We start from the raw sequence: 288,358 nt of genomic DNA, 5'->3' as shown, positions 1-288,358 counted from the left end.
CTGCTACCGCAGCGGCATGCATTACCACACTCAGGAGCCTGCCCAGCACTCTCGCAGAGATGTGCGAACTGCGGGAGAGAGGGGCATTCCAGTCCGTCTGCAGGGAAGGGAGACCCGCACAGTGAGACCCCAGGCACCTACCTGAACACCAAACCGCCCACAGCAACAACAGTATGGCCAACAGAGACTCCCCCAACAAAGCCAGTGCCGGTACGTCCGTGCCATCGACGAATACCAGCTCCAGGACTACCCACAAACCTACAACTACCAGGATCATCCGCCATTCATGACGGATGAATACGACAGTCCCCCAGAAGGGTACACGTAAGCAACCACTCATCGGACACCTCATACTATGATCCAATGCCACAAGACAAGTTTGTCAACCTTGTATTAGACAGTGAAGAAGCAAAGGAAGCCCCAAAAATTCTGATCAAACTGAACAACTCCCTTTTTCACTTTCTAGTGGACTCAGGGGCCACTGTAAACAATATGGGTAAACAAGAATGCCTAAAAATCTCACACCCACCGGCGTTGGGGATGACACACTCCAAGATCTTGCAATGGGGTGCAGCCACCCCACTACAGACCATTGGACATTTCAGACGCCGCTTGTTCCTCCGAAACAGACACACCAACACCATCATTCACATCATCAGATGCCACACCAAAGGTCGGTGTCTTCTCAGCTACTCCACTGCCTCATGCCTGGGCCTGATTGAAATCAAGGTGGGAACAGAAGACATGATAACGTCTTCCGCATTCCACCAAGACCGGGAAGAAGCTGTACAAAGCATGGCCCTTACCAACGCCCAAGGCCTCATCTCGGTACTTGACATTAAACAAAAGTTCCCTCAATTATGCAGAGAGTTGGGAAAGCTAAAAGGGCCTCTGATCAAGCTACACATAGACCACTCAGCACAGCCAGTACCGCAACATCCGAGACAAGTGAGTTTCCACCTCTAGGAAGCAGTGTCAAGAGAACTTGACCAGCTCCTGGCTGACGGCATAATTAAACCTGCAACCGGACCCAGACCATGGGTCTTCCCACTGGTCATCGTCCCAAAGGAGGGCGGAAGACTAAGACTGTGTTTCGACATGAGAGTGGCCTACACCACCATCCAGAGGGAAATACACTCGGGCCCGTCCATCGAAGACATGATTGCACAGCTAAACAATGCATGCATGTTCTCCAAATTGGATCTAATTCAGGACTACCATCAGCTGGAGTTGCACCCAGACTCCAGGGTAATAACCACTTTTGCCACACATGAAGGACTGTTCCGCTTCTGGAGACTGAACTTCGGCATCTCTTCCGCGGCAGAGATTTTCCAGGAGACGGTGCGGCAGATTATCAGACCCATCACAGGCACTCTAAACTACAGTGACGATATACTCGTCTTCGGATCATCCAAAGAGGCTCATAACACAACCCTTTTCGCCACCTGCAAAGCCATCCAAGCTGTTGGCCTTAACCTGAACATAAATAAATTCAGATTCAGTAAATCTAAACTGAAATTCTTTGGCCATGTCTTCTCGAGGGAAAGGATGGAACCTGATCCCGAGAAGTTGGAGACCATCACAAAGCTAATGGAACCACGGCAGGTAGCGGATGTTCGGTTGCTCCTTGGCATGGCAGGATACTGCGCCAGGTACATCACCCATTATTCCACAATCACTGAGCCACTCAGGAAACTGCTCCAAAAAGAGGCCAATTGTGCATGGACACCAGCCTGCCAGCAGGCATTTGACGCGATAAAGAGAGCCCTGACGGAAGCCCATCAATTGGCCTATTTCAACCCCTCAGGGCACACAGAGATAGTGGTTGATGCAAGCCCGGTAGCACCAGGAGCCATTTTAGCACATACAAGTGGGTCCGACGTCAACCCCAGACACGTGGTTGCATACACTAGCAGAGCCCTATCCTCCCCCGAGACAGCCTACTCCCAGGCTGAGAAGGAGAGCCGAATATGAGGTCAGACTTCAGCTGGGCATAGGAGACCAATTCCTAACATCTTCTCCATTTGCATTTGCATTCTGTGTTTTCAATATTCATTGGAATGGAACAGTTTTTCTTACAAACAAAATTACGAGTCAAAATGTACAAATGAATGTTTGAATTACCATGCCTTTGGCCTTTGCACTTTTGTCATGGTGAATGTTTAACTATGTTTGTTTATTCCACAATGGACATTATAAATTGTCAGATACAAAAATTCACTAAAAATGTTTTGCACAAAGAAAATAAGCATCAGCTAACTAATTAAAATTGTAATTTTGTGCAAAAGAAATTGAAATTTTGTACATGAATTCTGTATGAGAGATATCTGTTTGATAGCGGCAAGTATGCTGTTCCTTTCAACGGTTGCTCAAATTATATTTGCATCCATGAGGGTCTAAAATCAGTGCGCATTGAATCTTCACTGCGCACCCCCAAGATCCATAGAGGGTAGGACAACCCCCCTTGTTACAGCTGAGAAGGAGAGCCTAGCAGAAGTCTGGGCCTGAAAATATTTTCACCACTTTATAATTGGAAAAAGGTTTACCCTAATAACAGATCACGAGGCGCTCCTGTCGCTGTTCATCAATCCCAGCAAGAAAATGCCCCCAAGGATAGAACGGTAGGGCATCCGGCTACAAGAGTACGATTACGACATCGTGCACTACCCAGGGGGTCTTCCGAACCTGGCAGACTACCTGTCCCGTCATCCGGCAGGTCTACCAGTCACTCAGAAAGGAGACGTCGCCTACATCGACTACATTGCTACCAACTCACTACCGCCAGCCCTATCGTTAGAGACCGTTGCGAGAGCATCAGCAGCCGACCCCACAACTGCACTGGCCATCAGTTTGACCACATCCAACAAATGGAAAGACTACAGGCGAGCAATGCTGGCCCACCTGGGGTTGGATAAAGAAGAAATAGAAAGGCTGGCCAGAGTACAGACAGAACTTGCCGTCAAGGACCACAACATCCTCCTGAGAGGGTGCTGGGTTGTAATCCCCGGAGCTCTGAGAGCAAAAGTGATTTGAACAGCACATGAAGGCCACCGGGGAGCAGAAAACACAAAGAAACAACTGCGATGCCACGTGTGGTTCCCCTTCCTAGACTCACTAGTAGTGGAGTGGGTCAAACACTGTCTGGCGTGCCAGTGCACGATGCCGGCGGGACCACCAGTGCCCCTCCAACCGACACAAATCCCGGATCACCCCTGGGAGAGGGTAGCGGTCGATTTCTATGGACCAATGGAGTCCAGAGAGTACTTCCTCGCACTAATCGATGAATTCTCCAGATTTCCCACAGTCAAAACTTTGCACACCACAGCCTTCCCACAAGTGGCAGCCACCCTCGACGAAGTGCTTAGCGAGTGGGGCATCCCCAAAATAATTAAGTCTGACAACGGACCACCGTTCTGTGGTCACGAATTTGCAGCGCCGGCAAGACACTTGGGTTTCAAGCATTTCAAAATAACGCCTCGCTGGCCACGAGCTAACAGGATGGCCGAGAGGTTCATGACCTCCATAAAGACAACAATACAAAGGGCCTGCTTCAAGGCCACCAACCCGCACCAGGCTCTGTGTCGGCTCCTAAGAGACTACCGAAACACTCCCCACGAGGCGACAAATAAAACTCCAGCTACGCTGATGGTCAGATACGATGTACATACGCGCATTGTGCACAATTCCTCAACACCAGGAGAAACGGACGATGAGGTGGTCCAACATGACGCCGAAGTGAAAGAGAGAACAAAACGTGAAACAGATGCCAGGCGGCATGCTGTTCCCAAAGACTTCTAGATCAGGGACAAGGTGTTAGTCCAGCAACCAATGGTACGGAAGACCGACCCACGGTTCGCTCCAAGTCCCATGAGAGTGTCGGACGTAAAAGGGACGATCGTGACAGCCCTAGACAAAGACAGAGCTGTTACAAGGAATAGCTCCCTTTTCAAAAACTATGTAAAGAAAGAAGAGAGTGAATCTCCCCCGACACAAACAGAGCCGACAGGGCCAAGGGATGAGTTATGGGTCACACCAGGAGAGGAGTATCAGCCAGAGGGTTTTGGCAGTCCGCCAGAAGGAGAGAATGTGAATGAACGCCAACAGAGGCCCCAACGAGTGACTAAGAGACCGATGAGATGGGTGGACGAATGCTGAGCCAGACGTGTGAATATTTGTCCAGGGGTGGTGTTACCTACCTCTGTCTCTTAAAGAGACACATCCCCGCCCACAGGGGTGGGGAGAAATGATGCTGGGGGGAGAGGAGAAGTTCTGCCGCGGTTGCGCCAGTTGAATCCTGTATATCAATAAAGGAAGTTGTGTTCATTTACCCCCGGCTGAGCGTCTGTTATTTTCGTGTATTCCCAAGCCCAGCCTGGGTAACAGTGTACACATTTATTTTGTCCACAAATTGAGAAAGCAAAGCACAATGCAAACAAAGCTGTATGTGCTTTTTTGCAGGATGTTGGAATGACATTTTTTCAAAGTGAAAATATCAAGTTTCATCCTGTCAACATATTTTGAAGAGATGGACTGATGTTGGCAATCAGACTTTTCTTGAAAATGTCCAAAATGTATTGAAAGAGTTTCTGTGAACATATAACATATGGATTGAAGTATTGTGTTGTCCTTACAGTAAACAAAAAGGAAACACAGAATGTGTGAAAGTTAGAAAAAATGATGAAGTGTAGTAGAACATGTGTTACATAAGTATATAAAACCAAATAATCCCAAAAATATATAGAAGTCAGAAAGTAAAACAAAGGTTATTTTAATAAAACCAAATAATCCCAAAAATATATAGAAGTCAGAAAGTAGAAAAAAGGTTATTTTAAGAGCCACCATTTTTGAAAGAAAAGTAAGTTACTTGTTTTAAATTCACCTGGCCTGTGCCTGGAATTTTTCAGGTGTCTGCGGACTATAATAGTGTCAAGGGACCTTTTTTTTAGTAATATTTTTTAACTATTAAAGGTGGCTCCAAAATTAATCTTTTTTGTTTCACTTTCTGGATTTTATATTTTTGGGGGGATTTTGTTTTTTTTGTCGGAGAGCTGAGGAGGTTATGTGGGGGAGGGAAGGAGTAGCTACCACAGATACGAAGGGGCAGGTGGACAGGGGAAGATGTTTGGTGGACCTTAAATATAAGTTATGGGGCAGTGTTTCTCATGTTCCTTGACTGCGGCTTTGAAAGCACTTTGAAACAGCTCCCCCATTAAGAGCGGTGTGTTGCAGTATATACAGAGAACTGTAACCCTTGAAAGGTAAGGATCGACAGCCTCCTGTTTGTCCTGCGAGGGAGCTGGCGGGATCTTCTACGCCACAGGAGAACCTTGTGTAGTGACAGAAGTGGCTGAGGAAGTTGGGGTATAGGAAGTTAAATGCTTCTCCATGACAAAAGAACCGATTTTCTCAGACGACCTGAGTGGTTGGATTTGGTGTAGCGGCGCATGGAGGTGGTGCCGAAGGAGTACTTCTTAAATTGTTCGCAAGTACAACCCTGCACAGAATGCACCTGGGCAGCCTGAGCCTTTTTACTCCCCCAATGGTGGTAAAAAAATGCCACAGCCAAGACTCTCTGAGCACAGGAGGTAGGCACTTCCTCTACGTACTCTTCCTGTTCCTCGTTATCCTCATCAATATCACTGCACCTGTTGCCCTGTCCATGCCTTTCACTTGGTGGTTTTCATGGTGGTGGCCACTAGGAAGGAGGGATGGCCATGAGAGATGGCATTTTTAAACTTTGAGATGTCTGCTGGAAGTAGCTCTCCATGAAGATTCTGTCTGCTGGTGTGCCAGATTATAAATGACTAAAAGCAGCAGGTGGGTCCTTTAGAGGGAGCGTCCATAGCCCGCCGAGTCAAAAGTAAGTTGTAAAAAGTTGACAGAACAAGTAAGAATGAGTCTAGGAGCTCTGGAGGAGTAACCTTTGAAATAGAAATGTTGTAGTTTGGCTGAAAATGCAGTTTGAAACTGTCCGCGGTGATGGACACTGTCTGCGGACACTCTCTCACGGTTCAGAGGCTCAGTTACATGATGACATCTAGGGATGTATATGGTGGTGGATGTTCATGAACCATGTTAAGTGGGAGACACCAGGTGCATGCACATGAATGTCTGGATGTGGGTGTGCTGTCTGTGGAAAAATTAAAAGTGTGTTATATGAGACCGGACATGTGCAGAGACAGCACGATAAGTGCAGCACTCTATTTCGTAAACGGACCCCCGAATAGTCGTGTAGTCCACAGACTATTAATTGGGGTTTTAAAAAAGTCTATCACAGAATAATATAGAAGATATTCATGGTATGAAAAATACATTCATTTATCAAACTGATGGGTTATCAGAATGAGAAACATAAATGTGAGAATTTGGAATTTATATAACTTGATGATCGGGTGAGGGAGGGATATTTATATAATGAATGGTAATAATAGTATTGGTTAAATTGCTGAACTTATAGAAAGAGTACATTTTGGGCACCCTATAACTTTAGTGTTGTTTGACAAATGCTGACCAAAGTTTGTAGACAGGCACACGTTCATTGGATGTTTGAAAATTTGAGGTATGTCATAATATTTTAAACGGTGGCAAATTAGGGTGGCAAATTAGGGTGCACTGGTAAAAACCCATGAAATTCTGTGAAAAACTTTGTTAAAAGCACGTTATGGTTAAGTAGCACGAATAAAAACCTATAATATTCAGTGAATGCCAGTGATGTCCTGGGTGTTAGGTTTAGCAGTGCACCATGGTGGCACGATTTATAGTTGCTTAGCTTACCATAACTGGCAGATTTCTGGGGGTTTTCAGTTTTACTTATAACCGTTATTTCCCTTTAACAACGTTTTTTTTCACTGAATTTCATAGCTTTTTGTTAGTGCAACTTAACCATACCATCACTTTAACATAATTTGTTCACTGAATTTCATGGGTTTTTCCAGTGTACCCTAATTTGCTACAACTTCCTAATATCATATTGACCCTCAATATAGCAGCATTTTCGTCCGATGTAGAAAGTGTGTACTCAAATCTGGTCAATCCCCACCTCCTAGCAACATTTCTAACAATTCTATAAACTTTTTGTAACTTTTTCCACAGTTTGTTTGTGTTCACAGAGGTTTGTGAATGACTGATGTAATCACAGACTTTCCGGATAAAGATTATTGCTGTGCCGGAGGTTTTGAACACACGGGTTAATTAATTTAGTAACCCCTCTATGTCGAACCACTACCTAATCAAAAAATGGGAAATTAGTTATTTTTTTATTTTTATGCAGATCGCATTCAGCCATTTGACAAGAGAAAGAAACACGAAGTAGCCGAGAATTCTAAATTAATTCTGTATTCAGTTAAATAGTCAGGAAAATAGCTGTTGAACAATGGCAATGGAACAAATATCAAAAACACATAATAAAAAACAAGCATACAAATGATTACACAAAATAACAGTTTAGTTAGAAAGGACAACTAGAACGTACAAAGCTAAATACATATGTTCAGAAATCATGAAGTATTGACCCAAAATTAGAAAAGGAAAAAGGGGGGGAATAAAGGGGAACAGACACTTGGAAAGAATGAAACTGGCAAATATGTGTCAATAGCATTAGCGTGGGGCAGGATCATTCCGTCCTTACCATGTTGTGTAAACAAGACACTGAGCTAGACACTCAATGTGTCGCTCATCGTTATGATTGTCACTTATCAATCCGGATTATCAATCCCAACAATACATCTCGGGAAAGGCTTTGTTTCCCGAGGTCAGATCGGCCAACGCAGTGGGGGAACTAGATTGGAGGCAGGGTCTTGTGTGTTTGGTTAGACAAAAAACCTGCAAACCCCTCACAAATCTTGTGTTTCTTCGGGAAGAGACAAAATACAAAGAGTAAAAGGTTCCGCCTTTGTCAGTGCAGCAGTCGTGAATTCCTGCAGTACAAAAAAAGAATGAAAGGAGTGGGGTATAACCAATCGGGTTTGCTTGGTAGGTGTTTAAAACAACTTGTCAAAGGTGAATTTAGCTTGATACAGAAATGAAGGTGTCTCTACAAGAGGCAATAGCGTATAATCAACTCCATGCATTTTACACTGTGACGGCCTTGCCCCCAGTGAAAGAAAGAAGGAGTTAAATCTTCTTTCCTCCCACCCATGCATCGGAATCTCATCACATGCACTGCCCTCCTCCCATTGACCACTGTATAAATAATAAATAAATAAATAAATAAATAAATAAATATAAAAACTGCGTACGTGGTCATCCAAACATAAGGAGGTTCATGAATACCTCTACAGAAAGTGAGCATCTGGGGGAGCTGGAGGACGGGTTCCCACATGTTAGGATGCTCCAGTTGAGCGATTCAGATTGGCCGAGGGGGCACAGTTGTTGCCCAGAATTGGTCTGGAATGGACTGCTGGGTGCCTACAGCTCGACTTGGGCGTCTGTGGGCAACAAATTGGGAAGGGGTGAGAAGGAGCTGCTTGGGGAACCCATTTTATATATGTGTGTGAGGAAAGAAACACAGTCCCAATATTAGAGTCAAAGTACCTTCTCGTGGTCTGAGTCCATTAGCCCATATCCCTGGTCCATATTTCCAGATGGGAAGTATGTGCCGGGACCAGCGGAGGAAACTGTATTCGTGCTTGGGGGTGTCTGTGGGGCAGAGCGGTGCACCAGAGCACCGACCTGCGGGGAAAGAAAGCCACATGTCAGGGTTGCTTCCTAGTGTCTTAATGTCTCTGGCTGTGCATGAATACATGGAGCCAGCATCGTGGTATGGTGGTTGAATTACCTGTGCAAAAAAGGCTAGCGAGGACGGCTGGCAGCTGACTCTGCTGGTGTCGGACTTCTCACAGACCTGGAATCTGCAAAATGCAGAAGTAGTCAGGCTTGATGACGTCTGGCAACATATGTGTCGGGTACCCGTTGGTGCTCGTCACTGCTAGGGAGGAGCCAAGTGGGTCTGTTTGCGCCGTCTATTGCTTGAGTGAATGCGGAAATAAGGATACTAACCAGTGCCTAGCAGCCGAATGGGAGAGAAAGAGGCGCGGACGAGGTTGCGGGCTGCCATTGGTGTGTGTCATCGGTGGGTAGGAGGCGCATGGTTGAAAAAAGCACACATGCACCACCCATTCAATCTTGAATACAAGAACCCTGTGCTATGTGTCACTTGCAAAGCAAGTGTAGCAGTTGACCAGGAAAAACTTGTGCACACAGGCTCCATCACGGTGTGGAGAAAACCGACAGTCACAGCTATTTGGCAGCCGCCCAGTTGCTAATATGTGTGCACAATATCAAGGTGTTTGTACAAGATGTCCAAAGTAGACACATTTGAATTTTGATGTAATGAGCCCAACCTACCAACGTCAGTTTAGCTGATGGAGGGGGAAAATGCACTGTGCGTGGAAAAAGGGCCTTGCACGATCCTGTGAAGCATAGTGAGAGTCACGTTTCTAGAAGTACATGGCAACTTTTGGCAACTCCAAAATTGCCCAATGTTGTCCTGTGGGCAAAGGAGTGATTTCTTACTGAAATGGCCGCAGGGCTAATACAATGAAAAGATATACACATTTAGATACAAAGCACCAAGACCTGCTTTGAAACATTCACACATATATGCACCAATCAGTTTTAAAAACTCTACATATAACCCTATTATCATATTACACTTCCACACACCAACTACCACTTAGAAATGTTCTACAGATCTTTTGCATATGCATTTCACTTGCTTATCCAAATGAAACTGTACACACTGCTGCTATAAATGCACAAATGCATTGTGCATTAACAGAAGTACACAAATGGAAAGAGGAGTAGGGATTACCAAGTGCTCATACAAGCACAGAAGGAAAGTGCCAAGACATGCCAAACTGGGAAGCCACTAGCTACCTGCTGGGGCAGAGGACGCCCAAGGATGGGGTACACATCCCCCAGATGGTAGACCCACAAGGGCAGTGCTGGGGGGTGGGGGATAGTACTGGTGTCAACTACATATAGGGCCTGAAACCTGTGCGGTTCATGAGGGTCCAGGCCACCAGTCTCAATGGCAGTGGCATGCTTTAGCAGGCAAGGGAATAAGTAAAACAGGAACACAAAAGTAGAGTTTTCAGAAGTTTTCCGGATCTTGAGGAAGTCCAATTCAAGTATGAGAGGAGCGGGAAGGCTGTTCCAAAGATGGACCCTGACCCAAGACTTAGACATGCCTCTGGTGCTCTGTTTAAAAAAGTATTTGACAAGCAGAGTATTCATGTTACAGCAGCGGAGGGCTCTAGCAGGGCAGTATTTCGGGAAACAAAGTTGGACATATTGTAGTCCCTGCAATTAGGAGGAGACAACGTACATATTTTAGGGCTGCAGTGATACGATCCCTGAGCTTGATGCCAAGGATACCTTTTGCAGCCCTATTCTAAATTAGCCAAAGGGGGCATAGACAACAAAGGGGGGGTTTAAGGAATAGGCTGTTGCAGTTGTCCAGCCTACACAGGACCCGGGATCTAGAGACATTGAGCTTCTGGGGGAAAGTAAGGAATGGTACAATGCCTGTAAGGAGGTCTTGGCTTTCTTTACACGCTCCAAAATGTAAGGAGTAAAGGAGAGATAGAACTTAAAGATAACCCCAATGTTTTTGGCCAGGATGGTGAGAGTAGAGGGCCCAAAGATAGCAGCCAGAGGGTAGGAGAAAAACATGGCACAGGTGTCACAGTAAAAATGATCTCTGGCTTACTATCATTGAGACACAGATTGTTAGTCGCACACAATGCCTCGATGGCGGTCAAACAATTAGAGATAAAGAATGAGGACAACAAATTATTTTAGGGGTGTTTAAGGACACCTATGTGTCATTAACATAACAATAGAAATGAGAAAAGAAGAAGGACATCAGGTGAACCAGAGGGACAAAATTGATATGTAAGAGTCACAATTATATGGTAAAACCCTGAGGTACTCTGCAAGTACACTGTGAGATGGTGGAGTACAAACAGCCCAGTTGCAGCTGTTAAGGGAAGTTAGTGAGGAAAACGAATAAGCCAGTCCTGTGCCCTCTCCATGATGCTAATGGTATAATGTAACAGTTTAATGAGGATAACCTTATTGATTGTGTGAAAGGTGCAGGAAACATCAAGAAGCACTGTCCTCAATTGTACTGCAATCATAAATGCCATATAAACGTTAATTATATAATTCCACCATATTACAAACACGGTATACTCCTGCTATATTACCTCTAATTTCTATTCACATATTACTATAGTGTAGGTACATTTGGTCAAGCATGAGATCTACGATCATGGATGCCAAATGTTTTGGGGTCCATTTTGTGTGGATTTGCAAATGTTTTAATGTGCTTGCCCCTTACCTGAAAAAACAACCTTCAAGGATTTATAGATCTCAATTATTAAGGTTTAGGTTGAATTTGGCCCCAACCAACGAAATAGTGGGCAGGCGCCTTAACATCCCGCGAGACTTAAGATTATGCCGCCATTGCAAGACTGTGATTGAAACTTTAAAACATCTATGTTTGGGGTGTCCTAACTTGGTAAATCTCAGAAACCAAACTTTTTCTAGGATAAAGTACTCATCGGATGAAGATTTGTGGAAGAGAATTTTAAACTGTAATGAACCAAGTTTGAGTACACATGTTTTAGAACCTTTACAGAACGATGCAATATTTTTTAAAGTTTTAGCCTCCTTTGGGATATTTTTTGCAATGAATTGTATGATTATGTATTTCTGGTTTTATGTATATTTCTTATGTAATGTGTTAAAAGTACAATTGTACTATGGAACACAATAAATAAATAAATAAATAAATAAATACATAAATATTACTATAGTGGGCAGATTCCTGGCCAATAAATTGGCCACAACCACCACAATAGAATTAAACTATATAACAAGTATGTACAATACACCTTCAAATAACAAAACTTGTCCTCAACCCCTTGCAGTTGAAATGATGACAGGGGATTCATCGGCATCTGCAACCCCTTTTTTCACCTATAAAACAACTCCACTTCATCTTTATTCCACTATTCTACTCATTTTTACATCCTCTTTCGCCCATCAAATTACCTCAAATGTGATTTCCAAGCTGTTAGTTCACAGCAGTGTCTGCAGACTAGCGCAGCAAATGCAAGGCCTAATTTATTTTAGACCTACTTTTGTCCGTTTAAAAAAAGAAACTACTGGACGGATTTACACCAAATTTACAAAAGCACGCTTTCGGACCAAGCAGCAGCTGCTGACGCAAATCTGGTGAAAATCCGTCAAGCGTTTAAGAGAACTAAGGGAATGCTTGAAGTAGTCAGATAACTGTTGGTGTATTCTAACTACATTAGAGGTTAGAAGATGTTTTGCTGTATAAGAAATGAAATGGTGTATTTGAAGTGTTTTGGAATGAAGGGTATTTTTCAAGTAGTGTGATACCTGTTGGCATATTCTAACTAGATTTCAAAAGTACTATTGCAGTATTACCTGCTTAGATATTCAAACTGTTAATTGTGCTACAGTTTAGTGACTAAATTTGGGTGGAAGGAGTATTAAGTAGGCTTTTGTTAAATGTGCTGGTAACCTGTGTATTAAGGCAACAGAGGTATTGTTACATTCAAACCGACCACTTCTTTTTTTGACATATGCAGTGTAGTGCCATGAAGTGGTTGTGGCACCATTGCAGTATGCTATACCTACTGTTGTGAAGTTTTTCTTTCCAAGAGATAGTTAGTCGTGTGTGAAGCCTGTAAGTTTACAGTTATTTTTGGTACCATCTGCATATAAGACTATTGTTACATATTGGTGTGCATTAACACATGCATTAGCCTATGAAGCTAGCCTCTTCCTCATGTACCCCTACCAGTATCAATGGCATTTGGCACCTGTGATCGTGTGCTTGCAAGGGGGCTGGGTGGATGGGGACTCTCAAGGTGCAGTGCACCATGTGCACCTGAAAGGCATCTTACGCACAGTGACTATTGTCAAAATGGCCACCGCATCCCTGGTGTCTCCAGGCTCCCCTTTGAAGACCCCATTTCTACAATGAACATATGTATGTGTCCTTTTAACATTGCCCCAGGCCTATTGCGCTTGCCCCATCCTCCCCCTCTCACTTTTACCTAGAAGATCAAAGTCTGTAGAGCTTTGGCATTTTCTTGCCTGTACTATTGCAACAGCCTCTTCCAAAATATACACACGTTCTCTCTCTTCCCCCTCCAGCTAATTCAAAATAAGGCTGCGGGACTTATCATTGGCATCACGACCAGGGACCGCATATATCATTGTGGCTCTTCAACCTTTACTTGGCACCTCTAGCGCACCTTAAAGCTAAATTCTTTTCTAACTTTCAGTGTTATTTGGATGACACTCAGCTCTCCTTCAAGCTGTGTGTTGCATCCTCTCCTCTCTTGCCTATTCCTAACTGTGTATGTGCGATTCAGGAATGGTGTGCATCCAACTATGTCTGCTTTAATGCCAGTAAGACTGAGATCATTCTTACTGGACCCCTGCTACTGCTTTCCCTCTTTCACTTTTGTTGTCTGCCTTGATTCCTGTACCTGCACCTTCCACTGAGGAAATAAATCATGATGTCATCTTTGACTCCACCTTCTCCTTCTGTTCTCACATTCCGGACAGCTTTAAGAAATCCAACAACCAGCTGCACCCACTGAGAGGTATTGTTGCTTCTGTCACTTTCCCCCAGAAGCTCACTGTCTCAAGATCCCTAGTTCTGTCTAGGCTCGACTATTGTAACAGACTCTTTCTAAATCTTTCTGACTCCACGCTTCAACCTCTGCAACTTATCCAGAACAGGACTATTAAGATTTGTCCTTGGCCTTAAGCCATGGTATCATATATCTCCATCCCTGAAATCTGTACACTGGATCCAATAGGTATCTGCAAGGATAAAGCTCAAGGCCCTCAACATTGTCCACAAGGCTTTCTTGGGCCAGGGACCACACTACATGCAACTTTATCTTGCTAAACTGCTAAGCATTGTTCTTCTTGAGCCCTTCGCTCATCCACCTCCATCTCTATGGAGGTTAGACACTTCTCTAGGTATAGAGTGGTGGGTGCTAGATTTCTCTCCTCGGCTGGTGACCCCCCCTGGAACAGCTTCCCTGCCTCCCTCAAATTTGAGCAGGAACACATCAGGTTCCGGAAGCAATTGAAGACTTTCCTTTATGCTTCTGCTTTCTCTCTCTGTCTCCCCTGCTGATGTTCTCGTTCTGCTGTACTAACTGGTTATCTGGCCACCCTCTAAACCTTATGGGCACCAGCTTCCCTCATGACAAGTAGCCCCATGCACTACCCCGGGGCCCACCATGTACTATGGACTGTATCTGCAATCCCATGGTGCCATGACTATTTGCACTTAGTTAGAGATGGCCATCCCGACATCACTTACTGGAGGTTGCTTATTGTACTCTCCCCTTCCAATCCCCTGACACTTTCCCTCTAGTTTCTCCTTGCACTTGCATGATATGAATGACATGAAGCCTAGTAAGAGCATTTGTTCTGTTTCCCTTTGTTTTTCCCTGACTTGTCACGCCTAGAAACACCCGTGTACAGCCGCGTTATACATTACCTATCATACCATATTATTGTTGTTTTGTTCCCTGGCCCCACCACCCATTTTTGGTCTTGTGGTGATGTGCACATTTCTTTGGGGTGTAAGCACTTCAAAAACAACCAAGAAATAACTAAATGAAGTCTGGACACGGTTGAAAGTAGGTACCATGATAAGTGGCTGCAGATTGCAAAAGGCCAAAGGTTTAGGTGCCACAGTGTTAGCCAACATTGAAATAACGGGTGAAGGAATTTGTATTGACAATGTGCATTATGAACATGCGCCTGTGACATTTACATATTACTGTGGAGGGTAATGAGGAGCGCGTGCATAAATGCAGGAATGGATATGATAGCGGGATTAGATGTACATAGAGACTAGCAAGCCTGTACTCCACTGTTTGTGTGTTTGTGTGTCTACTCTTTCACGTGATCACTGTACTTCTCTTTCCACCACTATTATCCCTTCAGGTTCCAGCAATAATGCCTAACACACCCTGATGCCTTTGTGGTTGCTTTATGGATGAAATTCAAGACCCTTGCTTATCCACAAGGCCGTCTGGGGCGTGGGAACACACTACCTGCAGCTCTTTCTGACAAACTACTCTTCACGATACCTTTGAACCTGTCGCTCCAACTCTCTGCTGGGGAATCACTTCTAATAGCATAGAGCAGGGGGAAGATCACTATTGACATATAGGGAAATCCATGCCTGTGTGGACCACGACTGAGGTTATCTTTGAAAGAAAACATAAATGTATTGAGAACAGGCGAATTGATACTGGTAAAATGGAAGTAAATATTGTGATATGTGGTTTACTTGAAATATTTTGTTGTTTTTCAGAACACTGATTGCCAGTAACATAGTTCATTTTTTGGGCATGTGTTTCCAAAAGTGAAACTGACTTGGGCACGCTGTGAACGCTAGACAAAGGGTCTCATTGTTATGTGTCCTTGAATACACTGCACTAAGTATTTGAAGGACTAAATGTGTCGGAAATCCTCAAAGAAATGATAAGATTCACTATATTGAAAGTTTACGTCGAAAAGTAAAGTTTCTATTTCAGAAAACTATGTTTTGAAGCAATTGGTTCTCCCCTACATCGGAAGAATGGATTTGCAAAAACGCAATGTAAGCAAGATTTTAAATAATATTTATTGAAGTGTTGATTGATTGAAAGTGTGCTGTGTACTATATGATGAACGTTCTGATGGATGAATGTTCCATTTGATGCAAAGAATAGACATTGTATGTGTTAATTGTAACTTATATGTATAGCCAAAATAAGAATGCACTGTGTATATTTAACTATAAAGTGGTTACTGAAATATGTTTTTGCATTCTCGATTTTAGATGGTTATATAATCCCTATGTCCACTTGTCATGGGTACAGTCTACCGGCTGACGGCTTATTCAACATTATTTGGACAATAATTATCAACAGTGAATCTCTGATAATGATCATCTGGGATGATCACCCGACAACAACCTGACCTTTCACGGTTGCAGTAACAAGGAGCAACATGGGAGCGTATAGGTTTTAGAAACATGAGGATGTGAAAGTGTTGCATTTATTTCAATTTTAAATTTTAAAGCATCTGTAATGGAGCGCCATGTGCATAGATTACTAGTTGGTCATTGAAGATAATTTTTGTTGAAGAACACAAAGACTTGCATTAATTGATCTATGATTGGATTTAGCATTAGAAGATCACTGTTGACAGTTACACTAAAAATGAGAACGATGCGAAGTTCGGTAGCAATGAACTGTGTTTGAAAATGTTAATCAAGCTTTTGTGGCATTAATTAAATGTTTTCATCATTGTGTCAAAATGAAAATTACTTGTTATGGTCCCGGCTATAGTTGTTTTCTTCAAAATAAAATGCTTCTATCATTTTTGTAAAAAGAAACAAAAGTTTGGCGTCTGTTGTGAATGTGTGTTTTTAAGTTCCTCATTCTGCATTAGATAACCTTATGACGTTGGTGATGACTTGGCTACACTGCCCACTGAAGTCATTGAAATAGGTGGAGCTCATCCTGAGCGTATAGTGGTGTTAGTGTTAGGTGAGGGCAAACATAGTCAGTGCCGTGATGGGCTTTGAAGTTACGGTGATAGAATCCTACTGAGTCTATCTACTTTATTGAGAAAAGTAAAGTAGAGGGAGTCTATAAGATATATTTTTTAGCTCTATTTTATATCTGTGAAAGGTGGTTCCGAAAGGAACCTTTTTTGTTGTTTTTTTATTTTGTTTTTTCAGAAGAGGTCAGAAAGCAAGGGCGGGAGGGAAATGGGGGCAGAGAACCAACCACAAATACGGAGGGACAGGTGGACCGGGGAACATGTTGCACAAGTGTTACATTTAAGGTAGGGGGCAGTGTTTCTCATGCTCTTTGATTACAGCTTCAAAAGCACTTTGAAATTGTTCTCCCCTGCAAAATGATTTGTTGCAGTATATACAGAGTACTCTTGTCTTTCAAATATATGGATCAACAGCCGTGTTTATCGCTTGCAAGGTAGCTGGTGGGAATTTGTGTCCCATTGAAGTAGGCTGTGTGGTTACAGTATTGGTTGAGAAAGATGAGGTGGAGGAAAACAGCATTCTACTTCCTAAAAAAGGAACAACCTTTCTGAGAGCATTGCAGTGGTTGGATTGAGTGTGGCATAGCATGGAGCTGGTCCTGTAGGGGTACTGTCCAGATAGTCTTTGACTGAGTACATGCTGTACTCAGTGCATTTCCCTTTGGTAGCTTTAGCCATTGGTACATTCCCAACAGTGGTAAAGAATGGCCACACCCATGATTCTCTCTGGGTGCCAGAGGTAGGGACTTCCTCTACCTATCTTCTTGGTCTTCTTCATTGTCTTTTGCAGTACTGTGCTTTTGGTCACGTGATGCTATCCGAAAAGTCTGTGATGACGTCAGTCATTTGCAAATGAGTTAAACATGATGCTAGAAGGTGGAGAATGGGAGTGTTTTAAGGTAAAGCTTTGAAAATTGGACACACATGTTGCGATATTGCAGTAGGTCTGATATTAGTAAATTGTGGGAAATTAAGGGTGCACTGGTAAAAACCTTTGAAATTCACTGAAACAACATTGTTACGGTTAAGTTGCACTAATAAAAACCTATGAAGTTCAATGAAAAAACGCTGGTTACAAGTAAAACCCCCAAAAAACAGAAATTCACCAGTTATGGTAAGCTAAGCAACCATAACTTGTGCCACCATGGGCACTGCTAGAGCTAACACCAAGGACATGAAGGATGACATCACAAATGTTATTTATTAAATCACTGATGACATCACATATTAAATTAATGTTAATAAACAGTCCCTACATGGGGTTGAGTTTATAATGTTGGACCCAAGATGTTAGTTGTGATTGGGAGATCTATCATGAAATACTTAATGCATTAAAGAATGTACCAATGTAAACAAAACATTATACTCTAGTGTTGTTGTTAGTAGAGGAACCTAATCATACATACATATAGGCAATGGTTGCAGCATGCACTATAGAAGTACAATATTTTTTATCTGGCAATTTCCATTAGTAAAATAATAAATGCTACCTTATGAGCATTTTGAGTAACATTAAAAATGGAATAAATAGGTGACAATTAAAAACTTACCACACATTTGTGTTAGTAGAAAACATACATATTAAAATGCACAATGCATACAAATTACAGGCACATACAGGGAAACTAAGAAAGAAACAACAGCACCATAACATGACAATAACAGAGTTAATCATCATGTACACAAATTAATTCAAAGTTTGAAGTGTGCTTATTGCCCCATGTATGTCCAATATCAGCTCAAATTAAACTCTAAGGAAAGTATTTTAAGAACATATAAAAAGGTTAATGTGTAGATATATAATAACTTTTATAATTTGGAAATTCTCAATGTCAGTAAAAGCAAAAATCTATCCTAATCATGTCAGTAAAAATGTTTTTAAAAAAACAAGTGGCCCAGATATGTGAGGTTATCAGAGATGTCATCAATGACATTTGTGATGTCATCTTTGATGTCCTGGGTGTTAGTCTTAGCAGTGCACAGTTGTGGTGCGAGTTATGGTTGCTTAGCTTACCATAGTGGGGAATTTCTGGGGGGTTTTGGTTTAACATCCATTTAACAACTTTAAATGGCCACGGCCTTAGGGTGTGCCCATTTTATATTTTAACACATTAAGGGGCCTCTAGCCATGGTCTTCAGTCATGGACAGTGGGCACGGTTCATGGCTATCCCACTGTATATTTTACAACAGTAAACAGACACTATCCATGGTCATCGGCCATGCCCGCTGTATATTTTAACAAATTAAGGGGCCAATAGGGCAATAGCAATGGCCTTCATCCATAGTCAGTGGCCACGCCCTTTGGCCATCACCCCTGTATATTATAACACATTAAGGGGCACTAGCCTTCATCCATGGCTAGTGTCCATGGCCTTTGACCATGCTTGCTGTATATTTTCAAACACCAACGGACCCCTAGCCACATGTCATGATGCCTACCTCCAAGGAGCCAGGTCCGACCCAGCAACCCTAGAGGCAGGCATCATTTCCCTCAGGGGAGTGCCAGCGGGCCCAAGCTGGGGCCCTTTGGACGCAGTCCTGGCGCCTTAGGCGCCGGGCTCATGTTGGACCTCTGTCCTGGCGCCTTAGGCGCCAGGCTCATAAAGCTAGACATGTGTTCAAGTGTTTTAATGTGCACTTACCTGATGCAGACCATGCTGCCACATCCAGGCCCTCTTGAGGCCTGAATGGAACTACTTTACCTGTGGGACAACTTTCTACCCGGGTGTGGTCGGGGAAGGATACATACCTGATCGGAGGAAGGATACACTTGGAACTTCTTCCAAAGCTATTTAAAACACACCCGATCAGCAACTCACGCTTTGCGTTGTTCTGCTCCTCGCAGCTGGGCGCTCACCGTGTCAGCTCCTGCATCAGGACCTCAGCCACGCCTGTCAGTATCCTGGGTCATCTGCAAGGGGAGACAAAAGATCTTACCTGCTAAATCAGCACCACAGAGACATCACACCGACGATCCTGAAAAGGAAGACATCATTTTAAAAGCATTTTGCTACGATCGCTGCAGCGCTGCATTTCACTCACCTTTCCTGGACGCCACCATCTTCAGCAGCGATCATCCGGATCCACAGTCACTTCCCAGAACCTAGAGAGAAAGACAAGAACAAGGTGAGAGAAGGAAGAGAATAGGAAAAGCTCAGTTTCCTTCTAAGTCTTACCTGTTGGGTCATTCCCATTTCATTTCGGGTCTTGCCGCTTCCAGGCATCCGGACCCCGGCCCCTATGGAGAAAAAAGACAAAGACATTGAATGAGCGAATGCAAAGACACTACCCGAGCGCTCATCCAGAACTTACCTGTCATTTACTGGAACTGCACGTATCACTTCGGGTCTGCGCCATATCTCCGGCATTCCGAACCCCGGCCCCTAAGGGGAAAAAGACAATGAACATTATTATTAAGCTTGGACTTTTGAACTTGCAACAGAACTTTTACAGAGCCTTATCTGAATAGTCAAGCTTACCTGAACTCCCATAATCCTCAATCCAGTGAAGTAACTGGGTTTCAACGCGCCCCTGCATCAGAAGCAGGATGGAGAGCTCATCCTTCCTGACCCTAAGGTGAGACTTCACGGGGAATCGTGGAAGGGTATCGTGGAGGGTTGGAAGAGAGTGGGAGGCTTGAGCATAACTCAATCAGTAGGTAATACTCCCTTTTCACACACAGGGGAATATTCCTGCGAGCCGGAGAAGCCAGAGTAGAGGGGCCCTTCCTGTCCATCTTCAGAGTCCTGCGCTTCACCATTGAAGAAGCATCAGCACTCGAAGCCAGACCTGCGCCTCCGTGGGAATCAGGTGAGCGTTACACCACATAGCCTGGAACATTGCAGTGGTCCCAGCCTTCGGCTTTATCCACTGCATATGGTACAACACTAACCAGCCACTAGCCATGGACTTTGGCCACGCACTTTGTCCAAGAGCCAAGGCCACAGCCTCATTTGTTAATTTTATTAACTAAGTCATAAATTACATAATCAGTGGTGTTATTTATCATATAGACAATTATGTCAGCAGTGATGTCACCAGCAATTTCATCAGTGATGTAATCAGGGATTTCATCTGTGATGTCATCATTGTGGTCATAGGCTGCACAATGCCGGGCTCAAAGTTAAGGTGGGTATAGATGAATTTCAGGGGTTTTGTTGTGTTAAGTTCTCACCTTAAGATCCCTGCAAATAAAGTGTTTACCTTTCATTTCAAGGGTTTTGTTACTCCATAGATGTGCTCTGCACCACTGGCCAAGGTTTTTGGCCATGATCAGTGGCCACAAACTTCGGTCACTCCGACTGTATATTTTAGAAAACTACTAGACCATTAGACATGGCCTTTGACCATGGCCAGTGCCCATTTTCAAACATTACCAGACCAATAGCCATGGAGTTCAGTCATGGACATTGGGCACGCCATTCGGCCGTGCCCTTTGTCCATTTTATAACACTACCAGACCATGAGCAATGGCCTTCAGCAATAGCCAGTGGGCACAGCCTCGGTCATGCCCTTTGTCCATTTTAGAACACTAAAATGCCTTCGGCCGTGTTGGTATCCAGGCATTGCTTCAAATACATAGTTTTGAATGCAAAAATATCTAAATAAATACTATAATGGGTTTTAAGGGGTAAAAAAACAGGGGTTGGGGGGACCCCCATTATATATATTTTTAAATGCATTTTTTATGTATTTCTTTTCAATACTTTTGCATTTGAAACTTTTGCATTCAATGCAATCACTAGGAACTGGCCGTGCCCACTCTATATTTTAATTCATCAATCACAGACTACTTTTGACCTATTTTGACAGTGGTATTGTTATGTATGAAAGATGGCAGGCTTTGAGAACTCACATTTTTTTAAGCAATGCACAGTGAGATTACATTATTTGCCAAGGATCACACACTGGTTAAGCAGTTTGCTACAAGCCCCTTGTTTTATGCCTGCTCTCTTGGTGACTCTTGTGATACATCACACAACCCCAACTAAATGCATTTAAGCAGCATGGAAAAGGGAACAAAGGAGCAGCTGCAAGAATAACATATTCCCAGGTACATTTGACCCATAGAAAGAAAATCAAAAGCGGGCACCCATGAATATACGCACAGTAAGTGAACATATATCTTAAAGTGAAATATACAAATGTAGATCAAATAGCCTTCCCCTTGGAACAGAGGTATTCAAACTGTGGGATGTGTCACGCTTTCGTGGGAGAGGGGCACAACCCCAACCTGAAATGTTTATTTTTTTACAGGGATGAAAGACAATGTGGGGGAGGGGACAGCTCTGGGCATTTGCAGCTCATCCATAATGGCTGAGGGGAGTCGACCCAATGGCCATCTCGCCCATTATGGAGTAACCGAGGTTCCTGTTCAGTGAAACAATGAGCGCTCCCTCAGTTTCTTTTCCCATCAGACAGAGTGTTACTGGGCTAGACAATTCAGTTCCCCAGCTGCACATGTTCAATGAGCCATGCAAGGCTGGGGGCGCTTTGCTTCAACAGCCTTGCATAGCTCATTGTAAATGCTGGCTGGGGAACTTTATGTCTGTATGTGCGAGTGGGAAGTCCTGTGCCTCCTCACACATATGAACAGAGCAGGCTGGAACATGGAATTTCAGCACCCACACTAAGGCCCCGGCATGCATGTGCAGGAAACAGGAAGCTCTTGCTTCCTGATTCCTTTTCATGATGCAGGAGCTGGAACATTGGGGAAGAAACTTCAGAACCAGGGCAGAAGGTACGTTTATGTTCATTTCTTTTTTTATTTATGTGTATGGGTGCGTGTGTAGTTGTGTTTTGAATGAGTGTATGATTGTGGGTGCTTGTGTGAGTGATAGAGTGCTTTCTATGTGATGCTGTGTGAATGTGTGTGTTTGTGTTGATCTTTTGAGCTGATTTCGGTTAGTGGACGGGGGGCTGTACAACAAATGCCTTTGTTGCACGATCCCTTACCAACCTGCCAAAATCAGCTCTCCTTCCAAGGCGCTGTGGATCCCAGGGGACAGGGAAGATATTTATTTACTAGACATCTACAATAGATGCCTGAGGACAAGCAAGGGGGTGTAGGAGGTTATCAGGGACAACTCCCATCCAAAGATTGCCCCTTCCCCTGTGGGAAGCCCCATCAAGACATTGAAACCAATCAACAACAACGGCCAGGTAAGACAGGACACCATAACTCTCATTGTCAGTGTTTGCATGCAACAAGGTGACTGTTGAGGTGTATACACTGCATTTTTTAAAGTTAATTGTCATAGTGCTAACATGATACCAACAATATAAAATTGCACAGTCCAGCCAGGCATGACCCTAGGTGGATGAAGAACACATCAAGTGATTCTAGGAACCTGTGCAAAGTAGCCATCACTTATTCCCAGGTCTTTGTGGACAGCTGAATGCAGACAGGCTCAAATCTAGCTGAATGAAGAATACAGCCAGTGTATTGATTCTTGATACCCATGTAAAGTAGCCATCACTTCATTCCAGATCCTTGTGGAATGTAACCTCTATATTACTTCCAAGTGAACTCAGAATGTAGCTATTGCACTGAATTAGGTGAGCCCAGAATATTCCTTTGTGGAATCTGAGCTAATTGTACCATCTAACACCGATACTGAATCTAGGCGAAATGAAGAATGCTAGCTAAGCGTGGAATTTTGAAGAATGTAGAATATTGACAGATATTGAATTAAGAAGTATGTTGATGGTAACCTTTACACTGATCCTAGGAGCACGTAGATTGTAGCCCTTCATTAAAGAAAATTGACTTAGAGTTTACCTATCATATTAATTCTGGGTCACTGCTTCGAATATAGACAATGCACTTAACCTCTTACTCTCCATGCATAGGGAAACTAGCTGAAAGCACAGCCGCAGACCTGTATGCATCTGCCATCACACAGCACTTGAAGACACTTTGCTCAACACCTCTGCCATATGAATGCAGCAACCATTCATGACAAAAGAAATTGATACGTAGATGCGCTCATAACTTTTATCCTGCTTTTGCTTACCCCCTCTAACCCACTTATGACCACCTATCCACATGCCACCTCAACATGAGTGGCAACCCCACCTCATATCTTAAGCACTGGGCAACATGCACACACGCATACCAGCACCGCCTCGATTTTCTTCCCATACCCGAGGGCGTTCAGCCTACTGCGAACATACTAATGGTGAAAGGTGCTACGCAAATGACACACGACTACTACTACTAATACTTTAGTGATGTATTATTATTTGCACCTTTACTCTGGCTTTGTGGTTTGCTGAGAAGTGAACATTCTGCGTGCAATCTATTTACCTCTGTTATCAGTTTAATGAAAAAAAACAGTCCCAAATGTCCAGATTTAAGGGAATAGTGTATTTCTTTTTGCTCTACATTTTTGTTAAAATCTGTGCATGTTTTCAGTGCGTAGTAAATATCACTTGAAACAGGGTGGGTGGGCTGCAGTAAAAAAATAAGAAAAAAAGGTGGGGAAAAGAAGGAAAGAATGAAGCGGCGGAGGCCGTGGGTGTGCAGCAGTTTGATCAGTTGCTGGTGGCGGTCCCAGGAGGGAGCAACAACAGGCAACACTGGCTGGCCCCACATTCACTGGCTCACCAGATTCACAGGTGAGGCTGTGCACACCGCAGGACATCACCACAGGGCAAGGGGGAAGTCAAAGGGCCCAGTCCTCCACACAGTAAAGGGGGAGGAGCAGACAGGCCGCTCCAGTAGTGGCATAGGGAACAAACAGTGCAGCGGTACTGACAATGCCACTCAAGTCCTGGCCTGGGTACCCCATCAGCTCTCAGGGCCCATCAATCCACGTTTTGCTGCATCACCTCGCCTGTCACCAAATGGAGCCCGAAGGATAGCGGCTCCGCAAGGAGTGCCAGAGCGCCCTAAGAGATCCCAGAGTGTGCAGCCCACCCAGGGGCCCATCACCAGTGAGCGCAGGTGGCGGCATGCCCACTAACCATCATAGAAGATGACGACAATGAAGGGGCATACCGCCAAAATGTGCAGCTGGCACCTTTGTATCCATTTGACGTGGTGGGGGATCCAGCCAGTCTAGGACCCCATTGGACAGCATGGATGGAAAACCTTAACTCTATTTCGAGGTTGTTGAAATCAAGGACAGAGCAAAAAGCCCAACGCTTCTGTAGTCAGCTGGCCTGGCCTTCTAGAGACTGTTCAAAATCCTGCGGCCCAGGGATCAATCGTATGGCACCGCCATTGTAGCACTGAACAATTACTTCATGCCCATGGTCAACTGGAACTATAAGCGGTTCAGGATGAGATGTGCGAGGCAAGAGTAAAGGGAGAGCCTCGACGTATTTCATGGCACGCTTCATAGAATCGTGCTGTCCAGTGCTCTCGGCAACTTTGGGGATGATGAGGCCAGGGCGCAGATAATCTACAGCTGCAGCTTGGCGAAGTTGTGAAAACAAGTCCTCAGGGAGCCTGGGCTGGGCCTTGACTGAATCCTAGAACTGGGCAGCGCCCAGGTGTTGGCAGAGGTACGTGCCTCAGCTATGGACCTCTCCAGACAGCAGCTCAAGCTGGAGGCCCACATGCAATGGGTCAAATTGGAGGATGTGTCGTCCGTCAGCAAGTGGCTAGGAGGTAGGCCATATGCCATCAGTGTGGATCGGACCTCATGCACGTGCAGGAGTGCCCGGTAAAAGGACACATCTGTGGGAGGTGCGGAAAGGTGGATCACCTAGGATGGGTGTGCCCAGCCCAGCGCCGGCCAGCATGGTGGGACCATTGCCAGGAGGTACATCAAAGGAGGGCACAGCGAGGAAGCTCTCCAAAGTGGCGCAGTCTAAGTGACCACAGAGCAAAGGAGGGGACTGTATGACTATTATATCGAGGAAGAAGATGAGGAAAATGTGTTCTTCGTGCCCTGCAGCAGCGGAAGCGGGCTGTTTGATCCAGGCATTTTCTGATCCCCAACGCCCGTCATCGGGCCCACATGGTGTGCGGACTGAAATGCATCCGTTGTTTGCAGTGATTGAATAGTTTATCAGAGTGGTGTGCGGACTGGATTACACCATAGTCACAGGTCCTTATAGCGGGTCATAGTATTATGTGTGCTGTGCTTTTTTTGTTATAATAAAGGAGGGATGTGATGTGTGGCCCATTTAACTGCTGTGGGTCTGTTTCCCCTTTAAGAAAGAATGTCATGACTCTGTCATGATGCTCCTTAATAAATGGGGCTCTGCTGGCACGTGAGAGGCAGTGCAGCAGAGCCCCAGGTAGCGTTAACGCATGTCTGTGATTTTACTGTATGCTGCTTGCCGTGTGAACACGACCTGGATCTGCAGCCCCGGCCAGGGTGCGTCCAGAGACGAGGCTGCCATCAGCTGGGTGCCCCAGCCATGGTGGTACGTCTGGTGATGGGTACACTCTGCAGGGTGTCCCCTGCCCTTGGGTACACTGTGTGATCGCATCATAGTTGTTGAGCTGGGTGGTCGCAGCGCGTGGTGTGGCGGGCCCCCACAACCATGGAACCCCAATCTGAGCCATGACTGCAATGGAAGCCTGCAGTTAAGACCTGTTTATCTATCAGTGTTTGTTTCTCGCTCCTGTGTGTTTGTACTTGTTCAATCCTGACGTGATCCGATCTTCCCGCACCTTTTGCGTCACACAACTCCTTCTTGAAGTCCATTAGCTATCTGAACTTGACACACTCCACAAGCAAGTCAATAGGCAACTACCATGTTGGGATTGCATCCGAAAAGCATATGAGTGCCTCAAATAAAATAATAATAATAATAATAATAATAATAATAATAATAATAATAATAATAATAATAATAATAATAATAATAAAACTTTTAATTTGCGTTGTCATTTCTAGAAAAGCATGCACGAGAACATTAGTATTGAAGAAAGGGAAATACATAATATGCAGCAACATCATTAATAATGTTTCAGGTCACGGCTACTGTTCTTAACAAAAAATAGAAGTGCAAAAAGTCAGCTTACACAAACACCTCCTAAGTAGGAGCACTAATGACCATGCTTAGGTGGGACTGGTTATAATGGCCAGCATATAAAAGATCCCAAATTAGTAAATGAAAGATTGTTCGTTTCGAACAGCGTTATATATTTTAGTGAATTGGGTGGCTATACAAACCCAATAATCTTTGATATAGTGTGAGTGACGTGGTTAAACAGTGAATTTGCTGAATAATCATTGGTTAGATTTTAAATGCTCATCTGGTTTAATCAGTGCCTTCTAGGTCAAGACTTTAGAGCTGTTTATTTTTTTTTGCATGGGGTTTAGGTGAGGGGAGCCTATGTATTTTCTGTGAGCCTCTGCTTAACACTGCCAAATCTGCAGAAGGACGCATAGTCACCCATCTGCCCATTCACCCTACCTCACAACCGTATACCAACTCATCCATCCAGCCACTGACTGCCTTATCCATGTGAAGCTGCCCACTTATTGGCACAACCATGCACACACACACACACACCCCCAAGCACCTGCATACAGACACAAACACACACACACACACACACACACACGCATACACAATATCTCCCATCTGCTCATGCACCCTCCCATCCATCAGCCACCACTTTCATGTATTACCAAAACAAGCCATGGTACTGGCTTTGGCAATGTTTGTTTTGAAGGCGTGCTCCGGAACTCAGGTGAATAATCCTTAATCACTAATTAAGAATGTGAGCAGTAACTCTACCTCACACCTTGATCAGACAGATATGACAAATGAAACCCGAATTAAAAATAACCAAGAAGCCGATTGCTGAAATGTGTTGTTTTAAAACTAACAATATTAATGTAGTGCTCCAGTTAACTCCACTTTGTGTTAATGGAACAAGCGAGATACTACATTTTCTTAACTACTGTGATTCATTTGACGTCTATCCATAAATATACCAGCTTCTTTTTCCGTTAAAAACAAGTCTATAATAGACCCAAACCTTTCATCTCATCTTTACAGTTGTATAACTTGAGAATTCACTGCTTTATGAAATCACACTTTCATGCTGAGCTTGTTAGTTTACATGTGAACTGTTGCAGGTTACATAACGTGCATTGCCAAGCTATCAGTCTCATTGTGAGTAAGGAATGATACAGCTACCCAGAGGCGAGGCCTTTCACAGTGGATTGAAATGAGCATTTTACTTGCTGCTATTTTGCCGAAATGATAACAGGCTTCTGTGTTTAACTAATTAGAACAAAAATTATAAAAGAAATGTGAGAAATCAGCTCAGAAACACGAGACACGCCTCACATCATCTTCTCTCCTTCAAGAGTTGAGAATTAATAGTGCTAAAATCATACATCCTACACTGACTGTGAAAGTTAAAAATAAGTTTTAACTCTCAGTTACCAATGAAATCATATTTAATATGTGGACACTAACTGGCATCTCGGGAGGATAGCTCAGGGGCAACGTGCTTGCCTTGGAAGCAATACGACATGGAGCAAGGCAGTTTCGATCCCTGGGTCCACGCTTAGAAACTTCTGGGTATTAAGCGCCTTATAAATAACTTATCATTTCATTTCATCTACATATAAACTCAGTTAAACAATAAAATACATAAAACATCTCGAAAGGAACTGAAAGACAGAAGGTTTGAGATTTTTCTTAGGCGATAGTGACCCAGCTGACAGGCCACAGTGGCCAATAACACCATTATTGGGATTTCGGGAACCATTACCAGCCTTACAGACAGTCCCCACGTCATTATAATGTTCACCATTAGCACCCTCTAAAAATCTCTGTGGTGATATTTCTATTCATTTGATGATGTGGTTGGTAACGAGGTTGGTGCAGGGTGAGCATATTCAGTAAAAACAACATAGAAATAAGCATCGGCAATGCCAATCATGTTGATGTTTGTGTAGTCACGTGATTGGAATTTGCCAGGCACTGATGTAGTGGTACACAATGGTAACAGCTGCAAAATAGTGTGAGCACCTAACCATATAATGGCAGTACCTAGCAAATGCCTATCTAATACTCATAAACAAGCCAAAACTATAGGCAATGCCAGTGCTTGTTTTTAACATGCACTCAGTGAATGGCACGCATATTGGTTAAAAACACACTTGCTTGCAATATTTTTAAGTAGACACACATTTACATCTCCAATTAACCCATTAACTAACTAATTGCGTTGAAATAACAGTTCATGAACTTTTAGCACAGTGTGTGATGCTACTGGTTGGTATGGCTAGCTCAAAGAGATCCCACAAGGATATGTTTTGAATGGGTAGGGGCGGGAAGTGGGTTCGATTATTGTTAGGGGATACAATGGCCATGGGCAGTCAACGGACGGATTGAAAAATAAATTAGGAAACATGGAGGCTGCCTGAATCGAAAGTGAGATATACCAGAATGGTGACATTCTGCTTCACAAGTGTGCTGTTTTCCTTCAAAATACCAGGAAAAAAGGTGCACCTGTGAAATGCACCTCCCTTCTCACTTGAGAGTCAGAAATAAATGTCATAGACTTCACCCCAAATTAAACGTTTCTTTGAACTGGATTGCTAATCAATTACAAATGTGTGTATTATAGTATTTTCGTTTTGCCCATCTGATTACATTGCGTGGTGTTGGCTCTTCTGACGACATTTAAATGCTTCTCTGTATCCCACATATGATATCTCTTCAAGGTTTGAAATCTCTTCTATTAGTGATTTCACTCATTGAAGGATGTTGCTCCAAATCAAACGTTTGCCTTTATGGCATTTTTCTCTTTGTGGCTTTTTGTGGTTTAGATTTAACAATTGAATGACATCATTCAGGGTAAGCCAGTGTGCAACAATAAAAGTGCCCAAATCATGGACGGATGTAGAAGCAGATGCAAAAACCGCTATCTCTGCTACATTCATTCAGCATAGAACACTGAGTGTTATACAGCCATGAAATGGGGACCAAATGATCACCTGTATATGTCCTCCTCAGCTGCCCCTCATAATAGTCCATGCGGGGAACGAAGAGTGGAACAATGATATCGCTCAAACCTCAGCCTAAAAAAGAAAATCCCCTGACAGAGTAATGCCACAACTTTCATTAGTGTATTGCATTCTGGAACATGGGACATTTCATATTTACATGAATTTCAAAATCATAGGATTATTCCTCAAAAGAAAGCTTAAAGATCGTGTTTATGACTGGTTATCATAAACACTGAGTCCTTTGAACGGCTCCTAAATTCATCAAGCAAATGCATATACTAAAATTGGGGAAACGACTACTTGGTCCAGTATAGCGACAAGAAACAGCTCTGTTATCCTACTTTTCAAAAAAGAACACATTAGGAGCATGTAGGACAACTGTGTTTTAAAATATGAATCCATCTTTGGAAATCCTAAGTAGGAATTGCAAGGGGTGGAACCACTTAAAGAGAACAATCAAGTGGAACCACTATTAGCAATTAGCAGAAATGGAGATATCTAAGTCATCAGTGCTTCAGTTCAAGTCTCCCCAAAAAATGTTGCTGTGCAAAGGCTAAAGAGCCAATAAGTCCCTAGACCAAATACACTACCAAAGGAGATCTTCATATAACATATGTAACGGGGGTTACTATTCCTCCAGGGACCATATGGAAAGTGTGCAGTGAGATTTTGTCGACCTACCTCAGGGTTACACATAATCATCATGTCAATTTATAAGAGAAAATCACCACAGATATATCATATCAACAAATGAGTCTGATGAATGCAAAGGCAAAATTATCTCCAAGAACATTCTGCAAACTTTGCAAATATTTTAGGTATATTTGGAATCACATCAAGTAATAGTGAACTTCTAAGTGTGCTTTAGATCAACCACTAAGCATGCCATCGTCTTTGCACACATAAAGAGAGAAGTTCAACAACACAGAATACAGGTTCTCCATATGCAGCATACATAGAGTATTTCAATGCAGTCACTCACAAGAGGAAGCTGTCAAATGTAGTAGAAATAACTATTCACAACGTAGGTGACATCCCACAAATCCCCCTGCCCGTCCAACCATAGATAAATAAAGTTAATACGTAGGCTATCTTTTGCATTCCTCCCACCAATCCCTGTTCAGCAAATTCAGCACAAAATAATATGACCAGGTTCTATGGCATCAACCAGGGATGAACTTGCTCTTTCGCTCTGCCCCACGTGCCCAGAGTGGCATAACAATACCCCCTCTGGCCTGTTGTTCATGTTCCCCTGGTTGATGATATTAGGGTACTGACTCTCTCATGCTTTATCCTTAGTGGGGGGTGTGTTTTCTGTCAAAATGTTTTTAACAAGCTTTTCATTCCTTCCGTTCACCACAGCATGTTGAAGCTACCATAACATGGAATTCACCACCATACACTATCTCATGTTTAAGGGTAAGTGGGGTCAATGAGAGGTTTCCATTGTCATTGGGGGGATCTCAAATGATAAACTGGCCGCAAGATAATCCAAAGCCAAGTGCAATTCCTGGTATGACTCCGACCTAGCTACACTTAAACGTAAGTGTAGGGTGGCTGAGAGGAAATGGAGGGCTTCTTGTTCATCCTCTGACAAACTGGTCTGTTGCATGCTCCAAAGGTATTACCGACACTCTGTCCACCCCAAGAAGAGAGTCCACATTGATGCCCGTGTCTCTGTGGCATCTAACAACTCAGCCAAACTCTTTAAAATGTGCAAGGAACTGGCCAACCCTGCTGCAGTCTCTACCCCTCTTCTTGCCTCCCAGGATCTTTGCCATGCTCTTGCCTCTCACTTTATCTCAAAAACACAGGACATCCTGTGCACCCTTTCCTTACCCTCCCCTCCTATCTGCTCTCTGTCTGTGCTTGCTGACCCTCCTTCAATCACCCCACTACCCTCTTTCTCCTCCTTTCCTCTTTGTGTCCCTGATGAGGTCGCTAGAGAAGTCTGATCTATGAAAGCCTCATCAAAACAGGTTCATCCCTGTTCCTTTAAAACCATCAAGGACCACATTGATACCCTAGCTCAGGCCCTTGCTGATTTTTTAAATCTTTCCTTTGCCTCAGGATCCTTCCCTTGCCCTCTGAAGCACTCCCTTGTGCATCCTCTTGTCGAGAAACCCACACCCGACCATTCTTGGCCAGCTAACTATCGCCCAATTTCCATTACTCCCTTTCTTGGTAAAGTCCTGGAAAAATAGGCCATCTCTCAGCTTAACGTTCACTCTGATTCTGTTGGCTCTCTCCATGACCACCAGGCTGGCTTCAGATCTGCCAGAAGCATGGAAACTGCTCTCCTGAACATCTGTGAAGATCTGCTATCCAACCCTGACTTTAACATTCCCTCTGTCCTCATCCTACTCGATCTCTCTTCTGCCTTTGACACGGTCATCCATATCACCCTGCTATACGATAACCTGGGTATCACCGATCAGGCTCTGGCCTGGCTGACCTCTTTCCTCTCTGACCGACCCTCCCAGGTCCAACTTGGGCCCTTCCTATCATCTATCTCCCTCTCCACCTGTGGCGTTCCCAAATTGTGTAACCTCTTGCCCTGGCTTTTCAACCAATAACTGCCAACTCTCTTCCACTGCAAATTTCCAGTGTTACACTGATGCCACTCAACTCATTTTCAGTCTACCCCCATCCACTTCCTCTCCTTCTCTCATCTCTGATTGCCTCACTGTCATTAAAAATTGGTGTGCCGCCAATGATCTTTGTCTAAAGGCGAACAAGACTGAGATCCTCCTCATTGGTATACCTTCACCATCCTTTCCCCTCACTCTCTGGCTGGCCTCCCTTGGCCCTCCTCCTACCACTACCTGTGAGGCTAAGAACCTCGGGTCATCTTTGACTCCACACTTTCCTTCTCTGCCCACATCTCAGATGTCTCTAAAAAGTCAAACTTCCTACTGCACCTCCTCTGAGGTACTCTGCCTTTCCTCTCCTTCTCCCAGAAGCTCATGCCCTCCCCAACTCCGGTTCTTTCTAGGCTGCACTATTGTAACAGCCTCTTTCTACCTCTACCTCTCCGCCATCTAAAACTAATTCTAGAACAGGACTGCGAGACTTGTCTTTGGCCTCAAGCCCTGGGATCGTGTCTCTCCACCTCTGAAATCCCTTCATTGGCTCCCAGTGGATTAAATTCCAAACCCTCTGCATTGTCCACATGGCTTTGTGGGGCGGCCTGGGTCTAAAATACCCACAACTATCTCTCTACAAATATCTCCCCTCTCGAGCTCTTTGTCCTCTAAATCTAACTCCCTCAGGGTCAGTCACTTTTCAAAAAAATAAGCTGGGGGTAGATCTTTCTCTTCCGCTGGGGCCTCCTTTTGGAACAGCCTCCCTGCCACCCTGAAACTTGAGGAAAACCATCTTCAATTCCGGAAGCACCTCAAGACCCCCTCTTTGCTTCAACCTTCGCCGTCTCTCACCTGCTGATCTGTTTCTCTCTAGTCACTGCGCACCTGGCCACCCTCTGTCCCCTGGACCCAGGTACCTGCTCACCCTGCCACCCTCCTGCACTGCTTCTAGGCCACCCCTTGCACTGGGGACTTTATCTATACCCATACAGTCCGTCCCCCACATCCCCGTTTCTTTTTATTTCAGACATACCCAGTCTGCTGTCTTAAACACAGCACTTGCCACCTGCCGGCTGCACTACCACTGTTTATTGACTTTTTATCTTTTTTTTTTATTATTATTTATCTATTCTCCTCTGCTCTGCACTTTCCACTTCTCACCCTTCCATGCACTTTTTCCCTTTCCCATGCACTTCTGTGTTGTAAATGTCACTGGGCCCAGTAAGATAGTTGTTTTGTCTACCCTGTTCCTCCCCTTGCCTTATATCATATCAAGGTGACTCCCATATTATTTTTACTGCCATACAATTCTGCCTGTCTTGGACCTTTTGATAGTTTTGCTAAGGTTACAATCTTCACCTTGAAATCCACCTCATAGAGCCTGCTCTCAGCAGCGCTGCATTCTTTTTATAGTAAACACTTTTGTTCAGAGACTAGTTGAAATCGGGGCTCTCTTGTGATATACTACCTATCTGAAGTCTAGTAGAACCTCTTCTTCTGTACTTCTCAAAGTTCTTGCCTTCTTATCCAGATGGATCCATGGCTAACTTTCTCTTTTTGGATCTCCTTAAACGGGTCTTTCTTGTTTTTCTTAAATTGCACTTGCTTTGAATTTTAGTCAAGGATTTAAAGGAATGCGCATATCTTTGGCAGATGGGGCAGGCTATACAGATCACCCCCTACAGTATGACATGTGCCTACCTGGACCCATTCATGACTATAGGCTTTATGGCATTGTTCATGGGTGCAATGCATGCATGATGAGGGATTTGGATGCTGAATTGTTCTCCTGTGTAGCTTTCTTAAACAATTATTTAAACCATTAATTAATTAATGTTTGCCTCTATGCATTGCATCTACTTTTTTCTGCACATTTCTTTAAGCGATGCTTGGTGATGTTGTATTCCATGACATGCTGCCTGCTAGCAATCAGTCAGTAAAGTCTGTGAAGAGGAATCAGGTGGGGTACTAATGGTTAATGACATGCTGTTTATCTGCACCACACCTAGGGATCCTCTAACGGATCCTAGTCCTTACAACTGTCTGACGTGCTGAGTGTGGTGTTGAAGCATGAGAAGAAGTGTCCTTTGAGGTGGTCTACTCAGAAGAAATCTCTATTTGCAATGGCTAATCAGATGTCCTATCTGGGAGTAGTAGATGCATCTCTGGTAGGATGCATTTGAAAATGGAAGACATGCATTAGATGTAATCAAGATTACGGGTAAGTATTCTAGGATTCATAGGGCCTCATTACACGTTGTGCGGTAAAAATCGGAATTTTACGGCATGGCGCTATTAGCGTCTCCGCCCTCGCAAAAGACCGCTAATAGCGTCCCATTACGAGTTTGCAGACACGAGCATAGCGCCATGCCGTAAATGTCATTACCGCCATGCCGCAAAAGTCCACAAAATGCCCATTACCGGCCTCGACCACAGTGCTGATAGCACCTCCTCCCTCACGCAACATGCTAATAGCGGTCACCGCTATTAGCGGACACCGTTAAAAAGCGGAACCGGAAATAGCGTCATCGCACAGGAACGGGAAAGAGAACGGCGGCCATCTTTAAAAACACAATCCATTGCCATCCTCTGCATCCAGGACATCTTTCCGGAGAACTCTGACCAAAAACTATCCAGGACTGGCTGAAGATGTCAAAGGCCCTGAAAAAAACCTCTGATCGATAGCGGAAAGAGAAATTCACACCAGAGGAGCTCATAATGCTGACTAGCACACTTGCAGCCAATGCCGAGGTCGTATTCGCCAATGATATGCACCGGGAGGCTATCATCAAGAAAAAGGCCATCTGGGACGAAGTTGCCCGCAAAGTTAGTGCGGTGGGCACTACCACCCGCAGTGTGAAGGACTGCCGCAAGAGGTGGGACGACCTCCGGCTACGTGTGCGGAATATCCTGTCAGTCAACCGCAACCTTACAATGGCCACAGGAGGAGGCGCAGAATCACCCCTGAAGATGAAGGAGTGGGAGGAGACATGTGCCTCCACCATCGGAGTCATAGCCATAGAGGGGGTCGGAGACATGGAGCATGGTGTGGCCATCTCATCTGATGGAGGTGAGTGAATACGTCAAACAATGCACAGTGAAGGGTGAGGGGGTACCCCAAACATGTGTCGATGACCAGGCCATTGATCCTGCCACACACATACATGCATGCATCACCATTTACACGTGCAATACTGACCCATCAATGCATGACCAACCCGACATCCCCATGACAAGAATCACTGATGAATAGGCCCCAATGCATAGAGCAGCATGACTTGAACATTCTGCATGAGGCACCTAGACCCATTAACAATGATGTACCCTATTTATGTCCTCCACAGGATCACCGACAGACACTGGAGACACAAGCACTGCAGCACGTACTCCCCCAGCAGCCAAAGAAGCCAGAATGCATGAGAGGGGTGACACCGCCACCACCTCCAGGGGAACTGGGAGGACAGTCCATCTGCAGAGGGCCAACGGCAGCAGGAGCACCATTGCATCACAGCCTGAGGGCACGGCTCCTGTTGTAGCCGAACCCACGCAAGTGTGCCCCATCATTGCTGAGATGAGCACGGAGGGCACGCACTCTGCAGCCACCAGCTCCACTGGGGAGGCAGCAGCCACCGGACGAGGAGGACGCAATCGACGTCCTACAACTCATCCATGACCCCAGCCCAACATGGTCCATTGAGGGGAGTCCAAGGGCAACGTCCGGATCTGCTACCCAGGGAGCACATGACACCCACACTGTATAAGGTGCATGGAGCCCTCAGCTGTCCTCACCGGATGCCGGGTGCATGGACCAGGGCACACCGTACAGCCCAGCAGCACCTACCACCCTGGCATGCCTTGCAACCATCACCCGGAGGCAGGAAGACATGGCTGCGCTGGTCGCCCAGCATGTGGCCGAGACAGGCCGTCGAAGGGATGACCTCCAAAAATATGCAGGGCAAACAAAGGAGGCCATGGAGGCCTGCACTGACAGGATATGCCAGGAGATGGGCCAACTCCGCCAGGCCATTTTACGTATTGGGGACATCATGGAGCAGCATCACCAATCCCCAACACAGGATCGACCGGGAACCTCCTCCTCAGCGAGTTCCCAGCAGACCAGCCCCCTGCGCCGCTCCATGCGCAACCTGAGGCGCCCCGCATCACAGCAACCCAATGTCGGTGGAGGCCCTGATGCTTAGCTCCACCAAGGACCAGGTGGCACATGTGGTGCAGGAAACATTATAGACACCATAAGACTCACCTGGGTGTTTTGGGGAAGAGGGGGTAAGGGTGCATTTGGGTGTTTTGGGGGGAGGGGTTTAAGGGTGCATTTGGGTGTGTTGGGGTGTTACATTTCTTATCACATTCTGTTCAATACACACTGTTCTGAAGTTGAAACCCAAGCGTGGTCTCCATCATTGCGTATGTGTCATTTATCTTGGACAGGGTCCTTTGTGGTACTCCAAACATGCACCAGGGCAACAATATCCATCTCCGTCCATGCTTTTTCACCTTTGTGCCTGATGGGATTTCAGAATCAGATGCTGACGCACATCGTGTGCCTCCTTGGCATTGCCTCTTGCATGTTCTGCTGGGGCATTCCACCCGTACACAGCCACATCCCCATCATGCTCTTCTGGTGGTTGCATGTCAATTTCAGGTGGCATTGGCACATTCCATCATATGCACATTTTTTGATGCTCTACACATGGCTTGGTTATCTTTGCCACTTTGACACGGCTGTACAGGAGTGCCTCACACAGGCTGCTTAGGCAGCGGAGCACTGTCATTGGAAGGCTGACTGCCAGCTCTATCACGACGCAGGTACAGGGATGTGCAATATTGTTGTCCTCTTCCTGCTGGTTCTGTGGGTTCCGTACAGGGGTTGGGAGCCACCTCCTCAGTGGATCGCTGGCATCGCCTGTATGGTGTGCGGAATGGGTACCTGTTACGGGTCACCTCTGGTGCGGGCTGTTGTTGTTGGTGCTGCACTGCTATCATGTAGTCAAGGCCGTCATGTCATGCTGCTGCTACTGGGACCATCTTGGTGTGGGAAGGGGTGTGGGTAGGGGTGTGGTGTGCTCTTTTGTGCTGCCTGTCTCCATTGCATGCACCTGTGCTGATTGTGTCCACCTGTAGTAGATGGGTACACTGCTCAGGTCTCTTAACGGGTGCTTTTCGATGCCGTTATTAGCGCCATGCCGGTAAGGGTTTTTTGGGTGTTTTACATGCCTGCTAATGCCATGTCCGCATGGCTTGTAATGGCCTGGTATTAGCGCCATGGCGCTAATTCCGGCCTGGGAGTCGCGCGCCCGCAGCCTTGCCGCTATTAGTGGCACCGTAATTAACGGGTGCGCAGATAGCGGTGGGTCCGGGTCGTGATTGGCTTAGGGAATTAACGGTACCGGTAAATCTTTACCGGTACCGGTATTCCATTACCGCACAACGTGTAATGAGGCCCATAGTCTCGTGATGTTATCAGTAACAGGTTACTGGCAAATGCTTGACTGCTGATTGAGCATAAGTACAAATGACAACTCAACAATGTGTGCCTCTTTTGTATTGTAATCTTCCTCTCTTTGCTATTAAAGTGCGCATCCATTCTTTTGAAGACAGATGCTCTCGGGGAATGTACCATTTAAAATGGCATCTGCCATACTATCAGTTGCAGCTTTGCAAGTTCCAGAGTGCTTGATATTTTCTCTAATTTTTAAGAGAAATAACACAACTAACGAGATGATGGACATGTAACCCGCGACAACTGTGCTTGTTGTTCATGCTTGGAAATGTTTTAATAGCATGCAGTGAATGTGTACTTGCTTATGAATAACACACTCAAATGTACGATGACTTAGATGCTAAAAAATAGGGAAATGATTAGCAATTTGTCTTCAGAGTGATGAGCCCAGGCACCCATGTTCCATGCATTCTTCTGGAAATCCAAATAGGGACTGGCAGCACTACAAGCACATGTTTTGTTTGTGCCTCTAAGACCGTGTTGATTTATATTGTATTGCACGCCCAGTCAGAGGTGCAGCACTTGTGCATTCCTGGCTGAGCTTTCCATTGCTTCCTTCAGGCCACCCTCCTGGAACTTTTCATACGCCTTTTCTAGAAAAAAATAAATGCTGTTCTACATGATTTGATTGTAGCGATTTGGTCGAATGCAAAACCATTGATTTAAACAAAAAAATATCCAATGGGCTGTCTATATTTACGAGTGGGAGACCCCGCCGCCCCCTTTCCTCACATCCACCTTAATTATTATGCTTACCCACCCCCAAATATATGTTGGTCCAAATCTGCAGCGGTAGAATCTTCCTAAACCACAAATACGCCCTGATTCAGAAAAATAATGTGACCACTAAGGAAGTAGTTTCAATTTAGCTTCCTTCTTCCTGTTACATCACTCCTTACAATGGGCAACAGATAACACCAGCCAACTGTCCTGGGATACTGCGTAGCATAAGCCCCGTGTTTCTAATATTCTGACGCAGAGTCAGGTGGCACACTCAGCAGGGGCCAGACTCCTAAACCAGAGTCTCAAACCCCTTGACTTCAAGTAGAAACTGGTGCATCCTCAGTAGGAGGTTGCTCCAGGCTCCAATCAAAGGACATTTTGAGATCCAACAAACCCACCCTCATAGAGTTCAGATTCACGTCACTGTGATGGTAATCTGGTACCCAGGAGCACTGCAGCAGTGCTTACTGTGTGGGGGGGCTTGCCAGGGCTCAGCCCAACACTTACTTCTAATCCTAGCCTGATTATGTTGTGGTGTGTGCCAGTTTTATTATTTTAACTGTCAGTCAGTCATAGTAATATAAAAACAAAACTGTGCACTTACCTGGGTCTCTTCATCTAGGGTTTACTCATTGTTATTCATGAAGTTGATAACCCAGGTTGGCAGGGCATGGCTATTTATCAATTTTCATGAATTGCAATTTGTAAGAAGGTGACAATGTTGGACACTGATCCTGGCCCTGCCCACACACTGCCCCAATGAACCTGCTTGACTTTTCTGGACATGTTTTACTGTAATAACCAGCAAAGTTGGTTGACAACAACTGGACACTCATCAGCCAGCAACCACAACACAAGGGCAAGGTCATTGTAAAGGTCAGTATCAGAGAGGAGTGCCTTGCATCAGTGCCAAACCAAGGAAGAGGATCCTGCTGCAGTGTTTGACACATTCATCAGTTCAGTAATGATTTTGCCTGCATTTGTTCAATTATTGTCCATGGAAGGAAAGCATGTTGGCTCTTATTTACTATTGGTCGATTGTTACAATGTTCCACTTGCCACTGAAAGTTCAGAGCAAAATATGAACAATAAAGTGTTTTAAAGAAATCTTGATCGGTATTTAAAAACCACACCATGCATCCATCACCCTCAATGAACCGGTGGTATTTGCATCATTAACTCCCAATTATGTTGATACTGTATGGAGCAGGCAATGGTGGTGTCAGTGGGCTGGGAGCTGCCTGCCCCAATGTGTCAGTGATGTGCAAATAAATGTTTGGGCCCAGGCACTTAGTTTCTTACAAATCAAGCACTGAGCAGACTCAGCACCTGAACTCCTGATCAGGCTAGATTATATGCTCTGTAATTACAGGAACAGCTGGCACAGATGCAGTGTGTTTGTACCTGGTAGTACCATCCCTTGTGCCGCATTTAGGTAATGACAACTGCACTATCTAGTAGTGGTCACCCTGCTTAGTTAAGGGTGCTACAGAGCCACTTTAAGTATGGAAAACCCACCGTTATGGGTTTTATTTTCGTGGAAACCACAACATGGCGCACCATCCTGTTTCCATTTGGGAAATAACATTTGTGCATGTGAAATCGAAAGGGCTCTCAGGATCTATAGGAAGAAGAACCTGCTTTCTCTTTCCATTTCGTTCATAGGATTGGCCGGGGCAGAATATGGCCACATGTTTGAGGATGGGGAAGAACTCCCCTCAACAACACATTCCATTTGAATCCCCAACACGGAAGAAAAGTGGCCGAAGTTCAAGCCGTGCAGGACGGTAAGTCACTACCACACTCACAACATCTAGAAGAATCACAATGTTGGACTATATCATCAGATATAGCCAACAACTGGAGGGGGATCTGCTGCCAGGTGCACTGTGTTCACCCCTTAAGTGCTAAGGGTGAGTATGTTCGTCCTATTTGCATGGATATGTAATATAAAGCCCAGTAGTTTAAAGTGTGGTCACTGTAATTTATGAAAACAATATTTTTTTCTAACCTAGATTTCCACAATGATTAGATGTTGACAGGGTTGGACTGGGAACCAAAAATAATGTTCAAAGTTGCCCCATATTACACATTTTCAGCAAGCCCAATCCTTTTCCTATGGGAACATTTGGAAATACCACACAAAAGAGGCCCAGGGTGCAGAGGCCCACCGGGAAATCTCCAGAGTTCCCTATAGGCCAGTCCATCCCTGGATGGGGTTTTATGCTCATGAGCACTCCTCAGTGTAATTGTGTCAAGTCAAAGAATAAAGCTAGCGATATAACCAACAACTTTAATTTCCTGTATCCAAAATAACCTTCTTGTGTTGCCATTTCTATCTACCTATCTTCCTTGCCTTGTTTTTTTACGGCCTGGCAGTCTGACATCTTTCTCAATGTGGCCGAACAAGACATCAAAGTAGACTTTCAGTGTAATAGCAGACATAGAAAACCCAAAAGCAAACATTGGTCTTCAAGAGCCGTGTTTCTTAATCCCCACTATTTTGGTTTGCACCCTGAAAAAATAATCTGTCTTCGTGTTGTCAGTTTTCCGTAGCCTTTTCTGGGACACTTTCCAAAAGAGCTTATCCCGTTAGGAATAAATCCTTGGGCAAAGTTCGGTAAAGAGTATAGTTTCTTGTTAATTGTTTTCTTATTTTCTCTGCCTTTTCCTAGTTTACAATTGCAATGGTATTAAAATAAATCACAGCGATTCACTTTAAACATGTAAAATGGGTCATGGCATGAAAAAAAAGGCAAATTGTGTGTGAAGTTCTCAAACAATCGGGTCTTCGTCATGAACTGCAAATGCTTAGGAAATAGCAATAGTGGCGACCTCGGTTCAAAGGATCATCGCGGGAGTGTACATACATATTACTGCACTTGTTACCCCTGCGGGCAAAGTATCTAAACTTTTACTTTGTGCAAAAAAAAGGAGTAAATTAAATTAGCACCAATGTTGCTGCTTGTATAATAGTGATCGGAGCAAACAAGTTTTGCTCCAAATCTGTATCATCTTAAAATATAGTACACACATGTATTCTTTTGCTACAAGGCAAAACTAGTACAACAAGCACCACGAATTATTTTAGCCCAAGAGCAATCGTTTTAAATAATCTAAATTGGGATACACCCTGTATGTTCCAATGTGTATTATATAAGCTGCAAAACTGATGCACACTGGTTTTTCTCAATGGTTAGCAAGGGCGCAAATGTTACAGTCGGTCCACCGCTTGTCGATGCCAGTCAACTACCTACCTTCTCCTTCTCGTCTTCTTCTTCTTGCTGATAGCTTTTATCCATCAGCCGTGATTTTTGTATACCGAGGCTTGAGCCTCATTACTCCATCTTCTCGGGTTGAGTATGTAGTCATGGGTTAGGATTCTTCTTGGTTTGTGTGGACTTGTCACAGTAGGGCTGGTTTCACAGGGTCTTTGCCGTGATGGGCCATGGGTAGCAGTCGAAGGGGTTTGCAGTGGTGGCAGTGAGTCTTCTGATCAGAGGGTTCGGGTTCTGATCCAGTCCCTGGCAGAAGTTCTTATTCAGCTTCGCTAGACGTTCGTCCAACATCTCGAACTACCGACCTTGGACCACGCCTTGTAATTTATAGTAAAAGCCTTAATTCAGAGTTGGCTAACAGGTGCTCCAACAAGCACATCAGCTCTCCGAATCCCTTCTCTCCCACCACTACTGGACCCCATTAAGGGTCCTCGTTTTTCTGGTCTGTTACCTTGGGTAGCATCCCATTCCCATTTGGGATGGCCCACTGGGGAATATTTTCTCACTTAAGTAGCCTTTTTTTAACATTAACGTACCAACAATACAACACCAAACACCCTGAGCATTCGAATTGCTGAAGATGTATTTCATTATATATAGTTCAGACCATTGGACAATGTAAACTGTTGGTCATTTCCCCCCGTTAATTTAGTGCTTACAAGTGTATTGGCATATGCATAGAGATAGTGTTGTGATCATAAAGAATAAACGACTTGCATGAAGGACACAGCAGGACTAACACATAATAAGCCATGGCTGGTAGATAAACAGTTTCTATTATGCATAAGATAAACAGGCTCACAAATGGGAGCTGGGATTTGGAGAGATAGTTCACAACAAGACTGACAGAGTTGTCAGAAGAACCGCTGCTGGTTTGCAGAAAAAGAGCATATTATATAGGCACATCAGTAATATAAAAGCACATTAGCCCTACTCCAGATGGGCATTACCTAGACAGGTTTGCATAATGGGAACATATTCTTGCACCAATTGGAGTCAGGACACCAGTAAGCCTTGTAGTTTCTTTTGTAATCTAAGGTCAGCTAGCATATCACTTCTAAGGAAAACACCATGACAGTTACTGTATAGCAAATAAGGTAATGATATAGAAAACAGAATTACAGCACCAGTGATGTGGTGTTGCTGGGGTGTAGGAAGAAATGAGCCAGGCCAGGGTGGTGACATGTGCCGGGTGCAACGTGTAAGAAATAGGCCTAACGCTGGTTTCTGATAAAATGAAGATATTCTGCCACAACAACAGGATTAGTGTCTCACTTCATTTCAATTGTTTTCAAATAAGCTGTTATCAATACGTGTAGTAGAACAATGCATATTGGTTGCCATCACGCTAAATATGTTGTTTGCATCTATGTGAATAATGAGGTGACTTCACCCGTTTAAATATGGCGCGTTAGATCAGACATAGATGCTGATTGCATACTTCCCCACCGTGAATATCACACGCCAGAACACAAAGGAAAGGTCACGAGCCGCAACCTCAGTCTAAAAAATACCATGTGCTGAAGAAAAACCTTTCATGTGATAGTTCGTGAATAAACAATTGAACTGTCACATTCAACACATGTTTACGAGAGACCCCGGTGCCATAGAAACAATGCATGTGACAATACATAGAGATGGATTTAAGGACAAATAAGGTTACTGATGTGATCTGTGCATAACACTATACAGAACAATGACAATAGTGGAGTAATTCAAAAACAGAAATGCCTGCACTATTTAGAAAAATACCATGAACTGATATCTGGTACATTCCTATGAGAAGCTGACACAGGAAGACCCACGGGCAATGTTTAGTATCCAGACAGGCACACATTGCCTCGTGTTTGGGATTATCAATGTCAATGAAACTACGTCAATATATGTAAGCACATGTACTGTTAAAATAGCACTACTGCACAAGGATCTGTACCAGAAAATCACCCTATCGCATAGGCGAGCAGATATGATTAATGGGTTTCAAATACCCACTTGCACATCAAGATGTTTCAGAGTATGTTAAATTGCAGACAGAGATTGTTCCATCATTGGGCAGGTATAAACATGGACGTATTGAGAACGGGGCCTACTAGGCTGGCAGATTGCCAGAGGAGTGGCCATTTATTGCAGTTGATTTTCAATTTACTGGTTATGATGTATATATTTTTAAATATAAAGGTAATGTTGTTTCTCCAAGTCTGGCTGATCCACAATACTGCTAGGAATTTTGAGCTGTTAGCAGTCATTCCACTCTTGACAGCTAAAGACTTTGATGGCCAAACTTATATATATATATGCTTGATATTTACAAAAGTGTTATTGTTAGGGTTTCTTATATATATATATATATACATATATATTACATGGACGCCTACAGCCCAAACCACTGGACGGATTTACACCAAATTTGCGGTAGGAGTGGGGGCTTGGTCCCAAAAGCGTGCTTTTGCAAATTTGGTGTAAATCCGTCCAGTAGTTTTTTTTTAAATGACCAAAATGTAAGGCAAAAAATTAGTGATATCTCCGTTCGCTCTGCGGACGGACTTCCCGGTTCGCTCCGCGGGCAGTGCCCTGATTGGCCGAGCGGCTTGCGTGATGTCCGCGGACATGTGACGTGTTCGCTGATTAGTCGGCGTGGTGCGTGAAGCACGTCAGATTTTCTGTGGCGCCTGCCATCTTGCATTCGCGGACGACCGCGGACAGCGTGGTGAAACTTGGATTAAAAATTGTATTTAGTGGAGTGTGTTGGTGTGTAAGAGTGTTTGGGGAGGGTGGGGGAGTATGAGATAGGTTCAATGTTCTGTTTTTTTTATATGCTAGACACTTTTGTTGTGTTCGATTTGTCTGCAGACAACACGGCTGTTCTGAAATGTTCTATATAAACTAAATGGTGGGGTGTTCTGAGGACGGAGTATGTGTCTGTTTTGTTCTCTGGCAAGTTGAATGTGTTCTAAGAACACTTGCGGTGTCCTGAAATGCTCTGATTACTTACCGGTAATCTTCATTACTCCTAGTCCTACTCTTCCTAGTCACAGTACTGCCGACCCTCCTCACCATGCCTGGGGGAAGGTCCCATGCTCCGGCTTGGTAATATGAAACTGAGTGATGTGGATGTGGGGAAGGAGTTATAGGAATTTAAAGAAATAGAAGAAGGTCCTGTGTCAGAGGCAGGGGCCTCATGAAGTAAGTACTGGGACGAGGAAGAGTGGACGTGGAGGTAATGTTTGCAATTAAATAAAATGGGGGTGTTCTGAGAACGCTGTTCGTATTGTTCGTTGTCAGGTTGAAAGTGTTATAATAACACTCCTTATGTCCGTTGGCATTACAATTTCCTATGGGCCTTACCCAACTTTTTGTCCACTAAACAAATGATAAATCAGGCTGCTGTGCGCCGACATTATGTGATAATCCTATCACTTGCCCCATCGACCTGGCTGACCTGCTTTTGCGACACTAAATCATATCTCCCGCCCCTAAGCCTGACATTATCAAAGCATACATATTCCCCGTCTCTCTCCATGACGGTACAGGGTGTGTAGCCAAACGCGCCCCAGTCGTCTACAGTCCTATGCGACTTTACACAGAACCCGGAAAACAACACAGATCATCTCACAACACAGCGCGCAACAATTCGGAATATGAAACTGTGATTTAAAAGCAAACAGCAATATTGTACATTTCGTAAAGTACTTTTATTTGACATCAAATGTTTAGAGAATATACAGCGATTTGCATTTGTCTTTGCTGTCGATACGCAAAAGTTCATCTTGAGTCACGTGCTGTTCCTTTGCTGTACACAGGGTGTTGGTTTATGATAAAAGAAACACTATGGTTGCACTGATAATCGGAAGGCTGTTCCAACAACGAGGTATTAGACCACCATAATGGTTGGTATGTTGCTTCTAGCCGATAGTACCGCGTAAGGCCCAGTAGTCTCCCGTCCTACGCGACTTTACACAGAACCCGGAAAACAACACAAATCATCTTACAATACAGCGGGTCACAATTCGGAATATGAAACTGTGATTTAAAAGCAAACAGCAAGATTGTACATTTCGTAAAGTTCTTTTATTTGACATCAAATGTTTAGAGAATATTTAGCGATTTGCATTTGTCTTTGCTTTCGATCCGCAAAAGTTCATCTTGAGTCACGCGCTGTTCCTTTGCGGTACACAGGGTGTTGGTTTATGATAAAAGAAGCACTATGGTTGCACTGATAATCGGAAGGCTGTTCCAACAACGAGGCATTAGACCACCAAAATGGTTGGTATGTTGCTTCTAGCCGCTAGTACCGTGTAAGGGCATATTGGTCCTTGGCGATTGTCCCATAAAATGGTGAGGGTCATGAAGTTGTTTAGAAGTAGCTGCACCTGGCAGTTAAAAAATCCGTCGGCCGGGATCTGAAAATTGTGGCATTGACAGTACGGAAGGACGTACCTGTTTTAAAAAACATAAATTAGTCTCACCAGCCGATCTTCATTAAAAATATTCATTTTATTTATTAGGGCGTGAAACTATTTGCTAGCGAGGATAGGGCAATGGAGTATGTTAACTTATTCCCATTAACCCACCCTCCGTCCTCTGCCTTTTTCAGAGCCCTCTAAGCGACCGGGGACCAATTCGGCGGTGATAGTGCGCGGTAGAAAACACTATGCCACATTGAACAAACAAGTACAACTTAACCGGGCTTTAATGCCACGCTATTGTTATTATATTCCGGAATAAAATAATCTAAAGGGTTACTTACATTATATTGGCATTTTCCATTGTCTAAGAATAGTGCAGTCCCAAAATACGACTCTGTCTGTGCCAAGGATCTTTCTCATAGTGGTATAATATTTAAAAGTGGTTTTGTTTCATAAATTTCATCCTTATCGTGTCTTACGTTTATGCAACACTCCTTCAAAAGAAGTCTTTTAGCACGATACCTGTCTGTCAAGGTCAAAAAACAATAGAACCTTATAGTGCAAATCGTGGGCCTCTCCGGCACGCAAGCAAAAAATGGAAGCAGCTGACCTTCACTGTAAACGACGAAAATTCTTAGTTTGCAACATTCTGTGTACAGCCATCTCTGAGAAATTGCTTTTTACACTCCATCTTTGTACATTGTTTGCGTGCTAATAAAAACACTTTGTTAAAGGGACGTTATGGTTCCAAGTAAAACCGAAAAACCCATGAACTTCACAAGTTATGGTAAAATAAGCAACCATAACTCACGCCACCACCGTGCACTGCTAAGACTAACACCCACAACATCAAAGATGACATCACAAATGTCATTGATGACATCACTGATGACATCACATGCGTATGTACTTTTCATGAAATATGTGTACAAGCGATTCTTATTATAATGTTGCAAAAAAAGTGTCATGGATCATTGCAATAAATATCATACTCTAATTAGTGCTTTCAACGATGCATTGATATAAATAGCATTATATTATGGGGTTCTATCTAGAATACTAAGCTACTAATGCAGACACATAGCATTGTGTGCAGCGTACAAAATGAAGGTATAATATTCGTAATGTTAATATGTTGAATAATGAAATGATAATTGTTTTCTTAATAGATTTTTGTTTACTGTGAAATATGTAATAAGTAGCTAATAAAACCCATGTTTTACATAATTGCTTTACTATAGAGAAAACACAAAGAGACAAGAACACATACCAATATACATATACAAAGGGTAAATAGCAGCTTTGAAACAGAGAAATCATCATTTATTTGCTTGAAAATAATGCTGTCTTTAAAGCTTGTGTCTTCCCCTATGTATATGTTTCATATGATGTGACTGGACTCTAAGGGAATTATTATAAGAACCTACTTGTAGGATACGTCTACAAATAAAATACAATTTTTAGTTTCTGACTGTTACTGAAGAAAACCATGTGGCCTAGATATGTCAGCAAAAGAAAAAAGAGTGAGCAAGAAGAACACTTGCGGTGTCCTGAAATGTTCGTACATAAAGAAAATGGGGGTGTTCTGAGGACGTTGTCCGTATTGTTCGCTGGCAAGTTGCATGTGTTATAAGAACACTTGCGGTGTCCTGAAATGTTCGAAAATAAACAAAATGGGGGTGTTGTGAGGACGTTCTCCGTATTGTGTGACTGCTTAGCAGTATGCAATGAGGAAATGGCACAGAGAGTGAAGTGGAAATGGTAGAAGGGCTGTCCAAGAGTTACGCGGTCCGCGGACACCGCGGCGGTCCGTGGACAGGGCGTGCTATATCCGGGGTTTTCCAGCAAATCCAGCATGGAAAGAAGACTGTAGGGATCAGCCAATCAGATGTTGAGGTAGTGGATTTGCGTTGAAAGAGACTGCGTGTAGTGAAGATGGCAGGAGTGGAGAAAGTCAGGGTGTTGGTGCTCGGAGATATGTTTGTGCATGGTTTACAACAGTATGCTCAATGCAGGCATGTTGCAAAGAATTTTGATGTTAAAGGAGTGGAGGTTGTGTGGAGCACTGTGCCTGATCGCAATGTACAGGGAATTGTACAAGTTTGTGAAGATATGGGCAAGATCAACAGTCCCCATGGGGTAGTTTTGCACTATGGTGCTTTCCGTGTGGGCTATGTCAGTGCCCCTACTTTGTTGGCAGGTTTGGAACACTTGGTTCAAGCAGTAATGAACATCCTTCCAAATGCCAAAGTAATTTTTTCTGGATTACTACCTAGGGCAATATGGGACAATAGTTCAGTTTTTTGTCCTCAGCAAAACAATGCTAGGTGTATAATCAACCGAGGCATGTGTGCCTTCATGCTTAGAGCTGGTATGTTCTTCTGTAATAATGAGAATATTGATTCCAGTACTGCTGTTTATTTTAAAGAAGATGGCATTTCCTTATCTTTTATGGGAAATGCAATGCTGTTTTGGAATGTAAGGGTTTCTTTGGAGAAGGTTATGTGAAGATTTTAGGAGTAAAGTAAGAAAAAAAGAAAAAAAAATACAAAATAACAGGTATCTGTCAAGCATCTGCAAAAAAAACAAAAAAAACAGCTCTTTTCAGAGCCAACCTCAAAGGGGAAATGAGGCACAATATTTAAATTGACATTCACCACGCTCAGATTTTCGATATGTACGCGGACATGGCGGTAGTCCGCGGACATCGAAATCACTAGCTAGGGGTTCAGTATGTTCTATGTTACATGTATTTAAAGTCAGGGATATTATGGTTAAGTTGTGCTACTAAAAACCTATGAAATTCAGTAAAAAAACTTTGTTAAAGGGACATTATGGTTAAGTTTCGCTACTAAAAACCTATGAAATTCAAAAAAACTTTGTTAAAGGGACGTTATGGTTAAGTTGCGCTACTAAAAACCTATAAAATTCAGTGAAAAAACTTTGTTAAAGGGACGTTATGGTTCAAAGTAAAACCGAAAAACCCCTGAAATTCGGCAGTTATGGTAAGATAAGCAACCATAACTCGCGCCACCGTGCACTGCTAACACTAACATCCAGGACATCCCTTTACTGACATATCTAGGTTATATAGTTTTCTTCAGTAACAGTCAGGAAGTAAAAATTGAAAAGGTACTATATTTGTAGACTTAGAGTCAAGTCACATCATATGAAACATATACAAAGCGGAAGACACAGGCTTGAAAGAGAGAAATCCTTTCTGTGCATGAAGATAATCATTAGGGTTATCAGCACTTTCTCACAGTTTTATTTTTATTACTCTACCTTCCCTGTATATGCTCATATTTGTATACATTATACTCACTCTCCTTTCCTTTGGGTGCAGTCACATCATGTGATACACGTACATATGGTAAGTAGCAGCTTTGAAACAGAGCAATAGTTTGTCTGCATAAAGACAATCAGTTAGGTTATGAACTCTTTCTGCTACTACTTCAGCAACGTAACCATAACGTCCCATAACAAAGTGTTTTTACTGAATTTCATAGGTTTTTAGTAGCGAAACTTAACCATAACGTCCCTTTAATATATATATATATATATATATATATATATATATAAAATAAGGCGGCGAGTTAAGGTGAGTCGGAGACACATAAACACCCCTCAAAATTCTTAATAACCTTTTATTCGTCTAACCGGTTTGGAAGAAATTTCAAAAGTCATTAAAAGTGCACAGGCCCCCCCAAACTGCAAAGTTTCATAATGGTTTGTTAAAAAATCAAAATGTTATTAAGCATCAAACAAATGCTTTTGTTGCCAAAAGTGCAGCCTACTCCCCATTCATTTTCCAATAGACAAAAAAGGTAAATTTTTGCCAAAGGGCACAGCCCAAACCGCTGGACGGATTTGGCTCAGGTCTGAATCAACTTGGGCACAAAGTGTTGACTCGCAATCCATGCATGGTTTGGGGTTATTCTGTGCTTTGTTTATTTTAAAATCTTACGGGGAAGGGGGTGTCCCCGTCTCCAAAAATTATAGTTATAGCTCCCATAGTGCATTGCCGGATTATGGTTTTCTGAAATAAAATGACCGCCATCTTGTTTTTCTCCTCGAAGCAAGACATATTCACGGCTGTAACCGAGGTTATGGGAAAATGAAATGCAGTAAAAAGCTATTAGCTGGTAAAAAATATATAAATGCTGTCAGTGTAGAGGTGGTGGGATGACTAGAGGGCACTAAGTGAAATTTGGGTGTTGGAGTGGGTACAGGGATGGTGCTTGCAACACAAGGCTTGCCGTAGCCTTGGCTATAGCCGAGAATGGCAGACATCTTATGGCAAACTGCGTTATAGAAGCAGCATGTGTGTGGGGGGAGAAGGGAAAGGGCAGGGGAGGTGAGGAGGCCATTTGTGGAGTGGGGGGAGCTGGCACAGATGAGGGGGGACTTGGTAAGGAGCATGGGCAGGAAAGTATTTATTTTGCCCATTTTGCCGATATTCGCGCAATGTCCGAGACTACAAAGGGCTACAGATAGCCGAGGATATGTGTAGTTTGGTATCCATAGCTATATAATTTGAGAGGTCCGTGTTTTATATTTTTTTTAAAGTACTTTGTTTGTGTATAGTGATGGTGGGGGTGAAAAATTGCTGGCCATGGGCAAAGGCCATGGTCAATGACCTGGTAGGTAGTAGAATGTCTTTTTTATTTTGAATGTGTGTTTTCTGACTTTTGAACATGTGAGACTTTGGAGAAAGATAGAGGAAAATAGTTTAACAACATGAATATTAAAAGGAGCTATTGTAGTCTAGTTTTGGATGTGCCGTACAATGTATTTTAGGGTGTCTATTCTCACTTATGGCATTCTATTGTGTGGGTGTGCAATGTTTGCCTATCTAGTTTACTGTTAAGTATTTTTCTATGGATTCATATTTTTCAGTTACTTTACATAAGAACATGAGTGGTGTTATTCTGTATTCATCATTTAAGTTGGATTGCAGTATAAAACTTGAAGTCAGTCCCGCTTTTAACTGACTTTTGGTAAAAGTCAATGAACTGTAGCCGTCGGTATAATAAGCATTTTGTTTGTTATTTCTATTGTATATGTGTATTTATGTATGATGAGTAGTCCTTAAAAGGACTCTTTTTAGGGTACACTGAGTGTAGAACAGTGTGTTTAGCACATCAGGAGTACTGTTTTGAAGTTATGAAGGAACACTGCATTCCTTCATTGGTTAGGTGTACTCCATCATGTCTATAGAAATTGGCCAAGTAGAACAGTATGTTGTTGTTCGCAATCCATAATTGGTTGTGGTCTGCCATAAATTCTGAAACTGCTTTATTAACCTTTCTCTGGGATTTCTCAATTTTAACATTAAATCTGGTGGTCCATCTCCATTTTTGCCTCTGAGCGAGATTGAAAGAGATAAAGATGGTCTGAGGAAATAGTTCCATTAGTTTTCCCATGTCTGGTTTCATCAGTAAAGTAAGGGACACCCCTCGTACATTCCCCAAATCATTGCCTCCACAATTAATTAGTATGACGTCTGGGTGCCCTGTACTTCTCAGACTAAGCAACTTTGGAAAAACCTGGAACCAACGCATTCCCCGCAATCCAAACCATTTAATTGTAAATTCTCTCAAACCTGGGTCCATGTTAGTATTTAGTTTCTCACAAAAAGCCAGCAACCAAAACAGCCAACTGTTTCCAATAAGCCACACAGTTTTCAATATCTGCACAATTTCTCTGTTTCCATGAACATGATTCCTAGTTTGAATTTCTAGTATTTTATTTGAGCAGGGCATTTATGATGTGTGTGTTGGTTGTACTTTCTAATTGGTGGATCGTGCTGCTGTTAGTATTCATGGCTATCCAAGAACCAACCAGCGCGCAGCATTGCTATTCACGAGTAGATCCTCAAAAACCGCCATTGCAGCCACGGCTATATTTAAGCAATTGATACGTTGTGTGTTTTTGGATGTGTGGTGGCCACAGCTATCAGAATTTTGGGTGGGGTGGCATTTTATATGCATTGAGTGTTTTGGGGGAGTGTAAGAGACTAGGGGAGTGGAGGAGGACCACGAGGCGTGGAGAGGGTGCTGGTAGGCTTGTTGGGGACAGTTTTTGGATGTTGGTGGAGTTGAAAGGCAATTTTGAATTCATAGTATTTGTGAATAGCCCGGCTTTCAACAAACGTGCAGCGGGGGGCTCTTGCTTAGCTGCATCAATAAAAGGCATGTGCATAGGCGTGTCAATACCATTCTGCATTTCATTCGTTGCAGCTGGACCCACAGATATATTTAAAGCTGCATCTATAAATATACATTTTTGGTGCAATAATCACATGATACAATACAGACTTTTATTTGTGTGTGTTATTTTATGTACTTAGTTGTTCACTTATTTGATTTGAAGGTTTGAAGGCCGGTTTTGTTTGATTTGGGGATGTTAAAAAAATGTGCGTGTAGCCGTGGATATAAATTGAGATGTGTTGCTGTGTCGAATAGCTGTGGTTATGAAAGATGCTATATGGGGTAAGAATGGGTTTGTGTCTGTTTCATTGTGTGTTATTGGTTGTTGGTACTGTTGCATTTGTGTAGGGCTTTGTGATAGGTTGTGCTGAACATCTTTCAGTCATCTTAGTAGTTTTATTGATATATAGTCCTATTTTCTGGTGTTTGTTTGGGAAAGTATGAAAGCCAACATGTTCTGCAGTTTTGTCCTTTGATTCCTGAACTCTGACTGTGCACATGGCGGGAGTGTGTCTGATGTGAAAGTATGTTTTAGTCTTTATTTACACATTTGAAAATGTATTTACAGTGTTGTGTGTGTTAGTTGTAGTGACCATTGCTATCAGATGGTGTTTATTATTATTTTCTTCATTTGCTGTTCTTGTATTTTTATGTATCTTGAGGTCTCAGTAGTTGTAGGTGTTTGGAGTGTTTTATGGCATAGTTCAATTGCTGGTGTTGTGCAACTTCATTTTTGTAATGTGCTTATTTTTGGATTTTCTTGTAACTGCATTGCTATCATCATCCCAGTGGATTTGCAGTTGTACAGTTAACTCCTGTGAAAGGTCTACTTATATTCAAAAGATAGTGGTACTGCTGCAGATGGAAGCTGGAGATGTATGGACATCTTTCTTAGTGACCTTTGCAGTATATATTGTGACTTTTCACATGGAGTGGAACCTCTCCCATTCCTTAACTGCGGGATCTCCCTTGGCCACCCATTCAAGGCAACGTCCACAAAGGGCTTTCATCACTGAATGTGGGAAGAGTTAAGAGGCAGTGCACCTGGTGAATGCGAACTTGGTTATGATGCTGAGGTTGAATTTTTTAAAAATGGGGAAACAAATTAATTGCGACTTTAAAAACAAATGAACAATGACTGGTAATCTGGTGTTCTGCGATTAAATTCTGATGTTCGCCAAATGTGACAGCTTCCTTATCTACCCAGTTACAGCATTTTGTAGACATGACTTTCATCATGGTTAGATTGGGTGTTGATAAGAGAGAAGTTTGTGTACTGGATACCACTGCTGATGTAGAAGATTCATTAGGAGTTGGAGTTGTTGATGCACTGGTGTATGTAGGTTATGTAGGTGGTGCTGATCGCCTTCTCTGCAAGGAATGGGCCCCATGCATTTTTCTTTTGTGATGTTGATGTGCTTTACGATATTCATCATCAACCTTATTCCGATGGATTTGCACTATATGGTTAATCATAGTAGATGTTCCCAGGCTTTGGGATGGAACATATGAAGGCCCACAACATAGAGTTTTATTGTAGAAGATGCACATTACCTACTGTGCCTCTTTCCTGGAGCAGTGTTCTTTCACTTTGAAGCAACACCAACTGTCAGCTATTTTTTTCCATTTTTGTGTACTTCTTCCTTGGTGGTTAAGGGGTGTTGACCCAAATGATGATGTTGTAACTACTCGAGCTCTCATGTCCAGACGTGTTGGAATGTCCTATAGGGAGGAAAAAGTAAAACTTTCAAAAAGACAAGAGAAAAAAAGACAATGGTGCAAAAAATAGAAAAGTTTAAAAAAACAAAAGGAAACGTAGTTTGATAAACTTGATCTGTTTGGTGACTTGTTCTCCAAGTTTACTTATCCTACCCTATTTGTTCTTGTTCTCCAAGTACTTATTCTACCCTATTTTCTCTTGTTCTCCAAGTTTACTTGACATTCCCATCCATTGTCCTGCATGCAACTGGTATAATGTTCTTTGTTTATTTTCACCCAGTTTATATATCCCTGTTTGTTTTTTGTAGTGGTATTCCCTTATAGTTTTTTTATATTGTTGTATGGGTTTTTGTAATCCAGGTTAGATTTCTTTTTCCCCAATGACCCAATGATTAGTATGTGCAAATAGAACAACCGTGTACTTTGCACTAATGTTGTATCTTTCATATAGTGCATGTGATGCACTGTATATAAAATATGAGGGTCATACAAATGTGTGTATTAAATTGTGTTTATGAAAGTGTGTGTGTCATTCAACTGATTCTGTTTTCTTTTTTTCAGATAGATGGATATTATTTTTTTTTAAGATAGATATATAACCACAGCTACGGTCTAGCCCAATGAGCCATTGTCATTTGGAGATGCAGGTAACCACTGCAATGACTGGGGGGTGGCATAGGCGTGATTTCAATGACACATACCCGCAGCTATAGCTGTAATGTGCAAAAAGTGCATTCTTAATGTCCTCTGTTTTTACTGTTTTTTTGTTATTAATATTTTTGATTAAATATATGGAAAGAAAGACATGAAATCACATAGCCATGGTTAAAACATTTGGGGCGTAAATGGATTTTTTGATAACCATGGCTATACATATTTTTAGAAAACAAAATTCAATGTGGAATATTTTCTAAATATGTATTGAGTGTAGTGTTTGCAAACAGTTAGTGAAATATTTGAAATACTTTTTAATCAATAATAATGCATATAAGTGTACATGGGTAATATAATACTCAAACATAGTTTTTTGAAAACAGTTTTATTTGAGAGAGTATGTAGTTGTGGGTTTCCTTTTTGTTTTAGTTAGAACACATGATATATCTTCTTTTGTAGCCAAATTTTCAGGAAATGTACTGTCCATGATTATTCTTAAATTTTCAATGTCCTTTTTCATTGATTGCAGGTCTTTTTGAATATTTATTAATAGTACTTTTAATTATGCCAAGGAATCCATAATTAGATTTGTGGGTCCTTGCTGTGGTGCTTCATTTTTGAATCTTCTCGAGACATGAATCACTTCTTCATCTGTTTGAAAATATTTGAACTATTTTTAAACAATTGAAGATATAATACCCTTTCAAAATATGTGTGTTGGTTGTATACACATTTGATAGTTTAATAGTAGATACATTATATGTGTTTCGTGACTGTAAATATATTTATTAGTCTCATTTTACATGAATATATAGAATGTACTTGCAAAATCCTGATTGCGATGTATTTTCTTCTGGAGAATTGTTTTCAGTGTCTTCTTTTTTAATCTCTTCCTCTGTAGGGTAATTCTACTCCAGCCATTCCATGTACTGTTCCATTTTAGTAGTAGTACAGAGAATCACTCCTTGTGAGTACAGAGTCAGAATTTGGAATGGAGGAAGATTAATGAGGAGAGAAGGTGGAATGTTTGTGTTTGCTTTGTGATTGGTTGTTCATTGTTTGTGTGGTAGCTGGCTGCCAAAAGGATGTCAAGTACCTCAGATGCTGTCACATTGTATAGAGCCTTTGAGAGAATGTATTTTTGGAGTGATGTATATATATGCATTTTTTGGTGTATATGTATTATTTCCTTTGATATTTGAAACATGGAGCATTGTGGAGCAATGTGGAGCATTGTGGAGAAAACATGGAGATTGTGGAACGTCTTTTGAGATTGTGGTTAATAGTGATGTTGAGAGCATAGGTGATGAGTTCTCAAAGCATTGGCTTACAAGTTTTTTTTGGTTTTATAATATTATTTTAGATGGAATGTTTGAAAATGAGAGGTATATGCTGTGATTATGGAGAAATATTTTTGCCAGGCAGCACAGGGATTTTTTTTTCTTTGGGAACAGAAAAAGAATCATCTAAAGAAAGAGTACAGACATGTTTTTCAAAATGTTTTGCATCTTCATAGAGGTGAAAAGTATTTCTCTGATTGAAAATATATTTTTTGGTGATATGTTGGTAAAAGAACCCAAAGGCGCTTTTAAGAGTCACCCAGAGAACTTTTTGAGTATATTGGAAAAGGAGAATAACCTGCCTTTCTTTCAAATATCCACGGTTACGATAGCTGCCAATAAAATATTGTGTCCTGTCAGGTCTATTATATCCGCGGGCATAAACCGTAACATGTGTTATAGCCGTTGGTACGTGCAGGCAAATGGCACGTCGTGGATTTTTGGTGGGTGTAGCCGTGGCTATAACTATCGAGATTTAGCCACGGGTATAACCATCCCAATTTATAAGCATTGATCATGTTGCTCCATTGATTTTACACCACACAATTTCACATGTGTTTCTGATTCCATGCCCTCATGTGCACCTTTATTTTGTTTGAATTGTTACAGATTGTCAAAATCTCTTTTTGAATCTGTAGACATGTTACGAGTAGCCGTGACTACTGGTGGTTGATGCAATCTGTGGGTATGAACAGTCCAATCATACGTCATGCTTTTTGGCGGTCTTTGGTAGCCGCAGGTATGAATCCATCACTGTACCTGCGGCTATAGCTGATTGTATTTTGGTGCAGTGATCATATTATATTATGGATGTTCTAGCTCAGATTTGTACATGTGTTGCTGTTTGAATATTCTCACCAAAAGACTAATGCGAATTGATTTTGAAATCTTTGTAATATGTGTTTTTGAGTGCATTTGAAAAATGTTTGTGTAACCGTGTCTATAGGTGGGTTTTCATTGTGCAACCGGGGTTATAGCCGTGGTTATGATATTGGGAAAAATTAAAGTGTATCAATATTGTATAAAGTATTCTTTGAAGGATTTTGTTGGGGTTTATTGATTGATATAGCTTGTAATAGAAATGTCTTTGTCATTTTACTTGTTTGCTGTCTACAGTACTCTTTGTGCTATTGAAATGTGAAAGCTATGAAAGTGACATTTGTGTGAACTTTTGACAGTATGATTCGAGAACTCAAAGTGTGCACATGTTCTGTGTTTAGCTATGGTAAAGATCTATTCATTATTTGGAGAAGCTGAAGGTGAGTGAAAGAATGTTTTTATACATTTTGTATACAGTTTGAATCATTTTATTTGTAAGATAGCTGGAGTATGTTTAGGTGTCTCATTTTGTCATGTTTATAAGTATTGTTTGTAAAGTAGGGTTTTCTAAATTTTGCTTCAGTCTTTTTAGTACAGTGAGTATGATATGGTATGCTATGCTTATGTTTGCCAGAAAATATGTTTGCAAATAAAGGTTGGTTCTCAGTAATATTAGAAAATGTGATATGAATGAGGGTGCATAAGAAACCCTAGTGTGAACTAAACAATATAACTCTACCCTTGACACTTATTATGGCTGTGTTTGTGCGCTGTGCAGTTAGATATTAAGCTGTGTTTTTGTGACCCAATATTGGTGATTTTCTACTGGGTTAGAATTGTTGAAGTGTGAAATTATGAAGTGAAGAAGGTGAAGTTATAGTGGCTAAGTGGGAAGGGTTTGATAGTATATGGGCCATTTTGTATACTACAGGATTTCCACTGTCATTTAATTGTTGGTAGTAATTTAGAAATAATAATGAACAATCATATTTAGCATTTTTCCAATTTGCTTGCAAAGGGGAGTGATTTGGAAGGACATGAATCTATTTGGCTTCCATGCTATGTAATTCAATATGTTGTTTTGCTATGCACTGACAAAGAGAGATTTAAAATGAATGGGGGTGCATAGTTGGTTGGGGGAATCAGTAGTATGAATGAGGTTTGCTAACATGGTTTTCTGTGTCTGCTTCGGTTACATGGCCATTGCAAGTGTATTGCGGTGGGGATGTGCAGTGAAGGGAGGACATACATGTTGATATGTTTTGTTGATTAGTATTAGTAGTGAATAGTTTGTAGGTGAAATGTAGGATGGTGGGTGTGGCTGTTGCGCAATGATAGTTGAATAGATAGAAACAAGTGAGGCATTTGACTTTACATGTTATTGGATGAAGATGACTAAGAAGGACTGATTAAATAGGTGTCAGGAGAATGAAGGTTATGACAGAGCACAGTTATGTGAGTAGCAATAGAGTGTATGTTGTCTATCTGGAGTTGACCTACAGTCCTTAAGGAGAGCCTTGTGAGCTGTGAAAACTGGAGCTGGGTGGAGTAACTCAGTGCCAGTGCATTAGTTTGCAGCTTCTTTTCTCTTGATACCTTTGCCATGAATGGTTTATGTATATATTACTTGTATTATGTGTATGCTTAATTAAGAATTGTTATGTTATGTAAGTGTATAAGATTATCTCACGTTTCATTAAGGTTTATCATTGAAAAATGTATGATCCCAAGCAGAGATATATTAGAAGTTAGCAAACATAATGGCCAGTTAATAACATTCTACATTTTGTAAGTTGTGTATGGTATATGAGCTGTTCAGTTGTATTCACACAAGTTAAGCAGTTAAAGTTGTGGTGTAGATAGGACATTTCTTTGTACTGCAGGATTGTTGGTAGGAGAGATGGCTGATGACTTTGTGAAGGTGTGGGGCATAAATAGGAGTTATCTGTGTTTGTGAGCATGTAAATCCTCCACAATGGGGTTGAAAGGTTCTCCCCATGAGAACAGTGTTAAAACAAATGGGGTATAATGTGTGTGCTTTGCAGCATAGTTTCACAAAAGCAGTACCCTAAGAGCATTTGGTTTTTGATGCAATAGAGTATTCTAAAGCAAGTCGAACTGCATATACGTTTTACTAATATGTTGTACAAACAAAAACTTCTATATACTGTAATTGTCAATGTGGAACATGGGTGTGTACGATGGGCAGAGAGGCTTTAACCACAAATGTCATCCTAAAGAGTTCTTGTTTAGTGTACACTTGCTAATCACATGCACCTGAGCAGGCCATTCTGAAAAAGTGATGCCTTTCCCTGGCTGTTATTATTGATGGATTGAACTCCTATGCTGGCTGTCCTCTGAGGTGTTTACTTCAGCATATGTGGTGTTTCTGCTTCTGGTACGAGCATTACTGGAAGCAATGATACATGAGTGGTTTTCTCAAATGCAATTTTGTTATTTTTTTACATCCAGTAATTACTGTTAATGCATGTGTGTTGGCAAAGTTCTAATCATCCAGTACAACTCTCTTTCCACATAGTATTTACCAGATTGATTTTCTGCAGCCATTTTAAAACCATCATCTCTGAATAAAGCACTGAGTACATCATTTTACCCTCTCTTCATAGACAGGTGACAACATTGCTGTGAATAATACCACCATGCTTGAAAGAGGGTAAGCAGTCACCAGAGCCATGCTGCCCTGGTTGCACTTACTCAGAACATGTGTGCCCTGTTTCCCCCACCCCTCTCCCTTGCACTTCCTCCCTCCTTTTCTCTTTGTATTTTTTGTTCTTGCACTTGCATGATCTGAATGACACAAGGCCTAGTAAGATTGTTTGTCTTGTCTTGCCTCTGTTTTCCCTCCCTTGCCTTGTCACACCTAGAAACACTTGTGTACAGGCACATAATAAATGACTTATGATATCATATCATTTGGGATGTTCTTGGGGATATATTTGATACATGTAGGTAATATGATAACTGTCCACCTCCAATCAGACTTGTCCTATCAACCCCCACTCTCACAGGCAGTCCCAATTTAGCCCTCCACCTTAAGAAGCCACTCACTCTTGGACCTCTCACTCACTCCCTTGTCACTCTCAATTACAAAGGAGGCATGGCAGTTTTCCCATGTGTGTGGCCATGAATGCATCCAGGGTACTGTTTCACAGTACCATGAAGTCCTGTGTGGACCTAGGGTTCCTGGTGAAACAGGGTGTGCTGGTCATGTCTGCATCACATTTAATCTGTGCATTTATGGTTTGCTATTGTTTACAGTTGTGGCAGACATGCTACCTCTCAACGGGTGACACACATGGCATATCGCACATGTGTGCAGTTCAGAAAACCATTGGTGTATGGGAACTGGTCAATGATGTAAACTCATATTTGTATATCAGCAGTTGCCCCTGAGATTTTGTGTAGACATGCATGCTCTTGCATGGTGTAGGGGAGCTATTACCACCTGTGTGAGTATGTTTGGAAATGGTGGCTGTATCAGGTTATGAACCATGCCAACAGTGTATTAGGAGGAGTCTGTTTAAAGCAATGGTGTGTAGCCACCAACTTCAAATGGTGTGACATGGCAGTGTGTATATATCCTTTGCATTCAAGATCTCTCTCAATGAGTTGTAGTAGGTAAATGATGGTGGGCTGGTGCAGCTAATAGAGTCTGATTTTTTGCTCTGTCCCTGTAGGGACAGTCTGACCCTGGGTATGTGTGGCCATCATGTTCTCCTCCTTACTTGCATGGCCATAGGTTGTATGAATGTCATTATGCCTTTAGACAGTACAGACAGTTCCACAAGATACAGCAGGTGGGTTCCACCAGGTTGTATGGTACTCTGAGTCTTCTCTGAAGTGCAGGTAGGCTTGTCATGGCCACAACGGATCAAGTGGATGCACCACTGCTTTCTTGCAGAGCATGTGGCAGTCAAGCCCTCCTCCTTAGTGGTGGAGGTTATTTTGCTGGTTTAATGTGCTATATTTGGAATTCCAGGTAGGTCAAATGGCTGATTTTCCAGCATCTGTTGTGTCAGGTTATCTACAGCCTGTTTGTTTTATACCAAATTCCATTTTCTCTGTTATGGAATGTAGTGAGTGTCAACATAAAACAACCTTTTTTCTGGATGTGGTATGGATGTCGAATTATTATGGTATATAGGAAAAGGGTAATGTGGTGTATAAGATGTCAAATTAATAGTGGCGCATAGTGGGTTGGGGAAAAAGTATTATTGATGAGATTTGCTAAGATGTTGTCTGGGAATGGTTAGGGCATATAGCCATTGAAACTTTAGTAGAGTCGGGATGGACAGTGAAGGGAGGACATACATGCTGATATCATTTTGTTGATTAGCAGTACTAGTTATTAGTTTGTAGGTGAAAGGCGGGGCAGTGGATTAGGCTATTGTGTTATTACGCTGAAATGGGTGGAATCAGGTGAGGTAGTTAATTGTGCATGCTGTTTGTTGAGGATGGCTAAGGAGGAGTAATTAAATGGGTGCTGGGAGAAGCAAAGGTGTGGTAGGGCTAGTTGTGTGAACACTAATATACTTAATGCTTTGTGCTTGGAGTTGTCGTTTAGCTGTTAATCATTATGGAATGTATTGGGTTTCAACATATCACACCTTTTTTTCTGGATGTGGTGTGGATTTTTAATTATTATGGTATGTAAGAAATGGGTAATGTGGTGTATAAGATGTCAAATTAATAGGGTGCATAGTGGATTAATGGGGTGCATAGTGGGTTGGGGGAAACAGTATTATTGATGAGGTTTGCTAAGAAGTTGTCTGGGAATGTTTAGGGCATATAGCCATTGAAACTTTAGTAGAGTCGGGATGGACAGTGAAGGGAGGACATACATGCTGATATCATTTTGTTGATTAGCAGTACTAGTTATTAGTTTGTAGGTGAAAGGCGGGACAGTGGATTAGGCTATTTTGTTATTAGGCTGAAATGGGTGGAATCAGGTGAGGTAGTTAATTGTGCATGCTTTTTGTTGAGGATGGCTAAGGAGGAGTAATTAAATGGGTGCTGGGAGAAGCAAAGTTGTGGTAGGGCTAGTTATGTGAACACTAATTTACTTAATGCTTTGTGCTTGGAGTTGTCGTTTAGCTATTAATCATTATGGAATGTATTGGGTTTCAACATATCAAACCTTTTTTCTGGATGTGGTGTGGATTTTGAATTATTATGGTATGTAAGAAATGGGTAATGCGGTGTATAAGATGTCAAATTAATGGGGTGCATAGTGGTTTGGGGGAAACAGTATTATTTATGAGGTGTGTTAAGAAGGTTTTCTGGGGCTGGTTAGGGCAAATGGCCATTGAAACATTAGTAGAGTGGGGATGGAGAGTGAAGGAATGACATACAGGCTGATATATGTTTGTTGATTAGCAGTAGTAGTTAATAGTTTGTAGGTGAAATGCAGGATATTGGATTAGGCTATTGTGCTATTACCCTGAAATAGGTGGAATCAGTCGAGGTAGTTAATTGTGCATGCATTTTGTTGAGGATGGCTAGGAGGAGTAATTCAATGGGGGCTGGGAGAAGCAAGGGTGTGGTAGGGCCTAGTTATGTGAACACGAATATACGTAATGCCGTGTGCTTGGAGTTGTCATTTAGCTGTTAAGTAGAGGTTTGTGAGGTGTTTTATGGTGCTGCTAGGGGACTTAGCCATTCAAATGGCAGTGATAGTGGGGATGGCTAGTGGAGGGAGGGGGGACATGCTGATATGTTTGGTTGAATAGGAGTAGTAATTCTATTTTAAAAGTTATTTTTTTGATTATGGTAGCCAATTTGGATCTGTTTGTGCCTTATCCTAACACACAGGACTGATGTTTCCTTTCTTTTAGTATTTTCCAATTAATAGGCTATGCTACTCGTATTTATTTTCAATCTCAATATTTGGGTATGGTCCTTCTCTATATTTGTACTATGATCTGTTTGGGGAGACACTGGTTCAAACAAGGTGCATACACTTACTAACCTCTGGTCAAACAAATGCCTAGATACCCCAGTAATATGTTACTTTCCAATGTATTTGCTATCTTTCATGGTTCTTTCCTGTTTGGCTTCCGCCCAACCACGTCCTACACACCTGCGCATTGGTATGTCATATTGGTATGTTTCTTTATCTTTTTCCTATAATTTTTTTACTATGCCTTTATCATATCCTTTTGAATTTGTGGTTTTACTTCTGTTTTCTGTTTATTATGTGATATGAATCTTGTTTGATTATTACAGCCTTGAGGATGACCAGTTGGGTTGAAACACGTTTCGGCTGTTTTGTGGCTTTTCCGAACTCAATTAAAACAACATTTGTACCAGCCTAATCCGTATTCTATGAATGCATTTATATAACTACTGTGAATCTATCCCATATGCTGGGCTTTGCGCGTCTAATCACATTCCCCCCAATAACTCTGTTTACTAATTGTTTTAGAGCCTTGGAAGTGTGAGCTCTGTGGTACTGTGTACACAGCAGGCCTAGGTCTCAATTCATAACCATAGGTGTTTAATTAAACACACAAGTACTTTTTTCAAACCTCTCCCCATATATCCAGTAGGTCCTTACATGGTTTAATGAATGACAAGCATGAATGCTCTTGTGTGCAATACAAACCTGTATTTGTGTATGTTAGTGGATAAGCAGAAACAGGTACATCTTTTTAAATTAATGCAATAAAAGCTAAGATCAAAAATGTAACAGATTCCTCTTTGTCATGTTTTGTAACTTCTCCAACAGGTTTAGCAGCATTTAATGTAAGAGATGTTACTTCACATTGCCTGTTGATGTTACCAATGGAGCATGACAACAAACTAGAGTATCGGAAACTTGTATCAAGTGCAGCACAAGAAGTAGGAAAAGTTCTTAGAAAATGAAATACCTTGATTGTAGATGAAGTAAGTGTTGTGTCTAATTTGATGCTAGCTTTCATTCACTTGCAAATGTAAGAGGTTTTGAAGACTGACTACATTTTGTTTGGAGGTAAACATGTACTTGTTTTGGGAGACTTATTGCAATTAACTCCTGTGAAAGGTCAACCAGTTTTTAGAATGCTGCAATCTAAGGATGCTCACAAAAGTATAGGAAGTATTGGTTATTTTGACCTTTGGAATTGTTTTGAATTCCAGGAATTTACCATTAATATTTGACAATTGGGAGAACGTAGAGTATTCAGAAATGTTTAATAAGATTTGTATAGGTATTCTTGAGGAAATGTGGAAGCAGTGTTATAGGGAAGACTGGTTTCTGACATGTTTCATGCAGATTGCAGTCCGTCTGATGTGATGTTGACTCTTAAGGAAAGAAGGAAGGAAAGAAACATTTTTTGTGATGCATTGATATGCACTCTTGTACAGTGTAACAAGTTTAACTCTACAATGCTACTGTCAGAGAAGAGACAAATTGTAGGGATAAAATCATATGATGTTTATGATGGTCATTTTATGCCTTTAGCGTTGGATAAGTGAGTAAAAGCTTGATTATGTCAACTAGAGAATTCAATTTCTAAAACAGCAGGGCTGGAAGGAGTTTTAAAACTATGCATCAATGCACGAGTAATGTTAAAGAGGAACTTGAATGTAGACATTGGTCTAGTCAATGGAGTGATTGCATTTCACACTTTTCCTCACAGTTCAAGTATTGAACATGTTGAAGTAAACTTTGATCCTGTAGAAGGTATTCACACGATTTCTCAGAGCTCTGCACATTTCATACTTTTAAGGATACCTTTGTGAAAAGAGCACAGTTGCCATTGTGCTCTGCTTATGCAATAACTATTCATAAATCACAAGCATTGACTTTAGAACTAGCACTTGTTGACATTGGTCATACAGTGTGTAAAGAAGGAATGTCATATTTAGCTTTGTCACGTGTGAATAATATAGAAGGTTTATTTTTGGTAAACTTTGATGAAAGGAAAGTGACAGCTGACATTTCTTGCACTGAAGAAAATAATAGGTTGTGTGTACTGCATGCTCCTCATCTGCACCTTATACCTGTGAATCAATCATTCATGAAATGTAATGAGTCAGTGAAAGCACATTGAAATTAAATCAGTCCTTGTAAGACTCAAAAACAATGGAACTTAACACGGTTGGATAGTTGTTCAACTATAATTACTCTCATTGCAGATTTAGTGATGAAACAGGAGTTGAATGCTATTGTAATCAAGCATTATGTGTGTCGTTTCAAATAACTCAATTGATGCAAGAAATAGCTTCCAAAGCAGAGAAGCAACTATGTGTGGGACTTTCATTTCTTAAAATATCTGTAGATGAGAATCTACACAGTTTACAATAGGCAATGTCAATCCGAAATGTAGTAGCTGTTGCAAGTGGAATTCAACAATGTTCTCAAATTACACCGGCATATAGTCAAGAATTTTCAATGAATGCCTTTGAGTTATTAGTTAAAAAAACAGTTAATGTAGAAAACCCTTAAAACTTGTGCTATTATTTTTCATGAGGGGGCATCCATTGAATCTTGTCATTTCACGACATGGGTGCGTATAGAAGTAGATGTTTTTTTTTGTAATGACGCTATAGTCACTCACCAAGCTAGATTGCAAAAGGTTTTAAAGAATTGTTACTTAGGGGGTAATTCATAGAATTCAGCGCACAAGTGGCGCACGCGGCTGGCACACAGTGTGCGCGTGCGAATCCCTGCACCAGCCGCGTGCGCTAAAATACATTTCCGCGCACAGCGTATTCATGAATTCCAGCCACCAAAACCAGCCGTGGCGCACAGTGGCGCAGCGACCCTGCAGCAGCGCCAGTTACGCCCCCAAGAACGCCCCTTGCGCAGGGAAAAGCCATCAAAATCCCCAATTCAGCGCAAAGGGCTGCCATACCCTGTACCAGCACGGAAAGCGGGGTACGTGTATCACTGGGGTGCGCGGGAAGTTTCTCACGTGATTTCAGCTGGGTACGTGTTTTACTGGGCTGCGAGGGAAGTTTCACACGCGATTAGCCCTGTGCGAGCGGGGTACGTGTATTACTGGGGTGTGCGGGAAGTTTCACACGCAAATTCAGCAGGGTACGTGTATTTCAGGGGTGCGCAGGAAGTTCCACACGCGATTGGCCCCGTGCGAGCGGGGTACATGTATTACTGGGGTGCGCAGGAAGTTACACATGCAAATTCAGCAGGGTACGTGTATTTCAGGGGTGCGCGGGAAGTTCCACACGCGATTCCATCAGGGTACATGTATTTCAGGGGTGCGCGGGAAGTTCCACACGCGATTCCTTCAGGGTACGTGTATTTCAGGGGTGCGCGGGAAGTTCCACACGCAATTTCAGCAGGGTACCTGTATTTCAGGGGTTCTGGGGAGTACTACACGTGAATTGGCCGTGTGGGTCCTCCCAGGTGTTCCCTCTACAACCGCCACGGCCCCTGCAGGCAGCCCACACCACGGGGGCCTACCCTGCACCCCTGCTTATGTCCCGCAGGCAGCCCATCCACCATGGGCATGCCCCCCAGCCAAGCCACATGTCACCTTGCACTACTGATCAACAATGCATGTCTCCCAGCACCCCCACCCCCCAGCAGTGCAGGGCACCCCCAACCAGGCCCCCACCCCCCACCATTCAGGGGCACCCTCCACCAGGCCCCCACACATGTCTCCCAGCACCCCCACACCCCACCATTCAAGGGCACCCTCCACCAGGCCCCCACACATGTCCCCCTGCACGCCCACCCCCCAGCACTGTGGGGCACCTGCCAGCAGGCCCCCCCTCATGTCCCACACATGTCTCCCAGCACCCCCACCCCCCAGCAGTGCAGGGCACCCTCCACCAGGCCCCCACTCCTGTCTCCATGCACCCCCACCAGTCAGGGGCACCCTCCACCAGGCCCCCACACATGTCTCCCAGCACCCCCACCCCCCAGCAGTGCAGGGCACCCTCCACCAGGCCCCCACACATGTCTCCCAGCACCCCCACCCCCCAGCACTGTGGGGCACCCTCCACCAGGCCCCCACTCCTGTCCAACCAATGAGATGATATTACACATTGAAGTTTGATCAAAAAATATGTATTAAAGGAAACATGAATTGAATCAAAAATAAACAAACAGAAATGGGAATGTAAAAAAATAAAAAGAAGCATGTCCGTGAAAAAATGCAAAAACCAAAAATCATAATCCAAAGGAATGGTGTCCAAAGTCACAGTCCACAAAAGAAAATCCAATGGGAAATTATAATTGAAAGCCATTGCTCCATGGGTAAATTGTAAAATGAAAAGGAAATCCAACAGTGAACTATTTACAGATGAACAAGCCAGGGTCCATGATCCCAACAAAAGAAATGAAACCTATCTAACAACACTACCTAATAAAAAAAAAAAACTATATACAAAAATGTGGCCCATTGTCCAAAAGGTCCAAAAAAAATGCTAAAACAAAAGAAACCTAACACTAACTACATAACTATTTACAAGGGCAGCGGGCTAGTCCAACGGCTCACTGGATGTTGTCATGGGCCAGGGCATCATCGAACTCCTGTTCAATGGCTTGGAGGCGAGCATGTTCCCTGGCCCCGAGGTCTCGCAGGAATAAAGTAGTGTCCAGCTCCAACTCCCTGAGAAGACCCTCGAGGCACTCAGCCCGCCTCAGCGCCCTCCGCATGGAGTTCTCCGCCCTGACCATTGTGAGCCGTTCCTCCTCTGCCCGCTGTCGCTCCGCACCTATCTGCTGGCCCAACCGCTCCCACACGGAAGCCACTCCCATTCCAGGGTTCTCCTGGCCTCTGGCCGATGCCTGCACCCCTGATGTTGATGGCCCCGAGCCATGATGCCTCCCACGTCGAGCCTGCCGCTGCCTCCGACGCAACTGCCTGTGCCAGCACAACGGCATCCAGGCTGATGGAATCCACCGACGCCGTCGTGCACATGCCCTGCCTGATGATGCCGTCACATCCTCCATCTGCTGGGGTCCAGTTGCTGGTGTGTCCACCCCTGCTGGACCTCCGACTCCCGACTGTGGCAGGGATGGGATCCCCACCGAGCTGGCTGCATTGTTCGGGGCAGGTCCACAGGGGGCCCTGGTGGCATCTGGGCCGGAAGACGGCATGGAGAACGACTGGTGCATAGTCTCCACAGAGGAGGAGAGGGTCGCCAGATTGGCCGACACATGTAGGAAACCCCCGACCATGGCCGATCCCAACTGGGCCACGTCGGCACGGTGCTCTCCGTGATGACGTGCATGCTCCTCCCAGGAAGCACGCACCTCATCACGAATTGCACCTGTTCGCAATGCGACACAGATCAGGACCTTCTCCATACAGCCAGGGGTCCCCTCGTCTGCAGGTGGAGGGGAGTCAGATGACATGGACATCCCCCCTATCTGCGGACGGGCCTGGGATGGGGCATCCCTGCTGGTGCATGGTGGTGCAGTCACAGTGTCAGGGACAGTGACATGCACAGGCCCCTCCACGGCGACCTGTGCTGCCTCCTGCCCCTGCCCCTGGACTGCAACACTTGCACCAGCAGGGATGCCCCCACCAGGCCCCATGTGCGCCTCAGTAGCGGCCTCCTCCTCCTCTGTGGAAACCACCAACCTGGATGGCTCCACCCCGTCTTCCGCCGTTGCAAGCCCCTGTGGGGGCTCACCCACCCCTTCCGCTGCAGCCGTGGGGGCATCCCCGCCGCTTTGCTCCACAGCGCCGTCTCCGCCCTCTTCTTCACGTGGCACTGTGTAGAGGGAGACATAGAACACAAGCATCAGGGTACTGTACAATGGTTCCCTAGACAGGAAGCAATAGCAGATGAGTGGCACTGTCAAAGATCACTTCCATCATGTCCCTCCACAACACATGGGTCAGTGCAGTTAAAACACATGCGGTAACAGGCATGGCGCATGCTATGGACATTAGCATACATGTCCAAGGGATTCTTGAAACATACAATGTTGTTTTGGAACTCACATGCATCATGGGCCATGCTTATCACATGCACACACTTCACCCTAGTTTCATCCATCTGGCCTCATACACCACAGACACAGTGGATACAAGGATGACTAGGCTGCATCAGTGAACCTGAACATTGCGACAGACATGTGTCATGCATCCCTGGCATTCACAAGTCACAGACATGCAGGTCAGACACACAGGCATGGACAGCATACATGTACATGGCATCATCACCCATCCCTCACCCCCACCCATGTCCAGGAACAGAGACTTGCATGCTTTCATGTGGCCATTCTGCATAGGGCAACCCATGATGCATTTGAACACATGCACCAACCATGTGGTTCACACATTAGTGTTCTCACATGCATGACGTCCCTGCACACACACATGCATACATGGCCTATGTCACACATACAGGCAAGTATCAGACAACCAGCACACTGCGACATGCCCTGTCTCACACAGCAATGCTTGGCCACTTACCGCTCAACTCCAGACGGGTCTGCCTCTCAAGGATCTGGGTGTGGAGCGCTGGGCCTACGCGTTCCAGGACCCTCATCTGGATGGTACTCATGTGGCCCCGGCCCCCCTCCACGAGGCGCCGGGCCTTCAAGAGGGTCCTGGACCTGCAGTCATCCCAGCGCTTCTTGACATGTTGGTAGTCGCGGACTGCCACCCCCTCCGCGTTGATGGCATTCACGATGTCCGTCCAGATCCGAGTCCATCCTTCCTTGTTGGCGCGCTTACTTCTGAAGAGGGCATCATACTGCCCCAGGACTTGCTCCACCAGGACACCAACTTCGGTGGCAGTGAAGCTGGTGCCCCTCTGCCTCTCTGGCCGGGGGTTGCCAGTGGTGCCAGATGTTGCAGTGCCCGACATGGCAACCCCAGAGGCAGGAGTGGGTGGGCAACTGGGTCCTGGGGCTGGGCTGTGGAGCGATGGTATCCCAGTCGGGAGTCTTCTGTTCCAGCAGGGGTGGACACAGCAAATGGACCCCTGCAGATGGCTGATGTGCAGGCACCAAATGGCAGGGCACGGTGGCAGCAGGCAGGCAGCAGCAGATGGCTCGTGGGAGGCTGCTCGGGGCTCTTGGGGGCAGTAATTCTGCCTTTTGGCAGGAGCGTGGTCTTCCGTGTGCTTATGCGTGGCCAGCTTGATACGGAGTGATTTGGCATGTGAAAATCTTGCACGTGTGCGTGTAAATCGAGGAAAGGCCCTTAGCGCGTAAGCGCGTCAGCACGCATACGCGATTTCATTGGACCAAAGGCCCTTAGTGCGTAAGCGCGTCTGTGACGTTTCGCGCACGGGCATTTCCCTGGCAGGGCTTGTAGATCCCACGTGCCTTTACATTGCTCTGTACGTGCTTTTCGGTGGGGTGCGGTGCGTGTGTTTTCCAGCCGTTGTGGTTCACACGCTATTACTTCACAGCGGGTGTTGGCTACGCGTTCTTCTACACGCAAGGCAGACGGTGAGTGGTAGCATGCGAACCACTGTAATACACGTAGCCCGCGCCCCCAGGCCTGATCGCGTGAAAAACTTCACGCGAACCCCTGTAATACACATAGCCCGCTCCCCCAGGCCCGATCGCGTGAAAAACTTCACGCGAACCCCCGTAATACACATAGCCCACTCCCCCAGGCCCGATCGCGTGAAAAACTTCACGCGAACCCCCGTAATACACGTAGCCTATCGCGTGAAGGCACAATAGCAGTATGGGACATTCATCATTGCTGTATATTGGCGCTTTTGTGATGCGCAGGGACACTACCGCCTGCCTTCATGTGGCGGACGTGTTTAGGCCTGTGCGTGTCTTTGGCCGTGCGCGGTTTTGCCCTATTCGATTCCATGAAAACGTGTGGTTCGCGTGCGTGTGGGCGTTCCGTCTGCTTCCCAGCAGTACATCCCAGTTACGCCCTTATCTTCGCGCGTTGTTCCCCATTCCGCGCGTTACGCCCCGTGTTCCGCCCCCTTTTTGGTGTGTGCGTCGAGGTTGTGCGCTTTCACTGTGCGCGTCGCGCACGGCGTTCGGGATGTTTCAGTGACGTGTGCGCCATGCACGGGTTTGGCGCACATCCCGAGGAAAACACGCGCAGGGACTTCCATGAATCGCATGTGTGCGCCTGTTTTTTCGCGCTTGCGCCTGCTTGCGCCTGTTTGCGCATAGATTTTCGGTGCACGTTTGTTCCATGAATCGGCCCCTTAATGTTGTCAGAAGCAACATTTTAAAATATATGTGTAATATTCTTTGAAAATATACACATGAACAATAAAATTGAGAAATAGAAAAATAGGCTAATAATTGTTTTTTTGCATGGCTTGTTACTAGAATGTTTAAAAACAGTACCAAATAAATGTAGAGGTAGCATTGTGAAGATTATATAATTTAGAAGAGTAAATAGCATTCTGCAATCTTCTACTTATGTTTTATTGTGTAAAACACTGTATATTGTAATATGTGCAAGTGTTCCCTATAAGTGCAAGGTTACATAAATGGTTCCATGTACATTATTTTGAGTGTGAGGGAGTGTAGAAACTGATGACTGTTTACATATGAAACATGTAAACAATAGGTTTTAGCTACAAAAACATATAATGCAATTAAAATACAAAATGAAAATAATATACTGAAAAGTTTAGACTGTTAAATGTGTAAATATGTTTTATGTGCAGTGTGGAGTTTTTAGAAAAGTCAGACAATCTATTCAGTCATTCAACTGTGCACATTCTTTCATTTTGTATGACAGGTTTAAAATTGTGATTAGTTTCTAAGGTTTGCAGGTGGCCAAAAAAGGATGCACACCAAATTATGAAAGAAGTTATGAAATGGCAATGTAAATATAATTTTTACAATTTAGAATACATTTTGAAATAGTAAAAAAAGGTATTCCACACTGTTCAGCAGTATCAGTGCTAACAGAAGTTTATATAATAATTTGTAGTTTTAAGTTTGTTTATAATATGATGTGTATGATATTAAATGTCATTATGGACATCTCATATGTGCAGGTGGACAAACAAAGGATGCACACAAATGGTATAAGAAGTATAGAAATTACATCTGTTACATCAATGACATTTGTGATGTCATCTTTGATGTCCTGTATGTTAGTCTAAGCAGTGCATGGTGGTTGCTTAGCTTACCATAACTTGCACATTTCTGATTTTATTTTGGTTTTACTGGTAACCATAACGTCCCTTTAACAAAGTTATTTAGTGAATTTCATAGGTTTTTATTAGTGCAACTAAACCATAACTTCCCTTTAACAATGTAATGTCCGTGAATTGCATGGGTTTTTACCAGTGCATGCTATTTTCCTACAACTAATATCATACGTACCCCAATATAGCAACATTTTTGTCTAATTTACAAAGTTTCACCTTAAAACCCTGCCATTTCCCAACTTTTAACATAATTTTTAACACTTCTGTACACTTTTTGCACCTTTTTACACTGTTTTTGTGTCTGTTGCCATCCGTGAATGTCTGACGTCATTGTCGACCTTCCGGACAGTGCGACGTGACCATGGGTTTGTGTGCGACATGATGATGTGTTTGTGAACTTGTCCACACTTCACGATTGGGCCCGTTCTCCGAGGACAGTTCAGAACTGCCTTTTCTACTAGGAACTTTCAAGCTCAAAATGTACCCTTGCACAGCTCCTAGACCTATTCTTACTTGTTATCCATTAACAATCTAGTACAAATCACATGCTATTTATCTTAAAAATGGCATCAGCTATTGCCATCTCTCCTCTCCAAGAGCCACCACCACCACCACCAGCTGGAGGACCTACACCACAAAAAAGTGCAGTACTTCTAATGACAATGAAGAGGACCAAGAAGATGAGGAAGAGGAAGTGCCTACCTCTAGCACCCAGAGAGAATCATGGATGGGGCAGTTATTTACCACTGTTGGGAATGTACCAAAGGCGAAATCTACCAAAGTGAAATCCACTGAGTGCAATTTTTGTAATCAAAGGTGGACATGGCCACTTTAAGCACATTTGTTGTCCCTCGTGGTCATGGGCAGTAGCCACATTGTCCGGGTCATGACCTTATACCATGACCCAGACAATCTGGCTGCTGCCCATGGCCACAGGCTATCCCACAGTCACCAAAGGTATATTCCTATTTTTGTACCTACATTATAACACTTGTCAAAAATTAAACACAGGCACATTTGCAAAACCTTGCTTTAAGGTCCTTGCTAATTCTCCTTAAACAAGTTTGCTGGAAATCTGCCAATGTTTTATTTTTTCAAAAGTGTCAAAATGTATGTACATACAATAGTCATATAGCTTACCCCCCACTTGAAAAAATCAATTCAGACTTTACACACACATTCAAGGTTGGGTTGATAATCTTTCTGCAAACCTTTGTCCACATTCGTCAAACAGCAACAAAGTTATAAGCAATCTAAAAATGTTGAGTCCCCCACTCTAATTTGACCCCCTCTTGACAAAATCTTTGCCTGGATCTTTGGCATCACAGAGCCTCATGCCCTATTCTCATGAATGTGTCCTTCAAAGGGCACATCCCTTCCTGATCTTCTACCAACTAACATTCCTTTCCCACGATGTTCAATACCTGCAGCTGGATACAGTTAGTGCTTACCTGTGCACCATTGGTGCCTCTGACCTCGGCTTCTCTCCTGGAGAACAGGAAAGTGGATTTGTTTTTTACGGCTGAAATACCAGAGCCGCAACTCCACACCAAGGCCTGAGTTTTCTTCTGTTCATCGTGTATTAGTCCTAAACATCAAAAATGGCAACACTTCTGCCAAGTTAATACACTGACCTCGCTTCTACCCGACTACCTTACTGACTCCATCTTCTGCTTATTTCAATCCTTTCCGCACATCACGCTATCCTACGTCACTACAGTACAGCAATTAAACACCACACCTGTAATACTACCCTATCTATGCCCTCTGCAACTGCAATACTAATACATGTGTTGCTCTTTCTGTGTTGCTATATGTGAGCATCTAATATGTTTCAAACCTAATACCATGTATGGACTATCCACTGCCTAAAAATCTTTGTGTGTTCTGGAATGGAGCTAATCCACAGAGAATGCAACTGCTAAATAACAAAGTGACATGTGTGGTCTATGTGATCAGGTTTCAGATGGGCTACTCCTTCAAGCTGCGCTGCACCTCTTTCCACATTACTTTAAGAAGAACTGGAGCAGGAATATTGTGACAGTACAAACGAAAAGTCGTTTGCATTGGTGCCTATGCAATTGCACATGTTTAAACGTCATTTGCATATTTGCAAAATGCATATCCACCAGCCAAGTGTAAGATGAGCTGCCCACTGGTGTGCTGCTTGTGGAAGACACCAATTCTACTCTTTGCCTTGCAACAATAAGATCCCCTTCCTTATATTTTGTACCAGAGTATGATTAGAGGCTAAAATGAATCAGGTTGTTGTAGAAAGGAGCTCATGCACACTGTGCCAACCCTGCGGCACGAATAAGGGTCGTTTAGGCAACGGTTGCCCATCCTCTGTCCCTATCGCCCCTCTCTTTCTTATGGCATCCCATTTCTCTGTGAAAGTCCACTTTCTCACTGCTGCAAAGAAACCTCATCTCCCACCCTAACTACACACGAATAGGTTCACAGCAAATCATGAATGTTGGGGGAACACCTTTCTGTTTTCTATGTTGTACGGGGGTGCTGGAGATGAAGTTGGTGTACTCTGCCGCCTCTCCATCACACAGTGCACCTCTCACTGCATTAGATTTAGGTCACTATGATTCTAGTCCACACACCACTCTGAAAGCAAAGCGTGTAACACATGTTGGAGCTGAAAGAATGATCAAAAAGTTAACATCCACAATATGATGAGGCTTAAAACATAAAGAAAAGAAATATACAATATGCAAATGTCTTGCACTCCTAAATCAGATGGCCAGCAATTTATTTTAACTGAAAATACATCAGAGCTCCTTGATATTCTACTGCAAATGTTGGTTCTTTAAATACTCATCTCACATTTTTAGCTTTATTCCAATTGTATATGTCCTTCTTTCTAGGTCCCGAAGGAGATTTCTGGAGCAGTAAAACATTCAAAAACCACATTATTCGCATGACATGAGACAATCCAGCATGCCTAGACACGTCTCTGTATACCTTGCTGACAGCTGGGCGACTGTATACATTACCATGTTATGTTCTTTAAATGTTTGTTAAATGACTCTGTCCGACGATCTCTGCTCCTTGGGGTACGGAACCCAACACTAATGCCCCAGGACTGACCCAATCCTTGAGTGTATTTTTATTTAATGTATTTAATTGTTTTTTTTATTTTTTATAACACGCCTAATACCATACCTGAGATTGATTTCTAAGCGTGGATCCGGGATTCAAACCTCTGTTGCTCTGCATGGTCTTGCTTCCTAAAGCACAGCTCTAGCTGGGGACAGGGTCCAAGTCTGCAAAGATTTTACAATACTTCTCTCAGTCAAAAAGGATTGAATATTTGTAATAATCATATTCAGTGCAATCGACCATTTGTATTGTAACAAAATAATGATTTCTTACTGGTTCACAACAAAAACAGTCTATTTCAGTGAAGTATTGAGAAGTCCTCCCTCTGATTGCAAAATAGGCTACTCTAGATCGTTATGTGCTCTCTTCTCCTTGTTTCGGGAATATTCTAGTTTTCACCGGACTTCAGCCCCCATCTGCTGTGGTGTCTCTGTATCAGTATCTGAACTATTCAGCAAGTAGACGTTTAGCACTATGCGTGTATATCCATTGAGTTGGGTGGTATTGACATTGGTTGCTGACAGAACGGCATTATGGCGGTTTGTGTTTTGGAATGTGCTGTAACAAGTTTTGTACTAGTGCAATCTTTGCCGTACTGCTAATAGAGTACACATGTGTATTTGCACCAGTACAACTATGCAAATGTGGCTAACTGAATATTCTCTCTATACCTACACCCTGGTAGTTTCTATGTTGTAGGAACAATTAGTATCCTGCAAGGATTGTTTTATTTCTCTAAGTGTTCCCCATCAATCCACCTTGTTATTTGATGAACATGTTGTTCCTTTGTATTTTATGTATATATGATGAATGCTATGTTTTATGTCTTTCTTCGTTCTTTTTCAATTACTTTAGTTTTTTGCTAAAATTCTTTTGAATAACTTAAAACTGTGCTCTTAAAAAAGAAATGTATTGCCAGTACCCTTTAGACTTCTTCTTTGGTTTACCCTTAGTGACTTTTTTTGCAAGCACTATCCTTGAATTCATTATGGAGATTTGATTTAAATACTTGACAGAATTTAGGACTGTCCACAGCGTGAGTACCCTTCTGTTGGTTCTGTTTAAGCAGTATATCTTGCCCCAACTCATGCTTGCACATAGGGGCACCCCTATTGTTTGTTACAGATATTTGCACGAGTACAACATTTCTGTAATAGCTGCTGTGTTATTGCAGAAATGTTGCTTCTGTGCAGGCACATATTTCATGACATTATTCCAAGGTCAAAAACTGCTCTAGGGTAACACAAATGTATACTTTCTGTGGATGTGTGCACTCTGACAATGTTTACATTAGTGCTTCTAATTTTACTTTTCAGCATCAGGGCAGACATTGACATGATGTAACAATGGATACAAACGTGCTTGTTTTAGCGCTGGAACAATGTTTACCCTTGTACAAATAACATACAAATGTGCACTTGCACCAAGGAAATGTTGTTGCATACAACGGATCACAGTGGCTGTATAACTGTACGTCTGCACCAGTCCAAGTACAATGTTGCGCAGTATTAGCACTAGTTAAAACGTAACCTAGTGAAGAAAAAAAAACATAGGATCGTTTCACAAGGAGTGTAACACTGACGGGCAATTTAGCTTGATTGGTGAGCATTTTTAACAGCTGATGGACAATGTTAAACTGGCCTTTGCATTGACTTACCAGTGCAAAAACGGCATTGAACTGAGCATTACGTTTTTAACCTCTGAAAACACTGGCAATGTCTTTCTTGCCTGCGCCTGCCTCTAAATTGGCAACATCGATGCAATGTATGTGATTGTCCCGTATTGGGTCCAAAGCATTTATATACCAGGACAATGGGCCTCATTACAAGGTTGGAGGTAGTCATAGCGCTATTAGCGCCATGACTACCTCCAATACCGGTACCATGTCCGGTCCCGTTCAATGGGGATTTACCGGTCTATTCCGACCTTTGCGGGACCCGTAAGTCCCCATTGAAAAAGCCATTCCCCATTCCCATTTGAGCCCCCATAGGGCTCAATGGGAAGGGCGAAGGTGCTAATAACGGTACCGTTATTAGCTCTGAAGTCCCTTAACGGGTCCCTTGATAACACCTGGTAAAACCAAGCGTTAAGGAAGGGACCCGCTAAGGGACCTCATAGTAGGTCAGTAAGGGATTACCGGCACCGGTGCCCTTACCGGTGCCGGTAATCCCTTACCGCCCACCTCGTAATGAGGCCCAATGTGAATGTTTGCACTAGAGATAATACGGTGCACGATTTCACGTGCAAAGCTGCATCATTTTAGAACATTTCTGTATGCACAAAGTCGGTATTGATCAGGTGCCAACATCAGCTCACGTGCAAAGGTTCCGTAATATCACCCCAGAACTTTCAGGCCCTCGCAGGTGGTCATGGGGCATCTTGTGGCCCTTTCTAAAATTCTTTCATTGAATAAAAATAGACTTTTATGACGGATTCCCCACAAACTGCTTTTAAAATGGCAAATATGACAGTTAGAAAAAAAGATGCAAATTGCACGTCGTGGTTTACAGAGATAGCAATGCCATACGAAATCATCCAAGAACGGTGTACTTTGTTTTGATAAAAAATATTCTGAACACGTTATTTCTTTAATAAATTTTTGCTGTATGACTTGCAATGGTGATGTATGAGCTCCATAGGAATTATTTGAATGTTTTCATGTAAAAGCACGTAAAAATATACATTGGCTGGAAGCTTGCACTGGCATGAGAACAATTTATGCAGGTTCATATATCAGCCTCTGGCACCAGCAGCCCCGCTGACAGCGCAGAGCACTAATTCCTACAGTGTGGGCTACCCTAAATCTTTCTGCAGTGGCTCCCGAATATCTGCATTCTCGCATCTAAATGCAGGAGAGCAAGGGCAGGTGAGGGAACAGCATATAAGGCCATAGAAGCACAAGAAGTCATAGAATCAAATCATGTTACCTTGAGCAACCATTTTCCGCTGCATAGAATCCATGTTAAATAGCAAAGGGCTATTCAACAGCAACTTGAGCACAGTTTTGATTGTGAAAAGCGCCTCATAGGGCACCACTAAAACTCAGAACATCCTGTCCTCACTCTCCTATTCCTTTCCCTCTACCGTTCGTGGCCCCCCTCTGGCCACCTCTCCCACTCCTCCTCCTTTCTCCTCTTTCTCTCTGACAACACCTGACAAGGTTTCTAGAGAGGTCTGATCTATGAAAGTGTCATCCAAACAGGTGCTCCCCTGCTCCTCCAGAACCAATCAAAAACCACAATGACACCCTCGCTCCTGCCTTTGCCGATTTCTGCAATTACTCTTTTGCCACTGGATCTTCCCCTCTCTCCTCAAGCACTCCCTTGTGCACACTCTCCTCAGAAAACCTTCTGCTGATCCTACCTGTCTGGCAAACTAGTGCTCAATGTCTATCTGTCAGACCGGACAGCTAAGATCATCCATGAGGATTCCATGCCAGAGGGTTATGCTCTGGATTGTGGAGTGCCGCAGGGTTCTTGTTTGTCACCCACTCTCTTTAACATATTCATGCCTACACTGGTTGATCAACTGGATGCATGAGGTACTTGTCACACCAACTATGTGGGTGGCACTCATTGTATTTTGCCACTTACAGGGAATTAAATCAAAGACACTGAGGTCATCAACGCCACTTACAACAGAATCCATCTTTGGATGTTGCACAATGGCCTTGTCTTGAACAATTCCAAAACAGAGATTGTACTCCTAGGCACTGCTTCTAAGCTGCGTCACTTAGACCAAACCTTTCACCCATCCAAATTGCAGATTGTCTGCGGCCCACTCTCAAGAAATTCAAGACCTTGGGAGTCAATATCGATATCGATCAAGAGCTCTCAATGAGGGCTCACATTAGCTGCCTAGTGTCCAACCCCTCATATTACATCAAGCTCCTGGCTCAACTTAGACCATGGGCCTCATTACGACCCAGGCGGTAAGTTACCGCCTGGGTCGTACCCTTACCACCATGGTGTAAACTATGTTTACACCATGGTGGATGGCGGATTTACCGCCCCATTCCAAGGTGAGTGGGGCGGTAAATCCCCATTTCCCATTTTACCCTTCCCCATTCCCATTTTTGCCCCATAGGGCATAATGGGAGTGGGGAAGGCGCTAATTACTCCACCGTAAATTACGGTGGCGTAATTAGCACCATGGTCCCTTTGTGCCATGGAATTTAACGCCTGCAAAAGGCAGGCGTTAAAATCACCATGGCGCTAAGGGACCTTGTAATCAGGCGTTAAGGGTCGGCGCCGTTTACGGCGCCGTTAACCCCTTAACGCCTGACTCGTAATGAGGCCCCATATCTTAAAGTGTCTAGCTGTGCTACCCTGGCTTGCGTTATCATAGCTAGTCGCCTGGACTACTGTGCAAGCATTCTACTGGGTGTGGGTACGAGGAAATCAGCCGATTACCATTTGTTCAGAACAACGCAGTTAGGGTAGTAGTAGGCCTGCTCACTGGCTTCCTATAGCCATGAGGGTAATGTGTCATACGTTGTGCATGGCACACTCCTGTCTCTATGGAAAAGGTCCAACCTATCTGGCAGCACAACTTAAATGGCTAGCAGACAGATGCAGCCTTAGGTCTAATAACACCGGTCTACTGAAACTACAGAGAGCAAAACTGTCACTTGTAGAAACATGATGCTTTCCATTCTCGACCCCACGTCTTTGGAATACCGTGCCACATGACCATGGCTGTGTCCTAGTCTTGCCAGTTTTAAAAGCAATCGGAAAACCATCCTTTTTGAATAATCTCAAACACTAGCGTGTTCTGCCTTCATGGATTATCCCTGCCTACTATATGTTGCTCGTTGTCGGTGAGTCTCAGAACTCTCATGGCTCTTGTTTAGCACTTTACAAATTAAATAAATAAATAAATAAATAAATATCACTTCCTTCCGGTGCAACCTTCTGGAAAAGCTGGCCCTTCTCCCAGCGTACTCTCCACAATGAATCTGTTGATTGTCTCCATGACCACGACTCTGACTTGAGAGTAGCCAGAGGCATGGAAACTGCTCTCCTAAACACCTGTGAAGATCTTCTCTCTAATCTCGACTTAGTCTTTCTTCTGTTCTCATGCTCCTTGAACATTCCTCTGCTTTTGACACTGTCAACCACTCCATCCTGATCAAGCGACTCAGTGAGAACCTGGGCATCACGGATCAGGCCCTGGAGTACTGACCTCTTTCCTCCCCAACCGACCATCCCAGGTCCAACATGAGTCCTTTCTCTCCGCCACCTCTCTCTCCGCATGTGGTGTTCCCCAGGGCTCCAACATCTCACCCTGGCTCTTCAATGTCTACTTGGCCCCTTTGGGCCATCTAATCTCTACCTTCTCCTCTAACTCTCAATGTTATACGGATGACACTCAGCTCTCAGGATTGGTGTGCCTCCAACGACCTCTGCCTTAAGATGGAGATCCTGCTCATTGGGACCCCTGCTCCAGCTTTCCATTTTTCACTCAGTCTGCCCTCCTTGGGCTCTCTTTCTTCGACTTCCTGCTCGGGAAAAAACCTTGGTGTCATCTTCAGCTCCTACCTCTCTTTCTTTCCGCACATCATGGACCTTGCCAAGAAGGCCCACTACTAGCTGCACCTCCTCGGGGGTATTCTTGCTATTTCGCATGTTCCCCCAGAAGCTCACCATCTGTAGAGCCCTGGTTCTCTCTAGGATGGACTACTGCAACAGCCTCTTTCTCAATCTGCCTTCCTCTTATCTCCGTCCTCTGCAAATTATCCAGAACAGGACTGCAAGACTTATCCTTGGCCTCAAGCCTGGGGACCGTATCTTTCCAGCTCTGAAATCTCTCCACTGGCTCCCAGTGACTGCGAGTATCAAGTTCAAGACCTTCTGCATTGTCCACAAGGCTTTTTGGGGCTGGGCTCTGCACTACATCCAACTTTCTCTACCAAAATACCTTACTTCTTGAGCCCTTCGCTCAGCAACCTCCAACTTTCTGAGGGTCAGAAGGTTCTCCAGGCAGAGAGTGGGGGGTAGATCTCTCTCCTCTGAAGGTGCCCTCCCCTGGAAAGGTCTCCCTGCCCCTCTTAAATCTTGAGCCGGACCACCTGAAGTTCCGGAAGCAGATCAAGACCTTCCTTTTCTGCTCTGCTTTCTCTCTCTCCCTCCCCTGCTGACCACCTGTCTGTGGCACCAACTGGTTGCTTGGTTACCTTCAGAGTCTCAGTGGGTACCTGGCTCCTCCATGATCAGTCTGCACTGCATTGCCTTCAGCCTACCACGCACTTAGGGGCTGTAACTGTAACCCCTGCACTCCCCACTCTCCTTGCACTCACCTAGAGCTGCATTGCAATGGCTGCACTTAGTCAGAGTAATGCTGCCCTGATTGCACTTCCTCCTTCCCTCTCGCCGACACTTCCCCATATCCCTTCCCCCAGCACTTGGTATTGTCGCACTTGCACAATCCAAACTACACAAGGTCTAGTAAGATCTCTTGTCTCTTCCTCCCTCTTTCTTTCCTACCTTGTCTTGTTGTGCCCAGGAATACTTGTGTACAGGCGTGTTATACATGACATATCATAACATATTAGGATTCTCAGAATGTTTACCAATGGGATTGCACCATTATAAAACACTTCTGTAAAGATAGTTTGTAGTGTCTGCTTTAATCAATGGTTCAGGTAACTAGGTGTATGTGTGAGGAAGTAACACTGAGAAGCATTAGTAGAAAGGTTTGACCAACTTAAGTAGCACAGTTTGCCCACCAATGTCAGAACACCTTTCTGGAATATGTGAAACCCTACTCACAGTGACAGTGGTAAAACAATGATGGTACATCAGAACTTTCAAGCAGTTTTTTCATAAGTGATTCAAGGAGTTACTGGTCTCAGACTGATCACAAAGCCACATATTTGAAACAAAAAGAACAAAAAACATATTTATGTATTAATATAGTGATTGGCTATGTACTCTTATTTTGCTGCATGCCTTGCAGCAATAAACAAGATGGTGTATTATACACATGTTTTCACAGGTGCAAGTGCACTTTGCACAGAATATATTGGCCTAGTGGTAATTCAAAACAGTATCAGCACTAGTGCACACATTGCACTGATGCAAAAATGCATTGCAAGGAGGACCTTATCACAAAAAATGTGCATTGGTGCAGGTGTAAGAAGCATTATGACAATCATTTCACTAGTATAAAAAATACATTCTTATAAAGTATTTTTGCATATGGACACAGTCTGTACTCGTGCTTGGACTACAGCAATTATTGCCCTTGTGGAAATTGAAAACAATATTTTGCAATAGGCCAGTTGGTCCATAGTTCTAATTGTGCTTGCCCAGTGCAATGTTTCTGTTAAATGGCCTATGGAATACAAGTACCTAGCTCCAAATCAGGTAATAGAAAAATATGTTTTGGGTTCCACTGGGGGTGGGGCGAGTTGGTGAAGGTTATGGGGGATGGGCTAGAGCAGAGTCATAGAATAACAAATGGAATCCTAAAAACAGGATACCTCAGTACCCTGCACACTGTATCACTGCTAAAGAACCACTCAATGCTTTGTAGGTAACAAAGTTGTATGCATTGTTAGACCATAAACGACCGTATAGTATGTATAGTATGTATATTATGTTGCCCAGAAACCAATCGCATCACGTGACAAACACTGCAAACACAGAATCCTCAATGTAACCGAAGGACGTCCATTTTGTGAAATATCCACCTTTTGCTTTTTTCCTTTCTGTATAAAAATGCTTTGCAAAATGTATTCTATGTTTCAAACTCATGCACAGTGCGAGGCAATGGCCTGCATGTTGAAAGATCAACCCAGGCAGGAATGCTAGACAATACTGAAATACATTGTTTTTCTCCCTCGCAAAGTCCTTGGAGGCGAGCAGAAGCTGTATGTAATAAGCGACCCAGGTGCCGGCCTGCCTTACAAACGCTGTAGCAAGAGGCTTTTAAAGCATGAATTATATTCTTTTAGCAGTACTCCTTCGCGGAGACTGGCATTTTCAGCCTCAGAACTGTCTGACCCTTTGTTCATGAATAGAGACACCTAGATAACGTAAAACAGAATGTTTCTCTCCTACGAACATGATATCCTTGCTGAACTGAGAGCTTTATGTTCTCCATAACAAAAAAGTTGTCTCTGCTACTGTTGCTAGAATAAGCATATTTAGACTGAATAGGGACTTTTCACAATGTGTCATAATTGTCATGAGTGTCAATCAACGAACCCTAGCCTAAAAAGATACGCTATGGGCGGTTTGAATTGCCTTCAAAGATGACATGATATGTATATATATTGTTGCTTCAGCATTGCTCGCTCTCTTGCATCTCATGAGGTCTGGGTACACACATTGCGAGATGTTAGACCCCAGTCGGCCGACTGAGAATACTTTGAAATAAACCAGAAAACTTTGGAAAATCGAACCTCGTGCCTTTTGTGTCACTAGTATATGTTGATTGTGCCTTAGTTTCCATATGCAGGGTCTTTACGGCCTAGCAGCATTACATTGAATGAGAAAGTTGTTAAGTCAAAATGTAAATTAATTATTCAGAATCCAGTTTTGCTGGGCTACTTTTTGGGAAAAAGTTACCACATTTTATAGGAATGTATAGTAACTCAAGTATCATGATTCAAATTTGGGCAATAGTGTAACATTTCTAAACAAAATGTCAAACTACTGGTAATTCCTGATTGCGTGTTCTAATGTTGGATTTTTGTTCAACCTAACTGTACTGTGTAAACCTTCTTGATACATTATTAACAAAGGGATTAAATAATGAATTTGACCTGAATCATTGGGCCTCATTCCGAGTATGGCGGTAAGGGATAGCGGCCACCAGTAACGAGACCGGTGGCGGTATTCCCTTACCGCCATACTCCGAGTTCCCTCTGCGCCCTCGCCCTTAACGCCTGCTTTGAGCAGGTGTTAAAGTCGAGGGCGCAAAGGGGCCTCCAAGCCAATAACGGTGACCGTAATGAACGGTCACCGTTATTTGCATCTTCCCCATTCCCATTGAGCCCTATGGGGGCTCATTTCGGAATGGGGAAGAGCCTTGGTGAATGGGGAATTACCGCCCCACCAACCTTGGAATGGGGCGGTGATTGAAGTGGTGTGTAAGTGGAAGCAGTCACTGCAGTCTCCAGCTTTTTCGTTTGGAATCGGTGCAACAACTTGGTTTGGAGTCCTACCTCTCTGTTTACCACTACTGGCTGTGCAGGAGTTAAAAACTCCCAGGACCGCGAAGCGGAGCGAAGTGGTGTGTAAGTGGAAGCAGTCACTGCAGTCTCCAGCTTTTTCGTTTGGAATCGGTGCAACAACTTGGTTTGGAGTCCTACCTCTCTGTTTACCACTACTGGCTGTGCAGGAGTTAAAAACTCCCAGGACCGCGAAGCGGAGCGAAGTGGTGTGTAAGTGGAAGCAGTCACTGCAGTCTCCAGCTTTTTCGTTTGGAATCGGTGCAACAACTTGGTTTGGAGTCCTACCTCTCTGTTTACCACTACTGGCTGTGCAGGAGTTAAAAACTCCCAGGACCGCGAAGCGGAGCGAAGTGGTGTGTAAGTGGAAGCAGTCACTGCAGTCTCCAGCTTTTTCGTTTGGAATCGGTGCAACAACTTGGTTTGGAGTCCTACCTCTCTGTTTACCACTACTGGCTGTGCAGGAGTTAAAAACTCCTAGGACCGCGAAGCGGAGCGAAGTGGTGTGTAAGTGGAAGCAGTCACTGCAGTCTCCAGCTTTTTCGTTTGGAATCGGTGCAACAACTTGGTTTGGAGTCCTACCTCTCTGTTTACCACTACTGGCTGTGCAGGAGTTAAAAACTCCCAGGACCGCGAAGCGGAGCGAAGTGGTGTGTAAGTGGAAGCAGTCACTGCAGTCTCCAGCTTTTTCGTTTGGAATCGGTGCAACAACTTGGTTTGGAGTCCTACCTCTCTGTTTACCACTACTGGCTGTGCAGGAGTTAAAAACTCCCAGGACCGCGAAGCGGAGCGAAGTGGTGTGTAAGTGGAAGCAGTCACTGCAGTCCCCAGCTTTTTCGTTTGGAATCGGTGCAACAACTTGGTTTGGAGTCCTACCTCTCTGTTTACCACTACTGGCTGTGCAGGAGTTAAAAACTCCCAGGACCGCGAAGCGGAGCGAAGTGGTGTGTAAGTGGAAGCAGTCACTGCAGTCTCCAGCTTTTTCGTTTGGAATCGGTGCAACAACTTGGTTTGGAGTCCTACCTCTCTGTTTACCACTACTGGCTGTGCAGGAATTAAAAACTCCCAGGACCGCGAAGCGGAGCGAAGTGGTGTGTAAGTGGAAGCAGTCACTGCAGTCTCCAGCTTTTTCGTTTGGAATCGGTGCAACAACTTGGTTTGGAGTCCTACCTCTCTGTTTACCACTACTGGCTGTGCAGGAGTTAAAAACTCCCAGGACCGCGAAGCGGAGCGAAGTGGTGTGTAAGTGGAAGCAGTCACTGCAGTCCGTGCAGTCGGCTGAGGCAAGGCGGGGAACTCCGTTGGATTATCCATCTATCCAAACTACCAGGTAAAATCTGCATTGACTTGAATTGCGATATCTACTAATTAGTTCAGTGGAACTGGTGGAACTGGTGGATTTCGGTATTGTCCGTCTTTTTAACTCAGCGAGTGCCCACTGTAATTGCTTGAATAATTGAGTAATTGAAACGTGTCGGTGTTCCCTTTACACGTTCAAAATATCTGAAAGATATCTGAAAGAGCCGGCGCGTGTGAGGAGTTAGAGAAACTTTGCAGAACGATTACGGGATACATTTCCGTTCGAACACAACCGTCTTTTCATCTCAGCGTGGGACGCAGGAGAGGGGCTGAGCGGCGACTGCGGGCTTTGAAGCCTTTGAGCCGCCAGCTGTAGTTTCGTGTTTTCTCTCCGTGCAGGCAGTGGGAGGAGCGCCATTTGGCGACTGCTGAGTCCTCTAACATCTGAGCCGATCGGCTCCACTGCGGCCTGTTCTATATCTGATAAAGTGGGGGTGGAGCAGAGCGGCGCCTCTAAACATTGCTGCCTTTGAAGTGTGCTTTGAAGTGTGCTAGACAGTTTTACTGTGCTCCGCGCTCGCGCGTGGGCTTTTTGCTAACACACCCAAAAGACACAGCTGCTCTGCGCACTACAGTTCCCCCTGCTGGTGGACTGTTGGAAATCTCTGATATCTTACTTTATTGCTGCTTAGTATTTGTAAAACCGCTTCATGAAATTAAGGAGCACTCCATCTCAGGATGAGATGGGACCCCTAGAATAGGAGGATCCGGAATTGACGAAATCTGAATTGGAAAGTGGAGTTAAATGCCCCTTTGATGAAAACAGTATGGACAAAATGACGGAGGTTGGGGAATCGCAAACACATATCCAAGCGCTTGTGCATGCAAATCCATGCCTCTCCCTTGCCTCCACGCCTGCCAGATGTGGGGAGTCCTTGGATTCTGAACCCTCCCTAACTGATAAATGGAAAAAAGGGCTTGAATACACGATAACAACAAACAAAATTCACAAAAAAATAAAAGATCATTTTGGGGCTACAAAAATAATGCCTGAGAAAGTTACTCATGAACTAAATGATATATTATCAAGCCCCTCAGAGGGCGAATGCCAGCAGAATGTTTATGACAATTGCCACTCTGCTTTGGACATGAATGCTCCAAGACTAAGCACTCTAAATTTCTCAAGCACTGAAGACATCCAAATACCTGAAAGTCCAGCGCAGGTTTTCCAACTGGCTGAAACACCTGCTGCACTTAGTCCAAATGCAACACAGGAAGAAACTGCAGCTGAGAAGACGGAGCCGAATATCAACACATTAACTGCTCTTAGCTATGTGCTGAATTCCTTGGTCTCTGTCTTTGAGCTCCTGAAATCGGAAGTACAAATTCAATCTGGGTCGATGATGGAATTAACGAAAGAGGTAGCCACTTTGGATGGCTCCATAGTAGGTTGCTGTAATGCCGTTAATTCATGTGTTTTGCCGAAGTTACAACTGATGCAACTGGAATTCACTAAACAAGGTCTGGATATCTCTGCAATATACAGGTCCATTGCAGATATTCATAAATCCAAAGAGGCCGATAGGTCCTTAACACAGGAATTACTGAACCAACTCCAGATGTATAATCGAAACTCACAGGGACACGTGAGAACAGAGTCTATGGAGGCAGACCCCACAAATGATGGCGAGTCATCTTTCTCAGCGTCCACATTGGAAGAATTTATGAGACTGGCAAATATGAATGAGGATCTTTTCCAAGTAGTCTCGATGGAAAAACCCTTAAAAACAAACATCGCCAGTCAGCTGAACTCCCGAGAGGTTGTAACAGAAGAAGTTGCACTTGCGAGTCCACATCAAGATAAAAAGAAAATGAGGAAGAGGGCAGCAAGAAGGACCAAAAGAATGAAAGAAAAATCCGTTCAACGGAAAAGAGACAACTCACAGAAAAAGACAAAGAAACAGAGCAAGGCAAAACAAAATAACTCAGTTACTAACCTATTTGTTAAGAGAGTTGGAAATAATCATTTGGCACCTACAGAGGAAGAGAAGAAGACTGGTGATCCAACATTCTCCGTCTGTCCATTGAAGGGAGGGGATTCACAGAGTAAATATAACCACATAAATCCTCCTCAATCTGCTCATGATAATAAAGAAACATCGAGCACTATTAAAGTTATGGCTGGACGTAATGTGCTTACGAAGGGATCTCAAACAGAAAATCTGTTGGATAAACCAGTTATAGCTCATGTACCATCTAAACCAAAGAAGTCAATTCCTTTGGCCCCCATATTTTTGAAAGGCAAACAAAAGTTGAGAGCAAATGTGTCACTGAATGCGGGTGAAAATGTGGTGGTAAGAAATTCAAGTGTGAAGATTGCGCCAATCTTCTTGAAGAAAAACAATACCCGGCAGATTCCAACTGCACCGAGTGACTGTGAGCCAAATAATAATACAGATGCGAGCTCGCGAGCCAGAGCCCAACCTTATTCACCATTGGACGCTTTGATAAAAGTAATCTCACATAGGGAGTCACAGAGCTTACAGTGTCTGGAGGCAGAGCCGACAGTGAGAACGAGAAGTACAAATGACATCATGGAAGCAAGATGGAATAGTGGGGAAGATGCAAAGGCCCATAGATCTGAAATTAGGAAAGCAGTAGATGCTTACATGCAAGGTCTCTCCATTCCTCCACTCACAAATCCAACTTCATCAATTAACCTCCATAAATCACATAATGATGCTGATAAACCCGTGGAATTTGGGAACCAAGTACAGAAGGGAATTGAAATTGGAGGGACTGTCCCAATGATCCAAGGAGCAGCAATATCAGTGACCAGCGCTACAAACTTAAATGCAAACACTTTAAGGATTCCCATCTCCACGCCCGATTCTGACTTAACTTCCCTCCCACCATTGGGTTTACCTACAGACTTTTCAAAAGATGTCTTAACGCTGATTAAAAATGCACTAGGGGATTTGGCTGCGAACACAAAAGAGAAAACGATCAATGTGATACCTACAAAAACTGTCAAAACACAAGATATGCTGGGAATGGGAAAAGTCGCTCCTCGAGTGGCACTGTGTTCTATGATTGTGAAATGTAGACCAGCACCATGCACGCAATATGACCTGAACAGAAGAGCGATACTAGCAATCTTCTCAGATATACCGCTGCTCGAAGACATAAGCTCAGCGGATTTAACCTTGGTGGAATTTATCTTAAATCAGAACCTAAATGCAGTTCGAGTGTGGTTTCAATCCAGAGCAATTCGTAATCTGGTATGGCAGGCGAAGAACTCACTATTCGACCTAGGTTTTCAGCTGGATACAGAAATGGACGACACATTAGAACCTAATACGTCAAGTATTGTAGAACTTATGCCAAGGGCAAAAACTGGCGTGGCAAATGGCCAAGATTCAAATCAACTGTCAAATGACAGGAAGATGTGTGCATGCAATTGTAATAGTAACTCAAATTAGCTATTCAATCTGACAAAGTTATCCCCCCTTACTTTGGTGAGCTGGAACTCGCGGGGATTCAAACATTTGCTGAATAATAATGAGAGTGGCCTAAGCAAATTCGACATAATCTTACTGCAAGAAACCTGGTTACTAAGTCCAATACTCTGGTCAGGATATCAAACACACTTGAACCCAGCTAGGAAGTCCATTATAGGCAGACCTACGGCTGGCCTGCTGGTGGCGGTAAAGGATGAACCGAGAACATCGTCACAGATGTGGGCCATGCCGAATTCGCATATGCTTCTTATAAGAGCGGTGATCAACGGTGACACCTACGCAATTCTGAACATATATTGGAATTCAGCAGCTATTACTACGGAGTGCTTCTTTAGGGACCTGAATTTGATATTTGACATTGTATCCGCGGATGATAAGATCCTGTACTTTATCTTAGCAGGGGATTTGAATATGAACTGCTTGGCAGCAGATGGGACACATAAGAGTGAGAAACTGTTACAATGGAACACAATGGTTACTCACAGAAACCTGCAAATGCTGAATGGTGCATTTAATACTGACATGCCCCCTGCACCAACTTGGAAGAGAGGAAACTCTACATCTACAATTGACTATATATATGTAAATTGTGCCCTATGGTCAGCAATGTGCTCTTTTAGTGTGTCCGCATCTGTGTTAAGTGACCATAATATGTTGTGTGCTAGTTGGCAGACCATGGCCAAAACTAAGGTTATTGAACCAGAGCAAATAGGTGGCGGTTGTATGGTGGTAAATGGTGGTAAGAATCGACTCTGATGGTCAGAGAACGCCTTATGGCACTTTAATCAAATTCTACACGATTCAACTAACTCTATTAATTGGCAATCCTCCGACATAGGATTGACATATAGCAACACAATGCAGCTATTCAGCCAACAGAAAGCGGGTCATTCCAAAGGAGAGAGCCATAATCATGTTTTTGACAGTTCTATACTCACTAGGAAAAGGGCTTATCGTGCCGAGGTAAGAAGTCTAGCAAGGCTTCCTCTCGACATTAAACTAGATCTAACTAAAAAAGCACGTTTGAGTTACAATAACTGGATCAAAGGACATCGAGCAAATCTATATCAAAAAGATGGAGCCATTATGTTGTCGACTCTGGCTGATAAAAACATCTCAAAAATGTGGGCAATATTAAATCAAACTATTAATACCCGACAGTTAGATCTCCAATCCACAGTGGTTGAGGCACATCAGTGGGTAGATCATTTCCAATCCCTATATGCCCTACCTATAAACACGATCTCGACACTAAATGAACAAGAAGCGATGGGGTTTTGGTTGAATATTGATCAGAAGGAAATTAAACATCTAATCATGACCTCTAGCAACTCGCGTGCAGTAGGCCCCGATGGGATTTCAAACACCCTAATGAAAAAACATCCTGAAGTTTGGAGTTCAATTCTCTACAAGATATTCGCCACAATAAATAAACATCAGAAATTACCCAAAACATGGACGGAAGCCCTTACAGTTCCGATCTACAAAAAAGGCGACCGCCAATTACCAACGAGCTATCGCCCAATCTCTTTATTGGACGCTCCGGCGAAAATATTCTGTAGAATAATACTAAAAGAGCTCAATGAGTGGGTAGATCAAAACAGTCTAAGAGACTTATTTCAGTCAGGCTTCGTTAAAGGCATGGGCACAACACCGAACATTTTAGCACTCTCAATGATTCAATCGGAGCAAGCAAATGGTGGACTCCCCTTATATCTGGGGTTCATTGACTTCAAATCCGCCTTCGATTATATTGACAGAAATATGTTAATAACCAAACTTAGACTGCATCGGTGCCCAACTTCTCTCACAAATCTAGTGGCATTACTACACACCTCTACATCTATGCGAGTTAAATTAAACATGGGTGGTAGACTATCACCTGCCATCCAGACCCACAGAGGAGTGAAGCAGGGTTGTGCTCTTGCCTCTTTTCTATTTAACTTCTACATTCTGGATATAGGCCCCGTACTAAGGGATTGTGTAACAGATGCACCTCGTATAGGCTCTCAAAGGGTTCCCTATTTACTATATGCAGATGATCTAGTGCTGTTATCCTGTACACCTATGGGCTTACAAAACATGTTAAATCAACTAGGCACATATGCCACATCAAACAATCTTGTGATCAACACAGTTAAATCCCAAATATTAGTGTGCAAGAACAACTTCACAAAAAAATATCACTTGGAGTGGTCTCTTCAAAATTGTGTATTAAAAAGAGTCGCCAAATATAAATATCTTGGAGTCTATATTGAACATAAAAAAACCCTAAGTACCATGACAGCTGAAACTAGGGTGAAGTTAAACTCCTTGATTTCACAAGCAAAAATCATTCTTAGAAGATATGGGAAATTCACAGTGAAACATGTTGTGCACTTCTACAAGGCCAAAGTAATTCCAATTCTGCTATATGGTGTTGAGGCCCTGACTCCACAAAATCGTAAATTTTGGGATAGCATAGAAGCTAGATTTTGGAAAAAAGTTCTAACACTTTCGCCAGGCACACCTTTGGCCATATTGCGATATGAATTGGGTCTGATCTCCCTATATACCCATGTAATATGGAAGCAATGTGCTTTTCTTCGAAAAATGTTGGGTAGTATGGGGAAATGTAGTCTTCTACATGTATTGGCCCAAAATCTATTAACCACCAAAATTGGTATGCCTTTGAAGTGGAAAAATCATACGCTAAATGCGATTGCTGATGCTTCAGTAACGATCGAGCTCCTATTGACAAATCCTGATCGTGCAAAAAACAAAATTCATCAAGCAGACTGGATTTTCAACATGGCAATCTGCTCAAAACTTAAAGATTTTAACTCCGAAGCATTTGGTGTTAAAAGGTATGGGGTAACATCAGAGTATCTACTAAAACACCCATCACCTGCATGTCGTCAGAGATATCTAAGATTCAGACTAAATCAATATGAAACTAATGAGATTTTATATAGAAGGAGAGCAATATCAAAGGATCAGAATTTCTGTCGGCATTGTAATGATAAAGGACAATGTGAAACATTGCAACATCTTATAATTGAATGCCCTGCCCTACATAACATTAGAGCAAAATGCTTTGGAAATAAATTGTTGGTCCATAGTGGTACTAGTCATAGACAGCTATGGAATCTCTTATTCTCCAACCCAAGATTAACAATACAGCTTGCAATTGTGCAATTTCTTAATCAAATATTCCCTGATACGAAGTCTGCCTGTATCTATGTAAAGTGAATGGCAATCTGGTAGTCATAACATTATACATTTCGCTGTTTCATGCTGCCTTGTAATGATTTGCAATGCGATACAAAGAATAATTCACTTTCTTTTATTGTTGTAAGTATAGACATGTAACTACAAATATGATAATGAGTGTAAATATTTGAAAAGTTGGTTTACCAGCTAAAACAAATAATAAATAAAAAAAAAAAAAAAAAGATTCCGCCATCCACCAAGGCGCTGCCGGTCCGGGTACGGCGTCAACCAAGGCGTTAATAGCACCATTGGTTAGCGCTGTACTCGGAATGAGGCCCATTGTGTCTAATAAGTGTTTAAAGTTCAGAATATGACTATTTTGGTGGTGACCTATGACCAACCTTGCTAGTCTATCAGTCAATCTTTTCTCTATATCATCTCAGACAATGTTTGATCACCTTGTGCTCAGGATTATAAAATGTTTGATAGCTATGATTGATTTTATTCTCGTTGATGATGAATGTCATAGTTACTTGTACTGGTATGTTAAAGTCTTCCGCGTAACAATGTATGGGTTTCAATGATTAGGTGATTTTCTTTTAACTTTTCACAAAATTGTAAATGTTTATCATAGAAGTATTCCTTACATTTCATTAAACTTGATTTAAATTTTTCTTATTATATGATTTTTTTATCCCTCTAGACATCTCTGAGATTGCGCTTATATCCCTTCCATATTCCCCTACTTTCCTTTAGTTCATTTTTTTAATTAGCACTTTTGTCCCTTTAAATAAGAGAATTTATTTTCCACATTTGCGTCCCATCCTTGTGTGATGCCGTCATTATGTTATGCGCAAATAACTCAAGACGCACTGACTATGTCCCACTGACATTTGAACTGCATACACTCAGAGTCAAGTATTCATTTGCTCGTCCATTCGTTATCTTGAACACTGCGTCAAGTGTAAATTATGTTTATCTTCTCATTATTTTTTTGGTCTTCCGTACCATCACGGCGCTATTTTTGAACAACTTATTTTGGATTCCATTTCTGTAGATTACTATTCCTGGAAGTCTTCTGTTTCAGTGATCCTGATCTATGCAGGTCATTTTTCTTATATGTATAATTCACCATTTTTACCTTTCTGAGCCTTTCTTTTTACTGTATTTCTTTTTACTTTTTTACACTTTTACTTTTTCTAGATTTTAACTTTTCAGGCTATTTTTCGATGCCCAGTGGGTGGAGGGGGGTTGATATGTGATCTTTTTGAAGGTTTGTCTACTTGGAAGTACTTCTATGATTTACATGAGTAATTCCTTTATATGTATGATTCTTACCCACACTCTTGCTGTCTGGCCAGTTCATCTTTATCACATTATACATTAATGCATTGCCTGAAATTAAGGTTCTTCTGTTATATAATTTACGCTTCCATAACTTAATTTCCTTTTGTTTAATATTTAATGATTTGTTAAACCTTATGTAACTCTTTGTGAATGAAGTCAAGATATTGTTCTATGTAATTTATACAGGTGTTGATGCCACTGTGTTTAAGGTAAGTCTTTTCTATTCTAAAGTATTACACATAAATAAATTATATTGTATATTGTTTTTGTACACTATGTAACCTTGTAAGCCTTGCATAATCCTACAGCGCCCTGTTACTCCCGGGTCTGGTGCACTCTGTAAATCCAATAAACAAACAAAAATTGTATCATTCATATTCTGTGAAAGATGAATGACTGTTCCTGATGAAGGGAAGATGTTTCCCGAAACACGTTGAGCTTGTATTGTATTAAATATGGATTTTAAATCATTGATGTACATTTTGACTTAAGAACTTTCTCATTAAATGTAATGCATACAACAGTGATACCTACAAATAATTGATGGCTTCTTTACCAGCAATATGGTGTGCAGGGAATTGGGGTATTCTGTTCTTAGGATACAATGTGTTGTTCTCTTACTTGTCTCCCTATGTGTCAAGGCTGGTTTACCTCTCCTGCACCCAAGTGTTCTTAAATACATATCAAGTACTTTATACTACATGTTCTTTGCTTTGATGAGCACATGAAGAACGTATGCATTATTTTCTAGGGTAGAGTCATGAAAGGCAAGTAGTAGGCTTGTAAATGTGTAAATAAATGTGACTAAAATAACACTATATTCTAAAAATATGACTTGACACATGCACAATGACATGATAAACAAAGCTGAAAATATTGTTGAGCAAAAAGGGTATTGTTCTATCTTTAGTTCCCCTGTCCTGAATGGAAACCTACAATCACCAACATGCAGATTCATGTGTGCCAAATAAATCACTTCTAGATACGGACACAGTGAAAATAAATCAACCTGATTGCATTCATTGCATCACAAAGCATGCAGCTATATGTATTCCTCCCACTTTTAATCACCCAACTTTTGCATCTCCTAAGAGATAATAGACTCTCCAAATAATCCAATGGCTGATGGGTCAGCTGCTTTTAAATATAAATTGCACTTTCATGTGCTTAAGTTCAAAATAAAAGAAAAAAAGACAAGCCAGAGTAGCTCTACTTGAAAACAGTGGATCACTCTGGGTGAGGATGAGGTGTATTCCAGTGGCTCAGGCATGAGCATGGCCATGAGCCTCACACCCCAGAACACATCACATTTGTCTTAAACCTTTCTGATTCCTAGGTTCAAAAAGGATTAAGAGGTACCATCAAATGATCAACTGATTACCACTCTTGAGGTTTCATTATTACTGAGAGAATTAAAAAGCTAGGCAGAAAAGAAGGGCATTTTGCCTGTTTATCAGATGGGATTCAGAAGAGATATGTCACCATTCCGCAAATGACTATGGCCCTCATTACGACCCTGGCGGAGTGGGTTACCGCCAGCGTTAATCGTGGCGGACCCGTCCGCCCTACTACGAGTTCCCGTAGCGCCATGGAGCCTTTCTCCGCCTGGTTTTACCGGGCGGAGAAATCCATGGCGCTAAGGGACCTCGTTGTTAATTACGCCACCGTACTTTACGGTGGCGTAATTAACGCCTTCCCCACTCCCATTATACCCTATGGGGCAAGAATGGGAATGGGGAAGGGCAAAATGGGGATTGGGGATTTACCGCTCCGCCAAGGTCGGCATGGGGTGGAAAATCCGCCAACCCCCATGGCGCTATTGGCAGCTTTCTGCCGTGCTCCGCGGTGCATTTAGCACCGCGAATTCCGCCAGGGTCGTAATGAGGGCCTATGTCTTCATTTGTTGAGAAAATATACAAAGAGAAGGGGTACTGTACCTCTGCTTGAGCATTCATAGATAACACCTCAACTATTAACTGGGGGGGTGAAAGAAATTCTCTGAGATATCTAAAAATGAGGGAGATTCGCCTCAGCTTCTCATATTTCATCCGGATGCTTCATGGATAAACAGTCGTAAAGGTACACATAAATATCGGAGATTTCTCAGTGCAACAAAAACTGATGGAGGCTCTGCATACATGACCTAGAAACAGCATTAGTAGATAGTAGAAATTTGCCTCTAAAACTGAGTAATACACTTTACATATGGCAAATGGAGATAATAATATGTTTATGGATTCAACCAAATAGGCTTATATTGGAGCCTAAATGCAATTTCCAGATGGTTAAAGGGACATCATTCAGAAATTAATATGACAAAAAAGAGAAAAATGTACTTGTCAGATTTAAATCAAGCTAAGATTGTTCCTAAAGAATCCAGTGTACAAAACTGTACATAGGGGTTGAATTATTCTGCCAGGTATGCGCATAGTTTCAGGAAATAATCATAAGAATATCTGGGATATGATGTGAGCTGTGGGAAACGTCCATGACCTCCGGAAGTAGTTTTGATGGGGAGTTTAATGTCTTTGATAGAAGTCTACAAACGTAAGGTTATTCACACTATTTTATAGGACCTGGATTGTCGATATGGTTGATTCAAGTGGGCGGTCAACTATGGTGGCCCCATTTAGAGATATCACAGAGTATCCTGGATCGACTCATTCCTTCCGAGTTGAGGTCAATGTCTCCTGGTATTTTGTCCAACCTGAGGAAATTGTACCCACGTTTAATAATGAAAAGGTACGGTGTAACGCTATGAAATATCCCACCACGATTGCATGCCCAACCTAGATATTATTTTGAGTAATAGTCTATGGACCTCATTTTTAATCAGCCGTAAGATACATAAAATGTGTAAAAGCTTTGCATAAGGTTTTTACGCATTTCATTTATGGCATGGCTTTTCTGCATTTATTTGTATAGCGAGAGGATAGTAAGTTACGATTCCGCCTTCCACTTCCTCTGCGCTATACAAATGCTTCCAGAATTCGTGCCCGCATGTATTTTCATGCTCGCACAAATGCTGTGGATTCCTCTGGAGTCAGACTGAATTTTACACCACCAAAAAGCAGGAAGACTCCAGAGGAATACATTGCAAACACTGCCTTTCATGCATACAGTGCTTTTACTAAATTTGCACCGCAGAGTTCAAACGGATGGTGTGCAAGCATGTGCCCCACCTTTCTGCTCTTCACTTTTGCACTCTAAGGTGCACATGTTGAAAAATTAACAAGTCCCTTCGTTAAGATGAACTTCTAAAGTCAGCCCTCAGGGGAAGACTTTAGGAAGCCACCCTAGCTTTGGCAACCAGGGAACACAGAGAGGGGTTAACCACAGGGCAATACTAAATAATTCACGTTAGACAGACTTTAAGCAGACCCTAGAAAATGGAAATCACATGTAAGTATTGCAATCAAGAACCATATAACATATATTACACGGTAGTGGCCATGTAGTTAGGTTAAGTTGCTGTTTCCATAGGAAGAGCAGTTTTTGGGCGGCTTATAACTTCGCTCTCCCTGGACGAATCCTCACCAAACTTTGCAAAAAAAGTATATGGCCCATTCTGAATTTTCTTGCAAAGTTTGGTGAGGTTTGGTCCAGGGGGGTAAAGTTATAGGGGGTCCCAAAACTTCTTTTTTTCCCATAGACATAATGGGAAAAAACTTTGCTCACGCCTACAGCCCAAACCGCTGGACGGATTTACACCAAATTCGTGGCGGGAGCGGCGGCTTGGTCCCGAAAGCGTGCTTTTTTTTAATTTGGTGTAAATCCGTCCAGTAGTTTTTTTAAAAATGACAAAAATGTAAGTGACACTTCCCTGTTCGCTCCGCAGACAGGACGGGGATTGGGCAAGCGCTTGCGTGAGGTCCGCGGACATCTGATGTGCTTTCCTATTGGCTGCCGTGAAGCATGCAGTGTGTGTATTGTGAGTGACGCCCGCCATCTTGGTTCATCGGTACATCGGAGCGTTGCACAGTAAGCTCCATGAGTTCCTCCCATTCCCCCCACCCTCCCGCTCATGCTCCGTGTCTCTCTCCCGTTCACCACACCCCCGCTCATGGCCCGTGTCTCTCTCCTGTTCCCCTCACCCACCGCTCATGCTCCGTGTCGCTCTCCCATTCCCCCCACCCCCGCTCATGCCCCGTGTCTCTCTCCTGTTCCCCCCCAACACCTGCTCATGCCCCTTGTCTCCCCTGTTCCCCCCACCCCCGCTCATGCCTCGTGTCTCCCTCCCCTTCCCCCTTCCCATGCCCGGTGTCTCCTTCCTTTTCCCCCCACCCGCCTCTCATACCCCGTGTCTCCTCTGTTCTCCCCCACCCCCCGCTCATGCGCTGTGTCTCCCTCGTTTTCCCCCCACCCCCCGCTCATGCCCCATTTCTCCTTCATGTTCCCCCCCACCCCCCACTCATGTCCCGTGTCTCCCTCCTTCCCCCCCACCCCCCGCTCATGCCCGTGTCTCCCCTCTTCCCCCCTACCCCCCGCTCATGCCCCGTGTGTGCCCTGTTCCCTCCACCCCCCGCTCATGCCCAGTGTCTCCCTCCCGTTCCCCCCGCTCATGCCCAGTGTCTCCCTCCCGTTCCCCCCACCCCCGCTCATGTCCCGTGTTTCCTCTGTTCCCACCACCCCAGCTCATGCCCTGTGTCTCCCTCGTGTTACCACCCACCCCATGCTCATGCCCTGTGTCTCTGTCGTGTTCCCCCACCCCCCGCTCATGCCCAGTATCTGCCCTGTTCCCCCCACCCCCGCTCATGCTCCGTGTCTCCTTTGTGTTACCCCCACCCCCCGCTCATGCCCTGTGTCTCCCCTGTTCCCCCCACTGCCTGCTCAAGCCCCGTGTCTCCACTGTTCCCCCCACCCCTCCGCTCATGCCCCGTATCTCCACTGTTCCTCCCCACCCCCGCTCATGCCCCGTGTCTCCATACTGCACCCCCCACCCCCCGCTCATGCCCCGTGTCTGCCCTGTTCCCCCCACCCCCCGCTCATGCCCCGTGGCTCCCTCGTGTTGCCCCCCACCCTCTGCTCATGCCCTGAGTCTCCCTCATGTACCCCCCACCTCCGCTCATGTCCCGTGTCTTCCTCATGTACCCCCAACCCCCGGTCACGCCCTGTGTGTCTCCTGTTGCCACCAACCACCTGCTCATGCCCTGTGTCTTCCTCGTGTACCCCCCACCCCCCGCTCATGGCCCGTGTGTCTCCTGTTGCCCCCCACCCCACGCTCATGCCCCGTATCTCCCTCGTGTTTCCTCCCACCCCCGCTCATGGCCCGTGTCTCCTTCCTGTACCCCCACCCCCCGCGCATGCCCCGTGTCTCCCTCGTGTTCCCCCCGCTCATGCCCTGTGTGTCTCCTGTTGCCCCCCACCACCCGCTCATGCCCCGTGTCTTCCTCATGCTACCCCCCACACCTCCGTTCATGCCCCGTGTCTCCCTCCTGTTTCCCCCCACCCCCTGCTCATGCCTGTGTCTCCCTCGTCTTCCCCCCTCCCCCGCTCATGCCCCGTGTCTCCATCCTGTACCCCCCGCTCATGCCCTGTGTCTCCCTCCTGTTGCCCCCCACCCTCTGCTCATGCCCCGTGTCTCCCACGTGTACCCACACCCCCTGCTCATGCCCCGTGTTTCCCTCGTGTTCCCCCACCCCGCTCATGCCCCGTGTGTCTCCTGTTGCCCCAACCCCCCGCTCATGCCCCATGTTTCCCTCGTGTTCCCCCCACTCTCCCGCTCATGCCCCGTGTCTCCCTCGTTTTCCCCCCACCCCCCGCTCATGCCCCGTGTCTTCCTTGTGTACCCAACCACCCCCGCTCATGCCCCGTGTCTCCCTCGTGTTTCCCCCTACCCCCCGCTCATGCCCCGTGTCTCCCTCCTGTTCCCCCCGCCCCCCGCTCATGCCCCGTGTCTCTCTCTTGTTTCCCCCACTCCCGCTCATGCCCAGTATCTGCCCTGTTCCCCCAACCCCCGCTCATGCCCCGTGTCTCCCTTGTATTACCCCCACCCCGCTAATGCCCTCTGTCTCCCCTGTTCCCCCACCCCCCGCTCAAGCCCTGTGTCACCACTGTTCCCCCCACCCCTCTGCTCATGCCCCGTGTCTCCACAGTTCCCCCCCACCCCACGCTCATGCCCCGTGAGTTCCTACTGTACCCCCCACACCCCCCTCATGCCCCGTGTCTCCCTCCTGTTGCGCCCCACCCCCTGCTCATGCCCCGTGTCTCCCTCGTGTACCTCCCCACCCCCGTGCCTTCCTCGTGTACCCCCACCACCCGCTCATGCCCCGTGTGTCTCTTGTTGCCCCCCACCCCAGTTCATGCCCCGTGTCTTCCTCGTGTACCACCCACCCCCCGCTCATGCCCCTTGTGTCTCCTTTTGCCCCCCACCACCCGCTCATGCCCCGTGTCTCCCTCATGATTCCCCCCACCCACGCTCATGCCCCGTGTCTCCCTCATGTTCCCCCACCCCCCGCTCAAGCACCGTGTCTCCACTGTTCCCCTCAACCCCTGCTCATGCCCCATGTCTCCCTACTGTACCCCCAACCCCCTGCTCATGCCCCGTGTCTGTCCTGTTCCCCCCACCCCCCGCTCATGCCCCATGTCTCCCTCCTGTTCCCCCCACCCCCCGCTCATGCCCCGTGTCTTCCTCGTGTACCCCCCACCCCCCGCTCATGCCTCGTGTCTCCCTCGTGTTCCCCCATCCCCCGCTCATGCACCGTGACTCCCTCGTCCTCCCCCCACCCCCCGCTCATGCCCTGTGTTTCCCTTGTGTTACTCCCACCCCCCTCTCTTGCCCCGTGTCTCCCTCATGTTTCCCCCACCCCCCGCTCATGCCCCGTGGCTCCCTCGTGTTGCCCCCCACCCTCTGCTCATGCCCTGAGTCTCCCTCATGTACCCCCCACCTCCGCTCATGTCCCGTGTCTTCCTCATGTACCCCCAACCCCCGGTCACGCCCTGTGTGTCCCCTGTTCCCCCCACTGCCTGCTCAAGCCCCGTGTCTCCACTGTTCCCCCCACCCCTCCGCTCATGCCCCGTATCTCCACTGTTCCTCCCCACCCCCGCTCATGCCCCGTGTCTCCATACTGCACCCCCCACCCCCCGCTCATGCCCCGTGTCTGCCCTGTTCCCCCCACCCCCCGCTCATGCCCCGTGGCTCCCTCGTGTTGCCCCCCACCCTCTGCTCATGCCCTGAGTCTCCCTCATGTACCCCCCACCTCCGCTCATGTCCCGTGTCTTCCTCATGTACCCCCAACCCCCGGTCACGCCCTGTGTGTCTCCTGTTGCCACCAACCACCTGCTCATGCCCTGTGTCTTCCTCATGTACCCCCCACCCCCCGCTCATGGCCCGTGTGTCTCCTGTTGCCCCCCACCCCACGCTCATGCCCCGTATCTCCCTCGTGTTTCCTCCCACCCCCGCTCATGGCCCGTGTCTCCTTCCTGTACCCCCACCCCCCGCGCATGCCCCGTGTCTCCCTCGTGTTCCCCCGCTCATGCCCTGTGTGTCTCCAGTTGCCCCCCACCACCCGCTCATGCCCCGTGTCTTCCTCATGCTACCCCCCACACCTCCGTTCATGCCCCGTGTCTCCCTCCTGTTTCCCCCCACCCCCTGCTCATGCCTGTGTCTCCCTCGTCTTCCCCCCTCCCCCGCTCATGCCCCGTGTCTCCATCCTGTACCCCCCGCTCATGCCCTATGTCTCCCTCCTGTTGCCCCCCACCCTCTGCTCATGCCCCGTGTCTCCCACGTGTACCCACACCCCCTGCTCATGCCCCGTGTTTCCCTTGTGTTCCCCCACCCCGCTCATGCCCCGTGTGTCTCCTGTTGCCCCAACCCCCCGCTCATGCCCCATGTTTCCCTCGTGTTCCCCCCACTCTCCCGCTCATGCCCCGTGTCTCCCTCGTTTTCCCCCCACCCCCCGCTCATGCCCCGTGTCTTCCTTGTGTACCCAACCACCCCCGCTCATGCCCCGTGTCTCCCTCGTGTTTCCCCCTACCCCCGCTCATGCCCCGTGTCTCCCTCCCGTTCCCCCCGCCCCCCGCTCATGCCCCGTGTCTCTCTCTTGTTTCCCCCACTCCCGCTCATGCCCAGTATCTGCCCTGTTCCCCCAACCCCCGCTCATGCCCCGTGTCTCCCTTGTATTACCCCCACCCCGCTAATGCCCTCTGTCTCCCCTGTTCCCCCACCCCCCGCTCAAGCCCTGTGTCACCACTGTTCCCCCCACCCCTCTGCTCATGCCCCGTGTCTCCACAGTTCCCCCCCACCCCACGCTCATGCCCCGTGAGTTCCTACTGTACCCCCCACACCCCCCTCATGCCCCGTGTCTCCCTCCTGTTGCGCCCCACCCCCTGCTCATGCCCCGTGTCTCCCTCGTGTACCTCCCCACCCCCGTGCCTTCCTCGTGTACCCCCACCACCCGCTCATGCCCCGTGTGTCTCTTGTTGCCCCCCACCCCAGTTCATGCCCCGTGTCTTCCTCGTGTACCACCCACCCCCCGCTCATGCCCCTTGTGTCTCCTTTTGCCCCCCACCACCCGCTCATGCCCCGTGTCTCCCTCATGATTCCCCCCACCCACGCTCATGCCCCGTGTCTCCCTCATGTTCCCCCCACCCCCCGCTCAAGCACCGTGTCTCCACTGTTCCCCTCAACCCCTGCTCATGCCCCATGTCTCCCTACTGTACCCCCAACCCCCTGCTCATGCCCCGTGTCTGTCCTGTTCCCCCCACCCCCCGCTCATGCCCCATGTCTCCCTCCTGTTCCCCCCACCCCCCGCTCATGCCCCGTGTCTTCCTCGTGTACCCCCCACCCCCGCTCATGCCTCGTGTCTCCCTCGTGTTCCCCCATCCCCCGCTCATGCACCGTGACTCCCTCGTCCTCCCCCCACCCCCCGCTCATGCCCTGTGTTTCCCTTGTGTTACTCCCACCCCCCTCTCTTGCCCCGTGTCTCCCTCATGTTTCCCCCACCCCCCGCTCATGCCCCGTGTCTCCCTCATTTTCTCCCCACCCCCCGCTCATGCCCCGTGTCTTCCTTGTGTACCACCCGACCCCCCGCTCATGCCTTGTGTGTCTCCTGTTGCCCCCACCCCTCCGCTCATGCCCTGTGTCTCCACTGTTCCCCCCACCCCACGCTCATGCCCCGTGTCTCCCTACTGTACGCCCCACCCCCTGCTCACGCCCCGTGTCTGCCCTGTTCCCCCCAACCCCCGCTCATGCCCCGTGACTCCCTCCTGTTGCCCCCACCCTCTGCTCATGCCCCGTGTCTCCCTCGAGTACCCCCACCCCCAGCTCATGCCCCATGCCTTCCTTGTGTACCCCCCAGCCCCAGCTCATGCCCGTGTGTCTCCTGTTGGCCCCCACCCCCCGCTTATGCCCTGTGTCTTCCTCGAGCACACCCCAACCCCCGCTCATGCCCCGTGTGTCTCCTGTTGCCCCCCACTCCCTGCTCATGCCCTGTGTCTCCCTCGTGTTTCCTCCCACCCCCGCTCATGCCCCGTGTCTCCCTCGCGTGCCCCCCACCCCCGCTCATGCCCTGTGTCTCCCTCCTGTTGCCCCCCACCCTCTGCTCATGCCCCGTGTCTCCCACGTGTACCCACACCCCCCGCTCATGCCCCATGTCTTCCTCGTGTTCCCCCCAGCCCCCGCTCATGCCCCGTGTGTCTCCTGTTGCCCCCACCCCCCCGCTTATGCCCCGTGTCTCCCTTGTGTTCCCCACACCCCCCGCTCATGCCCTGTGTGTCTCCTGTTGCCCTCCACCCCCCGCTCATGCCCCGTGTCTCCCTCATGTTACCCCCACCCCCCTGCTCATGCCCCGTGTTTCCCTTGTGTTACCCCCACCCCCCGCTCATGCCCCGTGTCTCCCTCGTGTTCCCCCGCTCATGCCTCGTGTCTCCACAGTTCCCCCCCACACCACGCTCATTCCCCGTGAGTTCCTACTGTACCCCCCACACCTCCCTCATGCCCTGTGTCTCCCTCGTGTACCTCCCCACCCCCCGTGCCTTCCTCATGTACCCCCCACCACCCGCTCATGCCCCGTGTGTCTCTTGTTGCCCCCCACCCCAGTCCATGCCCCGTGTCTTCCTCGTGTACCACCCACCCCCGCTCATGCCCCGTGTGTCTCCTGTTGCCCCCCACCACCCGCTCATGCCCCGTGTCTCCCTCATGTTTCCCCCCACCCACACTCATGCCCCATGTCTCCCTCATGTTCCCCCCACCCTCCGCTCAAGCACCCTGTCTCCACTGTTCCCCTCAACCCCTGCTCATGCCCCATGTCTCCCTACTGTACCCCCAACCCCCTGCTCATGCCCTGTGTCTGCCCTGTTCCCCCCACCCCCCGCTCATGCCCCATGTCTCCCTCCTGTACCCCCCACCCCCTGCTCATGCCCCGTGTCTCCCTCGTGTTCCCCCATCCCCCGCTCATGCCCCGTGTCTCCCTACTGTACGCCCCACCCCCTGCTCACGCCCCGTGTCTGCCCTGTTCCCCCCAACCCCCGCTCATGCCCCGTGACTCCCTCCTGTTGCCCCCACCCTCTGCTCATGCCCCGTGTCTCCCTCGAGTACCCCCACCCCCAGCTCATGCCCCATGCCTTCCTTGTGTACCCCCCAGCCCCAGCTCATGCCCGTGTGTCTCCTGTTGGCCCCCACCCCCCACTTATGCCCTGTGTCTTCCTCGAGCACACCCCAACCCCCGCTCATGCCCCGTGTGTCTCCTGTTGCCCCCCACTCCCTGCTCATGCCCTGTGTCTCCCTCGTGTTTCCTCCCACCCCCGCTCATGCCCCGTGTCTCCCTCGCGTGCCCCCCACCCCCGCTCATGCCCTGTGTCTCCCTCCTGTTGCCCCCCACCCTCTGCTCATGCCCCGTGTCTCCCACGTGTACCCACACCCCCCGCTCATGCCCCATGTCTTCCTCGTGTTCCCCCCAGCCCCCGCTCATGCCCCGTGTGTCTCCTGTTGCCCCCACCCCCCCGCTTATGCCCCGTGTCTCCCTTGTGTTCCCCACACCCCCCGCTCATGCCCTGTGTGTCTCCTGTTGCCCTCCACCCCCCGCTCATGCCCCGTGTCTCCCTCATGTTACCCCCACCCCCCTGCTCATGCCCCGTGTTTCCCTTGTGTTACCCCCACCCCCCGCTCATGCCCCGTGTCTCCCTCGTGTTCCCCCGCTCATGCCTCGTGTCTCCACAGTTCCCCCCACACCACGCTCATTCCCCGTGAGTTCCTACTGTACCCCCCACACCTCCCTCATGCCCTGTGTCTCCCTCGTGTACCTCCCCACCCCCCGTGCCTTCCTCGTGTACCCCCCACCACCCGCTCATGCCCCGTGTGTCTCTTGTTGCCCCCCACCCCAGTCCATGCCCCGTGTCTTCCTCGTGTACCACCCACCCCCGCTCATGCCCCGTGTGTCTCCTGTTGCCCCCCACCACCCGCTCATGCCCCGTGTCTCCCTCATGTTTCCCCCCACCCACACTCATGCCCCATGTCTCCCTCATGTTCCCCCCACCCTCCGCTCAAGCACCCTGTCTCCACTGTTCCCCTCAACCCCTGCTCATGCCCCATGTCTCCCTACTGTACCCCCAACCCCCTGCTCATGCCCTGTGTCTGCCCTGTTCCCCCCACCCCCCGCTCATGCCCCATGTCTCCCTCCTGTACCCCCCAACCCCTGCTCATGCCCCGTGTCTCCCTCGTGTTCCCCCATCCCCCGCTCATGCACCGTGTCTCCCTCGTGTTCCCCCATCCCCCGCTCATGCACCGTGTCTCCCTCGTCCTCCCCCCAGCCCCGCTCATGCCCTGTGTTTCCCTCGTGTTAGTCCCAACCCCCTCTCTTGCCCCGTGTCTCCCTCGTGTTTCCCCCACCCCCGCTCATGCCCCGTGTCTCCCTCATGTTCTCCCCACCCCCCGCTCATGCCCCGTGTCTTCCTTGTGTACCCCCCAACCCCCTGCTCATGCCTTGTGTTTCTCCTGTTGCCCCCCACCCCTCCGCTCATGCCCTGTGTCTCCACTGTTCCCCCCACCCCCGCTCATGCCCCGTGTCTCCCTACTGTACGCCCCACCCCCTGCTCATGCCCCATGTCTGCCCTGTTCCCCCCACCCCCCGCTCATGCCCCGTGGCTCCCTCCTGTTGCTCCCCACCCTCTGCTCATGCCCCGTGGCTCCCTCGAGTACCCCCACCCCCAGCTCATGCCCCATGCCTTCCTTGTGTACCCCCCAGCCCCCGCTCATGCCCCGTGTGTCTCCTGTTGCCCCCCAACCCCTGCTTATGCCCTGTGTCTTCCTCGAGCACCCCCCAACCCCCGTTCATGCCCAGTGTGTCTCCTGTTGCCCCCACTCCCTGCTCATGCCCCGTGTCTCCCTCGTGTTTCCTCCCACCCCCCGCTCATGCCCCGTGTCTCCCTCGCGGTCCCCCCACCCCCGCTCATGCCCCATGTCTTCCTCGTGTTCCCCCCAGCCCCCGCTCACGCCCCTGTGTCTCCTGTTGCCCCCACCCCCCGCTCATGCCCTGTGTGTCTCCTGTTGCCCTCCACCCCCCGCTCATGCCCCGTGTCTCCCTCATGTTACCCCCACCCCCCTACTCATGCCCCGTGTTTCCCTTGTGTTACCCCCACCCCCCGCTCATGCCCAGTGCCTCCCTCGTGTTCCCCCCACCCCCCGCTCATGCCCTGTGTCTTCCTCATGTACACCCCACCCCCTGTTCATGCCCGTGTGTCTCCTGTTGTCCCCCACCCCCCGCTCATGCCCCGTGTCTGCCTTCTGTTCCCCCACTCCCAGCTCATGCCCCGTGTCTCTCTATTGTTCGCCCCATGCCCCGCTCATGCCCTGTGTCTCCCTCGTGTTCCCCCACCCCCCACTCATGCCACGTGTCTCCCTCCTGTACCCCCCACCCCCGCTCATGCCCGTGTCTCCCTCCTGTACCCCCCACTCCCCGCTCATGCCCCGTATCTCCCTCGGGTTCCCTCCACCCCCGTTCATGCCCCGTGTCTTCCTTTTGTACCCCCCACTCCCTGCTCATGCCCTGTGTGTCTCCTGTTGCCCCCCACCCCCACTCATGCCCCGTGTCTCCTCGTGGTCCCCCCACCCCCACTCATGCCCTGTGTGTCTCCTGTTCCCCCACCCCCGCTCATGTCCCGTGTCTTCCTTGTGTACCCCCCACCCCCCACTCATGCCCCATGTCTTCATTGTGTACCCCCCACCCCCCGCTCATGCCCGTCTGTCTCCTGTTGCCCCCCACCCCCGCTCATGCCCCCTGTCTTCCTCGTGTACCCCCCACTCCCTGCTCATGCCCCGTGTGTCTCCTGTTGCCCCCACCCCCCGTTCATGCCCAGTTTCTCCCTTGTGTTTCCCCCACCCCCTGCTCATGCCCCGTGTCTCCATCATGTTCCCCCCTCCCCCACTCAAGCCCCGTGTCTCCATCCTGTACCCCACCCCCCTGCTCATGCCCCGTGTTTCCCTCATGTTCCCCCATCCCCTGCTCATGCTCCGTGTGTCTCCTGTTGCCCCCAACCCCCACTTATGCCCCGTATCTCTCTCATGTTCCCCCCACCCCCTGCTCATGCCCCGTGTTTCCCTCGTGTTACCCCCCACCGCCCCTCTCATGCCCCGTGTCTCCCTCGTGTTCCCCCTCGCCCCGCTCATGCCCCGTGTCTTCCTTGTGTACCCCCCACTCATGCCCCATGTGTCTCCTGTTGCCCCCACTCCCCGCTCATTCCCTGTGTCTTCCTCGTGTACCCCCCATCCCCACTCATGCCCCGTGTCTCTCTCTTGTTCCCCCACCCCCTGCTCATGCCCCGTGTCTCCCTCCTGTACCCCCATCCCCCGCTCATGCCCAATATCTGCCCTGTTCCCACCAATCCCCGCTCATGCACCGTGTCTCTCTTGTGTTACCCCCTACCCCCCGCTAATGCCATCTGTCTCCCGTGTTCCCCCCACCACCTGCTCAAGCCCTGTGTCTACCCTGTTCCCCCACCCCTCTGCTCATGCCCCGTGTCTCCACTGTTCCCCCCACCCCCCGCTCATGCCCCTTGTCTCCCTACTGTACCCCCCACCCCCTGCTAATGCCCTGTGTGTCTCCTGTTGCCCCTACCCCCCGCTCATGCCCTGTGTCTCCCTTGTATACCCCCCGCTCATGCCCCATGTCTTCCTCATTTACCCCCCACCCCCCGCTCATGCTCCATGTCTCTCTCCCGTTCCCCCATCCCCTGCTCATGCCCCTTGTCTCCCCTGTTCCCCCCACCCCCTGCTCATGCCTCATGTCTCCCTCCCATTCCCCCCACCCCCCGCTCATGCCCCGTGTCTACCCTGTTCCCCCCACCCCCCACTCATGCCCCGTGTCTCCCTCCTTTTTCCCCCCACCCGCCTCTCATACCCCATGTCTCCCCTGTTCCCCCCACCCACCGGTCATGCGCCGTGTCTCCCTACTTTTCCCCCCACCTCCGCTCATGCCCCGTTACTCCTTCACGTTCCCCCCCACCCCCTGCTCATGTCCCGTGTCTCCCTCCTTCCCCACACCCCGCCCTCATGCCTGTGTCTCCCCTGTTCCCCCCTACCCGCCGTCATGCCCTGTGTCTCCCTCCCGTTCACCCCACCCCCCGCTCATGTCCCGTGTTTCTTCTGTTCCCCCAACCCCAGCTCATGCCCCGTGTCTCCCTTGTGTTCCCCCACCCCCCGCTCATGACCAGTATCTGCCATGTTCCCCCCACCCCCTGCTCATGCCCCGTGTCTCCACTGTTCCCCCACCCCTCCGCTTATGCCCCGTGTCTCCACTGTTCCCCCACCCCTCCGCTTATGCCCCGTGTCTCCACTGTTCCTCCCCACCCCCGCTAATGCTCTGTGTCTCCACTGTTCCTCCCCACCTCCGCTCATGCCCCGTGTCTCCCTACTGTACTCCCCACCCCCTACTCATGCCCCGTGTCTGCCCTGTTCCCCCACCCCCCGCTCATGCCCTTGTGTCTCCCTCGTGTACCCCCCACCCCGCTCATGCCCCGTGTCTTCTTCGTGTACCCCCAACCCCCGGTCATGCCCCGTGTGTCTACTGTTGCCCCCCACCCCCCGCTCATGCCCTGTGTCTTCCTCGTGTACCCCCCACCCCCCGCTCATGCCCTGTATGTCTCCTGTTGCCCCGCACACCCGGCTCATGCCCCGTGTCTCCCTTGTGTTTCCTCCCACCCTGCCCCGTGTCTCCCTCCTGTACCCCCACCCCCTGCGCATGCCCCGTGTGTCTCCTGTTGCCCCCACCCCCCGCTCATGCCCTGTGACTCCCTCGTGTTCCCCCCACCCCCCGCTCATGCCCTGTATGTCTCCTGTTGCCCCACACCCCCCACTCATGCAACGTTTCTCCCTTATGTTACCCCCTACCGCCCCGCTCATGCCCCGTGTCTCCCTCCTGTTTCCCCACCCCCTGCTCACGCCTGTGTCTCCCTCGTGTTCCCCCCACCCCTGCTCATGCCCGTGTCTCCATCTTGTACCCCCCGCTCATGCCCCGTGTGTCTCCTGTTGCCCTCACCCCCCGCTCATGCCCCGTGTCTCGGCCGTGTTCCCACCCCGCTCATGCCCCATGTTTCCCTCGTGTTCCCCCTACCCCCGCTCATGCCCCATGTGTCTCCTGTTAGCCCCGACCCCCCGCTCATGCCCTGTCTCCCTCATGTTCCCCCAACCCCCGCTCATGCCCCATGTTTCCCTCGTTTTACCCCCCACCCCGCTCATTCCCCGTGTCTCCCTCGTGTTCCCCACCCCCCGCTCATGCCCCGTGTCTTCCTCGTGTACCCACCCAACCCCCGCTCATGCCCCATGTGTCTCCTGTTGCCCCCCACCCCCCGCTCATGCCCGTGTCTTCCTTGTATACCCCCCACCCCCGGCTCATGCCACGTGTCCTCCCTGTGTTTCCCTCCATCCCCTCGCTCATGCCATGTGTCTCCCTCCCTGTACCCCCACCCCCGCTCATGCCCAGTATCTACCCTGTTCCCCCAACCCCGGCTCATGCCCCGTGTCTCCCTTGTGTTACCCCCACCCTGCAAATGCCCTCTTTCTCCCCTGTTCCCCCCACCCCTCCGCTCATGCCCCGTGTCGCCACTGTTCCCCCACCCCCCGCTCATGCTCCGTGTATTCCTACTGTACCCCCCACCCCCGCTCATGACCTATGTATCCCTCCTGTTGCCCCAGACCCCCTGCTCATGCCCTGTGTCTCCCTCGTTTACCCCCCAGCCCCCGCTCATGCCCCGTGTCTTCCTCATGTACCCCCCACCCTCTGCTCATGCCCTTTGTGTCTCTTGTTGCCCCCCACACCCATCCATGCCCCGTGTCTTCCCGTGTACTGCCCACCCACTGCTCATGCCCCGTTTGTCTCCTGTTGCCCCCCCCTTGTCTCCCTCGTGTTTCCTCCCACCCCCGCTCATGCCCCGTTTGTCTCCTGTTGCCCCCCACCCCCCGTGTCTCCCTCGTGTTTCCTCCCACCCCCGCTCATGCCCCGTGTCTCCCTCCTGTTCCCCCACCCCCGCTAAAGCACGTGTCTCCACTGTTCCCCCTCAAACCCCGCTCAGGTCCCGTGTCTCCACTGTACCCCCAACCCCTGCTCATGCCCCATGTCTGCCCTGTTACCCCCACCCCCGCTCATGCCCCGTGTCTCCCTCGTGTTCCCCCACCCCTCTGCTCATGCCCCGTTTCTCCTTCACGTTCCCCCCCACCCCACGCTCATGCCCCGTGAGTTCCTACTGTACCCCCCACACCCCCTCATGTCCCGTGTCTCCCTCCTGTTGCGCCCCACCCCCTGCTCATGCCCCGTGTCTCCCTCGTGTACCTCCCCACCCCGTGCCTTCCTCGTGTATCCCCACCACCCGCTCATGCCCCGTGTGTCTCTTGTTGCCCCCCACCCCCAGTTCATGCCCCGTGTCTTCCTCGTGTACCACCCCACCCCCCGCTCATGCCCCGTGTGTCTCCTTTTGCCCCCCACCATCCGCTCATGCCCCGTGTCTCCTCATGTTTTCCCCCACCCACGCTCATGCCCCGTGTCTCCCTCATGTTCCCCCCACCCCCCGCTCAAGCACCGTGTCTCCACTGTTCCCCTCAACCCCTGCTCATGCCCCATGTCTCCCTACTGTACCCCCAACTCCCTGCTCATGCCCCTGTCTGCCCTGTTCCCCCCACCCCCCGCTCATGCCCCATGTCTCCCTCCTGTTCCCCCCACCCCCGCTCATGCCCCGTGTTTTCCTCGTGTACCCCCCACCCCCTGCTCATGCCCCGTGTCTTCCTCCTGTACCCCCACCCCCGCTCATGCCCAGTATCTGCCCTGTTCCCCCACCCCGCTCATGCCCGTGTCTCCCTTGTGTTAACCCCACCCCTCAAATGCCCTCTGTCTCCCCTGTACTCCCACCCCCCGCTCAAGCCCTGTGTCTCCACTGTTCCCCCACCCCTCCGCTCATGCCCTGTGTCTCCACTGTTCCCCCACACCCCACTCATGCCCCGTGTATTCCTACTGTACCCCCCACCCCCCGCTCATGCCCCGTGTCTCCCTCCTGTTGCCCCCCACCCCCTGCTCATGCCCTGTGTCTACCTCGTGTACCCCCACATGCCCCTGTGTCTTCCTCATGTACCGCCCACCCCCTGCTTATGCCCCGTGTGTATCCTGTTGCCCCCCACCCCTGTGTCTCCCTCGTGTTTCTCCCCACCCCCGCTCATACCCCGTGTCTCCCTCCTGTCCCCCCACTCCCCGCTCAAGCACCGTGTCTCCACTGTTCCCCTCAACCCCCCTCATGGCCCGTTTCTCCTTCACGTTCCCCCCACCCTCCAATCATGTCCCGTGTCTCCCTCCTTCCCCCCACCCCCCGATCATGCCCGTGTCACCCGTGTCACCCCTGTTCCCCCGTACCCCCCGTTCATGCCCCGTTTGTGCCCTGTTCCCCCATCCCCCAGCTCATGTCCAGTGTCTCCCTCCTGTTCCCCATACCCCCCGCTCATGACCCATGTTTCCTCTGTTCCCCCCACCCCAGCTCATGCCCCGTGTCTCCCTCATGGTACCCCCCACCCCATGCTCATGCCCCGTGTCTCCCTCGTGTTCCCCCACCCCCGCTCATGCCCTGTGTCTCCCCTGTTCCCCCATTGCCCGCTAAAGCCCTGTGTCTCCACTGTTCCCCACACCCCTCCGCTCATGTCCAGTGTCTCCACTGTTCCTCCCACCCCCCGCTCATGTGACGTGTCTCCACTGTTCATTCCCAACCCCCGCTCATGCCCCGTGTCTCCCTACTGTACCCCCCACCCCCCGGTCATGCCCCATGGCTCCCTCCTGTTGCCCCCACCCTTCGCTCATGCCCCGTGTCTCCCTCGTTAACCCTCCACCCCCCGCTCATGCCCCGTGTCTTCCTCGTGTACCCCCCAACCCCCGGTCATGCCCCGTGTGTCTCCTGTTGCCCCCACCCCCCGCTCATGCCTTGTGTCTTCCTCGTGTACTCCCCACCCCCGCTCATGCCCTGTGTGTCTCCTGTTGCCCCCCATCCCCCGCTCATGCCCCGTGTCTCCCTCGTGTTTCCTCCCAACCCCCGCTCATGGCCCGTTTCTCCCTTGTGTTTCCCCCACCCCCTGCTCATGCCCCGTGTCTCCCTCCTGTACCCCACACCCCCATGCATGCCCTGTGTGTGTCCTGTTGCCCGCCACCCCCGCTCATGCCCCGTGTCTCCCTCAGGTTCCCCCCAACCCCGCTCATGCCCTGTATGTCTCCTGTTGCCCCATCCCCCGCTCATGCCCCGTGTCTCCCTCATGTTACCCCCACCCCCTGCTCATGCCTGTGTCTCCCTAGTGTTCCCCCAACTCCGCTCATGCCCCGTGTCTCCATCCTGTACCCCCCGCTCATGCCCGTGTGTCTCTGTTGCCCCCACCCCCCGCTCATGCCCCGTGTCTCCCCCATGTTCTCCCCACCCCCCGCTCATGCCCCGTGTTTCCCTCATGTTCCCCGCACCCCCTGCTCATGCCCCGTGTGTCTCCTGTTGCCCCACCCCCCTGCTTATGCCCCGTGTCTCCCTCATGTTCCCCCACCCCCGCTCATGCCCAGTATCTGCCCTGTTCCCCCCACCCCCCGCTCATGCCCCGTGTCTCTCTTGTGTTACCCCCCACCCCCCGCTCATGCCCTGTGTCTCCCCTGTTCCCCCATTGCCCGTTAAAGCCCTGTGTCTCCACTGTTCCCCACACCCCTCCGCTCATGTCCAGTGTCTCCACTGTTCCTCCCCACCCCCCACTCATGTAACGTGTCTCCACTGTTCCTCCCCACCCCCCGCTCATGCCCCGTGTCACCCTACTGTACCCCCACCCCCCGCTCATGCCCCATGGCTCCCTCCTGTTGCCCCCACCCTCCGCTCATGCCCCGTGTCTCCCTCGTTAACCCCCCACCCCCGCTCATGCCCCGTGTCTTCATCGTGTACCCCCCAACCCCCGGTCATGCCCCGTGTGTCTCCTGTTGCCCCCACCCCCGCTCATGCCCTGTGTCTTCCTCGTGTACTCCCCCACCCCCGCTCATGCCCTGTGTGTCTCCTGTTGCCCCCCATCCCCCGCTCATGCCCCGTGTCTCCCTCGTGTTTCCTCCCAACCCCCGCTCATGGCCCGTGTATCCCTCGTGTTCCCCCACCCCCTGCTCATGCCCCGTGTCTCCCTCCTGTACCCACACACCCCCCGTGCATGCCCCGTGTGTCTCCTGTTGCCCGCCACCCCCCGCTCATGTCCCGTGTCTCCCTCAGGTTCCCCCCACCCCCCGCTCATGCCCTGTATGTCTCCTGTTGCCCCCCATCCCCCGCTCATGCCACGTGTCTCCCTTATGTTACCCCCACCCCCTGCTCATGCCTGTGTCTCCCTAGTGTTCCCCCCAACTCCGCTCATGCCCCGTGTCTCCATCCTGTATCCCCCGCTCATGCCACGTGTGTCTCCTGTTGCCCCCACCCCCCGCTCATGCCCCGTGTCTCCCCCATGTTCCCCCCACCCCCCGCTCATGCCCCGTGTTTCCCTCATGTTCCCCCCACCCCCTGCTCATGCCCCGTATGTCTCCTGTTGCCCCCACCCCCTGCTTATGCCCCGTGTCTCCCTCATGTTCCCCCCACCCCCCACTCAAGCCCCATGTTTCCCTCGTGTTTACCCCCCACCCCCCTGCTCATTCCCAGTGTCTCCCTCGTGTTCCCCCACCCCCCGCTCATGCCCCGTGTGTCTCCTGTTGCCCCCCCCACACCCGCTCATGCCCGGTGTCTCCCTCGTGTTTCCTCCCACCCCCCGCTCATGCCCCGTGTCTCCCTCCTGTACCCCGCACCCCCCACTCATGCCCCGTGTGTCTCCTGTTGCCCCCCCACACCCGCTCATGGCCCGTGTCTCCCTCCTGTACCCCGCACCCCCCACGCATGCCCCGTGTGTCTCCTGTTGCCCCCCATCCCCCGCTCATGCCCCGTGTCTCCCTCGTGTTTCCTCCCAACCCCCGCTCATGGCCCGTTTCTCCCTTGTGTTCCCCCACCCCCTGCTCATGCCCCGTGTCTCCCTCCTGTACCCCACACCCCCATGCATGCCCTGTGTGTGTCCTGTTGCCCGCCACCCCCGCTCATGCCCCGTGTCTCCCTCAGGTTCCCCCCAACCCCCGCTCATGCCCTGTATGTCTCCTGTTGCCCCATCCCCCGCTCATGCCCCGTGTCTCCCTCATGTTACCCCCACCCCCTGCTCATGCCTTGTGTCTCCCTAGTGTTCCCCCCAACTCCGCTCATGCCCCGTGTCTCCATCCTGTACCCCCCGCTCATGCCCCGTGTGTCTCCTGTTGCCCCCACCCCCCCGCTCATGCCCCGTGTCTCCCCCATGTTCTCCCCACCCCCCGCTCATGCCCCGTGTTTCCCTCATGTTCCCCGCACCCCCTGCTCATGCCCCGTGTGTCTCCTGTTGCCCCCACCCCCCTGCTATGCCCCGTGTCTCCCTCATGTTCCCCCACCCCCGCTCATGCCCAGTATCTGCCCTGTTCCCCCCACCCCCCGCTCATGCCCCGTGTCTCTCTGTGTTACCCCCCACCCCCCGCTCATGCCCTGTGTCTCCCCTGTTCCCCCATTGCCCGTTAAAGCCCTGTGTCTCCACTGTTCCCCACACCCCTCCGCTCATGTCCAGTGTCTCCACTGTTCCTCCCCACCCCCCACTCATGTAACGTGTCTCCACTGTTCCTCCCCACCCCCCGCTCATGCCCCGTGTCACCCTACTGTACCCCCCACCCCCCGCTCATGCCCCATGGCTCCCTCCTGTTGCCCCCACCCTCCGCTCATGCCCCCATGTCTCCCTCGTTAACCCCCCACCCCCGCTCATGCCCGTGTCTTCATCGTGTACCCCCCAACCCCCGGTCATGCCCCGTGTGTCTCCTGTTGCCCCCACCCCCCGCTCATGCCTGTGTCTTCCTCGTGTACTCCCCACCCCCGCTCATGCCCTGTGTGTCTCCTGTTGCCCCCATCCCCCGCTCATGCCCCGTGTCTCCCTCGTGTTTCCTCCCAACCCCCGCTCATGGCCCGTGTATCCCTCGTGTTCCCCCACCCCCTGCTCATGCCCCGTGTCTCCTCCTGTACCCCACACCCCCGTGCATGCCCCGTGTGTCTCCTGTTGCCCGCCACCCCGCTCATGTCCCGTGTCTCCCTCAGGTTCCCCCCACCCCCCGCTCATGCCCTGTATGTCTCCTGTTGCCCCCATCCCCCGCTCATGCCACGTGTCTCCCTTATGTTACCCCCCACCCCCTGCTCATGCCTGTGTCTCCTAGTGTTCCCCCCAACTCCGCTCATGCCCCGTGTCTCCATCCTGTATCCCCCGCTCATGCCACGTGTGTCTCCTGTTGCCCCCACCCCCCGCTCATGCCCGTGTCTCCCCCATGTTCCCCCCACCCCCCGCTCATGCCCCGTGTTTCCCTCATGTTCCCCCCACCCCCTGCTCATGCCCCGTATGTCTCCTGTTGCCCCCACCCTCCTGCTTATGCCCCGTGTCTCCCTCATGTTCCCCCCACCCCCCACTCAAGCCCCATGTTTCCCTCGTGTTACCCCCCACCCCCCTGCTCATTCCCCGTGTCTCCCTCGTGTTCCCCCCACCCCCCGCTCATGCCCCGTGTGTCTCCTGTTGCCCCCCCACACCCGCTCATGCCCGGTGTCTCCCTCGTGTTTCCTCCCACCCCCCGCTCATGCCCCGTGTCTCCCTCCTGTACCCCGCACCCCCCACTCATGCCCCGTGTGTCTCCTGTTGCCCCCCCACACCCGCTCATGGCCGTGTCTCCCTCGTGTTCCCCCACCCCCCGCTCATGCCCCGTGTCTCCCTCCTGTACCCCGCACCCCCCACGCATGCCCCGTGTGTCTCCTGTTGCCCGCCACCCCCCGCTCATGCCCCGTGTCTCCCTCATGTTCCCCCCACCCCCCGCTCATGCTCCATGTTTCCCTCATGTTCCCCTCACCCCTGCTCATGCCCAGTGTGTCTCCTGTTGCCCCCACCCCCCACTCATGCCCGTGTCTCCCTCATGTTCCCCCCACCCCCCGCTCATGCCCCATGTTCCCTCGTGTTGCCCCCCACCCCCTCGATCATGCCCCGTGTCTCCCTCGTGTTCCCCCACCCCCGTTCATGCCCCGTGTCTTCCTCGTGTACCCAACCAACCCCCGCTCATGCCCTATGTGTCCTGTTGCCCCTGTTGCCCCCCCACCCCCTGCTCATGCCCCGTGTCTTCCTCGTATACCCCCCACCCCCCGCTCAGGCCCCGTGTCTCCCTCGTGTTCCCCCCACCCCCGCTCATGCCCCGTGTCTCCCTCCTGTACCCCCACTCATGCCCCGTGTCTCCTGTCTCCCTCCTGTACCCCCACCCCTGCTCATGCCCAGTATCTGCCCTTTCCCCCCAACCCCCGCTCATGCCCCGTGTCTCCCTTGTGTTACCTCCACCCCGCTAATGCCCTCTGTCTCCCCCTGTTCCCCCACACCCTGCTCAAGCCCCATGTCTCCACTGTTTCCCCCACCCCTCCGCTCATGCCCCGTGTCCTCCACTGTTCCCCCCACCCCCCGCTCATGCCCCGTGTATTCCTACTGTACCCCCCCACCCCCCGCTCATGCCCCCGTGTCTCCCTCCTGTTGCCCCCAACCCCTGCTCATGCCCCATGTCTCCCTCGTGTGCCCCCCACCCCCTGCTCATGTCCCTTGTGTCTCTTGTTGCCCCCCACCCCCGTTCACGCCCCGTGTCTTCCTTGTGTACCGCCCACCCCCCGCTCAAGCCCCATATGTCTCCTGTTTCCCTCCATCCCCAGCTCATGCCCCGTGTCTCCCTCGTGTTTCCCCACATCCCCGCTCATGCCCCGTGTCTCCCTCCTGTTCCCCCGCCCCCCGCTCAAGCACCGTGTCTTCACTGTTCCCCTCAACCGCGGCTCATGCCCCGTGTCTCTATTGTACCCCCACCCCGGCTCATGCCCCATGTCTCCCTCGTGTTCCCCCACCCCACGCATGCCCAGTGTCTTCCTCGTGTACCCCCCACCCCCCCGCTCATGCCCCGTGTCTCCCTCGTGTTCCCCCTACTCCCCGCTCATGCCCCATGTCTCCCTCGTGCTCCCCCACCCCCCGCTCATGCCCTGTGTTTCCTTCGTGTTACCCCCACCCCCCTCTCACGCCCTGTGTCTCCCTCGTGTTCCCCCGCTCATGCCCCGTGTCTCCCTCGTGTTCTCCCCACCCCCCGCTCATGCCCCGTGTCTTCCTCGTGTAGCCCCCACCCCCCGCTCATGCCCCGTGTGTCTCCTGTTGCCCCCCACCCCTCCGCTCATGCCCCGTGTCTCCACTGTTCCCCCCACCCCCAGCTCATGCCCTGTGTCTCCCTACTGTACCCCCCACCTCCTGCTCATGCCCCGTGTCTGCCCTGTTCCCCCCACCCCCCGCTCATGCCCGTGGCTCCCTCTGTCGGAATTGAAACAATATTATGCCTCCTATTGCAGCAATTGTATGTGTATTGGCCTACGCCAAGTTGTCTAAAACATCATATGCGAACAAACTCCGCGGCAAGGTCTTGACCTTAGAGAAAGTAATGTAAGTCGCCATCTTGGATTAAGCCGCCATTTTAGGTTCTCTTGTAATGTGGAAGTCACCCTGAACATCAAAATGGAGGCCGAATGACATCCTGAGTAAGATTCTGGCCGTTGTGACATCCGAACACGAATAATTAATATGCCTGCAGGCCCTTGTTGGGGTCGCGAACTGAGACCCTGTCCTTTTGCTGACCTACGTGTAAATGTACAACTATATCAGCTAAACTAATCAAAATGCATAAATTATAGGATTGACCTGGCTAGGAACCCTTCGGCCCGGGCTCATAGAATGGTTAACCCGCGAGAGGGTTGGCCAAGGGCTGGACAAATCATATAAAAGACCCAAGTATTCCAATGTACAATCTCTCTTACTAATGCATCGAACCTTCGTTGAAGTTTGTTACGTTACTCTGAGAGCCGAATAGCTATCCGTTTGTCAATCGACTTTGGTAACTTGTAGCTTTTAAATAAAGCACTTGTATTTTCTTTGTAACCTGTGTTGGTGTGTTTCTTTTTGGGCTTCCCGGCCTCATATTATTTTTATGTTTTCACAGTTGGCGCCCGAACAGGGACCCTCAAGATTGATGCCGGATCATTGAAGGTTGACGCAGACTATCGAACCGGGATCGGACGGTGTGATACTGCGGGCCCGACCGAACGAGACGCGATACCTCGGCAGCGCTGCACGATCCGATCCTTGGACGATAGTCGTGTGGTCTGACACGGCATCTTGACGAGGGTCCATTTTTGAGGCGGGCAGATTTGTCGAAACTACCAAACAAAAGGTAAAATTCATTAGGTAAGTTCTTTGGTAAACCGTACGGCCCTCCTTAGGTTTGGTCAGGTGCAGTCATGACCCGGCTCTTAATTTAACCCTGACAATTTGAATTTGGCGTATTGTATCTGCCGACACAATTATTGACCAGGTAACACCAATTTTTTGTGAAATGCCTGGGAAATTGTCTAGCTGCTTTAGGGCTCTGTTCCGCAGCGATCGACAATCTTTGGAATTTAGCCGCCCGGCACCACAGGAGGGGTCGCCGTCATGTACTATGTACTGTAAGTATGTCATTGGAAGTATAGTATTTAATGATATTTGGCACAGACAGACCAGACATGTCGGAATTTCAGTGGCCAATCAATGGTAGGTTCGAGATCCCCCGTATTGAATACCTAGAATCGGTCTTGCTAAAAAAGAAGGCCAGACCTGCAGCATTTGATGTTTTGCAGAATTGGAAAAAAGAAGCATTGCAGCAGCTTAAAAGTAGGGATAAACATGCACGCCGTCATAAAACAAATGCCGAAAAGGCGTTGTTATATGATAAGGAAAAACATTCAGAGTCAGTTAAAAATATGGATAGGGCTTTTTCACTCGGAATCCAGAATATTTATCCTTCTAAAGATTTCCATGTTTCTGAAGAATTCATTGAAAAATTGTTAAACGAACGCAGGCCTGGTGCTTCTGCACCACCTCCGTATGATCCCCTCCCGGGTGCTCTGCCCATTCCTGCTGTTGATCCTGCTGTTATTCCTGTTCCCCCTGTACAACCTATTGTTCCTATTTCTCCAGTTGTTGTTCCTCCACCTATCCCGCCACCCCTTCCTCTTGCGCCGATAGTTGCACCCTTATTGAATTTGCCCACACCTCCGCTCCCGAGTGGTTCTATATTGACTGAAGTTGATCGAGGTGCGGGGTCAAAGATTGTCACTCGTAATACTGTTTCTGCAGACAAGAAACAGGAATTATTTGCATGGGCTAAGCACTGTATGGAGAAAGGTGTTCAAGTTAATGTTTTTTCCACATTATCAAATATGGACAATTTTCCCGAGAAAAATGTTTTTATCGAAGGTTTGGGGACTCATTTATGTCTGATGTCGGGTAGATTACAAAATTCAGATCTCCCACAAGGAGTGAGGGATCTAAATGCTTTAGCACTTTCGAGGGACACAGAGGAGAAAGTACATGGTCATGTTGAGAGATTGTTTGAGTATAGGAGGGACTTTGAGAAATCACGAGATGAGGATGATGAAGACGACAGTATGTATGTGCAGAAACGGTTCCTTCCGTGTCGTAGATCGGCACCTGAGGAAGTACGAATTTGTACCAAAGATACGATTCGATGGATCTCGGATTCATCGATACCGCCAGATGAAGTATATGACACGTATAGTCAGTATACAGTAGAAATGCAGAGGAAGGTGATTCAGGTAATGGTACAGTACCTGCAGGAAGAATGTGTAAGGAAGAAGGTTAGTTGTCCTATAGAGTTATTGGGAATTTGTAAAAGGGCTTTTTCGCCCGACACTTCTTCGACTGCCTTAGCGCTCGACCTGGCTCTGTTGCTTAGTAAGCAGTCGGAGTTACCTATATCTCAGTTGCCTATGAGAGAGGTTCCTCCGACATTTGTCCCAAAGGTTGAGATTCCTGCTAACGCTGGGACTGGTGCACCCGCTGTGGATATCCCTGCACATTATGTATCACAATTTGTTCACGTCCCATTTTCACGACAGGAAGTGAACACTATTAGACAATCAATTCCCGAGATCAGGAAAAACCCAACAGGTTTCTACAAAGAGATAGAGTCCGTTTTGCAGTCCTCCGTGTTCACCTTGAGTGACATTGACTTGCTATTCCCTGTACTCCTGCCCGTAGATTTATGGAAGCAGGTTCGAACAATAGACGATGTGCCAGGATTGGGGGATACGTGGGCTAACATGACTAGGTTTGATGTGGAAAGACCAGCTGGTGAGAAACCACCTCAGGTAATACTTACTTTGCCTGATAGAATTGTCGCAAAATAGAAAACCATAATTCCTGAGAAAAGAATTATTTGGGACAAGCTTACGGCCTGTGTTCAAGGAAAAACTGAATGTGCCACCAAATTCTTTAATCAATTCGAACAGGTATTCTCTGACTTCAGTGGACAGGACTTGGGTACAGAGTCTGGGAAAAGGTTGTTTGTGGACAAATTTGTGCGTGGTTTGTTGCCCGAAATACAGTCACAGATTATGTCCTCTGAGAGCGCTTGGCAGGCGAAATCCCAATCTGAAGTTTTGCACACGGCTCAGTATTATGAGAACCATGTTAATAATGAAAAGGAGAAAATAGAGAAGAGGAAAGGAGATTTGAAGACTAAAGTTTTGTTACAACAAATTGTTAGAAATCCCAGAGGAGGTACTTCACAGATCAGAGGTCAGTATGTCCCAAAAAGAAACGCTCCTTTGGGTCCTGTGAATGTTAATCAATGTGCCTATTGCCGCCAGGAATGTCATTGGCGAGCACAGTGCCCCGTCCTTCGACAAAGGTCAAACAATGCATTTGGGAGTATGGGTAGACGACCTAGAAGTCGCCCTGGAGCAGGGGGCCCTGATAGAGGTCAGTTTTCACAAGATCCTCCGCAACCTTTTTCACGGGAAAATCAGACTTCGAGTGTAGACGCAAGAAACATATTTGATCACCCTTCTGCTGCCTACCTTTCTGAAGAGCTTCCTTCCGATAACATTTTATTCCGTTAGGACTGCCCGAAGCAGGGTTTGGAACCCTCACCTATTCCCGTTAATCAGAAAGGTCCCTACGTTGAATTATTAGTAGGGAATAGGAAACATCAGTTTTTGATAGACACTGGACCACAGAAGTGCTCCATTGATCATTCCCGGGTTCCAAACATTCCACTGTCAGGGCAAACAAATGTTGTGACTTCGAACTGTGGAGAGAATTTGCTGGGGTTAAATCTGTTGAAGAAATTGAATGCAGTAATTCATTGTTCCTCTGATGGAGTACGACTGACGGTTTCACCACTGCAACTTCCCAATTCTCAGTTTCTGATTCGACCATTGCCTCCTGAGTTTAGCGTTGTTCCGGAATGTTTATGGGCAGTTGACAACAATGATGTCGGGGTACTACAGATTGAGCCCATCAAAATAGTTTTGAAACGTGGAGTTAAATTACCACGCATTCCGCAGTATAAAATATCAGTTGAGGGCGAGCGTGCTTTGAAGTGCATTGTTTCCGATTTTGTGCATCGAGGGGTGATTGAGAAGATTGCAGGTAGTTTATGTAACAGCCCGATTTTTCCTGTATACAAGAAAGGCGACAATCCAATCCCATACCGTTTCATAATTGATCTTTGTGCTATTAACAAAGTCGTCGCCCCACAATTTCCAATTGTGCCTGATGTAACAACGATACTAACAATGATCCCTGCTACAGCTACGCACTTTAGTGTTGTGGATCTTAAGAATGCTTTCTTTAGCATTCCTATACACAAGGAGAGTAGATATTTGTTTGCGTTCACCTTGGGACGACGTTCATTTACATTTACTCGGGCACCTCAAGGGTATACTGAAAGTCCAAGCATTTATAGTAGAGCTTTGAAAGAGCAGCTCGACACCCTTGAATTGCCACCTACTTGTACACTGCTTCAGTATGTCGATGATTTGCTTTTTGCTGCAGATTCTGAAAGTGCTTGTAAAGAAGGCACTGTACTGTTGCTTGTTCATCTAGCTAAAAATGGTCATAAAGCTTCGCTCAAAAAATTTCAATATTGTTGTCAGGAGGTCGCCTATTTAGGCTACCTCCTGTCAAAGGAGGGGAGAAGATTGACACCTGAAAGAATAAAACACATTTCTGGCATTTCTATTCCAAATACACAGAAGGAAGTCAGAGCCTTTATAGGTATGGCTTCTTACTGTAGGTTGTGGATCCCAAACTTTTCACTAGTGATAAAACCGATGTTGGCTTTGACGAAGAAGGGCATTTCTCTGCCACTGCCATGGAAATCGGAACATCAACGATCATTTGAGCTTCTCAAAACCGCGTTATGCTCTGCACCGGTTCTGGGTACTCCAAATTATGACAAGGCCTTTGTGGTGTTTGTGCATGAATGTGATGGATGTGTTTTGGCTGTGTTAACACAGGAACACGGAGGGAAGAATAGGCCGTGCGGCTACTACTCCTCCGCCCTTGATCCTGTCGCATGTGCTTTGCCGCGTCCGTAAAACAGAGTGAGGGAATGGTCCTAGGCCATGATTTAATTTTGATGGTACCTCACTCTGTAGATGTCCTATTGAATAAAACCCAAACGCAACACCTCACCTCTACACGGCTAACAAGGTATGAATTAATTCTGTTTGCCCCTCACATTCAAATTAAGAGGTGTTGTGTTCTTAATCCAGCTGAACTTCTACCTTTCCGGCAAAATACTGTTTGCAGTGACGAAGAATTACATGACTGCCTGTACACCACTGAACAGGAAACAAAGGGCAGGATAGATCTCACAGATACTCCTTTGGACAGTGCGGAAGGGGAGCTGTTTTGTGATGGCTCCTGCTTCAAACTCCCAGATGGTACATCTACAGCTGCCTACGCAGTTACTTAGTTGAGTACGGTTGTTGAAACTAAGAGAATTCTGCATAACTCCGCGTAGGCCGCAGAGATTATAGCGTTGACCCGAGCTTGTGAACTCTCCGAAGGGCGTATAGTAAACATATATACTGATAGCCAGTACGCCTTTGGGGTGGCTCACAACTTCTGGTCAGAAAGAGGGTTCCTAACCTCACATGGGACCAAGATCCAGCATGGTCCCCTGATAGTGCAATTGCTCTCGGCACTCTCACTCCCTAGGCAGTTAGCGATCATGAAATGTGCAGCACATTGTAAGGTCATAGATGATGTGGGAAAAGGGAACGCATTTGCTGACCAGATAGCCAGGCAAACGGCTACAGACCATTGCCCTTTCCTTCTGACTTCGAACTGTGGAGAGAATTTGCCCCACCCCCCACTTATGCCCTGTATGTCTCCTGTTGCCCCCATCCCCCGCTCATGCCCCGTGTCTCCCTCATGTTACCCCCCACCCCCCCGCTCATGCCCCGTGTCTCCCTCCTGTTTCCCCCCACCCCCTGCTCATGCCTGTGTCTCCCTCGAGTTCCCCCACCCCCGCGAATGCCCCGTGTCACCATCCTGTAACCCCCGCTCATGCCCCGTGTGTCTCCTGTTGCCCTCACCCCCCGCTCATGCCCCGCGTCTCCCCCGTGTATCCCCACTCATGCCCCATGTTTCCCTCGTGTTCCCCCCACCCTCCGCTCATGCCCCATGTGTCTCCTGTTGCCCCCCACCCCCCGCTCATGCCCCGTGTCTCCCTCATTTTCCCCCATCCCCTGCTCATGCCCCATGTTTCCCTCGTGTTTCCCCACACCCCCCGCTTATTCCCCATGTCTCCCTCGTGTTCCCCCCACCCCCCGCTCATGCCCCGTGTCTTCCTAGTGTACCCAACCAACCCCCGCTCATGCCCCATGTGTCTCCTGTTGCCCCCACCCCCATGCTCATGCCCCGTGTCTTCCTCGTATACCCCCCAACCCCTGCTCATGCCACGTGTCTCCCTCGTGTTTCCCCCCACCCCCCGCTCATGCCCCATGTCTCCCTCCTGTTCTCCCCACCCCCCGCTCATGCCCCGTGTCTCTCTCTTGTTCCCCCCACCCCCTGCTCATGCCCTGTGTCTCCCTCCTGTACCCCCCACCCCCCGCTCATGCCCCGTGTCTCCCTCCTGTACCCCCCACCCCCGCTCATGCCCAGTATCTGCCCTGTTCCCCCAACCCCCGCTCATGCCCCGTGTCTCCCTTGTGTTAACCCCACACGCAAATGCCCTCTGTCTCCCCTGTTCTCCCACCCCTGGCTCATGCCCCATGTCTCCACTGTACCCCCCACCCCTCCGCTCATGCCCTGTGTCTCCACTGTTCCCCCCACACCCCACTCACGCCCCATGTATTCCTACTGTAACCCCCACCCCCCGCTCATGCCCCGTGTCTCCCTCCTGTTGCCCCCCAACCCCTGCTCATGCCCTGTGTCTACCTTGTGTACCCCCACACCCCGGCTCATGCCCCGTGTCTTCCTCATGTACCCCCCACCCTCAGCTCATGCCCCGTGTGTCTCTTGTTGCCCCCCACCCCCGTTCATGCCCTGTGTCTTCCTCGTGTACCGCCCACCCCCTGCTCATGCCCCATGTGTCTCCTGTTGCCCCCCACCCCCGTGTCTCCCTCGTGTTTCCCCCCACCCCCGCTCATGCCCTGTGTCTCCCTCCTGTCCCCCCACTCCCTGCTCAACCACCGTGTCTCCACTGTTCCCCTCAACCCCCGCTCATGCCCCATTTCTCCACTGTACCCCCAACCCCCTGCTCATGCCCCGTGTCTGCCTTGTTCCCCCCACCCCCGCTCATGCCCCGTGTCTCCCACGTGTTCCCCCCACCCCCCGCTCATGGCCCGTTTCTCCTTCACATTCCCCCCACCCCCCGCTCATGTCCCATGTCTCCCTCCTTCCCCCCACCCCCCGATCATGCCCGTGTCACCCGTGTCACCCCTGTTCCCCCTACCCCCCGCTCATGCCCCGTTTGTGCCCTGTTCCCCCATCCCCAAGCTCATGCCCAGTGTCTCCCTCCTGTTCCCCACACCCACCGAGCATGACCCGTGTTTCCTCTGTTCCCCCCACCCCAGCTCATGCCCCATGTCACCCTCGTGGTAGCCCCCACCCCATGCTCATGCCCCGTGTCTCCCTCGTGTTCCCTCACTCCCCGCTCATGCCCTGTATCTGCCCTGTTCGCCCCACCCCCCGCTCATGCCCCGTGTCTCCCTTGTGTTACCCCCCAAACCCCGCTCATGCCCTGTGTCTCCCCTGTTCCCCACACCCCTCCGCTCATGTCCAGTGTCTCCACTGTTCCTCCCCACCCCCCGCTCATGTAACGTGTCTCCACTGTTCCTCCCCACCCCCCGCTCATGCCCTGTGTCTCCCTACTGTACCCCCCACGCCCCATGGCTCCCTCCTGTTGCCCCCACCCTCCGCTCATGCCCCGTGTCTCCCTCGTTAACCCCCCACCCACCGCTGATGCCCCGTGTCTTCCTCATGTACCCCCCAACCCCCCACCCCCCGCTCATGCCCTGTGTCTTCCTCGTGTACTCCCCACCCCCCGCTCATGCCCTGTGTGTCTCCTGTTGCCCCCCACCCCACGCTCATTCCCCGTGTCTCCCTCTTGTTTCCTCACAACCCCCGCTCATGGCCCGTGTCTCCCTCGTGTTCCCCCCACCCCCTGCTCATGCCCCGTGTCTCCCTCCTGTACCCCACACCCCCGCGCATGCCCCGTGTGTCTCCTGTTGCCCGCCACCCCCGCTCATGCCCCGTGTCTCCCTCATGTTCCCCCCACCCCCGCTCATGCCCTGTATGTCTTCTGTTGCCCCCCATCCCCCGCTCATGCCCCGTGTCTCCCTCATGTTACCCCCCACCCCCTGCTCATGCCTGTGTCTCCCTAGTGTTCCCCCCACCTCCGCTCATGCCCCGTGTCTCCATCCTGTACCCCCCCGCTCATGCCCCGTGTGTCTCCTGTTGCCCCCACCCCCTGCTCATGCCCCGTGTCTCCCCCGTGTTCCCCCATCACCCGCTCATGCCCCGTGTTTTCCTCATGTTCCCCCCACCCCCTGCTCATGCCCCGTGTGTCTCCTGTTGCCCCCACCCCCGGATCATGCCCCGTGTCTCCCTCATGTTCCCCCCACCCCCCGCTCATGCCCCATGTTTCCCTCGTGTTACCCCCCACCCCCCTGCTCATTCCCCGTGTCTCCCTCGTGTTCCCCCCACCCCCGCTCATGCCCCGTGTGTCTCCTGTTGCCCCCCACCCCCGCTCATGCCCCGTGTCTCCCTCGTGTTTCCTCCCACCCCCCGCTCATGGCCCGTGTCTCCCTCATGTTCCCCCCACCCCCCGCTCATGCCCCGTGTCTCCCTCCTGTACCCTGCACCCCCCACGCATGCTCTGTGTGTCTCCTGTTGCCCGCCACACCCCGCTCATGCCTCGTGTGTCTCCTGTTGCCCCCACCCCCCGCTCATGCCCCCTGTCTCCCTCATGTTCCCCCCACCCCCCGCTCATGCCCCATGTTTCCCTCGTGTTACCCCCCACACCCCCGCTCATGCCCCGTGTCTCCCTCGTGTTCCCCCTCCCCCGTTCATGCCCCGTGTCTTCCTCCTGTACCCAACCAACCCCCACTCATGCCCCATGGGTCTCCTGTTGCCCCCACCCCCTACTCATGCCCCGTGGCTTCCTCGTATACCCCACACCCCCGCTCAGGCCCCGTGTCTCCCTCGTGTTTCTCCCACCCCCCGCTCATTGCTTGTGTCTCCCTCCTGTTCCCCCCACCCCCGCTCATGCCCCGCATCTCTCTCTTGTTCCCCCCAACCCCCGCTCATGCCCCGTGTCTCCCTCCTGTACCCCCCGCTCATGCCCCGTGTCTCCTGTCTCCCTCCTGTACCCCCACCCCTGCTCATGCCCAGTATCTGCCCTGTTCCCACCAACCCCCGCTCATGCCCTGTGTCTCCCTTGTGTTACCCTCCACCCCGCTAATGCCCTCTGTCTCCCCTATTCCCCCACACCCTGCTCAAGCCCCATGTCTCCACTGTTCCCCCCACCCCTCCGCTCATGCACCATGTCTCCACTGTTCCCCCCACTCCCCGCTCATGCCCCGTGTATTCCTACTGTACCCCCCACCCCCCGCTCATGCCCCGTGTCTCCCTCCTGTTGCCCCCCACTACCCTGCTCATGCCCCATGTCTCCCTCGTGTGCCCCCCACCCCCCGCTCATGTCCCTTGTGTCTCTTGTTGCCCCCACTACCCTGCTCATGCCCCGTGTCTTCCTTGTGTACCGCCCACCCCCCGCTCAAGCCCCGTATGTCTCCTGTTTCCCCCATCCCCAGCTCATGCCCCGTGTCTCCCTCGTGTTTCCCCCCACCGCTGCTCATGCCCCGTGTCTCCCTCCTGTTCCCCCCACCCCCGCTCAAGCACCGTGTCTCCACTGTTCCCCTCAACCCCCGCTCATGCCCCGTGTCTCTACTGTTCCCCCACCCCGGCTCATGCCCCATGATTCCCTCGTGTTCCCCCCACCCCGCGCATGCCCTGTGTCTTCCTCGTGTGCCCCCCACCCCCCACTCATGCCCTGTGTCTCCCTACTGTACCCCCCACCTCCTGCTCATGCCCCGTGTCTGCCCTGTTCCCCCCACCCCCCGCTCATGCCCCGTGGCTCCCTCTGTCAGAATTGAAACAATATTATGCCTCCTATCGCAGCAATTGTATGTGTATTGGCCTACGCCAAGTTGTCTAAAACATCATATGCGAACAAACTCCGCGGCAAGGTCTTGACCTTAGAGAAAGTAATGTAAGTCGCCATCTTGGATTAAGCCGCCATTTTAGGTTCTCTTGTAATGTGGAAGTCACCCTGAACATCAAAATGGAGGCCGAATGACATTCTGAGTAAGATTCTGGCCGTTGTGACCTCTGAACACGAATAATTAAAATGCCTGCAGGCCACTTGTTGGGGTCGCAAACTGAGACCCTGTCCTATTGCTGACCTACGTGTAAATGTACAACTATATCAGCAAAACTAATCAAAATGCATAAATTATAGGATTGACCTGGCTAGGAACCCTTAGGGCCGGGCTCATAGAATGGTTAACCCGCGAGAGGGTTGGCCAAGGGCTGGACAAATCATATAAAAGACCCAAGCATTCCAATGTACAATCTCTCTTACTAATGCATCGAACCTTCGTTGAAGTTCGTAACGTTACTCTGAGAGCCGAATAGCTATCCTTTTGTCAATTGACTTTGGTAACTGTTGTAGCTTTTAAATAAAGCACTTGTATGTTCTTTGTAACCTGTGTTGGTGTGTTTCTTTTTGGGCTTCCAGGCCTCATATTATTTTTATGTTTTCACAGTTGGCGCACGAACAGGGACTCTCAAGATTGATGCCGGATCATTGAAGGTTGACGTAGACTATCGAACCGGGATCGGACGGTGTGATACTGCGGGCCCGACCGAACGAGACGTGATACCTCGGCAGCGCTGCACGATCCAATCCTTGGACGATAGTCGTGTGGTCTGACACGGCATCTTGACGAGGGTCCATTTTTGAGGCGGCCAGATTTGTCGAAACTACCAAACACAAGGTAAAATTCATTAGGTAAGTTCTTTGGTAAACCGTACGGTCCTCCTTAGGTTTGGTCAGGTGCAGTCGTGACCCGGCTCTTAATTTAACCCTGACAATTTGAATTTGGCGTATTGTATCTGCAGACACAATTATTGACCAGGTAACACCAATTTTTTGTTAAATGCCTGGGAAATTGTCTAGCTACTTTAGGGCTCTGTTCCGCAGCGATCGACATTCTTTGGAATTTAGCCGCCCGGCACCACAGGAGGGGTCGCCGTCATGTACTATGTACTGTAAGTATGGCATTGGAAGTGTAGTATTTAATGATATTTGGCACAGACAGACCAGACATGCCTCCGAATTTCAGTGGCCAATCAATGGTAGTTTCGAGATCCCCCGTATTGAATACCTAGAATCGGTCTTGCTAAAAAAGAAGGCCAGACCTGCAGCATTTGATGCTTTGCAGAATTGGAAAAAAGAAGCATTGCAGCAGCTTAAAAGTAGGGATAAACATGCACGCCGTCATAAAACAAATGCCGAAAAGGCGTTGTTATATGGTAAGAAAAAACATTCAGAGTCAGTTAAAAATATGGATAGGGCTTTTTCGCTCGGAATCCAGAAAATGTATCCTTCTAAAGATTTCCATGTTTTTGAAGAATTCATTGAAAAATTGTTAAACGAACGCAGGCCTGGTGCCTCTGCGCCACCTCCGTATGATCCCCTCCCGGGTGCTCTGCCCATTCCTGCTGTTGGTCCTGCTGTTATTCCTGTTCCCCCTGTACAACCTATTGTTCCTAATTCTCCAGTTGTTGTTCCTCCACCTATCCCGCCGCCCCTTCCTCTTGCGCCGATAGTTGCACCCTTATTGAATTTGCCCACACCTCCGCTCCCGAGTGGTTCTATATTGACTGAAGTTGATCGAGGTGCGGGGTCAAAGATTGTCACTCGTAATACAGTTTCTGCAGACAAGAAACGGGAATTATTTGCATGGGCTAAGCACTGTATGGAGAAAGGTGATCAAGTTAATGTTTTTTCCACATTATCAAATATGGACAATTTTCCCGAGAAAAATGTTTTTATCGAAGGTTTGGGGGCTCATTTATGTGTGATGTCGGGTAGATTACAAAATTCGGATCTCCCACAAAGAGTGAGGGATCTAAATGCTTTAGCACTTTCGACGGACACAGAGGAGAAAGTACATGGTCATGTTGAGAGATTGTTTGAGTATAGGAGGGACTTTGAGAAATCACGAGATGAGGATGATGAAGACGACAGTATGTATGTGCAGAAACGGTTCCTTCCATGTCGTAGATCGGCACCTGAGGAAGTACGAATTTGTACCAAAGATGCGATTCGATGGATCTCGGATTCATCGATACCGCCAGATGAAGTATATGACACGTATAGTCAGTATACAGTAGAAATGCAGAGGAAGGTGATTCAGGTAATGGTAAAGTACCTGCAGGAAGAATGTGTAAGGAAGAAAGTTAGTTGTCCTATAGAGTTATTGGGAATTTGTAAAAGGGCTTTTTCGCCCGACACTTCTTCGACTGCCTTAGCGCTCGACCTGGCTCTGTTGCTTAGTAAGCGGTTGGAGTTACCTATATCTCAGTTGCCTATGAGAGAGGCTCCTCCGACATTTGTCCCAAAGGTTGAGATTCCTGCTAACGCTGGGACTGGTGCACCCGCTGTGGATATCCCTGCACATTATGTATCACAATTTGTTCACATCCCGTTTTCACGACAGGAAGTGAACACTATTAGACAATCAATTCCCGATATCAGGAAAAACCCGACAGGTTTCTACAAAGAGATAAGAGTCCGTTTTGCAGTCCTCTGTGTTCACCTTGAGTGACATTGACTTGCTATTCACTGTACTCCTGCCCGTAGATTTATGGAAGCAGGTTCGAACAATAGACGATGTGCCAGGATTGGGGGATGCGTGGGCTAACATGATTAGGTTTGATGGGGAAAGACCAGCTGGTGAGAAACCACCTCAGCTAATACTTACTTTGCCTGATAGAATTGTCGCAAAATTGAAAACCATAATTCCTGAGAAAAGAATTATTTGGGACAAGCTTACGGCCTGTGTTCAAGGACAAACTGAAGGTGCCACCAAATTCTTTAATCGATTCGAACAGGTATTCTCTGACTTCAGTGGACAGGACTTGGGTACAGAGTCTGGGAAAAGGTTGTTTGTGGACAAATTTGTGTGTGGGTTGTTGCCCGACATCAATCACAGATTATGTCCTCTGATAGCGCTTGGCAGGCGAAATCCCAATCTGAAGTTTTGCACATGGCTCAGTATTATGAGAACCGTGTTAATAATGAAAAGGAGAAAATAGAGAAGAGGAAAGGAGATTTGAAGACTAAAGTATTGTTACAACAAATTGTTAGAAATCCCAGAGGAAGTACTTCACAGATCAGAGGTCAGTATGTCCCAAAAGAAAACGCTCCTTTGGGTCCTGTGAATGTTAATCAATGTGCCTATTGCCGCCAGGAAGGTCATTGGCGAGCACAGTGCCCCGTCCTTCGACAAAGGTCAAACAATGCGTTTGGGAGTATGGGTAGACGACCTAGAGGTCACCCTGGGGCAGGGGGCCCTGATTGTCATGATGCCCGCTACGGGGAGCCGTTTCAAGCCCTGCGTCCCCGAAAGCGGACATCCAGTCCCCAAGGAAGGACCCAGCAACCCCATATAGGGGCCCTTTGGACAGTGTCCTGGCGCCTATGGCGCCAGGCTCATAAAAGACATCAGTCCTGGCGCCACATACGCCAGGCTCATTATGGGAGTGCTTGTGTGCACTTACCTGATGCAGACCATGCTGCAGGATCCCGGCCTCCTTGAGGCCTGAAAGGAACTACTTTACCTGTGGGACTAATTTACCATCCGGGCGTGGTCGGGGAAGGATACATACCTGATTGGAGGAAGGATACATACCTGTCATGATCTCTGCTTCCAAAAGGTCAGGGTTTTCCCAACTCCCTTGGAAGCAGATCCATAACCCAGGTTCCGAGGGCCAACCAGTCCCAATTGGGACCTTTTGGACCCAGTCCTGGCGCCAGTGGCACCAGGCTCAAAAATGTGCCCAGTCCCAGCGCTGGAAGCGCCGGGCTCATGATGCTTGGGTGGACTTACCTGCAGCAGACCATGCTGCTTACTTGCCTGCCAGCTGAGCCTCTGATCCTCTTCTGTTTGGAACTACTTTTCCTGTTGGGTGGGGCAGGAGCCACTCCCTAGATTCAGAACACTGGAACTCTTCTGGAAAGCAGGAACTCTTTTCTTACCTAGGCGTGGCTGTGGAAGGAGAGACCTAAGCACTACAGGAGGCTATTTAAACCACACCCGGTGGATGAATCTTGCTTTGCGTTATTCTGCATCCTCTGCAGCAGTACGCTCATCGTGTCTTCTGCATCGGATCCTGGGCCTAAGGAAAAGGCTTACCATCCTGAATCCAGTCTTCAGCAACACCTATAAAGACAAGAAAGAACAGGTTAGCATTCCGGCATCTGAAAGACAAAGGCTTACCTACTCTTCGTGCGCTCCGGAGGTCTTCACACTGCATTCCGGCATCTGAAAGACAAAAGCTTACCGACTCTTTGCACGCTCCGGAGGCCTTCGGCGCTGCATCCTGCATCTGAAAGACAAAACAAGGTGCGTTTAAAGACATTGGGGAACTTTGATACTCACGTGCCACTACTCCTTTCCACATCAACCCCAGTGGGTATTCCGGCACCCTGCAGCCGCTCCGAACTCGTACCTGCAAAATAAAAGACAGTTAGAGCGCATCGTGAAGCAGGCAACAAGCGCTTACTTACGTGCTTCCAAGCGCTTCTATTCATCATACAGACTCCATCTTCAACTCACTTCAGCCCGTCATCCGCCATCGCCGGAACCTTCAAAACAAGAGACATCATTGCTAAAGACTTTAAAGACAATAGAATTACTCGAAACTTACCGTTCGTGCAGTAAACGACTGACAGCAGTCCTCTGAAGTCAAGAGGCCTGCGCTACCGATCCAGTGAAGAAACTGGTTACAGCACCCTGCCCCGAGGCAGATGGAGAGCTCGGCATTCACTTACCTAAGGTGAGAGCGTTAACCTTTGGGGGTCTACAGGAGAGCAAAAAAGGGAAGAGATAGGGACACCCCAATAACCCCAGTTCATTAATCCCATATTTTCTGTCTGCAAACATCTTACTCTTGAAGTCAGGCATACAGTGCACAGAGGTCCAGCCCAAAGAGCCAACCGGGTGCTACACATCACCTTTGAAGATATGGTAGTCGCCCAGTCAAGACCGGCGCCTCTGCGAGAATCAGGTGAGCGTTACAATACCTGGAACTTCTTCCAAGGCTATTTAAACCCCACCCGAACAGCCACACGTGCTTCGCGTTGTTCTTCATCTAGCAGCTGGACGCTCACCATGTCTGCTCCTTCATCCTGACTTCTGCCATGCCTGCCAGCATCCTGGATCACCTGCAAAGGAAGAGAAGAAGAGAACAGAAGAAGGAAAAGTCCTTACCTGCTAAATCCGCATCCCACAGACATCTCGCCGATAATCCTGAAAAGGAAGACTTTTATTTAAAAGCTCATCGCGTCGATCGCTGCAGCGCCGCATTCCACTCACCTTTACAGGGCGCCTCCATGTTCAGCAGCGATCATCCGGATTCGCAGTCACGCCCCAGTGCCTAGGGAGAATAAAGACAAGAACAAAAGGTGAGAGAGAGAAGGGAATAAGGAAAGCTAAATCTCCATGTTAAGACTTACCTGTTGATTCATTCCCTCTTCATTTCGGGTCCGCGCCGCATCCTGGCATTTCCGGAACCCGGCCCCTAAGGGGAAAAAGAGACATTAGCGTTAATGAGCAAATGAAAAGACATTACCAAAAAACGCTCATTAAAGACTTACCTGATTTCTACAAGGATTTCACCTCTCATCTCGGGTCGGTGCCTGTTCCCCGGCATTCCGTACCCCGGCCCCTATGGGGAAAAAGACACTAGCATTAGTACATTAATGCATGGACACAAGGGGAACCTCTTATCAAAAAACTTACCTGGAAGCCAAGCAAGTTTGGTTCTCACCAATCCGAAAATCCAGTGAAGTAACTGGATACCAACGCGCCCCTGCATCAGAAGCAGGATGGAGAGCTCGTCCTTCCAAATCCTAAGGTGAGACGCTACGGGGAATCACAGAAAGGTTTTGAGGAGGGTGAGAGGGGAAAGTGGGAGGCCGATTGCATTACCCCGCAGACAGTTAATCCCCTATTTTTGCCTACAGAAGGATACTTCTGCGAGCCAGACAAGCCAGATTTGGGGGCCCGGTCCAGTCCGTCTTCCGAACCCTGCGCATCACCCTAGAAGAGGTCACAGCAGCGCGAACCAGACCAGCGCCTCCGTGGGAGTCAGGTGAGCGTTACAGAACGCAAAGCCATCCTACAAATTCCCAGCCAGGCGCTATGGAAAGTTCTGAGACTGATCAGTTGGCCCAATTACTGGGGGAATTACGGGCCGAAGTACATGCCGCTCGTCAAGAGACTAATGCCCTCAGGAGGGAATTAATAATATCAAAGGAAAGAACTGATGACCTGGCCAGATAGCTTTTGCAAGGTCAAGCTGGGCAAACTCCTCTACCCGGTTCCGGAGGGAACCCCACTCCTGTGGTTTCCAGTAACCCTGTGCAGATTAATCTACCTGGAAACATGCCGCTGGCCCCACCCGAACGCTTTGCTGGGGACCCCAAACGATTTGCCGTATTCATGAATCAGTGTCGTTTGCACTTCCTATGCAGACCTGGGGCCTTCCCTAATGATCAGACCAAGGTAGCCTTTGTATTGTCATATCTCAGCGGCTGCGCTGCCAATTGGTCAGTTCCACTGGTTACTCAAGATGACCCGATTCTCCGTGATTTTCAAGGGTTTCAAGCAAGCATGGAAAGGTTATTTGCTCGACACTCTCAGGGGCAGGCTCTGGATGACGAACTTGTATCCCTGCGACAGGGCAATCAGGACCTCCTATCCTATATTGCAACCTTTAATAGACTAATTGTGGAAACGGGATGGCCAGAGGATAAAAGAGTCACGTTGTTTTATCGAGGCCTACGCGGAGAACTTAAAGATGTCTTGGCCCAAGTTGTAAATCCGCCCCAAGAATGCACCGAGTATATAGACTTAGTGGTCCAATTGGATCACAGACTTCAAAACAGAAAAGCAGATCGGTCCAGGTTTGAGACCCGGGTGTTGGTCAAGACCCATGCTAACCCCAAGGGAGTTGATGTCTCTGAGCCTATGCAAATTGGAGGGGTTAAAGGACCCTTAACTCAAAAGGAACGTGAAAGGAGGCGGCAGTTAAAATTATGTCTTTATTGTGGGAATTCTGGACACTTTCTACGAGATTGCCCGGCAAAACCGCCCCGAAAGGCGGTAGGAGCCGCTGATAAAAACCATGAAGACTCTGTTTCGGGAAACGACTCCGCCCGACAAGCGTAGGGGTCCGCTTGCCGAGCTTGAAAACGAACTCTCAGACCTCGCATTTCATTGTGCCAATGGTTCTCGTAGATCCAGAACAGCCTAAGCGGTTGCATGCAATAAAGGCATACATCGATAGTGGGGCTATTGGAAACTATGTGGATCGTGAATTGGTCTCTAGAATACACCTCCCTCTCCGTCCTAAAACCAGCAAAGATGTCATCACCACAGTCGATGGAACTGAAATTGCCTCTGGACCGGTAACACATTCCACTACTGAGGTGACTCTTATTGGTCCCGACTGCCATCGGGAGGGTGTTGTGTTTGATGTAATCAAGGCTCCACAGTTTCAGGTTATTCTTGGAATCCCTTGGTTAGAGACACATAATCCTCGAATTCATTGGCGAGCTAAGAGAATAACCTTCCCGGATTGTACACAAACCTGCTACCTAGAAAACCTGAAGATTAATCTAGCATTTGTAACCTCTTCCTCCATGCAACTACCTCCGGAATACCAAGACTGTCAGGACGTCTTCCAAAAGGAACAGGCCAACACGTTACCTCCTCACAGATTGTACGATTGCCAAATCGATCTGGTGCCCGGTGCACAACCCCCTTGTAGCAGGATTTATGCCCTTACCGAACCTGAGAACCTGCATTTGAGACAATATTTGGATCAATACCTAGCTAATGGTTTTATTCGCCCGTCAAAGTCCCCGGAATCCTCGACTTTGTTCTTCGTGCCCAAAAAAGAAGGCGACCATAGAACTTGTATCGATTACCGCGCATTGAACCAGATAACGGTTAAAAACCGTTATCCTCTGCCTCTGATCCCTGAACTCCTTGACCAGGTGAAGGACGCTTGCATATACACCAAGTTAGATCTCCGGGGGGCTTATCATCTGGTACGAGTTAAAGAAGGCGACGAATGGAAAACTGCCTTCCGTACTAAATACGGTTTATTCGAGTACTAGGTGATGCCTTTCGGATTGTGTAACGCGCCGGCTGCCTTCCAATACTTCATGAATGATGTCCTTCGGGAACTCATCGATGTTTGTGTAGTCGTATATATCGATGACATTCTGGTGTACTCCTCTTCGGAATCTGATCATAGAAAACACGTCAGGGCAGTACTTGAAAAACTGCGCCAACACAAACTATTTGCTAAATTGGAGAAATGTGTTTTCCATACCACAGAAGTCGAGTTTCTAGGTTTCATCCTGACACACAAAGGAGTCCGAATGGACTCAAGAAAAGTGGATGCCATCCTCAAATGGCCATCACCTAGCTCTGTAAAAGGAGTTCAAAGCATGCTCGGCTTTGCCAATTTCTATCGCAGGTTTATCCCGGAATTTTCACGCGTGGTACAACCAATTACTGCACTCTTGAGGAAAAATAAACATTTTGAATGGTCTGAAGAAGCCGAGCAGGCCTTTCAGGAGTTAAAAGCTAAGTTTACCTCTGCACCTATATTGAAACACCCGCGTCCTTATGTCATCGAGACTGACGCATCCAGCCTAGCCATGGGAGCTGTCCTGTCCCAAAGAGATCCCGAAACCAACCAACTGCATCCCGTAGCATTTTGGTCCAGAAAATTCTCGGCACCCGAGGTTAATTATGCAATCACTGACAAAGAACTGTTAGCCATTAAGTCCGCTTTTAAAGCCTGGCGGCATTATCTGCTTGGCGCTCGACATACCATCACAGATATCACTGATCACCGGAATTTACAGTATTTGAAAACCGCCAAGGCTCAGTCATCACGGCAGCTCCGATGGGCTTTGTTTTTCGCTGAATTTGATTTTGTGATTACCTATCGACCTGGCTGCAAGAATGGCAAAGCAGACGCCTTATCCCGAATAGGAATGGGAGAAACTGATACAAACTCAGAACCAGTACCAATAATTCCCGAACAGAGGATTCTAGGCATGACTTCGTTACAGACGCTTGAAGACATTCAAGCCAGAGTGAAACAACTCCTGGACCCTACAACCTTACAGGATTGGATACAAAAGGGATCAGACTTTACCATAGATAATGGTTTACCTTATTTCCAAGGACGCTTATTCCTGCCACATAAGGATTTACACAAACTAGTTATTTCCGGTTATCATGATACATTAATAGAGGGACACCCCGGTATTGCCAAGACAGAGGAAAAGGTGAAACGACAATTTTGGTGGCCCTCCTGGCGAAAAGATGTTAAATCTTTTGTGATGTCCTGTGGTGTTTGCGCCCAAAATAAAAGTCAAAAGAAAAGACCAGCCGGTCTCCTTCAACCTCTAGACATACCGCCAGCACCCTGGCACACCCTATCAATGGATTTTATTACTGACCTGCCTCCTTGTTCGGGGTACAATACTATTCTGGTAATTGTGGATTTGTTTTCCAAAATGGCCCACTTTATTCCTTTGAAAGGTTTACCTTCAGCTTCTGTCCTAGCCAAAGAATTCCTCGAAAATATTGTTCGGCTACATGGATTCCCATCTATACTAATCTCTGACCGGGGAAGCCAATTCATTTCCCACTTCTGGCGCAAATGTTGTCAAATGGCGCAGATCGACGTAAGATTATCGACTAGTCACCACCCTCAGACCGATGGTCAGACCGAGAGGACAAATGAGACCCTTGAGCAATACTTACGGTGTATGTTACAGCAATCTGAAAGCAACTGGAAAGACATTCTTTGGATAGCCGAATACGCATATAATAATTCGGTACACTCTGGAACTGGCCACAGTCCTTTTTATACTTTGTTTGGGCATCACCCTCGAACCTCAAACCTTGACTCACCTCAGAACCTCGGAATGCCTGCAGTAGAACATCTGCACTCTACAATTACCCAAGCCTTCAAAGAGGCAACTACGCATTTACAACAAGCCAATACAAGGAGAATGCTGATCTACATCGGAGTAAAGCACCTCCGTATCAGATTGGGGATCAAGTGTGGTTAGCTACCAGACATTTACCACTCAAAGGGCCTCGAACTTTTAACCCAAAATATCTGGGACCTTATTCTAATAAGGCAATAATTAACCCAGTGGCTGTTAAACTTGATTTACCAGCTCGTATGCGAATTCACCCTGTTTTTCATGTGTCACTTGTGAAACCAGTGGTACCCGGAACCCGGCTACTCAAACCTCCAGAACCTATTCTAATAGATGGGGAGCCCGAATTCGAAGTGAAGAACATTTTAGACTCAAAAATGTTTAGGTCAAAACTATTCTACCTAATTGATTGGAAGGAGTACGGACCTCAGGAGAGGTCGTCGGAACCCAGCGACCATGTGCATGCACCTCGATTAGTCAGGAAATTCCACCGACTCTTCCCAGACAAACCAAAACCCCCGGAGGGAACAACCTTGGGAGGGGCCTTGGGGGGGAGTGCTATCATGATGCCCGCTCCCGGGGAGCCGTTTCAAGCCCTGCGTCCCCGAAAGCGGACATCCAGTCCCCAAGGAAGGACCCAGCAACCCCATATAGGGGCCCTTTGGATAGTGTCCTGGCGCCTATGGCGCCAGGCTCATAAAAGACATCAGTCCTGGCGCCATAGGCACCAGGCTCATTATGGGAGTGCTTAGCTGCACTTACCTGATGCAGACCATGCTGCAGGATCCCGGCCTCCTTGAGGCCTGAAAGGAACTACTTTACCTGTGGGACTAATTTACCATCCGGGCGTGGTCAGGGAAGGATACATACCTGATTGGAGGAAGGATACATACCTGGAACTTCTTCCAAGGCTATTTAAACCCCACCCGAACAGCCACACGTGCTTCGCGTTGTTCTGCATCTAGCAGCTGGACGCTCACCGTGTCTGCTTCTGCATCCTGACTTCTGCCACGCCTGCCAGCATCCTGGATCACCTGCAAAGGAAGAGAAGAAGAGAACAGAAGAAGGAAAAGTCCTTACCTGCTAAATCCGCATCCCGAAGACATCTCGCCGATAATCCTGAAAAGGAAGACTTTTATTTAAAAGCTCATCGCGTCGATTGCTGCAGCGCCGCATTCCACTCACCTTTACAGGGCGCCTCCATGTTCAGCAGCGATCATCCGGATTCGCAGTCACGCCCCAGTGCCTAGGGAGAATAAAGACAAGAACAAAAGGTGAGAGAGAGAAGGGAATAAGGAAAGCTAAATCTCCATGTTAAGACTTACCTGTTGATTCATTCCCTCTTCATTTCGGGTCCGCGCCGCATCCTGGCATTTCTGGACCCCGGCCCCTAAGGGGAAAAAGAGACATTAGCGTTAATGAGCGAATGAAAAGACATTACCAAAAAACGCTCATTAAAGACTTACCTGATTTCTACAAGGATTTCACCTCTCATCTCGGGTCGGTGCCTGTTCCCCGGCATTCCGTACCCCGGCCCCTATGGGGAAAAAGACACTAGCATTAGTACATTAATGCATGGACACAAGGGGAACCTCTTATCAAAAAAACTTACCTGGAAGCCAAGCAAGTTTGGTTCTCACCAATCCGAAAATCTAGTGAAGTAACTGGATACCAACGCGCCCCTGCATCAGAAGCAGGATGGAGAGCTCGTCCTTCCAAATCCTAAGGTGAGACGCTACGGGGAATCACAGAAAGGTTTCGAGGAGGGTGAGAGGGGAAAGTGGGTGGCCGATTGCATTACCCTGCAGACAGTTAATCCCCTATTTTCGCCTACAGAAGGATACTTCTGCGAGCCAGACAAGCCAGATTTGGGGGCCCGTTCCAGTCCGTCTTCCGAACCCTGCGCATCACCTTAGAAGAGGTCACAGCAGCGCGAACCAGACCAGCGCCTCTGTGGGAGTCAGGTGAGCGTTACACTGATAGAGGTCAGTTTTCACAAGATCCACAGCAACCTTTTTCACAGGAAAATCAGACTTCGAGTGTAGACGCAAGAAACATATTTGATCACCCTTCTGCTGCCTACCTTTCTGAAGAGCTTCCTTCCGATAACATTTTATTCCATTAGGACTGCCCAAAGCAGGGTTTGGAACCCTCACCTATTCCCGTTAATCAGAAAGGTCCCTACGTTGAATTATTAGTGGGGAATAGGAACATCAGTTTTTGATAGACACTGGACCACAGAAGTGCTCCATTGATCATTCCCGGGTTCCAAACATTCTACTGTCAGGGCAAACAAATGTTTCTGTAGGGTTTTCTGGTATACCAATTTTCTGTCCGGTTTCTTCGCCGGTGTCTGTTTCTTTGGGTCCCTTTACGGACCATTGCCCTTTCCTTCTGACTTCGAACTGTGGAGAGAATTTGCTGGGGTTAAATCTGTTGAAGAAATTGAATGCAGTAATTCATTGTTCCTCTGATGGAGTACTACTGACGGTTTCACCACAGCAACTTCCCAATTCTCAGTTTCTGATTCGACCATTGCCTCCTGAGTTTAGCGTTGTTCCGGAATGTTTATGGGCAGTTCACAACAATGATGTCGGGGTACTACAGATTGAGCCCATCAAAATAGTTTTGAAATGTGGAGTTAAATTACCACGCATTCCGCAGTATAAAATATCAGTTGAGGGCGAGCGTGCTTTGAAGTGCATTGTCTCTGATTTTGTGCATGGAGGGGTGATTGAGGAGATTGCAGGTAGTTTATGTAACAGCCCGATTTTTCCTGTATACAAGAAAGGCGACAATCCAATCCCATACCGTGTCATAATTGATCTTCGTGCTATTAACAAAGTCGTCGCCCCACAATTTCCAATTGTGCCTGATGTAACAACGATACTAACAATGATCCCTGCTACAGCTACGCACTTTAGTGTTGTGGATCTTAAGAATGCTTTCTTTAGCATTCCTATACACAAGGAGAGTAGATATTTGTTCGTGTTCACCTTGGGAGGACGTTAATTTACATTTACTCCGGCACCTCAAGGGTAATCTGAAAGTCCAAGCATTTATAGTAGAGCTTTGAAAGAGCAACTCGACACCCTTGAATTGCCACCTACTTGTACACTGCTTCAGTATGTCGATGATTTGCTTTTGGCTGCAGATTCTGAAAGTGCTTGTAAAGAAGGCACTGTACTGTTGCTTGTTCATCTAGCTAAAAATGGTCATAAAGCTTCGCTCAAAAAATTTCAATATTGTTTTCAGGAGGTCGCCTATTTAGGCTACCTCCTGTCAAAGGAGGGGAGAAGATTGACACCTGAAAGAATAAAACACATTTCTGGCATGCTGTTCCAAATACATAGAAGGAAGTCAGAGCAATAATAGGTATGGCTTCTTACTGTAGGTTGTGGATCCCGAACTTTTCACTAGTGATAAAACCGATGTTGACTTTGACGAAGAAGGGCATTTCTCTGCCACTGCCATGGAAATCGGAACATCAACGATCATTTGAGCTTCTCAAAACCGCGGTATACGCTGCACCGGTTCTGGGTACTCCAAATTATGACAAGGCCTTTGTGTTGTTTGTGCATGAATGTGATGGATGTGCTTTGGCTATGTTAACACAGGAACACGGAGGGAAGAATAGGCCGTGCGGCTACTACTCCTCCGCCCTTGATCCTGTCGCATGTGCTTTGCCGAGATGTTTGCGAGCTGTCGCTGCTGCTGCCGCGTCCGTAAAACAGAGTGAGGGAATAGTCCTAGGCCATGATTTAATTTTGATGGTACCTCACTCTGTAGATGTCCTATTGAATAAAACCCAAACGCAACACCTCACCTCTGCACGGCTAACAAGGTATGAATTAATTCTGTTTGCCCCTCACATTCAAATTAAGAGGTGTTGTGTTCTTAGTCCGGCTGAACTTCTACCTTTCCCGCAAAATACTGTTTGCAGTGACGAAGAATTAAATGACTGCCTGTACACCACTGAACAGGAAACAAAGGGCAGGATAGATCTCACAGATACTCCTTTGGACAATGCGGAATGGGAGCTGTTTTGTGATGGCTCCTGCTTCAAACTCCCAGATGGTACATCTACAGCTGCCTACGCAGTTACTACGTTGAGTATGGTTGTTGAAACTAAGAGAATTCTGCATAACTCCGCGCAGGCCGCAGAGATTATAGCGTTGACCCGAGCTTGTGAACTCTCCGAAGGGCGTATAGTAAACATATATACTGATAGCCAGTACGCCTTTGGGGTGGCTCACAACTTCTGGTCGGAAAGAGGGTTCCTAACCTTACATGGGACCAAGATCCAGCATGGTCCCCTGATAGTGCAATTGCTCTTGGCACTCTCACTCCCTAGGCAGTTAGCGATCATGAAATGTGCAGCACATTGTAAGGTCATAGGTTATGTGGGAAAAGGGAATGCTTTTGCTGACCAGTTAGCCAGGCAAACGGCTACAGACCTTAGCGCAGACATGTATGCTCTAAGGGAAACGAAAGATGCCTATGTAATGGATGAGAGTATTGGGTCTGTGCGAGATATTCAAACTGATGCCACATTATAAGAGTCTAAAAGGTGGGCCAAAGGAATGGGGAAACTGGATGATGATGGGTGTTAGGTGGATACATCTGAAAGAATATGGTTGCTCCCTGATTCATATGTGCTGGCAATGGTTACAATGGCACACGGTCCTACGCATGTTTGTGCTCAACAGATCACGAAGATGCTAGAACAAGTCTGGGTGAATGATAACATTTTGAAGACTGCACAGCGACATGTTCAGAATTGTATGATTTGCTTACAGCACAATGTGGGGAAGGGGACAGTAACTCCAAGGGGTAGCTTTGGGCCCCCTTCTGTTCCCTTCGAGGTCATCCACTTTGATTTTATTGAGATGGAACGGTGTAACAATCTAAAATATGTTCTTGTGATCATTTGTGCTTTTAGTAAATGGGTCGAGGCTTTCCCCGTTAAAGATGCTACTGCCATGACCACTGCAAAGACTATGGTAAAAGAATTCTTTCCACGATTTGGGCTTGCAAGGGTAATTTGGTCGGACAATGGTCCCCATTTTGTTGCAGCAGTAATTTTGCAGATATGCACAGCGTTACACATTGAAAAACGATTTCACTCAGCTAGACATCCTCAAAATGCTGGGTTGGTAGAGAGACATAATGGTATCTTAAAGAATAAGCTTGCAAAAACACGTGCCGACACCAAATTGAAATGGCCAGATGCCTTACCTATTGTATTATTAGCCATGCGTACCACACCTCAAACTAAGACCGGGCTTTCTCCCTTTGAGGTAGTGATGGGAGACCTGCCAACATTTGGGGTCTTCCGAAGCCTAAAGCCCTGAGGGAGGTAGAAAATGTATTGCTTGTAGACTACTGCAACCAGTTGACTAAAAACCTGTATCTCATTTATCATCAGGTCCAAACAGCTTTACCTGTACGGTTTACAGGCCCAGGACACGATATTCAGCCTGGAAGTTGGGTCCTAGTGAAGGTCTACGAAAGGTCTTCCTGTCTCGCTCCTCGCTGGAGGGGACGCTACCAGGTGCTGTTGGTCACTCGGACAGAAGTGCGGGTGGCTGGAAAAAAACACTGGATCCACGTGATGCATGTCAAGAAACTTCCTCACCCGACGCCACACGTTACAGAAGAAGCAGAACCTTCGCTGATGCTACAATCTCTGATCTTGGAGTAGCAAACAGCGCTGTGAGTGCGTCGGAGAATTTCTTTGAGCCCGTGGAGCTTGGGGAACAGTCCATTTCATCTCCGCACTCTTTGAAAAAGTCATTTCTGGAAAACATTGTTTCAAGTTCTGCGACTTCCGTCTCCTCCGATACGTTGCTTCCCTCAGGAAGTGACGTTACCTTGTTTCCGGATCAAACAGTTTTGGGTACCACCAGGTACGACCTTCGATGAAGAAAATAGAACTACGGCACGGGTCTTTCCGTGCATTTGGAAAGAAGAAGTGATTGAAAGTTTTCTCTTGTAAAAGAAAGTTCCTTTCGAACAAAAGGAAAAAAAGGGATTCTGCTGGCTAGGGTTGGGAAGGACTAAGAAGTCGCGTGACCGTAGTGTCGCCAGCAACGAACATTGGGGTCGTCGATTGAGAAACTGCAATGCCTGCCACCTCCACCGCTGCTCCCTGCACTGGACTTGAAAATAAGGGGGTGACCAACTCGGACAATGAACAATGTGCCTGGGCCCCGAAAATGTATTGCTGTGTTGTGTTAATAATAATTGGAATTTGTGTAATTACTGCTGTGGGACTTTGGTACTTCGAAGAAATGTACCCTCTAAAACCTCTACTGCCAATTGAGATTGTACCGACTGCTTTGACTCCCTCTGTACACCTTCACACCTTGTCACAGAGAGACTCCCAGCATAGACGAAAGTATCATAATAACACTTTAATGATAGTAATGAATGCAACGCATGCCATTTTTAATAAGAGTAATTGTTGGATTTGCACTCATTTACCGCAACATGGGAACAAGGGGCTAGGATGGTATATTCACCCTTTACCTTTAACAACTGCTTGCTATGCCTCTCTTAGAGCACTATTCTTTGGCCGTTGGAATGATAGCATCTCAGGGAACTTTGATGGGACTAATTTAAATGATTTTGAGAAACGTGAATTGACTCCCCTGGGATGCTCGCTTTTTGCAAATAGAAGTAAACCTAATGTTGCTTCTATTAGGCCGTCTGATAAAATATCCCTTCCTTTTCAAACTCTAATTTCCTTTAAAATGGCTCCGATAGGCAATAAGGACGCCGTGCCTCCTTCCTACTCTATTAATCATAGCCCTGATTCAGTCCCCATTTGTGTACAAAGAAATGGCACTCGGCCAATGGCAGATTTTAAAGGTTGTATAAACATTGTAAATTTGACTGGGGAGAACAGGCCTCTGTATGTAGGGGGTGCTGTTTTTTTTCGTTTGTGGTAGTTCAGCATTGCCCTGGTTGCCCAAGGATTGGCAGGGAACCTGTTATTTAGGAATCCTGTTACCTGGGGTATTTGTAGCTAGTACATTGGAGGTCTCTAAGGCTCGCCCACGGCGGGACGAGAATGGAGATACCCCTGGGCAAGTATTGGGAGATATAGCAAAATCAGTTGTGCCCTTTTGGGGACAGATAGCAAACTCTGAAAATATTAGGGGACTAGCAAGAGTACTGGAGAGAACCATCAATCAGACCACGGATATACTCTACAATATGACACTAGAACAAAAGGCAATAAGATTGGTAGCACTCCAAAATCGGATGACATTAGATGTCATTCTGGCAGAACATGGTGGAGTATGCAAATTAGTGGGGTCCGCTTGTTGTGTTTTCGTACCAGATTCCTCAGCGACAATTTTTAAAGCAATACAGAACTTGCACATCCTTAGTTCTGAAGTGCATGTTCCTGTGGGAGATTGGAATATTAGCGCCTGGTTCTGGGATTCTCTACGATCCTGGGGTTGGAAGGTGCTTTGTGTTATCCTGGTTATTTTGGGAATCCTGCTATTCCTTTGTTGCTGTTTCCAATGTCTATCTAGTATATGTGCAATGCTAGGGGGGTGTTGTGCTCAAGCGGTGAGCACAGTAGGGCACAAAATGTATGCCCCAGATACAGCATCTAAAGAGTTTGTGTTACAAGAGGTTCTGATGAACGACCTAATGGTTATAGACATTACAGATAATGATTCAGGATGTATAGACGATGTCACGAAGTCCAGAATCCAAGGCGCAGGAGCGACGCAGTACCAACCACCCCCACTTTGGTCGTGGAGCCCGCAAGTCAGAGCTTACACGGGTTTCCTGGACCAGAGCAGGGAAGGAGGGTTAGGGTCTCGATGATTGGATAGGTAGGGGGAATTAGGTAAACCGGATTGAGGGTGAGGTAGAGGTTATGGGTGGGAATGGGGTGTTTTACAGGGAAAGTTTGGTTGCTGCTCACTTTTGTTCTGGTGTCCTCAGCCCTTACTAACTACTTGTACATAAGCACCAATTTGCACATAAGAACATTTTTACTCTGCCTAACCCTAAGTCATCGGAACAGTACAGGAGTTAGCATGCAACTTAGCTCTGGTCTTCTGTGTCCTGTCCATGAAGAGCAGTCACGTCTTTGGCACGTCTGAAGGGTTGTTTTCAAAAGGTCCAAGCTAAAAGAAATTAACAAGCATTAGAACATGCCCTCTGTTATTGTCTGCATTCACCTCATGCAGCCTCACTCACACAGACACACTCTCTAATACCCCCTCAAGACCTGTATAGTGCTATTGCACTATGCTACGCAAGCGATCTTCTTACAGATCCCCGCAAACATGTTCTAATGCACAAGCGATCTTCCTGCAGACCCTCGTGATCGACTTGTGCCTCAAAACTGCGGCAGGTATCTCCGGTGCTGTGTTTTCGCCTCACGGGTCTACTAGGGTCTCCAAGAGGCGGAAACACCCCAAATGACAAATCGCCCGTGCACAGGTCAATTTATCCCAAAGGAATGCCGCCGGCACATTGAGCGCCGAAGTTCAAAACACTTAGCTTTTTCGTAGCGGTGCAGGGGCTCTGGGGTGGCAAGCGATCCCCCCCTGCACTTCCCCCTCGATCCCTTTGGGCCCTGAGCAAAGAGGAGTACTTATCTCGTGTGGGCGAGGGGCCGGGCTGCTGCTCGGGTGGGGCTGGGCCCCTCGCGTGTAGTTTTGCTGGAGCTCCGGTCCACACGTCTTGTCGGCATGGAGTCTCAAGCGCAAGCCCCGTGTTCGGGGCTCTGCGCATGCGCGATGAGGCGGCCGCGCCCTTCCTGGTCGCTGATTGGTCCAAAACGTCCCTGGGCATGCTGGGGATTGTAGTCCTTTGGCGCCGGCTGCTGGGAAACGCAGTCTTTAGCCTTTTTCTCCTGCACATGGGGCAAAGCAGCCTTTTGTATGGTTGCATCTTTGTTTGTCTCTCCCCACCAGTGCCCATTACAGTACCCACAACACCCCTGCGCCTAGCCTGTCCTTGTCTCTGCCTACCTGAGCCCCTGACAGTACTCCCCCTCCCACAGAAGGCAGCTGTTCCAGGTTTACTAGGATAATTCCTGTGAAAAGTACGCAACAACTTGGGGGCATGTACATGCTGGGAGGGTTCCCAAGTGCGTTCCTCAGGGCCATACCCCACCCAGTCAATGAGGTAAAACACTTGGCCTTTTTTATTTCGTTTAGAATTCAAAATTGCTCGAACCTCGTACTCAGGTTCCCCTTGCACCATAACGGGAGGTGGTTTTCTAGCAATAGTCCCATGTGGAGCGGGTTTCAGGAGGGAAGTGTGGAAAGTGGGATGTACCTTCATCTGGGGAGGTAAGGTCAATTTTACTGCAACAGGGTTCACGATTTTAACTATTGGGAATGGACCCAAATATCGGGGTTGTAATTTCCTGGGCCCATCCATGCGAAGGTTGCGGGTGGATAACCACACTCTATCTCCCACACTGTAAAGTGGACTGGGTCGACGACGCTTATCCGCATAACGCTTATATGCGTCCTTGGCCTTTGTGAGATTACCCTGCACCTCCTTCCAAACCTGCTCTATGCCCAACCGTTGTCCAGCCAACGTAGGCAATTCAAATCCTGAAACCGGAATGGCCTCTGGGAGAATCCGTGGGTGTCGCCCATAAAGGCAGTAGAACGGAGTATTTTTGGTGGATGCATGAGTGGCGTTATTATATGCCATTTCTGCCAACCAAGTATGCTGGACCCAGGTTGTCTCCCTACTCGTGGCAAAACACCGCAAATACTGCTCCAGGCATTGATTCACGCGTTCTGTCTGGCCATCTGTCTCGGGATGATATCCGGACGACAAGCGGACTTCCATCCCTAGAATCTTACAAAACTCACGCCAGAAGCGAGAGGTGAACTGTGGGCCCCTATCCATGACCACACAATAGGGAAGGCCATGGAGGCGGACTACGTTTTGTAAAACTAATTCGGCAATTGCACCAGCAGTCGGGACTCCCTTACATGGGATGAAGTGGGCCATTTTCGAAAAGGTATCCACGATTACCAATATAGAAGTGTATTCCTGAACCTCGGGAAGATCCACAATAAGGTCCATGGTAATCGTATGCCATGGTATCGAAGGAGTCGGTAGAGGATGAAGAAGCCCAGCGGGTTTTTGGTGACTAGCTTTATTTCGAGCACACACCTCGCATTCAGACACATACTGCTGAACGTCTTGCCGCCACTTGGGCCACCAGAAATGTCTGGCCACCAACTCCTGAGTTTTTGACTTTCCCGGGTGTCCCGCCAATGACGAATCGTGGCACCATGATAAGGCCTTTACCCGTAGTTGCTTGGTGGGCAAATACAAGGCTGATCCATGGTAGGGGAGTCCCTCTACGAATGTATTTTGAGGATCTTGTTTGCACCACTGATGGATGTCCTGCATAGGGAGGTCTTTTAATAAGACCTCAAAGAAATCAGAAGTAGCTCCAACAATGCGTGTTGGGGAAATAATAGGTTGAGGTGCAATGCCTGCCTCTCGCTCTGCTGACTCGGGATATCGTGACAATATATCTGCCTTTCGATTGTTGGTTCCGGGTCTATATGTTATGATGAAATCAAACTCGGCAAAGTATTGAGCCCATCGCAACTGGCGCGGGCTCAACGTTTTGGCGGTTCTTATAAACTTGAGGTTACGGTGGTCCGTTATGATCGTGGTGGTATGATGTGCCCCCATCAGGTAGTGTCGCCACTCACCAAGAGCTGCCTTGATTGCCAACAATTCCCGATCGGCAATGATATAGTTCTGTTCAGCTGGGAGTAGTTTCCTTGAGAAGTAGGCCACGGGATGTAGCAGGCCTGTCTGAGGGTCCCGCTGGGACAGGATAGCCCCTAGAGCGTAGCTAGAGGCGTCCGTTTCCACTACAAATGGTCTGGACAAATCCGGGTGTTTCAGTACCGGGGCGTCAGTGAAGGCCTTTTTGAGCTGTTGAAACCCCTGGTCGGCCGATGTGTCCCACACAAAAGGGCAGCCTTTACGGAGAAGCTTCGTGATTGGGGTGACCAATGCAGAAAAGTTTTTCACTAAGCGTCTGTAGAAGTTCGCAAACCCCAGGAAAGACTGTATCTCTTTCACACTGGTAGGGGGAGCCCAATCCAAGATTGCCTGCACCTTTTTCTTGTCCATTTGTACGCCGGTTGGGGTCAGGAAGTAGCCTAGAAATTCCACGGTAGTACGATGGAATTCGCACTTCTCCAGTTTTGCATAAAGGTGGTATTCTCGTAGCTTTTGCAAAACTGCGCGTACATGTTGGACATGTTCCTGGAGATTATGAGAATATATTAAGATGTCATCTATGTACACTACCGCACATACATCTAAATATTCTCTAAGGACCTCATCCAAGAAATGTTGGAAGGCAGCGGGGGCGTTACAGAGACCGAATGGCATAACCTGATATTCGTACAATCCGAACTTGGTCCGGAAGGCGGTTTTCCATTCGTCTCCCTCGCGCACCCGCACAAGATGGTAAGCGCCTCGAAGGTCCAACTTAGTGTAGATTGTCGCGTCCCTAACTTGATCCAGAAGAACCGGGATAAGAGGAAGCGGATAACGGTTCTTAATGGTTATCTGGTTCACTCTGCGGTAATCTATGCAAGTCCGGAGCTCTCCAGACTTTTTTGGTACGAAGAACAAAGGGGATGACACTGGCGAATTAGAGTGGCGGATAAATCCATTCTTTAAATTCGCAGCTATGTACTCTTGGAGGTGATTATTTTCAGCCTCCGTTAGGGCATATATACGACTACACGGTAGAGTAGCCCCAGGCTCCAGATCGATTCTGCAGTCAAATGGCCGATGTGGGGGTAATGATTCTGCAGCTTGTTTGTTAAATACGTCCATGAAATCTACGTATTCTTGGGGTATACGTTCGGGACGCATTTCCTTTGGCTTACTCGAGACGTTGAGAGCACACACTGAAGGTGTACTTTCTTGCCGGCAATGCTCAAGACAATGCGGCGAGTCCAGACTGATTGAACCTGTGGTCCAATGAATTTGGGGGTTATGCTTTTTTAACCATGGTAATCCCAAAATTAGCCCGAATTGCGGGGCGGCAATGATATCAAAGGCAATGCTTTCTTTATGCCAAACTCCGCATTGTAAAGTCACCAAACAGGTGTTATGCGTTATGGGCCCTGAGCTGAGAGGAGTGCCGTCTACAGCATGTACAGGTTCCGGGTTTGCCTTTTGTAGTACTGGAATACCTAAGGTAACCACATACTGGACATCAATAAAATTACCTGTCGCTCCCGAGTCCACAAACATAGTGACCTGTTTCTTCTGTGTTTGGAACTCCAAACAACCCGTCAAGGTGACATGCGTAGCATAGTTCGAAATACCTGCCATTGGGGCCCTGCTACTCAACAGGCTCGATCGGGTGACCCCCACTACCGACGAGCCGAAGCGTTTCCCTGGGTCTTGGGCTTGCTTGGGCATTCACGTACAAAGTGCCCAGCCTTGCCACAGTACATACAAAGGCCGTCCTTCCTCCTTTGTTCCTTTTCCTCTTTAGTGAGGGGACCTCGTACAGAACCTATTTGCATTGGTTCATCCCCCTCAGATTTAGCCGCCACCCCCCGGGATCCCTTATACAGATCCAATCGAGGCACAGGTCGTGAATCTCCTTTTCGTCTATCGCCCCGCCTTTCAGCCATTCGATGGTCAAGCCGTAAGGCCAGATCAATCATCTCAGAGCATTCCCTTGGCTGTGGATCAACCTGGGCGATAAGGTCTTTAATGTCATCCCTCAAACCTTGATAAAAGAGGGACATCTGTTTATCATGGGGCCAGTCGGCTTCGGCTACCAGCCGATTGAAATGAGTGACGTATGTCACTAATTCCTTAGACCCCTGCTTGAGGCTTAACAGTTCCCGATCCTTGCAAAGGGTGGCAGCTCGCCGGTTAAATATTTTCTCAAACTCGGTCAGGAAGTCATCCCAGTCATAAAGAATGGCATGGTCTTTTTGGACTAATGGGTTTGCCCATGCCGCAGCGTCCCCTGTGAGGTACGAAATTACAAACGCCGTTCGGGACTGAACGGACCGAAAGGCTGCAGTCTTGGTCAGAAAATGGAGACGACACTGAGTAATAAAAGTGGTAAACTTTTGTGGGTCTCCAGCGTAGCGCTCAGGAGGTGCCAACGGAACTATTGCCTCCGGACTTACGTGTACCTGCACCGGAGTGGGTGGTTGGGTAGGTAAGGGCGCTGTCTGAGCCGCTAAACTGCGCACCTGTGCGGACAGGGTGGCGTAGTCCTGTCTAGACGCTGCCAGTTCACCTTGTAAGTTCTGCAGGGCTTTGGCTATTTCTTCCATGGTTTCAATGGGGGCTGGCCACGTAGCTCGGGCGCCTGAATATTACGTGGGCTTGCGCTTCTGTCACGAAGTCCAGAATCCAAGGCGCAGGAGCGACGCAGTACCAACCACCCCCACTTTGGTCGTGGAGCCCGCAAGTCAGAGCTTACACGGGTTTCCTGGACCAGAGCAGGGAAGGAGGGTTAGGGTCTCGATGATTGGATAGGTAGGGGGAATTAGGTAAACCGGATTGAGGGTGAGGTAGAGGTTATGGGTGGGAATGGGGTGTTTTACAGGGAAAGTTTGGTTGCTGCTCACTTTTGTTCTGGTGTCCTCAGCCCTTACTAACTACTTGTACATAAGCACCAATTTGCACATAAGAACATTTTTACTCTGCCTAACCCTAAGTCATCGGAACAGTACAGGAGTTAGCATGCAACTTAGCTCTGGTCTTCTGTGTCCTGTCCATGAAGAGCAGTCACGTCTTTGGCACGTCTGAAGGGTTGTTTTCAAAAGGTCCAAGCTAAAAGAAATTAACAAGCATTAGAACATGCCCTCTGTTATTGTCTGCATTCACCTCATGCAGCCTCACTCACACAGACACACTCTCTAATGCCCCCTCAAGACCTGTATAGTGCTATTGCACTATGCTACGCAAGCGATCTTCTTACAGATCCCCGCAAACATGTTCTAATGCACAAGCGATCTTCCTGCAGACCCTCGTGATCGACTTGTGCCTCAAAACTGCGGCAGGTATCTCCGGTGCTGTGTTTTCGCCTCACGGGTCTACTAGGGTCTCCAAGAGGCGGAAACACCCCAAATGACAAATCGCCCGTGCACAGGTCAATTTATCCCAAAGGAATGCCGCCGGCACATTGAGCGCCGAAGTTCAAAACACTTAGCTTTTTCGTAGCGGTGCAGGGGCTCTGGGGTGGCAAGCGATCCCCCCCTGCACTTCCCCCTCGATCCCTTTGGGCCCTGAGCAAAGAGGAGTACTTATCTCGTGTGGGCGAGGGGCCGGGCTGCTGCTCGGGTGGGGCTGGGCCCCTCGCGTGTAGATTTGCTGGAGCTCCGGTCCACACGTCTTGTCGGCATGGAGTCTCAAGCGCAAGCCCCGTGTTCGGGGCTCTGCGCATGCGCGATGAGGCGGCCGCGCCCTTCCTGGTCGCTGATTGGTCCAAAACGTCCCTGGGCATGCTGGGGATTGTAGTCCTTTGGCGCCGGCTGCTGGGAAACGCAGTCTTTAGCCTTTTTCTCCTGCACATGGGGCAAAGCAGCCTTTTGTATGGTTGCATCTTTGTTTGTCTCTCCCCACCAGTGCCCATTACAGTACCCACAACACCCCTGCGCCTAGCCTGTCCTTGTCTCTGCCTACCTGAGCCCCTGACAGACGACAATGCATGGAGTTATTTACAAAAGTATTAGAAATGATATTAGCACTTGGCAAAGGCCAAAAGGAGGGTCTGTCGGAATTGAAACAATATTATGCCTCCTATCGCAGCAATTGAATGTGTATTGGCCTACGCCAAGTTGTCTAAAACATCACATGCGAACAAACTACGCGGCAAGGTCTTGACCTTAGAGAAAGTAATGTAAGTCGCCATCTTGGATTAAACCGCCATTTTAGGTTCTCTTGTAATGTGGAAGTCACCCTGAACATCAAAATGGATGAGTAAGATTCTGGCCGTTGTGACCTCCGAACACGAATAATTAATATGCCTGCAGGCCACTTGTTGGGGTCGCGAACTGAGACCCTGTCCTATTGCTGACCTACATGTAAATGTACACCTATATCAGCGAAACTAATCAAAATGCATAAATTATAGGGTTGACCTGGCTAGGAACCCTTAGGCCCGGGCTCATAGAATGGTTAACCCGCGAGAGGGTTGGCCAAGGGCTGGACAAATCATATAAAAGACCCAAGTATTCCAATGTACGATCTCTCTTACTAATGCATCGAACCTTCGTTGAAGTTTGTTACGTTACTCTGAAAGCCGAATAGCTATCCGTTTGTCAATTGACTTTGGTAACTGTTGTAGCTTTTAAATAAAGCACTTGTATGTTCTTTGTAACCTGTGTTGGTGTGTTTCTTTTTGGGCTTCCCGGCCTCATATTATTTTTATGTTTTCACACCTCCTGTTGCATCCCACCCTCCGCTCATGCCCCGTGTTTTCCTCGTGTACCCCCCATTGCCTGCTCATGCCCCGTGTCTTCATCTTGTACCCCCCCGCCCCCACTCATGCCCTGTGTGTCTCCTGTTGCCCCCCAGCCCCCGCTCATGCCCTGTGTCTTCCTCGTGTACCCCCCACCCCCGCTCATGCCCCGTGTGTCTCCTGTTGCCCCGCACCCCCCGCTCATGTCCCGTGTCTCCCTCATGTTTCCTCCCACCCCCCGCTAATGGCCCATGTCTCCCTCGTGTTCCCCCCACACCCCGCTCATGCCTCGTGTCTCCCTCCTGTACCCCCCACCCCCGCGCATGCCCCGTGTGTCTCCTGTTGCCCCCCACCCCCCGCTCATGCCCCGTGTCTCCCTCGTGTTCCCCCCACCCTCCGCTCATGCCCTGTATGTCTCCTGTTGCCCCCACCCCCTCTCATGCCCCGTGTCTCCCTCATGTTACCCCCCACCCCCCCGCTCATGCCCCGTGTCTCCCTCCTGTTTCCCCCCACCCCCTGCTCATGCCTGTGTCTCCCTCGAGTTCCCTCCACCCCCGCTCATGCCCCGTGTCACCATCCTGTAACCCCCGCTCATGCCCCGTGTGTCTCCTGTTGCCTTCACCCCCCGCTCATGCCCCGTGTCTCCCCCGTGTACCCCCTCTCATGCCCCGTGTTTCCCTCGTGTTCCCCCCACCCCCCGCTCATGCCCCATGTTTCCCTTGTGTTAGCCCCCACCCCCCCGCTTATGCCCCGTGTCTCCCTCGTGTTCCCCCCACCCCCGCTCATGCCCCGTGTCTTCCTCGTGTACCCAACCAACCCCCGCTCATGCACCATGTGTCTCCTGTTGCCCCCCACCCCCTGCTCATGCCCCGTGTCTTCCTCGTATACCCCACACCCCCCGCTCAGGCCCGTGTCTCCCTCGTGTTTCCCCCACCCCCCCTCTCATGCCCCGTGTCTCCCTCCTGTTCCCCCCAACCCCGCTCATGCCCCGCATCTCTCTCTTGTTCCCTCCACCCCCCGCTTATGCCCCGTGTCTCCCTCCTGTACCCCCTGCTCATGCTCGTGTCTCCTGTCTCCCTCCTGTACCCCCCACCCCCGCTCATGCCCAGTATCTGCCCTGTTCCCCCCAACCCCCGCTCATGCCCTGTGTCTCAGTTGTGTTACCCCCCACCCCGCTAATGCCCTCTGTCTCCCCTGTTCCCCCACACCCCTCCGCTCATGCCCCGTGTCTCCACTGTTCCCCCCACCCCCGCTCATGCCCCGTGTATTCCTACTGTACCCCCCGCTTATGCCCTGTGTCTCCCTCCTGTTGCCCCCCACCCCCTGCTCATGCCCCATGTCTACCTCGTGTGCCCCCCACCCCCGCTCATGCCCCTTGTGTCTCTTGTTGGCCCCCACCCCCGTTCATGCCGTGTCTTCCTCGTGTACCACCCACCCCCCCGCTCAAGCCCCGTATGTCTCCTGTTTCCCCCCATCCCCAGCTCATGCCCCTTGTCTCCCTCGTGTTTCCCCCCACCCCCGCTCATGCCCCGTGGCTCCCTCCTGTTCCCCCCACCCCCCGCTCAAGCACCGTGTCTCCACTGTTCCCCTCAACCCCCGCTCATGCCCCGTGTCTCTACTGTTCCCCCACCCCGGCTCATGCCCCATGTCTCCCTCGTGTTCCCCCCACCCCGCGCATGCCCCGTGCCTTCCTCGTGTACCCCCCACCCCCCGCTCATGCCCCGTGTCTCCCTTATGTTCCCCCTACCCCCGCTCATGCCCCATGTCTCCCTCGTGCTCCCCCCACCCCCGCTCATGCCCTGTGTTTCCTTCGTGTTACCCCTACCCCCCCTCTCACTCCCTGTGTCTCCCTCGTGTTCCCCCCGCTTATGCCCCGTGTCTCCCTCGTGTTCTCCCCACCCCCCACTCATGCCCCGTGACTTCCTCGTGTACCCCCCACCCCCCGCTCATGCCCCGTGTGTCTCCTGTTGCCCCCCACCCCTCCGCTCATGCCCCGTGTCTCCACTGTTCCTCCCACCCCCAGCTCATGCCCCGTGTCTCCCTACTGTACCCCCCACCCCCTGCTCATGCCCCGTGTCTGCCCTGTTCCCCGCACATGCCCCGTGGCTCCGTCCTGTTGCACCCCACCCTCCGCTCATGCCCCGTGTTTCCCTCGTGTACCCCCCACTGCCCGCTCATGCCCCGTGTCTTCCTCTTGTACCCCCCAGCCCCCGCTCATGTCCTGCGTGTCTCCTGTTGCCCCCAGCCCCCGCTCATGCCCTGTGTCTTCCTCATGTACCCCCCACCCCCCGCTCATGCCCCGTGTGTCTCCTGTTGCCCGCACCCCCCGCTCATGCTCCGTGTCTCCCTCGTGTTTCCTCCCACCCCCCGCTCATGGCCCGTGTCTCTCTCGCGTTCCCCTCACCCCCCACTCATGCACTGTGTCTCCCTCGTGTTCCCCCTACCCCCCGCTCATGCCCTGTATGTCTCCTGTTGCCCCCACCCCCCGCTCATGCACCGTGTCTCCCTCCTGTTTCCCCCCACCCCCTGCTCATGCCTGTGTCTCCCTCGAGTTCCCTCCACTCCCGCTCATGCCCCGTGTCACCATTCTGTAACCCCCACTCATGCCCCGTGTGTCTCCTGTTGCCCTCACCCCCCGCTCATGCCCCATGTCTCCCCCGTGTCCCCCCCGCTCATGCCCCGTGTTTCCCTCATGTTCCCCCCAGCCCCCGCTCATGCCCCGTGTGTCTCCTGTTGCCCCCCACTCCCCGCTCATGCCCCGTGTCTCCCTCATGTTCCCCCCACCCCCTGCTCATGCCCCATGTTTCCCTCGTGTTACCCCCCAACCCCCTGCTCATTCCCCGTGTCTCCCTCGTGTTCCCCCCACCCCCCGCTCATGCCCCGTGTCTTCCTCGTGTACCCAACCAACCCCCACTCATGCCCCATGTGTCTCCTGTTGCCCCCCACGCCCCGCTCATGCCCCGTGCCTTCTTCATATACCCCCCAAACCCTGCTCATGCCACGTGTCTCCCTCGTGTTTCCCCCCACCCCCCGCTCATGCCCCGTGTCTCCCTCGTGTTCCCCCCACGCCCCCGCTCATGCCCCGTGTCTCTCTCTTGTTCCACCCACCCCCCCTCATGCCCCGTGTCTCCCTCCTGTACCCCGCACCCCCGCTCATGCCCAGTATCTGCCCTGTTCCCCCAACCCCCGCTCATGCCCCTTGTCTATCTTGTGTTAACCCCACCCCGCAAATGTCCTCTGTCTCCCATGTTCTCCCACCCCCCGCTCAAGCGCCATGTCTCCACTGTTCCCCCCACCCCTCCTCTCATGCCGTGTCTCCACTGTTCCCCCCCCACACCCCGCTCATGCCCCGTGTATTCCTACTGTACCCCTCACCACCAGCTCATGCCCCGTGTCTCCCTCCTGTTGCCCCCCACCCCCTGCTCATGCCCTGTGTCTACCTCGTGTACACCCACACTCCCCGCTCATGCCCTGTGTCTTCCTCGTGTACCCCCCACCCTCAGCTCATGCCCCATGTGTCTCTTGTTGCCCCCCGTTCATGCTCGTGTCTTCCTTGTGTACCGCCCGACCCCTGCTCATGCCCTGTGTGTCTCCTGTTGCCCCCCACCCCCGTGTCTCCCTTGTGTTTCCACCCACCCCCGCTCATGCCCCGTGTCTCCCTCCTGTTCCCCCCACTCCCCGCTCAAGCACCGTGTCTTCACTGTTCCCCTCAACCCCCGCTCATTCCCCATGTCTCCACTGTACCCCTCAACCCCCTGCTCATGCCCCGTGTCTGCCCTGTTCCCCCCACTCCTGCTCATGCCCCGTGTCTCCCTCGTGTTTTCCCCACCCCCCGCTCATGGCCCGTTTCTACTTCACATTCCCCCCCACCCCGGCTCATGTCCCGTGTCTCCCTCCTTCCCCCCCACCCCCGATCATGCCCGTGTCACCCCTGTTCCCCCCACCCCCGCTCATGCCCCGTGTAGTCCTACTGTACCCCCCACCCCCTGCTCATGCCCCGTGTCTCCCTCCTGTTGCCCCCCACCCCCTGCTCATGCCCCATGTCTACCTCGTGTGCCCCCCACCCCCGCTCATGCCCCTTGTGTCTCTTGTTGGCCCCCACCCCCGTTCATGCCGTGTCTTCCTCGTGCACCACCCACTCCCCGCTCAAGCCCCGTATGTCTCCTGTTTCCCCCATCCCCAGCTGATGCCCCGTGTCTCCCTCGTGTTTCCCCCCACCCCCGCTCATGCCCCGTGTCTCCCTCCTGTTCCCCCCACCCCCGCTCAAGCACCGTTTCTCCACTGTTCCCCTCAACCCCCGCTCATGCCCCGTGTCTCTACTGTTCCCCCACCCCGGCTCATGCCCCATGTCTCACTCGTGTTCCCCCCACCCCGCGCATGCCCCGTGCCTTCCTCGTGTACCCCCCACCCCCCGCTCATGCCCCGTGTCTCCCTTGTGTTCCCCCTACCCCCCGCTCATGCCACATGTCTCCCTCGTGCTCCCCCCACCCCCCGCTCATGCCCTGTGTTTCCTTCGTGTTACCCCCTACCCCCCTCTCACGCCCTGTGTCTCCCTCGTGTTCCCCCCCGCTCATGCCCCGTGTCTCCCTCGTGTTCTCCCCACCCCCCACTCATGCCCCGTGTCTTCCTCGTGTACCCCCCACCCCCCGCTCATGCCCCGTGTGTCTCCTGTTGCCCCCCACCCCTCCGCTCATGCCCCGTGTCTCCACTGTTCCTCCCACCCCCAGCTCATGCCCTGTGTCTCCCTACTGTACCCCCCACCCCCTGCTCATGCCCCGTGTCTGCCCTGTTCCCCGCACATGCCCCGTGGCTCCCTCCTGTTGCACCCCACCATCCGCTCATGCCCCGTGTTTCCCTTCTGCACCCCCCACTGCCCGCTCATGCCCCGTGTCTTCCTCTTGTACCCCCCAGCCCCCGCTCATGCCCTGTGTGTCTCCTGTTGCCCCCCAGCCCCCGCTCATGCCCTGTGTCTTCCTCGTGTACCCCCCACCCCCGATCATGCCCGTGTCACCCCTGTTCCCCCCACCCCCGCTCATGCCCCGTGTATTCCTTCTGTACCCCCCACCCCCCGCTCATGCCCCGTGTCTCCCTCCTGTTGCCCCCCACCCCCTGCTCATGCCCCATGTCTACCTCGTGTGCCCCCCACCCCCGCTCATGCCCCTTGTGTCTCTTGTTGGCCCCCACCCCCGTTCATGCCGTGTCTTCCTCGTGCACCACCCACTCCCCGCTCAAGCCCCGTATGTCTCCTGTTTCCCCCAACCCCAGCTCATGCCCCGTGTCTCCCTCGTGTTTCCCCCCACCCCCGCTCATGCCCCGTGTCTCCCTCCTGTTCCCCCCACCCCCGCTCAATCACCGTTTCTCCACTGTTCCCCTCAACCCCCGCTCATGCCCCGTGTCTCTACTGTTCCCCCACCCCGGCTCATGCCCCATGTCTCACTTGTGTTCCCCCCACCCCCCGCATGCCCCGTGCCTTCCTCGTGTACCCCCCAACCCCCGCTCATGCCCCGTGTCTCCCTTGTGTTCCCCCTACCCCCCCGCTCATGCCACATGTCTCCCTCGTGTTCCCGCCACCCCCTGCTCATGCCCTGTGTTTCCTTCGTGTTACCCCCACCCCCCTCTCACGCCCTGTGTCTCCCTCGTGTTCCCCCTGCTCATGCCCCGTGTCTCCCTCGTGTTCTCCCCACCCCCCACTCATGCCCCGTGTCTTCCTCGTGTACCCCCCACCCCCCGCTCATGCCCCGTGTGTCTCCTGTTGCCCCCCACCCCTCCGCTCATGCCCCGTGTCTCCACTGTTCCTCCCACCCCCAGCTCATGCCCTGTGTCTCCCTACTGTACCCCCCACCCCCTGCTCATGCCCCGTGTCTGCCCTGTTCCCCGCACATGCCCCGTGGCTCCCTCCTGTTGCACCCCACCCTCCGCTCATGCCCCGTGTTTCCCTTCTGCACCCCCCACTGCCCGCTCATGCCCCGTGTCTTCCTCTTGTACCCTCCAGCCCCCGCTCATGCCCTGTGTGTCTCCTGTTGCCCCCAGCCCCCGCTCATGCCCTGTGTCTTCCTCGTGTACCCCCCGCTCATGCCCCGTGTGTCTCCTGTTGCCCCGCCCCCCCGCTCATGCCCCGTGTCTCCCTTGTGTTTCCTCCCACCCCCCGCTCATGGCCCGTGTCTCTCTCGTGTTCCCCTCACCCCCCGCTCATACCCCGTGTCTCCCTCTTGTTTCCCCTACCCTCCGCTCATGCCCTGTATGTCTCCTGTTGCCCCCACCCCCCGCTCATGCCCCGTGTCTCCCTCATGTTACCCCCCACCCCCCGCTCATGCACTGTGTCTCCCTCCTGTTTCCCCCCACCCCCTGCTCATGCCTGTGTCTCCCTCGAGTTCCCTCCACTCCCGCTCATGCCCCGTGTCACCATCCTGTAATCCCCACTCATGCCCCGTGTGTCTCCTGTTGCCCTCACCCCCCGCTCATGCCCCGTGGCTCCCCCGTGTCCCCCCCGCTCATGCCCCATGTTTCCCTCGTGTTCCCCCCACCCCCTGCTCATGCCCCGTGTGTCTCCTGTTGCCCCCCACTCCCTGCTCATGCCCCGTGTCTCCCTCATGTTCCCCCCACCCCCCGCTCATGCCCCATGTTTCCCTCGTGCTACCCCACAACCCCCCGCTCATTCCCCGTGTCTCCCTCGTGTTCCCCTCACCCCCCGCTCATGCCCCATGTCTCCCTTGTGCTCCCCCCACCCATGCCCTGTGTTTCCTTCGTGTTACCCCCAGCCCCCTTCTCATGCCCTGTGTCTCCCTCGTGTTTCCCCCACCCCCCGCTCATGCCCCGTGTCTCCCTTGTGTTCTCCCCACACCCCGCTCATGCCCCGTGTCTCCACTGTTCCCCCCACCCCCAGCTCATGCCCTGTGTCTCCCTACTCTACCCCCCACCTCCTGCTCATGCCCCGTGTCTGCCCTGTTCCCCCCACCCCCCGCTCATGCCCCGTGGCTCCCTCTGTCGGAATTGAAACAATATTATGCCTCCTATCGCAGCAATTGTATGTGTATTGGCCTACGCCAAGTTGTCTAAAACATCATATGCGAACAAACTCCGCGGCAAGGTCTTGACCTTAGAGAAAGTAATGTAAGTCGCCATCTTGGATTAAGCCGCCATTTTAGGTTCTCTTGTAATGTGGAAGTCACCCTGAACATCAAAATGGAGGCCGAATGATATTCTGAGTAAGATTCTGGCCGTTGTGACCTCCGAACACGAATAATTAATATTCCTGCAGGCCACTTGTTGGGGTCGCAAACTGAGACCCTGTCCTATTGCTGACCTACGTGTAAATGTACAACTATATCAGCAAAACTAATCAAAAAGCATAAATTATAGGATTGACCTGGCTAGGAACCCTTAGGCTCATAGAATGGTTAACCCGCGAGAGGGTTGGCCAAGGGCAGGACAAATCATATAAAAGACCCAAGTCTTCCAATGTACAATCTCTCTTACTAATGCATCGAACCTTCGTTGAAGTTCGTTACGTTACTCTGAGAGCCGAATAGCTATCCTTTTGTCAATTGACTTTGGTAACTGTTGTAGCTTTCAAATCAAGCACTTGTATGTTCTTTGTAACCTGTGTTGGTGTGTTTCTTTTTGGGCTTCCCGGCCTCATATTATTTTTATGTTTTCACAGTTGGCGCCCGAACAGGGACCCTCAAGATTGATGCCAGATCATTGAAGGTTGACGCAGACTATCGAACCGGGATCGGATGGTGTGATACTGCGGGCCCGACCGAACGAGACGCGATACCTCGGCAGCGCTGCACGATCCTATCCTTGGACGATAGTCGTGTGGTCTGACACGGCATCTTGACGAGGGTCCATTTTTGAGGCGGGCAGATTTGTCGAAACTACCAAACACAAGGTAAAATTCATTAGGTAAGTTCTTTGGTAAACCGTACGGTCCTCCTTAGGTTTGGTCAGGTGCAGTCGTGACCCGGCTCTTAATTTAACCCTGACAATTTGAATTTGGCGTATTGTATCTGCAGACACAATTATTGACCAGGTAACACCAATTTTTTGTGAAATGCCTGGGAAATTGTCTAGCTGCTTTAGGGCTCTGTTCTGCAGCGATCGACAATCTTTGGAATTTAGCCGCCCGGCACCACAGGAGGGGTCGCCGTCATGTACTATGTACTGTAAGTATGGCATTGGAAGTATAGTATTTAATGGTATTTGGCACAGACAGACCAGACATGCCTCCGAATTTCAGTGGCCAATCAATGGTAGTTTCGAAATCCCGCGTATTGAATACCTAGAATCGGTATTGCTAAAAAAGAAGGCCAGACCTGCAGCATTTGATGTTTTGCAGAATTGGAAAAAAGAAGCATTGCAGCAGCTTAAAAGTAGGGATAAACATGCACGCCGTCATAAAACAAATGCCGAAAAGGCGTTGTTATATGATAAGGAAAAACATTCAGAGTCAGTTAAAAATATGGATAGGGCTTTTTCACTCGGAATCCAGAAAATGTATCCTTCTGAAGATTTCCATGTTTCTGAAGAATTCATTGAAAAATTGTTAAACAAACGCAGGCCTGGTGCCTCTGCGCCACCTCCGTATGATCCCCTCCCGGGTGCTCTGCCCATTCCTGCTGTTGGTCCTGCTGTTATTCCTGTTCCCCCTGTACAACCTAGTGTTCCTATTTCTCCAGTTGTTGTTCCTCCACCTATCCCGCCACCACTTCCTCTTGCGCCGATAGTTGCACCCTTATTGAATTTGCCCACACCTCTGCTCCCGAATGGTTCTATATTGACTGAAGTTGATTGAGGTGCGCGGTCAAAGATTGTCACTCGTAATACTGTTTCTGCAGACAAGAAACGGGAATTATTTGCATGGGCTAAGCACTGTATGGATAAAGGTGATCAAGTTAATCTTTTTTCCACATTATCAAATATGGACAATTTTCCCGAGAAAAATGTTTTTATCGAAGGTTTGGGGACTCATTTATGTGTGATGTCGGGTAGATTACAAAATTCGGATCTCCCACAAGGAGTGAGGGATCTAAATGCTTTAGCACTTTCGAGGGACAAAGAGGAGAAAGTACATGGTCATGTTGAGAGATTGTTTGAGTATAGGAGGGACTTTGAGAAATCACGAGATGAGGATGATGAAGACGACAGTATGTATGTGCAGAAACGGTTCCTTCGGTGTCGTAGATCGGCACCTGAGGAAGTACGAATTTGTACCAAAGATGCGATTCGATGGATCTCGGATTCATCGATACCGCCAGATGAAGTATATGACACGTATAGTCAGTATACAGTAGAAATGCAGAGGAAGGTGATTCAGGTAATGGTACAGTACCTGCATGAAGAATGTGTAAGGAAGAAGGTTAGTTGTCCTATAGAGTTATTGGGAATTTGTAAAAGGGCTTTTTCGCCCGACACTTCTTCGACTGCCTTAGCGCTCGACCTGGCTCTGTTGCTTAGTAAGCGGTCGGAGTTACCTATATCTCAGTTGCCTATGAGAGAGGTTCCTCCGACATTTGTCCCAAAGGTTGAGATTCCTGCTAACGCTGGGACTGGTGCACCCGCTGTGGATATCCCTGCACATTATGTATCACAATTTGTTCACGTGCCGTTTTCATGACAGGAAGTGAACACTATTAGACAATCAATTCCCGATATCAGGAGCAACCCGACAGGTTTCTACAAAGAGATAGAGTCCGTTTTGCAGTCCTCTGTGTTCACCTTGAGTGACATTGACTTGCTATTCCCTGTACTCCTGCCCGTAGATTTATGGAAGCAGGTTCGAACAATAGACGTTGTGCCAGGATTGGGGGATACGTGGGCTAACATGACTAGGTTTGATGGGGGAAGACCAGCTGGTGAGAAACCACCTCAGGTAATACTTACTTTGCCTGATAGAATTGTCGCAAAATTGAAAACCATAATTCCTGAGAAAAGAAATATTTGGGACAAGCTTACGGCCTGTGTTCAAGGAAAAACTGAAGGTGCCACCGAATTCTTTAATCGATTCGAACAGGTATTCTCTGACTTCAGTGGACAGGACTTGGGTACAGAGTCTGGGAAAAGGTTTTTTGTGGACAAATTTGTGCGTGGGTTGTTGCCCGACATCCAGTCACAGATTATGTCCTCTGAGAGCGCTTGGCAGGCGAAATCCCAATCTGAAGTTTTGCACATGGCTCAGTATTATGAGAACCGTGTTAATAATGAAAAGGAGAAAATAGAGAAGAGGAAAGGAGATTTGAAGACTAAAGTATTGTTACAACAAATTGTTAGAAATCCCAGAGGAGGTACTTCACAGATCAGAGTTCAGTATGTCCCAAAAGGAAACACTCCTTTGGGTCCTGTGAATGTTAATCAATGTGCCTATTGCCGCCAGGAAGGTCATTGGCGAGCACAGTGCCCCGTCCTTCGACAAAGGTCAAACAATGCGTTTGGGAGTATGGGTAGACGACCTAGAGGTCGCCCTGGAGCAGGGGGCCCTGATAGAGGTCAGTTTTCACAAGATCCTCAGCAACCTTTTTCACGGGAAAATCAGACTTCGAGTGTAGACGCAAGAAACATATTTGATCACCCTTCTGCTGCCTACCTTTCTGAAGAGCTTCCTTCCGATAACATTTTATTCCGTTAGGACTGCCCGAGCAGGGTTTGGAACCCTCACCTATTCCCGTTAATCAGAAAGGTCCCTACGTTGAATTATTAGTGGGGAATAGGAAACATCAGTCTTTGATAGACACTGGACCACAGAAGTGCTCCATTGATCATTCCCGGGTTCCAAACATTCCACTGTCAGGGCAAACAAATGTTTCTGTAGGGTTTTCTGGTATACCAATTGTCTGTCCGGTTTCTTCGCCGGTGTCTGTTTCTTTGGGTCCTTTTACGGACTATTGCCCTTTCCTTCTGACTTCGAACTGTGGAGAGAATTTGCTGGGGTTAAATCTGTTGAAGAAATTGAATGCAGTAATTCATTGTTCCTCTGATGGAGTACGACTGACGGTTTCACCACAGCAACTTTCCAATTCTCAGTTTCTGATTCGACCATTGCCTCCTGAGTTTAGCGTTGTTCCGAAATGTTTATGGGCAGTTGACAACAATGATGTCGGGGTACTACAGATTGAGCCCATCAAAATAGTTTTGAAACGTGGAGTTAAATTACCACGCATTCCGCAGTATAAAATATCAGTTGAGGGCGAGCGTGCTTTGAAGTGCATTGTCTCCGATTTTGTGCATCGAGGGGTGATTGAGGAGATTGCAGGTAGTTTATGTAACAGCCCGATTTTTCCTGTATACAAGAAAGGCGACAATCCAATCCCATACCGTTTCATAATTGATCTTCGTGCTATTAACAAAGTCGTCGCCCCACAATTTCCAATTGTGCCTGATGTAACAACGATACTAACAATGATCCCTGCTACAGCTACGCACTTTAGTGTTGTGGATCTTAAGAATGCTTTCTTTAGCATTCCTATACACAAGGAGAGTAGATATTTGTTTGCGTTCACCTTGGGAGGACGTTCATTTACATTTACTCGGGCACCTCAAGTGTATACTGAAAGTCCAAGCATTTATAGAGCTTTGAAAGAGCAGCTCGACACCCTTGAATTGCCACCTACTTGTACACTGCTTCAGTATGTCGATGATTTGCTTTTGGCTGCAGATTCTGAAAGTGCTTGTAAAGAAGGCACTGTACTGTTGCTTGTTTATCTAGCTAAAAATGGTCATAAAGCTTCGCTCAAAAAATTTCAATATTGTTGTCAGGAGGTCGCCTATTTAGGCTTGCAAAAACATGTGCCGACACCAAATTGAAATGGCCAGATGCCTTACCTATTGTATTATTAGCCATGCGTACCACACCTCAAACTAAGACCGGGGTTTCTCCCTTTGAGGTAGTGATGGGAGACCTGCCAACATTTGGGATCTTCCGAAGCCTAAAGCCCTGAGGGAGGTAGAAAATGTATTGCTTGTAGACTACTACAACCAGTTGACTAAAAACCTGTATCTCATTTATCATCAGGTCCAAACAGCTTTACCTGTATGGTTTACGGGCCCAAGACACGATATTCAGCCTGGAAGTTGGGTCCTAGTGAAGGCCTACGAAAGGTCTTCCTGTCTCGATCCTCGCTGGAGGGGACCCTACCAGGTGCTGTTGGTCACTCGGACAGCAGTGCGGGTGGCTGGAAAAAAACACTGGATCCACGGGTCTTTCCGTGCATTTGGAAAGAAGAAGTGATTGAAAGTTTTCTCTTGTAAAAGAAAGTTCCTTTCGAACAAAAGGAAAAAAAGGGATTCTGCTGGCTAGGGTTGGGAAGGACTAAGAAGTCGCGCGACCGTAGTGTCGCCAGCAACGAACATTGGGGTCATCGATTGAGAAACTGCAATGCCTGCCACCTCCACCGCTGCTCCCCGCACTGGACTTGTAAATAAGGGGGTGACCAACTCGGACAACGAACAATGTGCCTGGGCCCCGAAAATGTATTGCTGTGTTGTGTTAATAATAATTGGAATTTGTGTAATTACTGCTGTGGGACTTTGGTACTTCGAAGAAATGTACCCTCTAAAACCTCTACTGCCAATTGAGATTGTACCGACTGCTTTGACTCCCTCTGTACACCTTCACACCTTGTCAACTAGAGACTCCCAGCATAGACGAAAGTATCATAATAACACTTTAATGATAGTAATGAATGCAACGCATGCCATTTTTAATAAGAGTAATTGTTGGATTTGCACTCATTTACCGCAACATGGGAACAAGGGGCTAGGATGGTATATTCACCCTTTACCTTTAACAACTGCTTGCTATGCCTCTCTTAGAGCACTATTCTTTGGCCGTTGGAATGATAGCATATCAGGGAACTTTGATGGCACTAATTTAAATGATTTTGAGAAACGTGAATTGACTCCCCTGGGATGCTCGCTTTTTGCAAATAGAAGTAAACCTAATGTTGCTTCTATTAGGCCGTCTGATAAACTATCTCTTCCTTTTCAAACTCTAATTTCCTTTAAAATGGCTCCGATAGGCAATAAGGACACCGTGCCTCCTTCCTACTCTATTAATCATAGCCCTGATTCAGTCCCCTTTTGTGTACAAAGAAATGTCACTCGGCCAATGGGAGATTTTGAAGGTTGTATAAACATTGTAAATTTGACTGGGGAGAACAGGCCTCTGTATGTAGGGGGTGCTGTTTTTTTCGTTTGTGGTAGTTCAGCATTTCCCTGGTTGCCCAAAGATTGGCAGGGAACATGTTATTTAGGAATCCTGTTACCTGGGGTATTTGTAGCTAGTACATTGGAGGTCTCTAAGGCTCGGCCACGGCAGGACGAGAACGGAGATACCCCTGGGCAAGTATTGGGAGATATAGCAAAATCAGTTGTGCCCTTTTGGGGACAGATAGCAAACTCTGAAAATATTAGGGGACTAGCAAGAGTACTGGAGAGAACCAGCAACCGGACCACGGATATACTCTACAATATGACACTAGAACAAAAGGCAATAAGATTGGTAGCACTCCAAAATCGGATGGCATTAGATGTCATTCTGGCAGAACGTGGTGGAGTATGCAAAGTAGTGGGGTCCGCTTGTTGTGTTTTCGTACCAGATTCCTCAGCGACAATTTTTAAAGCAATACAGAACTTGCACATCCTTAGTTCTGAAGTGCATGTTCCTGTGGGAGATTGGAATATTAGCGCCTGGTTCTGGGATTCTCTATGATCCTGGGGTTGGAAGGTGCTTTCTGTTATCCTGGTTATTTTGGGAATCCTGCTATTCCTTTGTTGCTGTTTCCAATGTCTACCTAGTATATGTGCAATGCTAGGGGGGTGTTGTGCTCAAGCGTTGAGCACAGTAGGGCACAAAATGTATGCCCCAGATACAGCATCTAAAGAGTTTGTGTTAAAAGAGGTTCTGATGAACGACCTAATGGTTATAGACATTATAGATAATGATTCAGGATGTATAGACGACAATACATGGAGTTATTTACAAAAGTACTAGAAATGATATTAGCACTTGGCAAAGGCCAAAAGGAGGGTCTGTCGGAATTGAAACAATCTTATGCCTCCTATCCCAGCAATTGAATGTGTATTGGCCTACGCCAAGTTGTCTAAAACATCACATGCGAACAAACTCTGCGGCAAGGTCTTGACCTTATAGAAAGTAATGTAAGTCGCCATCTTGGATTAAGCCGCCATTTTAGGTTCTCTTGTAATGTGGAAGTCACCCTGAACATCAAAATGGAGACCGAATGACATTCTGAGTAAGATTCTGGCCGTTGTGACCTCCGTAACACGAATAATTAATATGCCTGCAGGCCACTTGGTGGGGTCGCGAACTGAGACCCTGTCCTATTGCTGACCTACGTGTAAATGTACACCTATATCAGCGAAACTAATCAAAATGCATAAATTATAGGATTGACCTGGCTAGGAACCCTTAGGCCCGGGCTCATGGCATGGTTAACCCGCGAGAGGGTTGGCCAAGGGCTGGACAAATCATATAAAAGACCCAAGTATTCCAATGTACGATCTCTCTTACTAATGCATCGAACCTTCGTTGAAGTTTGTTACGTTACTCTGAGAGCCGAATAGCTATCCGTTTGTCAATTGACTTTGGTAACTGTTGTAGCTTTTAAATAAAGCACTTGTATGTTCTTTGTAACCTGTGTTGGTGTGTTTCTTTTTGGGCTTCCCGGCCTCATATTATTTTTATGTTTTCACACCTCCTGTTGCACCCCACTGCCTGCTCATGCCCCGTGTCTTCCTCTTGTACCCCCCAGCCTTCGCTCATGCCGTGTGTGTCTCCTGTTGCCCCCCAGCCCCCGCTCATGCCCTGTGTCATCCTCGTGTACCCCCCACCCCCCAGCTCATGCCCCGTGTGTCTCCTGTAGCCCGGCACCCCCCGCTCATGCCCAGTGTCTCCCTCGTGTTTCCTCCCACCCCCCGCTCATGGCCCATGTCTCCCTCATGTTCCCCCCACCCCCCGCTCATGCCCCGTGTCTCCCTCCTGTACCCCCCACCCCCGCGCATGCCCCGTGTGTGTCCTGTTGACCCCCACCCCCCGCTCATGCCCCGTGTCTCCCTCGTGTTCCCCTCACCCCCCGCTCATGCCCTGTATGTCTCCTGTTGCCCCCACCCCCCGCTCATGCCCCGTGTCTCCCTCATGTTACCCCCCACCCCCCGCTCATGCCCCGTGTCTCCCTCCTGTTTCTCCCCACCCCCTGCTCATGCCTGTGTCTCCCTCGAGTTCCCTTCACCCCCGCTCATGCCCGTGCCACCATCCTGTAACCCCCGCTCATGCCCCGTGTGTCTCCTGTTGCCCTCACCCCCCGCTCATGCCCCGTGTCTCCCCCGTGTCCCCCCGCTCATGCACCGTGTTTCCCTCGTGTTCCCCCCAACCCCCGCTCATGCCCCGTGTGTCTCCTATTGCCCCCACCCCCCGCTCATGCCCCGTGTCTCCCTCATGTTCCCCCCACCCCCCGCTCATGCCCCATGTTTCCCTTGTGTTACCCCCCACCCCCCGCTTATGCCCCGTGTCTCCCTTGTGTTCCCCCCACCCCCGCTCATGCCCCGTGTCTTCCTCGTGTACCCAACCAACCCCCGCTCATGCCCCATGTGTCTCCTGTTGCCCCCCACCCCCTGCTCATGCCCCGTGTCTTCCTCGTATGCCCCACCCCCCCGCTCAGGCCCCGTGTCTCCCTCGGGTTTCCCCCACCCCCCGCTCATGCCCCGTGTCTACCTCCTGTTCCCCCCATCCCCGCTCATGCCCCGCATCTCTCTCTTGTTCCCTCCACCCCCGCTTATGCCCCGTGTCTCCCTCCTGTACCCCCCGCTCATGCCCGTGTCTCCTGTCTCCCTCCTGTACCCCCCACCCCCGCTCATGCCCAGTATCTGCCCTGTTCTCCCAACCCCCGCTCATGCCCCGTGTCTCAGTTGTGTTACCCCCTCCCCGCTAATGCCCTCTGTCTCCCCTGTGCCCCCACACCCCGCTCAAGCCCTGTGTCTCCACTGTTCCCCCACCCCTCCGCTCATGCCCCGTGTCTCCACTGTTCATCCCACCCCCAGCTCATGCCCTGTGTATTCCTATTGTACACCCCACCCACCGCTCATGCCCCGTGTCTCCCTCCTGTTGCCCCCACCCCCTGCTCATGCCCCATGTCTACCTCGTGTGCCCCCCACCCCCCGCTCATGCCCCTTGTGTCTCTTGTTGCCCCCCACCCCCGTTCATGCCCCGTGTCTCCCTCGTGTTCCCCCCACCCCCGCTCATGCCCCGTGTCTTCCTCGTGTACCCAACCAACCCCCGCTCATGCCCCATGTGTCTCCTGTTGCCCCCCACCCCCTGCTCATGCCCCGTGTCTTCCTCGTATACCCCACCCCCCCGCTCAGGCCCCGTGTCTCCCTCGGGTTTCCCCCACCCCCCGCTCATGCCCCGTGTCTACCTCCTGTTCCCCCATCCCCGCTCATGCCCCGCATCTCTCTCTTGTTCCCTCCACCCCCGCTTATGCCCCGTGTCTCCCTCCTGTACCCCCCGCTCATGCCCGTGTCTCCTGTCTCCCTCCTGTACCCCCCACCCCCGCTCATGCCCAGTATCTGCCCTGTTCTCCCAACCCCCGCTCATGCCCCGTGTCTCAGTTGTGTTACCCCCTCCCCGCTAATGCCCTCTGTCTCCCCTGTGCCCCCACACCCCGCTCAAGCCCTGTGTCTCCACTGTTCCCCCACCCCTCCGCTCATGCCCCGTGTCTCCACTGTTCATCCCACCCCCAGCTCATGCCCTGTGTATTCCTATTGTACACCCCACCCACCGCTCATGCCCCGTGTCTCCCTCCTGTTGCCCCCACCCCCTGCTCATGCCCCATGTCTACCTCGTGTGCCCCCCAGCCCCCGCTCATGCCCCTTGTGTCTCTTGTTGCCCCCCACCCCCGTTCATGCCCTGTGTCTTCCTCGTGTACCGCCCACCCCCCGCTCAAGCCCCGTATGTCTCCTGTTTCCCCCCATCCCCAGCTCATGCCCCGTGTCTCCCTCGTGTTTCCCCCCACCCCCGCTCATGCCCTGTGTCTACCTCCTGTTCCCCCCACCCCCTGCTCAAGCACCGTGTCTCCACTGTTCCCCTCAACCCCCGCTCATGCCCCGTGTCTCTACTGTTCCCCCACCCCGGCTCATGCCCCATGTCTTCCTCGTGTTCCCCCCAACCCGCGCATGCCCCGTGTCTTCCTCGTGTACCCCCACCCCCCGCTCATGCCCCGTGTCGCCCTTGTGTTCCCCCTATCCCCCGCTCATGCCCCATGTCTCCCTCGTGCTCCCCCCACTCCCCGCTCATGCCCTGTGTTTCCTTCGTGTTACCCCCACCCCCCCCTCACGCCCTGTGTCTCCCTCGTGTTCCCCCCCGCTCATGCCCCGTGTCTCCCTCGTGTTCTCCCCACCCCCGCTCATGCCCAGTATCTGCCCTGTGCCCCCACCCCCCGCTCATGCCCCGTGTGTCTCCTGTTGCCCCCCACCCCCAGCTCATGCCCCGTGTCTCCCTACTGTACCCCCCCACCCCCTGCTCATGCCCCGTGTCTGCCCTGTTCCCCGCTCATGCCCCGTGGCTCCCTCCTGTTGCACCCCACCCTCTGCTCATGCCCCGTGTTTCCCTCGTGTATCCCCCACTGCCCGCTCATGCCCCGTGTCTTCCTCTTGTACCCCCAGCCCCCGCTCATGCCCTGTGTGTCTCCTGTTGCCCCCCAGCCCCCGCTCATGCCCTGTGTCTTCCTCGTGTACCCCCCACCCCCTGCTCATGCCCCGTGTGTCTCCTGTTGCCCCGCACCCCCCGCTCCTGCCCCGTGTCTCCCTCATGTTTCCTCCCACCCCCCGCTCATGGCCCGTGTCTCAGTTGTGTTACCCCCTCCCCGCTAATGCCCTCTGTCTCCCCTGTGCCCCCACACCCCGCTCAAGCCCTGTGTCTCCACTGTTCCCCCACCCCTCCGTTCATGCCCCGTGTCTCCACTGTTCATCCCACCCCCGCTCATGCCCTGTGTATTCCTACTGTACCCCCCACCCCCCGCTCATGCCCCGTGTCTCCCTCCTGTTGCCCCCACCCCCTGCTCATGCCCCATGTCTACCTCATGTGCCCCCCACCCCCCGCTCATGCCCCTTGTGTCTCTTGTTGCCCCCCACCCCCGTTCATGCCCTGTGTCTTCCTCGTGTACCGCCCACCCCCCGCTCAAGCCCTGTATGTCTCCTGTTTCCCCCCATCCCCAGCTCATGCCCCGTGTCTCCCTCGTGTTTCCCCCCACCCCCGCTCATGCCCCGTGTCTCCCTCCTGTTCCCCCCACCCCCTGCTCAAGCACCGTGTCTCCACTGTTCCCCTCAACCCCCGCTCATGCCCCGTGTCTCTACTGTTCCCCCACCCCGGCTCATGCCCCATGTCTTCCTCGTGTTCCCCCCAACCCGCGCATGCCCCGTGTCTTCCTCGTGTACCCCCACCCCCCGCTCATGCCCCGTGTCGCCCTTGTGTTCCCCCTACCCCCCGCTCATGCCCCATGTCTCCCTCGTGCTCCCCCCACCCCCCGCTCATGCCCTGTGTTTCCTTCGTGTTACCCCCACCCCCCCTCACGCCCTGTGTCTCCCTCGTGTTCCCCCCCGCTCATGCCCCGTGTCTCCCTCGTGTTCTCCCCACCCCCGCTCATGCCCAGTATCTGCCCTGTGCCCCCACCCCCCGCTCATGCCCCGTGTGTCTCCTGTTGCCCCCCACCCCTCCGCTCATGCCCCATGTCTCCACTGTTCCCCCCACCCCCAGCTCATGCCCCGTGTCTCCCTACTGTACCCCCCACCCCTTGCTCATGCCCCGTGTCTGCCCTGTTCCCCGCTCATGCCCCGTGGCTCCCTCCTGTTGCACCCCACCCTCTGCTCATGCCCCGTGTTTCCCTCGTGTACCCCCCACTGCCCGCTCATGCCCCGTGTCTTCCTCTTGTACCCCGCACCCCCCGCTCATACCCTGTGTCTTCCTCGTGTAGCCCCCACCCCCTGCTCATGCCCCGTGTGTCTCCTGTTGCCCCGCACCCCCCGCTCATGCCCCGTGTCTCCCTCATGTTTCCTCCCACCCCCCGCTCATGGCACGTGTCTCCCTCGTGTTCCCCCCACCCCCCGCTCATGCCCCGTGTCTCCCTCGTGTTCCCCCCACACCCCGCTCATGCCCTGTATGTATCCTGTTGCTCCCACCCCCCGCTCATGCCCCGTGTCTCCCTCATGTTACCCCCCACCCCCCGCTCATGCACCGTGTCTCCCTCCTCTTTCCCCCCACCCCCTGCTCATGCCTGTGTCTCCCTCGAGTTCCCCCCACCCCCGCTCATGCCCCGTGTCACCATTCTGTAACCCCCACTCATGCCCCGTGTGTCTCCTGTTTCCCTCACCCCCTGCTCATGCCCCGTATCTCCCCATGTCCCCCACGCTCATGCCCCGTGTGTTTCCCTCGTGTTCCCACACCCCCCGCTTATGCCCCGTGTGTCTCCTGTTGCCCCCCACTCCCCGCTCATGCCCCGTGTCTCCCTCATGTTCCCCCCACCCCCCCCTCATGCCCCATGTTTCCCTCGTGTTACCCCCCAAACCCCCGCTCATTCCCCGTGTCTCCCTCGTGTTCCCCCCACCCCCCGTTCATGCCCCGTGTCTTCCTCGTGTACCCAACCAACCCCTACTCATGCCCCATGTGTCTCCTGTTGCCCCCCCACCCCCCGCTCATGCCCCGTGCCTTCTTCATATACCCCCCATCCCCTGCTCATGCCACGTGTCTCCCTCGTGTTTCCCCCCACCCCTCGCTCATGCCCCGTGTCTCCCTCCTGTTCCCCCCACCCCCCTGCTCATGCCCCGTGTCTCTCTCTTGTTCCCCCCACCCCCGCTCATGCCCCGTGTCTCCCTCCTGTACCCCCCACCCCCGCTCATGCCCAGTATCTGCCCTGTTCCCCCAACCCCCGCTCATGCCCCGTGTCTATCTTGTGTTAACCCCACCCGGCAAATGCCCTCTGTCTCCCCTGTTCTCTCACCCCCCGCTCAAGCCCCGTGTCTCCACTGTTCCCCCCACCCCTCCTCTCATGTCGTGTCTCCACTGTTCCCCCCCACACCCTGCTCATGCCCCGTGTATTCCTACTGTACCCCTCACCCCCCGCTCATGCCCCGTGTCTCCCTCCTGTTGCCCCCACCCCCTGCTCATGCCCTGTGTCTACCTCGTGTACCCCCACACTCCCCGCTCATGCCCCGTGTCTTCCTCGTGTACCCCCCACCCTCAGCTCATGCCCCATGTGTCTCTTGTTGCCCCCGTTCATGCCCGTGTCTTCCTTGTGTACCGCCCGACCCCTGCTCATGCCCTGTGTGTCTCCTGTTGCCCCCCACCCCCCGTGTCTCCCTCGTGTTTCCCCCCACCCCCGCTCATGCCCCGTGTCTCCCTCCTGTTCCCCCCACTCCCCGCTCAAGCACCGTGTCTCCACTGTTCCCCTCAACCCCCGCTCATGCCCCATGTCTCCACTGTACCCCCCAACCCCCTGCTCATGCCCCGTGTCTGCCCTGTTCCCCCCACCCCCGCTTATGCCCCGTGTCTCCCTCGTGTTCCCCCCACCCCCCGCGCATGGCCCGTTTCTCCTTCACGTTCCCCCCCACCCCCTGCTCATGTCCCGTGTCTCCCTCCTTCCCCCCCACCCCCCGATCATGCCCGTGTCACCCCTGTTCCGCCCTACCCCCAGCTTATGCCCCGTTTGTGCCCTGTTCCCCCATCCCCCCGCTCATGCCCAGTGTCTCCCTCCCGTTCCCCACACCCCCCGCTCATGTCCGTGTTTCCTCTGTTCCCCCAACCCCAGCTCATGCCCCGTGTCTCCCTCGTGTTACCCCCCACCCCATGCTCATGCCCCGTGTCTCCCTCGTGTCCCCAACCCCTGCTCATGCCCAGTATCTGCCCTGTTTCCCCCACCCCCGCTCATGCCCCGTGTCTCCCTTGTGTTACCCTCCACCCCTCGCTCATGCCCTGTGTCTCCCCTGTTCCCCCCACTGCCCGCTCAAGCCCCATGTCTCCACTGTTCCCCCCACCCCTCCGCTCATGTAACGTGTCCCCACTGTTCCTCCCCACCCCCCGCTCATGCCCCGTGTCTCCCTACTGTACCCCCACCCCCCGCTCATGCCCCATGGCTCCCTCCTGTTGCCCCCCACCCCCGCTTATGCCCTGTGTCTTCCTCGTGTACCCCCCCACCCCCTGCTCATGCCCTGTGTGTCTCCTGCTGCCGCCCACCCCCAGCTCATGCCCCGTGTCTCCTCCCACCCCCCGCTCATGGCCCATGTCTCCCTCGTGTTGCCCCCACCCCCTGCTCATGCCCTGTGTCTCCCTCCTGTACCCCCCAACCCCCATGCATGCCCCGTGTGTCTCCTGTTGCCCGCCACCCCCCACTCATGCCCCGTGTCTCCCTCATGTTCCCCCCACCCCCCGCTCATGCCCCGTGTGTCTCCTGTTGCCCCCACCCCCCGCTCATGCCCCGTGTCTCCCTCATGTTCCCCCCACCCGCGCTCATGCACCATGTTTCCCTCGTGTTATCCCCCACCCCCCCGCTCATGCCCCGTGTCTCCCTCGTGTTCCCCCCACCCCCGCTCATGCCCCGTGTCTTCTTCCTCGTGTACCCAACCAACCCCTGCTCATGCCCCATGTGTCTCCTGTTGCCCCCCCACCCCCCGCTCATGCCCTGTGTCTTCCTCGTATACCCCCCACCCTCTGCTCAGGCCCCGTGTCTCCCCCGTGTTTCCCCCATCCCCCGCTCTTGCCCCGTGTCTCTCTCCTGTTCCCCCCACCCCCGCTCATGCCCCGTGTCTCTCTCTTGTTACACCCACCCCCCACTCATGCCCCGTGTCTCCCTCCTGTACCCCCCGCTCATGCCGCGTGTCTCCTGTCTCCCTCCTGTACCCCCCACCCCCGCTCATGCCCAGTATCTGCCCTGTTCCTCCCAACCCCCGCTCATGCCCCGTGTCTGCCTTGTGTTACCCCCACCCCGCTAATGCCCTCTGTCTCCCCTGTTCCCCCACCCCCCGCTCAAGCCCCGTGTTTCCACTGTTCCCCCACCCCTCCGCTCATGCCCCGTGTCTCCACTGTTCCCCCCACCCCCCGCTCTTGCCCCGTGTATTCCTACTGTACCCCCATCTCCCGCTCATGCCCCATATCTCCCTCGTGTGTCCCCCACCCCCCGCTCATGCCCCTTGTGTCTCTTGTTGCCCCCCACCCCCGTTCATGCCACGTGTCTTCCTCGTGTACCGCCCACCCCCGCTCAAGCCCCGTATGTCTCTTGTTTCCCCCCATCCCCAGCTCATGCCCCGTGTCTCCCTTGTGTTTACCCCCACCCCCACTCATGCCCCGTGTCTCCCTCCTGTTCCCCCCACCCCCGCTCAAGCACCGTGTCTTCACTGTTCCCCTCAACCCCCGCTCATGCCCTGTGTCTCTACTGTTCCCCCACCCCCGCTCATGCCCCATGTCTCCCTCGTGTTCCCCCCACCCTGCTCATGCCCCGTGTCTTCCTCGTGTACCCCTCCACCCCCCACTCATGCCCCGTGTCTCCCTCGTGTTTCCCCCACCCCCCGCTCATGCACCGTGTCTCCCTCGTGTTCTCCCCACACCCCGCTCATGCCCCGTGTCTTCCTCGTGTACCCCCCACCCCCCGCTCATGCCCCGTGTGTCTCCTGTTGCCCCCCACCCCCCGCTCATGCCCCATGTCTCCCTCATGTTTCCTCCCACCCCCCGCTCATGCCCCGTGTCTCCCTCCTATTGCCCACCAACCTCTGCTCATGCCCCGTGTCTCCCTTGTGTACCCCCACACCCCGCTCATGCCCCGTGTCTTCCTCGTGTACCCCCCAGCCCCCGCTCATGCCCCGTGTGTCTCCTGTTGCCCCCCACCCCAGCTCATGCCCCATGTCTCCCTCGTGTTTCCTCCCACCCCCCGCTCATGCCCTGTGTCTCCCTCCTGTAGCCCCCACCCCCCGCTCATGCCCCGTGTGTCTCATGTTGCCCCCACCCCCGCTCATGCCCCGTGTCTCCCTCGTGTCCCCCCCACCCCCCGCTCATGCCCTGTGTGTCTCCTGTTGCCCCCAACCCCCCGCTCTTGCCCCGTGTCTCCCTCGTGTTACCCTCCACCCCCCCGCTCATGCCCCGTGTTTCCCTCGTGTTACCCCCCACGCCCCCGCTCATGCCCCGTGTCTCCCTTGTGTTCCTCCCACCCCCCGCTCATGCCCCGTGTCTTCCTCGTGTACCCCCCACCCCCTGCTCATGCCCCTTGTCTCCATCGGGTTCCCTCCACCCCCTGCTCATGGCCCTGTGTCTCCCCACTGTTCCCCCCACCCCCCGCTCATGGCCCGTGTCTCTCTTGCTCCTCCCACCCCTGCTCATGCCCTGTGTCGCCCCCCTTTCCCCCCCACCCCCTGCTCATGCCCCGTGTGTGCCCTGTTCCCCCCCACCCCGCTCATGCCCACGTGTCTCCCCTGTTCCCCCATCCCCTGCTCATGCCCCGTGTCTCCCTCCTTTTCCCCTCCAACCCCTGCTCATGCCCACGCATCTCCCCTGTTCCCCCATCCCCTGCTCATGCCCACGTGTCTCCCCGGTTCCCCCTCCCCCCGCTCATGCCCACGTGTCTCCCCTGTTCCCCTCCACCCCCGCTCATACCCTGTGTCTCCCTACTTTTCCCCCCACCCCCCGCTCATGGCCCGTGTCTCTCTCTTGTTCCCCCCAACCCCCTGCTCATGCCCTGTGTCTCCCTCATTTTCCCCCCACCCCCACTCAAGCCCCTTGTCTCCCCTGTTTCTCCCACCCCCTGCTCATGCTCATGTGTCTCCCCTGTTCCCCCCCACCCCCGCTCATGCCCACGTGTCTCCCCTGTTCTCCCCCACCCCCGCTCATACCCCGTGTCTCCCTACTGTTCCCCCCAACCCCCAGTCATGGCCCGTGTCTCTCTCTTGTCCCCCCCACCCCCTGCTCATGCCCCGTGTCTCCCTCCTTTCCCCCCCACCCCCCGCTCATGCCCCTTATCTCCCCTGTTCCCCTCACCCCCTGCTCATGCCCCGTGTCTCCCTCCTTTTCCCCCCACCCCCTGCTCATGCCCTGTGTGTTCTCTTTATACACCCTGCCTTCCCTTGATAACTCTACTGATTATCTTCATGCACAGAAAGCATTGCTGTCTTTCAAGCTTGTGTCTTCCGCTATGTATATGTTTCATATGATGTGACTGGACTGTAAGGGAATTACTGTAAGAACCTACTTGAAGGATACGTCTACAAATAAAAATGTTTAGTTTCTGACTGTTACTGAAGAAAACCATGTGGCCTATATATGTCAGTAAAGGAAAAAAGAGTTAGCCAGACATGTGATGTCATCAGTGATGTCATCAATGACATTTGTGGTGTCATCTTTGATGTCGTGGGTGTTAGTCTTAGCAGTGCACGGTGGTGGCGCGAGTTATGGTTGCTTAGCTTACCATAACTGGCGAATTTCAGGGGTTTTTCGGTTTTACTTGGAACCATAACGTCCCTTTAACAAAGTGTTTTTCACTGAATTTCATAGGTTTTTAGTAGCGCAACTTAACCATAACGTCCGTTTAACAAAGTTTTTTCACTGAATATATATATATATATATACATTCACCTTCAGAGATAATATCACTTACTAAAAGTCATTGGGTAAGTAATAACATGCAAGACAAATAGGCAGCATCAGCTCAACCCCAGCTCAACCCCAGTTCCTTCTGATGTATCGGAACTATTCCCCAAAAGTTACAGGAGGCGATTTCAAGAAGATGCAGTGGGCTGTGGTGATGTTTCAAAGTAGTTCAGAAAGTTCCCAAAGTATTTCAAATTGAAATAAGAATGTTCCCACAATCAGGTAAGTACTCCTCTATATCTATATACTACTTATCTATATCCTATTCCCAAGGTTATTCCTAGGGTAGGACCCCTAACCCAGATTCCATGACCAAAACTCAGCCAGGGGGAGCTAGGGACAAGCTTTGCAATCACTGTTACCATATGAAGGACAGGTGGGACAGGACAAGCTATGTTTACTTACACCCCTAGACTTCGAGTTTCAGGAAAGCTTCTAGGTGGAGGTCCAAAACAATAGAAAATGGGGACTTCTGCAGGACATACCCCCTTAGGACACCTCACTGGACATATGCTGAGGGGTTCCAGTAACGGTCAGCACAATCAGACAGTGATAGGCAATCCTTCACCGACTGACACAAAAGTGGCCGCAGTGCAGCCTCCCTTGAAAATAGGAAGCTGAAACTCCAGGAGCAGGCAACCTATGTCACGACCTGAGGATGTACCAACTTCCAAGGCTCAACTCAGAACAGCAAACAATTACATTGAGATAGCCCATGAGCAAGCTATGCAGGCACCTGGGCAGTCTAGGGACACTTCTAAAGGCTCTGCCGACCTGGATACTCGAGTAAGCATCAAGATAAGTTGGTACCACTAATTTAAGGGTTGACCCACTGAAGAGGGTCTTCTGAGATGAGGCGGATAAACAGTGCTTCACAGGGCCAATCATTGAAGTTGATGCTGGTGAACTGCAGGACATTTCCTTGGGTCGTCTGTTGGCTGCTCTTCTTTGTGGGAATCTTGGCTCCAATTTTGATATGAACAATGGCTGCCGGAGTCCTGCTTTTATCCAAATTTGGGACTGAAAGCAAGTTCAAGCCCACCAATGGTAAGTATCTGCCACATTCAAACAGCCAGTGGTTGCTCAATCCTGGGCAACTAATGGTTTTTATATTTGCCCAGTGCCAGACTTTCTGGCAACAGGGGATGTGGACTGGTATCAGACAGTCCCAGGCCCCTCCGCTGGCTCACACACACTAAGGGTCACTGCCTCTGGAAATATTATTTTTTTCTCCAGGCATGTGCAATACCATATATTGGTTTTCCTGACCTGAGAGGGCTGGAAGAAGACCAAACTATTATATAGCTAAAGAACAAGCAAAAAATCTCCTGGCGCAGTCATCTTTGGGTGCTAACTAACTTTAGTACCCACTTGCAGTAAACGCAAATGTGCACAAGTAAAATGTTACAAAAATGATACAAATATCGCTGCTGCCGCCAACTTGTCTTAGGCACATATAAAATGTAACCCAAAATGTAGAATGGTATAAGGAACCTGATTAACCTATGTGTCACTGTAAGGTCGTGTGCCCAATATAAATACAAGAATTCAAAAAAAGAGAAACAAAGTTTTTCATCCTGACAGTGTAAGGGACTGGGCAGTTTCCCCATAACAATGAGCAACAGGAAAGGGAAGTGAAGGTGAGGATTTAACTTCCCTTCAAAAATTCTGCACATGTTAAAAAAACAATGCAAAAACAATGGGGTTCCATAGAAATCTATGTAGGGAAATGTGAAAAAAGAAAATATTTCCTAACATCTTCTGTGCAATAAACAAACTCCAAAATGAGACACTATGGTCCTTATGTTGTTTCACAGCGTCATTTATGCAACAGTTGGGTTTTCAGTTTAGCGAGCGTAAACCCTAAGTTTCATTTTTTTTCACGCCATATGCGTTTTTCCAAAGCGTAACAAAGTAATATCTTGGAAGCCAGTGTAATGCATAAAAGTAGGGCGTAACTGCACAGCATTCAAACTGCACAATTACTCCACAACCCGTCACATCTGTTTTTGGATCCACATAAACTGACGCACATCTGGATCAGAAGGAAGGAGTGAGCACAATTGGGTTATGCACCCCCAGGATCCCCTAGCACTCCCTGCCCTCAGGCACCCCCGAAACATCATGCTCCCTGGACCCCCTGATAAACCCTGTCACCATCAGCCCCTGACACCCCTTCATCCCAGAACCCCCTGAAACCCATTGATCCCAGGACTCACTGACATCTCTTAACCTCAGGACACCCTGTCATCTCCTACACCCCCCTTGCCCCTGACATCCCCTGCTCCCATGAACCCCTGTCACCAACTGCCCCCAGGACCCCTTGACACCCCTTGAACCCAGGATTCACTGACATCCTTTGATCCTAAAACCCCCTGACATATCTTCCCCCCAGAACCCCTTTAAACCACTTGACCATGGGCCCCTGACATCCATTGACCCTGCATTGACCCTGCAGGACCCCCTGACACTCCCTGTGCCCAGGACCCCTGACATTCCCTGGCCAATGTCCCCTAAGAACTCCTGCTCCCTGGATCCTCTGACCTGCTCTCAGTACCCTCCACCACACCCTGCCCCCAGGGCCCCCTGATCCCCCGTAATCCCATAATCCCAGACACCCTCTGCTCCCAGGGCACCTGACACAAGTTGACAACAGGAATCCCTGACAACCTGTTGTTCCAGGACTGCCTGCTCCCAGGACCCAGTACCGCCTGTTAACTCCAGGACCCTGAGACACCTTCTGACCCCAGGACTCCTGCCACCTCTTGACCTGAGGACTTCCAGCCACCCCTTGGCCCCCGGATCCTATGGCACCCTTTACCCCAAGAGCCCCGGACTCCCTGCTCCCAGCACAGAGCAATGGGTAACATTACTGAAGAGACTTTTATATATGGAAGTTCTCTTCTTAAAATGGCACTTTGTGCCATGTCTACAACATCACACAACTGCCCTTTATATCCCAACATGAGTGGCTTTATGCCGCATGAAAACTGTAGACCTCCATATAGTAGAGGATAGGTGAAATCAGGCTCGTCATGTGACACTTGTGCATGGCAAATCTGTGGATGCATGTGCTGGGGTAATGCCACCAACAGGGTGCAGGGAATATGGCCAAATGTCATTGAATTAAGGTGCATTAAAGTTAATGTGGGTGGGCACCACTTTGTGTAAATGAAATAGATTAAGCTTTGTCGGTATGTGATGTCAACCACGAACCTGAAGCAGACTCTTTAAGAAAATACACACTGTAAACATAAACTGATGATGTGTGTCATTAGAACTGGTGACTATCTACCACATTTCAAACAAATATAACAAAATCATGAGAAAATTCCTCCTGTCTTCTTAGTGACATTAAATGTTTTCAATGATCCACTGTTGAAGATTGGTTGCACAGCCTATTAACTCTTTCATCGATGTGAAAAAGTCTCATTAAACAGAAGTGGATTGGAGATAAAATAATAGCAAAAGGTACCCGTACTCTGCACGGGTTCTGTAGACAGACATGATAACACTCTCATAAATTGTTGAAAATCAATTATCCTGCAGGTCGCTGCTCCAAGTTGCTTATCGCTAATCAATTGATGTGCTTTGCACTCTGATGTAAACTACAGAGAATGGCAGCGTGTGGCTGGCTGCCATACCCCGGAGTAAATGTGGCGGGGAGGTGAAAGTTGGCATGCTGCAGCATACCAGGACCATCTGTGCCAACTCCCCACCTGTTGCGTCACCCTGGCACAGTGCAGTACAGTATGCTGCAAATATCTCAAAAACAGTGCATCCTAGGGCCTTGAAACGTGGCTTTGAGTTGTGTTCCTCGCATCGAGATGCTTAAAACTAGCTCTGTTCGGTTCTTTTGCAACCACATTGATGTTTTTCCGATTTCATGCAACCGTCTCACGTGTGAAGGGGCTGAGATCTGGGGAAAGGGATGGGATGTCCAAATGTCATGTAGCCAGTAAAGTCTGGAGGGTCCTAACAGATAAATATGCAGAGATGGGGTGTTTTTAATAGTTGTATGGGGTAATTATCCTATATGTGCTTTTGTGTAACACGACCTCCACGCCCAATTCTTTTTTTTTTATCCATTCCATGATTGGATATTTAAGACATGTATATAGAAATAGGTAAATTGAACTGAAGGTGTAAGTGAATAACTCCTACTCATATCTTAAAATGTGTGTTGCTAATTAGCTTACGGTCTTAAAAATGAAATACATTATGTATTTCATACTACTGGACATATCATCCCCCTTTGACACAATCAGACACACACCAGAAACTGGAGGTATGCGGCGTAAAAGACTCTGTTCCACAATGGTTAAAATCTGTCCTCACTAACTGAACCGAAAAAACCTGCCCTACTGAATTTTACATCTAACACCAAAAACATCTCTTGCAACCTACCACAAGATTTGAGCATCTGCCCACTCCTCTTCAAAATATACATATCCCCCCTAATGAACATCATTTGAACCCACTGACTAACTGCCTACCACTATGCAGATGATACCCAACTCATCATCAAGTTAACTTCAACCCAAGACCCAAACAACACCCTCAACAAATGTTTCACAAACATATACAACTGGATGACAATGAACAATCTCAGATGAAACCTGACCAAAACTGAAATAATTATCTCCCCCAGTGGATAACACAACAGGCACACAACTGAACTAGCCACTAGGCATTGGAACCCAACTGGAAGCATTTGCTGTGATAGAAACCTGGGAATACTCATGGAAAACACACTCTCCGTAGAACCAAACGTCAATGTAATAACTAGGAAATGCTTCTACCTCCCATGGCTAATTAGAGGAATGCCCACCAAACTCTCCTTCCCACACAGAACTCTTTCAATCTTCTCCTTACTAATATCAAGAATGGACTATGCAAACAGCCTCTACCTTGGAATGCCAGAACCTCTCCCTAAAAAACTCAAACACATCCAAAATATTGTAGCAATGATACTGCAGAGACTTAACAGAAGAGACCACATCACATGAGCCCTGGGAAGCCTACACTGGTTCCCATTAAAAAAACACACTAATTTCAAAGCTCTCTGCATCACCGACAAATCACTACATAGAAAAGGAGCCAAATTCCTCCAAGCCAAAATCAATCTCTACCAACCAAGAAGAAGCCTAAGATCAAGCGACTACCTCCAAATCAAAATACACTATGAAAAAAAGAAATTCAGAAAAACCACATCCTCCTCTCTATTAATCAATGTATGCAACTCAATCTTGGGGGAATAAGAATGACAGAAGATCACCTTATCTACAGAAAATGACTGAAAACTTGGGTATTTAACTCACCAGGACCAGCATAAAAATGAGCATCTCCCACAAATATAACCATAGACCAAAGTCAATCAAGGGACAGCATGGATCCTGGAACCAGCAATAAAACAACAACACTGTACTAAACACTCACCACCTTGCTCCTCGCTCCTCTCCAGCATACCATACCTCACACAACACATTGAGCCAGCCCTACCACATACAAAACACACCACCCAGACACCTACCAAAAGAACAAACTGCTGTAAACAAATATCACAGGCACTGGGCATTTATGTATTTAATTGTTTTTATAACACACAAAATACCGTACCTGAGTTCATTTTCTTAGTACAGTTCCGGGATTCAAACCTCGGTTTCTCTGCGGGGTCTTGTTTCCAAGACCAGCATGTTGCCCCTGTGCTATCCTCACTGCCCCACAAACTCAATAACCTGAGTGCATACAATCCAAACATAATCAGAAAGCAGAGCTGCACAGACCCCACTTCCTTCTGGTTCTGCAAGCACCAACAGAAGAGCACAAGCTCTATCCTGTCCCTCTTCCCCCACTAACCTATCAAACCCACTTTCTTACAGAGCCACGTGAGCTCTTGGAGACCATGTAAATGGTATCAGTTTGTGCTATAAATCAAATTAACATAACATGATGTTCTTTTTTGATCCATATTGTGTAAACTTTATGGCTGAAGTGACAGTTATTGTTCGATCCATTTCGAAACTCAAGTGCATCATCAGAGCTAGCTCTAAGGATAATACAAAAATACCCATTAACCATCTAACTGTATCTCGGCTTACAAATTAGCTTCAATGCATATTACTGTCAAGCAATGGCCATGTTTCAGTATTTGAATCAATACATCCATAATCTGTCTGTCACCATATAGAGCCCAGTTAACTTTGTCAATGTTGTGCAGATACCCCATATTGTACTCTTGCACATGGTCATGTAACACCAAACTACATTCCCATTACTGTGAGTAGACATTAATTCAGCAAATAACCACCAAGTAGACTATGTACTGTACTCCTCAATTCATAGATAGCACATTTGCTATATTTTTAAATGGTGCTCATATTGTCACATGTAAGAGCAACAATGAAATTGTCTTCTTATTCACAGGCAATGTATATTACACTGTGGAGGATGGTGATGACAATGACAATGACACAGATGACACCATGAAGTGGGCAAGTCAACATGGCTAACATATTAAAGAGCAAAAATGAGCAAGGTCATGGGATACCTGGCTGATGAACGAAGGGTGAACACACACCTATGGGGGTTACACCTTGGTAAGTGTGTACACGTTACTGTAAATTAATTCTGACAAAAATGTATCAGGACAATTCTGAGTACTGCAGTCAGATTTTTAATAAAACTGCAGTTTACGTGTTTGTAGATACATTTAACTAGGAGTTACACAAGATACAACAGTATTTACACATTTTTCAGGTATAATAACCAGTTTGTAAGTGACAAATTTCAAATATTTGTAGCGGGAAAGAGACCAGTGGATTTAGTGAGGTGGGAGGAGACCAGTGGATTTAGTGAGGTGATAGCTATCACCTCACTACATCCACTGGTCTCCTTCCCAAAGGACCCCTCAGTGGATGTGTAAGCATTGGAAAGACGCTACAAATATTTGAAATTTGTCACTTACAAACTGGTTATTATACCTGAAAAATGTGTAAATACTGTTGTATCTTGTGTAACTCCTAGTTAAGTGTATCTACAAACATGTAAACTGCAGTTTTATTAAAAATCTGACTGCAGTACTCAGAATTGTCCAGATACATTCTTGTCAGAATTCATTTACAGTAACGTGTACACACTTACCAAGGTGTAACCCCCATAGGTGTGTGTTCACCCTTCGTTCATCAGCCAGGTATCCCATGACCTTGCTCATTTTTGCTCTTTAATACTTGACTACCCAACTGGGTAGAGCAAGGCATCAACCAGGTGCCTTTTTTGATAAACAACCTGACTAACATGACAAAGAGGAGAGAGAAGCTCCACAGGAAACCTTGCCAACACCAGTTGACACAATTTTCAGCTGGGCCCAACACCACCCACATAGGGCAAATGGATGACCATGGTGAATAGGACATTGGGTCCACTGTCACCACCAAGGACAATGGCACTGTGGCCTCATGGGACATCCTGCTACTGAGGCCTGTGATTCCCTATTGGTGGTTGAGGACATCACCACCACACTTGTGGAGCCATCACTTCCAAGGCTAGCTAGGGAGAGTGCTACATTTCCCCCAGGGTGTTCGGGTCATCTGCCAACTGCAGACCATGCATCTAGAATGTGCTTCCCTCATCTTGTACCCATTCACATGCCCATGTAGCTGCCGGTCTCTTGGCAGACATCATTGAGAGACTGACACCCATGTAGGCAACAGCCCAAGCATGGGTAGAGACCAGAGGGAAGGAAATGCTAACGACATACCTGTCACTTTGCCTAATTTTGGGCAATGTCCATCAGTCCCTGGAGGATGTACGCCACAAATTGGAAGCAGTGAACAAGCTGAGGGAAAACCTGCTGTTGGAGGCACAGTCAGCAAAGAGAGAGTCCATGGAGGATCGTCGGTTTGCCCAAGAGCAGGCCACTGCTGCTGCTGATGAAGCTGCTGAATCTGCTCCAGAAGCCTATTCTCATGCAATGGAGTAGTCTCAGCTTGATAAGGAGCTGGCATCAGAGTCTTACACTGGGGAGAATGAGGATTCCTGACTGGCCTGAGAGCAGGCTACAGAGGTATTAGCTAGGGCCAGGTTGAACCCACAAGTTGCCCTCACACAGGCATCATCTGCAACTGTGAGAGCTATAGAGACCTTAAATGGGGCCATGGAGGATGCCCTGCTGGCCTGAGAGCAGGTCACTACAGCCAATGCAAAGGCATGTGCCCAGGACAGAGAGGGCACATAATTGGCCCAAGCACAGGTGTCATCTACAATAGTGACAGCTATAAAGGCCTTCACTTGGGCTAGGGAGGATGCCCAGCTGACCAGAGAGCAGGCCGCTGCAGCCAATGTGGAGGCCTCTGCCCAGGACAGGGATGACACACGAATGGCCTGAGTGCAGGCCTCCAGGCAGAGCCAGGTAGCGTGCAAGGCAGATCCTCAGCATGTGTCCCTTCTCCTGATGGATGGTGGAGTCCAGCAAGCAGCATAGCCCATCACAGGTTGCCATCACTGACATGCTGGCCCGCTAGGGGAAATCCATTGCACTAAAGCATGAGATTGTGTCCATGAATTCCACCTCTTCCTCTATCATTCCCACCTCTGCTCCACCTCACCTGTGAGCTCTACCCCTGCCAGTGTCAGCACTGTCAGTGGGTTCCCTCACCACCTACATCAACCCAGCCACCTACATCAATAAAACAGGGCTCACAGGCAACACAGCCATGCCAGTGTAGGGGAGCCACAACCATGTATTTTGCCTTTCTCCAGTTTCCCCTTCTGAATTGGAAAATGTATTATTGTTATTTCTGATGGCCATCTTTCATGTTCCCATGTTGCTTCCTGATTACTGGACCTGAATCTGCATACCTCTTCCCTGGACTTTGCTTCTGACTTTATTTTCAAGGACTTTGGTCTGTTTTGGAAAGTGCCTTGGCCTTTCAGTTTAACCCTTGGTTTCTGCATCACAAATCATGCCTCTCATTTAAACATCTCAATTTCAGTTCACTAAATGCTGTTCATAGAAATGCTGTGTTGCATGTCCTTGAGAGCTAGATTGTATTGAGAGTGAGGTGGTGGGAGTGTGGTATGCACCATACCTTGCAGGGATACACTCAACTCTATGTTAAGAAATTGTGAACAAGCTCATCATGCATCACAGGCTACCAATGTCCTTGTGGCTGTCGGTCGATGCCAACATCCTCATCTTCAGACTTATTACCTGCGATGGCATAGTTAGGCAAGAGAATGTTGCGCCTGATGCCCACATTGTGCAACACAAAGCCAATGTCGATGATTTGGTACAACTTTACTAGCCGTACATAAATGCTCAGCTAGATCAGTTTAGACAGTGGAAATAGTTCTTCAATCCACTGAAGGCCCTTTCAATGATGATGCAGGTGTGGGCTTTGTTGTAGTGGTGCTTCTGGTGGAGGGGCTGGATTTCACTGCCATGCTAACAGCCTGGGGCGGATGGGGTATCCGGCATCGACTGTGGTGTGGAATGGACATAATACAGTCTTGACACATTAAGTCAAGGACACAGTGTGTGGTACATGTACGGGTGTGTTGGGACGGGAACATCATCTTCCTGTACCCTAAGCGCTTTAGGATAAGGCAAAGGCTGATGCAGGCTTTGTGAGAGATCAGGGGAGGAGGGTGCCCTTAAGGCTTCAGCATAATTACATTATTGCATGCTTTATAGGTGCAGCACACATGCGAGAGTAGCAGCTATCTTAGATTTTAGCAGCCATATTATGGCACAAAGCTTAAACATAGTGCGACAGTCAGCACCCCAGGCATAGTCCGCGAACACGAGCAAATAATAGGCTGCATCCCAGGCACTGATGAGAAAGCCCAGAGCTACCAAGATCCATAAACCCTTCATTGTCCTAAAAATGTTGCCAATCTTCACGCCCAGGGAGGAATGTGCCCTGCAAGGCCATGGGAGGAGGTTCTGCGCATCTGTGTACATTGCAATACCAGGAGAAGGAGGGTGCGGGTCTATGATACCCACCAGTCCCAAATTCTAGGTTATAGTACCCACATGTCTTATCCATGCAAACCCTGAATTCCTAGGTACCAGCCAGCCCCAGACCACTGATCATAAAGCTGATAGACCGCTGATCGATCAAGAAAGATCGAAAGTAGGCCACTCTTGCCTTCACTTCTGGGTCACGTGATTTGTGCTGCGAGGTGCAAAGAGGGATGAAATTATAGCCCAGAACGAGTGTGGAAGATTTTGGAGAGGTGCCAGTCTGTCTGGGAGTGAGTGAAGTGTATGTGAGTTAGAATGGCCTCTGCTTTTCTCCCACAGGCCACTGTCTGCTTGTACCAGGTACACTGCTACATAGATAAAGATGTGTTGTTTAGCTTGCAACAAATTGCCAATTATTTCACCTGTGACCAATGCCGAATGCAGCATCACCCACGTGGAAGAAGACAGACGTACGGGGCGCAGACCAATTGCCTGGCATCCCCTGTGGAGCAGGCAACCTATGTGTAGGGTCTCACCAACCAATTGCGCAGGTTTCCACTGTATGTAATGATGTCACTGATAATGCTATATACCATTATAATGCACTGCTCATGCAGATTTTGTAATAACATTCTGCAGCAACAGAGTTCTTTTTTGGCGCTTTTTCCCTTCTGTATGGAAATACATCTTGTCATCCTTGCAAGAGCTGTATTTGTCCTTTTTCCCTATCGGGTTGTATTTGTTCTGGTGTGGGCATCTAGGGGGCCTTTCCTACACATGCTTGTGGTGAATATTCCCCTCAAGCATCAGTGGAAGACAGGTGACAGATTTTCAAGACTAAGGTAACAGTAGATGTTGTCTATGTGCAGATTCATGGTGCATGCATGTGTATTTTCTGGATTGTCCATAGTTTAAGACAATTTTGGATCAGGAGGGGCTTGCTGTGCCTATCAAATGTCATTGAATCCTCACAAAAGCATATGTACAGAGGTGCGGTGGTCCCGAGGGCTGCTGTCTGATTCTTGGGAGCATGGTGGAGTCACTGGAAAGATGCATGGGTGTTTGATGCTGGTAAAGTAAACTATTGCTTTAGGACACAGGCCAATGTGAGTGACTTGAGCATGGGCAGGAGTGGTGTGCTGTGTTTCTGAGATGGTGCTGTGCTTCAGATGGGTGTCCAGTCAAATGGTCGACAGTGATTTGGTCGACAGACAATTGGTCGACTGAATTTGGTCGAATGCCAAATGGTCGAATTTTTTTTTTTTATATATATATATGTGTTTTGTGGGTTTTCGTGTGGGGAAAAAAAAGAAAAAAGAAAAAAAAGGGGGTTGGGGGAGGGACCCCCCCAAAAAAAACCAAAAAATGGGTAAAAAAAAAAAAAAAAAAAAATTCGACCATTTGGCATTCGACCAAATGGTGTCGACCAAATTGTCTGTCGACCAAATGTTTTCGACCATTTGACTGGTAACCGATCAACATTTTGTACCATTTGGGTGTACATTATTCCATGTTTGGTGTGCATTCATAGATGTGTTCCCACATGGATTATGCTGTAGTGCGTGCCAGGGTGGTGGTAAAACTGCAGTCAGTGAGCATACATTGGGGCTTCCACATACCCCCTGAGCTGGGAGTGGGCAGGTGTTAATAGGTGCAGCCAATGGTTTGGCAGATGTTGGTAGCCAGACACTGAAGGGGAATTTTGGTAATCACATAGGGGTAGGTGTTAGAGTAGGAGTAGGATAACATTGCATAGTTGACAGTGGTAGGCACACGCTTGTGTGCTGGCTTCCACAGTCAGCCGCCATCCCTGATGAATGGCCTATTGGGCCCTTTTCATCGAGTTGGCATTCATGGTGAGTTGAGCTCATATCACATGCACTAGTAAGTGTGTTACCATTTATTGGTGTTTGTTTGTTTGTTTATTTTACTTGTATAGCGCACCTGACCCAGGGGTATCAGAGCACTGGTAAGTACAAAAATACATGTTTCAGTATATACAGAGTAATTCGGTTCTTACACAGTAGAGGGTTACATTTCATACACCATAGTACATATGATACATGCTACAGGGTAGGAGAGCACAAAGAAAACGCATCATTAGATACATAAGAATCTGGTTTGTTTTAGACTAGTCAGGGTGCATGATAGAGTGAAAGGGGTAGGTTAGTTTTTGTTGAGTAGCCAGGTGATGACACTACTTCTGAATTTTTCAAATACTTGGTTAGATTTAATGTTAGGTGGGAGTGTGTTCCATAGTTGGGAGGCCAGGACTGGGAAACTGGAGCCAGCTGCTTTTTTGAGGTTGTATCTGGGTACCACTAAAAAGAGTGTATTGGTGGACGTCATGGTGCGAGTGGATCATCTCGCAGTGAGATCGTCAATGAGGTAGGGCGGGGCTCTGTGATTTAGCACTTTGTGGGTGAGGCAGAGATCTTTCAGGTCATTTTTTTCTTGAATGGAGAGCCATTTACAGTTTATTCTAGTAGCTGTAATATGTTCTCTTCTGGATATGTTTAGTGCGGCTGTAAGTGCATTGTTCTGAAAGATCTGTAATTTATTAAGTATGGATTTGTTGGCGCCTAAGTAAAGGACATTGAAATAGTCTAGTTGGGACTGTATGAGTGCTCTAGCTAGTATTAGGCAGCTGTTAGATGACAGTAGGGATCTGCAAGCCCTAATCAGCTTGCCTGTGTAGGCCGTGGCTGAGGCGGTCATATTCATCTGTTTGGTTAGATTAGAGTTGGCGTCAAAGTAGAACTCTAGAGTTTTTACATCTTTGGCAGTGGGGATGTTGTTCCCGTCTATGCTTATGCTAGTATATTTAGGGCTGAGTTTTTTTAGGTTGGTAGACGAGCCAATCAAGAGGATTTTGGTCTCATCATCATTCAGGCAGAGGCCATGGAGGGCCATCCATGCCTGAATGATGGTATAGATTTTGTTAATCCGGGCTACATCTGTGTCATAATTACCCGATAGGTATCTGGGTTTCATCGTCATAATTTGTGTAAGTGATACCCAGACAGTCCAATTTATCAAACAATTGCTTTGTAAATATATTATACAAAGTGGGTGAGATGCATGAGCCTTGTGACATGCTGCAGGTGGTAAGTATGGGGTCAGCTGCTGCCAAAGGTGAGAATACCCGCATGGTCCTGTTGTTAAGGAACAATTGGATCCAGGTGATGGCTGTGCTAGAGAAGTGAGCTGCCGTGGCTAGATGATCACAGAGTACCTTATGGTCGACCAGGTCAAAGGCCGCTGACAGGTCTAGAAGGGGTAGAGTGGCCATTTTTCCTTTGTCTTTTATTTTGTCAATTTGGCTCTTGAGGTCAACAAGGGCAGTCTCCATTCTATGTTGCAGTCTGAAGACAGATTGTCGGGTTCTAGTAGTTTATTTGCCTCTAGATAGTCTTGTATTTGCAGTTATGCAACCCTATCTAGAATTATTAAGAGGAAAGGGACCGTGGTGATCAGCCTATCATTTTTGGGTATAGTTGGGTCCAGTGTTTGTTTCTTAAGAAGTGGGAGTACCCAAGATTCCTTCAGGTTGCAAGGTACGGAGTTTCTAGAACATTATGAGTTGATTAATTTGGTGATGAATGGGGCCAGATCTCTGGCTGCATCTTTTATGATCTGCGCTGGACACTGTCCCCCTGACAGTCGGATGGTTTCAGAGAGGTTATCATTTTTTGCACCTTTGTCACTGATACGGTAGTGAATTCAAAGCCTGAGATAAGATGCACAGAGGCAGATGTGGTTGGAGTGTTTGGGATGCTGGTAGTTAGTTGGAGCTTTTTGTCAACTATTTTTTTCTGGAGACCTATGATTTTTGTTAGTGGGAATTGTGTTTTGGATGCTCGTGCACCAGAGTTTATCCTTGAGGCAGGTATCCGAGGGAGTGTTAGGGTTTTCCAGCTCTCTTAGAATATTGAACAATTCTTTTGTGCTGGATCCTGCTTGGTTCATTCTGTCATTGAAGGTATATTTTTTAGTGTGGATGATGTCACTTTTGTATTTAGCTGTGATATTGGCTGGATTTGTTTTGTTCTCAGTAGTGGGGGTGTTTTTCCAGAGTGTTTCAAGTCTCCAACTGGGCATCTTTAGTGGGGCAATAGTATCTACGGCTATGGTCATGGTTTTGTTGTAGGTATCTACCAATAGATTAGTGTCATTTGTGGAGGGTAGAACATTTAATGTAGGAATAACTAGTGGTAAGATTGCCTCAGCGGTGATGATGTGTTTATTTCTTGTGAGGCATGGTGGTGCAACTGGGCTGGTTTTCTTCTCTAGATTGTTAATGTTAAGCTCAAAGATAAGGAGGTAGTGGTTGGTCCACAATTGGGGTGATGCCTCAATGGTTGTGATGTTGCAGTTTAGGTCTGCTACCCAATTGAGTATCCTGCCATTCTCATGGGTAGATTGGGTGATTGTTTTGTGAGAATCTGTGTTCAGACAGGGCATTGGCTAGAGATGTGGCTGGTAGGTCATTCAGGTCGTTATAGCCAAGGTTGAAGTCACCTAGGATGAGGTTTTGCGCAGTTGGTTTGGTGTTGTCAGCAGCTAGTGATGTGTTGACTTCCTCGAACGATCCTAAGGGACCAGGAGGCCTGTAAATTGAGGGGATGGTGATAGTACTTTTGGGTGATGTTTGGAATTTAACTGATAGGTGTTCACATGAGGTGAAGGGAGTCGAGGTGGCTAGTCTGATGTCTGGCGAAGATCTAAATATGATGGCAGTGCCTCCTTCTCTAGAGTTAGGTCTATCAACTCTGTGTAATGATGTGCTGTCCTCTACATACCCAGGATAAAGGTCTGGTTTCATGTATGTCCCCCATAATGCGTAGTAGGTTGCTCTAGCCCAGGATCAGGAATTCCTGTGTGGGACCTGGGAATCTGACACACACGTGTGTGAAGCACATGTCTGCATCACAGACCATTTGAACATTGATTGAATGCTGCATGTATCTGTTTATGTAGACATGTGGTTGAGCCCTGGTTGCAACCAGGGTTACATTTGTGTGGTCCAGAATTCCGACAACATTGAGGAAGCCTGCATTGACATAAAGGTTGGCTGGGGACTGTATGGTCTGTGGGAAGGCAATGTGGTGGTGCATCTATCACATCTTGGCAGTGGTGACTGGTGAGAGGATGTGTGGGAAGAGGGTTGTGTGATGTCATATGGCAGGGCCACAGTATTCTACAAACATCCAGTGGCAGAGAAATGGAGCAATGTGAATGCCTTCAACGGGGGTGGTGGGGTCAACAATATTGTATCCTTGAGTGGCTCTATGCAGTGCTCCATTTCTACCTGGAGGCCAAAGATGGTAGGCACGCCCAGGCAATAGGCAGTGAGGGCCTGCTGTTCAGTGAAGTCTGGGTACAAAATTCTCAGACTCAATACACTCTGTGGGTAGGGCCTTGATGCTCTCTTCCCTCTCCTCCTGTCCATGGGTCTGCAGTGCAGCCGGATGGGCTGCCTAGTATGGGGTCTATGGCATAGGCTGATGGGCTGCCTGGGATGGGTTCTATGGTGCAGGCTAATGAGCTGCCTGGGATGTGTTCTATGGTGTAGGCTGATGGGCTACCTATTCTGGCGTACATGCTGATGGGCTGCATTGATGTGGGGCTGGGGTGTAGACTGATGGGCTGCCCAGGCTGGGGAGCACACTGCTGAGCTGCATGGGCAGGGGGCCAGGGTGCAGGCCGATGTGTTGCCTGGGCTGATGGCCGAGGTGCAGGCTGGCAGCTGGCTCACCTGTGTGAGGGTGATCATTAGTCTTTGCTGCCTGATTTGTAGTGACAATGGTACTTCATAGTTCATGGTGCTTTTAAAAGTGAGCCTGCGGTTTTCTGTGCTTTTTATGCAGTCCCAAGCACTAATTAGTGGCTCCTTCCATGTGTGGCTTGTTGTGAGGGTTGCATGCCTTATTGGGGTGACTGTTGCCTACTGTGTGCATGGGCAATTTTACTCTGGTGTCCAACTCATTGTGTGTACAAGGTTGTAGACAATAGGTCTAACCAAACTCTCACAATGTAAATAAGGCAGATCAGTGAGACCGACTGCAACTAATCAGGGACGGCTGTGTAGGTACAGTTAACAACAGACATAGATAGCCAAGTAATCAAGCAGCAAATAATGAAGTAGCAAACAGAAAAATATATTACACAGCCAGCGGTAGCAGCTGTGTAGTTATGGTTAAGTTGCTAAACCCATAGAAAGAGCACTTTTTGGGCGGCTTATAATAACTTTGCTCCCCCTGGACGAATCCTCACCAAACTTTGCAATAGGAGTATATGGCCCACTCTGAGTTTTGTTGTAAAATTTGGTGAGGTTTGGTCCAGGGGCAGCAAAGTTATTGGGGGGTCCCAAAATATTTGTATTCTCCCATTGACAGATGCTCTCTGATTGGCTGGGATGAGGTGTGAGGTGTGTCAAATTGTTTCAATGCTCCCGCCATATTGGATGCACGAACATGCGCTGGAAGTGAGCATAAATCCAGTTTTGGGGAGTGTGTTGGTGTGTATGAGTGCTTGGAGAGGGTGGGGGAGTAAGATATGGGTCAAATGCTGTATTTGTTTAGGTGGGAGAAGGCCGTGATGTGTTTGCGGTGTCCGCGGTCCCGCTGTTGTCCGAGGATATACTAAACACTGGGTGCACTACTGGCTACTTTATTTTAGTATGATGTTGGTTTTGGGTCTTTAGAAGAGCATTGGGTGAAGAGGTTATGTATTGAAGAGTTTGTACGTTGGTTGTAAATATTTTTTAGAATGTTAATTGAAGTGCACAGTTTTGAGGTGGATGTATTTTGTTTTTGGGTTGTGGTCGTTTGGTAGGTGTTTGTTTCTATGGGTGTGTTATGCTGTGGTGGTTGCGGCCAGGGTCTAGAGACTTGGGTGCATGGCCGAAGGCCATAGGCCATGCACCCAAGACTCTAGGCCCTGGCCACAACCGCCGCAGCATAAGTCTACAATGCTACCAAACATTTTGATTGTAGTATGTGGGCTGCTTAGGGGATATGTTTTCAAGAATGTGAGTACTGATTGGTAGTAGTGTAATAGTGTTTATAGGATAGTGAGATGATGTGTGTTTGTTTGTTTGTTGGACTGTGTTCAGACTGTTGATATTGAAGACTCTAGGCATTTTGGGTTGTATTTATAGGTGAGGTGTTTGTTTGCATGGCTGTGTTATGTTGCAGTGTTTGTGAGTTTAATTATTATATACTTACTGTTTCCTTTGTTGAGGCTGTATGAAGAGTTTTGGCCAGGTATGCAGTCAAAATTGTACTGTTTGGCCACAAGCGCTGCAGCATAAGATAGCCACGGAAGCAAACATTTTGTATTGTGGTTTATGGTCAGGTGTTTGCTTGAATGGGTGAGTTCTGCTGTGGTGTTTGTGACTCCAATCACTTTATACTTACTGTTTGACTGTTTGTGGTTGTATGCAGTTTTTTCATGACATGGGTAGTTGAAGCACACATTCTTTTTCAATCACTGTGATGAAAGAAAAAAATCAAATGTTAGTGTAGGTAGTTTCTTATGAGTATTGCATTGCACAGTAGACATTTCTGTATTTTGTGGACCCTCATAGTTAGTACTTTAGAAGTACTATAGTTCAGACCAGTGTACTGTGCAATTTGCTCAGTTCCTGTGTTTGTTGATTAAATCATTGAGTCTGTGGGAAAAGAAATCCATTGTGGATTAAAAAAAAAAAACCTTTCTACGTTGTGGTACAATATATTTCTTTCATTAATTTCAATAGGTGGAATTGAATAGGTGTATGTTTTTTCAGTTGGCAGTGGTGGTAGTATTGTTGCAATTAGATAGCAGTTGGTGTATTCCATTTGTTTATTTCTTTTTCCAGTGGTATTCATCTATCTGTTGGCTTGTTGCTGATTTTTTGGTCAGTTACCTATTGGCGTATTCTAACTGTTTATTTCTTGTTTAATTTTAGTGGTATTCATTTATCTGTTTCTTTGTTGCAGATTCTTGGGGCAGTTAGATACCTGCTGCATATTCTAACTGGTCATAGTTTTGATGTTCTAGTTTTGTTTATGTTCATACACAGATTAGTTATTAAACTTTGGTTTTAAGGATATTAAGTAAGCGTTTACAAGATTTGCTGGTAATCTCTGCTTTTTGAGTAATGGTACTGTCATTACATTCAAACCATCCACAATTCTTTTTTATATATGCAGTGTAGTGACCTGCATTGGTTGTTCATCCTTGCAAGAGCTGTATTTGTCCTTTTTTTCCCTATCGGGTTGTATTTGTTCTGGTGTGGGCATCTAGGGGGCCTTTCCTACACATGCTTGTGGTGAATATTCCCCTCAAGCATCAGTGGAAGACAGGTGACAGATTTTCAAGACTAAGGTAACAGTAGATGTTGTCTATGTGCATATTCATGGTGCATGCATGTGTATTTTCTGGATTATCCATAGTTTAAGACAATTTTGGATCAGGAGGGGCTTGCTGTGTCTATCAAATGTCATTGAATCCTCACAACAGCATATGTACAGAGGTGTGGTGGTCCCGAGGGCTGCTGTCTGATTCTTGGGAGCATGGTGGAGTCACTGGAAAGATGCATGGGTGTTTGATGCTGGTAAAGTAAACTATTCCTTTAGGACACAGGCCATTGTGAGTGACGTGAGCATGGGCAGGAGTGGTGTGCTGTGTTTCTGAGATGGCGCTGTGCTTCAGATGCACATCAGACATTTTGTACCATTTGGGTGTACATTATTCCATGTTTGGTGTGCATTCATAGATGTGTTCTCACATGAATTATGCTCTAGTGTGTGCCAGGGTGGTGGTAAAACAGTGCAGTCAGTGAGCATACATTGGGGCTTCCACATACCCCCTGAGCTGGGAGTGGGCAGGTGTTAAAAGGTGCTGCCAATGGTTTGGCAGATGTTGGTAGCCAGACACTGAAGGGGAGTTTTGGTCATCACATAGGGGTAGGTGTTAGAGTAGGAGTAGGATAACATTGCATAGTTGACAGTGGTAGGCACACGCTTGTGTGCTGGCTTCCACAGTCAGCCGCCATCCCTGATGAATGGCCTATGGGGCCCTTTTCATCGAGTTGGCATTCATGGTGAGTTGAGCTCATATCACATGCACTAGTAAGTATGTTACAATTTATTGGTGTTTGTTTGTTTGTTTATTTTACTTGTATAGCACACCTGACCCAGGGGTATCTGGGCACTGGTAAGTACAAAAATACATGTTACAGAGTAATTCCGGTTCTTACACACTAGAGGGTTACATTTCATACACCATAGTACATATGATACATGCTACAGGGTAGGAGAGCACAAAGCAAACGCATCATTAGATACATAAGAATCTGGTTTGTTTTAGACTAGTCAGGGTGCATGATAGGGTGAAAGGGGTAGGTTAGTTTTTGTTGAGTAGCCAGGTGATGACACTACTTCTGAATTCTTCAAATACTTGGATAGATTTAATGTTAGGTGGGAGTGTGTTCCATAGTTGGGAGGCCAGGACTGGGAAACTGGAGCCAGCTGCTTTTTTGAGGTTGTATTTGGGTACCGCTAAGAAGAGTGTATTGGTGGACGTCATGGTGCGAGTGGATTATCTCGCAGTGAGTTTGTCAATGAGGGCGGGCGGGGCTCTGTGAGTTAGCACTTTGTGGGTGAGGCAGAGAGCTTTCAGGTCATTTTTTTCTTGAATGGAGAGCCATTTACAGTTTATTCTAGTAGCTGTAATATGTTCTCTTCTGGATATGTTTAGTGCGGCTGTAAGTGCATTGCTCTGAAAGATCTGTAATTTATTGAGTATGGATTAGTTGGCGCCTAAGTAAAGGACATTGAAATAGTCTAGTTGGGACTGTATGAGTGCTCTAGCTAGTATTAGGCAGCTGTTAGATGACAGTAGGGATCTGCAAGCCTTAATCAGCTTGCCTGTGTAGGCCGTGGCTGAGGCGGTCATATTCATCTGTTTGGTTAGATTAGAGTTGGCGTCAAAGTAGAACCCTAGAGTTTTTACATCTTTGGCAGTGGGGATGTTGTTCCCGTCTATGCTTATGCTAGTATATTTCGGGCTGAGTTTTTATTAGGTTGGTAGGCGAGCCAACCAAGAGGATTTCGGTCTCATCATCATTCAGGCAGAGGCCATGGAGGGCCATCCATGCCTGGATGATGGTATAGATTTTGTTAATCCGGGCTACATCTGTGTCATAATTACCCGATAGGTATCTGGGTTTCATCGTCATAATTTGTGTAAGTGATGCCCAGACAGTCCAATTTATCAAACAATGGCTTTGTAAATATATTATACAAAGTGGGTGAGATGCATGAGCCTTGTGACATGCTGCAGGTGATAAGTATGGGGTCAGCTGCTGCCAAAGGTGAGAATACCCGCATGGGCCTGTTGTTAAGGGAACAATTGGATCCAGGTGATGGCTGTGCTAGAGAAGTGAGCTGCCATGGCTAGATGATCACAGAGTACCTTATGGTTGACCAGGTCAAAGGCCGCTGACAGGTCTAGAAGGGGTAGAGTGGCCATTTTTCCTTTGTCTTTTATTTCGTCAATTTCGCTCTTGAGATCAACAAGGGCAGTCTCCGTTCCATGTTGCAGTCTGAAGACAGATTGTCGGGTTCTAGTAGTTTATTTGTCTCTAGATAGTCTTGTATTTGCAGTTATGCAACCCTATCTAGAATTTTTAAGAGGAAAGGGACCGTGGTGATCGGCCTATCATTTTTGGGTATAGTTGGGTCCAGTGTTTGTTTCTTAAGAAGTGGGAGTACCCAAGATTCCTTCAGGTTGCAAGGTACGGAGTTTCTAGAACATTATGAGTTGATTAATTTGGTGATGAATGGGGCCAGATCTCTGGCTGCATCTTTTATGATCTGCGCTGGACACTGTCCCCCTGACAGTTGGATGGTTTCAGAGAGGTTATGATTTTTTGCACCTTTGTCACTGATACGTTAGTGAATTAAAAGCCTGAGATATGATGCACAGAGGCAGATGTGGTTGGAGTGTTTGGGATGCTGGTAGTTAGTTGGAGCTTTTTGTCAACTATTTTTTTCTGGAGACCTATGATTTTTGTTAGTGGGAAGTGCGTTTTGGATGCTCGTGCACCAGAGTTTATCCTTGAGGCAGGTATCCGAGGGAGTGTTAGGGTTTATCAGCTCTCTTAGAATATTGAACAATTCTTTTGTGCTGGATCCTGCTAGGTTCATTCTGTCATTGAAGGTATATTTTTTTAGTGTGGATGATGTCACTTTTGTATTTACTTGTGAAGTCACCTAGGATGAGGTTTTGCGCAGTTGGTTTGGTGTTGTCAGCAGCTAGTGATGTGTTGCTGTAACGCTCACCTGATTCCCACGGAGGCGCTGGTCCCGGCTGAACTGTTATAGGCCCTCATTACGACCCTGGCGGAAATCGTGGCGCAAAATGCACCATGGAGCACGGCGGAAAGCTGCCGATAGCGCCATGGGGGTTGGCGGATTTACCGCCCCATTCCGACCTTGGCGGGGCGGTAAATTCCCATTCCCCATTTTACCCTTCCCCATTCCCATTTTTGCCCCATAGGGTATAATGGGAGTGGGGAAGGCGTTAATTACGCCACCGTAAAATACGGTGGCGTAATTAACAACAAGGTCCCGTAGCGCCATGGATTTCTCCGCCCGGAAAAACCAGGCGGAAAACGCTCCATGGCGCTACGGGAACTCGTAGTAGGGCGGACGGGTCCGCCGCGAATACCGCTGGCGTAAACCCACTCCGCCAGGGTCGTAATGAGGCCCATAGTCTCTTCAATTGAGAAGCGTAGAGCTCGGATGACTCTCTGGACTGGGCTTCCTCTTATTGACCGTCTGACTTGCAGGGTAAGGTTTATGCAGGCGGAATAAAAAAGGGTTAATTACCGTTTGGCTGGACTTCCTCCTCACTGATCGCCAACTCTCCGAAAGTCCAATGTCCTGGTGAGCTCTCACCTTAGGCGTATAAATGCTGGGCTCTCCATCCTGCAACTTATGCAGGGGTGCGTGGGTTCCAGTTACGTCACTGGAGGTCCTCAAAATCTTTTGTGGCCTTAGAAGTGGCACAGGTGCTGAGATGCCAAAAGGTGATGCCGCCGTTACTGCACGAGCGGATGCCAGTAGGTATAAAGAGTTTATACTCTTGAAGAGATGGGCACCTTTAATGAAGTCTTTGCATTGTCTTTTTCAGGTGCCTGGATGCTGAGGGCGTGGTCACTGAGAGCGCGACACGTGCGGTAGTACGTAGGTATGGGAATTTCAATGACACCTCAATAATGTCCCTTGTTTTCTGTTTTCAGGTCTTGAGATGTTGCGGGCGTTGTTTGTCCGTTGCCGTTGCACGTGCGAAGTACGTGAGTATAATGATCTGTGACCTTATTATAGCACCTCTAACAATGTTCTTTTCTTATTTGCAGGTGTCGGGACCTTGCAGGCGTTTTCCCAATCGCGGATGCACGTAGGGAAACACGTAAGTGTTAGGCTTTCTTGCAGTCTTTAATGGCACTTAAATAATGTCTTTTCTTGTTTTCAGGTGCCGGGCTGCTGCGGTTGAAGAGATCGTAATACGCGCACAAAAGCAGGTAAGAAAAGTAAATGCGGCCGCCTTCACCCGATTCCTACTTAATAATGTTCTTTGTCTTTACAGGTGCCGTTAGGCTGCTGAAGAGAAGGCCGCGAAGAATCCGTGAAAGCACAGATGGATCAGGTAAGCGAGCTCGGCTGCGAACGTGTTGCAACTTGCTAACCTTATGTTTCTTTTGCTTGCAGGTTCTGCCGGTGTCTGGATTCCTGGATGGTAAGTATAGTTCTCGTGTCTTTCTTCCACAGGTTGCTGAGCTGAAGCTGGAGATGTCACTGGAATGCTGGAGCTGACTTGATGAGCGTCCTGCTGCAGATGCAGAATAACGCGAAGCACGTTTTCCCAATCGGGTGTGGTTTAAATAGTGTTGGAGTGATTGGGTGTCTTCTTTCTCAGCCTCGCCCAGGTAAAAGAGTTCCTGTGTTCCAGAGCTAAGGAGTGGCACCAGCCCCACCCAGGTAAGAAAGTAGTCCCAGTTCAGGGAATAGTTCCTCCCAGCAGAAGGCTGGGGACTTCATCCTGCCAGCATTTGCAAAGGTGAGTATGCAGAATGGTCTGCTACAGGTAGGTCCACCCAAGCACCTTTGGAAGAATTATGAGCCCGGCGCCCCTGGGCCGGGACTGAGGTTCCTTATGAGCCTGGCGCCAGAGGCGCCAGGACATGGTCCAAAGGGCCCCAATAGGGGTTTGCTGGAGCCGGGGACGAGGGTCGTGAGCCTGCTTCCGGGGATGCTGGCTTGACTTGGCTTCTCGGGAGCAGTGCTCATGACAGCACCCCCCCTCAAGGCCCCTCCCAAACTTGTCTTCCCCGGAGGTTTTGGCCTATTGGGAAAAGTTCGGTGGAATTTTCTGACTAGACGAGGAGCATGGACGTGGTCAGAGGGTTCCCATGATCGTTCTTGAGGTCCGTAACCCTTCCAGTCGATCAGATAGTATAATTTTGACTTGATGATCTTGGAGTCCAGGATGTTTTTAACCTCAAATTCAGGTTCTCCATTTACTTGAATAGGCTCTGGAGGTTTATTCAGTCTGGTTCCAGGTTGCATAGGTTTTAGTAGAGATACGTGAAACACCGGATGTATTTTCATGTGGGATGGCAAACCCAATTTGACAGCCACTGGGTTTATTATGGCTGTAATTGGATATGGTCCCAGATATTTTGGGTTGAAGGTGTGAGGTCCTTTAAGTGATAAATGTTTGGTGGATAACCAAACTTGATCTCCAACCTGGTATTGAGGGGCGTCTCTTCGGTGTTGGTCTGCTCCCCTTTTGTACCGTTCTTTAGCCTGTTGTAGGTGGATTGTCGCTTCTTTGAAAGCTTGAGTGATAGCATTGTGAAGTTGATCCACGGCAGGCGTTCCAAGATCTTGGGGCGGGTCGAGATTGGAGGTTCGAGGATGAATCCCATATAAAATGTAAAAGGGACTTTTTCCGGTTCCTGAATGGATCGAGTTGTTGTAAGCATATTCGGCTATCCAAAGGATACCTTTCCAATTACTTTCCGACTGCTGTAGCATACAACGTGAATATTGTTCCAGAGTTTGGTTTGTCCTCTCAGTTTGTCCGTCGGTCTGGGGATGATGGCTGGTTGAAAGTCTCACATCGATTTGAGCTAAACGACAGCAACTTCGCCAAAAGTGAGAGATAAACTGGCTCCCCCTATCTGAGATCAAAACCGAAGGGAAGCCGTGCAATCTTACAATATTTTCAAGGAATTCCCGTGCTAGAACTGAAGCTGAAGGTAAGCCCTTTAGTGGAACGAAGTGGGCCATTTTAGAAAACAAATCTACAATTACTAGAATAGTGTTGTATCCGGAACAGGAGGGTAAATCGGTGATGAAGTCCATGGAGAGGGTATGCCAAGGATGTGGCGGGATGTCTAGCGGATGCAGGAGACCCGCTGGTCTTTCCTTCTGACCTTTGTTTTGGGCACACACACCACAGGACATCACAATAGTCGTCCCTGAAAACAAGGCAGGTCTTTTTTTATGATGAAGTCCTTTCCTTTCAGTTGCCAGTTTTGTAAATCCGAAGGGGTCACAAGTTGTTTAACTTTTGCTTCGATATCTTCGATGGATTGTGAAGAAATCAGGCCCAGGATTCTCTGTTCTGGAATTATTGGCACAGGTTCAGGATTGACAATATTATCTCCCATTCCAATCCGGGAAAGGGCATCCGCTTTGCCATTTTTGTTGCCGGGGCGATAAGTAATTACAAAGTCAAATTCGGCAAAGAAAAGTGCCAAGCGAAGCGGTCTGGAGGACTGAGCTTTGGCGGTTTTCAGGTATTGTAGGTTTCGATGATCGGTGATTACCGTGACAGTGTGTTTGGCTCCAAGGAGATAGTGCCGCCAGGCCTTGAAAGCGGACTTAATTGCTAAAAGCTCTTTATCTGTGATGGTGTAGTTAATTTCAGGTGCCGAGAACTTGCGAGACCAGAATGCCACGGGGTGCAATTGGTTAGTTTCCGGATCTCTCTGTGATAGAACCGCCCCCATTGCTAAGCTGGAGGCGTCGGTCTCAACGATGTAAGGGAGGTCTGGGCGTGGGTGTTTCAGTATGGGTGCTGAGGTGAACTTGGCTTTTAGCTCTTGAAAGGCCTGTTCTGCTTCTGTTGACCACTCAAAACGTTTGTTTTTTCTTAAGAGGGCGGTGATGGGCTGCACCACTCGTGAAAACTCTGGAATAAACCTGCGGTAAAAGTTGGCGAAACCTAACATGCTTTGGACACCTTTCACGGAAGTAGGTGATGGCCACTTGATGATAGCGTCCACCTTTCTCGAGTCCATGTGGACTCCTTTGGGTGTCAGAATAAAGCCTAGAAATTCGACCTCCGTGACGTGAAAAAAACATTTTTCGAGCTTAGCAAAAAGCTTATGTTGGCGGAGTTTTTCAAGGACGGCTCTAACATGTTTCCGATGATCTGCTTCTGAAGATGAGTACACAAGGATGTCATCTATGTAGACGACTACGCAAACATCTATGAGTTCTCTGAGGACATCATTCATAAAATACTGAAAAGCGGCTGGTGCATTGCATAGTCCGAAGGGCTTCACTTGGTATTCAAATAGTCCATACTTGGTGCGAAATGCCGTCTTCCATTCGTCGCCTTCTTTAATCCGTACCAAGTGGTAGGCTCCCCGGAGATCTAGCTTTGTATAAATGCAGGCGTTCTTAACTTGGTCAAGGAGTTCCGGAATCAGAGGTAGGGGGTATCTGTTCTTTACCGTTATCTGGTTCAGGGCACGATAATCAATACAGGTTCTAAGGTCACCTTCTTTTTTAGGTACGAAGAACAGAGCCGAGGATGCAGGAGACTTTGATGGGCGGATAAATCCATTGGCCAGGTACTGGTCTTGATACTGTCGCAAATGAAGATTTTCAGGCTCGGTAAGGGCGTAAATTCTACTACAAGGGGGAGTGGCTCTGGGTATCAGGTCTATTTGACAGTCGTAAGATCTGTGGGGAGGCAGGGTATTAGCCTGTTCCTTCTGAAAGACATCTTGGAATTCTTGATACTCTGGAGGCAATTGCGGTCCTTCGGATGTTGCCACCGCTAGGCCAATACTGGGTCGAGGATAACAAGTAGGTGCACACTCTGGGAACTGTATCGTCTTTGCTCGCCAATCAATTTGAGGATTGTGTTTCTCCAACCAAGGGATCCCCAGAATTATTTGGAACTGAGGGGCCTTGATCACATCGAACACGATTACCTCCTGATGTCCATCTTGGCCTAATAACGTCACTTCTGTGGTGGTATGGGTTACCGGTCCGGAGGCTATTTCCGTACCATCCACTGTGGTAAAGACGTCTTTAATTACCTTAGGACAAAGGGGTAGGTTCATCCTGGAAGCCATCTCACGGTCTACATAATTTCCAATCGCTCCGCTATCAATGTATGCTTTAATGGCATGCAAACGATCCGGTCGTTCTGGATTTATGAGGACCATTGACATTATGAAGTGCGAGGTCAAAGAACTGGTTTTTACGCTCGGCAAGCGGACCTCTACACTTGCCGGGCGAGGTCGTTTCCCGGCTCGGGCTTTTCGGAATTCTTATCAGAAGCTCCCACTGTCTTCTTCGGAGGTTTCCATAGCACCTGGGTAGGAGGTTATTGGAGGGCTTCGCGTTCTGTAACGCTCACCTGATTCCCACGGAGGCGCTGGTCCCGTCTGAACTGTTATAGTCTCTTCAATTGAGAAGCGTAGAGCTCGGATGACTCTCTGGACTGGGCTTCCTCTTATTGACCGTCTGACTTGCAGGGTAAAGTTTCTGCAGGCGGAAGAAAAAAGGGTTAATGACCGTTTGGCTGGACTTCCTCCTCACTAATCGCCAACTCTCCGAAAGTCCAATGTCCTGGTGAGCTCTCACCTTAGGCGTATAAATGCTGGGCTCTCCATCCTGCAACTTATGCAGGGGTGCGTGGGTTCCAGTTACGTCACTGGAGGTCCTCAAAGTCTTTTGTGGCCTTAGAAGTGGCACAGGTGCTGAGATGCCAAAAGGTGATGCCGCCGTAACTGCACGAGCGGATGCCAGTAGGTATAAAGAGTTTATAGTCTTGAAGAGATGGGCACCTTTAATGAAGTCTTTGCATTGTCTTTTTCAGGTGCCTGGATGCTGAGGGCGTGGTCACTGAGAGCGCGACACGTGCGGTAGCACGTAGGTATGGGAATTTCAATGACACCTCAATAATGTCCCTTGTTTTCTGTTTTCAGGTCTTGAGATGTTGCGGGCCTTGTTCGTCCGTTGCCGTTGCACGTGCGAAGTACGTGAGTATAATGATCTGTGACCTTATTATAGCACCTCTAACAATGTTCTTTTCTTATTTGCAGGTGTCGGGACCTTGCGGGCGTTTTCCCAGTCGCGGATGCACGTGGGGAAACACGTAAGTGTTAGGCTTTCTTGCAGTCTTTAATGGCACTTAAATAATGTCTTTTCTTGTTTTCAGGTGCCGGGCTGCTGCGGTTGAAGAGATTGTAATACGCGCACAAAAGCAGGTAAGAAAAGTAAATGCGGCCGCCTTCACCCGATTCCTACTTAATAATGTTCTTTGTCTTTACAGGTGCCGTTAGGCTGCTGAAGAGAAGGCCGCGAAGAATCCGTGAAAGCACAGATGGATCAGGTAAGCGAGTGCGGCTGCGAACGTGTTGCAACTTGCTAACCTTATGTTTCTTTTGGTTGCAGGTTCTGCCGGTGTCTGGATTCCTGGATGGTAAGTATAGTTCTCGTGTCTTTCTTCCACAGGTTGCTGAGCTGAAGCTGGAGATGTCACTGGAATGCTGGGGCTGACTCGGTGAGCGTCCTGCTGCAGATGCAGAATAACGCGAAGCACGTTTTCCCAATCGGGTGTGGTTTAAATAGTGTTGGAGTGATTGGGTGTCTTATTCCTCAGCCTCGCCCAGGTAAAAGAGTTCCTGTGTTCCAGAGCTAAGGAGTGGCACCAGCCCCACCCAGGTAAGAAAGAAGACCCAGTTCAGGGAATAGTTCCTCCCAGCAGAAGGCTGGGGACTTCATCCTGCCAGCATTTGCAAAGGTGAGTATGCAGCATGGTCTGCTACAGGTAGGTCCACCCAAGCACCTTTGCAAGAATTATGAGCCCGGCGCCCCTGGCGCCGGGACTGAGGTTCCTTATGAGCCTGGCGCCAGAGGCGCCAGGACATGGTCCAAAGGGCCCCAATAGGGGTTTGCTGGAGCCGGGGACGAGGGTCGTGAGCCTGCTTCCGGGGATGCTGGGCTTGACTTGGCTACTCGGGAGCAGTGCTCATGACAGTTGCCTTCCTCGAACGATCCTAAGGGACCGGTAAGCCTGTAAAATGAGGGGATGGTGATAGTACTTTTGGTGATGTTTGGAATTTAACTGATAGGTGTTCACATGAGGTGAAGGGAGTCGAGGTGGCTAGTCTGATGTCTAGCGAAGATCTAAATATGATGGCAGTGCCTCCTTCTCTAGAGTTAGGTCTATCAACTCTGTGTAATGATGTGCTGTCCTCTACATACCCAGCGTAAATGTCTGGTTTCATGTATGTCCCCCATAATGCGTGGTAGGTTGCTCTAGCCCAGGATCAGGAATTCCTGTGTGGGACCTGGGAATCTGACACACACGTGTGTGAAGCACATGTCTGCATCACAGACCATTTGAACATTGATTGAATGCTGCATGTATCTGTTTATGTAGACATGTGGTTGAGCCCTGGTTGCAACCAGGGTTACATTTGTGTGGTCCAGAGTTCCGACAACATTGAGGAAGCCTGCATTGACATAAAGGTTGGCTGGGGACTGTATGGTCTGTGGGAAGGCAATGTGGTGGTGCATCTATCACATCTTGGCAGTGGTGACTGGTAAGAGGATGTGTGAGAAGAGGGTTGTGTGATGTCATATGGCAGGGCCACAGTATTCTACAAACATCCAGTGGTAGAGAAATGGAGCACTGTGAATGCCTTCAACGGGGGTGGTGGGGTCAACAATATTGTATCCTTGAGTGGCTCTATGCAGTGCTCCATTTCTACCTGGAGGCCAAAGATGGTAGGCACGCCCAGGCAATAGGCAGTGAGGGCCAGCTGTTCATTGAAGTCTGGGTACAAAATTCTCAGACTCAATACACTCTGTGGGTAGGGCCTTCATGCTCTCTTCCCTCTCCTCCTGTCCATGGGTCTGCAGTGCAGCCTGATGGGCTGCCTAGTATGGGTTCTATGGCATAGGCTGATGGGCTGTCTGGGTTTCGTTGTATGGTGTAGGCTGATGAGCTGCTCGGGCTGGGGTCCAACTCCTTGTGTGTACAAGGTTGTAGTCAATAGGTCTAACCAAACTCTCACAATGTAAATAAGGCAGAGCAGTAAGACCGACTGCAACTAATCAGGGACGGCTGTGTAGGTACAGTTAACAAGAGACATAGATAGCCAAGTAATCAATCAATCAAATAATGAAGTAGCAAGCAGAAAAATATATTACACAGCCCGCAGTAGCAGCTGTGTAGTTATGGTTAAGTTGCTAAACCCATAGGAAGAGCACTTTTTGGGCGGCTTATAATAACTTTGCTCCCCCTGGACGAATCCTCACCAAACTTTGCAAAAGGAGTATATGGCCCACTCTGAGTTTTGTTGTAAAGTTTGGTGAGGTTTGGTCCAGGGGCAGCAAAGTTATTGGGGGGTCCCAAAATATTTTTATTCTCCCATTGACAGATGCTCTCTGATTGGCTGGGATGAGGCGTGAGGTGCGTCAAATTGTGTCAATGCTCCCGCCATATTGGATGCACGGACATGCACTGGAAGTCAGCATAAATCCAATTTTGGGGAGTGTGTTGGTGTGTATGAGTGCTTGGAGAGGGTGGGGGAGTAAGATATGGGTCAAATGCTGTATTTGTTTAGGTGGGAGAAGGCCGTGATGTGTTTGCGGTGTCCGCAGTCCCGCTGTTGTCCGCGGATATACTAAACACTGGGTGCTATTTTATTTTAGTATGATGTTGGTTTTGGGTCTTTAGAAGAGCATTGGGTGAAGAGGTTATGTATTGAAGAGTTTGTACGTTGGTTGTAATTATTTTTTAGAATGTTAATTGAAGTGCACAGTTTTGAGGTGGATGTATTTTGTTTTTGGGTTGTGGTAGTTTGGTAGGTGTTTTTTCTATGGGTGTGTTATGCTGTGGTGGTTGCGGCCAGGGTCTAGAGACTTGGGTGCATGGCCGAAGACACAATATTGATTGCCGTCTACCTATAGAGAGAGAGTTTGCGCGTTCCCAAATTGGCGGAACTTTTCTTCTAAGACTCCGGCGGGTACGGGCATTCAATTGTCATCAAAATAAAACATCATGAAACGTAATTTATATACACTCCGCACGGGCATGCCTCCAATTCAAGGGCCGTCCCTAAACTTTACTGGTAAATCAACTGGGGCAGTGCCTTGTGTATCAACTCCTTGTATAGTCAATACAGAAGTGCCAAAGAACTCCAAAGTAAAAAAGCGTGCTGTGAATTCTGTCGCTAACGCCTTGAAACAAAATCCGAGTACTAAAGATATACGTTTTTTCTACCCTGATTGTGTTACGCAGAGTGTCTCCTTAAAAAACTCTAAGAACACAAAGATAGCTAATCACAACCAGGCGGGCTGTGGTACCTCGCTGCATGTCTCTCTATCTGACAGCACAGTATTAAGAGGAGAATCCTTGGCGCTACTTACCGACACTAAGTCCAGCCCTGCTTTAGCTATAACGCAGGGGGATGTAGTAGTGATTGACTTACCCTCTCCTGGCTCGGAATTCACAATGCAAGAGTCTCTTGCTAATCTTTCCTTTTCCCCCAAGATGTACTCAAATGGAGGTTATACGAAATCTAATCTCACCTCCTCTTTTCTTTTTCCTACTCCTCGGCAGCGTTCACCTACGCAAAAGGTCCAAACACCATCAAATGTACCAAATGTAATCGAACTAACCTTAGGAGCAATGCATCTGACGTTACAAACCATTACTACTTTGTTTAATACACTGAATACGAAATTGGATGTACAAGGTGCCCAGTTATTAGCTGTTTTAGCCTGGCAGGCTAAGCAAGAAACATGGCGAGCTCTCCCACACTCGATAAGTAAAGAGCCTTATGTTCCGCCGAACAGTCCAATTGAATTGGGTATAATGCCAACCAAATTGGCTACTGTTGCCACTATGACATCAGTTATGGCTCCAATTTCTATGTCTGCAAACAAATCGAAAAGTACTCCAGTAGTATTAAATTCACTTGCCCATTTGGAGAACCAACTGTCTCCAATTACCATAGACAACTCAGGCATACTGTGCTCCTTGCCGTATATAGGACAGGTAATTAGAGAGGTTGTTGCTGTCAACGGAAAGGAGACAGTGAGTGACTCTATCAGTATACCAACTCAAGAGCCCTATACAATATTTTGTAAAAAGGTGACGCAATCTACTTTGAAACCCCACTCATCTGGGAAAACAACACAGCAAAAAAGGAAAAAACCTGAGATTGTCAAAAAAACTAAAAACGTTAAAAAAAACGAAGTACAGGCGCCAACAAGTTCAAAACAATTCTTTAATATGCTGACTATTCCAAATAAACATAGTCAACAAATGGCCTGTGCTATCACGAAAAAGTACACACAACTAAGACAAATTCGCAAAAGCAAATTGGGCTCTGCGACTAAAAGGCAAGCATCTGCAACGCCTTATGAGCCCTTAGATAATCTGATTAAAGCAGTCAATAGCCATGAACAAGAACAAGCTGGCCTGGAAATACATCATCCATTGGCAATGGCAGAACCTAGTACGAATTTATCCTCTGCCAAAAGAACTGAACTGCTATGTATTAAGAAATCTAAAATAAATGTAGCACGCTCTTCTCAACCCTCTTTAGTGAGTGAAGATGAACACGAACAAGAAATGTTAGTTAGTTGTCGTGCTGAAATCAGAAAGGAAGTTGATGCTTACATGAGCAGAATTACCGCAGCACCGATACTCAAAGCTCCCTCACTTGAATCACAGAAAACTGATAATTTTCAAACTCAACATTTATTATTGAAACCCTCAGTTTCATTCAAATGCGATAAAAATAAAGAAGCAATAGAGTCGCCTCCTCTTTTGGCTACTCACAATGCTGAAATTGTTACCATGCTAAAAACTTTGCGCCCTTCTGTAGTTAATCAAACTCCTACAGTTACGCAAAATACTTTTAATAATCTTCCAGGTAAATCAATTTTGAAATCCAAAGTAGCAAAGGATAATAATATTGCACTAGTGCTGGGATGCCGCCCAGCTCCATATCCGCAATATGTGCTAAACCGACAAAGTATATTACAGGTGTTCTCAGATATCCCGCTATTGCAAGACATTGGTTCTGCAGACATAGCACAGGTTGAATTTTTCAATGACAACTCAGTAAGTACGGCATGCCTATGGCTGACGTCAAGAGTTATCAGAAATCTCATCTGGGAAGCAAAAAACCAACTTTTGTCACTGGGATTCATACTACTTTTGGGCCCAATAAATTCATCTAATGGTTCTCTTAGTGCTGAAACTTGGACTGATTCTGCTATAAGGGAATTTAACAAGGGCACTGTGTATACAGATAGCAATGTAATAACGGAGGCTCCCTCCAAATGCTGCTGTAATTGCGATTCCAGGAGTTAACTTGCGTACAAGGCGGAGAAGGAAAGATATATCTCATTGGTCTCATGGAACACTCGTGGTTTTAATCATTTGGTTAACAATACACAAAACATCTTAAATAATCACGATGTGATTCTTTTACAAGAGACATGGCTAACAACTGCTCCCTTATGGAACAACCATGAAATTCATTTCCTGCCAGCTCTTCAAGGAAAGAGAGGCCATCCGATGGCTGGCCTTATTACAGCAACTAAATTAAGCTCTAACATCAGCATAATATTCTCTCATACTTCTAATTCTTTCACGCAATTGACTGTTATGTCAATTGACTCAACCTTGTACGCTATAGTAAATCTCTACTGGAACCACAAAAGCATTGAAAATCGGAGGTTTTTGGGTGATGTTGCTTCCATGTTGGATTTTATCATGCTTGTTCCAGAAATACAGCATACAGTTGTTGCTGGTGACCTAAATCTCCATTGCTTCCCCTCGAAGAATACATCAGGGGATTTAAAATGTAAATTGTGGGAACAACTTATGCTTACGAGAGGATTTTGTATGATGAATGGAAGCAAATTTGACAAAAGTGAGTCGATTCATACCTGGCAACAGGGCAGCGTAAAAGCCACAATTGATTACATTTATGTTGACGACAGACTTTTTTCACAAATTCATTCTTTTAACATTGTAACAAACTTAAATAGCGATCATCGATTGCTCACGTTACAGTGGGATTCAAAAGTGACGAAAATCAATCGTAGCACGATGGTGAATTTGGGTCAACTAACAGTCTCCAATCAGCTGAATCGTATTATCTGGACTGAAAATAAACTAAATAATCTCAATACTTCCCTGCAAGCTGCCTTCTGTTATTCACGGAATAACACACCTCTCATCCCAGTTCCCTATTATGATTTAATACACCATTTTTCAGATAATAGGGCACAGAAAAATTACACCCTCAAAAGATCACATGTGTTTGATCTGGAGACCAAAAGTAAGAAAACTGAATTTCGCCTTAAAAAAAGAGAAGTCATGAAACTCCCATTGAGTATTAGGCTAACAGTATTGACGCAAATTAAAACATCATACAGGAACTGGCGGAGGAACCATCGAAGTAAATTATTTCAACAAGATGGTGAATTGATGTTACGAAATATTCGTGATAGCAACACGGCCCAAATCTGGAAAGCTCTGACCAGCGCTGTTTCTCCGGTGCAAATAAAGTCACAAATGCAGAGTGTTCCAGAAGCAAGCTGGATTAGTTATTTTTCTAAACTCTATGCCAATCCGCCCGATTGCAAATCACCTGTAAGTTCCGCTCCTCATAAACGGTTTTATATTAATATTGATAAATCTGACATCTTATATTTTATCAATAAAATAAGTCAGTCTAGGGCGCCTGGTCCGGATGGACTATCAAACAAAATTTTTAAAGAACATCCAGTAATATGGTCAACAATCCTATATCATATATATGAGCATTTTAATGAATCCCAAGAGCTCCCAGCATCGTGGACTCATTCTTTGATTGTACCAATTCATAAAAAAGGTGATCGCTGTCTCCCACAGAACTATAGACCCATCACCTTACTAGACGCTCCGGGCAAACTCTACAGCCGTATTATTTTGCAAGAATTGAATAAGTGGACCCTAAATGAGTTTAAAAGAGACCCATTTCAGACCGGTTTTGTAGCAGGGTTAGGCACCTCAGTAAATCTAATTACATTAAATATGTTAAAATCTAAATATGCAGAACTTAATCAACCTCTGTATATGGCATTTGTCGACTTTCGGGTAGCCTTTGATTCAGTCGATAGATCATTGTTATTCCTGAAATTACAAAGCTATGGCTGTCCTCCATCATTGCTAACTATAATCAAAAATATGCACTCGAATACGACAATGCAAGTTAGATTATCACTTGATGGGCTGTTGTCTGCAAATATTAATACAATGAGAGGTTTAAAACAGGGGTGTATCCTGGCGTCCACTCTCTTCAATCTTTTCATCTTAGATATTGGGACCTCTTTTGAAGAAGTACTGTCAGATTCTCCCAAATTGGGAGCTCAGAAAATTATATGGCTCTTGTATGCTGACGATCTTGTCCTTATTTCGCAAACTCCAAGAGGACTACAGAACCTTTTGAACAAATTGGACACTTATACTCATACTAATAATTTAACTATCAATGTGGATAAAACTCAGATAGTGATTTGTCAAAGTAAAAGGCCCACAAAAATAGTGAGAAATCAGTGGTTTTTGCGCGCAGTTCCATTACAAACTGTACCAAGTTATAAATACTTAGGATTACCTTTTTCTGGCTCTGCGACAAATCAAATTTACGATGACTGTGTAAAAGCCAAAGTCACGACTTTAATCTCACAAGCCAAAATAATCCTATATAAGTATGGCAAATTCACTGCAGAGCATGTGGTAGCCTTTTTCAATCAAAAAGTTGTCCCGATCTTATCCTACGGAGCTGAAACTCTGTTACCTCTGTCTAGAATCTACTGGGATCGATTTGAAGGGAAGTTTTGGAAAACAGTTTTGTGCTTGCCAGCATGTACTCCCTTGTGTATGTTAAGGTACGAACTTGGCAGTATCTCCCTGTTTGGTCTAATTCTTTGGAAATTTTGCAATCTTTATCGAAAGTGTCTTTTGGGTATACAAACTAACAACATGCTGGGTTCAATTGCAATGTACATCTGTGCATCCAATGATGTATTCCCCAAAAAGTGGGTAAGAGAAATCATCAATGCTCTAGCCAGTGCGAACGTTTCAATTGACTTGTTACTTAAGAATCCTGTTCTAGCAAAAAAAAGAATGTATTGGCATGATTGGAATGTAACCCAAGAACTATGTACAAAATATGTGGATTTTGATCGAAATTTGTTCTCTCACAAGAAGCTTAAACAAATGGCCTATTATCTTTTAAAGTCTCCATCACATCATGTTCGCTCTGAAATGTTAAGACTGCGTTTGAATTTACAGCCCACAAATCAAATTTTAGCACGAAGAGGTGTAATTCTAAAAACTGAAACATTTTGCCGTTTCTGTAAAGATGCTAAGCAATTAGAGTGCTTAGCTCACCTAGTAGTGGATTGCCCGGCTTTAAGTGGCATACGTAAATATTACTTCTGCAATGTATTACAATTATATTGTGATCGCTCATCATATGAAATATGGATTATATTAATGACAAGCAATCGCACTGCCATTCACATCGCACTAACGCAATTTATAAAAACGATTTTTCCTCGTGATTTATCGCTTATGGCCAACTGACAAATGTATTTTAAATTTTAGGATATATGTGGGTTTTTATTTTATTTTTTTATTTAACTTTCAACTTTTATCAATCATTCTTGTGAATAGGACATTGCTTATTATCTCTGAAACAAATCTGTAAAATTTAACAAATCAATCAAATATGTATATATGCTATGGAAAGCTTGATAAAATTGTAAAATTGGTAAATTGATACAAATTATGTAAAATTGATTTATGTAAAACTGTAAAATTGTAAAATTGTAAAAGTGATCAAAATCAATGTATTTTGTAATGAAGATCTTTTTGAAAGGTTGAATTTTTTTTTTCAGCCAAACAAAAAACAATAAAAAAAAATAAAAATAAGTCTACAATGTTACCAAACATTTTGATTGTAGTATGTGGGCTGCTTAGGGGATATGTTTTCAAAAATGTGAGTACTGATTGGTAGTAGTGTAATAGGGTTTATAGGCTAGTGAGATGATGTGTGTTTGTTTGTTTGTTGGACTGTGTTCAGACTGTTGATATTGAAGACTCTAGGCATTTTGGGTTGTATTTATTGGTGAGGTGTTTGTTTGCATGGCTGTGTTATGTTGTAGTGTTTGTGAGTTTAATTATTATATACTTACTGTTTCCTTTGTTGAGGCTGTATGAAGAGTTTTGGCCAGGTATGCAGTCAAAATTGTACTGTTTTGCCACAAGCGCTGCAGCATAAGATAGCCACGGAAGCAAACATTTTGTATTGTGGTTTATGGTCAGGTGTTTGCTTGAATGGGTGAGTTCTGCTGTGATGTTTGTGACTCCAATCACTTTATACTTACTGTTTGACTGTTTGTGGTTGTATGCAGTTTTTTCATGACATGGGTAGTTGAAGCACACATTCATTTTCAATCACTGTGATAAAAGAAAAAAATGAAATGTTAGTGTAGGTAGTTTCTTATGAGTATTGCATTGCATAGTAGACATTTCTGTATTTTGTGGACCCTCATAGTTAGTACTTTAGAAGTACTATAGTTCAGACCAGTGTACTGTGCAATTTGCTCAGTTCCTGTGTTTGTTGATTAAATCATTGAGTCTGTGGGAAAAGAAATCCATTGTGGATTAAAAAAAAAAAAACTTTCTACGTTGTGGTTCAATATATTTCTTTCATTAATTTCAATAGGTGGAATTGAATAGGTGTATGGTTTTTCAGTTGGCAGTGGTGGTAGTATTGTTGCAATAAGATAGCAGTTGGTGTATTCCATTTGTTTATTTCTTTTTCCAGTGGTATTCATCTATCTGTTGGCTTGTTGCTGATTTTTTGGTTAGTTACCTGTTGGCGTATTCTAACTGTTTATTTCTTGTTTAATTTTAGTGGTATTCAGTTATCTGTTTCTTTGTTGCAGATTCTTGGGGCAGTTAGATACCTGCTGCAAATTCTAACTGGTCATAGTTTTGATGTTCTAGTTTTGTTTATGTTCACACACAGATTAGTTATTAAACTTTGGTTTTAAGAATATTAAGTAAGCGTTTACAAGATTTGCTGGTAATCTCTGCTTTTTGAGTAATGGTACTGTCATTACATTCAAACCATCCACAATTCTTTTTTATATATGCAGTGTAGTGACCTGCATTGGTTGTGGCTCCTGCATGGTAGATTATACCTATTGTTGTGAAGGTTTTCTTACCAAGTGATACTTGACCATATGTGAATCCAGTCAGCTTGCAGTTGTTTTTGGTACTATCTGCATTATAACGTAAAAGCATTAGTATTACGTGTTTACTGTGTGTCTGTATTTTTAAGGTGGAACGATTATCGGAATTGCAGGTAGTACATAATCTGCCATGGTTTGCATTTTCTACAAGTTGTTGAAATGGAATGGATTCACAGTTAGGTATGGATACATACACAAAGTGTTCATTAGGAACTTCTTCTTGTACTACATGCCTGCAAAGAGTGCATGCATGGTTCCACATGTATGAAATCTGGAAGATTGCATTTATAGGTATGTTTTTGTTTTCTAGTACTTGTTGCAAGTACATTACAAATTCATGTGGATCTTCTTGTGAGTTTACAGTGAATTTGACTATTCCAGCACAGTAGTCCAATTCCTGTCTTGTTCCATGAACACTGTAAGTGTTGTCAGGATTGTTGGTGGCATTTCTATGAATGACTAATATTTGCAAACACAATTGGTCTGTACCGTGTAAGTTAATGTTGTCAATAACTGGTGGCAATTGGAATAGAATATTTATTGCTACATTTGTGTGGCAATTTACACCAGTTGTATTTGAAAATTTGAATGAACCTGACAGTTCTGTTTCCAAGTCATTTGTTGGGAGTGTGCGTTGCTTCTTTGAAGAGGTAGTTGAGTTACTTCGAGCAGTAGATTCTTCTTTGGTTGTGGTCCTTGATGAAGTGTTACCTTCTTTTCCTTTCTTTGGAGGAATTGCTGCGAGATCCTACAAAGATTGAGTCTGAAGTAGCTTTCTTTTACAACATTTTGCTTTTTGCGGAACAGGATAGGTTTTCAGATGGGGGGTGTAGAGTGAACACAGTCTATTGTATTCTAGAATGCAAGAAATATCAGCATTTACTTTACTTGCATCAAAGTTGATTACAAATAGTCCATCAAGTGTACGTAAACGTGATAGTGCTACATAGCTCATGCCTTCTTTAAAGACTGTGCTACCAATATCTATCAATGCTTTCTCTAGGGTCAGATCTTGTGATTTGTGAATGGTGACTGCGTATGTTAGAGTTAGAGAAGATTGTTCTCTACATACCTACATGTCTTTGAAAATAAGGAAGCGGGAAGTTGAGCGTCCTATCCTTTTAACTTCAGATAGTTTGTCAAAGAGAATATTGACAAATTGAATATTGTTGACACTTGGGTATGTTTGAAAGCCAACAACTGTACCATGTGCTCCATTAACTCGTTCTTGGTCCATGTCAAGGTTATGTTTCAGCATTACTCTACATGTTAAAGATAATTTTAATATTTTCTCCAAACCATCTGTGTTAGAGATAGAGTTTTCCAAGGCGTTTAGCTTTGTTGTAGCTTGTTGTAGCTTGTTGACACCCCCCCCCACTGTCCTAGCTGGGAAGAGGTTTTTAAAATGCTCTTTGTGGGCCTAGTCTCATGGAATTCCCCACCAAATTTGACTGAATGATCTCTTGGTAGGTGATATTTTTGAGGATCCAGTTCTCTGATTCTCCCCTCACTGGAGTCTCCCTGATCAGAGAGGCTGGCCCTAATATTTGGGAACATGTACATAGATGCCCGCCCATCCATTTCTGGGAGGCGCTGATCTGTCAGTCCCATATTTCCCATTGTGTTGAAGTCTGCCATCCCTGTGGCCCTTGATTCATATGAGCCAGTGGATATGAGTGTGGCAGAGTCCATGGAATTGAAAGCATTGAAGTCCCAAATGCCAGGGTTCCTGAGGTTATGCTCAGGGGTTTCTCTTTCCAATCTTACCTCATCTCTTTCAGCCGCTACTCCCTGCTGACATGCCAAAATCTGACCCTTTCTTTCCTCTATTAAGGCCTTACAGGTCTCTATGATTTGTTCTTGCATGGCTATCTCTTTGTGGAGCCTGTCATTCTTTTCACAGAGAGCCTCATCGTCTCTGTGCTTCCTGGCTGCATTGGGAGTATTGGGCCAATTTCTGCTGCAGGAGACTTACCTCCTGAGTTTGGTCCTTGTTAGTCTGATTGTTCTTTGCCAAAGCATGCTTCACCCGCCTGGTGTGCTCTAACAGTTTTTCATAATCAGTTTTGATTTCCCCAAACTGCTGAAGGGCCAGCTTTCTTTCCTCCAACTTTGTTTTTAAATGGCTGACTTCCTGGCCTAAGGTGTCCCTCTCCGGGCTTAGAGTGCCCCTCTCTGCAGCCAGGTCATCCCTCTGCTTTTTAAGTGCACCAGTTTTCTGGCGCTCCTCATCAAACTCTGCTTGGGTTTCTAGATCTTTAATAATTAATATATTATTTTCCTCTTTCAAGGATTCTAGGCGGTTTTGTAGGGTGACTACCTGCTCTGCGCAGGCTCTGTTAAAATCTAACTGTTGTGCCAGCTTTTGTTGACTCTGTTGTAGAGAATCCAACCTTTCTTGACACTCTTTTTGCAGTGTCTGTACCTGGGCTTCTTGCTCTGCATTCTTTTGCAGTAAGAGAGCCAGATATTTTTGGAGTTTGGTGGCAGAGTCCATGGAATTGAAAGCATTAAAGTCCCTAATGCCAGGGTTCCTGAGGTTATGCTCAGGGGTTTCTCTTTCCCATCTTACCTCATCTCTTTCAGCCCCTACTCCCTGCTGACATGCCAAAATCTGACCCTTTTGTTCCTCTATTAAGGCCTTACAGGTCTCTATGATTTGTTCTTGCATGGCTATCTCTTTGTGGAGCCTGTCATTCTTTTCACAGAGCGCCTCATCGTCTCTGTGCTTCCTGGCTGAATTGGAAGTATTGGGCCAATTTCTGCTGCAGAAGACTTACCTCCTGAGTTTGGTCCTTATTAGTCTGATTGTTCTTTGCCAAAGCATGCTTCACCCGCCTGGTGTGCTCTAACAGTTTTTCATAATCAGTTTTGATTTCCCCAAACTCCTGAAGGGCCAGCTTTCTTTCCTCCAACTTTGTTTTTAAATGGCTGACTTCCTGGCCTAAGGTGCCCCTCTCCTGGCTTAGAGTGCCCCTCTTTGCAGCCAGGTCATCCCTCTGCTTTTTAAGTGCACCAGTTTTCTGGCGCTCCTCATCAAACTCTGCTTGGGTTTCTAGGTCTTTAATAATTCATATATTATTTTCCTCTTTCAAGGATTCTAGGCGCTTTTGTAGGGTGACTACCTGCTCTGCGCAGGCTCTGTTAAAATCTAACTGTTGTGCCAGCTTTTGTTGACTCTGTTGTAGAGAATCCAACCTTTCTTGACACTCTTTTTGCAGTGTCTGTACCTGGGCATCTTGCTCTGCATTCTTTTGCAGTAAGAGAGCCAGATCTTTTTGGAGTTTGGTGGCATACTGCCTAGCCTCTGTTTCAGATTCTTTGCTATCTTGGAGCCTTTGCTCTGCAGAGTCCAGATTGCTCTGGATTTTCTGCAGTGCTTCCCCTTGCCTCTTTGTGAAATCTACATGGTCCGTGTACTTTTCCTGTATGACTCCTATGTGGAGGTACAGATAGGCTGCTATTTTGGCAATTTTGCATTTTATTTTAGGGGTCATATACAATTCGCTAAGTGCTTGATGTAATGGCCCCTTGTCCTGCCAGGTATCAAGATTGATTTCAGTGATTTGCTGTTTTATTCCCTGCAGCCATGCCTGTTGTCCTGTTCTGGCCATTCACCCCTGACAAACAATTTGTGCAGTTGGTGTTCCCTAGCAATATTGATTTCCACTGGGGTTGCCATTCCGGAAATATTAATTTCCTTCTGACTTTCTCAGGGTTATTTTACTTTTGCAAACAGGCCCAATTGCTTTGAGTATTTCTTTTGAGGGATGCTTGTATAGTGTAGCACAGTATGGGAACCCAACAAGGTCTATGTACCTCGTTGGCTAGCAGGCTGTGTTAGACTATCACGAGTGGTATGTCAAATTCAGGATCCTAGCACCAAGCCCCCAAGCTGTAAGTGATTTCAATCGGCACCCACCCAAGTCATGCCCAGCTTGTAGTGCCCAAATGAAATCCTTATTTATTTTATCTATAGGTTCAATATTCTGAACGATATACCACTTGTATCACACCCTTCCCCTGACACCCCCCCCCCCGGTCCCACTGAACCAGGAATCAGGCTGGTTTGCAAAGGTAAATATGTATTTATGTATTTAAAATGTAATCACAATATATTTTAATAGGTAACAACAATCACCAATGGGGTGAGAGAACACTGAATAGTATCTTTAATACACTAGGAATTAAGTAATGAGCACAAAAACAAATGCAGCACAGAAAATAATACTTTTGAATTGGTGTAGGACAGATAGCACTATGGTTAGAGGATCCCCCTGCAACACACCTCAACCCACCAATAGGAAATGTAAAGAGATGGGAGAAGAGAGCAGGTCTTCAGTAATAGCACAAATCAAACAGCATATCACTCCCACCTTCCCCCTTCAAACACAAGAGAAAAACGGAATTGACTTTTCAGCTGTCGGATTGGCTTTGAAATTGTCTTTGGAATTGACTGAGCAAAAATACCAAATGTGGTCAAAAATACTTAAACGTTTATAAATTCCTATGGGGGCCACTTTGAAAAGTTGCAAACAATCACCAGCAATGATTTAGTCAAAAGAAAACTTTTGAAATCTTTAAGTCCAAGTCGGAAACAAATTAAAGCTAATTCACAAGTGTAAAGACCTTTCAGAATTTCAATTTGCGGCAAACTTTTCCTTGCATGATATTTGCTATAACGAGTGAATCACACTGTTTCAGGTTCTACGGATAGCTAAGGGTGTTAGGTAGAAGTAGGACTTGAAATTGTGTTTCTATCATAAAAACTGAGGGAGTTATTGTTTTAGTTAGAGTCGTTTTTGCAAATAGGCGCGAGAATGGAAAACAGAAATGCACTTTGAAAATGAAAGATGGGTTTCATTACACTATATTATGACTAGGAAAAAGAGGATTCCACACTTGAATCTCCAGAGTTACGTGGCCGGTGTAACCCTTCACGTGGTGGATAATACATTTCTTTCTGGGATTCCCTTTACTTACTCAAAATCACCAATGACTTATTATTTTATAAAACAAATGAGAGAAAATCAGCACAAGAAAGGTTCTGACAATAATATTATTTTGAATTTACAAATAGGATGGGTTGAGATTGGGATAAGACAGTGCAAATATACTATGGGTCGCAGTTCTTCCTATTAATACTTACAGTCCTTTGTTATTAAATGGGACCGTCAGTTCTGGTGATTGGATTGGGTCTGGTTAGGAAAGACAGCACATCAGGCGCGGGACTGGATCAGCTAGTCCGGTCACCGGTTTTGCACAGGATCTGCCCTCCTTGTTTGTGGATATTTCAATCAGCTGGATAGCAAATTCCTCAGGCAAGCCTTGTGGTAGCCAGCCAGAGAGTTTCAGAATATTAGTTCAAAAGGCCTTTCCACACCCCACAGCGCTTCACTGGGTGGTGAGAATAAGTTTGAGGATTTGGACCTTTCTGAAAATCAATAGTTCTCTACTGCTTGCAAGAGTCTTGGCATTGGATCTGGAAGGATGTTAAGGCTGGATGTAGAATGCTGGGTCAGAGTGCTTCGCCGGAATCAGGAAAGTGAGTGGATCAGTGAGTCCCTATGTGTTGTCAGCTGTCTCTATTTATCCTTTCAAATGACATCACAAAAAGGGTGTATGGGCCGGCTTGGCTAAACTTGCCCCTGTGAGCTGGGATTGAATCAAAACTTCATCTCCGCTTTGCATTTGAGTGATTGGATCAAGGCCGGATGCTGTCACATTTTATGGTTTGCTTTACAGTTCTTAGAAACCTCCCTTTAGCCACTGGTCTCAAAATCTATACTAAATACACATTTCTACATTGGTCACCTTTACACAAATCACACACAAATATTCAATATTTTATGTTGCATCTGTTCCTCAAAATCCCGCAGCTGTGGGATCTTGTTTCAACTTTCTACATAATTTTGTCCTTTTAGCTATGAACACAATTTCCAAACTTTTTGCAAATTTCCCCAAATGTGTTTGTTTAACATATGGATGTGTGTGTACATTTTCACAATTCTAATATTAATACATTTCACATAAAACCACATATATTGCCATTCCTGTCCAGAACATGTTACAAGGTTCTGCCGCCTCTTAAAACGTGCAGCCAAAAATTAGATTAACAACTCTGTCCTTATTATATTTTTCACCACCTTGAATCACAAGTTATGAGTCTCTGAAAATTGTTCATTGTTCATGTTTAACAGAAAATGGCACACCCCTTTTTCTCTCCTTGGAGTCCAGGAGCATCCCTCTCCTTGGGGAAGTTCCTTCCGGGAGCACTTTACGACCCTCTCACACCTCTGTTTCCTGGGCTGAAGGGTCTGCTATTGTTCATTCTCTTTCTGTAGACAAAAGTCTGGGGTAACCCACAATTAGCCCTCCCAGTGAGTCTATGCTGAGAGGATATCACTCCCACTGGGAGAAACCTGTTTGTCCACTTCGAAAGGGTTGCAGCTCAGCCAAGCTAATTTATTCTTAATTAAAGATCCAGGAAAAACCAAACTTGTTGCATCAATCATAAATACATTACTTTCCTAGCTTTAACTCTGTGGGATAAAAAGCAACTGAGATCTGTATTCTTTTTAGCCACAATCCTTTTTATGTTTGATAATCCAGCAGACTTTTAATTTAGATCACTTTGAAGTTTCATCAGTAACTCATCTGACAGCTGTCGTTCAGGTGGCCCAAGGTACTGCACCCAGATTTTGACAGAGGCTGTCAGTTTACAGACAATCCAGTTTGTCTGATGACTGTTTTGCTCTTCACATTAGGACTTTGTATGTTCGCAATGCTTCATTAGATTACATGAATTTTAGAGCCAAGCAAGATTTTGAATGTTGGGAAGTGTTGTGTTATAGGCATTTTGGAGTTTTTAGCAACAAAGCAAATGTCATTTATAGGCACATTTTGGAGTTTAATTTGCAAAGTGCTGCTTCTTTCTCTGCCCTCGGTTTGCTGGTCATGGAGCCCACTGGCACAAGTGTGTGCTCTATTCCACCACACATGCACCATGGGTGGATGGTTGTGCATCCATCTTTTTGTGTGCTTCAGAACGTGGTTTTTGTCAGTTTTTGGTGTGCACAAGAGTTTTGCTGCCATTGTTGCAGTTATTTGCATCATACTATCAGAGTGATGCCGCATAGCATAGTGGAGTGGGAAAAATCCATCCCACAGGAGATGCCACAAGGGTAATCGAGGAGGCAGATGGGAGATTACAAGAAGACCTGTAGAGTTGGATAGAAGAGGATAGATAATGTTGTGCCTTTCTGTGGGTTGATTAGTGAACCAGGAGAAGACATTTAAATCTGGCCCAGTTTTGCTTCATCAGCAATCCAGCCTGGTGATGGTGTGAAGAGAGTTCAAAGAGATTCCTGGTAGCAGAGTTCAAGATCTTGTCGAGGGGACAGAAAGCATAGTTGGGGAGACCAAAGAGGAACTGGCACAGTAGTACAGTTAGAGAAGACAAGAGCGGTTAAGAAATGCTTGGTGGTGTTGAAAGGAAGGAGGGGCTGATTTTCCCAAAATTTAGGAAGTTGAGGCAAACTGCCATTGCAGTTTTTATAGTGCGGCGATAGCCACCCTATATTTAATGTGAGTCGGATCCCACAGGAATTCATTAAAATTAATTTGTTCATAACTTTTGTTTCAAGTACAACAACTTGGGCACAAAGCGTTGACTCGCGATCCATGCCTGGTTTGGGGTTATTCCGTGCAGTAGTTATTTAAATATTTGACGGCGAAGGGAGTGCCCCTTTCCCCAAAATGAATAGTTATATCTCCAATGGTATAGTAAAGGATCATGGTCAGAAATGAAAATGCTGCCATCTTGTTTTTCTGTTCATGCAAGAGATAGTTGCGTCTATAGCCAAGGCTATGGGAAAAATAAATGCAGGAAAAACGATATTTGCAGGTCAAAAAACATGCAAATACCATCAGGCTAGACGTGGAGCGGGGGTGGCTAGTGGGCACCAAGTGACATTTCGGAGTTGGTGGGGGTCTAGGGACTGAGTTTGCAACACAAACCTTTATGTAGCCTCAGCTATAGCTGCGAATAGCCAACATCTCAAAGCAAACTGTGTCCCATAAACAGCGTGTTTTGTGGGGGCAAAGGGAGAGTCAAGTGGAGATGAGGAGACCATCAGGGTAGTGGGGGGAAGCTGACACAGATGAGGGGGGCACTTGTTGAGGGCCTGGGGTTGGCAGAAAACAATTATTTTCTGATGTCATGTTTAAAAATCACAGGCCATATATTTATTTGTTGTTCATTTTATTGTTCTTGTACAGCAAGTTTAATACTGGCGAGTGGTTTCTAAGCACAGGATGTGAACCTGTGCTGTACTGTGTTCTCTTGCTTCAAAGAAAAACATGTTGCCACAGGGTTATCCTTCCGCCCCCATTCATGGCCAGTGACGTGATTGCTATCCAATTCTCCCACTCATGCAGTAACCAGGACAGACTCTGCTTAGTTTCAAAGGGAGGATGGGGGCAGCCATCTCAGGCCATGTTGCCCAATAAACAAGCCAACGTTACAAGATCACTTAGAGAAACAGACCGGCCCTTTCCTTGCTTTGAAGCTAAGCAGGGTCAGTCCGCTTTGAAGCAAAGCAGGGTCAGTTTGAATGGTCATTTACTGCATGGATGGGCGATAGAATGGGCATCTGAATTATTATTCCTTTTTTTAACAGTGCTACTGTTAGTCCTTCAACGTTTTGCACTCAGAGACAATTGTTGGTCTTTTTCTGAATTGCATTCTGGTATTTGTGGTCTCCGAGTCAATAATACAAAATAATAGACATTTTTATACAGAAACAGTGAGTTTACCATCCCTGCAGTAACTGGTACAAACCCTGCTTAGCTTCAAAGTGAGGAAAAGGTTAGCTCCCTAAGGCCATGTTGCTTAATAAATAAGCCCACCTTACAACCACTTCAGAGCAGCATGGCCTGAGGGGCCATATTTGTCCACGCTTTAAGCTAAGCAGGGTCAGTCCTGGTTACTGTATGGATGGGAGACAGTGCACAGTCCCAAATGCTGTATGTTTCCATTGTTTTTAATATCTCATAACACACGGCATCCAGATTATTTTTTTTAAACCATGCACTGTCAGTCCTTGAAAATGTTGCACTCAGAGACCATTTTTTTTGCCTTTTGCTGAATTGCATTCTGGTATTTGTAGTCACCCAGTCAAGATGGGGGGAGGGGGACAATGCCACAATTGTACACTTTTTGCTTAACATAGTTCTATTAGGATATGTATGTTTGAGTGACACTATGGTATGTGCAATTTTCAAGTTATCTGTATAAAGCAGAGTATTGTTGAAAGCCAGACATGGGTGCGAGTATGAGAAATGATGAGAGTGCAAGTAAATCATGAGTATTTGCCCACAATGCGGCGAGAGAGTTTGGAATCCTGGACACTTGTGCAGTTATTTTCCCCTAATTGTGGCTGCTATTCAGGGCACAAGTAAAGGACACATGTGGGTGAAGAGGGTTACTTTTTTTCAGAGGGCTGGCGCAACACATGGTTTTTTGAGGTTGGCAAGCTTGCTCAAGTATTTGGCTACCAGGATTTTACCCAGGCTGTCATGTTCCCAGTGCAGATGCTTACCCAGAAGACCACAAGCACCTGTTTCGTATTGCGATTTTGTTTATCAGGGACTATTTCACGAGAGATTGCTGGGTTTAAAAAGTGAGCACCTTTTATACGTTGCCCCATATTTATTGTAACATTTCCTCTCAGGTAATTTTTCTGGTATTCATTATTTTTTTTGTTTAAAGGAAAATGCTATTTTGTCTTGCGCACTTTCTTCTAAGTGGAAGGTCAAATGAACAACATTTGTATATTTCACTTTACTAAATATGTTTTCTTTTTGTGCATATATTCATGAGTGCCAGCTTTTGTTTTTCGCTATGGGTGCAGAAACTACCTAGGCATATGTTATTCTTGCAGCTGGTCATTTTTTTCCCATTTCCGTGGTACCTAAATGTGGTTAGTTGGGGTTGTGCGGTAGTGGTCTGGTTGCGCATTAAAATGGCTGTTCCCACTGACCATGGCGAAAGACCATGTTACTGGTATGGAAGCGTTCTAAACATCTATGGAATAACAAAACCCTTGAAATTCAAGTAACAAACTTTAGTTGCAGGCATGTTAAGGTGAGCAATATATTGTACCAAAACCTTTGAAATTCAAGGAAAAATCTTTAGTTGCAGGAACTTTAAGGTGAGAATTTAACACAACAAAACCCTTGAAATTCAGCTAAAGACACCTTAACTGTTGCTCAGCCTATTACCACAATGATGACATCAATGACAATGTGTTTGGTCAGCAAACAGATAAACTCTCCATGATCAATAAAAGGACTGCCTCCAGCTTGCTATTGAGTGCACACAAACGTCCAGCCAACTAGCAGTGATAATAATTGCTTCTCTAAATGTACATAAGCTCCGACTCCACATTAATGTACATGTTTCTGTGCTAGTAGGTACAAAAGAAAATTAAAAAAGAAAATTAAAAAGTGGCGGAGGAGTTAAGCTCCAAATCTAGCTCCCAATCGTGCTCCATTTTAGGAGGAGTGCATACAAACCACTCCACTACCAGCATCAAAACCTCGCTGTCTGTAAAAGTGACAATAAGCTTTCACAACTCACTGCATGTTATTATAATTCAGCATGAGCTCTCCAAAATCTAGCGCAAGTGGAGAGGGACTGCTAGCTCCTCCCAAGGGCTTTCAGTATTGGGGAAAACATAATACATTTCCCACAGGTCAATCACTACAACAATGGACCATATATCAGGGCAATGCATGCATTGTGTGCCGTCAAATATTGCAATTGTTGATGACATTCACTGTGCATGGTCATTCAATATTTTGATTACCTTCACGTTCAACTATTTATCTGACGTCCTTTTAATAGTCAATTTCTGTGACACAATACCTGACAATAATCATCAACAGTATACAGCTCATCAGAATGATTTCTTCCAGCTTCTAAGCTCCTTAGTAACAAGGGCTATTTTACCCAATTAAACAGCAATCACTTTATTGGTATGAGAATGATGAAGGGCTGAGTCTGCCCTGCCAGGAATTCCAACCTGTCACTTCAGGCTGCCCGCTGATATCTGAATGAGAACGAATGCTTAATTGTTGCAGGCACATTTTAGGGAATACTACTACTTATAAATATATTATAATGTAAAGTTTAACATAACCAAAGAGGAGAAGAGCAAATTGTAAACAATTGATAAAAGAAAGCATGTAAGGCCTGGCCATCTATCCTTAAAGCACCTACACTACTATTACAACTCTTCCCAGCTCCCTGTAATCACTGGCCGCTGCTCCTCTGATGATATTTCATGTTTGATAGGACTGTTATTACCTCCTGAATGAATGACAAAACAGAGGAATAGAAAGAAGCCTTACTCTCCACACATGAGCGGTATTTCCAAATCATACTTCTGCCGTTGCTCAAGATGTGCTAGTAGTTGGTGTCTATCAGTCTGGAACAAAGACTGATTTCCCAGTAGACAGGGACTGGACGTCATCTGCACACCGTTATAGATGCTGTCAGCAAGGGCACATTTTTTATAAAGTTTTGGAATTATAGAAATGTAGAAAATAACACACAGCCATAGTCACATTTCTGGGAACAGAATTTACCTTAAAATACTATCGGTGCTGGTTTTGCAGAATTTCTGCACCTGTGCAAGTGCATCACTAGTGCAAAGGAAATATATTATTACAACACATGTTTGTACTAGTAAAATGCCGTGGTACAAGAATGCATTGAAAGAATGTGTTTGCACTAGGCATTCTTGTTTACCACACTCGAGTCATTAATTTTTGAACTACATTATTTCTTGTCAGATACTCAATTTCGGCTAAAAGACTATGGGCCAAATTCATAGAAAAAGCGCTAAGTCTACTCAAAAATGTTTACACCATAAATAATTTTGTGCTTAGTTGCACAACTGAAAATTCTAGCGCAGTTTGCTGATTCATGGATTCAAAATCACAAAGTAACCCGCAGTCAAAGAACAACCCGTTGTGCACGGAACGGCCACAACATGTCCCCAGGCAAACAAAAGCTAGCACAAACAACCCTTGTGTCTGCCTTTGCACCACCATTCATCACTCCAGCAAAACTGCAGACCAGCCCGTGCAACACAAGCCAGCCCCCTGGTGAAAGTGTGAGCCGCCCTCGCAATGCAAGCCAGCACCCTAGCAACATTGTGAACTGTCCCCGTGACTGAAAGCAACACCCCAGTAAAACTGCAAACATCCCCCATAGCTGAAAGCAGCACCCCGGCAAAACTGCGATCCGTCCTCAGTAACTGAAAGAAACAGCCTGGTGAAACTGCAAACCGCCGCCTGCAACGCAAGTCAGTACCCTGGCGAAACTGTTATCTGTTCCCCGTAACTGAAAGTAGCATCACGGCAAAACTACGAACCGTCCAACACAATGCAAGCCAGCACCACGCAAAACTGCAAAGCATCTCCTGTAACTGAAAGCAGCAACCTGGCAAAACTGCAGACCATCACCCCTAAGTTCAAGGCACCACCACTAAGTCATAGCACCCCCTTCCTGTCCTCACACCTCCCACCACCCCCACTGACAATGGACTGCTAATCCAGGTAGCCCCTGCTAGTCTTCCCACCTCCCACCACTCTCACTGACCATGGCCCACTACCCCAGACAGCCCCCTCAAGTCCTCACACCTCCCACCACCCCCACTGACCATGGACTGCTACCCCAGGCAGCCCCTGCTAGACTTCCATCCTCCCACCACCCTCACTGACCATGGCCCACTACCCCAGGCAGCCCCCTCAAGTCCTCACACCTCCCACCACCCCCACTGATCACAATCCACTACCCCAGGCAACCCCCATGCTGTCTGCCTTCCGCCCAACACCCCCACTGACCACAGCCCACTACACCAAACAGCCCGCCTCAAGTCCTCACACCTCCCACCACCCCACTCACCTCTGCCCACTACCACAGGCAGCCCCCTCAAGTCCTGCCACCTCTCAGCACCCCCACTCACCTTAGCCCACTACACCAGGCAGACCCTCAAGTCATCCCACCTCCCACCATCCCTACTGACCATGGCCCATTACCACATGCATCCACCTCAAGTCCTCCCACCTCCCACCATCCCAACAGATTTTCACCCACTACTCCAGGCAGCCCCCTCAAGTCCTCACACCTCCAACCACCCCCACTCACCTATACCCACCACCACAGGCAGCCCTCTATTAGTCCGCCCTCCTCCCACCACCCCCACTGACTATGGCCCACTACCTCAGGCAGCCTCCTACTGCCTGGCCTTCTCCTACCACCCCCATGGACCTCAACCCACTACACCAGGCAGCCCCTCAAGTCGTCAGCCAGTTTGCAATCCTACCAGCCCAATGTGCTTCCTCCAACATGAAGTACACCTGCCACATTCTTAATTATTTGTATTTTTTGTAATTGTTAGTAGTGCCCAGACCTTGAGGTATCACAGTGCTAGTATATAAACAGGTTGAGTACCTAGTCAAAAAACGGAGTAGTAGAAAAGGAATCAGGCAGACCTAGAGTCCCCAGTCATCTCAGGCAGGCTTTATGTGCATCAGTCATACATGTTGAAAAGCCAGGTTTTGAGGCGTTACCTGAAGTTTAGGTAGAAAGGATCTTCTTTTATGCACAGGGGTAGAACATTCTACATAGTGGGCGTAGTAACCACAAACCAGGATCCCCTGCTCCCTTCATGCTGTATCTAGTGGTGAGCACTGTGAACTGAAAGCACCTAAACTGGGAACATGTAAGGCCAAACCTATCGCCCTCCTCAACACATGGTTCATCCCAGACCATAAAGTGCTCTGCTTAAATAAGCGAGCCACAGATCTGCGGGAGTGTTTGTCAGCAGTAGAGAAATGGATGAGTGAAAACTGACTGAAGCTGATTGGGGATAAGACCCAAATTCTGTGGTGGGCTCTTCTTCTGCTATGGCCTTGTGGACTACTTTCTTCTGCCCCCGTCCCCCTCCTCACTTTGGGTGATCTTCCTATCCTGGTGAAAGTGGTTAGGAACTTAAGGATCCTGTTGTCATTTGATTTATCAATGACACCTCAAGTCAGCATGGTGTGCAATAGTAAGCACTTTCTCCTCATAGTGCTGCAGAGAGTACTTTATTTCCTGCTTGAACACTTGTGACCTTTGGTAGTAGCTTCATTAATCACCAGTTGTATTGACTACTGGCATGCACTCTATCTGGCACAGCCCCTGGGTTCAATACACCGCCTTCAATTGCTACAATAGTTAGCAGTCAGGGTCACAACCAAGTCCCCCTATGGAGCCCATATAAGTTCCGTGCTTCTGGCCCTTCATTTGCTCCCGGTTGCCCATAGCATTACATTTAAATCCCTGGGTTTGGTGCACCGGGCCTTTTACAGGCAGGGAGCAAAATAACTCAGGACAAATTTCACCCCTACATCTATGGAAGGCCACTTTGTTCAGGTAATGCTAACCTAGTGGCAATCCTGAAGGTTCACCTGGCCCGTGTGGGTGGATGAGCATTATCATGTGCAGCCAGCAAACTGTGGCATGGTTTGCCATCTGCCCTCAGAGGCACTGGGAATCATCTACAGTTTAGGTGTGCACTGAAAACCTTCCTGTTTGAGTGCCATTGTGGCAGTCATTATACTTGCTTTTCCTCATGCCAAGATGCCTTCGGGTGAAAGTGTGTGCTATAAATCCATGTAATATAACATAACAACATAAGAGAAACTGCATGGAGGAATGACCCCACAGACCCAAACAAGCTTCAGTTTTCCTCCCTCTCCAAAGTCTTTAAACAGGCTACACTCCAAGCCAAAAGTACTACCTACAATGACCGAATCAACAAAACCAACTCTTCTAATCGCAAACTATTTGCAATACTACGAGAACTAGAGTCTCCAATAGACTACCAACAACTGTACCGAAGAGGCCTTCTGATGCACAAACATTCAAAATGCTCTTTTTGACAAAATAGCATGCCTTCAAAAGCAGATCCCTCTAAAGAAAAATGAATTTACACTACTTGTGACCCCACCTGATTCTAACCCCTCTCCCGCAAACACAACACTCCACCCTTCAATTTCAAACCTGTCTCAGAAACTGAGCGAATCAAAATGATAAAAGGTCTTAAACCCTCTAGGTACCAAGGGGACATCTTCCCCACTACTGTAATCAAAGACTGTGCTGAAGCACTTGCTCCATTCATATCTTCTCTGATCAAATCTTCATTCACTTCCAGCTCACTTTCAGCCAATTTGCAAGATGCTTGTTTCCTACCCTTGTTAAAAAAAAACAACACTAGACCCTAACAGCCCCACGAACTAATGCCCCATTACTTCAGTGCCATTCCACCTCAAAATACCAGATAGAGCTGCTTATCTACAAATACAAACTTAATGGGAGACCATCAACTTCTTGGATCCTCGTCAGTCAGGATTCTGGCCCGGACATGGCACGGAATCTGTGCCTCTTGACTTATAAAATCAGCTGGACAAATTCATAGATGCAGGCAAACTTGCAGTCCTTCTCCTACAAGACCTCTCGGCTGCTTTCGATTTGGATAATCAACAAATCCTCTGCCTAGATGTATCCTCAGCAGTGCACTTTTCACCAATTGCCTGGATCACATCCTTCCTCTTGAACAGAACTATGAGGTTTTTACTCACTAGCCCCAGCCCTGCCTGCCCAGGTCACATGTGGTGTACCACAGGGCTCCTGTGTCTCACCCACTCTGTACAATATATTTACAAAACCAGATTACCTTCTTCTTGACACCCAGGGTATCTCCTACACAAACTATTCAGACAATGCCCATAGCCTTCGACTCATCTCAGGAGACAATAGCGTTTACTCCAAGCTACTTGGAGATATCTACCAAACAATCCAAGCATGAATGGCATGTCACTCACTGTGCCTTAATGATGAGAAAACTGAACATCTCCCGGTTGGCTCACAATCCCTTCTAAATTAACTTGATGAAGCCTATAAATCCTTCATTATCGATGGCCTCTCCATCCCAGTCTCACAGCAAATCAAAACCCTTGGGGTTCACCTTCTTATTTGTCACTGTCAAAGCGGGTAAATGCTATTGCTTCCTTGGAAGCCCACACCACACAGCTAATCAATTCTCTCAGGCCTTTCCTCACCCCAGACAGGTGCACCACCATTGCCAGAACTCTTATTGTGTCCAGACTTGATTATTGCAACTCCTTATTTGCTGATGTCTGCAACATCAACACGTTGCAGATTATTTAGAACAATGCACTATGCCCCGCCCTGAACATACCTAAAAAAAGACCATATCTCCTCAGTCAGAAAGATAGTTCACTGGCTTCCCATCCGCATGTGTATACTTTTCAAAATGCTTGCCATCACGGACAAAAGGATCGCCAACAATGCACCATGGGACTTGTCTAGGAAATTTAATATAACGCAGTCAACCAGACCGCTCCTCTGTATTTACACATATCACCTCATCGTCCCAAGGATTAAACTGCAAAGATCAGGAGGTCACAGTTTCCCAGTCTTTGCGGCACAGAATTGGAATGCTCTCCCACCATCTTGGGTGTTCCGCAAGCACCTTAAATCCTTGCCCTCTGCTTCAGACCTGCAACCTAGAGGCAACATTTAACTCATTGTGGCCAAACACCTCTTCAAACTGTTACACAATCACTTTCATCTCTATATGCATCACTTTATATCTCAATGTAACAAGCTTTATGCATCTACTGTATTTTCTTTTCTGTAACTGGATCTAGCGCCTTGATGCCTTAGTTTTTATCATGCTTTACAAATTCCAGACTAAATCAATAAGCAGATCCAGAGTGGAGGAGGATCCTAAGCAGCGTGAATTGTATTTTTGGACATGCCCCGGTTAAGATAGGATGGTGCATTATTGTGGATGCATCGATGGGCAATAGTTAGGATTTTGAATTGAATTCAGGCTTCTATAGATAGCCAATGGACTTCACGTCTGGCTTGTGAGATATGATTGGTGCGCTTCATACCCAATACAATGGAAAGGGAAATGTTTTGAGTCCATTGCAGTTTGGTGATGTTCTTGTTGGCGGTACTGTTAATGAGAGTGTTACAATAGTCTAGTTTACTGCCGGTGATGGCCCTGGAGGCAGTTGTCCATGGAAAGGAATTTTCTGCTTAGGTTGATGAGTTTCGTGGCGTAGGCTGCTGATGACGAGATCACATTGACTTGCTTGTGCATAGTGAGTTCTGTATCCAGCTAAACACCCATGGTCTTCTCGTGACTAGACACAGGTGAGAGGTTGCCATCAATGGAAAAGGAGGAGAAGGCAGGGTGCAGTGATTTGACGATGTGGGGGGCCCAGGATGAGGAGTTTGGTTTTATCATCTTTTAGACAAAGATGGTGATTGGCCATGCAGGTTTGAATTATGCTCTAGACTCAGTTAATGTTGGCTGAATCGAGCGAGTGATCACCTAAGAGTTTCAGTAGGATTTGGGAGTCATACACAAAGTTTGTGTAGATGATGCCAAGAGTGTCGAGGTGATCGAATAGGGCTTTGGTATATGTATTGTAAAGTGTAGGGGAAATACAGAATCTCTGTGGGACACTATATGAAACAGGAATGAGGTTGGCTGCTTTGGCACCTGAAAAGCCTCTGGATGAGCGGTCACTGAGAAAGGACTTGAACCAGCTGGTGGCTTTGCAGGTAAGAAGAAATTTGAAGGGAGATGATCGCATAGGATGTCATGGTCAATGAGATCAAAAGCAGGAGAGAGGTCGAGGAGGAGAAGCAGAGCAATATCTCAATAATCACGTATGCAGTTGAGCTGGATCTTCAGACCAAGGAGGATTGCTTCAGTGCTATCTCTAGGTCTGAAGCCGGTTTGGTGTGAGCTCAACAGGTTGCGGTTCTGAAGGTAGACTTGAATTTGGGAGTAGGCTATGTGGTTAAGGATTTTTTGTAAAAAGGGAACTGTAGTGATAAGGTGGTAGTTGGTCGGGAGGGTGGGATCAAGGGAAGCTTTTTTAAGTTGTGGTGTAACTCATTCTTCTTTTGATGGAGGTAGTTTCAGTAGAGGTAGCAAATGACACATTTATAAACTTAGCGATAATAGGTGATTGTTGGTCAGCACAGAGCCTGACAAGGTGAGGAGGGAAGATGTTGCCTTTGCATTTGGAAGGTTTAAGATGGAGGATGATTTTGTTGAGATCAGAAGAGGTCACAGGTGTGAAATCGAAGGGAGGTGGGCATAGATGCATTTACAACAAGGCCCGCAGTTTGCCAGAGGAGCAGTTTATTTTCAATTTACTGGTTCATTTTTAAATATAAACCCAATTTTGTATCTCTGAGGCTGGCTGAGTAACGTTGTGCTGTTAGCAGTCATTCCACTCTGACAGCTAAAGTCTTTGCTGGCCTAACTTATATATGCTTGATATTTGCAAAAGCGCTATTGTTAGTGTTTCATATATACATATTTAATAAAAAAAACTTTGTTAAAGGGACTTTATGGTTAAGTTGCGCTACTAAAAACCTATGAAATTCAGTGACAAAATGTTGTTAAAGGGACGTTATGGTTCGAAAAATCCTTGAAATTCGCCAGTTATGGTGAGCTAAGCAACCATAACTCGCGCCACTACCGTGCACTGCTAAGACTAACACCTAGGACATCAAAGATGCCTTATTAACATTGCACCTTGCTTTTTCCATTGGTGGACCAAATGAAGAAGGACGAAGCCACATTTGTCTCTGTGCAATCCGTAAAATATTACTTGAGAATTAGGAAACATGTCCATGACCTTCCCAAGTCCTCCCTTCATAGAAAATTGCAAAGGAATTCCAGACACATGTCCTAAACTATTCCCTCCACAATGAATTACAATTATGTCTGGATGTTGCTCTGTCTCCAAAGTAGCACAAAGAGGTGGCAAGTCCAACCACTTCATTCCATGTACTCAATGCCAGTGTACTTCCACATGTGGAAATCCAAGATCTACAGCTACTCCACAGCTTTCTGCATGCACCTTCAACCAATGTATCCATGAATCTCCCAAAATCCAAACAATCTGTTTTCTGAAACACACAGCCATAGCTATCTGTTGTTCTCTCAACAAAAAGAGTATCTGAGAAACAAAACAAAAAAAGGATAGGACGCTGAACAGCTCGATTCCTTCTCTTCAAAGACATGTATGTACGCAGAGAACAATTTTCTCTAACTCTTGCATACGCAGTCACAATTCATAAATCACAAGGTCTTACCCTAGACAAAGCAATGATAGATATTGGTAACACAGTCTTTAAAGAAGGCATGAGCTACGTAGCACTATCACGCTTACGTACACTTCACGGTCTATTTCTAATCATCTTTGATGCAAGTAAAGTAAACGCTGATATTCCTTCCATTTTAGAATACAATAGACTTCGCTCACTATACACCCCCCCATCTAAACACATATTCTGTTCCACAAAAAGTATTATAAAAGAAAAATAAATCAAACAGAAATGCAACAGGATGTCAATGCAAATCCTCCAAAGAGAATAAAAGAAACTAATACTTCATCAAATACCACAAGCAAAAAATAATCAATTAGGGAAAATAAACCAGGCACTTCTTCAAAGAAGGAAGACAAACTCCAAAAAAAGCAGTCAGAAACAGAACTACCTAGTCCATTTAAACTCTCAAATATAGTTGGTGTAAGTTGCTACGCAAATGTAGCAATGAATATTCTATTTCAATTACCACCAATTATTGACAACATTTACTTACACAGTACAGACCAATTGTGTTTGCAAATGTTAGTACTTCACAGTAATGCAGCAAACAATCCTGATAACACATAAAGTGTTTATGGAATAAGTCAAGAATTGGCCTACTGTGCTGGAATGGTTAAATTCACTATAAATTCACAGGAAGATCCAAAAGAATTTCTAATGTACTTACTACAACTACTGGAAAACAAAAACATACCTATAAATGAAATCTTCCAGATTTCATACATCTGGAAACATACATGCACTTTCTGCAACAATGTGACACAAGAAGAAATCCCCAATGAACGCTTCGTATATATATCAATACCTAATTGTGAATCCATTCCATTCAGCAACTTGTACAAAATGCAAACCATGGTAGATTATGTTCTACCTGCAATTAAGATAATCGCTCCACATTAGTAATACAAACACATAGTAAATACGTAATACTAATGTTTCTACGTTACAATGCAGATGGTAAACAACTGGATTCACACATTGTCAAATATCACTTGGCAAGAAAACCTTCACAACAATAGGTATAATCTACCACGCAGGAGCCACAACCAATGCATGTCACCACACTGCATATATAAAAAAGAAATGTGGATGGTTTGAATCTAATGATAGTACTATTACTCTCAAGCAGAGATTACCAGCAAATCTTACAAATGCTTATTTAATGTTCTTAAAACCAAAAATTGATAAATAAATTGTTCTTAAAAGTAAAAAAATATAAACTGTTAGAATAGTCCAAAAGCTATATAACTGCCCAAAGATTCTACAACAACCAATCAAATAAATGAATACCACTAAACTAGAGCAAAAAATAACAGTTAGAATACGCCAATTGGTATCTAACTGTCACAAAATTTAAAAATATCCAAACAAATAAATCAATACCACTGAAATATATCAATAAATAAACAGTTGGAATACGCCTACTGGTATCTAACTGCTCCAAAATTTTATAATATCCAAACAAATAAATAATATGTTACTGCTCCAAAAAAATGCAACAACCCAATGTATAAACCATTAGCCAGAAGCAACAAGTGAACACTGATAACAAACAAACAAATAAACTGTAGCATAACAGAAAAAGTTTTTTTTTTTAATCCAACATGGATTTTTTTTTCTCCCACAGACCCAATGATTTTAGCAACGAACACAGAACCTAAACAAATTGCACAGTACTCTGGTTTGTAATCTACTAAATATGAGGGTCCAAAAAAAAAAAATGTTAATTATACAATGTAATAAGTCATTACAAAATACTAATACTAACATGCTATTTTCTTTTATCACAGAAATCAACAAGTAATACATGTACTCCACTTACTAAACCAAACAGTAAGTATATTATACACTCTATGCCATAGCCACAACCATTGTAGCATATCACACCCATAATATCTTATAACTTTGTTCCTTATAAATTTGTTTTTGACCCAAAGTTATAAGCAACTATAACTGTGATATGCTGCGGTGGTTGTGGCCAGGGCATAGAGTGTTGGGTGCATGACCAAATGGTCATGCACCCAACACTCTATGCCCTGGCCACAACCACCGCAGCATATCACACCCATACGCTCAAACATTTCAACTATGGCCTATGGAAACTTTTAATGTCTGCGGACAATACCAGTGTTCTTAGAACACTTTCAATTTACCAGCGATCAATACGGACAGCGTCTTCAGGACACCCCCTACGAACATTTCAGAACACCGCAAGAGTCCTTAGAACACTTTTAATTTGACAACGAACTATACGGACAGCGTCCTCAGAACACCCCAATTTTGTATATTTGCGAACATTCCAGGACACCGCAAGAGTTCTTATCACACTTTCAGCTTGCCATAGAATAATACGAACATTTCAGGACACCGCGTGAGTTCTTAGAACATACCCCCATTTTGTTTATTTGCAAACATTGCAGGACACCGCGAGAGTTCTTAGAACACTTTCAACTTGCCAGAGAACAATACGGACAGCGTCTTCAGGACACCCCTTACGAACATTTCAGGACACCGCGAGAGTTCTTACAACACTTTCAACTTGACAACGAACAATACGGACAGCGTCTTCAGAACAACCCCATTTTGTTAATTTGCAAACATTTCAGGACAGCGTGAGAGTTCTTAGAACACATTCAGCTTGCCACAGAACAATACGGAGAGCGTCTTCAGGACACCCACTACGAACATTTGAGGACACTGCGTGAGTTCTTAGAACACACCCCCATTTTGTTTATTTGTGAACATTTCAGGACACCGCGAGAATTCTTAGAACACATTCAGCTTGCCACAGAACAATACGGACAGTGTCTTCAGGACACCCCCTACGAGCATTTCAGGACACCGCAAGAGTTCTTGAAACACTTTCAACTTGACAGCGAACAATACGGACAGCGTCCTCAGAACACCCTCATTTTGTTTATTTGTGAACATTTCAGGACAACGCGAGAGTTCTTAGAACACTTTCAACTTGCCAGAGAACAATACGGACAGCATCTTCAGGACACCCCCTACGAACTTTTCAGGACACCGCGAGAGTTCTTAGAACACTTTCACTTGACAACGAACAATACGGACAGCGTCCTCAGAACACCCCCATTTTGTTTATTTGCGAACATTTCAGGACACCGCAAGAGTTCTTAGTACACATTCAGCTTGCCACAGAACAATACGGACAGCGTCTTCAGGACACCCCCTATGAACATTTCAGGACACAGCGTGAGTTCTTAGAACACACCCCCATTTTGTTCATTTGCGGACATTTCAGGACACCGCAAGAGTTCTTAGAACACATTCAGCTTGCCACAGAACAATACGGACAGCGTCTTCAGGACACCCCCTATGAACATTTCAGGACACCGCGAGAGTTCTTAGAACACTTTCAACTTGACAACAAACAATATGGACAGCGTCCTCAGAACACCCCCATTTTGTTTATTTGCGAACATTTCAGGACACCGAGAGAGTTCTTAGAACACTTTCAACTTGCCAGAGAACACTATGGACAGCATCTTCAGGACACCCCCTATGAACATTTCAGGACAGCGCAAGAGTTCTTAGAACACTTTCAACTTGACAACGAACAATACGAACAGCGTCCTCAGAACACCCCCATTTTGTTTATCTGTGAACATTTCAGGACACCGCAAGAGTTCTTAGAACACATTCAGCTTGCCACAGAACAATACGGAAAGCGTCTTCAGGACACCCCCTACGAACATTTCAGGACACCGCGTGAGTTCTTAGAACACACTCCCATTTGGTTCATTTGCGAACATTTCCGGACACCGCGAGAGTTCTTAGAACAGATTCAGCTTGCCACAGAACAATATGGACAGCGTCTTCAGGACACCCCCTACGAACATTTCAGGACACCACGAGAGTTCTTAGAACACTTTCAACTTGACAACGAACAATACGGACAGCGTCCTCAGAACACCCCCATTTTGTATATTTGCGAACATTTCAGGACACCGCAAGAGTTCTTAGAACACTTTCAACTTGACAACGAACAATACGGACAGCGTCCTCAGAACACCCCCATTTTGTTTATTTGCGAACATTTCAGGATACCGCGAGAGTTGTTAGAACACATTCAGCTTTCCACAGAACAATACGGACAGCGTCTTCAGGACACCCCCTACGAACATTTGAGGACACTGCGTGAGTGCTTAGAACACACCCCCATTTTGTTTATCTGCGAACATTTCAGGACACCGCAAGAGTTCTTAGAACACATTCAGCTTGCCACAGAACAATACAGACAGCGTCTTCAGGACACCCCCTACGAACATTTCAGGACACCGCAAGAGTTCTTAGAACACTTTCAACTTGACAACGAACAATACAGACAGCGTCCTCAGAACACCCCCATTTTGTTTATTTGCGAACATTTGAGGACACCGCGAGAGTTCTTAGAACACACCCCCATTTTCTTCATTTGCGAACATTTCAGGACACCGCAAGAGTTCTTAGAACACATTCAGCTTGCCACAGAACAATACGGACAGCGTCTTCAGGTCACCCCCTACGAACATTTGAGGACACCGCATGAGTTCTTAGAACACACCCCCATTTTGTTTATCTGAGAACATTTCAGGACACCGCAAGAGTTCTTAGAACACATTCAGCTTGCCACAGAGGAATACGGACAGCGTCTTGAGGACACCCCCTACAAACATTTCAGGACTACGCGAGAGTTCTTAGAACACTTTCAACTTGACAATGAACAATACGGACAGCGTCCTCAGAACACCCCCATTTTGTTTATTTCCGAACATTTCAGGACACCGCGAGTGTTCTTGGAACAGTTTCAGCTTACTTGCGAACAAAACGGACACATTTTGAGTCCTCAGAACACCACCCATTCAGTTTATTTAGAAAATTTCAGAACACCCGCGATGTCCGCAGACAAATTGAACACAAAAAGAACGTCCACCACATAAAAAAGCACAACATTTAACCTATCTCAAACCCTCCCATCTTCCCCAAACACTCCCACACAACACTCTACTTTCACCGCGCTGTCCGCAGACGTCCGCGAATCCAAGATGGCGGGCGCTACCAAAAATCTGACACACTTCACGCTTAACACCGTCCAATCAGCGAACACGCCATATGTCCGCGGACATGACGTAAGCCACTCGGCCAATCAGGACACTGTCCGCGGTGCGAACAGGGAAGTGTGTCCGCGGACTGAACACAGATATCACTATTTTTTTTTTACCTACGTTTTGGTCATTTTAAAAAAAAATACTGGACGGATTTTCACCAAATTTGCAAAAGCACGTTTTCAGGACCAAGCCGCTGCTCCTGGTCCAAATTTGGTTAGAATCCGTCAAGCGGTTTGGACTGTAGGCGCGAGCAAACATTTTTTCCCATTCAGTCTATGGGGAAAAAAGAAATTTTGTGACCCCCCTATAACTTTTCCCCCCCTTGACGAATCCTCACCAAACTTTGCAAGAAAAATTTAGAGTGGGCCATATACTTTTTTTGCAAAGTTTGGTGAGGATTCGTCCAGGGGGAGCGAAGTTATAAGCCGCCCAAAAAGTGCTCTTCCTATGGAAACACCAACTTAACCATAACTACATGGCCACTACCGTACAGTGGTCGCTGCCCTATAGTAGTTAAATTGAGTCAGAGACACATAGGAACCCCTCTGCTGTTAATAACTTTTGATTTGAGTAACAGATTTGGCCAAAATTTCTAAAGTGATTAAATGACTGCCCCCCCATTGCAAACTTTCTTAAAGATTTGTTAAAAAATAAAAAAGGTATTAAGAGTCAAAATATATATTTTTTACAAAAGTGTGGCCTCCTTCCTATTCATTTACCCATAGACAAAAAGGGTACATTTTTGCCAAAGCACACAGCCTAAACCGCTGGACGGATTTGGACCAGTTCCCAAACAACCTGGGCAAAAAACATTGACTCGCGATCCATTCATGGTTTGGGGATATTACCTGCCCTAGTTATTTTAAGATATGACGGAGAAGGGGTGCCCCTTTCCCCAATAATAAAGATTGCCCACGCTAATAGCTCAGGAAAGTCTTCATTCTATTAAAGACAAGGAGGTGAGCATTATGCTTATTCTTTCTTTAATACTGCCAATTCAGCGTTTTAAAAGTCGAACTTTAACTTTCTGTTTCTAGTTTTCTCGCATAACATTAGGAAAACAAATGCAAAAGTTATAAGTTTCTCCTCAGAACAAAATTTCACTTCAGCTAAGTGAACCACAACTCCCATGAATCTGAGGTCCATTGTAGTCCTGACCTCCTCATCCCCACCTATCCTGGCATAGGTCGGGGTATAAACTCTCTCCCCTCCCAGGTCCATTCCTCTTTCTTTGCCATCAGAGCTCACAACCATAGAACCATTCAACAGTCCAACCTGTATCCTCCGATCTGTCTTGGGGTGTAGCTAGCGTATCCAAATGGCCCAACGGGGATAACTTGCTAGGATAAGAGCTGCTCATTGATCAAAAAACTCATGCCACTTTCTGGTCGTCTCCTACGAGAATAGAAACATTTACATGAGGGAGGATATGAATTCAAATGCTACACACTATCACATTTAATTGCTCTTTTCATCATTCGGGTGGGATATAATGCTCGCCTCCTTGTCTTTAATAGAATGAAGACTTTCCTGAGCTATTAGCTTGGGCAATCTTTATTCTATGACAAGACAGGAGTCTCGCATTATGCTTGTTCAAAGCTTGCTACCACTCTATTCGGAATATCAGATACTGGTTTAAAATAAAACGTCTTAAAAGTAGACTCTGAGGACCAATCAGCCAATCAGGACCAATCAGCAGATTTCATACCTGCAACGACACTCCTGTCGCGAATGCTCTAGAAGCTATCGCCCCTCTAGCTGAATGCGCGCCAAATAAGGATAGGTCTAATCCTGCCCATTGCATCACTTCTCTTACCCACCTCGCAATAGTCGCTGTGGCTAACGCATGGTAGGGCTTTCTACGCGCTATCAGCAATTGTGTTACTCCGCTTGGCCTAATGTGCGCTGTTGCTGTTTCATAATCTTTAATGCATTGCGCCACGCATAGCTTTATATTGCTTGTTAAATATGGGTAGGAAATCACTCTGGAATCGGTCTTAGTCCTCTTAGTGATGGTAAATGCTACTCCTTCCGGATAAAATATTTTTCTGTCAATCTTCAATGCTTTTACGTCTGATACCCTTCAGCAGGCTACGAGGCACAGAAGCATAGCTAATTTGCCTGATAACTGTGATCAGGACAAAGCCTCATTCTCCAGCCATCTAAGGAATAACTGAAACATGTCTCTGACATCCCAAAGAACCGCATACTTGGGTTCTGGAGGTCTTTGCAATTTCATGCCTCTGAGAAGATGCAGTACCGTCGGATGTTCTCCTGCCGGCCTACTTTCCACCTTGTTATGGCCCACTGAAATCGCTGATCTGTACACCCCTATAGTTCTGTAGGCACAACCGTCTTGAAACCTCGAAGCTAAGAAATTGAGGATGTGCACTAAAGGAGCTGAAATGGGATCCAAACTTTGTTCCGAACACCATTGTGCCCAACCGTTCCAAGCTGTGTTATAGCTCCTAACGGTGGAAGGCACCCAGGAATCTCAGATACAGTCTACAGCGAGTTCTGAAATTCCTGGCAAATTCCATATTCTCCTGAAACCCTGCAAGCCATGAGCTGCAAGGATCCCGCCTCTATCAGCGGGTGGGGTCGACCGGTCGGGTCGATTAGAAGCGCCTGCATGGTCGGAACTATCCTCGGAAAATCCGTAGAAAGTTCCATCGCTACTGGAAACCAGGCCTGTGCTCTCCAGCAAGGCAGCACTATCACTACCTCTGCCTTGTCTCTGCGGACTTTGGCTAGAACTCTCGTGATCATCAGGAATGGCGGAAAGGCGTAATGGACTGCTCCGTTCCATAACTGCAGGAAGGCGTCTGTACCCGCTGCTCCCGGGTCTATACTTCAGCTGTAGTACCGCAGAGTCTGCGCATGCAGCCTGGAGGCAAAAATATCTATTTCTAGGGGTCCCCATATCTCTTGTAGGCGCCTGAAAATCAGGGGGTGTAGCTTCCAATCGCTGGAGTCTACAAAATATTGAGAATTCCAATCTGCTATACTGTTCTGACTCCCTGGAAGATGTTCTACGGTTACTGCAATGTTGTTCTGAAGGCAATAATGCCAGAAATCCTTCGCTAATTCCGCTAGCATCTTGGATTTCATTCCTCCTAGTTTGTTGATGTAGCGGACTGCTCAGATGTTGTCCATCTTAAGCAGGACGCAACATCTCGCTCTGTCATTCGTAAACGCTCGAACCGCGAAAGAGCCTGCTAGAAGCTCGAGACAGTTTATGTGGAGACTCAACTCTTTATTTTATTTTATTTTTATTTTAGTATTTATATAGTGCACTGCAACCTATGGGCATAGAGGCGCTGAATTCTTCTGACCATTTCCCCCCTGTCTGAGTCTGTTCTCACCTGGCTCCCCAGCCTGACCTGCTCACATCTGACTCTATGGTCAACTCTGGCACATCTCCGAAAATCGCCCATCTGTTCCAAGCTTCCATATTTTCTAGCCACCACCTCAGTTCTGCTATGGCTTCCTGATCTAGGTCTACTACCTGATGGTATCTCAAGCTTCTGAGGAGGTGGTTTATTTTTAAACTCTGTAATGCGCGATAGTGCAACGGACCTGGAAAAATGGCTTGAATGGATGTTGCAAGTAGCCCTACTACTCTGGCCAGACTCCGAAGAGCAATAGCTCTCTTTGCCAACACCACTCTGATCTCTTTCCTTATCGCTCTTACTTTGTGGCCTGGGAGCTCCAGGATCGCCCTTATCGTATCTATGGTGAAGCCTAAAAATTCCAGTCTCTGGACTGGCGCTAAGTGTGATTTCGCTAAATTCACCAAGAACTCTAGTGAGGATAGGAAATTGAAAATCCACCAAACATCTCTCGTGAGAGTTTCCTTGTCGGATCCCATCACCAGGATATCGTCTAGATAGATGATCATACGCACTCCTCTCTCTCTGATAGCTGTGGCTACCTGCTTCATCACTTTCGTGAAGGACCATGGGACAGACGCTAGTCCGAATGGAAGACATGTGAAGCGACAAATCTCCTCCCCCCATCGGAACCTCAGGTACTTCCGAAATGTTACTGCTATCAGAATCGTTAGATAAGCGTCCTTGAGATCTAGGCGCGCTAGCCAATCTCCGGAATGCAACAGATCTCGAAGGAGGTGTATGCCCTCCATTTTGAAATGATTGTACACTAACCAGTTGTTCAGATCCTTCAGATTTATAATAGGGCGGATCTTCTCTCCCCTGTACACTAAAAACATGAGAAACCCTTGATCCGCAATGCTCTCGCGCTCTATCGCTTTCTTGTTCGCTAGACTTATTAATTTGCTGTGCAGAAGCACTTGTTCCTCTCAAGATATGGAAATGGGACAGGGCTCTCTTTCTTGTACGGGGGTGTCTGTAAATTGTAGTTGAAGCCCGGCTACCGCTTGTAAGACCCAAGCATCGCTTGATAAAACCTGCCATTGCTTTAGAAAGAGGAGAGTTCTCCCTCCGATAGGAACATTTGGTGTACTCACCGCCTGCTGCACTGGGTTGCCGGAAGGAGCCTCTCCCTCTGCAACCTCTCAGATGTCTTCCTTTGGCCGGGAAGAAGGTGTCTTGTTGGCGCCCTTCCCAATACTGGGCTTGTGGGCCTTGAGGCCTTCGCTGATAGTTGAAACGGCTGGACAAACGACCTCTGAAGCGTCCGGCCCCGGCAAAAATATGCCCCGGTGAAAATTTTCTTTATAAAGCTCTGGGCTCTTTCGAGGGCCACATAGGTGCCCACAAACTGGGACATTTCCTTTGCAAAGGCTTCCCCAAAAAGAAGACACTTGGCGCCCTCACCGGCTTCGTATGTGGTTAGGTCACTGAGTTTCTTATCAATCTTTAAGAGGACTCCTCTTCTCCTCTCCAATGACAGGGCGCAGTTGGCGTTGCCTAATAGGCGCACTGCCCTCTGTGCCCAGTTACCTAATGCTTAGACATCCAACGGGATACTGGTGTCTATTGATTTCTCAACCAAATCCATATTTTTTGCAAGTGGGCCTGCCAAGTCCAGGAGTTTGTCCTGACAACCTTTCCAAGCACGATCAACACCTTTCCTAATGTCTTGCGCTGATTTGGTAACGAAAGTGACCATCTTTGGGTCCAAGTCTGGTGTATCTGCTAATCTCCCCGGCAGCTCTGGTCTCAGACATTCCGACCGCATGCGGGATCGGACTTCTCTGTCCAGCGGCTTCCTGATGTGCTATATACATATAAAGTGCCACCCCGGGCTAGGGCACCCGTTGAGATGATTTAGGGTGCCTAATGGCCTCTGGGTCGAACATATCTACTACGTAGTCTTCATCTTCGTGGGCACTGCGTGCGATGGGTTCAGCTATATCTTCCTCCTTGCCACCTTCATTATCGGGTAGCATAGCCCTCTTCATAATCCCATGAACTGTCCACCCCTAGGGCAGGGGGTCTATCATGGCCTTCAGCCATTTTAGCTAGAAAAGCTTCTTTTTATCTGGTGAGCGGGTCGCTCTGACTTTGGGGAACAGCATTGTTCCTATCCTCTGTGCCCGCGGGGGTCAAAGAGTCTGGGCTCTCTCGGGCTTTCTTACACCCCTTCTTGTCAACCCTTTTTGGAGGGTGTCTAGCTGACGTCCCTTCCCTAGGGCTATCTGCCCATCTCTTCCTGGCTGCTTGCTGTTCGCGCTGCTCAGCCATGGAAGCTTCTAGCATCTCCAAGCTTTGCGCCAAAGGCTGCACTCCTTGGGAGGCTGCTTGTGCCAGTGAATCCCCCAATACTCTCTTAAAACTGAGAGACAAATCGTCATCTTGCCATGTGTGATCTTCTTCTTCCCATTCTTGTTCACTCCACTCAGGTGTGGTGGATTGGGAATCTCTGGGGTGCGATGAGTGAGCCATTATACTGTGTTAGCAGAGCTAACTTCTTGGGGTCAGCTTGTAAGCAAGGCTCTGAATCAGAGTTAGGAATATTCCACTCTGAGCTTTTCTAGCTAGCTGCAGAATGGATCACAGCTCGTTAATCCCAGCAAACTGAATAAACAATTTCTCATTTCTTTTTTTTTTTAAACTCCCAAATTCAACTCCGCGACTCTCCGCCCCGTTTCGCCATCTCCTGACACGAAAATGAACGTTGGAGCGCTGCGGGATGCCGGGAAGGTTTGGAGGAGGGTTCCGGCTCGCTGGGTCCTAAAATCCCAGTCTATGGCGGCTCGGGCAGGCGCAGGCCTACGCTCGTAGGCGGGCCTCCGCTCTGCTGGGTCCTAGCGCTCGTTGCGATCAGTGTGAACCACGATAGTGCTCGCTCGATGAGAATGGGGTGGCTGTCTGAGACGAGCGGCTTTGCTCGCGGCTCCACCCCGCCTCTCCTCACCATCGTGTTAAATGGCAGAACGCGCTGACGAAAAAACAAAAGGTACGCGCGCCTATCTGAACATATACTCGCATTGCAAAATTAATCACACAGTCGCGCTCCCTACAATAAGCATACCACGTGTGTCCTACTACAAAATATTTATCGATGACATTTCATTTCCTGGCTAAAGACAATTTACTTAATATTGGTCTACACAATCAACTAGAAAGGTAAACACTTATCTTTTGTGGCAGCAAATAAAAAGAGGAATGGACCTGGGAGGGGAGAGAGTTTATACCCCGACCTATGCCAGGATTGGTGGGGATGAGGAGGTCAGGACTAAAAGGCACCTCAGATTCATGGGAGTTGTGGTTCACTGAGCTGAAGTAAAATTTTGTTCTGAGGAGAAACTTATAACTTTTGCATTTGTTTTCCTAATGTTATGCAAGAAAACTAAAAACAGAAAGTTAAAGTTTGACTTTTAAAAATCTGAATTGGTAGTATTAAAGAAAGAATAAGCATAATGCTTGCCTTCTGTCTTGTCATAGAATTGTAGTTATATCTCACATGGTCCATTGATCATGGTTTTCAGAAATGAAATGACCACCAACTTGTTTTTCTCTCGATGTGAGAGATATTCATGGCTATAGTCAAGGTTGTGGGAAAATGAAATGCAGTAAAAAGCTATTTGCAGGTATAAAAACATGCATATGCACTCAGGGTTATGGTGGCAGGATGGCTAGAAAGCAATGAGTGAAATTTAGGAGTTGAAGGGGGTCCAGGGAACGAGTTTGCTTCACAAAGCTTTCTGTAGCCTCAGCTATAGCTGCGAAATAGCTGACATCTGAAAACAAAATGCATCAGAGAAGCAGCAGGTGCTCTAGGGTGAAAGGGAGAGGGCATGGGAGGTGAGGAGACTGTCTGGGGAGTGTGAGGAACTGGCACAGATGAAGGGGGCACTTGATGGTGGCCTGGAAATCATATTTTATTAACGACTGTTTTCATTGCTATGGCCTTCTGCAACAGCTAGTGATTCATTTGCCATTCAAGTCTCCCATGTATGCAGTAACCAGGACAGACTCTGCTTAGGTGCCCAGTAAGGAAGGAGCCAGCCTCCTCGTGCTATGTTGCCTGATAAATGAGACAAACATACGAGACCACTTAGAGGAATGGGCCGATCCTTTTCTTGCTTTGAAGATAAGCAGGGTTACTAATGGTTACTGCATGGATCGTCGACCAAATGGGCTCTGAATTATTTCCTTTTTTTTAAACCATGCTAATGTCAGTCCTTGAAGGTTTTGCACCCAGAGACAATTTGTTTGCCTTTTGCTGAATTGCATTCTGGTATTTGTAGTCTCCCAGTCAATAATAACAAATAAAAGAAAATAGGTATTTTTACAGCAACACTGGGTTTCCCATTCCTGCAGTAACTAGGACAAACCTTGCTTCACTTCAAAGTTAGGAAGGGATCAGCCCACTAAGCCCATGTTGCCTAATATATGTGCCCTCTCTTAGAAAAACACTTACAGAGACATGGCCTAAGAGGGCTGGATCCTTCCTCGCTTTGAAACTAAGCAGGGTCAGTCCCAGTTACTGCATTGATGGCAGACAGTCCACGGTCCTGAATGCTGTGTGTTTTCTTAGTTTTAAATATCTCATAACGCAAGGCATCCAAAATTTTTATAAAACAGAAAAAATGAAATTTAACTAAAATCACATTTATGCTGAACACTGCTATTAGAGAACCCTGGCCATAAGGAGTTTGAGATGCAGCAGTTAACCATTATGCTACAATGATATTATTTTTTGGAGTTTCACAAGTTTCATACCTAGCCTTTTATCATCAAACATATTAAATTATAGTTGAAACGTATGCCCAATGAAGCACCAATCCATTGTGGCCTAGTTCTTAAATGCTGGGCCTTGATCTCTGGCAGACCAGGTTTCAAAGGTGTATGTTTTTTTTTAATTTATTTTTTTTTTAAATCAATGCAAGTGGGAGTTGGCAGGGTTTGTTGCTGTGCAGTCCTGTGATCTTATTTAGCATGAGGGCATTTAGACGTGGCTGCAAAGACAGCCACATCCAAACATCCCTTGCGCAAAAATAATGGCGCCAGAATAGCTTTAGCGCCAAAAAGGGCATGCTGAAAAGGGCACTGCAGCGGAATAGGCGTGACAAAGGGATATACTGCTTGGAGAACGCTGCTTGACCAAAGTGTGTGCTTCATGGCAAATAAATTTATCACACTGCGCATTGCCTAAATATAGTGTGAGTTCTCAAAGTTTTAAATATTTCATAACACACTGCATCTGCATTATTTTTTTTACCATGCTACTGTAAGTCCTTGAAAGTTTTTCAGAGACAATTTTTTTGCCTTTTGCTGAATTGCATTCTAGTATTTGTAGTCTCACAGTCAAGATGGGGGGAATAATGCCACAATTGTACACTTATGCCTAATATAGTTCAATAAGGTTTTATATATTTGAGTGACACTATGGTATGTGTACTCTTGAAGTTAACTTGAAACATCTAGATTGGCGTGTCCCGCTCTTCCCAATCATTTTTAGATTTGCCACATTATTGATAATGTAACAAAAATCCAGAGTTTTGAACAGTATTCTTTTTAATTGCTTCACAAGGTCAGCCGACACGTGTTTCGACCAAAGTAGTTTTCAAGGCAGTCATCCAAAATTCAGTGATCCTAGTCAATGGAGTTTTGCTACAGTACTCGAATAGGTCCTATTAAAGCTGCTCATCACTAATATATATGTACACTAAAGTACAGATCACTGCTGCTGTTATAGATCTCTAATCAGTGTTCTACACGTATTTTTATTTATAATCCTGTCATCAGTTGTTAGCAAATTAATGGATACAGGTGTCGTCCATCTTTCGACCTGATCCTTGCTAGTCGTTCATGGGTTGAATCCCATTGCAGCGCTCTGCTGTTCAAAACTCTGGACTTTTGTTCCATTATCAATAATGTGGCGAATCTAATAATTATTGGGCAGAGCGCGACACGCCAATCTAGACATTTCAAGTTTATACAATTTGTAGGTGCTATGGGTGCACTTGCAACTTGATTGGACAATGCAGCCGCCCGAACACAAATTGCAGTAGTGGTTATGGCACACTCCACAGGATCCAAGACCCATACCTCGACTTTGCTACTTTAGAAGTTAGCTTTACAAAGGAGAGAATTGTTGAAAGACAGACATGGGGGTGAGGAGGGGAAATGATGAGAGGGCAAGTAAGTCATGAGTGTTTGCCCACAATGTGGCAAGAGAGTTTGCAATTCTGGACACTGGTGCAGTTATTTTCCCCTGAATGTGGCTGCTTTTCAGGGCACCAGTAAAGGACACATGTTGGTGGACAGTGTGATTTATTTTCAGAGGGCGGTTGCAACCCCTTGGGGTTTTTTGAGGTTGGTTGGCTTGCTCAAGTATTTGGATACCAGTATTTTACTCAGGTTTTAATGTTCCTAGTGCAGATGCTTACCCAAAAGACCACAAGCACTTGTTTAATATTGGGATTTTGATTTCCATGGACTATTTCATTACAAATCACTGGGTATAAAAGACGAGCACCTTTTATACGCTTCCAGCATATGTATTGAAAGATCTCCTCTCTCAGGTTATTTCTGGTATTCATTATTTTTTTTAAACATCCAATACTATTTTGTCCTGTGCACTTTCTTCTAAGGAGATGGTAAATTGAACAACTTTTGTATATTTCACTTTAAAATATATGCCCACTTACTGTGTGTATACTCATGGATGCCAACTTTGGATTTTCCCTATGGGGGCAAAAGTACCTGGGCACTTCTTATTCTTGCAGCCATCATTTAGTTTTTTACCCTTTCCTGTGCTGCTTAAAAGTGGGTAGTTGTGGTCATGCAATGTATCACAACAGTCACCAAGAGACCGGCCATAAATCAAGGGACGTGCAGTACGCTGCTTTACCAAATTGTGTGATGCTCATCAAATAATTTAATCACACAGGGCATTAACTAAAAACATTGGGAGTTCTCAAAGCCTGCAATGTTTTATTTTAAAATGGACAGTGGGCGTGGCCAAGGCTCATGCCCACTGACCCTGGCCGCAAACCATACTAGTGGTCTAGAAGAATTCTAAAAATCTAGGGAATAACAAAACCCTTGAAATTCAAGGAAAAAACGATAGTTGCAGGGATGTTAAGGTGAGCAATACATTGTAACAAAACCTTTGAAATTCAAGGAATAAACTTTAGTTGCAGGGACGTTAAGATGAGAACTTAATGCAACAAAACCCTGGAAATGCAACTCAAGCCACCTTAACGTTGTGGCCCCTGTTACCCCAACTATAACCACAATGATGACATCACAGCTCACAAAAAAGTTAAAAAATAGAACTAAAAAAGTGACCTTAAAGAATTTATCTACTTTGCATGTTCAATAAAGTAAATACACTCAATAAGATTCTATCAGCCGAACTACAAAGAGCCATGTGGCACTGATTACATTCACCCACCCCTAACGCTAACATCACTATAATATAATTGAACTCCACCTACTTCAATGATGTTAGTCTGCAGCATAGCCAAAAGTATGCTGTCATCACCAACGTCATGAAGTTATGTTACGCAGAACAAGGAACACAAACACAAACATCCACAGCAAATGCAAAACCGTGGTCTTTTTTTACAGAAATGATACAAACATTTTATTTCAAATAGAACAGCAATAGTGGGAACCGTAAAAAATACTTTTCCTTTTGACACAACAATAAAAACGTTCACTTAAGACCACGAAAAGTTTGTTAACTTTTTCAAGCACAGCTCATAGCTACCAAACATTGCAGCATTCACATTTTCACTAAACTCACAACTGTAATATTTTACTGGCAGATCTAATCATTGATTCATCAATGCAAGTCTTTGTGCTCTCCACCAAAAATTATTTTCCATGAGCAACGAATAATCTGTGCACATGCCACTCCATTATGCAGGACAAATTATTGCTTTCAAATTGAAATAAATGCAATACTGTCACATCCGCACTTTTCTAGAAACTATATCCGACCAGGTTGCTTCTTGTTGCTGCAACAGCAAAAGGACCAATTGTTCTCTGGCGATCATCCAACACAATATTTGTAATAGCTCCATTGTTGATAATTATATTCCAAACACTGTTGAAGAAGCCATCCGCCGGTAAACTAAACCCAGGACATGCACAGACCAGGAGTACATAACTATGGGAAATAGATAACAAAAACATATTTCAGTAAACACTTTACAATTTAATATACAAATACATTCATATTTTGGCTATAAATTTAAGGCTCTCATAACATGCACGACATCTACTCTTTGTTGCAAATTCAACATTCATGCATCACAGCGTTGATCACATGGCAGACAGTACAGTTTCCACACTTTAATAGCTTTCACTTAAAATGTTGCTTAGATTGCGTTTTACGAATCCATTTTTCCAATGTTGTACAGGATGAATCGGTTCACAGCACAGTTCATGATAAAAGCTTTACTTTCCGATGTCTGCTTTTAATACAGTGAATCTTATCATTTCTTTTTGGATTGTCGACACATTTACTACCACTAATTCTTAGTCCACTGTTTTGAAGCACACATAACAATGCCATCCTTCATGTAGCGTTCACAGTGTGCCCGACTCAGTTTCGTTTCTGCAAACACATGCCACATCAATTAACACCATTAATTGCAAACAGTGTAGTATAAAAACAACCACATATTTAAAGTAAACCATATATCACAATATTATCTTCCAATTTACTGCTATCAATGTGCTTGTTTACAATACAATTACATTTTTCTTTAAAAAATAACCTTATCCGCAATGCACACAGGCACGCATTTCCCTGTATGCCAATAGTATTTTGACCCCTGTTCTGAGCTATAAAAAACATTTCCCTAGCACACAGTTGTAGAGGTAAACAAAAAAATGTATTGTGAAGAAACATAGTTTGTCTGAATAAGCTGCAGCTAGTGGGTTTCCATTGGCCAGACAGCCTTGTCAATAAAACAAGCATCTTCAATTTCATCCTCAAAGCAACCACCAAGGCCGCCCACAAAATATCTTTGCTCTACACACATTCAGCTTCTAGGTTAAAGTAAGAGGAGGACTATCACAAGTGTCAGAGCCACAAAATATGGACACCATATGTAGCTAGAAAGTGCTCAAACATAAGTGGGAGCTGTGGGGATCCATAGGGCAAATCCAGTGTCGCTGAAGCTGTACAATATTAGTACAGCACAATAACTACAGAACACCAACAGTGGTTGTTATCCCCCCTTTTTTGGCCTACGTTCCTGTTTTTTTGTTCTCACCCCCTTTCCTTTAGCCACACTACAAAAAGGGGACGTCCCGGGTGAATCAAAAATGCAAGTTAGGATCTCACACTATGGTGGCGAAAATACCCAGGTTTCACTCTGCAGAACAACAAAAGAAGGGAAGGAAGTGTGGCATAGCAGGACAGGGGGGTTACACATGCATATCCAAAAATGTTGGCACCAGCCCGCCAACAAAGGTGTCAAGGCTACCACCAAGCTATAGCCTAAAGCCCCAAAACAAATAAAAGTAGCCCTGCCAGCAAGGGTCTCCAATTCGCACATCACTGAGAAAGGAGCACAACGGAGCAGCTCTGTGACTGCAGAAAACTTCTACTTTTTCACCCAACCCACCCACCCGGAAAAATAAGAATACAAAAAACTAAAAGGGAGACCACAGGGGACGTGGGGAAAAATGGCTGCATAGATTTTGGCTCCCGCACCCTCCAGCACAACAGAGATGAGGGTGAGCATCCGTAGCCCGACGGAAAACCGGAAAATGGTCTGAAGAGGCGGGCAAAGGTGAAGCGAATGTCCATAGTGAAATTGTACACCCCACGTGGGTGCTGTAATGGAGCCCTGCCGAAGTGACCAGGAAAGGAGGTGGTGACGAGGCCTCCCTGCAGATTGGAGTGCTTGACAACCCAAGCCTCAGTTGGCAGCCGGAGCTCCCGCAAAGGCAGGTGTGAGCCCCAGGGAACCCTTGCTGTTCCGCAGGACGGCAGAGCCTCTGGTGAGGCCCAGCATCTGTGGACCAGGGTACGATGGGAGAATGCAGATAAGCAGAAGGCCCGGGACCTGTGGAGAGTTGCTGTCAGGAGGACCTTAATATTGCAGTATAGTGTGGAGTTGCTGCGGTGGGGAGGGAGGCCCACAGTGAAGAGAGGAGCAGCTGCGGTGAGGGAAAGAAGCTTTCAGCGGGGAATAGAGGCCCAGGGGGCAGTACGAGTTCTACAGACAGGTGAGGTGGCAGACTCATCCCTCTCTCTCCCATGCCCCACTGTAGAAATAAGGCCACTGGAAAGGACAGCCTGGAGAAGTGTCCAGAGTGGCAGCCACAATACATTAAAGGATAGCCATTCCCCCTCCTCCTGTGTAGGCCCAGGCAGGGGGCAAAGTACATCTCCGGCAGCCCATCAGCACAGAGGTTAAAACACCATGACATAGATTGGCTGCGGGACTGCTGACGGAGGCAATACGCAACCAACCGCAGGATACCCTTACTTGAGGTGTGAGGAGGATACAAACCAAAGGGGAGGAAAATAGCACCCCAGGTGCTTGGAAGCCCCTGCAGACACCAGAGGCTATTGGAGGGGGGGACATGACGGGCCCTTTGGTGACCCCTCTCCCCAGGCAATATAACCCCCCTACAGGAGCAGGCAGCACAGTGGAACTACAGCATAAGGCACAATTTGGTAATAGGAGTGAAACGGTCAAGGGTGCCCTCTGGAGTACTGCCCTTGCTCCCTGCATCCCTGAGGTTGACCGACAGGCGTATCAATACCTGAGGAGGGCTCCAATCACTGGGTCTCTGCACAGCCAAGCCCTGCACACCAATGGCAGTCCCTTGCTCCGACTACTTTATCCATAGTCCCCAAAGCAATGCAACAAAGCAGAATCCAACTGTTGCCATACCATAAGATCATGTGGAAAGTAGATCCACAGAAGGGAAGTGCATCCAGAGGAAGTAAAGAGGTCACCCTCTGCTATGAAGGAGTGAGATATGCAGGGAATGGGGTATACACCCTGCACCGTCCATCTGCTGGAGCCTGGCTCCTGAGCACCCCCCAACAGTTAGAAAAGAAGAGCGAAGAACGTACTTCCGGACAGGGCAGCAACAGATGCTGCAGAAGCCAGGTGCAAGGAAATATAAAAAGGGGATGAAGTGGAGGAGGATTCATGGCTGGACGTGGAACCCGGAAGACAGAGCCAACAGAGCAGGACAAGGACACAGACTAAGGGAGGAGAGAAAAAAACAAAGGCAAAGGACGAAAGTACAAAAGGAAAGAAGCAGAAGGAGAAAAGAAGAACAAACCTTGCTGACTACAATAAAGGATGGACCCAATGACGTTGCAACTTGGAAAACGGGGAGGGGTAGCAAAGAAGGCACCAGAGGGCAGAGTGCTAACAGAGAGGGTCATGTCCCTATTCTCCACAAAGGAAGACTCGGGGCATTTCCTTGGAGAAATGAAGGCCCTTAGAGGAGCCCTACATGCCTCATTGGCAGACCTACCAAGCAGGATGGGCACCATTGAGAGTGAGGTAGAGGGCATGGAAAATAATCAGCTTAATGCAGACCCAGAGGAGATGCCAGGATGACCAAGCTGGAACTACGAGAAGAAGAGGTGATGTTAAAGATGGACGATTTGAAAATAGGGAGAGGAGAAACAACATTTGAATACCACGGTCTCAGAGAAATGGTGGCAGAGACTGCGAGACAAGTGGAAGAGAAGGTCCAGGCCCTTGTACATCACCTCTTCCAAGCTGAAGGAGGTAAAGTAGTGCAACAAGAAAGAGCGCACAGATGCAAAACTATACAGAAGCAGTTCCTGCTCCATTGTAGCCAAATCCTTAAGGTACAAGGACAAAACGGAGGTGCTGACCAGAGCTAAAAAACGCAGAGAAGTGGACTTCGAGGGTTTGAAGGTGACGATATACCAAGATTTGTCCAACCTCATGCTCTGTAGGTGAAGGGACTGCAGGCCCCCCATCAAATGGTTGCATGAAAAAGGCATCAAGTACAGATGGGGATATCCATTCTCGTTGAAATTTAAACTGGAAGCAATTATTTCATAACCTTTGCGGATGAGGCAGAGCAAGTTCTGTGCCACCTCACCTCAGACATGGAGGTCGAAATGAGGGGACCTGGTGGACCAACCACGAGTAGGGAAAGGCCACTACCAAACCTGGGCCCGCAGAGAAGGAAAAGAGGTCAAACAAAGAGAAAATATATGCGACTGAATGGACCATCTCTGCACAACAATTCCACAACACCAAAGCAGCCACAAGACAGCAACTCCCACAAAGAGACTGGTTGAAGGCTAAGTGAACAGCGGTAGTCCCAGGGGGATGTAAAGGTATAAAGGCTAAGTGCTGGAGGGTAGGAACCAACTCCACTCCAAGGTGGCCCTCTACAGAAAAGAGGAGCGTGTATAGGACAGGTTAATTCGGCCTCCGTGCCAGTAAAACGATTCGGGGTTGGGATGTTCCTACATAAACAATGCAGACTGCAGGAGTGATTTGTGTCTAATCCTATGGAGGGGTGACTACTTGTGATGCAGGGCATTCTGGAAGGGGTACAAGTTGTACTGGCCACTATATACGCACCCAACCAGGGGCAGGTGGGATTCATACAGAAAGCGCTGTACACTGTACAAGCGCTGGGAACTGAGCTATATATCATAGGGGATTTCAATTCCTGGGTGAATGAAACATGCAACAGAAGAGCAATGGGTGAGGATGGGACCATGGGAAAGGAGGACAGGTTAGGGAATTAGGGTGTGCAATAGATTTTGCACAGATGAATATATTTAAACATTTACAAGACTTTCGATAAGCACAAACGTTTTTTGGACAGACATTCATTTTACAAGGGAAATACAGGTGAGTATCGTCCTCTTAAATTGTCGAGGAACAGTTTCCACAGTGATGCACAAGTATGCAGTACAGGTAAGTGGTGACATACAATTTTTACAGGGTGCAACCCAGGACTGTGGTAGGTCCGGGGGTACTAAACACAATAGTGTACACAACACTATCTATAAACACATATACACAGGGGTTGTGCCACAAAACATTGACACGGAAGTGTTTCGGCCAAACAGGGCTGGGTGAGAGCCCGAGGTGATGGTGGCCTTTTTCAGGATAATCACTGGTAGTGGTGCTGTCCGTAAAGGTAATCGTCTGCTGTGGTGCAGCAGGGACGCTGTGCTGGGAGTCCTGTTATGGGTACCGGACTCTGAGCAGCATGTCAGCAAGACTCATACAAATCGGGTCACAATGGCAAATAAATACAGCCTTGGGTCTCTAGGAGCGGTGCCCGTCAATGGCGACTGCACGTCTCGCGGCAATGGATTCCATTGCTGCGAATCCATTGCCGCGAGGAGTGCAGTCGCCATTGACGGGCACCGCTCCTAGAAATCCCAAAACTGTCTAGACCCCGTGCTGGTGCTATTTGGGATGGTAGTGGTAGAGCGGAATGGACGAAATGCCCCACATGCCCCACTACCTACTGCTCACAGCAAGAGCATGCCTGGCAGAAGGATAGAAGAGAGAGAATCTCCCTGGTGAGCAACAATGGGCCCTGAAGGCCAAGGACATGTATATGATGGACCGGAACAGCTGACTGGGCAGATACATGGCTTGGGCCTCTGAAGGGAAATGGAATGGTCAGCCTTCCTTGAGAGGTCTAGTCCAAAGAGGTCACAGCTGGATGAAAGCACTGTGCAATCATAGAAAGTGGAATTACTCAAGGGATGCAGATAGAATATGAGGGACAATATAGGGGGCAATGAGAAATGGAAAGTACAGCAAAAAACAAATAAGAGGTACAGGAAAATGTGGGAGGTGCAAGTGAACCTTAGATCGGACCTTGGGAAGGTGCACAAGAAAATAAAACTGAATAAGGAAAAAAGACTCTCACCATAAGATGCAACTATGGAATGGTAGAGCTCAAATAGAGGACTTTAATGGGACACCATGTTCGGTAACCCGAAGCGACACAGGGACAGGGGTGGCGGGTGGTCTGGTAGGGGTTGACAGGGGGGAGAAAACATTGAAAAAATAGCAGTAAAATATTCAATGTCTAATGATGTAATTGTTGTATTTGATCGTATTGTGTTAAACTCCCAATGAAACAAATAATTAAAAAAAGGAAACACTGACACAAAAAAAGAATGACAGTACAATGAACGTTGTCCAACAGTCGTAGGAAAATAAGATGGCACGGGCCAGGAGAACACCCACTGGCCATCGTGCCCAAAACAACCTTTTCATGTTTGTTATGTAAAATGTTATGAATAACATTTTATTATGCTACTTGTAATTCTTCCCTGTAAATCCACAGCCTTTTATTGCCAACACTACCTACAATGTGTCAGTTCAATTTGGACAAACAACCCAACAAGATTATGAGTAGGAGGTAATAACACAAGATCTCCAAGGGGCCATCGCTGCTCCTCAGCTTATGCAATAAGCGCAAGAGGCCTGGGACAACAATCAATGGACTCATAGATATGTTCATTGCAGGAACAAGGTCTTCAGAGCACATTCTGCAGACACCAGAAATACAGTGTCCATTTCCACAATTTTCACAGTGCATAAGATACCTTTCTGGTGCACATGGTGGACCACACCTTCAGCATCTCCATCCACCCTGCCCCCTTACGAGCCCACCATCACAAGTGCCCAATGCCATTCATACTAGACAGGGGGGTATGTAAGTGTAAGACGAGTGCCATAGTTCAATGCATGTGTTATTGCACACCAATATGTAACAATACGCTTACATGTTTAAATGTGTAGTGCACTTACAGAAGTGTCTCACAATAGTTTACCTGCAACTATTTGTTATATTTGTATGTAGTGTTTTCTTTTTTTATCCAGTACGTTTTTTTTCCCGACTGACTCAATTTCATAATACCTCATATTACAAACACTTTGTACTCCCACTACATTACGGACACGTACTTTACACATATTGTTACTATGGTCATTCCGCCCAGTGCACATATTCTGGGGGGCATGGCCTGCACCCATGCCCCCAGGAATAAAGCCACTAACCACAACACAATTAACTGCATAACAAGCACATATCTTACACAATTAACTATTGAAACTCACCCCAACGCCCCTGCAATCAAAATGATGTCTGTGAGATGTTCGTCAACATTACAGGTTGGCCCGGCCTGTTTGCAGACATCCGGGAATAAACATGCCTGATTCTTGGCTTTTTAAGTACATACCCAATCCCATCCTCATCACCGCTCATCTCCCCAGAGATTGTTTCATTAGATTTACAAGTGCAATGTTGTGTTTTTTAATGTGTTTCCACCCCGATATCTGCGGACACAAATGTATGTCCGCCAATCCAACATGGCAGGCGTTTCCACGTCCATTTCTGGCTTTTTAATTCCATACCCCATCCCATCCTCATCACCCCTTAACTCCCCAGAGATTGTTTCATTAGTTTCACAAGAGCAATGTTGTGTTTTTTTAATATGTTTCCACCCCTATGTCCACAGACACAAATGTATGTCCGTCAATTCAACAGGGCGGGTGTTTCAAAAAATCTGACATGCCTCACGCTATTCTTCATCCAACCAGCAGGTGCATGCAATGTCCGTGGACCTCGCGCCGTCCCCTGGACCAACCAAAGACTTGACCGTGGTCCGAGTAGAGTAGTGTGTATGCAGTCCGGACCCAGATATCACTAATTTTATTTACCCTACTTTTTGGTCATTTTAAAATAAAATGACTGGACAGATTTACACCAAATTTACAAAGGCCGCCTCTCCTGCCGAAAAACTTTGACAAAATCTGTCCGGCGGTTTGGGCTGTATGCGTGAGCAAAATATTTTTTCAATGTGTCTATTATAAGAAGCCCACATTTAGGCACACTGTTCAGTTATTCAGTCAAACAAAACTCACAGAATTGTATATGACAGATATAAAGCTCTGTGGTCATTCCTATCTTCACAAAATGCTCTTTAATATGCCAAGCAGACAACACCTCATTGGTTTTACTGGTGCCACTTCACATTATCTTTGAAGTTCTTTCTAACCAGCACACACATACACTATGTTAAGCAATCACTTTCATATTCAAATACATGACATGCATTTTTTAAACTGCTGCAAAAATGAGGGCTTTCCCTTCAGTAAGTAAAGGTTACAAGTGATGCATCATTTTACAATATTAAATGCATGCCAATGCTTAAATCAAGCACATGGCTCCCACAGGTGGCAGTAAATAGGTGTTCAGAACCAAGCACTAATTTCCCTTCCCGGCCCCACATTTCAGAGGTATGTGAACGCACAAAAGGTGCAAGCATGAAATAGATCAAAGAAAGGTTAAAATGGAGAAGAGTAAATATGAATGTGCATAGAAAAACCTGTGAAAGGATACCCAAACCAAGAAAAGGGTAAGACCAAACATGGTATGCTAAAGGTACACACTGTTTCACAGCTGTAAATGTGTCACATTAAGATATACATTCAGCCATCTTTACAGAAGCTGCCCAGTGCTAAGCAAGCAAATGGCATCCCTGCTGTGTTTATCATAAGTCTTTGATGACATTCTGCTGCACGCTCAATACCAGGAGAACTAACTGCAACGTATGTCGAACAATGCATAACTGGGATACTTATAAGTAATACTTCACACAAGAGCAGAACATCTATATCTATACCAACACATTTCGAAATGTTCCTATGTATTGTACAGTCCAACCAACTCTACGGAGTTGCCAAACAATTTAAATTATCTTAAACACAAGCCAGAAAGACCCATATCCCAAATCCCACTCAGAAAGTTAATAATGTGCTAGAACACCAGATCCATTGCTCAGTTTTACTCTTTTCAGGTATTTTGAACAATTGCACAAGCAGCAATAATGTAAATAGTATATCCCACTTCATTTGTTATAAAAGGTGCCTGCATTGTGCAGCTAAAATGAATGCTGTTGCTTCCCATACATGAACGTTCAGGGTTGCTATCATCCATGACTCCACGGTGAGAATGCACATGCAATTATTCAAAGAGCATTCTCATAGGCCCTCAATACAGGTTTGTTGGTCGGAAACAACAGTCACAGTAAGCTTACTGGCACTGTTGTTTCCGGACTGGCAAACTATGAGTCTGATGGTGTGTGCCTTTCCAACCGCCAGGTCTGACCCTAGCGGGCTGAACGTCACCTGCCAGCAGACTTTCACGGAAGCACCGGCAAAGTTATTAACAGTGCTGGTGCTTCTGTGGTCCCCATTCCCGTGGAGACCTGTGGGAATCCACGGGAATGGGGATCAACATTTTACCGGCGCCTGATTTACCAGACCGCCGGGGCTGTAATGCCCCAGTTATTCTGGCAAGTCAGGTGCCAGTAAATCATTACGGGTCTGGTGGCGATCTGCCGGTTTTATCAGCATGGTTTCCACCGGACCCGTAATGAGGGCCCAACTGTCTTTACTCTACTGAGGTGTTTATGCCGAGGCAGAGTGTTAAAATTTCAATTGTGATTTTGCAATATTTTAATGGCTTTCTAGCCAAAGGGATTGGAGGTAAATCGGCTGCAGCAGGTAACTTGCCTTATTTCCATGTTGCCCCCTGCTAACAAGATAGATGTAACCATGAGAAGGGGGTTGAGTTATTTTTATTGAACATTTTTATAAGATGTGTCTGTACCACTTGCATGTATTTCATATGTATACATTATATTTGACAAGACCGGATGTAGAAAATTAGTTATGTTACATTAATTACAGACCAGTCTAGATGCTTCTCAAAGAGTGACAGCAGGCAATGTGTGAGAGAAACCCGATATTAGCACTGAAACCACAATTCCTCATTGCAACCATATCTCACTTGTGCCCAGTTGGCAGACAGCTTATGTTCTTATCACTTCCTTTAAAAAATTGTTTTCGGACTTAACCAAAAGTAGACAATTAGCCATAACAATTACCTCTATTGCACTCAACTGTAGAACACACTGCCTTCTCCAAATCTTGGTCAACTGAGATCTGAAAACACTGTTTCAACAAACATAACATAGAAGATGGCAGGCTTGAATCGATCTACATGATCCGACCCTGGTTGATTTGCCCACGGCCGGAAAGTTTGCATGAGAAAGGTGCGAACCAGTGAATGTTTGCACCTTTCTCATGCGAACAAATGTACGTACCCACACCTCCACCCACACCCACAACCCACCCATGACACACCCCCACCAACACCCTCAACACACCCCCAACATAAACAAACCCACTTACCTTCCTCTTCACGCTGAGTCCCTGCAACGCCACTTCCCTTTCATTTCCGTGATTGGGAACCGGCGCCGCAGGGTCCTTTAATTAAATGTTTTCTTTTTCTTTTACAGGGGCAGCAGGTGTTTCCCCCACAACCCCTGTTCACTATATTGTGAAGTATAGTGAGCGGGGTGTTGCGGGGGACACCCCTGCAGCCCCCGTTTTTTGTTTTTTTTTTCACAGGTGTGCTGCGGGGGTGTCCCCCGCAACACCCCGCTCACTATACCGCAGAGTGTAGTGAGCAGGGTGTTGTGGCAGACACCCCCACAGTATTTTTTTAAAAAATTGTTTTTACTTACCTGCAATGCTACTATCAAGGATTTGAACTTTTGGTGTTTGAACCTTTGGTGGTAGCATTTTTAGACCTTTTTGTATGTGCGACCGTTTAGATGCAGTCAAAACGTACAATACCACTTGAATTAATAGAGAGGAAGCAATAACTTTCTAATCCCTGCAACCTTAAAAACGTCCTTATAATGTTATGGAGCCAAAATGGGGGACAAAATGGGGTGAAAGGCACATAGATTGGGCAATGCGGACAACGTTTGTTGAACGTGTGGAATCTGGGGAAGGAGCAGGGTCTGAGAGAGGTGGAGTAACGTTGGAGGGGCTCTTGCACTTGTTTGGGTCAAAAGCAGCAGCCAGACTAAATACGCCACTGGGGTTGGGAGATGGTGATGTGAGAGGAGGATGGGGAAAAGGCAGGTCTTTAGTGGTGAGCATGGTTTTCTTTAGGAATGTCTTGTCTTTTAACTTGCGGGTTTTGTCAGCAAGGGACGATTGGATGGTGGTGCACCAATCCTTGTCTATGAGAAAGGTGGTGATGGGCGGAGCTGAGGATTCAAGTTCTTTGAGAATTTTAAACAGCTCTTTGGTATTAGAGCTGCGTTCAGCAATTTTGTTTTTTTAAGTGCTGGATTTGGGCATGATAATAGCAGCTTTGTAGGCATTCGAGGCAAACATATAGGCATCTTTATGTGCTGGAGTAGGGTTCTTTCTCCAAAGGTGTTCCATGGAATGTTTGTGTCTACGGATGGTATGTAATTCTTCAGAGAACAATTTGTTGTTTTTGAGGTTTTTAGGGGGAGGTTTCAGCGAAGCCAGATGTTGAGTGTATTTAGTAGAAGGGTAGAGTTGTAGGAGGTGGGTAATGGTTTGAGTATCGTTGCAATCCAGTAGGGGTGTAGATAAAGCAGGTTCAAATTGTTGCTTAGTTAGCTTCTGAGTATTTGACCGGGAAGTGAGGGGAGGGTGTTTGATGGCAGAACAGACGGTTTAGGCATCATGGAAAATGCTACGTAGGATCAAGGAGTAATCTGACCATGGCAGGGTGTCAAGTGCTGTGATGGAGATGTGGATGTTGAGGGTCTGAATCCAGTCAAGGGATGGGCTGGAGACATGACATATTGGGAGAAATTCAGTTTGTGCAGCGTAGCTGAGAGGGTGGTGGAATTAGTGTTATTTAGGCCATTGATGCCTTAATTAAAATCACCAACGATATGAATTTGGCATTGGGTTTGATGAGATGCATCAAAAGAAAGGGGATGTCTGTGTCAGGACAGTTTAGATAGTTGGCATATCTTTATAGGGGAAGGATGTTGATGGTGGTTTGGGGGTTGAGCTCCAGGTTGACAAAAGAAGATGATAGCCTTGTAGTAGGGGTAGAGGAGATTATCTGATGGGCAAGGTAGATTTGACTATGAAGGCAACTCCTTCTCTGGTTTGGATAACCTATCCAACCATCAGATGGAGTATCCTTTGGGAATAGCTAGGGAGAGTGTAGGTCCTGCAGGATTGAGTAGCCAAGTTTCATTAATGGTGAGCAGGTTAAGTTTGTTGTCCAGGATGAGGCCATGAATGGCAGTGGCATGGGCACAGAGGAAGGGTACACTAATAAGGGTGCATTTCAGGTTGGTAATGTGATTGGTTAGTTGGGGAAGTAGAGGAGTGGCTAGGGAAATGTCAGGGGAAGATGAGGGTGATAGAGATGGTTTTTTTAATACAGATGGTGGCAATGGGTTGATTTGCCTGGTAGGAAGCAATATGTTGGGGGGCATAATATCAGTGCAGGAAGGTAGACGTGTGTATATTCGTAGGCCAGTGCAGGGCATAGTGATGCCATAGGCATTGAAGATGTCAGTAACAGAGGCAGAGAGTTGGAGAGGTGTGTATGACCTGAGCAAAACTGGAGTGCCCCCATGCTCCACCAATTCAGAAACAGACTCAAAACCCACCTCTTCAAGGGGTCTGTCCTCCTCAACACCTAGGCCATCACATCGCACCTTGCACCACCTGACTCACTAGATGCTGCCCACCCCTCTCGTCCCCACCACCCAGTACAGGTGGTACCCCTCCTCTGTGCCCCACTGTATCCTACCCCCGCTTTATATCTGTCTGTTGTTAGCTCTGAATGTGCTCCGGTATGCATATGTACTATTGTATACCTCTGTAAAGTGCTCAGTTACATATCTGTATTGTGGTATACCTCTATAAAGCACTCAGTTACTTCTTGAAGCTAGGTCCTCACTCAATAAATACCATAGTATTTAATAATAATATATAAAAGGGAATCGGATTAGGTGTGCCAGGAACATGTGGGGTGTGGGGGGATTAAAGGGAGGCTGGGAAGGTGCCACTATAAATGTGGAATGGTGGGGGGTGCATGACCGAACACACATGAACACATGCAGCAATGGAGTACATACTCAACCACAGCATACACCGTTCACACACACATTCACACCATGCATACAATTCAACAACATGCCTGCAATGCAAAGCAAGCAAGTAGGCTAGCAAAAAATGTGCATGCCAAATTTGTCAAAAAATTAAATACCAAAGAACATCACCTCCTTACATCTACAAGAGACCACCCATGGTCACCGGTCACCGAGCATGGATGTAACATCTGTCACACACAGGAAGCATGCACACATGTCCAACAACAAACATCAGAGTAACAACATGAAACATATAGAACAAATGCATTTGGATAACATGGAAAAAGTGATTTTGCACATGGACAAGGATCCGGCAAGAAGTGTAGCATCCAGATTCATAAAACATATATTAAAAATATGTATGCTATACAAATCCGAAAAATTGATAAGTGTAAAAATGTCCAGGTATTAAAATGAAATTAAAGTCCAAAATGAAACCTACACTATACAAGAATATACACAGGCAGTGGGCTACTCCTCTCCAAAGTCTGCCAATGCTTCCACCAGGGTGGTGTCACTATCCTCAGTCTATGCCTATAGGTGGGCTTCTGTTCTTCCCTGGAGGGCTTATAGGGCTTTCCACCATCCTCCTCTCCTCCTCCTCTGTATCCCTGCAAGCATCCTCCAAGATGGCTGCTGGCCTCCTTGTCCGCCTCTCCACCACTTCAGCCCTGCTACTGACAATGGCTGCCTACCTAGCCCCCTACCTCACCATCATCAGCTGCCTCACATACTGTGCACGGACACACACCATGTCCTTTAGCCACCTCCATGGGATGTAGGCACAACCAGACTGGACGGTGTTGGTGGGACTGGTGCACATGGGGCCATGGTGGTATATGGCATGGAATTGTCCCTGGCGAATGACTGGGCACAGAGGAGGATGTGGGGGTGGAGGCAATTGCATGGGACAGTGCAGAGAGACCACCACCAGAGAGCAGTGCAGTTGACAGCTGGCCCAGAAAGTGAATAATCTCATCTTGATGCTACAAATGCTCCTTTCCAGAAGCTTTAACAGCATCGCAAATAGACAAGGTCCACCTCACGAGACCAGCCAGCAGTGGCTGCACCACATCTCGGATGGCCACCTCAGTTTCAAGCAGGGCGTCCCTCTGGGTGGAGGCATCCACCAAGGTGGTCACTGCCACAACACACGGCTCAGGCACAAGAGGTTGTGCAGTACCATCCACAGTGGAATGCACATCCTTATGTTTCTGGCCAAGGGGTGCAGCCTGAGCACCCTCCTTGATGCCCACGCCTGACCCCATGGTCTGGCCTGCAATTACCTCCTCCTCCACCTCCATCATCCCTAGTGACTCCAGAGCGTCTTCTGCCCTGTATATCCCCTTTGTGGCAGCACCCCGTCACACAGCTGCTGAGGTGTCTAACGCAACAACCCCCTCCTGTGACTTAACATCAGCAGACTCGTCTGATGGTGATGGTGCTGCCATAGCCACTTTGCTTTCAGAAGAGGAGGTGTCAATGGTGATGGGCTGCGGTCTGTGCCTGGGTCTAGAAGCCCTGCCCCTGCTTCCTCCCTCTTCTCCAGCTGCAGAAACTGTGGAAATGTGGCCTATTGACATTAGACAACAGTAGCAATGCATGTGTGGCATGCACAACCTAAACAGTACCATTAAGTCAATACAGGTCCACCAGCCACTACCACACACCCACACGACCATGCAATGAACATGAATACTGACACATGAGTGTAGGTCATGACACACACACATGTCGAACCAGCACATTGACGTGTGGCCACAAACACATTGCAAGAAATCATGACATTGCACAATACCAATGCCAAAGTGACCCAAGTGTAACCTGCAACGAGGGCCATGGGAAGTGCACCTGGGAATATGTCTCACCAACACCATTGAATGTCTCACATAATCACCTTGTTGGCTTTCAAAGACATGCAGCATGGAAAAGGCTACAAACAGGACAGCCACGAGGAGTCATGCATGGGACTGGGTAAACTTGATAGCCATGGCCTACACAGTGGCACACACGTGTCTGGCCCCAATGTGCACAACTGGGTCCATGCCATTGATCAAGAGGCCTGGGGATACCAACTGCCTTATGAAGCCCCTTTAGCAGTTTCCGGGGAGAGCTACTGGGACCCATGCCTATCCTGGACCTTCAACTGCTGGTTTTGCCCAGCCACTCCCACAGCATTCACACATGTAGTCACACACCTGCTCTGGTGGCCTAATGCCAGGATGGAGGAGCCCATCAAGCTCCCATGCCACATGTCCGTCACAAAAGAAACACCAACCACAGACTACAACCTATGCACAAAGTGTCTTCCGTGGAGCATGGCTGCAGATAAATGTGGGACACAGCTGGACCAGTTGCAACTCAGGACATCTGGACTGCCTGGCCTAGCTACATGGGCAGTTGTGCCTGGCTGAAGGTACTGGCTGAATTAACCAACATATTTGTGTCCAGGAGGCAAGGCTCGCCATAAGGCCAGCAGCCAGGGTGTGGCCTACAGCCACGAACACTGTGCTGGGGACTGCAAGTGGCATAACACTGTGTGTGGTTTGAGCCCCATCAAAATGACTTGGGACCCCTGAATGGTGATGGTAAGATGGTCACATAATGTCATATTGCCCGTGTCCACTGTCAGATGATTAAATGGCACTGTGCACTGTGTATTCCTACATTAGTGGATGTGACTGAGGAACTTCTGTACATGTAGCAATGATCCACTCAAGTAACATGCCTTAATGTAGCAGTCCACCACCTATGACATGAGTGCGTAGTCAGGTGACAGGAGCCTAGGTGGGTGGGCTGGCATGAGCATCACACCGTCAGGCCTGTACGTGTGACCTCAGTGTCAGTGTATGTCCCAATGCTGCAGGGTGTCGAGCCCTGTTAGTCATGCATGGACCAATGGCCCATTTGGATGGGTGGGAGGAAGAGCTTTGTCCCAGGCATTAATCTTTTCAGAAGGGTGCAGTTGCACACACCACTGGTGTGGGTAAGTATGGACTGGAACCCATAGAACTGTTGCTGCCCTGGTCTGCAGTGGAAACTGACCTTCGTAGAGAGGTGCATGGGCAAGGCTAACATTGGCCCACATCCACTGTATTTTGGCCAGGCGCTGTGGTCATCCCTCCATCCTTGTACTCTCCCATGAGCACTGGCTTACTGCAGGGGCGCTCTGAATCTGCATTGCTTGGAGGTGTGAGACATTTGTGTATCGGGACACTCCCAAAGGGTGGTATGCACTTGAGTCAACACAGTCCCAATGCAGGTGGCATCTAAATGCTGGTCTCAATAGCCATGGCTGGACAACCAGTCCAACCCGAGATGAGCCAAGTGTGCAAGATGAACCTGTGGAATGGACAGGCTGCCCTGCTGTTGCACACAAGTCATTTAGAGTCATTTGACATCCAGGCACAGTGCTGGGCTGCAAAGGTACTCACCCACCCAGAAGAGCACCCCAGCACGCAGAGATGTGTGGGCACATTGCATGGTGCATGGCTCTTGTCTGTCCTGGGACGTGCCAATCCTGGGTCTGCCAGTGAGTTGCAAATGGTGGGCAGACAGGACCCTTACACACTGTCAACATTGGGCCAGAGGAAGGCAACAATGCCCACATGTGAACTGTGTACCCTAGGTGACGACAGAGTAGGAGGACTGGCCAAATGTGTCATGCCTCCTCGTGGACACAACAGGAGTACATACCAGATTGTGGGCCACCGGAACTCTGGAGCCAGCCAGCCTTCTGGAACTAACATGTATCCCCAAGGTACAACATTAGATGACTGGGCAGTCCAAAGGATCATGATAGGCACATGTGAGCTATAGCTCTGGACTCCTGACAAAGACCACACCACGCCCCCATGCTGCGTTGCCCCTGGAGGCACAATTCAGGGGCAGAGGGGTGAGCAGTGTGTCCCTTTGTAGGGAGGTCAAACATGGAATGCATGGACGCATAGCTGGTAATGGGGATCCCACTGGGCATGCATGTTGTGCTGCTGAGAACACAATAGCTGGTAAGCCACCCTGTTCTATGGAGGACCATACAAGCTTGACAATATTTGCTTACGAATAGCATGGCCATGCGAGTGGGTGGAGAGGTCTCATGAGTTACATGTAGCAACATGAAACCCTGACAGTGTGACCTCTAAGCATGTAACATGGTGCAGGCACACATTGCTGAGGTTCATGCACCTATGCTGTTGCTGCCAGCCCAAACAAATGTCATGATCACACAACATCTCTGGCTCCCCAGTCAGTGGGCTAACATATCACACTCCTGTCCCTGAGAGGTCAATGCACCAACATGGCAATCATAGACATCCATACACATGTGTCAGTCGCAGGTGCTGAGTGTGGATGATGAAATCTTCATGCAAATGTGAAACCCAAAGAGGTGTTGTGCATGCATGTCCCTCAGATGCCTGCAACACACTAATCTTCAATGTGTACCTGTCAGAGCACTTGTTGTTAACAACTCACATTGCATGAGCAGGAATGCACCAACTCACCAAGAACTGATAGTGCACATACTTACATGTGCCCACTTCACAGATGTCTGCTATCACATTCTCACTGCATTGGCTGAATGCTGCATGCTTGTGTAGATCAGTGCAACACACTTGTTGTGTACAGAAGGGAATAACTCAATCATGCATACCCATTTACGACACACACACACTGTCCATGTCATCATCTCTACAGTTGTGTCATTTCAACTTTGAAATCTTGGCAATATGTGATTTTGAGTGTATAAAAAAATGTATGCGTACCCACAACTATAAGGATTGCCGGGGGTAGGGTAGCGTAACCACATCTATGAAAAATGTTTTTTTTTAATAAAAGTTGCATATGTTATTATATATCAACAGAAAAAAGAGGAAAAGAGGGACCGCACTCTCCGCGAGCAAGGTAGCAACATAACATATTAAAAAGATGCGCAGCTCACAATGGGGAAAGATTGATGATTTTAATAAGTTAACAAAAACAAAAATAAAAATAACACAAAAATGACACGGCCGGAGTGGTTGCAGCAACAACAGAGGCAGGATGCCCGTGGGCACGACCTGCAAACAACGCGTTTCACACTAAACTGAGCACTTGGTCATGTTATTATATATCTGCGTATGTATGCAATAGGTATCCCTTAAAATGACTGTTTTGTGGTACACACAGTGTAGTATTTTAGCACATTTTGAGTACTGCTTTGTTATTATCAAGGAACACCACATTTCCTTCATCAGTTAGTTGTACTCCATTATATCTATATAGATTAGTCATGTAGAACTCTATGTTGTTGTTTGGTATCAATAATTGATTTTGGTCTGTGCTAAAAGCTCAAACTATCTTATTAACATTTCTCTGTGATTTTTCAATTTTAGTGTTAAATCTGGTGGTCCACTTTCATATTTCCCTCTGAGTCAGTTTGGAAAAGATAAAGATGTGAGAAAAAAGTTCCATTCGTTTTTACACGTCCTGTTCCTTCATTAAAGCAAGGGACATACCTCATACATGACCCCAATCATTGCCTCCACAATGAATCAGTATTACGTTCGGCTGCCCTGTACTTCTCAGACTGAACAACTTAGGAAAAATTGTGACCACCTGCATTCCCTTCAATCCAAACCATTTAATTCCAAAATCAGTCAAACCCACATCTGTGTTATTAGTTTCTCACAAAAAGATAATAACCAAAACAGCCATCTATCTCCAATCAGCCACACAGTTATACAATCTGCCATGATATTTGTTCACCTTCTCAGTTCCTAGGAATATGATTCTTAGTTTGCATTTTTACAAATGGTAGGAGTGAGAGATACATGTTGGAATTGATTATTTGGTTGTAATAGGTTTCAGTGAAAATGTGTCAGCCATTTGAGTAGTTTTATTTCTATAGTCCTGTTTTTGTATTATTGATTTTTGAAAAGTATGATAGCCACCATTTTGTAGACTTTAATTATTCTGATTTCAGAACCTGCACTGAGTCTGTGACTATTGTGAAGATCTGTGCATTCTTTGGAATAATTGAAGGTGAGTGATAGCACATGTGTACATATTGTGTTGCTTTATTTGAACTGGGGTTTATATAAAGCATATTAAGTAAGTTTATGTTTTTGAGTTAGCATAGGTTATAACTTAGAGTTTTAAAGCAGGGGTTTTCTGGTTTACTTGTGTGTTTTAAGGAGAGTGAGCAAACAGTAGTCTATGTTAATCTATGGTTTTCTGTGACAGAAATGTTTTGCATTTATAAGTTGTTTCTCACTGTTTTGCTGAAGGTTTTATTTGATAAGATGCTGTTAATGGCACTTTGGGAAGTACTTTTTTGTATCTTGCTGTAATTTCTAACAATGCAGTGGTACTGACACATATTTAACCCCTTTGGTGCTAAGGAAAGCCTCCTTTTTGCATACACTTGATTAAAGCTCAGCAGTTGAGCAGTTAAACAGTGTGATGAAAGAAGTTGTTGATTAGGAAGGAAATTGTTTCAGTTTGAAGATGTAGGCTGTACATTAAGGTGCATGGTATAGAAACAATGAGTATACTTGCTCCACTGAAACAAAATGGTCACAGATCAGTCGAAATGTGTTTTTCTACAATGGTTTTATAACCACTTTTGGTGTTTTTAAAAGAGTTTTGTGTGGTAATCTGAAAATGTACATATTTTAATTTGAGTTTTTATGCTGCAGTGCATGATAACATATGGTAATCTATGAGAGAAAATACAATGCATTAATTTGTTTTTTGTTGTTGTTTTGCTAAACCCAGTACTCAATTTGTAAACGAAATATGTGCCAGGGTCAACCTTTTTCTTTAGAAGAAAGCAGTGCTTTAAGACATTCCCTGAAATAGAAAACAGCCGGTTGGGCTGTACTGATGTAAGGTAACCTTCCCTCAACACAGACTCTGTAAGCATGAGACACAGGAGTGGAAACATTCATCATATAGAATAGATTGAATGAGCAGTGTAAGCATCCTTCAAATAGAATAGTTGCAGCAGGGGCCCCAGCAGTGCACACTTCCCTCACGTACAGTATCTATGGCATTGGCCATAGCAATTACAGCTCCACTCATAAAGGACATAGGAATGCCTCAGTAGTGCAAGCTCCACTTACGTAAAAGGGACACCAGAATGGTTGTTCAAATGCACATTTCTTTAAGAAAAACAGGGAACGTGTGTGCCTTAGCAGAGCAATCTCAGCCCTCATTTTACAGTCGTGATAGGGTTTTGGTTGTGCCTGCTCCCCTCATGTAGAATAGGCACAGTATGGGCATCAGCACTGCCATTGTAGCCCACATGTTACAGTTGCATAGTTTAGACATAGCAGGGACCTTTGTAGTCGATGCACCACTCACATAGAACATACACAGTGCTGCAAACAGTGGACGTGCAAGCTCTGATTTTCTTAATTGGTGCACAAATCCCACAATAACAACTATATGCCTATAAATTAAGTGGCACCGATAGATACTGGCACAAGTGAAGCACAGGCTAAAGTATATTCTATATTTCCATGTACCTACTGTACCCCTCTCTGCCTTTACTTCAACCCATCCATCCTACCTGCACTCGCTGTACCATACACACTGTACTCCTATCCATCCTACCTCCTTCCTCTCTACCTCTAAATATTCAATCCCCCTATGTACACTATGTGTAGTGCACTGTCGCTGTGCACACAAATTCTATGTTCACTGTGTCTATTCCCACCGTATTTTTACACCCCCACTAAATTCACACTTTATCTGCCTAAACCAATCCACACTGCTACCATCTTCTGTACTCACAGCTATCCACTCTATTTGCATTATTTCTACCCCCATGCAGACACTGAAATCTAAACAGTGTGCCTCTACCCACCTACAGTTCTCATATTCTCTGTACCTCCATTCACCCATGCATCCTACGTGTACTGTCTCTATTCCTATCATCTTTACCTCCACTCACTTTACCCCATCCTCTGTACCCTTGCTACCCTCTTTATCTCTATTTTCTCTACTCTTGCCCAGCTATCCTACCACCAAGCTCTGTACACCTTTCCTCTCACTCTACCCTATACTGTGTACATCCATCCACTCACCATATTTCTATTCTTTCTACTCAAATGCATCCTACCACTACTGTGTTTATCGCCACCCACCCATCCTATCTGCATGTGTGCTACATCCACCATCTTACCTCTTCCTTTAGCACCCCCACCCATCCTACTTACCTTCACCCTGTCTTTCTGCACCCACTCATTCTACATACAATCTTTCCTCTGTCGTCCACTTTCCTTACAGTCACTGTCTGTACCTGTACTTTCTGTATTTCCAACTATTTTACTTCCATTCTCTGTACCCTTGTTTACCCAACCTACCTCCACCCTATGTATTCCCACCTACCATACCTCCCCCGTATTTACTCTCATCCATCCTACATCCACCTTTTCTATCTCTATTCCCTATATTTCCACCCACTATACTTACATCATCTCTGCCTCCATCCATTTACCCATGGGGATTTTCAGGGGTTTGAATTGGTTACATTCTCACCTTAATGCCCCTCTAGCTAACGTTTTTTCCTTGAATTTCAAGGGTTGTGTTAAAATGTATTGCTCACCTTAACGTCCCTGCAACTAAAGTGTTTTCCTTGAATATATAAATATATGAAAATGTTAGGGATCATCAGTATAGGCTGACAGCTTTGTGGCTGGAGCAAGGGTGAACCAGGTATACACTGGTCTGCAGCTTTGAGAACTGACTGTCTTTGGTTGATTAAGCTTAGTATAAAATAGCATTGCCCTCTAAGACAACAGCAATTTTATGGAGCAAAAAGCTCACATTTGGGCTCATTTGCAAACCCGCGATGATTTGCTGATGTGGCTCTGAAATGGAGGTGAACTTCCAGAGATGGCTAATAGGGGGCACTGTGGCATGTGTGACTTGGCACAAATGACTTATTCTCCTTTAACATTTCACTTGGAAGGTTGTTTTTCCCGAGTCTTTTTAAACCTACCATAACTCACACTAAGCATTGGTTGGTATTCATTCAGTTTTGCTAAAGTATGTATAAGGTACTGGAGCCATTACAAATTTCATGCAACTAGGGTGTTAAAAATATCCGAATATTCAGTGTAATTGAATGTCGACATGCTGCAAAGATGTGAATGTAATCTATGCGGCAACGCTACTTTAGACAAGTTATTTTAAAGTTAAAAAAATGCATTTAGGAATGAAAATGAACGTCAGAATGTTCACACCAGTCCTTCGAGAAAGTGAAGACGATGTCCTAGTCACAGAGGTCTGCAACCTGTGGGCTCTTCAGATGTTTTGGACTACACGTTCTATGACTCCTAACCATTGACTTTGATGGCTAAGACTGATGGAAGTTGTAGTCCAAAACATTCGGAAAGGCAAAGGTTGCAGAACCCTACAGCTAATGCATTGGTTCACTTACCAGAAAATCATGTCTCCATAATTTTAAGTTAAAATAGTATTTTAGCCTTACCGTTGCAGTGATGGTACAATAATGGAGTGCTACCACTTACATCTAATCATCAGGTATTTACTGCATTAGAAATTAAAAACATGCAACATTTAAAATGCCGTCTAGTTTTACCATTACAACTAAACTTATGCCGAGGCAGGGACGTCATTTCACCAAAATGCCATGGGTAGCGGAAGTGACATCACAGTGCCACGCCCCCAAGAGTGACATCATGGAAAGTGATGTCATTTGACCACACACCCACAGGAAGTGATGTCATTAGACCACAGCCCACAGGAAGTGATGTCATTTGACCACGCCCCCACATGGCATCACAGGAAGTGGCCTCATAAAGCATTAGCCCTCAGTACACTAAGAAATAAAATGGTGTACGATATCAGTGTATTGTGACATTTCATTCAAGAACGGATCATAATATGTAGCAGTGTCAAGGTCCATTTTACCACGTGAAGTGTATGAACCCCAGTCCCTTCTTTATGTGGATCTGCCCTGTTATTTCAACAGGACCACATAGTGAAATCACATTCTGGGGGGACAGGGACGGATAGGCAGGAATGGGGATAGTGGAAAGCCAGGATAAAAGGGGAGAGGGAGAATATTTCACCAGAAAACATGTATGGCATCCTCAGTTTTTAATGATTCTTCTTCTTGTGTTATTTTGGCTGCCAAAAGATTAGTTCAAAACGTGTTCAAGGCATACAGTGCATTACTGAATGATACAAACTTCAGTACCAAAAGCCTCATCAGTCCTGTCTCCATATTTTATGGGGGAAAAAATCCTGGCTGCATTTTGCATTACTCCCGCACTTACCAACACTCTTTATATGCCTAGGTTTCTGTTCCTACATGTTCATTGTCCTCCACACCACGCACGTCTCCATAATGGTACACATTCCAACAATTAGTACTATTATATAGATTTTGGGATAATGCCCAACAGTTGCTCTTCCTTCACTCTGGTCATAAGACTTAAAATGTAGTTTCTTACCAGATTGAGCAGAACAGTGGCTTAACAGATGTGACGGTGCTCAATGGCATCTAAGGTGAAGATTCTGACTCGAAGGCAGGTTGTTGCTTAGGTGACCGGAAACCAGAGGAGACGTCTGTGAGAGTTCAATGGCAACAGATCAAGAAGACACAGAACTCTGGTAGTGGAGCTGCAGGTGTTTGGCAGAGAAGAGGGTGCAAGTATGGCAGGTGCTGCTTTGAGGTCACAGAAAACTGTCTGTGATGCGGATGGTGCCGGGCTGGTTTTAACAGAGGACACTGACTGGGTGTGTCTCATCATTGCTTGGTTGACTACAAATCAAGGATACGGTGCTGGCATTGTGAAGACAGGACTGTAGCTGTGGGGCAACTGGTGACTGGCTTAAAGGAAGTTGCTGCTTAGATGGCTCATCCTTGCTTCATTAACTGGAAATGAAGAAGAGCCAGGAGGGAATCAGATAGCAAATGTTTTCATGACACAAAACTCCAGCTGTCCTGCAGCTTCTGGCTGACTTGTCAAGAAGATGCTGATGGAGGCTACTCAAATTCGAATAAAATGGCGGTTGACAGACGCTTGTGGCTGTGCTAGTGCCTGTCTGGCTTCACAGGAAAATGCTAATTGAATGTCTTGCTGTTGCTTAGACTGAAAATCTGTAGGATGCCGGCAATGTGGCAGATGCTGCCATTTTAAAGACCCACATGATGTTTCTGACGTAATGGTCCATTGTTGCTTAGCTCACTGGTAAAAAATAGGATGTTGACAAAACTCAACAGCATACCATACAGTGTTTTGAAGGTAAGACAAACTGGTTGTAGTGCATGAGTGAAGTATCATGGCTGACTTCATGAGGAGAAGAGGCTGGTAGTGTAGGAGAGTAGCAGATGGTTTTGAAGAATGCATGTGGTGCTGATTAGGCCTGCATGACTTGAAAAGAAAGACCTAACCGGAAAATTGAGCTATAATCTAACAGTGTCATAGAATATAATGGTTCATCTTTTCAGAGGATACCTCCTGTGTCGCGTGTCAGCAAATCAGTCAATGGCATCACTCAAATTTACCTCGTCAACCTCCATAGGTTCACATGGCATTGTCAACACATCACTGAGTCTCTTGTCTCCACATCTATTTTGCAAATAGTTTTTTAACTCTTTTCAAACAGGAGAAGAACCTCTCGTTTGTTGCAGTTGTAATCGGCAATGCAAGAACCAGATCCAACAGTTTTATGACCTCAGAAAAGCATCTTGGAGATTTATTGAGAGTACCTGAATACCTGCTAAAGTCTTGTCAGATAAAAACCTCCTTGCAATGTTAAGACCTGAATGCAATCAAGCATAATTTACTTGGGGCCCAAGGTAGTGCTCAGCAAGAAAATCTGCAGATGAGTATTCCAAGACATTTTTAGCCCTTGGATTGAACATAGCGGCAGCCTTGATAAGCCCCATGTTATCTATAAAACGAGCATCCAACTCTCTTACAAACCTATCCAAGGTGGAAAAAAACACCTCTTGCTTTATCCGTTCAGTCTGTGGCATTCAATACTCAGAGTGCTCATAATGTCCAGGCCTCTTCCCTACAGTAGTACCAACAAGGTATTCTTTTAGTTTGCTGTTCAGTTTGTGCTGCCTTACTGGTAAAGATCTGCGGTCGTGGTCTTCAACTGTTTCAATACCACATTTTTCTGCCAATTCCGTTGCGTCATTGACGATTTTCACCCAATGGCATTCTTGTCGAAGGTTGACAAGGGCAGTTCTTGTCATTTGAATTAGGTGACTCGCATCTGGCAAATCAAGATTCTTTCTCTGAAGTTCATCAGATAACACATTAATCTTTTTCAGAATTGCATCCATACTTAACAAACTTAGCAAAAACTGAAAGCACTGCATATTTCAGAGAAGTCTTCTGGCTCTGAACAAGCCTGCTTGTCACGTTGTTGCGATGATTCCATTTCACTGAGAACAACTATAATGGTTTCAAATTGAGCCTGTATTTTTTTAACACAAGCGTACCAATAAAACCATCTAGTGCCACAAAGTGTTTCTAATTCGTGTACTGCCAGACCACTTTCTGTTTGAGCTTGTACAAAGAGTTTGTTTCGAGGAGAACTATGTGAAAGGAACACATACACAGCCTGCAAAGTTGAGAAAAAATCTTTCACTGTTGGTATGTTAGTAATAGTTTGTACTAACGCAATGTTTAGACAATGTGCATGACAGTGAATGTAAACTGCCTGTGGAGCAATTTCTTTTATTTCCGCTTGCACTCCACTGAAACAGCCACTCATAACTGATGCCCCATCATAGCATTGTGCCACAGAGTTCTTCCAATCAAGGCCAGCATTGCGTACAGATTTGTCAATGGATGTAGATAAACTGGAGGCATCCAACTTCTCCATGTGGTCACATCCCATGGCTTTTTCCTGAATGTTCCCATCTTTATCTACAAACTGGATCACAAAGCTCTTATGTGAAGTGTCTTTGGTTTCATCGACCAACACTGCAAAGTGCTTTGTCACTTTCCTAACAATATTCTGATGTATAAGATTTGCCACAGCTGAGATCATGTCATTTTGATACTCAGGAGATGTGTAGTGCCCACATCTCCGAGTCATTTTTATGTTAAGAAGTTCATTATTATCAGACAGCAAACAAAATATTGCTATGAAGTTTCCCTTATTGTGGGAGTCTTGCGATTCGTCTGTGGCTCGGAAAGCAAGTCCTTGGCGACCCAAAAGACATACAACCTTTAGTAACTGCAGCACATGTTGATGATTCTCTTCAATCTCTTGGTCCCCAACCTTTTCTAGCATGGAAACAATTGAGTGTTGGGGGCCTGTAGTCTGTTGTACACGCTTAAAGTCTGCCCAAGCTACAACCGAAGACTTATGCTTATCAGAATCTGAGTGCATCCTTAAAGAGCGGCTTGTCTTTTCCCATTTAGCGAAGCCAATGTCAACAAATGGAACATTGCCACATGCACACCCCCCTCCTCCAGAAGTAGAAACAAAATGTCTGCATGCAAAGCAGTATACTCAATCTTTCAGAACTGAATACTTCACCCAAGGATATGTTTTGTAGTCGCCGTTAAACTTACGGGAACCAGTTACAGGGTATATAGGAAGTTTTGGCTGTACAGGGTCACTGTATGGATTTGGTGACAGATCATCCACCACACTGTCATCTAAGTTGGGAGTTGGCGATCTTCTTGGAATGCCATGCTCAGCTAGACACATCTGCATACTGTTATCGCTCTGCAACCAAGAGCTGCCTGTGCTCTCTTCGAGGAATGAAATGTCAGGAGAGCAAGCAACCATGGGGGGATCATCAAACATGCCAATACAAGAGGAAAAATCCTTAATATCAGGACTGGAAGAAATTCAGCGCTATCCAGGAAAGTTGAAGTGTTGCTTAGGCCATCAGCATCACGTGAAACCATCATAGCAATGTCTACACGTGAACAAATGCCTTCAGTGGCCACTACAAATGAAGGAGATGCTATGTCAGCCAAGGAAGGTGGAGCTGTAGACAAAGTGTCACCAGTGAAGATAGTGAACCAATGTCAGCACATGTCGATGCACTGTCTTCACCTGAAGAAGCAGCTTTGCTGCCAGCAAGAGTTGATGTGCTGGCCGATGGTTGGACAACACGTACAGCTGTGTTTGAACTGCCACTCGAGGTATCATCAGACCTCTGGCGCTTGCTTGAATCAGAATCTGGAGCAGGGCCAGCTCCTCTTGGTTTTGGAGAATAAATATCAAGGATTGGCCTCTGTTTTGGATCCTTGGGTTTTACTGTAGGGGTAGACATGTTTGTTCTTTTAGTACTGCTAAATCAGAAGCTATTATTCAAGCAAATGATGGATTCCTGGGTGTCCTCTGGACTTCTTTTGTTCGTCACTCTTCTTTGGGGGACCGCTTCCGCTGCATACCAAAGAGGAGACAAATCTGAAATGTATTGCTTTGGCTTACAACTTTATCACTGTACTCCCTGAAAATAAGCGAGTACTCCCCAAAAAGAAAAACAGATCACAAATACTCCCAACAAAAAATAGGAAACAAACACTGTGGACCCAGACCCCCTGATTTCACGCACACAGCTCCATGGATGTTTGGAGAGGTAGCGCACGTAGTTCAAAAGGAAGAAAGTACTATTATTACTGCTCGATCGGGAGACATGCGCATGATCTTTTAATGTGTATGAGTAACTAAATGCAACATATGTGTTATAAAAACCTTTCTGTTTTTCAGTTAAAGCATTTTTACTTGCTTACAAAATACTGCTGTGGGGAACTGGATTTACATTTTTACTTCCTAAAAAATATTTTACTTCCAGGTTTACAAAATGTGCAATACAATAGTCCCACTTCAAAATCTTATCTGAAGCACTGAGTCCATACCTAAGCAGTGATTTCAAGTATTTATTTTCGTAGCTTACATTTAGGTCAGTCCTATCTGTCAGGGTTATACTTTACATTTGAGAGATTAACAGTGGCAACCTGTTCAAACTCTGCTCCTAAAAAAAAGGAAACCCGTGGGCCTCGAAAAACTGAAGTGAAGCATGTGTTCAGTGTCATACAGTTTGAAGTTAATTTTGTGGTATACTCTGATTAAATGAAAGAGAGGCAGCCATCTTTAGTGTTGGCACAACTAGGACAAGGCTGCAATGCATAAATAGATATGGACTAACAGATCAGATCATTAACATATGCTGTACATTTTCAATATGTTGCTTCATGTTCTTTTACCTCCCACAGCGGTCACAGATAAGGCTGGATGTCAGCTTCTCAATGGTGGTACTGTTTGCTGGAGTTGACAACACAGAAATAAAGGAATTCCCACACAAAGATGCAGGTCTGAAAATAATAACAAAATATCAGAAAGATTCAATGTGCAACACCAGACCACATTAATTTTTAATAGAATTTCAGAGTTCTGGGGTGCAGGCATCATGCAAAGACAAACTGGACCACAGAGGCTTTGCACAAGACAGACCTAGAGAATGACTTCTGGCCCATCAACGAAGCATCATCAACCGTCTGTGATTCGGAGGGACGCATGTTATGCACCATTGCCCTAGGATCTCTAGGAACTAGCTCTGTAGGCTGCAGTAGGCCCAGGCTGAGTGTGTGGCTTGGGCAAGGAGCAGTTTACATAATTTTGTGTCACAATGTAAAATCCTAGTTAAATGCATTGCAAAAGTATAGGCTGCAGGCCACAAATGGCTTGGATTTCATCTGCCTGTGGTTAATTTAAGCAGTTTCATTTGCATAAACTGTTGCTGTAAACTGGGGACAGGGGGGAACATGGACACACTGGCGAGGGGCAAGGGGCCACATGGACATACCAGCGAGGGGCAGGGGGGCACATGGACACAGTAGCGAGAGAGCACATGGACCCGGTTATGACTTATTTTACAGCGGGAAGTAAAAATGCCTTCCATCCCTACCCCACATGATCTATCAAATAATTTAATAAAATAGTTGATTAAAAAACACTCCGTTCATCCCACAAAGCCTGAGTTCACATTTTCTCTATCCTGGCAACAGACACAGGTCCGGTCCCAGATTTGTCTCGTGGAGTGGGGACAAAATGGATGCTGTAATGGTGAGGTGTGGCGACTCCACAGAGACAGTAGAGGGGGAAAGCGCAAATATCGGGATGTGTATTATTCGGTGACAATTACTGTATTATTCGCTGCCCTGCAGTACAGACCAGTGGGTAGTTTCCCACCTGAACAGAAGCCAACCCCCTCGCCCATGCAATGAAGGGGACACACACACAGAAATCATCTGCTACTTGTTGGGGCAGTCTGGAGGGGCTCCTGCCGGTGGTGCTTTAAGCTGTTGCTTGGTCTTTCATTGTTATAGAGCCGAGCCGGCCCCACATAAAGTCAAATGTCTATTGCAAGCAGTGAACGACAGGGGAACTTAAATGAAACAAACCACACAGGTGGAAGCCGAGCCAGCTAGGAGTCAAACATGGGTGATAACTTGTGTCTGAGAGAGCTCATTCTAAAGGGGTAACAACCCCCTGTATGTGGGATCAGGCTCAATTTGGCCCCTGGCCCCTCACTGCAGAATGAGTCAGTGGTTTTACGGCTCTGCTGATTCTGCTATCCTACAGGCTCGAGTCTTCTATCCCTTGCCCCATCACGGCTTGCAACATCCTGAGCGGCAGCTTATGGACAGCAGGCAGCTCGGGACATGCCTGTTGCCAATTGAATGCCATGAACTGACATTTGTGGTGAAGAAGCACTCAACATGCAGAACACAAGGGTATAGTGTTGTAGTCCTGCTGAGAAATGACAATTCGGTCTGTTTAAATTTAAAGCAGAGTGGCTGAGAAGTACACGCACTGTGCCATTAAAAATAAAGCAGCTGTGGTGGGCGGAAGTGCTGCTTCGGTGGCATCAAGAGTATGCAATTCCCTGAAGGGTGGTGTTGGTCATTTCCTATTGAAGTATAGCAGCCCTATTGAGAAGTGTGGTTAACAGTGAAGCTGTCCAGTAGACTGGATCAGTGCTGTCCCATAAAAGGTGTAGCAGCTTTTGTGAGAAGTGGCAGTACTGTCCCAATGGTGAGAAATGTAGTATTTTCACATTAACTATGCTTAAGCACTTTGGGTTATTGAATAGTGCTGCTACATTCTGAGTAATTCCATCCCTTTAAATATATTAGCTCTTGTATAACCACAACAGTGATCAGTTATTCTGATGATGATGTTAGACTTGCTCAATAGTTCTGTATTATTAAATTTACTTCAGATCTTCAGAGTCTCGGGACGATATCTCAGGGGCAACATGCACGCCTTGGAAGCAAGACGACATGGAGCAACACAAGTTCGATCCCTCAGTTCGCGCAACACAGGCGCTTAGAAACCTCTGGTATTATTACGCGCATTATAAATAACCAATTAAAATTAAAATAAATAAATCTGCTGAGAAGTGCTGGGGCCTTGTCAATAAGAGTGTAGCAGCTCAACTGAGAAGTGCTGATGTAGTCCCCTCAAAAGTATAGCAGCCCCACTAAGATGAACTAGCATTGCCTCAACAAACCCATAGTATTAAAATTATAGAAGCCCTGTTTAGCTGTGAAAACAGAGAAATAATAAGAGGCCGGAAAGCCCAAAAAGAAACACACCAACACAGGTTACAAAGAAACATACAAGTGCTTTATTTCAAGTTCAACAGTTACCAATTCAATTGACAAACGGATAGCTATTCGGCTTTGTATAACATAACAAACTTCAACGAGGGTTTGATGTGTTAGTGAGACACCGCATATTGGAATACCCGGGCCTTTTATACAATTTGTCCAGCCCTTGGCCAACCCTCTTGCGGGTTAACCATTCTGCGAAATATTTAATTCTGGTCTTAGGGTTCCTTGCCAGGTCCATCCTTTAATATATGCATTTCGATTAGTTTTGCTGATATAAGTAGTACATTTACATATAGGTCAACGGTAGGACAAGGTCTCTGTTCGTGACCCCGACAAGTGGCTAGCGGGAATATTAATTATTTAGTTGTATGGAGGTCACAAAGGCCAGAATCTTACTCAGAATGTCATTTGGCCTCCATTTTGATGTTCAGGGTGACTTCTACATAACAAGAGAACCTAAAATGGCGGCTCAATCCAAGATGGCGGCTTACATTGGTTTCTCTGAGGTCAAGACCTTGCCGTGGAGTTTGTTCGCACATGATGTTTAGACAACTTGGCGTAGGCCAATACACATACAATTGTTACAATAGGAGGCATAATATTGTTTCTATTCCGACAAACCCTCCTTTTGGCCTATGCCAAGTGCTAATACCATTTCTAATGTTTTTGTAAATAACTCCATGCATTGTCGTCCATACATCCTGAATCGTTATCTGTAATATCTATAGCCATTAGGTCGTTCACCAGAACCTCTTGTAACACAAACTCTTTAGATGTTGTATCTGGGGCATACATTTTGTGCCCTATCGTGCTCACTGCCTGAGCGCAACATCCCCCTAGCATTGCACATATACTGGGTAGACATTGGATACAGCAGCAAAGGAATAGCAGGATTCCCAAAATAACCAGTATGACAGAAAGCACCTTCCAACCCCAGGATCGTAGAGAATCCCAGAACCAAGCACTAATACTCCAATCTCCCACAGGAACATGCACTTCTGAACTAAGGACGTGCAAGTTCTGTATTGCTTTGAAAATTGTCGGTGAGGATCTGGTACGAAAACACAACAAGCGGACCACACTAATTTACATACTCCACCACGTTCTGCCAGAATGACATCTAATGCCATCTGGTTTTGGAGCGCTACCAATCTTATTGCTTTCTGTTCCAGTGCCATATTGTAGAGTATATCTGTGGTCCGGTTGATGGTTCTCTCCAGTACTCTTGCTAGCCCCCTAATATTTTCAGAATTTGCTATCTGTCCCCAAAATGGCACAACTGATATTGTTATATCTCCCAATATTTGCCCAGGGGTATCTCCATTCTCGTCCCACCGTGGGCGAGCTTTAGAAACTTCCAATGTACTAGCTATGAATACCCCAGGTAACAGGATTCCTAAATAACAGGTTCCCTGCCAATCCTTGGGCATCCAGGGAAATGCTGTACTACCGCAAACGAAATACACCGGCCCCCCTACATATAGAGGCCTGTTCTCCCCAGTTAAATTTACAATGTTCACACAACCTTCAAAATCTCCCATTGACCGAGTGCCATTTCTTTCTACACAAAAGGGGACTGAATCGGGGCTATGGTTAATGGAGTAGGAAGGAGGCACAGCGTCCTTATTGCCTATCAGAGCCATTTTAAAGGAAATTAGAGTTTGGAAAGGAAGAGACAGTTTATCAGATGGCCTAATAGAAGCAACATTAGGCTTACTTCTATTTGCAATAAGCGAGCATCCCAGGGGAGTCAATTCACGTTTCTCAAAATTATTTAAATTAGTTCCATCAAAGTTCCCTGAGATGCTGTTATTCCAACAGCCAAAGAATAGTGCTCTAAGAGAGGCATAGCAAGCAGTCATTAAAGGTAAAGGGTGAATATACCACCCTAGCCCCTTGTTCCCATGTTGCGGTAAATGGGTGCAGATCCAGCAATTACTCTTATTAAAAATGGCATGCGTTGAATTCATTATTATCATTAAAGTGTTATTATGGTACTTTCGTCTATGCTGGGAGTCCCTAGGTGACAAAGTATGAAGGTGTACAGAGGGAGTCAAAGCAGTAGGTACAATTTCAATTGGCAGAAGAGGCTCTAGAGGATAAATTTCTTCGAAGTACCAGAGTCCCACGGCAGTAACTATACAAATTCCAATTACTATTATCACAACACAGCAATACGTTTTCGGGGCCCAGGCACATTGTTCATTGTCCGAGTTGGTCACCCCCTTATTTATAAGTCCAATGCGAGCAGCAGCGGTGGAGGTGGCAGGCATCGTAGTTTCTCAATCGACGACCCCAATGTTGGTTGCTGGCGAGACTACGGTCGCGCAACTTCTTAGTCCTTCCCCAACCCCAGCCAGCAGAATCCCCTTTCTTTCAAAAACTTTCTTTTGCAAGAACAAAACTCTAAATGACTCTTTTTCTTCTCCAGATGCACAGGCAAAACCAGTGCCGTAGTTTTATTTTCTTCGTCGAAGGTCGTACCTGGTGATTCCCGGTACTGTTTGATCCGGAAACAAGGTAACGTCACTTCCTGAGGGAAGCAACGTATCAGAGGCGACTGAAATCGCAGAACTTGAAACAACGCTTTCCGGAAGTGATCTTTCCAAAGAGTGTGGGGACAAAATGGACTGTTCCCCAAGCTCCACGGGCTCAGAGAGATTCTCCGACACACTCACAGTGCTATTTGCTACTCCAGGATCTGAGATTGTAGCATCAGCGAGGGGTTCTGCTTCTTCTGTAACGTGTGGCGTCGGGTGAGGAAGTTTCTTGACATGCGTCGCGTGGATCCAATGCTTCTTTCCAGCCACCCGCACTGCTGTCTGGGTGACCAACAGCACGTGGTAGGGTCCCCGTCAGCGAGGCGCGAGGCAGGAAGACCTTTCGTAGGCCTTCACCAGGACCCAACTTCCAGGCTGAATATTGTGTCCTGGGCCCGTAAACCGTACAGGTAAAGCTGATTGAACCTGATGATAAATAAAATACAGATTTTTAGTCAACTGGTTACAGTAGTCTACAAGCAATACATTTTCAACCTCCCTCAATGCTTTAGGCTTTGGAAGACCCCAAATATTAGCAGGTCTTCCCATCACTACCTCAAATGGAGAGAGCCCAGTCTTAGTTTGAGGTGTGGCGCACATGGCTAACAATACAATAGGTAAAGCGTCCGGCCATTTCAGTTTGGTGCCGGCGCATGTTTTATCAAGCTTATTCTTTAGGATACCGTTATGTCTCTCTACCAACCCAGCACTTTGGGGATGTCTAGCCGAGTGAAATCGTTTTTCAATGTGTAACGCTGTGCATATCTGCAAAATTACTGCTGCAACGAAATGGGGACCGTTGTCCGACCAAATTACCCTTGGCAGCCCAAATCGTGGAAAGAATTCCTTTACCATAGTCTTCGCAGTGGGCATGGCAGTAGCATCCTTAACGGGAAAGCCTCAACTCATTTACTAAAAGCACAAATGATCACAAGGACATATTTTAGATTGTTACACTGTTCCATCTCAATAAAATCAAAGTGGATGAACTCGAAGGGAATAGAAGGAGGCCCAAAACTACCCCTTGGAGTTACTGTCCCCTTCCCCACATTGTGCTGTAAGAATATCATACAATTTCGGACATAGCACTGCGCGATCTTCAAAATTTGATCATTTACCCAGACTTGTTCTAACATTTTTTCGTGATCTGCTGAGGACACACATGCGTAGGACCGTGTGCCATCGTAACCATCGCCAGCACATATGAATCAGGGGGGCAACCATTTCCCTTCAGATGTATCCACCCAACACCCATCTTCATCTAGTTTCCCCATCCCTTCGGCCCACTTTTTAGACTCTTCGATCGTGGCATCAGCTTGGATATCTCGTACAGACCCAATACCCTCATCCATTACATAGGCATCTTTTGTTTCTCTTAGAGCATACATGTCTGCGCTAAGGTCTGTGGCCGTTTGCCTGGCTATCTGGTCATCAAAAGCGTTCCCTTTTCCCACATCATCTATGACCTTACGATGCACTGCACATTTCATGATCGCTAACTGACTAGGGAGCGCGAGTGCCGAGAGCAATTGCACTATCAGGGGGACATGCTGAATCTTGGTCCCATGTGAGGTTAGGAACCCTCTTTCCGACCAGAGCCTCCCAAAGTTGTGAGCCACCCCAAAAGGCGTACTGGCTATCAGTATATATGTTTACTGTATGCCCTTCGGAGAGTTCACAAGCTCGGGTCAACGCTATAATCTCTGTGGCCTGCGCAGAGTTATGCGGAATTCTCTTAGTTTCAACAACCGTACTCAATGTAGTAACTGCATAGGCAGCTGTATATGTACCATCCGGGAGTTTGAAGCAGGAGCCATCACAAAACAGCTCCCCTTCCGCATTGCCCAAAGGAGTATCTATAAGGTCTATCCTGCCCTTCGTTTCCTGTTCAGTAGTATACAGGCAGTCATGTGATTCTTCATCACCGCAAACAGTATTTTGCGGGAAAGGTAGGAGTTCAGCCGGATTAAGAACACAACACCTCTTAATTTGAATGTGAGGGGCAAACAAAGTTAATTCATATCTCGTCAGCCGTGCAGAGGTGAGGTGCTGTGTTTGGGTTTTATTCAATAGGACATCTACAGAGTGAGGTACCATCAGGGTTAAATCATGGCCTAGAACCATTCCCACTCTGTCTTACAGACGCGGCAGCAGCAGCGACAGCTCGCAAACATCTTGGCAAAGCGCATGCAACAGGATCAAGGGCGGAAGAGTAGTAGCCGCACAGTCTATCCTTCCCTCCGTGTTCCTGTGTTAACACAGCCAAAGCACATCCATCACATTCATGCACAAACACAAAGGCCTTATTGTAATTTGGAGTACCCAGAAATGGTGCAGAGCATAACGCGGCTTTGAGAAGCTCAAATGATCGTTGATGTTCCGACTTCCATGGCAGCGGTGAAGAAATGCCCTTCTTCGTCAAGGCCAACATCGGTTTTATCACTAGTGAGAAGTTCGGGATCCACAGCCTAAAGTAAGAAGCCATACCTATTAAGGCTCTGACTTCCTTCTGTGTATTTGGAACAGACATGCCAGAAATGTGTTTTATTCGTTCAGGTGTCAATCTTCTCCCCTCCTTTGACAGGAGATAGCCTAAATAGGCGACCTCCTGACAACAATATTGAAATTTCTTAAGCGAAGCTTTGTGACCATGTTCAGCCAAATGAGTAAGCAACAATACAGTGCCTTCTTTACAAGCACTTTCAGAATCTGCAGCTAAAAGCAAGTAATCGACACACTGAAGCAGTGTACAAGTAGATGGCAATTCAAGGGTGTCAAGCTGCTCTTTCAAAGCCCTACTATAAATGCTTGGACTTTCAGTATAACCTTGAGGTGCACAAGTAAATGTAAACAAACATCCCCCCAAGGTGAACGCGAACAAATATCTACTCTCCTTGTGTATAGGAATACTGAAGAAAGCATTCTTCTGATCCACAACACTAAAGTGCGTAGCTGTAGCAGGGATCATCATTAGTATCGTTGTCACATCAGGCAAAATTGGAAATTGTGGGGCGACAACTTTATTAATAGCGCGTATATCAATTATGAAACTAAATGGGATTGCATTGTCGCCTTTCTTGTACACGGGTAAAATCGGGCTATTACATAAACTACTTCCAATCTCTTCGATCACTCCACGATGCACAAAATCGGAGACAATGCACTTCAAAGCGCGCTCGCCCTCAACTGATATTTTATATTGCGGAATGCGTGGTAGTTTAACTCCATGTTTCAAAACTATTTTAACGGGTTCAACCTGTAGTACCCCAACATCATTGTCGTCAACCGCCCACAAACATTCCGGGACAACGCTAAACTCAGGAGGCAATGGTCGAGTCATAAACTGAGAACTGAGAAGTTGCTGTGGTGAAACCGTCAGCCGCACTCCATCAGAGGAACAATGAATTACTGCATTTAGTTTCTTCAACAGATTTAACCCCAGCAAATTCTCTCCACAGTTTGAAGTCAAGAGGAATGGACAGTGGTCTGTAAAGGGACCCAAAGAAACAGGCATCGGTGAAGAAACCGGACAAGCAACTGGTATGCCAGAAAACCCTACAGAAACATTAGTTTGCCCTGATAGTGGAATGTTTGGAACCCGAGAATGATCAATGGAGCACTTCTGTGCTCCAGTGTCTATCAAGAACTGATGTTTCCTATTCCCCACTAACAATTCAATGTAGGGACCTTTTTGACTAACAGGAATAGGTGAAGGTTCCAAACCCTGCTTTGGGCAATCCTAACAAAATAAAATGTCGTCGTCGGAAGCTCTTCAGAAAGGTAGGCAGCAGAAGGGTGATCAAATATGTTTCTCGTGTCCACACTCGAAGTCTGATTATCCCGTGAAAAAGGTTGCTGAGGATCGTGCGAGAAACTGACCTCTATCAAGGCCCCCCACTCCGGGGC

This window comes from Ambystoma mexicanum, chromosome 6p, assembly GCF_040938575.1.
Source record: "Ambystoma mexicanum isolate Mex_15411 chromosome 6p, UKY_AmexF1_1, whole genome shotgun sequence".
NCBI classification, from domain to species: Eukaryota; Metazoa; Chordata; class Amphibia; order Caudata; family Ambystomatidae; genus Ambystoma; species Ambystoma mexicanum.
Note: the sequence above shows the minus strand (reverse complement) of the source record.